Source organism: Bicyclus anynana, chromosome 10 (genome assembly GCF_947172395.1).
Source record: "Bicyclus anynana chromosome 10, ilBicAnyn1.1, whole genome shotgun sequence".
NCBI lineage: Eukaryota > Metazoa > Arthropoda > Insecta > Lepidoptera > Nymphalidae > Bicyclus > Bicyclus anynana.
Window position 1 is genome coordinate 17190817 of NC_069092.1, and position 257514 is coordinate 17448330.

Genomic DNA, 257514 nt, shown 5'->3' on the forward strand with positions numbered 1-257514 from the left:
AGGGCGAATGTTTAACTAACGTAACACAGTCTTTGAATTTATAACCTATCACATATTGCTACAAAATGGATTGAAGACTTTCAAGTTTCTTTTGAATTTATAGGTAAGTTTTTAAAATATATACCAAAATATATAAACGAATTATGTCAGAAGACCTTTAAAATCCTACAATATAAAATGCATGAATGAAAATTAAAATATATACTCATAACACTAAATAATTAGCTTCAATTAAGTGTAATTATGGCATATTTATTAAGAATTATACGTCTAACAAAAAATATTCTTAATTGCTTTGATTTCCATAATATATTACAATAATTGATTCAATACATAGTATATCAAAAAACATACATACAGTCGAACGTAGAACCTCCTCCTTCTTGGAAGTCGGTTAAAAATATTTTATTATCATACACATTTTTACAGAATTTACACTGGTAAACAGTCTAAATTCATAATTAAAAAAAGAGAAACGTATGAAAATTGTGCTTTAATATATGTGCTATTTATCAATAGGAAATAATAATAAAAATAAGGAGTTTTTATATCTAGTATAGTGTGAAGAATAACTTGAGAAACTTAATAACGCCGCTCATTTCATACGCACTGTATGCAACCGACCGCAAATCAACGCCAAGCCGCAAGAAGTACGCAAAACGGAATTGCGAACTGTTGAAATTATGTGTAGAGTGCGCCGAGTGCTTGCTGTATTGATGAGCTTCTAGCAGAAATGTGTATTCTTTATAAATAGAAGGTCCTGTGTTCGATTTCCCAGCTTGGGTAAATGTGATGTAAGTATAGTTTCTCTATTTCTATCTTTGGGGTTTTTATTTATGGACAAAGACGTATATCTGAACAACTTACAGTTTTAGTATAATGCCGCTATTAAATATATTACTTTTTTTTTATATATAAATTTGTATCCTATGCTATTTTGCAGTCAAAAATAGCAAAATTTGTAAGACACGATCATAGCGCTCTGCACTGCTATCTCGCATCGTTACCTAACTTCACGAATTCGCAGTCAATAGCTTATCATCGTCCATCGATTACCGTTCTCTTGTACACGAGAACACGCAATATACGCAGTTTGCCGGTAATTAGCGCTAATCAATGCAACTGCGCTAATTGACATCGAGCAGCGACTAAATTGCGTCCCGTCTGATAAGATAGCACCGTGAGACGTGAGACGTCAGACGCGGAACTTGGCTAATTGCTGCCGTGCGCCTTATCTGTTTATGACAAATGTCGCTGGTGAAAAATAAGGCGTGCTTCTACATCAATCTGTTGTCAAATTTAAATTCATGACTTTCGATAAATAGAAGTGCCTAAAGGTAAACCCAAAGATACAACTATAGACTATAGTTTAGATTGTGTCTCTTGAAAATCACTAGCTCTATAAAATGCAGTTTTATATCGTCAATTTTTAAGAGTGTGCAATATGTAATTTAGTGGTTACAAATGGTTCTGGATTTCAGATTCTGGAAAAGTTAGGAGCCTGATATTTGGGTAAATGATATTTCAAAGTGTTAGCTTCGTCATGACTATACAAAATACACAATTTGTAAAACTTTTCTGGATAGTTCATTTTTTTGAAAAATACATGTTTTGCTCACATTTTGCTTTCAATCTCAGGAAAAGTTAACTTATTTTCTTAAATTTTTGTTTTGTATAGAAAATTAGGTATATATCTTGAACGTGGCCATTTTGTTTTTCGTTATGTTGTTTAATTTACTTGCAATTAGGTAAAAATGGTTTTGGCGCTCACGTCTTAAAATTTGCGTCGCGCGTCAATTGCTCCATGCTTTTCACTCACGTGAAAGTCATAATTCGACGTCTCTCTTGCGCTACGAATTTTATCCATATCGTAATGACGTGCAGCGCGCTTTTAACTTGCATTATTGTAAATGTTCATTAGTACCTAAAATCGTAAACATAAAATTAAACCCTTGAAGTATTTATAATCTTAGAAGAAAACCACTACAAAGTTTAAAATCAGATAGATAACATTATTTTTTCTTACTTCATCACCATCATCACAAACACATCACACCATATCATAATGATTTTGAGTAATGCTTAGCAAACAGACTTATAAATTCTATACAAATTACAAATAGACGTCTCGCTAACGGACATAACTACAATTACTTGTAACAACAAATTTCAATTAATTAATTTATTAAATTTGCCATCTACGGCGTCCATCCAATTTGGTTTCCTCCCAGCCAATAAAAAAAGGAATATTTCGTAAACAAACAAACCAAACGAGACCTACCCGCGAACGTCGGGGATTGTCCGTAGAGAGTTCACGGTAAACCAATCGGCATTGTTTGTCAATTAATTTACCGGAAAAATAACAAGAGAAAACATAAATAATAGGAACCATAATTATATTTATGTAACGTAAGACGTAGGTAACATTATTTTTTGTAATTTTTATCCGTCAAAAGTAATCTATCTATGGTAACCACAGCCATGAGTTACTACATACAAACTTCGTACAAGCCAAAGCTGAAATACTGAAGTTAGAAGATTAAAATTTGAGTGCCATGAGAATTTGCGTGAGAAAGTTTCTTGGAGAAAAGAAAAAAGCCATATTTTAAAAGCCGATCGAGGACTCTCGAATCAAGGATATAGGCTGGACTGAACCAACGACGCAGTTAAAAAAGAAAAATAATGGATTTAAAAAGGCAATTTTAATAACAATGTCAATATAAAATCGAGTAACGGTTAATTCGGTCTCTTTTCAATTACAGTAAAAAAAAGCTTAGCTTAGCTTTTGTTGAATAGGGACCTAATTTTACAGATTAGTTTCACGCGCCGTTTATTCAAGATCACCTCTCACATCCTTCACCAAACCGTTAAATACACGATGGTTCCCAAAATTAAGACGGAGGTTGTAAAACTCCAATCCCGTAGCCCAGCCCTAACCGCATTACCTCCCGCCCCGCGCCCCGCGCCCCGCGCCCGCGTCCCGGGACACGAGGATAATAAAACCGGGAACTTCCTCACATGATTAATGGCATCCGTGACAGTTCCTCGCTGCGACTTCACATGACTTCGTGCTCGAACCCTGACCGCCATTGTGATGCAAGTTTTTGTCTTTCACTCAAACTTTTGAATAAATCTTGTGTAATGTGCTGCTTTTGGCTTTAATAAATTTAGTTTAAGGTGAAGCTTAAAGTCAGCGAACTATTGGATGTCCTCGATCGTGTGCGCGTAGCATTTTTCTTTTTACATAATTCCATTGCATCTTTTATATTACATTCGATCGCAATGAAACGGATTAGATGTACTTTTAATATTTCTATTATGATATGCTTAGGTAGTTACTTACTAGGTACTTATTTGTAATTTTGGGAATTAGACTGAGACTATTTCTTCTTTCAATTATTAAATTTTCGGATATTAAATGCATGTGAGTTAAACGTCGTGATTAAAATTAAAGTGTTGAGAAATTTCCTTAGAAATAAACAAAGATAAACAAATAAAATAATTCATCATTATCAGCCGATGGACGTCCACTGCTGGACATAGGCGTCTTGCATGGACCTCCAAACATAACGATCTCGAGCCGTCAGCATCTAGCGGTTTCCTGCGATCCGCTTGATGTCCTCGATCCACCTAGTGGGGGGTCGACCAACACTGCGCTTTCCGGTGCGGGGTCGCCATTCCAGCACCTTGGGACCCCAACATCAATCGAACTATGTGACCTGCCCATTGCCACTTCAGAAAATAATTAAAGAAATGTTTTATCAATAAATTACTTTTAAATAATATTATTATTCGTAATATCGTAATGTAAAATACTGCCTTTTTGAACACACGAATAAAAAAATTTTAATAAAAAAAATTTAACCGACTTCCAAGTCAAAAAATAACTTTAACTAAAAAGCAAAAAATAACATCCTACCTATGTGCTACCTTCTGATCAGTTTGAAGGCGGTGCCAAGCCAGTGATGTTTTAATTAAACACGTTTTAACTACAAAATTTCTGGGGTTCTTTCAGAAACAGCTTTAATTAAAATACGACACTGGCTTGGCACCGCCTTCAAACTGATCAGAAGGTAGCACATAGGTAGGATGTTATTTTTTGCTTTTTAGTTAAAGTTATTTTTTGACTTGGAAGTCGGTTAAATTTTTTTTATTAAAATTTTTATTTTTTTATTTTTAGTGTTAGCATACCTACTGCGTGTGTACAGTCACAACCTATCTAAGTGGAAAGTTCTTATCAATACAAAATTATCAAGTCCAAACACAAGGTAGCTACTGTGAGCCGTCGAGGAGTTCTCTTCACTGTCCCTCGTCTTCATCATCAGACCCTTAATACAGTCACAATCCATCTAGGTAGAAAGTTCTCATCAACACAAATTTATCAAGTCCAAACACAAGGTAGCTACTGTGAACCGCAGAGGAGTTCTCTTCACTGTCCCTCGTCTTCATCATCAGACCCTTAATACAGTCACAATCCATCTAGGTAGAAAGTTCTCATCAACACAAATTTATCAAGTCCAAACACAAGGTAGCTACTGTGAACCGCAGAGGAGTTCTCTTCACTGTCCCTCGTCTTCATCACCAGACCCTTAATACAGACACAATCCATCTAGGTGGAAAGTTCTCATCAATACAAATTTATGAAGTCCAAACACGAGGTAGCTACTGTGAACTGTCGAGGAGTTCTCTTCACTGTTCCTCGTCTTCATCACCAGACTCTTAATACAGTCACAACCCATATAGGTGGAAAGTACTCATCAATACAAATTAATCAAGCCCAAACAAAAGGTGACTGCTGTAAATCGTTGACGAGTTCCATCGTCTGTGTTTCGGCTCCATCATCAGACCAACTCCAGACCTTCATAAAGTTGTAGTGGTTTAAAATACCTGATGGAAACACTAACAAACGCACTAGCCGTCTCTACAACTTTCGAAAGTTCCCCTCAATTTCTCCAGGATGCCATCATCAGATCCTGACATGAAAAAAATGGGACCACCCTGGAAGTAAACCCTTCAAAACAAAAAAAGAATTTTCAAAATCGGTCCATAATTGACGGAATTATCGCTGGACATACATAAAAAAAAAAAAAAAAAAAAAACATACATACAGCCGAACGTAGAACCTCCTCCTTTTTGGAAGTCGGTTAAAAATAAGAAAAAGCTTTAAGTATTAGTATGTGAAGACGGTAAAAGTTGTAACGAATCGAGAACAGTGGTGGGCGGGGAGCAATATATCGTCTCTCCCCCGAGACTGCATCATTTACTTTATCTCTCTGTTGTAGCTTCGCTCCCGGAGGAGTCATACCCTTATTATGAGATTCGAACGCGAGCAAGAGTAAAATCGTTGACGAATCACAATATGCAACATTTATGACTGCCTCATTGATCCTGAGTCGTCACCGAGCGGCTAAATATTTTGAGATTATGATTTAAATTCTATTTGAGTTTCTGAAAATAAAGGGTCGTCCTTCCAAGATATTATGAGTAGCAGTACGGATAAGTTAGTAGTGTTACAAGTCCGTCCTTCGGAGATTATAATATCCTGTAGTTCTAACATACGATCCACGACATAAATCTCTTGAAGAGAAAAAGACAGTCGACAAATGGCTGTTTTTTAGTTTTTTAGTTTGGTTCGTTTATTACTCAACAAATTTGTTTTACGAGATATGTCGCGAGTCGCACGATAAGCCCACTCGTCACAATCATCTAACATCTAATATTAAACACTAGCGGCCGCCCGCAACTTCGTCCCCGTGAAATTTAGTTTTTCACAAATCGCTCAGGAACCATGGATTTTTCCGGGATGAAAAGTAGTCTATGTGTTAATCTAGAGTAAAATCTATTTCCATTCGAATTTTCAGCCAAATTGGTTCTGTAGTTGCGGCGTTAAAGAGTAACAAACATCCAAACAAACATCCATACAAACCCATACAAACTTTCGCGTTTATAATATTAGTAGGATTCTTCTTCATTTTGTTGGTGAATCTTTTAATGTGTAGGCTTAAAGATTTGGCAAATTCCAAACTTTCGCAAAATAATGCTTACATGGAAAATATGCTCGCCTCGCCAATATACCTAATTTTCCATGGGTGTAAAAAATTTTCAAATCGGTTTAGTGATTTAGACGTGAAAGCGTAAAAACAAACTTACTTTCGCATGTATAATATTACTATTAGTTAGTATTTAAGCGCAAGACGTAATTTTCAGTGCGACATCAAAGACTTCCTACACAGTGAAAGTGGTGACGCGCCAAGTCCCAATTTCCAATCTAAATACATACAATATGGCGGCCCTCGCCCACCGCGGGTCACGACTCCAGTCTCCAGATATTGCTACACGAGTGTCATTTGGCGGTTAGCACCGACCTATTTACAGTGTTTCTTATTTATAACACAATATTGTAACCATAGAATATAAATGAACACACAAAAAAAACACAACACTAGTATTTTTTAGGCAAAAGTCTGTGTAAGTGTGTATGTTTGTTCCTACTTTACACTTCGGCTACTGAAGCGATTTGGTTGACATTTGGAATGGAAATAGATTTTACTCTGGATTAACACATAGGTTACTTTTCATCCCGGAAAAATCCATAGTTCCCGCGGGATTTGAGACTCAAAGATGGAAGCGGGCTAACTTGTTAGGAGTAGGATGAAATCCACACGGTTTATACGACGCTAAATCACTCGGCGGTACGTCTTTGTCGGTAGGGTGGTAACTAGCCTAGCCGAAGCCTCCCACTAGCCAAACCTGGACCAATTAAGAAACCTCAATCTTCCCAGCCGGGGATCGAACCCAGGACCTCCGTCTTGTAAATCCAGATGCCATCTCTGTTATCATTAAACTAGTAAAATAAAAAAATACTTGTCTTTGAGATTTGATAGACCAACATTAATTATATTATTTGTCAGCCAAAGTTTCTATCATAATACACTAACCTAGTGTAAATTCTATGGATGGAAAGCAATTCTATGGATTTTTTTTAATGTTGCTTTGTAAGGAAATATTTATTATAAAGATCCTAACTCTCAATCGTGAAGGTAAGACGTATTTATATATTTTTGTAGATGTTCCTACCACTGCACTACAACGACTACTCTCGGAATGCACTAATTAACTGCGTTGATAGTATTAATTGCTTCGCTATCGTAAAAGGCGTATTTTATGTGTAGAGAGGAGGCGCTAGCGGGACGAGGGGAGAGAGGGCTGCGGAGAACATGTTCGTAATGAACACATTATATTTTTTTCTTATTCACTTATTCCCGTTAATTTAAGCATGAACTTATAAAACATACATAAACATTTATTTCTTAATAAAAATTAAAATTAAAACGATTTATTAATATAAATATTTACTATTTAATATAAACTGCTACTTCCACAAACTAGACAAATATAATTTAACGTCATTTTACGTTAGAGCTCATATTTATGTCGGTATATTTACATCCATACAAAAAGAATTTTTTTAATCTTAATCGATTCGTTATGAAATCGTAAATACCTTTAGTATAAATACGATTTGATGTGGTCACCGCAGTAACAGTAATAGTATAACATTTCCTATTTCAATTCCCGTAAGCCGATGGAGCGATAACCGCCCGCACGTCGTTTAGCTGCAGCTCGGCTGTCGGCGACGATCAATCTTGCGCTGGATGCAGTGGAGTGTGCAGTGTGGACCCACTGACGCCACGGACGCCACTTACCCCGCGCCACCCTTCGATAGCCAACCATCGTCTACGACACTAAATATCTACGGTATTCAAATCAAATCATTCTTTATTTTGCCAAAGTTGCTACTACCGATGTAATAGAGATTTATCCCGCTACCATCTAAATCTAACCTGAAACCTCTTTTTTGGACTGGAAAGTCCTTATGCAATCATCTCGGTAGGCAGAGCATGTTTGTCAGCATAAGCATAACTTCGTGCTGATACATTTTGTCAGTTCTCAAACTCATGATCTCTTTCTCTCGTTCGTTTCCGAACAATTGTGGCTCGGGGCTTGGAGTTGAAGCTGCTTGAGGGAGTTTTTATTACACTCTTCTTCAGTCTTAAAACAAGCAAGCAACAAGGTTTTGTGAATTCAAGTACCCCACTCCCTGGACCACTGCTTCGATTTCATGCCTCTGACTGTCCTCCTATGTACCCGTAAGACTAACCCGATCTAATATAACTTCCTGTCACCATTTTATTTTACTGTTGCATTGCAAGACACAAGTGCTGAGATATCACTGACAGTACAATCATTGATATCGTAGAGTTCATTTATGGCGTTATACATATTTGTATGTTATACGTCTGGAATACTTCAAAGTCTGCCACCTAATTCATGTAATTCACAATACACTTAACATTAGGTGAAATCGGAGTTATCTATCAGATCAGCTATCAGCTATCAAGGAAAATACATAAAAATAAAGAAACAACAGATATACCCTGCAATCAAATTGTAAAACCTCGAATGGTGATTGCATTACATTAAAATTGTAAATTGATACACGGTCCCACCAACATAAACAATAATCAAGATATTACTTACACGCCGTGTAATGAGACACTAAACGATGTAACTCGTAATGTGCATGGGCGTGAACGCATCGACTAATGTGAATCTTGTTGCACACGTAATAGAGATCACTTTGTGAACTCCTAACACCATAGACAACCATGGTAGGAATGTTAATGATAATTGAGTTATTATGGTAATAGTACAAAGCATAAAGTGTCATGTTTAAAAGCTCTCGCCCGACTTCGTTGCCATTAAATAGATTTGTTGTAACGACCTGACACGAGACTTGTTTACCAGGTATTATAGCTATTTTAAAATCAAATTATTTTTATTCAAATTAGTGCTTGATTTATTTTGATTTTTATTTCATCACACATAATATAAGATAATAATTTCGTTTAATGTCTCAACGAATGTCAGTTAATTCGTTATTTATGGAACACCGATGAGCAATTATAAGTATCGCCCAAACCTGTAGATTCAGCAGTCATAATTGGAACACCAAATACAACATGTTTTAAAGCGAAAGCTCGGCACAGTTATATCTTAATGCACTAAACAATAATAGGAATGGCAAAGCGAACGTGCAACCGATGTGACATCCGAGGTGACATCGGCGCTGTCGGCCGGCCCGTCGCCGCACACATCGGCGCGCACACAACGGTCTGCCACCGCCGTCAGCTGTTTCACGTTTTCATAGCGCATTTTAATATTTTCTAGTTTACAGAAAGCAAAAACAAAATTTGGTATTTTGATTTCGCTTTCAATTCCCCAAGTTCAACGCTAAAATGCCGTGCTAAAGAGCCGTGATAGCCCAGTGGATATGACCTCGGCCTCCGATTCCGGAGGGTGTGGGTTCGAATCCGGTCCGGGGCGTGCACTTCCAACGTTTCAGTTGTGTGTGCATTTTAAGAAATTAAATATCACGTGTCTCAAACGGTGAAAGAAAAACATCGTGAGGAAACCTGAGAGAAAATTAATTCTCTGCGTGTGTGAAGTCTGCCAATCCGCATAGGAACAGCGTGGTGGACTATTGCCCTAACCCTTCTCATTCTGAGAAGAGACTCCAGCTCAGCAGTGAGCCGAATATGGGTTGATAACTAACTATTAACAACGCTAAAGTGCCTCGAATTACTTTAAACTGTAATACTATAAATGCCTTACGATTTAAAATAACAACGATTTTTTTATATGACTTGACGGACCAAGCATTAACATATCCATGTTCCACAGTCTAATTACTTAAAAGAATTTCCTAGAAGACATTCTTTAAAACAAGTTTAGCTTAGTTTTTCATAGCCTAGGACCTCGACATCCGAAGTGACTTGGGTTAAACACTGGACGTGACGAAGTGAAAACATTAGAATTTTAACTAACGATGATACAAATAAATTGTACGAGAAGTACTTGACAATCACATTCGTGATATTTATAAAAACGTGCTCTTGTAACCTCAAAAAACATAAATTATACGTATTTTCATAAAAATAATATTCTAAAAGCAGCTTCCATTTTTGTTGAAACATTTGATCTCGAACAAAGCGACGCCCCACAAAAATAAAAACGTAAACCTTCACCACCACACTAAAGCGATGCGATGTTTATGCTATTGCATGTGAGCGAGTTTAGCGATACGCCGGGACAATCATCAAAGCCACGGCTTCTATTTACTTAGTAAAGTATATTTGTAGATTGTAACATGTTATTGCTTTATTATTATTAGATTATTGCTATGGCGCATTACGTTCATTCGCATATTTTTTTTCTACCCCTTGTCAACTTACTCAACGTATTCCCTAAATTAAAAGTACTATATTATGTTCTTTTATAACGTGATTTTACAATATGAAGATATGTTGACTCGTGCCATTGCAGGATCTTATTTTGGTTACAGTTTGATTTGTTAATTTAGTTGTCCTGACAGATAATATTGTGACCTTTGTTCGACTTTGGTTTTCTTATTTTTGTAATCCACTTCTCAGTCTGCTAAAAATATCGTATACCGAATTATACCGAGTAAGCAGAATTTCATGATGATGTTGAGTAGGTAAAATGTGAAAGCAAGGATTATATCCTTACGCTAACACTATCGCTTAGCGACCCTACAGTAGAGGACGGTCGGCCGAGCTCCGTATGAAGCGCGAAAAACCGGAGGCGGCCTTTGAAGATACGACATTGCGACACTTCACACTACTGCGTACTGCCACACGCCCTGTGGCGAGGACTCGCAAACATGTTAAATAATGATATAAATAGAACATCATTTATATGACTGAACGATAAATACTTAAATTACCAACAGTGTTATTAACTTGATAGACTTTTTTATAACTGAGCGCTTCCAGGAAAGTACAGTCTAGCGTCGTGTTTGTTTTTAACGTCAAGAAGAAAGTGTTCTCTGAATGCGTTGCAATATTTCGCAGAAACCTATGGCAAAGGTTTCCTGTGGCTTTCATTTACGGAAAGCTACCGAGTGAACGAATAGCCCACACAATGCTTATGCTGGCCTTTATATTTTACTGAGGCGCCACAAACCTGATTAAGTAAACATATTCTTTAAAAGCCTCAATGTTGAATCAAACCACGAGATAGTTCTGATGTTAATAACTCCGTATTACAAAGTACAAAGTGAAATGAAATAAATCTAAGCCTGATTTATCGAACATGATAAGTGTTAACCTTTCATTTTGGCAACACGCTCGTGTTTACAAAACGGAAAAGCGCTGACGCTAAAGCGATGCCAATTCATTTATTGTCATTCAAACTAGATTCTGTAACTTTATCTTCCGTTCGCAAGCTGCCAAATGTACTTAAATTTTCGTCATTCATCCCTCATTCATCCCCCTCCCTCTCCCCCCACGAGTCACTGAGCCGTTCAGATGGTCACGTAATAAATTATTTCTTTCAAATTGTAGCGGTGAAAAACATTCGCCGTTTTCTATAAAAGGAATTTGGAGTTTGGATATTTTTGGTCGTCAATTTGTAAAGAATTGTATCTTTTCAGGGAGTTTTGACAATGGGTCGCTTTCAGCGTTGAAAGGAAACAAATACGACTGTTATGGAGGCTTTTATTTTGATGTCAGCCTTTGCTCGATACACCTACTGCAAGTTGTGATTGAAACTGATCCTATTAATAAAAAAAAATATTATCGATCAATGCACGTATTATTGGACAAATTAATTCATTAAAATTCATATAGGATCCGTAGATCGTAGGTTATAAGTTCAGACTCAAATAGAAGTCTCCAATTCGATTTCCTTCCGTTGATTACCTACGTCGATAATAGGTATAGAATCCAATTCGATTGAACAACGTTCTGTTATTGAGCCTCAGAGTTAAGTCGTTTTAAAAAAATAAAAATTAAATCAAAGACAACCGTCGAGTTTGGTCGAAGTCGAGATGAAACTGACTTAGTGACTTGGGTCAGATGGGTGGAAGGTTCCACGAAGGAAATGCTTACTCAGCGGAAGATCATAAAAAAGGAGTGCTTTAAACACTTACAGTTCTCTGCCTGCAAAGTGTTACACTATGTATAAGCGATCGTTTTCCACCAACTAGTGGTTCCGATGTAATTGTAATAATATAAAAAATACTCAATCAGAAAAAGTAAACGTAACATTCTGCTCCGTAATGTCAGTTAAAACGCATCAAAACAGCCAGCCCTGCATTTGCAAATTACAGACAAGCGTCGCTAAGCTGTTGTTGTATAAAAATTAAAGTTATCTAATAACTGAGAGCAAAGCACAATATCCAACAAAATGCAACTCTGCTCCAGCACTGAGCACTGAGCACTGAGCACTGAGCCCGTCGGGACTGATAACGGAGCGCTCGCTGTAATGAGCTTAATTTGCAAAAGTCACGCGAAAAAGATTAAGTCCACCGAGATGGGACTTTGTCACAGAGCAGTTGGGAGACACACTTGAGATCGTTAATATAATTATTCGCTTTAATTAGCTTTGTTTGTATTTTAACAGCTTGATTAAAACTCTACATCGTGGTGGAGCGTTTTCCTTCCAAGACTTCCAAATTTTTCTGACTGAATAAACTAAACACTTTGACTTGTAAGAAAATCACCCCACTAGCAAAGTTCGCTACGTTCATAATTTTGTCTGACTCTCCATGACAAAATTTTACAGGCACAAAATTCGAGCAATATGGTAATAAATAAATATTTTGTCATTAATGTATAACTGGCCACTAAACTGAATAATTTAAGTAAATAAGCACCAATTTACATAAAGGTTTCTACATTTTGTAAGGTCCAATATAAAATTGTTTTAAATGATAAAATTTACTTCTTTTCAGGTAAGGCAGGAGACAACAGCAAACAAAATCGAATAAAATATTGTAAGTACAAAGTCGTCGAGTTCATTATCATAACCTGGTTGATACTTTAAGTACAATGTTTATATCTCCATTTTACCCCTACGCTTATTCTCACCACTGTTCCACTGCATTATCTCCCGAATCAAAACGCCATTCGTCGTGTAAACCCCAAAGTCACCGTCTCCGAATTCCGTACTATTCCGTCTAAACTGCGCACCGCTCTCGTGCGCACAAATTACTTACAATTACTGCTTAACTACGACAAACCAGCCCGGCAAACTGCCCCCTCAGCGAACAAATCCCGATATCTCAGGAGTTACACGACGGGTGAAACAGCTCTGCGTAATCTGGTCACTTTCAGGCCCTATCTCCTGGCTTATACTAACTTTCGGCAGTGACACCGTCGCGAGCAAACTGAAATGAGCTTTATTGATATTGTAATTAAAGTTGTAATTCCTGCAATGGATAGTTGTAAGGTTAGATGGAAAGCAATACAAATTGATCCCATCAGCATTGTCGGATCCGGGATGTGTTTAAGGAGCGATCCCGGTGATAGTGTCAGGAATTACGTTCCGTATCCGGGAATTAAATTAAATGGCCGGGCAAATACAAATTGTAGGCTTTTACGGAGTCATTTACAAACATTTGGAATCCATCTAGTACGTTACATAAATGTTACATTAAAATGGGTGATTCTGCGACATAACATATTAAACTTGAAGGGGTAAAATACAAATGTTTGTATTTGTAACAAATATAATATAAAATTTTTGAAAAATTAAAATAAAATCAATACGAATTTCAGGTTGACCGTGAGTCTTGAGAAATATGTACTTATCTATACATAATATAATGAAATTGTCTACAAATATACAAATAAAAATAGACTGACATTTAACAGTTCAATAAAATTAATGAAAACATCAATACTTATACTTAACTCTAAAACGGTCATTAGCCAGATTCTTTTTTTCAATTTGGATGTTCGAACACATACAAAAAGAAACAGTGTTGGCAGTTACAAGTACGTCGGGAACTTAGATCAGCTTCCTGAAAACTGATTTACTGTATAGGATATGCCCACCCAATTGGGTTTTGTATTACTATCAGAATACAACAATACAACAAAAACACGGACGCGCTATTCCCCTGTAACATCGGGCTATCAGCGCTCGAGGCGTGAGTAACGGTGTGACGGGCGGCCGCGAGCCGTGCGTGCCGTGCCAACTACCCTCCGCGCTACGGCGTGGAGACTTCAGGAGACTAGCAGGGCTGCTTCTACATGATAGGCTAGTTGACACTTTTTTAAATGGATTGTTCATTATCGCTCTACTAGACTGAAACGTAAATACATGAAAATTTAAATTTTAAATATTTTTTTGACAATACGAAGTCATAACGATGTCGGCCATGATGGTATATATTTAACTGTTTCATGACGTCATGTCTAAATCTTAACTAAACGTGTTAAGATTTACTCATGACGTCAAACGTGTTTGACAAAATGTTTATGTATTCTTTTAGTGAAATTCATCGTGACGTAACAAAATGGAGCGTTTGGAAAAATTGAATAAATAAAAAAAAGTAGTTCTTAAATCAAGTTTTCTATGAAATATTTTTATATCAATATATTTCAGACCCTTAATCCATTTACTACACGAAATTAATATCGATTGTATTAAATATGATCTGAGTCTATAAACTATCGATATCGATATAACTACGAGTATTATCATCGTGATTTAAATTGTGTTATATTGCATTGTTGAGATGTTCAACCAAAGTCGAACTTTGAATAATAGTAATAATAATAATATTAATAAACGGTTGATTGTTGTCTTTATCCATTCTACATTAACAGGCAAATTATTGAAAAAAAATTGCGCTCAAAGTAATTATATTTTGAATATTTTGGATAATGTGTGTTTTTGTATTGAGCGGATTTAAAAAAAAAAGATATGACAATCTAAAAATCGGAAAAATCTATGTTGGTAATATTCTAATTGGTAAACCATTTTACCACAGACCTTTGACTCTAAATATCACCAAGAGTCGAGTATAAAAGGTTGGTGTGTTGTGTTTATAAATGCTTGTTTTGCTTTTTTATTTACCCGACTGCAAGAATCTTGTATGTATGTATGTATGTAATATTCTTTATTACCTCTTATTTTCCAAACCGCTGGACGGATTTTCGTAATTAAGATATCGTTAGATTTGTCTTAATAACCCAAGTGTTCTTAGATAGGTGAAATTTAAAAAATACCAACAAGACGACTGTGAGACGCTATAGACTCGAGGTGAAAAAAAAAATTTTTTTTTGAATATTGCAACATGGGTATCAAATTCAAGGGCTTTTTGAGAGGATTTCAAAATGGTATATGATGGCCATGTTAAAAAAAACTACAATAAGAAAAACGTTATTTATTAATTGTCTAACAAAATACGCGAGGCGGATGACTATGAGTGGTGGGTTTATAAAGTGAAGTTTAGAACACCTAAAATAGACTAAATTTTATATTGATTATAAAAATCGGACAAGTGCGAGTCCGATTCGCCCACCGAGGGTTCCGTAGATTTTTTTTTAATATTTACTTAACCTCGGTTGGACGTATACAATATCGTACTTTGTAACATGTAACAAACGTAACAAATAAATCCGAAATTCACCATCTATCTTAACTAAAAAGTGTGAAATAAATAAATTAATTAAACCTATTTATTCTATTGATTAGAATGATTTTCGTCTACATTTTTTAATAGGTCCCGACTGTTTTCTAATTATTGCTTTCTACACTTCTGAACTGAGCTTGTTTTTTCTTTTCAGTTTTTGTATAATTTATGCAGTCGGGTTTTTTTATTTGTTTAATTAATTTATTTATTACATAAATGATCGTCGATTTTTCGTTTGCGAAATTGATCTTTAAAAATAATCAAGATTAATTACAATATTGGATTATTTAGTACATGGCCGTGAAAGATAAGTGTGTCACCCCTACACACATACGAACACACATGCAACTGTTAATACACACGGCTAAGCTGCAGCTTGATTTGGCACTTGCCCGCAGCTCGCCGGTGTGCAGCGCGGAATATCGAACTTTTACATTTCGGAAAACGTTTAAAATGCCGGCTTTAAATTTAAATTCCGATTTTTATGTCCGCCGCAGCGCTAAAGGGATTAGCGGATTACAGCCTTTTATACGGCCTTTGGAATTAGCGTATGTATTAATACAGGACTTACACGACGTTGTTTTAAACAATTACTATCATTAAATTTATAATCATATGCATAGGTTTTTAACGTAGGTACGTACTACAAATTGTGTACAAAATGTAGGTAGTGCGGTGCTTCTGTGAAGTGCACGTCACTTCATCTATGTCTTCTTGATCAAATTTCAACCAAAGCGACCAATGTCATTTTAAGATCAGCAATCTATATCAGGAGATACCCAAAGATATATGCGTAAACTCTCAGGTGGAAAAAAGGTGGAACTCTCTATTTCTAAACTCTTCTAACGCGATGGTCTTTAGTTTTAACTACTTGCTGCACAGAACAGTATTAAAAAAAAGTAGAGCTTAACTTCTTAATGTACGCTAATTTAGTAAACGCTATGCTTTTAAGAGTAAAAAGTTTTGTTTTTAAAATTAAACTTTTAAAACGCTCTTCGTCTGCGAAGTTGTAGTTTTATATTTCTTGGTCACATTAATATTTTATAGGAGCTGTTGAAAATATTTTGTTCACACGTTTTCTCTAGTTTCACGTTTAATATCTGGTGTATAATGCGAGTGCCAGCAAAATAAAGTTTACAGCACAAAGCCAACTCTTTGTACTCGGTGGCGCTTGATTTGGCACTCGGTTAGGTTTCGTTCGATGCCAAATGGGAGCCGTTTTATGGTAGGTAGATACATTTGACCGTTTAGAATTTAACGAAATGCACCTAGCTTTCACGTGATGTTAAGTTAGTTTAAATACATTGAAAACCTCATGAAAAAAGTCTTGTTCTATGATTTAATGATGACAATTGTGTGTGTGTGTGCCTATGTATTTGACATTTCATTTGATGATAAATGACGATCCAGATAGTAAAGCTTCAGAAAATTGTATGTAACCATGAAACACTAAATTAGTCTTTGCCAACAACTATAGTCAAAGTCTAGTAGCAATTCAAATCAACCAAATAAATTGTACCAAACCAAAAATAAATCTCTCGAAAGCAGACGAGCATATAATGTTCCTGGTGTAATTTTTACTTTACAAGTCACATTTTTTATATATTCAGTTTAAGCTTCTTCATATTAAGGACAATTTGTAATTGACTGATTGTAATTATTATTTTTTTCTTAATTTTATTTCATTTATTTTAGTAATTGTAACTGTTTGTATTTTTTCACTGTATGTATAATATTTGCAAACTATTAATTTAGTTGAATATTGTAAAGAACAATAATTCTTGCAAATAAATGATTATTATTATTATTATTAAAACAATACAGAAAATAATCAAAGAAATCAAGTCATAGACACATTCAGTAAATAAACTTTCATGATATTGCAACGTAGAACGCTTTCAAAATACTGGAAACAGTTGGCCAACCTAACCTATACCTTATCAGTCGATTTATTAGTATCCTAACATACAATAAATTCTCAATTTCAGGTCTAGACCTCTCGCAGAGGCTGTCAACATTAACTCGACGGGAATTGAAACAAACGATCGCAAATGCAGAGATTATTTTATACAAGCGCTATACTCGTTACTGAACAACAAAATGTCAGTTCAAACGTTTATTAGAAACCAATTTATAAAGAGCGACAGATCGACGCGACAAATTGTCGCTCCCACTAACGAGAGTGCCCTTATCTGCGATCGACAATTGTAAATAAATTTATGTTCCTTTAGATAACTCGTACGGACCCGCATCCGAACTCCTGACCTCCTACCCTGAACTCAAACAATCCGATTCATCACTATCCATCGCTTCATACAAGCTTAGAGTGTATTCTTGTTCACGTTCATCGTCTTCAATGGATGTCGTTCCATTAGTATTATTGTACTGCTTTAGAGGAATTATTTGGAGAGGCACTGCGGACCACGGATCGATCCTTATCACTTGATTGCTCGATGTCATCTGACAACGCGCAGTGAATTCATAGCGAACGGAATACAATAGAATTAAGTTGTGTTAAATCAAAACCCAGTCGGGGACCGTTCGTGGAATAAATACCGAATGGCATCAGATATAGATGTGGCCCTTTTGCCATTGTTAGAAAATGGACACGTAGGAAATAAGCCCTCACAAGTAGCGGACAAACAAATGCAATAGCAACAGTGTATAAACAAACTGTGTATGTTGAAGATAATTTATAAGGAAATTGCTGAATAGTAATACTAATAACTAGATCTGTCTAATCAGTTCAGTTTCGAACAAACTTAGCATTTCTCTATACCTTACAGCTTTAATTAATTATTGTATCTGATCTGACATATTCCAGACTACATATTATACGAATATCTCTAAGGTTCTAATTTTTTCTAAGAAATGTAACGTACCCTCACTAATGACTGTATTCTGTTTTCATATAATATTCTACGTATTTTGTTATAAAGTACAAAAGTGACTTGATTGCAACTGTGTTATTATGTCTCAATCAAATCTCAATCATTGTGAACGTGACTGGTTTTGTAAAGACAGCAATGATAACTTTTTATCAAGACATCAAGTATTTGGGACTTTTCTTCCCCTTATTATATTTCGGGCTTCGTCAGGATCGTCAGAACAAATACGGGTTCGTGTCGTATCGCCGGCGGCCATCTTTGATGGATCGCTGTTAGATTCGCGCGCCCTCCTGCGACGAACCTGCGTACAACTGCTTTGATTGACGATCAGCTACTTTTTAAGATTTTCCTCTTTGACAAGGAACTAGTTGAGCACATTTCGACTTAAATGACGTAAATTTCAGCCGTTATTCAGAAAACGATAGTTTAAATTCTACCAGTACAATTAACGGCGAATAACAGAAAATTCTTGCATTGTGGGTAAAAAAGGCATAGACTTCCTGGTGTGATAATTATAATAAAGACAAATCTTAAAATATTCTTTGGTACATACGAGTATTTCCTATACATCGCTTTAAAAAAGAAACGAGCGCAACATTAAAGGAATCAAACGCAAATAAACCTTAATTATACGTCAACAGACAGTCTCGGAACTCGATCCCTCGCGAGTGCCCGTGGAAAAACATATCGGGGACTTGTTTGTAATATATTCTAAGACAAACGTCTCCATTACTAAGGGTGTGTACTGTACAGAGGGTGCCTTTTGGCCGTGTTTGATGAGGATAATGTGGGCTGAGGCTGGAGGAGTCCCGTGTGGACTCGGTCAGGCGTGTAGTTAGTTTGTTTTTAATCATAGACGTTTGGTTTGGGCGAAATAGCTTTTCTTTAGGAACTTAGATTGCGCAATTTAGAGGTTTATTGTTGCTTAGTTCGGGGGAAATTCGGATATTTGGTATCTCTATACGTTGGGTTTCCGTAAAATACAATCTATAGGTTAAGTTAGGGTTTCATCATCATTATCAAATTATTTATGTGGCCCAGCACAGCTGTTCTCCTTGTAGGAGAGGGGATTCGGAGCTTATAGTTGCCAATTTTCAAATGAAGGTTAGCGACTTTTAGAAAGACTTTTAGAAAAGCTTGATTTTCTTAACATTTATTTAATAGAATCGGAGATCGTCATGAACATGATACACATGTTTTTGAAAAAAAATCGTGTTGTCACTATTCATTAATTCCCACATAGTAAATGTGTTCATCGTACTAGTAACATGAATTGCTTTTGATTATTGCTATAAATAACAATGTATTTTAAAATACCTGAATTAATTTTGAAAAAAAAAGTGCTTTGTATCAGACATATTTTACGAGTATATATATTTCTGATGCAAATGTGCATTACTACTGTTATATCTATTTAGGAGTATCAGAGCTTTCGTGTAAGCACAAAATATGAGGTCGCTGCGTATTATTCACCAGCCGACTTGTCTACAGCGGCAACTGTACATTAAGCCTTCGTTCACTCAGACACGATAAAGTTGTCGCACAGACACTAACTGCTGTCCTCCGGCTGATAAGCGCTACCCCAATAAACAATAAACACCCTCGTACCCGCACCCCCATACGTATCCTCGTGCGGGGAATGCAATAGGGCATACGCAAATATTTGTTGGACTAAGACGCGCAGTGCCGCGCCTGGCGCTTCACACGGGAACTAGTAATGTTTGTACAGGTTATTCTCATGACTTTGAAATCGTATTGTATTGGAAAACATGTCATTAATGCAAAATGTGATCCATGTCTCTGTTCCATGTTATATACTTGATGAATAATTGAATACTGAGCAGCATTCGGTACCTTCATCTGACACGCATTTGATCTGATCTAACAGCGTTCAGTTAGAGCAATAAAGGTTATTGGATTTTATTTTTTATTAATAATATACGTGGCATGAAAATATTCTTGATTTTACCTAAATTAGTACAAAACAAAAAGTTTTCACTTACACGGAAGTATGGTAACTTTTTCTAACGATTCTGATTACCCCGTAAGAGGTAAAATGTTCATCCGAGGTCAAAATTTAGAGGTATAATAATTTTATAGGCAACTTATCACAGGCCATCGGTATCCTGGTCAACCGAATTCCCTAAATATTTTCAATTCAACTTTTACCTCAAGAAAGCATGAAATTAGGTTTTCAGAACAATCATTTAAACATCGTATACAAATTCACATACATATTAAGAGATAGGTAAATACAAATAAACTCTCTCAGCTTTTCCTTTATTTTTTTATCTACTGTTTTGTAATCAGGTATACTATTGAGTGAGTTTCTGGCGTGTTTCATGTTATACTGTGTATAATATTGAATGATTAACAGAGGAAGCGTTGCAGCCGCTATGAATGTAGCAACGCCTTAGCTTCAGCAGGCACTTCAGTAAATTATTGAGACACATCCTGCCGCTTCTCTCCAGATGCTATTTAGTCGGCGAGTACATTAGCGGCGCGTGTGTCATAGCGCTGATGGCTTTAATTTACCATGGGATGCGGACCTTCGCCCTGGGACGGATTTATGGCGTCACATAAATACACGGAACTGTTTTATCAGCGCCCTCCGACGTAAGTAGACATTTAAATGAGCTGCGACGTATTGGTAATGGCGGGATTGCTCTTACAATAGCGAGAGATATATTTAGTTCAGTCTACATTTGGTTTAGAATGGCTCTTGTTGTTTTAAATAACATCTGCTGGATAATAAATTATCAAATTTGTTTGGAAGTGTTAGTCTCAGTCTCAGTAGGGTATACACCCTAGACTTCTTTTTTTTTTTTTGATTATACAAGTTAGTCCTTGATTACAATCTCACCTGATGGCAAGTGATGATGCAGTCTAAGATGGAAGCGGGCTAACTTGTTAGGAGGAGGATGAAAATCCACACCCCTTTCGGTTTCTACAGAACATCGTACTGGAACGCTTAATCGTTTGGCGATACATGTTTGCCGGTAGGGTGGGAACTAGCCACGGCTGAAGCCTCCCACCAGCTAGACGTGGACAAATTAAGAAAATCTTAATCGGTCCAACTGGGATTCGAACCCATTACCTTCGTCTTGTAAATCCACTGCGAATACCATTGCGCCATAGAGCCTGTCAAAATTCTATTGAATCTGAAGGTATTCTGTCGTTATCGTCAGCCTAGTAGCCCACTACAGGCCAGTCCTCTTTATGTATAATGTCGGTAATAATGTTTCGATAAACGATTACCAACTGATATTGCTGTTAATACCGTATACATGGTCTGAGAGACACGGGCGTGTCACATTGCCAACTCTGGGTGGTCAACTCACATCACTGACTTCGCGCTATGGTACATTATGAGAATTAGAGAATGAAATAGTAATAATCCGACTATGTAAATTGAACTTGACATTTATATTTTAAGACGTTATTTATGTGACGTTATAACATGTACACACAAGATGACGTATCCGAGTAGAGAGACACATTAGATGGACAACCTGACCCCGCACGCGTCGCTTTGTGCTCGGTCACTGGACTGTGTGAGGAGATATCCCTCCTCTGCCGGCTGCGAGGGGAAATGTGCAATTTTTAAAGCGCTTAATCTGGCTTTATCACATCGCCCTACGAATGTGTGTGATAAAATAATAAGTATATCAAAACACAAAATATGTAGGATACTTTCATATAAATTAACTTTTAGAATAAAAAGTAATTTTAATAATATTAAACAACCCCACGATGCATAAAACGTAATTGGAAATATATAAAATATTTTGAAAACCCTAAACTTAAAGAATTTATGTAACGAGGGATAATAAACGTAAAATGCTTTTTATAAGCAGAACGGTAGAGATCTATTCCGTGTCTCTATGACAACCGCAGCCTGAGTTCTTCAACGAATTCTGCAGCGGTTCACAAATAGTTAGATACTTTTTAATTATATTACATTTGGTTGTTAATCTTCGTTTTAAGAAAAAGCTTCCGAGCAAGCACCAATTCGTTTTAGCTAACACAAATCTTATCACAATGAACAGTGTTAGTACCATCCAGAGAGTGATCCCATGTCCCCGCTCCTGCCCCTGTGCCTGCAGCTGGTCTTACAAATTGGTTTCATTCCGTCAGGTCGCATTCGCTTTGATCTGTCTAATCGGACTTAAAAACCCATCGAAATGGCGCGCAGTGAAATGGTTTCATCCAATTTTGAACTGTTGTATGTATCACAGAGATTGATTGACGATAAACACGTTTGATTGAATGCAACAATGCAGGAAAAGTTTTATAGAGTTTCAGTAAAAAAATAGTTACAAGACAGCTGGGCAGATAATTATTTAAATCTAGGTACTCGTTCTAAAAAAATGTTTGAAATTTATTTCAAAACCTAATACAAGCTACATGAAATCCGTATTGTTTTTGAGTTTAGTGGAACATATAGACTAATAAAAATTCTTATAATTATTTTATTTATTTAAAATTTAGATTTAATTGTTATTTTAATCCTTAAACTTAATTATTTTTTCCTGTGTTCAGGTATGTCTATAATTTTAATAATTTGGTAAATAAAAATGTGCTAAATTGACTTCTATGCTTTTCTTTAACTATCAACGCTCTTTATTTTATAGCTTTTAGAATTATAAAACAGAACAAATTAATGGACTACTTGTAGACGTAGGATAATAAATATCGGATGTAGAAGCATAAGTATGACTTGTCTATCTATGTGTGAATTGAACCCCTCCTATTTTTTACATGGGTAGTAAAATAGTAAGTATTTTCTTATAAATTTGATTTGACTCGGTTGATAAGAAATCAAATAACGATCACGGCGAGATGCGATGATGGCGCGTGTGGTTCCCATGTGCCCGCGATCGCGTGTCGAGGCCGGGGCGGGCGGGCGGCCGGTCCATTTGTTACTCTCCGCCTGATCTCTGGAGGAATTCCTTTTATCAGCTTTCCTCATTTATGTGAGAACGAGCTATTATTTAAGACCGCCTGAGCGCACGCACGCTGGCGACGTGTCGTGAGACAAAAAATCGCAAAACTGCACAATGTGGCAATATATCTCAACACTGAACAAATTTACTATATAAATTAAACTATCGTTAAATTGTTTCGCATTTATTAATGTTTTTTTTTTTGCAACAACATCCACTACCAGTGCACCGCCAGCCATTTCCTACACTAGGTAGGTACTGTAAACGATGTTCATTTGGTACGTTTGATGATGATGAAATACAATCCATTCTTTAGTAATTCAAGTGTTTCTGTGTATTTAGAAGTAAAAGTGATAACGTAAAAAAAACCTTTTGATCGCGAGTTGATATCCTATATCTATTAATGACAATTTCAATCAAAATTTGCTTCAGATATTATGATATTTAATGGGCCGTAATTATTGTTGTTTTTAAATTATTCCAGTTTCATACTGGCTTTATTAGCACAGATATAAATTATAGGCATGGTTCGTACCATTAACCTTTATGATGTCGAGTAAGACAAAAAGTCGCACACTTGCGACAGCTCAGAGGAGCGGCTCAGCAATTTATTATGAAGTTGCCATCGGGAAAAATGATTCCAACAGTTTTATTAATGGCGGAGCTCATTGATGTTCTGTTGCTGCCGCGCTTTTGAGGCGGCCATTTTATTTTTACATTTATTTTTCATTTATTTTACTGGAACACAGCGCATCGGGAAGATTTATATAAAATGTTTCCGTTGGATCTTTTTGATAAAGAAGGAAATTATCATTTGGGAGGCTTTTGAATGGAAATATTTTTACGGATACTGCATGTACGATTGTAAGTTTTTTATAGTGTTAAAAAAATATTATTTTTCTTTTTCAACAATTATTATTTTATTGGTTTTACCCCTCTCCACCACAATTTATTTTGTTATTTTTAAATTCCAACATGTTCACCGTGTTTTGGATAAAATAGGCAACGGTTTTTAATTCTTTTTCTGGTCAGTTCCTTTGTACCAGTAGATACAGGATCTGTCTGTGCTACACATGTAACAAAATCAAAATACAGCGTACAGACCTTATCTCCTCACCTGCTACTCCCACGATGCCATTCTCATGCGGGCTGGTAATAATATTTTATTTCGTAACAATATTATGTTTTGATAATGATCCACAGCTAACTCTCGTATCGCATTGATCTAATAATTCTCCGGAACATGAGGGTGTAACGTTATCTATTTCCCGAATTCAGAGACATAGAATGAATGACCGGGAGTGCCGAATTATTCTGCTCTCCAACGCAATGTTCCCAATTACGGACTAAAGAATTTTTCTGCCAATTTTATGGAAGAACGAAACCTTTAACTTTTCAACCCCAGGACCTCTCGATTCGAAGCCACATAAGCCACATAGACAACTAATCACTAAGGTAATATTGTTTAGTTGATAATATGTGTAATATTATCAACTAAACAATATTACTTATATGAGGTTCAAAATGTATCCTAAACGAAGGCTTCGTTTAGTAGCTTACGTTTGCGATCAATTTCAGCAGTTAAACTCCATCCAATGCTCGTTACATCTATTCATCTAAATTCTAAATAGTTCGGTTGTATCGTTACGCGTTACGGCGGAGGACTGTTGAAGCGAATGAGGATGACTACGCGATGGCGTTATGCGCCTCGTGAAATGACTGCCGCGGAGTACGCTTTGTTGGTATCCGTTAACAAGACCGTTGGCTCTATAAACTGTAGTGTAAGAGATGGTCAATTTGTGTGAGGACGTTGGCAGTGTTCAGTTCTCTACTATGAACATATACTGATATGAGTACAAACTTTTAAAATAGACTCCAAAATAATTTCGAAAACGAATGCTTATATGGTATTGAAAACATTCCTGTTAATACTATAAGTTACGGTTAAAGGAATTACACAGAATATGAAGGAATACATAAAATGAGATCGAATGTCTTTATTTTAGAAATACATTATTGCTTGCACTTGTTACATTTATAAGTTAACGTTGTTTCTAATTATTCTGTCAACGAGCCTTCAACTTCAAGTTACGATTAACATAATCACAACATATCATTTTCTAATGTATTATACACTTACAATCTACTTCATCTTTTATTTCGCATACATTTGTAAGGTTTTTACTAGTAGGTTAGAGAGCTTGAAATAAAAGGCGATTTATCGTATGGAAATGCAATATCGAATGTATTTTCGTCTTATTAATATTTACAATTTTAGCAATACAAATCTGCGAACACACGTTAGTAATAAAACCACAATTGACCAATCACGCGGAAAAGGTTTTTTGCTGCGTGATATAAAAGTGCTTCGTATGCGGTCGCGGCTTCAGTCCAACCTAAAACTCCACGCAGAGATGTCGTCTATTGGAAACAGCGATCAACGAGGTGCTACATATATATCTCGGCGCACGACGAGCTATCGCTTAGTCTGCGGCAGCATGCCTCGGCGAACGGACGTGTATGCGCCATATGTAATAGTCGTCGTAGTCGTAGGTATGCATGTAGGCCACTACATTACTCCGCCCTCAGCGAAGCGCACAGGTGGTTTTGAAATTCTTCCCGACCTGGTGACCTTGTATGAGCTCGTCGGTGCTTCCATCTCTTCGTGTTCTGTCGTTTTGAAGGTGTACGCTGGTTTCAATCTATCTATCGATACTGTTGTGCATCGATTTTCTAGTTGCACTTGGAAGTACTTATTATGGCGCTCGATGATTTTGAACGGTCCGCTGTAGGTAGCCGTGAGAGGTTTGCGCACTGCGTCATTGCGTACGTATACATGTGTGCACGTCTTTAGGTCACTGGGAATGAATGATCGCTGCGTGTTGTGTTCTCGTTGCTTCTGCGCTTTCTTCATAGCTTCACTCAGATTGTTCAAAAACTGAGACGACTGGCTGTGTACTGTAACAGGTTCGCCGTAGAATTCTCCGGGAAGGCGTAGTGTTTTTCCATACAAGAGCTCGGCCGTACTAGCTCCGATGTCTTCTTTGTATGCTGCGCGTAGGCCGAGTAATACGGTAGGTATTTCATTCGTCCAGTTCGTAGAATTGAGTCGCGCGGCGAGTGATGTTTTCAGCGTGCGGTGCCAGCGCTCGATGATACCGTTACACTGCGGGTGGTACGCCGTAGTTCGTGTTTTCTTTATTCCCATGCGATGCATTAGCTTGGTGAACACTTCGGACTCGAACTGCCTGCCGCGGTCGGTCGTGATGGTCTTTTCTCTCTGTGGGTAGGCTTAAAGAAAGTAACACATTTAAGTAATCTCTTATATTTTCAATTTTAAAATATATACAAGTGTTATTAAATATTTACATATGTACCTGTGAATAGCCTAGGCTTGCCAGCTCCTTTTGGTTATATTTGCACAGGCTTTAAGCTTCTTTTTGTGACAGTGTGCTATTTCACATATCCTAACCTCACTTTTGGTTTTTTTGTTTTCACTGTTACTAAACTTTGTTTAACATGGAGTCTCTAAAAAGTAACATAAACGAAATCGGTGAGCACTTCAACAGAAGATTGGAAGAGTTCCAAAAAGAGTTAAGAGCAGCAATCCCAGCCACAAGTCCAACATCAAATTTAAACTCTCAGTTTCTAGCCTTCCGGACATTTGTGTTGACTGCACTGGAAAATCTGCAACTACAGCTTGAGCTTCTTGGCAAACAACAGGAAGATTTGGAGATGCATTCCAGGCGAAAGATTCTTCTAGTGCACGGAGTTCCAGAAGAAGAAAAAGAGGTTCTAGCTCCTGTTCCTGCTCCTTGGCTTACTGATGATATAAAAATTTATATGAACAAAAAGAATTCTGCAAAATATAAATATAAAACAACTGACTCTAAAGCGAATCGTCTTAAATATCATAAGGCTCGGAATCGCTGTAATACATTATGTAGAGATGCACAACGACGCCACATTTTTAAATCAGTAGAAAATGGCAATTCTGCCAAAACTTGGAAATTTCTAGAATCTCTTGGAGTTGGTAAATCTTCCCCTAATAATCCTATCAATATTGATATCGAACATCTGAATAAACATTTTGCTACTTCCGATACGATTGATAGTATTGATAGTATTGATAAAGAACGTACACTTAACATTCTTTCTTCTGCTTCAACTTCTAATCATTTACCCTTTTTCTTTGAGTCTTTCACTGAATGTGATGTTAAGAAGAGCATTTTATCGATCGTCTCAAATGCTGTCGGTTCTGATGACGTGAGCCGTAATATGATCATTCCCATCATTGATATTGTTATCCCAGTTCTTACCCATATCCTAAATTATTCCATCCACTCCAGTAAATTTCCTGAGGCATGGAAGAGTGCTCAAATTATTCCATTACCTAAAAAAATTACCCCTAATTCCTTCTCAGACTTTCGACCTATTTCAATTTTGCCTTTTCTGTCAAAAGTCCTTGAAAAATTGGTTTTCCGACAGTTGAGTCTTTTTCTTAGCAAGCATTCCATTCTAAGTCCCTTTCAATCCGGTTTTCGCCCTGGTCATAGTACGGTCACAGCTTTAGCAAAAGTTACTGATGATATCCGCTGGGCGATGGATAATAGATAACTCACAGTCTTAGTTCTGCTAGATTTTAGTAATGCTTTTAACACTGTTGACTATGACATTTTGTTGGGTTTATTATGCTCTCTTAACATATCTCCATCGGTGGTTGACTGGTTTCGGAGTTACCTCAATGGCCGTAAACAGCGTATTCGCGTTCACGATTCTTTCTCATCTTGGTGCGATGTTTCGGCCGGGGTACCTCAGGGTGGCGTGTTATCTCCTTTACTCTTTTCCATATTCATTAATTCTATCACTCAATGTTTCACTTCTCTCTACCATATGTATGCAGATGATGTGCAAATATATCGCTCGTCAACTCTTGAGAACCTTGGCTCTGCTGTGTCTGCTATTAATAAAGATCTAAATGCAATTTCAGTATGGAGCAAACAGTATGGGCTTAAGGTTAACCCTATTAAATCAAAAACAATTATTATTGGCAGTCCTAGTCTAATCTCAAGAGTTGTTTGGGGCGACGTACCACCTATTATTTACAACGGTGTCATGATACCGTATTGTGATTCGGTTAAAAACCTTGGAGTTGTTATGGACAAGGAATTATCGTGGTGCATGCATATCAAGGAGTTGAGTAGGAGGACGTTATCGACGTTGAGTTCGTTACGACGCCTACGTTCTCTTCTTCCAATTCCTACCAAAGTTATGTTAGCAAATTCTCTCCTACTCTCTGTTCTCGATTATGCGGACGCAAGCTATCCCAGTTTGACTGAGGACTATCTTAATAAACTTGAGCGACTTCAAAATGTTGCAATTCGGTTTATATTTAGCCTTCGCAAATATGACCATATATCTGAATTTCGTCAGAAACTCAAGTGGCTTCCTATTCGCCGTCGCCGGGATCTGCATGTACTTTCTCTTCTGTACTGTGTGCTCTTTAATCCAAAATATCCTCCTTATCTTAAGGAGAAATTCACATTTCTGGGAGTGCAATCAGAGCTAAGAACATGTCGTGCTCTTACTCTGTGTATGCCTTTCCATAGGAGTAAATTTTATAAGTGTTCATTTGTTGTTCGTGCTATTAAGCTATGGAATGCACTCCCAGTCGACATTCGGAAATCCAAATCCCTTGACATGTTTAAAAAATCCGTTAAGACATATTATCTTAGTCACTAGTTACATATTTTATTTTATTAGAATATTTATCATACGACATAATGATATATTTATATATTAGTTTATTTTATGATATTTATAATTATTATATAATTTGTGTATTATGGTTTATGTATTAGTGTGTAGTTATTTGTATGTATGTATATGTACAATATTATTACGTACACACCACCTACAGTTGTCCTAATAAGTTCCTAAGCCTAAGGTTGCCTGGAAGAGATCGCTACTAAGCGATAAGGCCGCCTTTTGTATTCTACTTTTTCTTGTGTTTCTGTTTTGCTTGTTTTCTTTTATTTTTGTGGTGTACAAATAAAGTGTATTAAATAAATAAATAAATAAATGGTCACTGGGCATCCAAAGCGCGCAATCCATACGTCGTATACTACATTTGCGACTTTTTCAGCTGTGATGTCTTCAACTGGCTGCGCCTCTGGCCATTTCGTTGCCCTGTCGATCATGGTGATTAAATACCGGCAGTTGTTTGACACCGGAAAAGGACCTACGATATCTAGATTTAGGTGTTCTAGACGTCCTACAGGCGTATAACTGCATATCGGTGCTTTAGTATGCCTCTGTACTTTTACTCGCTGGCATTGTTCACAACTTCTTGCCCATTCAGTGATGTCTTTCTTCATTGTTAGCCAGAAGTAACGCGTCGTTAATAATCGTCTCGTCGCTCTTACGCCGGGATGATTGAGTTCATGAATCGCTTGGAAAGCCTGGCGTCTGAACTCCGGTGGTAGAAACGGACGAGCAGAGCCTGTAGACATTTCGCAAGCGATTGTTGTTGTCGTGCCTGGCGGTGTTATACGTCTGACTTGATATCTGTCACTCAGCATTATTTTCTTTAATTCTGCGTCGTGGGCTTGAGCTCCAGATAAGTCTTCGTAGTTTATCGGTGATGGGCACGTTATTGTATCCACTCTGGATAGTGCGTCAGCCACGATGTTGTCTTTTCCAGCGATGTGTTTGATGCTGGAAACGAATTGGCCGATGTACTCCAAATATCTTGTCCGGCGCGGTGTTTCGTTCTTGCTGATTGAACTCAGTGCGTGAATCAGGGGTTTGTGATCCGAGTAGACGGTGACGTCACGGCCTTCAAACATCCGGCGGAAGTGACGTACAGCCATATAAATTGATAGCATTTCTCTATCATATGTGCTATATTTCTTTTGGGCTTCGTTAAACTTCTTAGAGAAAAATCCCAAAGGCCTCCATTTATTTCCAATTTTCTGTTGAAGTACGGCTCCAGCGCAGGTCTCAGATGCATCAGTAAACAAAGCGAACGGCAAACTCGATGATGGGTAAGACAGAGTTGCAGCATTTGATATGTCTTCCTTGCACTTATTGAATGCCTCTATTGCTGTCTCGCTCCATTGTATGGTTGTCTTGTCGTTTTTCTTCGAGTATTTGAGATACGCGTTCAACTCCTTCTGATGTTCTGCGGCGTGTGGAATATTTTCTCGATAAAAATTCATCATGCCGAGAAAACGTCGAAGTTGCTGGATTGTTTGCGGTCGAGGATAATCTGTGATGGCCTTTATCTTCTCGTCGGTTGGTTTAATTCCTTGGGATGATATTGTATAACCCAAAAAGTCGAGTTTCGGCTGGCCGAAGATGCACTTAGCGACGTTAATTTGTAATCCGTTGTCGCTGAGTCGTTTAAATACCTCTTCTAGCTCTTTTCTGTGCAGCTCTTCGGATTCTGATGCAACCAGTATGTCATCGACGAATGGAAAAACAGGAAGTCCTCTCAGTACGTTGTCGATGTGCCGTTGGAATGTCTGCCCGGCGTTTCTTAATCCAAAGCAGCATCTGGTGAACTCAAATAACCCGAATGGCGAAATGACAGCTGTTCTAGGTATATCTTCTTCACGGTTTCTTACTTGGTAGTATGCTTTCTTCAGGTCGATGGTGGAGAAAATTTTCTTGCCCAGTAGATTGTACGTGAAGTCGTGAAGTCTTGGTATCGGGTACCGATCTGGAACTGTAACCGCGTTCAGCCGGCGATAATCTCCACATGCTCTATAGGTGCCATCCTTCTTCAGTACAAGATGCAGCGGACTCGCCCAAGGACTGTTAGACGGTCTGCATATTCCTTGCTCGATCATCGTCTGGAACTCTTCTTTCGCCGCCTTGTACTTGTGTGGAGGTAGAGGTCGAGCCTTGGAGTATAACGGTGGTCCCGTCGTCTCTATGTGATGTTCTACCTCGCTGTGACAGAGCTTGAGCGTTGGTCGAGTGATGTCCGGATACTTTGCAAGCAGATCGTGGTACGGTTGTTGATTGTTCACCGTGTTGATGCTGTGCTCCGTTGTAGGCGTGACGTAACCGGTGACAGATAGACCAGTTTGTTTGTCAATCAGTCTTCTCCCGTGAATGTCGACTGTCAGCTGGTGTTTGTGCAGGAAATCAGCGCCCAGTATCGGTCGAGTGACTGCAGCTATCACGAAGTTGCATATGTAAGGTCTTCGTAGCCCGATGTCCAACTTCATAATGCGCTCGCCGTAGGAAGGAATAGACGTCCCGTTTGCGGCGTACAAATAATCCACTTGCTTCAATTTCTTTTTGTTTGCATTTCTTGCCGGGAGTACGCTCACGTTCGCGCCGGTGTCGATGAGAAAGCTGAGTCCAGTGGTCTTTTCCTTGATGAATAAGCGACGGTGTGTTAACATTTCATTGACCTCGGCTCCCGTCGCAGCCAAAGTCTCCCCTAGTTTTCCTGTCTCTGGCCGGTTTTCTTTGCGAAATTGCACGGTTTTCTGCATTTGAAGGCGTCCTTTCCAAACTTGCGATGAAAGTAACATACGGCCGACTCTGGATTTGCTGACCTTGACCGGGATCTCGACCGTCGGCGATGAGTATATGGTTGACGATAGTTGCCTCTCGCTCTTTCCATCTTCAGCTCGTTTACTTCCTTCGTCAGCGACTCGATCATTTCTATGATCCTCTCGTTTGATGACGTAGGTTTCGGAGATGTGACGCTTCCGTGACTACAGGAACAAACAGATTGTATCTCCTTCGTATGTTCATCCATTTTGTCCGCCATAGCCGCTAGCGAGTCTAATTTTGATTCTTGGCTCACTGCTAGTACGGCGCGTGTTGCCGGTGGGAGGTGGCTGATCCACAGCATCCGCAGTGTGTCCTCCGGAATCTTGTCGCGGCCCAGATCTCGCATCCGTCGTAGCAGTTGTGAAGGTCGCTGGTCGCCGAGTTCAACTTCATTGAGTAGTTTCTGTAGTTGTTTATTTTCTGACTCTTCATAGACAGACAGCAATCTTTTCTTTAGGGCCTCGTATCTGCCCGTGTTGGCTGGTGACAGGATGATATCACCAATTTGCTCGATGTCCATCTTGTCCAGTTGCGCGACGACAAGTCCAAACTTCGCCTCATCGCTAAGCTTTTGGTTGGCAGTAATAGTTTCGAACTGCGCGAACCATAGCCTAGGCTTATCGCGCCAAAACTGTGGTAATCTCGACTTGATGGAGACTAACTCGATGTCTTGTTCTCTTTGGGTGCCTGAGTGTTCTGACTCCATTTTTTTAATTTTTTTTATTTTTTTTTATATTTTTTTCTTATTTTTTTTGTATTTTTTTCACTCACGTCGGTGTCACCACTGTAAGGTTTTACTAGTAGGTTAGAGAGCTTGAAATAAAAGGCGATTTATCGTATGGAAATGCAATATCGAATGTATTTTCGTCTTATTAATATTTACAATTTTAGCAATACAAATCTGCGAACACACGTTAGTAATAAAACAACAATTGACCAATCACGCGGAAAAGGTTTTTTGCTGCGTGATATAAAAGTGCTTCGTATGCGGTCGCGGCTTCAGTCCAACCTAAAACTCCACGCAGAGATGTCGTCTATTGGAAACAGCGATCAACGAGGTGCTACATATATATCTCGGCGCACGACGAGCTATCGCTTAGTCTGCGGCAGCATGCCTCGGCGAACGGACGTGTATGCGCCATATGTAATAGTCGTCGTAGTCGTAGGTATGCATGTAGGCCACTACACATTTTCCGCAATTACAACTTGATTTTTATCGGGTATCACCATAAATATTTTGTTACATATAACTGACATTAATTTGTCTTCCTTCCTTAAATAATAGTTCAAATTATGTACCTAGTGTAAAAACTAGACACAATAAACACAATAATTAGATAATGTGACGTTTTTCTGACGAAATTCTCTATGAAAATCCTTCCCTAGCTCTCAGACTATTGTTGTTCGCCCATCGGCGCTATATTTACATTAGCAAACGCCGCAGCTGCTGGTATTGTCCGGATATTACTATTTCATATTCCCGTTGACTGGAAATTATCATACTTAAAGAAAATTGCTTTGAAAACTGGCTCACTAACTGACTATTAACGTATTAACTGTTGCTTTGTTGGCCAGGCGTCTCGTGGCTGAGAGGATTATAAAGTTTGAACTCACTGCGATAAATGTTGTTAGCTATTTTGCTGCTATCTCATCAGATGGTTTTTAACCGATTTCCAAAATAGAGAAGTTTATAAACTCAGCTGTATGTATGTTTTTAGGGTTCCGTAGTTCACAAGGTTTATAAAGAAATATAACAAGTTTTGCCAAGTCGCTCTTCGTCCATGTTTAGCGCAGAGACTATTTTTGACGGCCTCCGTGGCGCAGTGGTATTCGCGGTGGATTTACAAGACGGAGGTCCTGGGTACGATACCCGGCTGATCAGACTGAGATTTTCTTAATTTGTCCATGTCTGGCTGGTGGGAGGCTTCGGCCGTGGCTAGTTACCACCCTACCGGCAAAAACGTACCGCTAAGCGATTTAGCGTTCCGGTACGATGTCGTATGTAAACCAAAAGGGGTGTCGATTTTCATCCTCCTCCTGACAACTTTGCCCACTTCCATCTTAGACTGCATCATCACTTACCATCAGGTGAGATTGTAGTCAATGGCTAACTTGTAAAAAAAAACTATTACTACTAGAAAGCTGTAAATTATAAATTGTAATAAAATATACTTCAAAATTATAAAAATGTTTTTACTAAACTAAAAAGCGAAAAATAACATCACCATATGTGCTACCTCCTCAGTTTGCTTAGTGCGATCAGTTTGAAGGCGGTACCAAGGTAGTGCTGTGTTAATTAAAGCCACCAATAATTTTTGAAAAATTATAATTATGTTATTTTGGGGTTCCCCTTTCCTACGTACAAATTGAGGATGAATTTTTTATCGTCTATCCCATGCTATGAGGTATAGATATCGATATTTTTGTGTTCTAAAAAACTCTAAACTTTTACTTTAGAATTGTTTATACTGCTTGTTGGTCACAAGCAGTATAAAAAATTCTAAAGTAAAGTGGTTAGCTGTAGCTAAATGAACTTCAAACTTTTACTGAATTAAAAATTGCGTAGGTGTATGACATAACCATCAACGTGAATGAATACAGTAATAAAAATCAAATAACTTGAAGATATTTTATGTATTCAAATAGGACGTATTTAGTTACATAACTTCTAACACACAATAGTCTCAAAAAAGATGGTGCTGTACTGTTTGCGCTAACAATGTACTGGCACTGCCGCCCACGGTCGGCACTAGCTCTGACTAAAGGAAAACTATAGAAGAGATGTTTTTAAGGCATGGGGAATATAATATTCAATACATACAAGATAGATCAATGTAACTGAATATAATTTCTTACATAAATTGAAAGTATTGAATTTTTCTACTAGCTTAGTTAGCTAGCTATCACTCCAATTAGCTATCAATTACTATAGTTATCTTTGTTATCTTTGCAAGGCATCAATCTAATGCTTAATAAGCCTCAAGTACTTTCAGATGGACTATTAATAGTTATCAACAAACATGTCCCTTCTTTCAGCAAATGAACATCACGTTTAGTGGCAGCATTAAGTATGGAATACGTTTTAAAGCAAATTCTGTCAAATATAATGTTAATAGTAAAGGTGTGTTTATAACGAAGATATTTTATTTTGTTAGCGGTATTTTCACCATCTATTTTTTTTCTTGAAGTCTGTTCACTTCGTCTGTATATAACAAGGGTTTGGTTGACGTCAACAGTTTGTGATATTTATAATTAAGCAAAGAACGTTGTTTTTTTTACCTTTTTCTGTGCTTCATGAAAATAAATGTGAAGGTTCGAGCGAACTTTGAGGCACCCACTTATATACTTACGTGCGCCTTGTGAAAATTCTATAAATAAAATGGGACTATAAGGCTAAAGCTTACTACTCTTTGGCAACTTAATTAGAGTATTTGCAATTTATAAAATCCCACTTGTTTAATAAATTAAGTAACTCGAACTTTACATGTAAGAGGAAAGCTTGTGCCAAGTGTAGGAAATACGTTACAGTACCTAGTACATTTAGGATTTAAATAATTGAGTATGTCTGCATGATAGCTGCCTCGACGGTGTAGTGGATAAATAAACGGATATGGATCTAGGTTTTAATTAGATCAATAATAATAATAATAATTTGTTGGTCTTATATTGTAAACAATTGTCGATAAAAGTCTGGAGTCGAAGAGTTGGTAGTACGAGTACATTCCCTCTGCAAATATATCTAATAACGCTGTCAATTACCTGCTTAGGAGTTCAAGGGTGAGCTTAATCTACAAATTCTACACGAGCTGGATGATAATGAAGTGTTATTAACTTTGTCATACAGTAGCTATACAGTGTAGCAGTGCTGCAGTCGGCCGCGGTCTCACACGTGGTCCCGTCGGTCAAGTCGGTAATGAAGTTGTTACTTCAGCATTTGTTGCGAACAACGTTATTGCTCGTCCTGACTTTCCAATCACTTTGTTGTTCACAATCACTTATTAACTTTCATCCATTCTAGAGATTTATTAGATTTTCTTCTAACTAATAAAACTCTATAATAAAAACTTTGTTGATAGAGGCTCAAACTAAAACTCAAGTATTTTTGTTATTTTAGTCTAGCACACACAATTTTTGGGCGGTAAATCCAAAAGTCCTCCTTACTGCCACACGACGTGTATCTGTGTCTTTTGACATTACCAATTGCTCTTTTCAAAATCAAAATTGAAATTTCAATTGGTTTGTTTCAAGTAGGCTTAGTTGACAAGCAATTTGGAAATGTCAAGTATTTGTAAGGACTGCCACCGGTTCGGAAGGCAGGTTCTAATGTGAAGAGCTAGCAACAAACTCTAGTGGTTTTTTTTAATTTTTTCTAACTCCAGACTGCTATTGAGAATCGCAGAGAAGAAAAAGAAGCCTAACATTTTATAATCCAGGACTCGAACCCAGGATTTCATGATAAGTACCAAATTCCAATCTAACCACTGACCCACTGAGGCTGTAGCACGGTCTACGAGTACGTAGCAATAAGGTAAAAAGTATTTATTTTGGTGAGTCTCCATAAAACACGATATTTATACAAATGTAACACAGACACTTGTCTCCACCAAGTGTCACCGCATTTCAGAGTACGTACGTGCCAGTACGCCGCGACTCTGACAACTATTTACTCGTGAGCTCACCAACCCGTCACTAACTCCTAACTCGTTTATTATGAGAGCGGCGTATTCTCGCATTAGGGCAGATGTAACTTGTGGCGGGCAGCTGTTGCCGGCCACTGACAACTCGCTACTAGCAACTGGCGGTGTGTGTGATATATTGTTGGACTTTTACTTGCCAACTTGTTACTGTTTAGTTTGTTTGGTCTGTTATTGACTTTGCTAAGTCCTTCATATTCGGGCAGCACTTACGTAAATTGGTACCTAGGTGATGTGATTTGAAACTCTATCAAATCTCATTATAATCCTTATATTAAATAGTATGGTTGCAGAAGACTTTACAGGCACATGAGAGTAAGAGACCTGTACTTCATGTTGGGCTCAGGGCAGCGCATTGTTTTGTTGAAGGCAAAGTTGGTTTTGTGAACTTCACCTTCATCATCTACATTATGAAATAGGTAAGGGACGTAAGAACTTCCAAACAGTCACCATCTTGAGTCTTGAACGCCTACGTCCAGGGCTCCCTGATACCCGCTGGATACCATCGTTCACTCCTGTAGGGGGTCGATTGGCACCGGGCGTCCTAGGCCGCATCGTCATTTCGACATCGACTGTCCATTGTCTTCAAACCATTGCCACCATTGCCACTTAAGCTACTCATTTCTTATTTAATCACAGAGAGATACTTGGAGCATACTTTGTTATTGAAATCGAAAGTCACATGTCTGCGAATAAGAGATCTGTCTAGTATTTTCGGTAAAGCTTCAATCTCTTCTCTTATCCCTTCTCCGTGAGTTTTTCCGAGAACTATTTGCTTATTATAATCATTTCTGTAGGTTTTAAATAATGAAACCTACCCAACTGTACAGACACCATAACAATGCAACTCACAGCCATAAAACTTTAACGTTGATGTAATTATTTTGGAGCTCACTCGAGTAGTTTCGGTCTAATTCCATTTTTAATAGGTATAAATGTTGTACTCGTAGGTTATGAAATAATTCAGTAATTTATGGAGATTAAAGTTTAGCAAAAGTTGACGAGGCGCGATTAGCCCGTCACGCGCCGGCCAATTTGAGGGTCTGACATAATTTGTCTCCGAGGAGCAATTATAATTCGCTCGGGAGTTAATAGTTTCTCTAATTGACGCGCCGTCGCTGCGGGCCGGCCTATTGATAAGTAAATTGCTCTCGCACCGAGCCGATCGACTCCCATTTAAAATGGGCTTTTATTTGGACTGTCAAAAGAGAATGTCACCAATATTAATGTTAAATATTATAGCATAACATAGCTATAACGAAACGGGCATTATTAGGGTGATAATTGTTGCTTGTAATAGTTAGTTTTCTTGGAGCACAAGCTAAATGTGCTGTCCTGGGGTCCAGCTGCGACTTAGGAGAGCATATCTCCACTCAAGAATACGAATGTAGATTTTTTACATTTTGTTTTTACAATACGCTAGTTATTCTAATTATTCGTACCTAATCTTAGACCATTAATAACTACCTAATGCTTGATTAACCTTGAAAAACTTTGCTGTATCAATAAGTTATTAGAAGTTCGAGTTCAGCTAATGACATCGAACTTTCCAAAGTTGTAAAGTACACCCCAAGCCGTGATATATTTTCATAAGTTGAAAGCAGAAAGCCTTAATACAAAGTTGAGATAATCGTTTTTGTTGGCCAAGTGGCAGATATTTAGGAGGCAATATCGGTTTAGCACGCACCTCTGCGGGCGGCGCGGGGGCGGACGCGGGGCGGGCGGGGGTTCAGGCGACAATTCATAAAACGCTCAGTGGCTCAATTTACACCCCTACAACTTTACCGATGCGGTCGCTACGTGCTGTGACCATGAGATAAGGACTTCTTAGGGGAATTAATGAATAACTATCCAAATTCGACAAATCTATTTATGCTATTTAATTATACCCTTAGCCCTTACTTGTTGTTCCCATAGGAGACCCTTATGCCTTGGACTGTTCAGCTCAAAAGGCTGCACTAGGTAAGGTGCCGAAGTTTTCCCTCGGTATCTAAACGATCTGATCAGTACATTCAGCATCATATCTTTTATAGCCCGGATGCAATATTTATGACATTTCCGAACATCTTGGGATAAGTTGCGTTGTACAAGCTTTTAGGTATCACCGGTTGCGTAGGGGACGGCCGCAGGGCATCACACAGAGCACCTCCCACTCCCTCGAACTCGCCTCACGTGTCTGCATTTAAGCGTACTTTAATGGCTGCGTGTAGATATATCTGCTGCTTATTTCGGAGACGTCAGAAACATTTCATACGCCATAAGGGACCAGATTCATATCCAAGAGGTGGTGGGATATGCTAGTTTTACATAGGGAATGAACTAAAAAGATAAATAAAAAAATTAAGGAACTTCCCAAAATGATAACAATAGGAACAAGTGGTTACCCTACCAGTGAGCAAGCTGGCCGATAGGGTGACGTCATCGACCGAGATCCGCTTCCGCTCCTGTTGTTGATTATACTTTCTCCGTGTTTGCTCCAAATATTGTGTTGTTTTTGACCGATACCCCTTGTTCAGAGCAATGTTTGGTTGTAACTCGCGGGGAACGATTTCCAATCTAAAATTCTATGAATATTCATACCATCTTGGATATTACTGACTGGGACACGGTTTAACAAGCAAAAACTTCCATCAAGTCATATTATATTGTTGAATTTTTCGTAATTTCTGAGATTATTGGAGTTTACTCCTTAAGAATCGATTTTTTATATATAAGGCGCCCGGTATGAGAAAAATCCGAGGGGTAAAACCAACTGAACTAACGAAAAAGTGTCACGTTTTTGGTGCGCACCTTTAGTGCGCAACTTTCTAATTTAGCTGTGAGTGTATTGAGACGTACATAGGGTATGCTGTATAGGCGACTATACCTATATACTATATGTTATTGGGCTTGTTTGTTTAATGATTATATCATTGTAAGAGTAAAATATATAATGTGAAGTATATTATAAAGTCTATTAGTTATTTTACAATTCTATACATTTAGTCTTCTTTAACATAAGTATTACTAAAGCCCTACTCGATGTGCACTGTTTACCAACAAAAAAAAGTGTGTATGTTAAAAAAAACAAAAAGTTAGCTCGAAGCACGTCTCAATACTCGCGCCTTATAAGTGAAAGGTGCGCAACCGAGGTGCAGCAGGCCGCGGCGTGCGCACCCGCCTACAGCGTGCACATGGGTGCGATGTGCAAGTTGTTGGCGGCACAGCGCACGGTGAAAGGTGCGCAGAATAGGTTGCGCACAAAAAACGTAACGCATGTCATTTCATAACTTATTGGAGTTTACTCCTTAACAATCGATTTTTCATTTATACCCCTCGGTACGTTTTTTGTGCGCAACCTATTCTGCGCACCTTTCACCGTACGTAGCCGCCATAGCGTGCACATGCCTAGCGCGTCCGCACGCACGTGCACGCTGTTGGTGGGCGCGCACGCAGCGCTGCACCTCGGTTGCGCACCTTTCACTTTTCAGGCGTTGATATTGAAAAGAGTAAACTCCATTCGTGCGACGGAGCTGACACACTTTTTTATCAATATGCACGCTATTCAAAATGTGTATGTCAAGTTTAAAGCCCAACCTCACATGCTAAAAAATATGAGGCGTATAATAAATAACTCATAAGAAGTAAATTTAATAAATTAATAAGTAACAAGAATTGTGTAAAGTAAAATATTACTTTACACGTTTCTTTCCACAAATAAAAGCACGCTAACCCTCTACATTCTACAACATGCAAAAGCACGTACTAGTTTACAAATTAAAAACGATAACAATAAAAATAGAGATAAGTAACAGTTATTATACAAAACTTACTTATTGTAAGAAATATAATATAGCGATTACAAAAATCAGTCCAGCAAAAGAATGTAATCAATTGTAAGGCTTGCAAATGAGTACAAAAGCTTGAGTGAACTGTGCGATTGTTAACCTGTGATAAGATTACTATGGCATTGTGTTTATTTAGACCGCTGGCATTTCAGATAATAGAATATTAAATTACGCCGACGAGCGCCGTGACAGCTTAATGTGGCTGAAGACAGAGCCGCGGGCACACACACACACACACACACACACGCAGCCGACACACTCGGCGGGCAGTGATTACGGAATTATGATGCTCAGGCGTGCCTGCATCTAGGGCTTGACTTTAGAGGCATATACTGATTTATACATCATTTACGATCTTGCCAAGTTTCAAATGATGTAGTAATTGTTCACAATAGGGTTATTTCTTATTCTTGTTTGCGTAGGCAATACATAATAAATAAACTATACGTATACACTTAAACGAATTTAAAATATTTTAATAAAAATAAAAAATAGGTAAACAGTAATGAAACAAATATAATAATAAAAATTTATTTCACACATCAACGTACGAGTAGTAGAGAAAACATTTTGTTTACATAAAAATATATAATGGTACCTCATCAAATTTGTATTATATTTACGGGTTATGGTGATAAATTAAATATGGTATTGCAAGCACAGTTTGCCTCAATAGCTCTACGATAAAGGGATGGACACACCGAGAGGTCATGGCTTCGATCTGAGCCCGCTGGAATATAACTTTCGAACTCACTCCTAACATGGACTTTCCGATTAACATTTCTAGCAGAAAACATCAAAGTTTATAACAGAATTCGGTCAAATAACAAGATATTCACAGAAAATACATATTGAGAAAGATGGAAACTGGCTTTAAATATTAAAATGTTATCATAGCACTGCTCAAACTTTTATAAAGAAGTATAAAATACGGAATCGAAGGCACAGATCAGGCAGTACTCGACCCCCTGCCGCGGGCGGGAGGGCGCCAATCTGAATTATATTGCCCACTATAATACTTTTTATTTCCAAATAAAAAGGGAACAGTGGAAGTTTTACGAGTGTCGGGCTCGAGTCGGATCGCGTCGCGGAGATTTCCCCCGGCTCGGGTCCGTGCCGCGGACACCAACTTGTATGATAAGTAGACTGCACAGTTCCCTGTAATCAATTCGTTTTATTTGACAAGTACCAATACGGTGCTAAGTATCCAGGAGCCTTACCCTAACCTATTTAAAAAAATCTTTTTTACATAAAATTTAACCGACTCCTACAATGTTTTTTCAATAAATAGCGAAAAATAACATCACTTATGTCTTAACACTGATCGGTTGAAGGTAAACCAAGACTTATAGGCTCTTTAGATCTTATTGTGTTTTTTGGCAAAACTATATCGCAGCCTGTCATACCATACTTTGTCAACACAAGTTTTTTAACTTGTGTGACTCTTTCCCACACCACGCAGGTGAAATATATCACATAACCCAATGGCTGATGATAATCATTTAAATCATCACATTTAATCACACAAATTTTTACATCACACCTTTATCAGACTCAGAAGTGGATTACAAAAATAAGAAAACTAATGTCGAACAAAAGTTATTATTCACATTTGTTAGAACAACTTAATTAACAAATCAAACTGTAACCTACATAACCTTAGAATGGCAGAGAATAAATAACCTTGAGTGGAGTCACGACCTTGTAATCGTTGTATGTAAGGTTATGGGATGCCTCGACAATTAAATAACACTCCCTTTTTAAACTCTATTCACTCTCTCTGTCTATCCCAAGTAACCCATAAAGAATTACACACCAAGAAATGTGGACGGCTTAAACGCCACGAGCATACTGAAGTCGACCGTACGACGAGTGCCTTATATCGCAAATCCTTCCCGCGAACCAATCGCTATCCCACTAACTCCCTACTCTTTACGGAAACAAGTCGCGCCACCTATCGTCGGCATGAGGCAGCACAAGATCGAGTGACGTCATATCCGTCTCAGACTACCATTTCCTACAATACAATCAAAACATTTGAATACTTTATATTTTAATGTCTCAATATATTTCAATGGATTTTCAGAAGTAGGTAAAAGATATTCTTGAGATAAAATTAGGAGAGTTCCAAACTAAGTTGGGAAGTTTCAACAAATAAGCCTTTTAGTTTAACGAGACAAATTCGTAGTTCGGTTTCAATATTTAGTTACTAACTAAATGAAAATAGTTTCCAACTGGAAATTTCGAATTGAAAATGGGCTTTATTAAAGGTGTTATATACAGACAAACATTGTTTACCAATTACAGCTCGTAGTTTTAGGTTTTCCAGGACAGCGTTGGCTTATTCGCAATTTATTTTACAAACTTATCGTTTGATAAAGTTTAAATTATTATGAAACGGTTATAAAATTAAGAAATCTGAATAACTACCTATGAATTTAAAATTGTTACGGTACTCGTATGATTTCGGCAACCTTTTTCATCTTGATAGTTACACTATTATAATTTTTTTTTACAAGTTAGCCTTGACTGCAATCTCCCCTTCACTCTAAGATGGAAGCGGGCTAACTTGTTAAGAGGAAGATGAAAATCCACACCCCTATCGGTTTCTACACGACATCGTACCGGAACGCTAAATCGCTTGGCGGTACGTCTTTACCTCGGCCTTCATAATCTGCAGCAAGCTCACCATTGGACCTAGGAGGCAGTTTGACCGCAAACATAGTCAGTATACCTTGCATATAATATGCATTATCGATAGATGTCTTAATATTTTAGGGCAATAGAAATGACATGTTTCACTCAGAACTATAGTGATAGTATATTTCATGCTAGAGCGCAGAATTTAAGGGGCCTGCAACGCAAATCGCATTACGTACGCAATGTTCACTCTACTTAAACTACATTTAATACACGGTATAGGATTTCCAAAAAAAATATAAAATACTTTGGTTAACGAACTATAATCATATAAATTTAAATTATTTACAAATTATTGCTTATTAAAATAAAAAAAAAAACTAGCGGGCGCCAGCGACTTTGTCCGCGTGTTAGTCAGTTTTTCACATAACATCGCGGGAACCATGGATTTTTCTGGGAAAAAAAGTAACTTATGTGTTAATCCAGAGTAAAACCTATTTCCATTCCAAATTTCAGCCAAATCGGTTCAACACCGTAGCGTAAAGGAGGAACAAACATACTTACACACACACAAACTTTCGCCTTAATATGTGATTGATGATGTGTGATGTGATGTGATGCGATTAAAAATAGGGTCGTTTTACGTAAACTGTTATAAATTATTCATCTTTGACATTACATTACAGACATATGATATACATTGATATTGCTATATTTTTTGGAAATGTTACAGCGTGTATTAAATGTTGCGGCAATGTTGCCCCTTAACATCACTATCTTTACGTTTCACACACTCCCGATGTAATGGAACCGAATACTCGTACGTAAAGTATAACAATGTACTAGTACAAGTTACGATACAGTCAGTTTCAAGTATTACGTTTCATACTTGTCACTTCTATTGTCTTGTTATTGAATTTCATTTATTTGTACTTACATTGTCTGTCAATCAGGCTAAAGTCTAAACTGTACCATTTCTGTTTCTATCCGCTCACTTGTGCGCTGCATCACATTCACATAAGTACCACACAGTGGGTCAACGACCCCGTCCCCAGAAATTGTCATCGCAGGCCATGACTATGTGCCACATCAGCTTACCGCAGCTAATGCACTTACCCTTGAGTTACTACGCATAGAAACGCATTTAGTTCATTTATAAACAAAATACTAGAGAACATTTCTTTAATGAAAGATAGGTAAAGTATTATTAAAAAGCATATTAGGGTACTTTCCCTTGTCTTGATTGCTAGTGATAGATTATACTTCATATTATCTTTAAGTGATATTCATTATCAGTAGACTATTCAAATGGCCAACCCGAGCAAGCTTTTCTCCTTATAGTGGACGAGATTTAGAGCTTCGACCCGAACCGACACTCTCAAGTGCTCTTCTGGGCATGAAGTTGTAGCACCGCCGACTTCCTGACATAGGCTTGTTATCGAAAACTTCTTGGAAAACATCCCATTCTAGGACTTGAACCTAAATATATAGACGCAAAACCTAACCACCAAGCCTACGCGGCAGTTCTAGCTCTACGCGCACTTACTTAATCCGCAGTAATTGCCTGTTAACCTGTCCATTGTCCAATAACACGGGAAAACATCGGACAGTGTCCTATTATGCCCTATTAGCGGAGTAAGGCGATTAGACGCTATACACGACGTTACATGTTGTATTACACGACGCAGATAAGGAGCCTGTGTCAATTGTGTGACGAAACTTAATTAAAACATCGCTACCTATAGCATTCGATACGCGGCGTGTGTGTTGTTCAGTACCTAATATGTTTCCACTAGTTAGTTAGTTAGCTCTAGAGAACTATGCTAAATTTTAGTCCACGTGATTTTCTTCTTTTTCGAATAATACTTTTTACTCATGTCCAATCGGAATAAAAAACAAACAAACAGTAAACTTTCATGCGCTTATGATGAATACAGTCTAAACTGTATTCATGATAAGCGCATGAAAGTTTACTGCGAATATAAATTTATTTACTTACTTACTTGGTAAAAATGTACTGACTTGGTTTCTTTAGCGTTTTATTAGTAACTAGCCTACGCCCGCCACGCGGTTTTACTTGCGTAGTTCTCGTTCCCGTGTGAATACGGGAATATAATATAGCCTATGACACTCACGAATAACATGGCTTTCCACTGAAAAAGAATTTTCAAAATTAGTTCAGTAGCTCCAGAGATTACATCTTCATCGGCACAAACTTTACCTCTTTATAATATTAGTAGATAGAAGATTAAATAATTGTGAAAGTTTGGATGATTGTTACTCCATCACTCCTGAACTGGATGAGTTTTGGCATCTGAAATACTACCTACGTAGGGTACGTTTTACTATATACTTCTTTCTAATCGGGGAAAATCTATGCAGAAAATGAAAATTGCATGAAATTTGCTAAAAGCTCTTGCGTGTCTTGATTATGTACACCTACATAGAATGATGTTAACAACATTACATCTAATGAAAATAAAGTATACTTACGTTAAATTTCAATTTGACAAATGAAAATGTTACTCGTAGTCACTAATAAATGTATTTGAACAAGAAATTGTATCCTATATGAAATAGAAATTGTATTTGACCGGAGAGGCTACGTACTGTGGTATATTAAAATATTTGAAACCTTTCTCAGATTGGTTAGAACGATTACACTTTATAGTTATGAAAATATCCGAGTCCAGATTTATTGGTAACAGATAAAGCCAACTAAAGTATTTATGGCTGGAAGCTTTTATGAGCACAATTAAAGGGCCGTGATATTGGAGTGTAGCATCAAACGTAAGAAATGCCCATTTAGATATAGATAACGCTAAACATTTGTGGGGTGCTGTGTGCTGTACCATCTCTTGGTGTATGTTAGAAGGGTAGATTTATTTATTTGAATTTATAGTAAAGTGTGACCGGCCGAGTAAGACGACTGTAAAACTGATGAGTCTCAGGCTCAGACCAATTATAGAAGGACCTGTATCGCACTCACAGTCACGAACAAAATTGTCTGTCATTTTCTGAGGAAAACGAGCTTAGATTTGGTATATATCTTATACTAAACTAGAAGTTTTTGCCCGTTTTTACACAATTCAATTACACAAAAAGGTATTTTTACAGAGCTCTTTAACCGACGAACACGATTACAACTACTTAACATCGATTCTATAGAAATAGTTTTTATAATCGTAAATAAAACGTCCAGCAAGGCAGGTCCTATACAATAATTGGTCTGAGGTCTCAGGATATTATATTGTGTTGTCTTTTACTCATGAGTACGAGGTGCAGTGTAGCCTGTGGCCCGCAGGTGTCACGTTTACTGATACTGGAGCCTGTGATAGTCAGACACCCTACTAATATTATAAACGCGAAATTTCGTATGGATGTTTGTTATTCTTTAACACCGCTACTACTGAAGCGATTTGGCTGAAATTTGATATTGAGATATATTATAGCATGGATTAAAACATAGACTAATTTTTATCCCGGAAAAGTCCGTGGTTCAAGAGGGATTAGTGAAAAACTAAATTCCACGCGGACGAAGTCGCGGGCGTCCGCTAGTATGTCATCTTATGAAGTTCAGTGTGTCAGCATTCCTTTTTCATAATTTGGCTACCGAACTAGAGTTGGAGCATGGGCTGACAAACAGTCAGCCTTCATAAAGTATAGTAGATCTGGCTGTGGTAGGTCTATAACGCTAGCCACTCACCACCCGATCAGCCCACAACTACCACCACTAACAGCTTGACCTCTGATAAAACTGATCGTGTTTAGGTCGCGATCGGCACATCGCGACCTACACACGATCAGTTTAATCGGTTGTCAAGCCGTTAGCGCTGCAGGCACGTGAGTTTGCTTGATCGTCAGTCATCATCATCATCATCATCATATCAGCCGATGGACGTCCACTGCAGGACATAGGCCTTTTGTAGGGACTTCCAAACATCACGATACTGAGCCGCCTGCATCCAGCGAATCCCTGCGACTCGCTTGATGTCGTCAGTCCACCTGGTGGGGGGTCGGCCAACACTGCGCTTACTAGTGCGGGGTCGCCATTCCAGCACTTTGGGACCCCAACGTCCATCGGCTCTTCGAACTATGTGCCCCGCCCATTGCCACTTCAGCTTCGCAACTCGTTGAGCTATGTCGGTGACTTTGGTTCTTCTGCGGATCTCCTCATTTCTGATTCGATCACGCAGAGATACTCCTAACATAGCTCGTTCCATCGCCCGCTGTGTGACTCTAAGCCTTCTTATGAGGCCCATAGTTAGCGACCAAGTCTCGGAACCATAGGTCATCACTGGCAACACGCACTGTTCGAAGACTTTTGTCTTCAGGCACTGAGGAATTTCGGACGAAAAGATGTCGCGAAGCTTCCCGAATGCAGCCCAGCCGAGTTGGATTCGACGGTTCACCTCTTTCTCGAAATTGGACCTACCTAACTGGATCATATGTCCTAGGTATATGTATTCGTCTACAATTTCGAGTGCAGCGTTCTCAACTATAACTGGGTGGAGCGATACATGAGCATTACACATTATTTTTGTTTTGCCCATGTTCATTTTCAGGCCCACCTGTTGAGAAACGCTGCTGAGGTCATTGAGCATGGTACTAAGGTCATCCAGAGTCTGTGCCATGATGACTACATCATCCGCGAACCGCAGTTGAGTGATGTACTCGCCATTGATGTTGATGCCAAGTCCGCTCCAGTCCAGAAGCTTAAAGACGTCTTCCAGTGCGGCGGTAAATAGCTTCGGAGAGATCACATCTCCCTGACGCACTCCTCGCTGCAACTGGATTGGCCTCGTAGTCTGATCCTGAATACGGACTGACATAGTGGCGTTTTCGTACAAGCACTTCAACGCTTGGATATACCTGTCATACCTGTATATATCAATTCGGCATCTCTGCAATGACCTTAGCACAGCCCAAGTTTCCACCGAATCGAAGGCTTTCTCATAGTCCACAAACGCTAAGCAAAGTGGCTGGTTATACTCGTGAGTCTTCTGTATAACCTGCCGCAGCGTATGGATGTGGTCTATGGTACTAAAGCCTTTTCGGAAACCGGCTTGTTCGGGAGGCTGGAAGTCGTCAAACCTATTAGCGAGACGATTCGTGATGACTCTCGAGAACAATTTGTAAACATGGCTTAGCAGCGAGATGGGTCTGTAATTCTTCAGCAAGGTGTTGTCACCTTTTTTGAAGAACAGAACCACCACGCTCCTATGCCACGCCTCAGGCGTCGTGCCCTCGTGAATGACGGAATTGAACAATCGCTGAAGGACTTTAAGTATCGGTTTTCCACCCGCTTTCAGGAGTTCTGCTGTGATTCCGTCCTCACCTGGCGCCTTATTGTTCTTCAGGTGTTTGAGAGCCACACTAATCTCGTATAGGCTGACGTCCGATCGTCAGTGGCTGACATAATATGAAGGGCCGGCGTGAGACAGTGTGAGTAGTCTCACCGAGGCAACCCGCCGGCGCCCGCGGTGTTTAATGACTCTATTTAAGAGATTAATTGACCCGTCCTCTAAAAAACATCGCCGCCTTTTTCATTCCCAACAAATTTAATTAATGTGATACACATCTCTGTCGTGAGGGGTTACCCACTCTAGTTCTATTCCTATAAGAGATATCTACTTAAGATTTTTAGATCGGTCGTTAAAGAAACTTTAATTTTAAACTCATTAATTAACGCACATATTATATCGGTATATTCACATTAATCTCCTTTTTTTTTAATTAATGACAAGTTCGATCTTATCTGGGCTTACTTGGAAGGGGGAGTTACTTTTTCCTGCCTATAGGAACTATAATCTCTACGCAGTAGCTGGTATCTTACTGGAAAGCTAAGTTATTGCTTGGCGGTACGTTTTTGTCATTAGAATGATAAATAGCCACCGCCGTTGCACCATTGGTCCTAACCGGAGTCAATTTAGAAATAAGAAATTATAAATTCCTCCAAATTTTTAGAAATCGAACCAAATCCTTTCTGTTGATAAACAATTAACTGCACCATAGAGGTTGTCTTTATACGTTTATACTTTATTCTTCATTTATGTACTAACTATAGTAGCAAAATACTCAAGTACTATAAAAGCTTGACTTCGTTTGCTTTACTTTAAATTCTAATTTGCATCTATTGACTAGATAGGTCCATTTCATTTAATTCATGGGAAACTGCGTAGGTAAGTACCTACCTACGTTTTTCTTTGTTTCATATTACACTTATAAGATTCTGTCAGGACAATGACTCAACCGAAGAAAAAGCTCAAATGGCTCTTATTATTACCTACACTAACAAGAAAACACATTATTATTATCTATTTTGCCTTATATGGGATTGGCGTCATTCCATTCCAGACATAAAGAAACATTATTTTTTATAGAACAACGAGAGATATTTCCAAAACCGGCAACTTGCTCTCCGCGTTTGTCGCACCAAACGGAATGGAAAAGAAAACTAGAATTCAGTGGCGTGTTGCTTGCCGACGAGAGAGGGTGTGTGTCGCTCCCGGCCCCGCGAGCAGACCGCGTCGTACGCAAATACGATACCGATATTATTTCTAACTAAAATCAACGAAATATTTTATATGAAATAGGAATTAAATACAAATAAATATACGTGTTATTGTTTACTAAAAAAAAATATTTGTGGTAATTTCTGCGATTAAACCGTGTCACGTTCATTGTTCAAAATAGAGATTTTCGCGCGTTACTTTTTTTATATTTTTATTTATTAATATAATATCAATTAACGTGCAAGATGTACCTTTGAAAAATTTCAAAATGTACGCGTAGATTGTTTCTGCAGAAATGATACATTGACGTGTAAAAATGAAAACATTTCAAACCACATGATATCGTCGCAGCCATGATATTCAAGCTAGGGTTAGGGGGGAAACCTCAGGCGAAAGCGCCGCCGGAGAAGAATGAGAAACAGGAGAAGCGAGAGAAGAAGAAATGGGAGAGATGCGACCGATGGACGGAGGACCCGTGGCTGTACTGTGCAGTGTTGTGGTGTGCGTGCGCCATGAGCCTGGTGTCGAGCGGCTACAGCCTGTACGCCGGGCGCGGGCTGGCGGCGCGCCTGTCGCTGCTGGAGGAGCAGCACCGCGCGCTGCGCTCCGCCGTGCTGGAGCCCACGCAGCCGCTGGTGGAGCGACTGCGGCGCGAGGTGCTGGCGCGCCCGCCCGCGCACTGGCGCGCCGCGCGCAGCCTGCGCGACTACGCCGACTGCATCTGTCCGCCAGGTGACCACTGATGATAACACTGATGATACAGCTCCCGCTCAGCAGCGCTGGTGCTGGAGCCGACGCATCCGCCGCTGGGGGCAGCGCATGCTGCTGCGCTGCGCCATGCTAAAACTTCATATTGTTTTTTGGTCAATGCAAATGAAACTTTCCTTCGTTATGTAAAGCCTATAAAATATTGATGGTGCTAGTTTAGGTTTCTAAACACTAATAAATAAATAGGTAAATACGTCTGTCTCAATATTGCCACTATCAACAAAACATATTACGAGTATGTGTCCATTGAACGCAGCGCAAACACTTGACTAGTGCCTGTCCACTGTTCAGTACTGAATGCGTACATTATTCCGTTATAGTTCAGCGTTAACTAGACGATACCTAGTATCCAGTTATCCACATTAACATTGAAAAAATATATTTAGGCTCTGACGTTCAAGATAACTGTAAAATTAACGTACGAAAAATATACTTAATACTGCTATCGCAACCTAACAAAAGCAATGTTCCTACCTACTCGAATGTGAAACTCCAAAGTGACAAAGGTTTTTCGGGGAGGACTACTGCAGTCTGCAGTCAAAAATTGTCGGCCCGTGCTCGTACCACAGTCAAAAACCTGCCTAGTTGTCTTCTTACGATAGACGACTGAATTTCTGACTTTAGGAGGTAGTAGGGTTTAAATGTACAGAAGCCTGACAAACTTACAGCTTTAATAAGATCTTTGAGGTCATTTTTCGTCAACAAAAAATATTTCAGACATGAAATGTCCAAAAAAGACTTTTTCCCGTGTACCTACAAAAGAAACATCAACAGAAAAATTATATAATACCTACCTGATTCCAAGTTTTTGTAGTTGGACAGATATAAATCGTTGACCGATTATAGCCTCCGGTCTGTGACAGGCCTAAGTAAGGGCCCAACATAAATATTGGAGTTGGTCGGAAACGGACAAATTGAATCGCCAGGCAAATACGCCAGTGTTTGCCTCGTCTCAATGCCACGGTAAATAACTATTAAAACCGATCAACTTCATCAATATTTGCCCGGCGCGGTGAGAGCCTCTCATGCCGACGCTGTTCCGTCGTTTTGTTCTGTCGGCGTAATGCGGTGGGATACCTACGTAGCGAATGAAGTTGATTTTTTAAAAAGCTTTCCGCAGTTTAATGCTTTCACATGCTTTTGTAGTTTTGTAACAAAACTTTATACAAATAACTGGCATTTTAAATAATTTACTGTTACTGCGCTGAAATAATTCCTCTTTTTCCAGGCGGAAACAAATGTTACATATTGTATGGTTTTAGTGATTTTACCAAAACTTTATGACTCATACAAACACCGAAGCCCGCTTAAAATGGAGTCAAGCGTTTTATATAAAAATTTATATTGCATTTTTGAATATTTTCTTCATTTACTTATCGGAAAATTAGCTTTCTTAAAAGTGACGATGACAATAAGTTAGCAACTCATCAACACCATCGTACCGGAACGCTAATTTATTAAAGATAACGGACATTTGTACATCTAATCTATACCGGTATAACCTAGCCACAGTTAGGTATGCACTTTCGTTACTGTGTCAAAGATATCGTCGAAGAAAAACTTACCGTGCACTTTGTCTCTCTTACAATGCTTCCTCAACATTTTTCCAAATATTCTTCTAAATTACGCAACCTTAACTTATAAAATACAAAGCTTATAATGTTACTCAAAAAGAAAACAGTGAGGAAGCAGATGCAAGCGCTCATAACTCCAGAGATAGAGTGGGATTATGTCGGGATCTGCGCGAGACATTTTAAAGAAAGCAGAGTCACTCGGCGGTGTTATTCGATACATACAGCTCAGTAGCAGCTCAGGAGCACGGTGATACATACGAATAATACTCTTCACTTCAAATGTATTAATAGTATTCATATCACACGTTTAATTTAACACTCATTATTTAAAGATTATAAAATTATTATTAAGGACTCCAATGAAAGAGGAAAGGCTACTCAAATAGTTGAGCCAAGCTTTATAATTAATGATGTTAATTATTTAAACGGGAAAAAAACATTATTTTGTTGCTCGTCATTTTCAGAAAATATCTTACGATAAAATTTTAATTAACTAATAATTATTAATAATGCTTATGACAGTATGTCCACAGTATTTCTTAATGTCTAACATAATATTATAAGATAATAGTGATAATAATTAGTAGAAAGGGTTCCAAACGCGTCTTGGTTCGAGAAAATTCCACAACAAACTCTGCCAGGTTTTTCTTTTTAGTATTTCACCATTTAACAATAGGTGTTTAACGGCCAGTTTGTTCATCGCAAGTAACAGTCAAAGTAACGTCATAAATCAAAAGTCACGGTCTTATTCACTGAAAAATAAAGTCTTCTTAAGTACTTACTACTTTTAGTGTTACTTTAGCTTTACATGAAGAAACTGGATGTAAGGAGCCAGTCATGTAATGCATTTCATTTCCAAGCTTTTTTGTCGTTTATACATATTATATTCATTAACACTATAAATGCCAACTTTTCTTTATGCTTGGACTTTTTATATTCCAACCCCTGAACCACTGCGCCGATGCGGCTTGAGGTGTCAAAAGTCCATCAATATTCGAGGCGGCTCTCATCCATTCCGGCATATTGTCGATTTCATTGTTTTGGAGCGCATTACATTTGATCGCACCCATTCAATGGCGATTTGCATTTACCGCGCGCTGCTTTATTTGTGTCGGTAATGACGGGCGGCGGCGGCGCGCGGCGGCCAGGCGGCGGCCAGGCGGCGGCCAGGCGGCGGCCAGGCGGCGGCCAGGCGGCGGCCAGGCGACGGCCAGGCTGCGGCCAGGCGGCGGCCGGGCTGCAGCCACGCAGCATGACAAACCCGCACAATGCTCGACAATAAATAACTGTATTCGTACGCAACCGATCGTAATTATTGGAATTTGATAAATGTATTTTATTTCATAACGCAACTATCGGATTTAACATTTAGTTTAAATACGTGTTGGTGAGGCGCCAAATGCTTTTATTATATTGATTCGATTAAATCCTGCTAGTAGGTAGTTTCATCCCACTTTACAACTTCAATATAAATAACCCCATCATATTAAGAGTTGGGTCAAATAGGCCGAAAAAAGCTATTAAATTTTTTCCGCCGCAATACCGACTTAATCCGGGGTTGAAAGCTGTCACTAACCCCATAGTTATCAGCGTCGCCCTCAGGCTGTGATCAAAAAAATGATAAACGGTCCCCGGACGCGGGCGCGGGCGCGGGCGGTGCGAAAACGGTGAGACACTTATTTAAAGGTGGTATTAAGGCTTCCTACAACTGACTTATACAACTAAAGATAAATTAATGTATCGTAGTTGAATTATGTACAACAATATCCCGTACGGAGACCTAAAACTACTCGTACTTATTAGTTTTTAATGTAGGTGTTTTTTTTCAATTGCAAAGATATTATTTTCTTTTAATGATACCAGTATTAAACTATTACGAAAATTACTTAAGCTGATTGTGACGAGTGAGCACTTACAAGAGAAACAAGCATATTCTATCTATTTACGTCATCATTGTGATAGAGAAATATTGTAAGAAAAACTGATAAGACTATATCTATAAGACATAATCCCAAATTATAAGAAATCTATTAAAATAAAAGGCAATCAATTCAATCGACCTTTATATTGACGGGAAAAGCCAATTTAATTTTAATGTTAAGTAGAAAAACATCGGCTATAACAGACTAAAATTTTTAATAGTATTGTTAACACACAATGAACTGTCTATATAGCTTGGGATTAGCGTACAATCGAATGCCCCGTAGTGTGAGTATAAAGCCACTACCGGGGCTCGTTAATGAACTAATTGGGAAAGCCTCACCATATTGTCGTGCGCCGTAGCTAACTAGCTGTATTGCCTCCGCCGGCTACCGGCACCGGCACATGCGATCATTATGTACGTTCTAACGTCGATAAATCGCGCAGTTAACAAGCAGCCTTACCTCTTGTTAACACAGGAATAGCTTTTTTTATTGCGGCTTAGTTTAATGCTCTGTTTATTAGTCGCCGCCCTGAGTGGATGCCACAGCGCTCAGGATCTTATCGCCGATTTTATGATTATGTTTAAAAAGTGTTGAGTTGCTATTAAAGGTGTCCTTTTGGGGATGATTATCGCTTACTTTATGAAAAACCGTTGGTTCAGAAATTATGTATTTAAATTATAACACGGTCCTGATTTCTAATCGACTTTGTTTATAATAAGCATAGGTGCTTAGATATACGATGTTATATCTTGATTGTTTATCTATAAGGTTTCAATATACATAAAGCGTCACAATCGTCATTTTTGGCGACAGATATGAGGATCTGATTAAAGAAGTGACTGCGATTACGATGAGAAAAGCCAGATCTGCTATTATTAGTTCATTAGATATATTGACCTCTATTATTATTTACAACCATACGAAGAGTGGCCTGGCCCTGCAGTGGATAGGATGATAAATTTCTTAAATACCTTTATAATTACATTATAAAAAAAAAAATTATCCAACCGCTTCAGTTACATCAGATTAAATCAATGCAACCAATATAACCTGTATGTGTATTTTATTTTTAGATCTAAGAACAATAGAATTGTTACATACCGTCATACCGATACTAATAATCGATGTCTGAAACTACCCATAACCGTCCTAATATATATGGTCGTATATTTTCGTGCCATTATCCCTGTTTATCTTGATGCAGGCGCCGCTATAACAAACAAACCGCATTCCCACATTTTTTTCCAAAAACGTGGGAACAAAGTACAATCGACAAAAAAACAAACTAAGGGGTAAGCCAGACCCCTCGGTACACTCGACGCGATAAAAGTGACGCGTGCATGTGACGGGTTGTGAAAGTTTCCGAGATATTTTTGCGGGATATTGGCTCCTTTTCGAGTTCTGTTATTGCAAGCAATCTGGACACTAACTATAATATAGATCTTTACTTAATATATTGAAAATTATTTTTCTTTTTTGGAAGAAGTATCTTTTTAGACATTGCTACTTTTAGTCACGAAATTGAAAGTCGTAAATTAGGGGACCCAAGTTTATATAAACCCTTCAAAATAGCCCCAAATAAATTCATACCCCGTTAGTCCAGTGATTAGCTCACGAGGCAGGCAGGTACTATGTGGCTTCGAATCTCATGAGCCCATCAGTTAGGCAATATAATATATTGGAAATATTGAATTTGAAAATTCACCATTTCACATGTTTACACGAAGTTGACTTTATATATCCATACTTATTAATAAATGCGAAAGTTAGTTTATTTGTAACGCTTTCACACCTAAACAATGGAACCAATTATCAAAATTCTTTTATAATAGAAAACCAGATTTTGAAAAAATAGGGGGTCAAATAGATATATCTCGTATGAACACGGCAATTATGCGATTAAAACTGAAGGGGCGTTTGTTAGTAATATATTTAGATCAATCTACGTGAACGAAGTACAAAACTTGCTGTATTACACCGATAGTGCGGGTCGGTATTTATGAAAGCTGGAACCAAAAGAGACCTCTGGAATGTCCAAACAAAAAACCCAGTCTAACGGTCGTGTTATTGTCAATCAATAATCAATAAGTTAATAGGATGTTCTGCCGTCAGCCGCAGATCTAAATCATACATCAGAATATTCCCAACATCAATGAGCTCGCTCGGAGCGCCGATATATCGTGGAGTGGACGTTGAGTGACAGTCGTTTAAAAACCCTCGTGGACTCCAATGATAATTTGACTGGTGTTCGTGTATTATGCCAATTAATTTTGTTTAATAATTGACGTTTGGAGGACTATAGCCACTGTTATTCAAAAATTCTACTCCTACAGTATTCTATTATAAATTGAGTTTGAAATGCTTAAATTGGCATTTATCTATTATATTAACTGATTAGAAATATATTGGCATATATTTGATTATATTATAACGCTGAAGAGTTTGTTTGCTCATCTCAGGAACTACTGGTCTAATTTAAAAAAATCTTTCAGTGATATATTTCACTGAAAGATTTTTTCATTTTCATTTTTATCAGATTATTCTCGTCTTCCTAAGGGAACAGGAACCACGCAGATGAAACCATGCGGCGTCAGCAAGTAACTCAATAAATAGGTACTCTCCGATTGCCCACCACTTCAGTTATCACAATTATGAAGTATAATTGACTTCTTGGTCTTAATATTTACCTTCTGATATTTAAATAAGATACGGTAATGTACCTATATACTTTACTGCAAGTTATTTGATTGCCATGTATTCAATGTTTTAACTTTGAACAGCCACTTTGGAATTAAGAATTTGGTTCTTGCATCTTTCCCGCGTCTTACAAAATACACGAAAAACGAACAGTCAGGTTGGCTAGACCCTATCACTAAAGTTGACTGACAAATGATCTACCGAATCTCAAATGGAAAGCTATCGCAAATTCTGGCAACGCTAGCTAGCACATCCCAGAATCATTAAAACTGAGGGACTAATATTAGTCCTTATATGATTTCAATTTCATCAGCACCGCATTCAGCCATTCCCACTCACAGCTGCTGCACGAAGAACTGAACAAGTTTTGTCACAAGCCACTGAACGTATCGAACGACACTTGCGTGTTCAGACAGCAGATATAAGAGATACGAAGTTTCTAATGAGTTTATTCTCATAAGGAACACAACACAGGTAGCTGCTCCTCGCAGGGCAAAGTTCGGTCGGCTGTGGTTTTGTGCGGGGTACTTCTGAGGCTTCGCGTGGAGCCGAAGGGTGGCAGCCAATTTAGCTGCTGTGTTAGCGGCCATGTTTTATGTGCTCGCCTGTGGCTTGAGTTAATCATATCAACTTTGGTACGTTAGAACTGGAGGTGAAGACAATACCTCCAACTTTATACGAAGGTAGGTAGATGCTTGTGCCTTTGTAAATTGTAGGTTTTTTTTGTAAACAACAAATTTACAAAAAAAAAATACTTAGGCACCTAATATTCTAACTTCATTTATTATTTGCAGAGGCACTTTGGACTCACAAATGCAAGAAATGAAAAAAAATATTACTTAATTACACCAAAAAATTTGAGTACAGATCTCTGTTAGAGATAAGTTTTCGGCAGAGCTTATACTCTGTGCCTGTCTGTGTTTGATGAAGATCGAGTTGACGTTCTCGATAATTCAGCCACTATTTCAGCATTTTGCAAAAAGTCAAGATATAGAGGACAAGTTCAATTTTAACTTTTACGTAATTATAAAATACTAACGCAGACCACTTGATATTCTGTTTCTTTTAATCGTAATATATTTACTATATTGTTTACAATTCAAAGGAACCATGGATTATCCGGGATAAAAAGTAACCAATGTTCTGCTTCAAGGTGCATTTTATTTCTGTACCAAATTCGTGTCGTGAAGAGGTAACACACTGACAGACAGACATACTTTTGCATGTATAATATTAGTATGGATAAATTACCTACGTAGGAGGTCGTTTATGTTGTCGTATCTCATGCTTGTCCGATGTCACACGTGTCGGAGTGCGACACAACACGATGTCGCGTGCAGCGTGTAGTCGTTAGGTCTCGTTATGTTAATTGCATTTATCCGCCTGGCGCGACGCCAGGGGGCGCGCCTAGTGGCGGAGGCTTAGGAGATTTCACTTACTTAATTACACTGTGCATACATCGCATACAGTTACGACGGACTTTTAGACGCGTTCGGGTTCAAAGTTATCTGAATTATAAGCATAGGGATATGCTTTAATATATTAATGGTTAGAATCTGCAACGTGCTAAAACCGACCTCCAGTCTTTACCTACGAGTATGGGTTCCGTCAGTCGTTACAGTTCTTAACTACGCGCTTTCAGAATTTGTCTGATGCAGTTCAATGTGATCAGATCATAAAATACATATAATCACTGGCTGACATGACAATTAGTATGAAAACGAACAAATAAATTAGCAAGCATTAACAATATATCTATAACATCTGTTGACAAAAACATCCTAAAACTAAATGATGCTGGAGAAATGGCAGTAAAAATGTTTGCTACAACTTTACTGTAATACAATTATGAAGACTTTTTGTTGGTGAACAAAAACAAACTACTCCATGTTGGAGGTATCCTGTGCTCGTAAATTAAATTACAAATTAGATCCGCGGCCGATCCGCCAGTCCCAGCCATTGTTTAAAGTTGAGACGATTCCGAACTACTGTTAGCTGATTACGAGTGTCTCTGTTTGAGAGCCGACCGCGCTCTCATGTTCAACAACTATTCATACATATAGCTATAGAATCTGAATAATATGAAAAAAAATTAAAGTAAAATTAGCAAGTGAATAAACTTATGAGCTGACCAAGAAAGAAAAGATCTTGATCAAAGATGAGTTAACTGTATGAAAGAAAATATGATAGTAAGACAAGATGATGATCAGTTGACGCATACTCAGCCGCAGTCGCATACGTCGTAAGCGACTTTTTAGTAGTGAATGGCAGAGGAAGACTATGTTGTTTCAAACCTACTTAAGGTGGGGTTAGGACAGGGAGATGATCATGTAAGTACAATGATAATCTCCAAACAATTCACATTTTTTTCAATCAGCACACGCTGGGCCAAGTCATGGCTTAACAAAAAACAAACACACAACAGTTATTTATAATCTGTATCTCAAAATGTTAAATTTATAACACGAACTAAGCATAAAACCCAGGACTACTATATCAAAAGCCACAGCGCACACCAAGGAGAAGGAGGAGGTTGTTAAAGTGCCAGTTAGTGTAACTAACTAACTATAAGTTGTGCAACTGTTTCAGAACGGGCGGTGAACTTGTTCAACTTTCGAAATATTCTTTTTTATAAAGTTGGTATCATGCAGATACTGTTCCAATAATAATACTCTTTGAAGTGAAAACTTTGGATCCAAATTACACAGCGCAGCGAAGTTCTACCGACTAAATATAGGAAACTACTTGTTTTATAACAAAGGAAAAGGAATATTGTAATACCTAATACCTACAAAATGTAGACAAAGTTACAAAAAGTAAGCGAAAGCGAATTATTAGTGTCTTATTGGCTATAATGTTGTTAAGATGTAATCTAAATACCAATGGAGGCAAGGGCAAGAAGTCCAAGAAATATCCAAGCATCCTAAAAATAACTGGTGTAAATGAATTCAAAAGTAAAGAGCGCACTGCTTAAACGTGTTTCAGTGCATTTAGATCCTCATCATCAGTCATGTCACGCTGCAAAGCGCAGCAGACGTTGACTCAATATTAGTAGATATTGAATTCCTAGAAGTCTTCAACTCCTGAAGTGCTCCAGTAGCGAAGAGAAACGTGTGCTTGTATATTTAAACGGCTCCCTACAGAACTAGAACTCTCTCACTATAGGAGAGGAGATATTGAGCTTAGACCTACCACGCGAAAGCAATGCGGAATGGTGGTCTTTAAGTGTATAACAATTGCTGTCAGATGCTACTTGATGATAATGATTGGGACCGGTGCCTTAACGTGCTCTGAAGCATTTTATTCGTGTAATACCATGAACTCCCCAAATCTGGGCGATAGGGCCAGAAGTATCAACTAAATACTCTGCGTTAAGAGTGCTTTAATTAACCAAGAGTTAGTTGGATTTGGAAAACATTAAATATTAATCACGACAAAGTGACGGCTTTCCAAACTAAACCTAAAACAAACTCACATATCAGCAAATACTAATAAATTAATAATTTAGATTAAAAGCCTCAGCCGTACCGGAAGCTAGTCGCAAGTTCTGAAGAGGCTTAAGCGCGGCTGGCGCGGATGTTATCAGGCCGATCGATCAACTTTGCCGCAAAGTAGTAACTAAAGTGGGGCACATTATCATATTTAGGCAGCCCCTAAACAAGTATTTGCGAAGTAAAATTGCGTTTGCCAAAGCTTCCAGTTCTTCATAATGCTGAACTCACATTAAAACGCACGCTCGCCGCACGATCGCATGTGTTATAACTCAAACACAAGCTTAATATTGTTATTAGGTGCACACGAACGGTAATGGAATAGATAAATTACATCACGCTGCTAAAGTCTAAACCTATAGTATAAGTAATATTATAATAACTATGTAGTACTTAACAACTAACAAACAAACAAAATGCATTCTAAAAATCATTTGTATCGAAAAACTTTAAAAAAAAAATCTTTTTTTAATAGAGAACTAGTTCAACTGTTTTATCTACGATAAACTTAATAATTGGTAGTTTTGTCATTTTGAATAGGTATTATTATGGTCAGCGTGAAGAAATGCTAAGCGGTTCCGCGCTGACCACGAAGTATTTTTCAGTCCGTACAAGTCGGACATGCCCTGCCGACTAGCCGTCAGTCCGGAGGGATTTTTTTCCTACCAGAGAAAAAAAATAGGTATTATTATTCTTCTTAAATTGGATTATTACAGATATTATAATTCTTAAACATTCTTACACCCACAAAAATAAGTCAAAGTTTGTTAATATGTACTTCTATAGACTTTCTGTCTCTCATATAGTTTCTAATAGTGTTCCAGCTAAAATATCAATGTATTTAGATATGCCCAATGTGGGGTCAGCTTAATGCGAAGGGCCCGAACTAATAGCGAAGCAAACAGAGCGGGTTAATCAGAACTACGGGCATGTGGCGACGCGGAATGAAGCCTTCGGAAATTTCTCCAATTTGTGAACTTTCATTATGTTCATGAATTATTTACAAAAAAATAATTGACTGAGTGAAGTCCTTAAGTCCTGTTTGTTACACTTCATCCTCAGTGGTATGTACACTGATATAAATTTGTTACAATTCCTTGTTGAATACAGTTTATTTTAAAAAATTGTTCAGACTTTCTTTGTTCCATACAAAGTTTTACATAACAAACAAAACAAAAAATACGGGTCGAATACAGAACTCCTGTTATCGAAGTCAGTAAAAAATCCATTAAATTATTTGAAACGTTGAGTTGAAAATCTCCCTTTTGAAATCAGTAGAACATCCGATATCCGATATGAAATAATCTTTCGTCCATTGAGTAGTTTTCGCTGAGTCGGCAAGGCTTAAAGTTTGCCGCAGCTCCGGCCGGGACTCGTTCAGAGCCGGAATGCTGTACGCTGATAAAACTAACTTTAAAGTCTTATTTAACCTTCCGCTTTAACTATCACGGGATGCAATTGCTTTTTCTTAAGTCTTAATTGTTACTGAGATTCGTGTATCGTATTTATTTGTTTGAATTTAGCTTAAATAAGAAATACTTGCACTTAATTCTGCTGACAAGCACGTTCCATCTAATTTTTAATATTACAAAATATCACGCAATTATTAGTTTAAGTTCCCGAAAAATAAACTATAGCTGATCGTTATGTCAGTTAAGGATGAACGTTACACAGAAATAGTTACTCCATTATTTCAAAAATCTGTTACAAACTTAAATACTTTGAATTTAAAATATTGTTACTTCATTCAGATCATTCAAAAGATTTAAAGATATAATTTTCTTTGAACAATCAGCAGCTTTGTTTATAATTCCAATATCACGTTACCCTGAACCCCTGAAAGATGTTCATCAAGGCGCCCTTGTCAGCGCCGCGAGTCCGCGGGCGAGAGCTAAAAGCTTTCAAAGGTGGTAGGTTGCCTCTAATTGAATGTTTGCTGTGAACTCCCCAACGAACAGTATGCAAATCCGTTTCAGCGAAGAAACGGTTTTGTGCCCTCTAAATAAAGAACACAGTCGTATAAAACAAGAAAAATCGGCGTAAACGCGTCTGAGTTAGCGCTAAACAAATCTACTACGATTGCACGGGATAATGGATTCTAATACCAAAACATATGGCAGATATTACAGTGAATAGTTTTAAGGATTCATTCTGGAGGACTAAATTGAGTCAGCTGAGGGTCTTTAGGGACACATTTTGATTGGAGAACGGAGACACAGTTTCGTTGGAAAATTATCGTGCTTTTAAAACAACAATTAGGGATGATCTTGTTTGTCAATTTTCTATGAAGTTGTGTTTTCTTCTTTAAAAAGCTTTGCAATTATAGTGATTTACGTTTATTTATAATTTACAATATTTTTTTCATTGTTGACGATGAGTAAACTGTATTGAAGTATAGAAAAGTACCTAAATGTTAGTTTATGAACGATACAATTGACAAATTTCTCAATAGTAAAGGATTGTGAAAGCAATCCTGTTTTCCACTTTAATTTTCATATGAAAAGTTACAAATAAATACTACATACAAATTTATAAAGAATAAAGAATGATGTATAAAACCATTTTACTCGTTAAATTGTACCTTTTCCTTTATTTTCCGAAAGCGCTACAATCACTGACTACAGTGACTAATTTGAGTTGATGAATTACAATTCCGAAACTATTCGTAAACATTTACCTACGACCTGTCCGAAACGGTTCAAAATACTAAGCGAACCGTTAACACCGGCAACACGCTAGAGCGAACGCCGAACATACGCGTAACCAACATTCACAAAAGCCAATGTTCCAATCCCACAACTGTGCGCCGCACGTGTGGACCACGGCGGCATTCCTGTGCTCCCAATGTATCGTCTCCATTTACTCCGTCAATGGCTTTAATTTACTGCTCGCCGCAAAGAGTTTGCTGGTGTACCGCGTTATTCCTCCGACCTTCTGTTCAATTTAAATACTAAATTAACTTCCCAGCGATTTCATGTCGCTGTCGCTGTCTAGGTTCCGCTTGTTTATTTCTACAGTCGTCTCGTTTTAGCGAACTTAAATGCGCATATTAAATCGAGTAACGATCTCAGCAGGCAGCATGATCGATATTAAAATATTTTAAATTATTAAAAAAAATACCATACACACCAGTCACATCAAAAGTTATTTTATCAATGCAAGGTAGAACCCCGCAAAGAAGGATACAATCGTTTTTGCCTTAGCGAGTATGAACTTTGTGAAAATCTCTATACTATTTCAGTCTACAATGGGTATTGCAGTATATCTGCTCTCATGGTTGGCTTGAGATTTCATCTTTAACACTACAATATAAACGGGAATACATCTAAATGTTAAATATAGAAGACAGTAATGTTAAACAATAACACATATAAAACAAGTGGAGAGACTTTTAAAATTTATATTAAGTAACAGTTTAAATGAAGACACCACTCAGTAATTTCGGAGCAGCACCAACATACTCACCAGACGTACTTCTCAACCCTTCGGAATGAAGACAATCAATCTTCACAATTGAAATTACCCACGCACAATAATCTCTCCGAAAATAGCTCGGATAAATTTATCGCTGGCTTACAAAGGTTTAAATATATCACTTCTTGGCGCTTCTTAAGAGAAAATACTGACATGAATTTTGATCCCTGCGACATCGAGAAAGAATAATGGTATTAGTTCGATAAAGCATAGCTACTATTTATAGTATGATCTATTAAAATTACCTACAAGAAATACCTGGAACAAAAACTTGATCTTAATTAGGCCAATATTATTTATTAATGAAAAGAATCTTAATAATAAATAAAAACGGTAAACAATATTTTCAATGTCAATTGTTTTTTTTAATTGAAGTAGAAGTAGAAGTATAACTAAGCAAGTTACTAGAATATAAATAAAACGATAACGCTAGCTTAGCTAGATAGATCAAATATAGCGGTATCGTAAAAAAATAATTAAAAACAGTTCATTGTAATAACAAAGAAGACACGACTTCTAATAACGAAGTTAACGACAGCATTAACAAGTAACTATCGTTCATTAATAATGACACTTATCTGTCTTTCTTCAATTGTATAGCATTGATGTTTTTTAGATGCAATCTTCTCAATCAACTTGATGAGTTTTATGTGTGGAGTGCGCGTGGGAGGGAGTGAACCAACAACTCGACTGACCCCCACGTAGGACTGTTTGCTGTTAATTAGCCCTGCATTGTGAAGAAGGTATCTTTGATTAGTAACCAGTCGCAGCTCGTGATTACAACATTATCTATTTAAGTTTAGAAATCTCACAAAGGCTGTAATTGTTTCTATTAACGCCTCAATAGCTAGAAGATTTAAATTTAAAGTGTTTACAATTCCACTACTTAATTAGAAGGAGAATAGGAGTTTTATGTTAACAACATACTAGCGTTATTTAGTGGCTTCAATTTATAGAAACAATCCAAATTGAAAGTTTTTAAATTGCTATTATGTACATGAAATTCCTAAAAGGTAACAGATTTTCAAAAGTTATGCAAATATTATGTTTATTTATCGGGGTTTGGCTATTTTTCATTGTTATTTACATAACATACATTACCATCACTAGCTCCTATAATTCTAACGTTATTGTCACCATGTAATAGGTATCACTGCGATTTTGCCCGATTGATCCTAAGGTCATGCTGTTTGGATCACACTATGCACAATACTTATGATAAGTTATTTCATTCTGAAATACAATAAAAGTTTTCAATGTTATCGCGTTTTTTGTACTAAACGAACTGTACAAGTTTGTTGAAACCGTCATAAATTGGGACATCGATTTCATCATTTGTTTTTGGCTACACTTTTACACGTGGCCAAACTTTTTCTTGTTACATCTTCCTTCGACGTAGTGTTGGTGTTGCATTATAAGTCTGTATTTTTTATTCTTACTTCTATTTACTATTTACCTTGTATGTTCGAAAAACGAATTTAACTAATAATACGAGAGTAGAAAATAGAGTTACTTCTGAATTTATAATAATGCCAAAGTTTGAATTGCGACCTGTGAACGACCGCGACATTTAAATATGAAAACTTTCCATGACTATCGAAGTGTTGTAAAGCTATTTCAAGAGTGGCTCTTACAAAGTTAAAGTAACAGTTGCGAGCCACAGCCAACCATCGGTAGCAGTGTTTATTCACATCGGAAAGTCAACTCCTGCTCGAGAGCGGCGCGAGGGATACGCTGCGCAAACATCTTGAGCCGTCGCTGCCGGCGGCAAACATGCGGCCGTTCTCTTCTAGCTTCGTAGACTCTCGGGTGTAATACGACAGTCGTGAGCGACAGTCGCTGTACAACTGGGGCACGACTCCGCTATTTTACACTCGTCAAGATTTTCGCCTGTGACACGACTTACTTTGTGTTTATAGGATGCTAAAACTGAAACGTCATTAACAACGAAGTGTTGTTGGGAAAGGAACGATGTTGCAACTTTACAGAATGCAGTAAGACACATTATATTCATCTGCATAACAAACATGGGGTTAAATTAAACTATATCAATATTTCTAATGCATTTGTGTATCGATTTAGAGATTTGTATTTCCTAATTGAATAGTTATTTTATTATGATTATAATTATACTGGAATATCAACCCTGGGAAGCCTGACAACACTGGGAAGTGCAATAGGCTAATATTAGATATCAGGCGGGCTGGATACTGACTGCATCTAGGAGTCCTTATAAGAGCATCATGTCTAGTAGTGGATGATAATAATATAAAAGTATAACGGAGAAGACCATGTAGTAAGGTACTAGTATAAACCTACGAGATAAAGTATGAAGTTGGTTCGTTAACAGTACTCGAGCGTGCCAATAGCTGCACATCGAGATAAGAAAGTGTAATTATGTTGGAGCAGCCGCTGAGCGATCGCGGGGCGGAGCCGCGGACTGGAAGTGGAGTGGATTGAGACATCGGCTGGTGGTGTTTGTTGTTAACCCTCACGAGCACCGAACAACACCACATTGACATTTACAATTAACAAATCATAAAAATGGCATAGAATATGGTCACTAACATGTGTACATATTGCCCAATATTGACGATGGAAACGATTTTTAGGAATGAAGATACAACGAATTTAAAGAAAACATTGATATTATGATACTCTGGCTATACTGACTCTTTTAATAGGTACTTTGTAAACTTGCAGACAGCATCCTGTGAAATTGTTGTAATAGGTTAAGATAAATGAATCCACCGGTCTAAATGTTTATCATTTGATACTCTTAATATCAGTCAGTATTCGGTAGAATATAAGGAAGAGGAGGTATTTTAAGAGTTGCATGCTGAATACGATCGTAACGGCTGTATTCTTCTTTTGAATCAGTTTTCAAATAGTTGCTTTTATCTTTGTCCTTTTTATAGTTGTCTACAGTTGAACAAGCATAGTGACGTACATATCTATATCGAAATTGCAAATATAAGCATTGTGCTTCAGCAGCCTACCAAAATCTCGTGAGTAGCTTCGTTCCCATTGTTATCATCATATGACAAAAGTTATTACGTATTTCAAGTGCTGAATGCCATCTAGCACCTAGTGTGACTGTCCCCTTACAACCAGGTGTGTCTGCGGCCAGCGTCGGCGCTGCTCGGACAGTTATTACACGTTGCACTGCCGCGGGTTAAATCAACACTGACGATAGCATCTATTGCTTTGCTCAACTGAAGGGCCAATGAGTACTTTATTGACTTAACCAACGGTTTCTCTTATTTAAGATTTAAATCAGAAGTGTTTGATATCCTTTGGCGCTTTTCCTGTATCGTTGGCTTATTAACGACTCTAATTCGATTCCCATGTTGAAACAATTCGGTGTTTTGCTCATAATGGTGCTTCAACTGTCGTCAGTGACAATAAAATCGTGTCATACGTTGTTACGTTTCGTCATAGAATTGAGTAAAATGTAGACCGAGCAATAGTATTGGTTGAAAATACTGTACAGCTACTGTTCAGTACGTCAGCTCAGTTTAACGTTATTACAACAATCTAGTACCGTTCAATAGTACCAAAGATTAATAAATTGCAGATGCTGATCTGTTAGGCGTCCTTGTCGTCAAACTAAATTACATACGACGTCGGGAGGATAAACTAGTACATTTTTATGATAACACTAGCTGACGCTGCGTGATTTCACCCGCGTGGTTCCCGTGCCCGTAGAAATACGAGGATAATATATACCTTATAGCCTTTCTCGATAAATGGGCTATCTAACACTGAAATAATTTTTGAAATCGGACCAGCAGTTCCTGAGATCAGCGCGTTCAATCAACCAAACAAACAAACTCTTCAGCCTTATGATATTAGTATACATTTATTGCAGTCTGACACAACGTCGCGGCTCGCTAACTGGCGTGTATTCCAGTACCGTCACTGTCACTCGGCCAACAAACGAACACAGTCCTTCACTGCCGTCACCCTTTGACGGCGGCTTTTATTTTTATGGCGCCCTTTATGAGCGCCGAGATTTATTTTTATGGTCTGTGGTAATTGAAATGCTTTTGTCTATTTTATATGAAGGCATTTATTTTTTAAGCATTGCTTTAGAGGTTTTTGTGAGACCCTATTACAATTTTATTGCTCGCCTTTTAAAGTAAGTAAACGTAAGATTTAAAAAAAGGCTTTCATGTGTGCTGTATAAAAACAGTGTTTAACGATCTTGGATTTTTTATGTAATAGTTTTTAATACAACCGTTAACGTAGCTATTTCAAAAGATGCAAATGTTCTGATAATGGTTTTATTCTTTAAACATTTGTTTGTTTTCTTAGAACTATCTTTGAAAGCTACGAATTAAACACATACATTGTTGTTCAGTTTTAGCCATCGTTACAGAATACATAACAGTAAGTACAAGCAATAATTATCACTATACATGTTACCTAGGTGTTAACTTAGCTCTGTTATTCTGCTTCTAATTAGACCAGCATTGACGAACGAAGCATGGATGTACTCTCTATCACTCTCTAAGGGCTCTACTACTCTAGAAGGGGAAATAAACAACAAAATTGCGCTGGTAAAGTAGTAGGCAATAATAGAACAAACAAAACCATTACAAATCTATCTGCAATCGTTTAGCGCCCCTCCGACCGAGTCTCGTCACTGCAGCAACGCAGACACTTTTTATTTTATATTAATCCGCACACACACAAACATACATACGCCAAATTAAACGCATTCACGTACTGACACTATTTTATTGCACACATCTCTGCAGCCCTGCTCTCCCAAACGAGATAGGGTCGCCACTTGCCACACACAGAACAAGACATTATTTATGTTTAATTAAAAAAAAATGCAATCTTTTAATACTTTTAATAATATTTCAACAAAAAGTTGTATGTTTTTAATGCTTGATCTTATTTGTTTTGATATTTTAAATGTATTTTTTTGCATATAATCAACAAAATTAATTTTGAAATAGTGCTTCGATGGTCATAATAATTAAATTACTTATAAATCTTAGTATCTTAATAAAATAACACATATTCGTATCTACCTGGGCCAAGAGTGATATTAATATGGGTACAATGTGACAACCCTGGTCAAAAAAGAGACAATGACCTCAGACAGCCCTTTCAAATGTTGTGTCGCGGTCAACCCTTTGTGTGTGTGTTTTGATTTGTAATTTGTTCGCTCCCCGCCGGATTACACTCGGCTCAAATTAAAAAAAAATATTTTCCAAAACGTTTTTGTATTGTAATCGATGCCTGTAAATTGTTACTTAACAACAAAAAGATTTCGTATAATATTATGTTTGTTAATTTGCTCTCTGTATTTTCGTATATTATAAAGCGAATGTAACCGTCTATTTGTTATGTTTACCTAAACCGTTGAACAAGCTTTGGTTGAGTGCTCAAAGTATGTATGTTAAACTAGTATGTAATTTTAATTCTTACAAAAGTCCGTAACACTCTCGAGTGTAGAACACTCTCGTCATGACATATTAAATATGGCGGATGCGTCAGGCTAATAACATAAAAACGTGAAGAATAATGTTACAGGCATATTTGATATCAAAGAAATGGTATCAAAACCCGAAGCCTTTTGTGATATAATATAGCATATTTTTATTATTATTTATTATGTAAGCAGAGATTTACGGTACGGATAGAACTTTGCGGTAAAGTCACTTAACACATCTTAAAGACCGACATACTCTAGACCTAACTATGCTAGTGATATAGTTCATGTGTATTGTACACTAGCTGATTTAGCCTTTATTCTTGTTAGAATTTACATTTTTAGATTTGTTGTGTCTAATGTGTTCTAATTTTAAATAAAACTTGGTGGTTAACTTTCTCTGTATCAATATGCATATTCTTTTAACAATTAGATTCTATACGAGTAAGTTGCGTGTTAAGTTTCTTTTTCTAATGTTTTAATTATCCTTGTTCAATAGCATGGTAGATTGTGTAGTAATGTATAATAGTAGCAATGAGTGCCGCAAAGAAGCTAAACGCCGTAAATAGCCTGCAAGAGTCTCTTCTCACATACATATTATATGAGCCGCTACTGTATCGCGCATCGACCATACACCGCGCTCTAATTGACCTGTCCTTCCTTATTCCTGACAAAGAGACCCCGAAATATCACACTATCCATTGTCCGGTCCGGATTTCGATACCTATAGACTATAGAGCTTGAAACCAATGCTTTTTCAATGCAGATTGGCAGATTTTGACAGAGCATTTGACGCACTTTCGATGGTAGAAAGTGCATTCTACCGTCAACTCTGTTCCTGCTGCCAAACACCATCGCGATAATACAATTTCTTCAAATTTAAAGTTTTGCACTATTTTATTTCTTTATTTGTAACTACTTATTTTTTTTATATTATTGCTTAAGATTGTCAATGTACTTGTACTTGTACTTGTTCCGCCAACTATTAGAATTGTTGTAACGCAGGGTATTATAAGGACTTATTCAGCAAATTTGTCTCAGCACATATTCGACGCATGCTTCGCCCCCGGCACCGTCGGAGGGGTGTTACTGCAGGGCTGTCACAACGTGCTCATTGTGTCACGATGGCCCTACATTACGTGTGACGGATGTCCTTTCGTTCCGGATTTGACAGCCCTGAATATTACGGCGATTTGAACTTTACGCCACACACACAAGACATAATATCATTAACTACAGTTTGTTATATAATTATGTTCAACCTAATTTGGACTCTATAGCTATTATAATAAAGGGGTGTAAACGATGTATATTAGGTGGTTACGCCGTAGCGTTGGATTGTTATGTTTCCATTAACGCAACGTTCAGCGAAATATGCAGTGTCTGTGATAATTAAGTAAACGATTATTATAGACAGTTAACGATCGCTACAGAGGGTCTTTATACGAATAAATTATATTTTATTACTTTATTGAAGCAATACAAAACTGTCCTCGGTGCACCCTCAAAATTAAGTAGAAATTCACGTTTTAATCGATGACTCAGGTAAATATAATATTTTCCTTTCCAATAGTCAAACGTGCGTAATTCGAAACTACAATCTCAAGAATCTCATTCCGCTGAACTGCACGTTATTGAGATAGGTATATAAAGAAGACTCACATAAAAATAGAGCGTATGATAAAAATATAATTCCAACGTTTTAACATTATCCGCTGCGGGCAGTTCTTATCCCGCCCATTGTCGCCGAGTCCGGCGAACAAACAAAAACGAAATAAGTGTTATTCCGCAAATATCTGCACACAAAAACTCAAAGAATAAGTGAGAGCGACTTAATGTCGTCCGCGATATGTGACAATATTTATTGTGGAGCCGGCATTGTGCGCCAGCCATTGTTTGCCCGCGGCCGGGACATCAGCCGGGGCGTTATAATTTGAAGCAAAAATACTGGGATTATCCCCCTGACCGTCCTAGCGTTGCGTCGGTTCACTGCGGCATACATACGAGCTCTGGAATTTATTCGGACTTTTGACTTACAAACTTACTTTAGTAGCACGTTTTTGCGGTAGTAGCATCAATGTTTTAATTCACGAGATCTGGGTTTTGTTACGTGTAGGGTAGACGCTGCGGTTTCTACAATTACAAAAGCGGGCAAAAATTTTGATTGTGTCAATCGTTTGACACATTTGAAAATCTGACGAAACTGGTTTAAGGAGCCTTCGAATGGTGTTTGAAGTCCAGCTGAGGACGTCCATTGATTGATAACGATGATTGATAACCTATGTCAATCTAAAGCTCAAATGTGCTGAAGGCCATATAAAAGTCCACATAGAAGACAACGTAGTCGAGTCTACTCTTTACTAATCCTTTGAGTCAACACCCTTTCTCAGCGTTACACTCACTTACGGGTATAGTCGCTTGTTTTTTGTATAAAACATTTTTACAAACTAAAACGTACAACCTAATAAACGAAAAGTTCCGGTAACGGGTAGGATTACAGCGAAGCAGAAATAGATGGTTTCAATACTATTACTGAACTTTAGACCCGAACGTGCTCGGGGCTCACTCGATTGTTATTTTCTCGTTTTCACTCATGAACTTATAGTATTAATACTATAGGTGTACGTCTTTAGGTAGTTAGTACATATGATTCTGTGCTAGAATGTTATAAAAATACCAACAATTGTTCCAAAAGTACAAATACATATGCCTATTATCACACTTTCTTTTGGTAGAGGTACTTGGATACCACGTCCTTCCACTTGCGATCCTTACACATTGCTCGTACTTATTCCTTTCTCATCGATCCTTTTATATAAATTCGTCAGTTTGAGTCACTTTTGACCCGACCTTTATTTAGAATGAACTGAATTTAGTCCAGGTACGTTCTCCTTAGTCTTAGTAATAGCTTTTGTTAACCTTCTTTTATTCATCCTGCGTGCTGAATACTAAGCATACTATCTCGATTTTAGTCACTACAATGTCTTGATAACAAGGTTAGATCGTAATAAAATTGGGTACCTTACTAGCACTCTGTAATAGAACATATTTTATATCAGAAGCATGTAAAAATTAAACGAGATTCTAATAAACGCTCAGTACAGTACAGCCCGTAACATTTATTACGTGTTTAGCAAAAAGCTCGCCAAATTGCTCGTCTAAATAGAACGGGGTCCATTGTAGGAGCTTAAGCTCAATGATCACATTTGGTACTCATTTTTCAGGCGCACCCTCCGCCCCTAATAGTGTTAAAATCACATTTAAACGAGCAAAGCTGAGGGACAAATGAAGTGGATAAACTTTCCTACAATGACAGTATTGTAAAGCTTGGGATACATTAGCAGCTGGTTTATTTTCGTTAAGTGATGCTTAATTCTATCTTTATAATGATATTGTATAAAAAAACTATTTAAGTATTACAATTTACATTTTAATTTCTTAATTTATGTACGTAACCCTCAATAGTTTTACAGTTAATGATTTCATGAACTTGCGACGTCTTTGTTCAATCCCCACATATTAGACTACTGTCGTTCCTACGCACTCCTACACAGGCTTCTCGCTCTAGTTGGATGGGAATGACACTGACTACATACTCGTGTTAGTCGTATTTAAAAGACAAGGCTAACATTCCTTTTTAACTTTTATTAAAGTTTCTAGTCAGCTGAACATAGATTGTACCACAGTAAAGTTAGTAGATTTTGGCAGCTAAATACACAATTTTTTTTTAATAATAATCATGATTACTTTATGTATCTATTAGTAGTGGTAATAATTAAAACTTACATCTTGACGCGCTCCGAGAGAACGAGGCACTTCTTTTTGTCTCTTGTTCTACTTATAATTCCTTACACACACTTGAAACAATGTTGCTTGTTACTAATATTTTCTTACTGTGTTTTTTAGTTTGTTTATTATTGTGAACGAATGTTAAGCATTAGCTTAACATTCGTTCACAATAATAATTATAATTGTGTATAATCAGACCACAATTCTTTGTAAAGGAACATAAGAAATAGACTTTGAATTTAATATGCCTAGTTAAAGTTACAAGTTGGAATTTGAGAATTTCTTGCTTCAATTAACAGTCATTAAGTTGCCTTTATTAGTAACGAATAACAATACTCTTTGTTTACGGGTCTTTATATTTTAATTAAGTAATCTATACTTAATACTATAAAGAGAAAAAGTTTGTGAGATAGTGAGGTTTTAGGGGGTAATGTCTTGATCTACTGAAATGATTTTATAAGTTCTTTCACAAAAAGTTAGTAAAATTTACGGAAACGGGAATTACGTGGGTGCAAACGCGAAGCATTGGCGAGCTTAAGAGTATCATAATTATCATTATAAGATTGTAGTTTTCCAATATTAATCAAAGATCTACTACTATGTTTTAACTGTTTTAATTTGATATTGGTACGCCCGTCACCCAATCGTTCAGATGTTAAATAGCAATTACAATAACAATAACATTGTCGGTGTGCACTCACCCTTACAGCGCGCCGGCACAGCGACAGATGTGCGCGCGCCCTTCGCTTAACGCGCTTTAGTAAATGCTTTACTATTATTTTGTGTTTATCTGTTTTTTACCCGACTTCGATGAAGGCAAGAATGGGTGTGTGTTTGAATGTGAACTGTTTGCTACAGGCATTCAGAAGTACAACAGTGGACTTCATAGACGTTGCAGGGGCAGCCCCAGGGGACTATTCACCCGCTGAGTGTCGAATTGTCAATACGCATAAAGTTTAAATTCAATACTCAGCGGGTGAACGATCCCCTGGGTGCGCCCCCACAACGTCTATGAATTCCACTGTAAGACATTATGTGACCAACAATACTGTTCCTAGCGAATGTGCCATAGAAGCAAAGCTTTACGAAAGACTATGGCAAATCACTTACTCTTTTTTACCGAACTTGTCCAAGAGAAGGACTATTTTTGTAGGTTTCTCATTTCCAGCTAACCAGAACTGTGTTTCTGCTTGAAAGGTACGTACGTACCTACAGGTGAAATCAAATTAAAATATTGAAAGAGTCTGCAGGTATTTGGTTGTAACTTCGGAAGCCCAACGGTTCACAAACAAACAAACAAATCCCAGTTAGTGTACATGCTCGTGCCAATACGCGCAGTTAATATTATTGACTCACAGGCCCTTCAGCTTTGGGGGAACTCCTGTGTACACTGTGTCGCGTCTTGTTGTGTTGTGTTGAGTTGTGTTGTGTTCGGAAAACAATAAGATGCGACGATATCCGCATCTTATTGGTTTCCGAGATACTTAATATACCGATTGATACGAAATAATATCATCATATCATTATTATTATTAGTATCTGAAGTGATCATTTCAAAAACATCTAAGCCCTCATACGCACGAGTTTTTTTTAACGTCCGTTAAAAAAGCCCTCGTGCGAATAAGGACTTTGAGGTTTTTTAAGTGATAACGCAAGTGACGACGATTCTGGCTTATCCCTCACGCATACGCCAGCAGGTTTGAAACAAATATTTTATTTAATTAGTTCCTTAAACATACTATTTTCCTTAGCGAAATATGATTGCAAATTCATTTTATACAAAAGATAACAATGTCATCGAAGTTTGAGCTTAAACACTACCTGTGGGCGGCAGGACTTATCGGTCGCTCGTAAATAGATAACTTCTTAATTACAAGTAAAATCCCACAAAGTTACAAATTATATACTCGATGGGAAGCTGAGCCCCCCTCCCCCTCGGGAAGGGCGCTGTAAAATTTCAATATCCCTTAATCCTGCTCCGTTGTAATCTCGTGTAATTGTGTCGCCCTTTACGGCGGGGCCACGGAACTAAACATGACGTAGTATGAATGACACTTCCATTCGCTTTGATTACATCATTTCAAAAGAAAGCTACGTAAGAGATTTCCGTTTGCAGCGTAGTAGGTTTACGCTGTCCTCTGCTTTAAAATGTACAGTAAAATTAGGTTAGAAAGTAATTATTGCCCTAAAGACTAATTAATTATGGTAAATATTTTTGCTTTAATAGATATTTTGCTGTTTTTATCTTAAATTTTCAAGGGATTTCTTTTATAAATTAATTATTCGGCAGCCCTAAGGTATAGTAATTATTTTAATTTAAATCAGTTTTACTTTAAAGCACTTGTACCTTTTAATAATTATTTTAGAAATTACATAGTTTCCTTTATTATCTGAATAATTAAATATCCTATGAAAAAGTTTTTAATAGCAAACAAAACATTCAATCCTTTTATAAAGTTACAATTAACATAATATAACGCTACACTAGTTAGCGCTATTATCGTCCTGCTAGCTTAGATTGCTCGTCGCTCTCGCCATCGCTGGCGCATCGCTTGTCGCGCGGCGGCTCGTGGCCCGCGCTTGCCCCGGGGGACGCGGCGATGTGATAACAATCAACAACTGATAGCAGGAATAGTCTGAGAGATGCGACTTAGCGGTGGATTTGATGTTGAGCTTGCTTCATACTAACGTTGTTATGTAGGCATTTTGTAGGTTTCTTGTGTAGATAAATGTTTCTATTAAATACTGTCTGCTTATCAAATCTTTGGTGGAACCACTGAGCATAATACTTTCGTAAGGATAAGAACATACAAAAATAAGTCGACTGCTAAATCTCAACAATTTAATTTTGGACAAAGTTTTTAAATACAGCATGGTTAATGAACAATTATACATTTTTAATTTATATCTAATAATCGTTAGATAAGTGATAGGTAGTAACGAGTTAATATACCTAAATACTTTATCCGCCCGCCCCTACATGCAACTCTCGCTAATGCGAAGTGTCGTTCTCGTGCTCATGCGAGCGTGCAAATATAAAGACAATAAATACACTTTAGTCTGCCGACTGCCTGACTTCGTTTTTCAACCGAAACATTAATACTCTAAAAATACAAAATACCATTCCATGTGCTATCAGCTGATCAATTGAAGGTGGTACGTTGCTCAATAAAGGCCCACACTCTTCCGGAGTTTCGTCCTACTACTAAGCCATCATTAAAACAGCATTAATTTAGTCTACCTTGTGGGGGATCGACCAACATTGCGCTTTCCGGTGCGGGATCGCCATTCCAGTACCTTGGGACCCCAACGTCCATCGGCTCTGCGAACTACGTGACCTGCCTATTGCCACTTTAGCTTCGCGACTCGCTGAGCCCTACGTCATAGCAACAAATACATGACAGACCCAGGACTTGAACCCAGCACCGCATGATGCGCAGCCGCATAAGCTAACAACTGGCACAGAAAGCACGCTTGACTCGTGAAAACAAGCACTTTTTAATGAAAAGCCTCATGAACTCATCCGTCGCCCCGCAGCGAACGGCGCGACAGGTGAGCGCTAACTCGTAACGGAAATTAAAGGCCATTACCGTCCACCGAATTAACCATTTCCCCGCGGAAGTGAACCCGCACCCCTCGCGCCGCGTCCCGCGCCCCGCACCGAGCATGTCCCCTCTCCGTCCCTCGCGTACGCGTTACAAGTACTTGAAACTTCAAATGTCATTTCTGCATTTATTACGTTTGTAGTAATAATTGGAAAATTTTAATTAATAAATTGTTAAGTGCCTGAAAACAAAAATCTTCGAACAGTGATGATTCCGAAACTTGGTCGCTAACTATGGGCCTCATAAGAAGGCTCAGAGTCAGACAGCGGGCGATGGAACGAGCTATGCTATTCTCTGCGTGATCGAATCAGAAGTGAGGAGATACGCAGAAGAACCAAAGTCACCGACATAGCTCAACGATTCGCGTTAGTCTATCTTTCTGTTACCTTTTCACGGATAGATCACTAAACAACTTTTGATGAACTTTGGTATAGAGTTAAATTGGAACTTGCAGCAGAACAAACGCTGCTTTTTCTAGTCTAAAAACAGAATAACACATAGTCTAGTGCATGATGTAAGGAGCATGACTCAATAAATATACACGTTGAAAAACAATATTTCCATCTGTAAGGGTTAGTAAATCGCATTTACTTACGAATGAGGTCAATCACATTACTTCGGCGGAAATTTTCAAAAATTCTTCGCCTTTCACAGGGTTCTCGTAATTCGCAGTCTTTTCATTTTCATTCGGAGAATTTCCGGTAATCATTTTAGTAAAACTGGAATATAAGGCGCCTCTCCAGCAGACCTGTGCGAGCGACGATTGGGATGTGTTTTAGAATGACCAATTACATTAACTAATACCCGAGCTTTTATTTCGAAGATTATGATGCGAAGAGTATATTCCTGATTTTCCTTGAATCGTTGATTGCATGTTTTGCAGTAGCTAACGCAGTTCTGTCAATGATTGAAATCCTTATGATAATTATGCTTTAAATAGTAATAACTATATTGATACTAATAAATAATTTACATAACTAGTAGTTCGTATATGAAATTAAAGCACATATAGTATAGTCTGTTCAGTAGCTCGTCCAAATCACATCACAAACTGATTCCCTGAATTTAGTTATTGCCAGCATCCCAATTACCATCCAATATGGAAGCTTCAAAATACATCACAGCAGAACTAAAAAACATTTTATATACAAAAATTGTTAGCTACTTCGTGCCGGCGCCTTTAGCGCCGCGTCCTGCAAGCGGCACGTGGACGACGTCCGGGTCAGGGGCCCGCGGACCGGAACCTTTGCCCGAACAAATTCAGATGTTTCACAGTCTCACCGCGTTCCGCCTCGCCGCGTGCGTCTGTTATTCTTCAGCGAAGAAAATTCCCGCCACCGGGTTCTGTTTTCGTTCTAAAGTTATCTTACGGCAGCTTGTGTACCTTCGAACATCGTGCGAGAGAATTTCTAAGTAATTAGCATTTGCGCTGGCGCTTGTTATTGTTGGCGCTAATTATACGAGCGATAACGTAATATTTTGCGAGAATACGTGATGGGATGGAGAAACGTAATTGGATACTTTCAGCCAAGAAATTGTTAGATAAGAAGAATTTTATTAAATACCTAGGTATATACGACTTAGTATAAAAAATTTAAAGTTGAATTTATATCCAGCTACTTTGCACTCAAGAATGGTCTGCACTCAGGAACATCCTATCCATGTATCTATTGTGTCTTCTGCGTTTTTAAAGTGAGCTAGTGAAACGGCGACATCCCTCTGTAGTTGACACCTAGCCGATCAGCACTACGGTTATGCATCAATGTTTCTGTTTGTGCAGAATACTTATCCAAAGTCTGATACGAATATAATGTTTTCGAAGCACAAGTGAAATCTAACCATTTTAGGTAAACGTGTTCCAAAATAGACCTCACGATTGCGTCTTATCAAGCACGATTACAGTATAGGAGTTCTCGTTTTCAATTTCACTAAACACACATGACGCAGCGTGTCCCATGTTTCATTCAGCAGCAACACATTACACCTGCATCGCGCCGGAATGCAAATGTCTCTCCCCGGCAGTTCCACTTATCCAATTTGCAAGGCCGCCGTCCGCCACATATACAAATTGCTAAACCGAGGCGCTCTGCTAATTGAGCGCCCGTACTCTACGCGGGTAAAGTGATTTCACATTTCCTTGTTTGCTTTTGCATATTTTTTCATATCCGCTTATTATTTTCGCATTCTGCTTTCCTTTTACGTTATTTATGTAAACTATTGATATTTAGTTAGGTATGGTATAAGGACTGTCGACTGAAGGTTATTCTTATTATTTTTATTGCAGTTAATATACTAAACAACAATTTGTTTAGGTTTCATTTGGTACTTATGTTCTTAACAATGCTTTTCCTAAATTAGCCTTATTTTAATTATGATAAATATTTCCTTATACCTTTCAATAAAGCGACAAGCTATGATTAGGTACATACAGCAATACTCCAACATTTTTATAGCCATTGTAGTAAGTAAGTATTAATGCAATTTTAAATATGATTATCATACAATTTCATATCCGCTTCTATAATTAACACCAATAAGTAAATAAATTGTTGTTAGCACGGTGCGAATATTCATTTCAGTTTGGAATTCATATATTCAGTTTCGGTTTCGGTATCGACTGGTGAAGTCTACGCTCCGACCTACTCGTGCCCATATTCAAAACCCCGAGTCCTTTCAACTAGAACTGCAGAACCGCTTTGATTGCCTAGCAAATTGCGAAACTGTGGACGATCTGAACAACAGGTTCGTGGAAACTGTCCATTCCGTTGGGTCTAAGTTCTATAAGACCCACCGTGCGAAAAGAACCAAAAAGTTCTCGGACCAAACACTTAAACTCATGGAAGAGAGGCAAGAAATGAGATTACAGTCTTCAGCAGATGCGTCAAAATACCGACAAATCAGTAGACAGATCTCTAAGTCGCAAACCAGCGACTTGCGAAATTTCAATACCGAGCGTATTAAAAATGCGATTGAAAATAATCGAGGCTCGAAAGTTTTCGCCAGAGATCTGTCTATTGGACAGAGGCAGCTGACGCGTTTGAAGACCGAACACGGTAATCTAATTTCTTCCAAGCCCGAGTTATTAAGTGAGGTCGAGAAGTTCTATGGACAGCTATACTACTCTCTAGACTACTCAGCAGCCTGTTGCCAATTTGGCTAAAGACCCCAGAGCCAAGTTGACCCGACACTATACCGAAGATATCCCGGACGTCAGCCTATACGAGATTAGTGTGGCTCTCAAACACCTGAAGAACAATAAGGCGCCAGGTGAGGACGGAATCACAGCAGAACTCCTGAAAGCGGGTGGAAAACCGATACTTAAAGTCCTTCAGCGATTGTTCAATTCCGTCATTCACGAGGGCACGACGCCTAAGGCGTGGCATAGGAGCGTGGTGGTTCTGTTCTTCAAAAAAGGTGACAACACCTTGCTGAAGAATTACAGACCCATCTCGCTGCTAAGCCATGTTTACAAATTGTTCTCGAGAGTCATCACGAATCGTCTCGCTAATAGGTTTGACGACTTCCAGCCTCCCGAACAAGCCGGTTTCCGAAAAGGCTTTAGTACCATAGACCACATCCATACGCTGCGGCAGGTTATACAGAAGACTCACGAGTATAACCAGCCACTTTGCTTAGCGTTTGTGGACTATGAGAAAGCCTTCGATTCGGTGGAAACTTGGGCTGTGCTAAGGTCATTGCAGAGATGCCGAATTGATTACAGGTATATCCAAGCGTTGAAGTGCTTGTACGAAAACGCCACTATGTCAGTCCGTATTCAGGATCAGACTACGAGGCCAATCCAGTTGCAGCGAGGAGTGCGTCAGGGAGATGTGATCTCTTCGAAGCTATTTACCGCCGCACTGGAAGACGTCTTTAAGCTTCTGGACTGGAGCGGACTTGGCATCAACATCAATGGCGAGTACATCACTCAACTGCGGTTCGCGGATGATGTATTCATCATGGCACAGACTCTGGATGACCTTAGTACCATGCTCAATGACCTCAGCAGCGTTTCTCAACAGGTGGGCCTGAAAATGAACATGGGCAAAACAAAAATAATGTGTAATGCTCATGTATCGCTCCACCCAGTTATAGTTGAGAACGCTGCACTCGAAATTGTAGACGAATACATATACCTAGGACATATGATCCAGTTAGGTAGGTCCAATTTCGAGAAAGAGGTGAACCGTCGAATCCAACTCGGCTGGGCTGCATTCGGGAAGCTTCGCGACATCTTTTCGTCCGAAATTCCTCAGTGCCTGAAGACAAAAGTCTTCGAACAGTGCGTGTTGCCAGTGATGACCTATGGTTCCGAGACTTGGTCGCTAACTATGGGCCTCATAAGAAGGCTTAGAGTCACACAGCGGGCGATGGAACGAGCTATGTTAGGAGTATCTCTGATATTTGGAAGTCCCTACAAAAGGCCTATGTCCTGCAGTGGACGTCCATCGGCTGATATGATGATGATGATGATGATATTCAGTTTGAACAAATTCAATTTGTCGAGTAATGTCCGTGCGGACGGTTTAACATGGCTCGAATGTTTGTAACAATGCTAAGTACTGCTGTAACCGATACTATTATGACGCATTTACATAGCCATTCACCATTTGTTGCCGCTCCCACCCACTTTGCCATTTGTTCGATGGACAGTTATGTTTACGTTACTGTTTCCTATCATTAGCTACACAAAACCCGTCGTCTGTGGTAAGTATTGTATTATACAATACAAAATTAACAGCGTACACTATCTATGTGTATGTTTCTCTCTGGACAGGACATTTTTGACCAACAACAAGCTTTCTCTTTGCATATTGTTTTTTTACTTAAATCTTTCCTCCGATAAAAATGGCTCAATTCTTCTAGTGGAAAGTTTTGATAAAAAATTAATTTTATATCAAAAGCAAATCAATGAACGAAGCATTTTTCTAAACAGTTCTTAAATGAAATTATTATTATTATGCGAATATCTTGAGAAATACATATGTTGAAATATATAAACAAAACTATGCTCAGTAAGTATAATCATGCTGAATTTCAAACATGTCTCCTAAATTTCGCTCATCCATGTCCGCCGCGCCGGCAGGTGTCGCTGCACACAAATTATTCACAAATCGTGCAACATGACACGGTACTAATTGAGATAGCTTTGATTCTTTTCAATTTGTCGAGCTCACATTTTACATGACGGAAAAATTGAAAACGCGATGAAAATGATTGCCACTTTTTATTTGTTTGGCTTTCGTTTGCAATCCATTCCACTTTTTCATTGCGACTCTTAGATACACTAAGCTTACTGATTGAATTAAATCTAAATGCAAAAAATTCTATCGTTTCAATTACAAAAGGTAATAGGTAATTATTAGTATGTAACTTACAGAATGAGTTGCTTATTTGGATAAAACTGTGATTATTAAACAGCGCATAGAAGTTTAACATTGTCACTACTTGTATCTACATTTTAAAATTATTATATTAACAGTTTACGTGTTATATTTCTTCACCTACAAAAAGAGTACCCAAAAACTAGTTTTGTGATAGACCTGTCGTTTTATGTTCACCTATATGAAATTCTCGTGTCCCACTCTTGTCACCACACACAGTAACAAGTCCCAGGAGTGGCATAATTTAAGTAATACAATTTTCGCTCACTTGAAACAACCTGCAAAGGACGTCTTAATACGATAGCTTTCCTGCTCCAGTGAGTCTTAACACGTTAACACCTTCACAACTTTTTGCTATTGCATTTTATACTTTTTCTCCTACGCAATAAGAACTAGAATGTTTTAACTTTCTCAGTCGTACGTCATAGTCACTCGTTCTTGGATACTTGAACCGCCGGGGCAAGGTTCCTGGCGCCTTTATAAATTTTCTCATGAAATATTTCTTAAGAAAGCGTGAAAAGAACTGTTTAGAGCAAGGTCTCAAAGGCTGGCCCTTTATGCTGAATAAGACACTTACTGTATAGGCCTGTTCGCTTAATCTCAGATTTACATTAATCCTCACACATGAAAATGTTGACATTAATTAAATGTTTACAGAAATTGGAAAATGTACCAAAGTGGAAAAGACCAAAACGTGTTTTCCTAAAAAATCCTAAAAGATTTGTTATTTAAATAAATTCATGGTATTGAATATTGAAATCTTATGGTATAAAAATCATTGTTTTATAAAGTCTAATCAATTGATTAGACTTTATAAAACAATGATTTTTATTAATTATTTAGTGTTGTTTACAAACACAAACGTGTGGCGATGTTTTATTTTATTGGCGCGTTTGACACACAGTACTCTCATATCGCACTGCAACCCCGCACACACGAGCAAATACTGTAGAGTAGACTCTATGCGACGCATTAATGGGCAATTTCCGCTCTCCGCATGCGACAGTGCGCTTATAACTGATTGCTATTACTCTCGCAGTATGGGACGTTTTTAATACTTATTTCTATTCAATTACATTTCTAGTTACCCGAAAGAAGTTATTATTGTTTCTTATCGATGAAATTGTTAGCTTCAAATCGATGTATCTCAGCCAAAGGTTAGTTTACATCATCAATAGATTTGTCGATCTGCATACAAAAATATCACATGGTTATCCTTATCAAGATGAAAAAGTCATAAATATAAATGAGAAACAGAAATGGTCCTAATATACATCCTCGAATGACCCCTATTTTTATAAAGGACCCGATCCTAACGCTTTCTGTTCTTATCCTCGTTTCTTAATAAGGTCTCGAGCTCTGTTTAAGTCGTGAAGCTTTGGTGGTTTCCAACATGGGTCGCTGCCTTATTAAACGTGACCAAATTTAAAGTTTAGGTTCCGAGCACTGCAATTTTCTCATAAACTAGACTTATCTGCCCACACGTTACCGTGCCGTATCCGTGTCCTGCCCGTTATAAATAGTGGCATTTGCGGCTCACGGGTTGCATGTAATGTGTCATGTCAAACGTAATATGGATCGTAAGTTGTATTTATGGCGTTTGTGTAGTGGATGTGGAGATACGACGTGGCGGAAGCCGGTTAAATGCTCAATTAGGATACTTTTATATTTCCGTTTCCGCATTTATTGTGTATCTAAGTAAATAAATTAATAAAAGCACTACGCTTATCTTGATCGCCTAGATCCAGTTAATGACCCAACCTAAACATCATTTGTTGATTTTTACCAGGGTACGTTGAAAAAGTACCCACCAATTTCACGCGAGTGAAGTGGCTCGTTGTTTCTGTAAAACAGTGAATATAAATCATTTCCACACAAGTGCTTTATGTAGTTACAAGTAGCAAAGAAAGCTAACCTGAAAAGGGTATGACAACTAAACTAAAACTACACCGTCTTTATCTGTCGGGAAGAGGATAAGAATAAACGCAAAAATTTTACCGAAAATCCATTTTCCATCGAAAATCTATCAAAAGTTACGACTAACTTTAGGGCTATAAAAGTCACTTATCAATTTAGAAAGTGACGAGTTTATATTACGGCGGACGTTAATGGCGCAGGTCTCCACAATTAATTACCCGGACACCCACGGCGAGAGCCCCGGGACACGACGCAGCGCGGGGATAGGGACGCTAACGACCATTCGATATTCCTAAGGTTATCGATATCTGTACGAGTAAATACATTCAAAAGATTTGCACTTTCATCATCAGCTCTTTTGATGGCCCATTGCCACAGGGCTGGTCTCCGTACTTGTATAGAAGGGGAGACTTGGCGTTTAACGGGTGTACCATCGCGGGGTAGTAAGAGACGTATAATATTAATGTGCTCTCTGAAATACTGGATGTAACACCAGCAAATTTCTAACGTGGGGCAGCAACTGAGATTTTTTGGAAATAAAATTTCAATATTTCTTAGCTCCAGATCTCAAGACAAATCGTGCTTACACGTACATACAGCAGATCAATTAGTAATTATGTAATTAAGACTTTCATAACGTCTATAGTTATACTCGACCTCGTACATACAATACCTACGCACAAGTTGTATAACGATATCGACAATATCGTTAGCACCCCTACCCTACCCGCCCGCAGTGCTGCAGTGTTTTCTATCTAATAACGGGGGATAATTAAAATGTTAATAGTTTCCATTGCCGAGCCGAAGACGCCGCTCACAAGCTTACACCTCATGAATAATTCAATAGTTTGATACTTGAATACCTATTACTTACCGCTTCGCTTTAATTATCATGTGCGGGAATTGTGGATGGATTTTATTTTTGTAATTGAATGTTACCGCCGCGGCCGGGGCCGGTTCGGCGATGCTTCATCGACGAGCCGGAACTCGCTCCGTCGATTTGCTGCTGCGGTTTTGTTAACTCGCTGACGGAACTTTTTAATATTACATTATTAAAACTATTCGATGCGGTCTTTCTGCCACAGTTTATTGCGTTAAATATTTTTAATGAACTCATAACTATGCGGTGGTATAGTGATATAATTTGGGCAGTATCAACTTTTTAAATAAGTAATTTTCTGCATCAAATGGTTTTAAAATAAAAATAATCTTAAAAGTTAATTTTGAGTGCAGAAAATTGATTCTGTCTAAAGATTGTAGAGAAAGTTGTAGTTGTCTTAGCTTCTTAACCCACAGCCAATAAAACCGGCATTTCCCCGGAGAGCTGCACCAGAATGCGAGGCAAATAAACTCGCAGCTACCCGCAGGGCCGCAGTTTGATTCAAAAATTCACCACGTCTCAACTTTCAGACAACTTTGCCGCAACTTAACACAAGTTGTATGAAATTTTCAAGGTTTTTGATGCTCGCTAACTCGGTTTGGCGCAGTTATCGCCCACTCTGTCGACATTGCTGCAGTGTGTTTCAACTTGTAAAACGGAATATCGCTTTATTTTCATGGCTGTTTTATAAATTTTTAACTGAAATATTTTTTTTTCTAAACTTGTTAGATAATGATATCACTTGTGAAGCTATTTAGCTGTAGGTAGCGTAGCTTAAAAGATATTTTTGAGGGACAATAGACTTGAAGATCTGTTTTGATGCTTTACCTATCTTACTTTGGAAAGGATTATTAGTTTTAATCCTAATGAGTACCTCCAACATCTTATTGTAATCACCTCATCTCATATTATTCACATTAATATAAAGAAAAATATGTGTATTGTGCACAAAAGGCATTTTCACTAGTATAATGTGCCCCTCTGGCGTGTTCCTACATATTATTGTCTTAAATTTGGTTTCTACTGATAATGTAGTTGTAGTCCTAATTTCAAAATATGATAAAAAAATAAAAAAGCACTTTTGCGCACTAGTTATGAAGTGTTTATTTTAAATACATCTTTCATTATAAAAAAAAATGGCTTAAGCGTAGGCTGAACTCCACACCGAGATGTTGCGGATTCGATTCTCGCCCTCGCACGGGAATTGTCGAATGTACGACAATAGTCGTTTGGGCGCGGTGACGAAATTTTTACGACTAATTTTATGGGAATGAGATTATTCTATATGTAAAAAAATGGTTTATACTATTATTTTTTGTCGTACGTGAAGGATGCACCTTGCATTATATTAAAGAAATTATCAATAATAATCTGTCAATGTTCCTAAATATTATTGGAATATTCTAAAACACCAACTTCTAAAGCAAACAACTATTACATTGATAAAAAAAAATATTGACAGTAAAATAAAATCAATTTTACAATACAACTCTATCTCTACCGCCTACAATATAAAACAAAGAAATGACTAACATTTTATAGGCCTACAGATTACTCTTCAATCTAAATATTCAGTTTTAAAAGCAAATCTCTGTTTGACCGAACAAATGTTTGCTCTCGGTGCATTGATAAAAAGCGATGTCACAAAAAACAAGTGATTTGTTAGTCTGATGAAGACCTGATGTTTTTGTTTTCGAATACAATTTGACTCTTTTTTGTATCTTTTGTGGGGCTCTATATCGATATAATCTATTGTGGGCTTATTTCCATTTCTTCGAACGATGTGTTTATAGATTTCGGATTATTATAGATTTTTTGGGTTGTCTCGAATCGATACCACACAGGGTTTGAGTGATTTGTTTTTATTGTCGATCAAAGGATATCCAATACTACTGAATATATCCAGATGTCAGAGGTGCAATTCCGGTATTTGAAACTCGTTAACGAACTTTTGCTTGTAACGCCATATTCGAATTTGAACTTTATGTTTTAAGAATGCCAAAAATAAAATGTTCTTTTTCGTCACTAACAACGAAGTCATCATCGAAACGAACGATGCCACTACTGAATTCATGCTGTACGTGAATTCAGACCTTTATAACATAATTTATAGATCTACAAACAACTTTTGTGATGTTCGCTGTTTTTCCACGTGGAGTTATTATTTGAAGCACCTCGAGCACTCCACGCGTTGTCAAAGCTACAGAGTAAGTTCGAAGTTGTTGCGCCCTCAGCTCTCAGATAACTCTTGTCTGATTTTGTTTCGTACATATACATCGATAAACGCTGTTTACTGTCCGCTGAGTGTCTGAAGTTTCTTAATGAGGCTATAGCTATATTACCGTGAGTTTGTGGGTACGTTTATTTGTTTTTCACTTCTTAACTTGACCTTAAGCTATTAGTTAGGTAGGTAGTTATCTATTGCTCCTCGCGGCGAAAGTATCCATGGGAATTTCCCCTCGTAAAAATTTAGGTACTAATCTCAAATCAAAAATAATTGCAAAAAACCTTTTAAACAGGTGTTCAACATAAAGAAATTGCATACTCACGGAATTAATAAAGCGTTAGCTTTAGCGTTTTCTATTATCTGTAGGCCTATTGACGGTCGTCCTAATATAGATTGTAAAATCTACACCAACAATGTGTGAAAAGTTAAATTCTTGAATATTATACTAGCATTCAAAAACTGCCTTTGCTCTCAAACGTCGTCGGTAAAACATACAGATATGAGAACGTGTAACACGTAGCGGCAACAATAAATAAAGATTAATCGACGGCTCCCCGGACCTCGGTATCTCATTAACTGTAATGTAATTACCTCTAATATAATTCGGGACAGCGATAACATCGTTACGCCTGCCGACTTCGCTCGTCGCTCACACTCTGATATCAGAACGTGCTACCAACACAAAGAAAGCGATTTTGACTTACGTGTTAATTAAAATTGATGTATCTGTCAGCAACCTACCGTATGTATGAAAGCATACATTTAAGTGTATAATACTTATGTCTGTATGTCGCATTTATCGGAACATTTGGATGACTCTTTCTATGTTTACTGATCTATAGACTACTAACTTTGTAATAGTTCAGTTAAACAGGATAACAGCAAACTTTTATTTAAAACATCTTTTCTCATTTTCTGTTAGCCTTAATTAGATTTTGTTTTAAAACAAAACCTGTTTAAACCAGTTTGAACTTATTATTTACATATTTGAATTTATTAAATGGAGGCACATTTGATATGTTCTAAAAACCCAAACATACATAAATTAACGATATAACCGCTTTATACTGAAATAAATGTAAAAAGAAATATAAAAATTCAATGGGCTCTTTATATCGCTATGAATAATAGAGTAGACGATTAAATTGGCATAACATTACAATAAATTGTTCAAACTTGAACATGCCTTGTCGTGGCCGTGCCTTGAATAGTTGACTTCGTAAAAGACTTTCTTTGTATTCAAATAAATTAAGAATTCGTAATGATAATATAAAATGTGTTAGGCTAATTTTATTGAGTAAATACACATCTGTTTAAGCGAACCATTATTACGTTTTAATATACAAAACTAATTATTACTTTAGTATACGAATTTATAGAATAGGTCCTATTCCATAAATTCGTCGCAACTCACTCACTTCTACTAAGCAGAGTAAAGCGAAACAAAATGGACTCTTGCAACGAACTGTGAAACTTGTGATATTTAAATGCTATTCTTGTAAACATTGTAGTTCTGAGAGTCATGTTTATATTTATGTACGAGCGCAGTCGCACGCTAGTGTGCAGCTATTATTCACCGACATAGCTGTAGAGACATGTCATAATATCATAAAGGCTAATAAAAACACTATTGACTCCCGGAACTCGTGACAGAGGGGGACATAAATCACACTCGATGGAGAATGATACAGCGCTGTGGGAACTTTTTATGTTGTTGTTTTTTATTATTGTTTTTTTTGTGCACTCGCCGGCGCCCCGCCGACTTGCGCCGCTGGAGTGTGCGATATTATCGAATATCGAGTGAGTACGGAATATCGAATGTGTACAGAATAAAACCTCTTAAAAGCACGACAATGAAAATTAAATATTTTTTTTTGTAAACTATATTTATTTAATTAAGTGTAATGAGTGTATACGACAATGGTTCACGGGTGGAATTCGAACCCACTATTCTCAAACACAGAACAGAAAAAGCTAAAGCTAACGCTTTTTATCTCAAACCTTTTAAACATCGATGTATTGCTGGGAGGCAATCGTTAGTAGGTTTATTTTCCCGAACGAATTCTTAGAAAGATTTTCTGATATTGTACTTACCCATAATATGAAATATAATTTATCGAGCATTTCTTTATCCATTAAGTTGGCATTCCCTAGACTACCCTCGCCTCCCGGCGAGCCGCGCCACGCCGGTGGTCGAGCGGCGGGCGGTCCCGACCCAGCCTTTGTGTACAACAGCAGAGGATGACAGAACATACACACTGCCTGCGCCTCGCGTGAGGTTACTATAATATATGTGTATATGTATAAGGATGTATACGTACGTACTTGTGTATCTACCTCGTTGGTTCCGTGGTTAGCATCGGATGATCAGAGGCCTTAGCCATGTGGCACGTCGATCCTCTTTCTTCAAACGATCAATCAATGAAAATCTTGTTAATTATAATAATATTTTTATTCCTTCCGGATGATTTTAAAGCAGGATTTTTTAGGACAGTTAATTGGTTTTGTTTTCGAAATCAATAATTTAATAATTTCGAAAATCTTTACATAGTTATAAAAATATAAAATCCCACGTCAAATTCTAATTGTCGTTCATCATTTTTAAGACATCTGGCAATTAATAAATGAACTTTCGTCAAAACTTTACAGCACTTGGGAAGTTTGAGCGACTTCCCAACAGTTGTGTTCAGTTATAAATCTACTCCTGCTAAATGATTGTATAATTTTTGTCTTAATTATTAACTTTGTTTGCAAACTTTAACAAACTTACTTAAATTGTCGTTTTCCTCTGATCTGTTTTTCAGAAACTAAAGATTTTACGGTAGGTTATTTTAAAATACATATTAATTTTGGTTCAGAGAATTACTTAACCTTAGATTTTTATTCGTAGCCTGAACAAACTTAATACCAGGAACAGGAACCTGAGTCTAAGACCTGATAAAAACACCAAGTAGGTATTTAGTACTTTTAATATTCTGATGTTGTTCGTTGCTGTAGGTACCTAACTATGTACCTAATGAGCAAAGTCAAAGCCGCCCCAGAAACATTTCCTACTACCTACTGCAGTAATTGGCATCAAAGGTCGTAGCGCGTAGAGCGGAGCGTTGAGCGCATTACGTCTCCGTCAAAGAATTCCGGAACATCACCGACGCCACCGCACAGCAACAGTACAGTTCGCCAACGTCTTTACTTAACTTTAACTAGGACTCGACTCGACTTGATTCGACACACGAACCTTATTTAGTGTATGTTTATGTATAAAGAAAACCAATAATAGTACAACATTCGGTGTTATATTTATCACTTTTCATGGTGACGTGCAGATATAGAGTAATTTAATGCGGTAATTAAACATCGTATTTATTGAGGCATTAGAGACTCTTGTACCTACTTTAATAAATGTATGTTCTGTAAACTGTAGTTGATTATATCAGCTTGTCTGCCGATGGAAGCGACTGCTGAACATAAATCAAACTAAGGACAATTTTTTACACGTACGGCAAACTAATATTTTATTTATTTACCCCATTTCAAAATTCTTAATGACAACATAATATACAGTTATGTATTCGAATCGTTCATTGAAGTGTTTAAATACAAATATGAATGATATAGCGTGTAAATTGCTTCCCTTACTATACGATCGCTAAGCTGTGATCAACGATATCTTACATCTCAATTATTTCATAATTATCAATAAAAGTTTATGCGACTGTCGTCCTATTTCTCTCACGTGTGGTACACAATTAAGGCCGTTATTGCGTGTATGCATATGTTGTAGTGAGGGTGTGCGGCTTGTGTTGACACAGTTCGCTCGCGTTACAAGTTCAGAGTGTCAAGTGCAATTAGCGCAGCGCTGTGTGACGTCATCATAGCCCGCGTCGGAATTAAGATGAAATGGCTTCATTAAAATACTTGCGTCCCGGAGTTTGTGTTCACATCCACTGAACTCGATAGAGACTTGTGAGTGGAGAGATGGAACTCGAGCTTCATTAGTTTAATTAATTAATAGACAGTTATTTATGTTGACCATCTCGTCATAATGACGTGCCGTCTATCAATATTGTAACAAAATGTGGATGCCTATTTCTTGATGTAAATTATAGGGAGTCCGCACACGGTTAATATTATTAACAATAATTATGTAGAGAAAAGTTGTCCGTACGGAAATAAAACTGTCCTCGTATTACAGGAAAGTATTTGCTAATGGTATGTGGTAGGCACAGGTGACATGGGGCGCTACAAGTGGGTCAGAACCTCAACAATTAGCAAAGTGTCGCGTGCCTCCCCTCGTTAGCTGTCTGTCGGCACAAACTGTAGGTTCCTCTTTGAATGCTTGCTCTATGTATGGTGCTCCGGCCGAGCGGCGCTCTCTATAACTGTAACCTATGTATTTATGTCTAAATCATGGGCCTCATATGTAGACTCAGCGCAGCGTGTGAAGGAGCGAGCTACGTAGCTCTGCGTGATTGAATTGAATGAACCGACACCGAAAAATAGGACAACCGCTGGAATGAATGGGCAGGGCACAGAGTTCGATGATGCAATGGACGTTGCGCTTCTAGGTGCTAAGGTAGGTTCAAGAAGCTCCAATAATCCCATCTTCTGTAGCAATATTAATAATTTTAAAAAAACGACCAGCCTTATTATTTTTAACCGACTTCAAAAAGGAGGAGGTTCTCAATTCGGTCGGTATTTTTTTTTTTTTTTTTTATGTATGTACACCGATTACTCAAAGACGCCTGGACCGATTTCAAAAATTCTTTTTTTGTTTGAAACTGTATAGTCCCCATTTGGTCCCATTGCCACGATGTCAAGATCTGATGATGGAATCCTGGAGAAATTGAGGGGAACTTTTGAAAATTATATGGGTGTCTAGTATGTTCGTATACTTTTCCATTTAGTACTTTTAAGCATTACAATTTCATGAAGATTTAAAATCGATCTGATGATGGAGCCATAAATCAGACGAGGGAACTCCTCGGGGATTTACAGCAGTTACCTTGTGTTTGGGCTTGATTAATTTGCTTTAATGAGAACTTTCCACATAGATAGGTTGTGACTGACATTTAGGGGTTTGGTGATGAAGACCAAGGACAATTAAGGGAACTCCTTAACAGTTTACAGTAACTACCTTGTGTTTGGCCTTGATTAATTCGTATTGCTGAGAACATTCTACCTAGATGAGTTGTGTCTGTTATTAGGGGTCTGATGATGAAGACCAAGGTCAATTAAGGGAACCCCTTAACGGTTTAAGGTAGCTACCTTGTGCTTGGGCTTGATTAATTGGTATTGCTGAGAATTTTGTACCAAGATGGGTTGTGACTGTCATTAGGGGTCTGATGTATTCGATTGAGATGAAAGTTTACACTAAAAATGGAAAAATAATAAAAATTTTAATAAAAAAATACAACCGACTTCAAAACCTAAAAACGTACCCACTAAACTAAAAAGTGAAAAATAACATCATAATATGTTCTACCTGCTGATCAGTATGAAGGCGGTGCTTAGCCGGTGTTGTCTTAATTTAAGCCATTTCTGACAGGACCACATGAAACAACACTGTCTGCAAAATCTAAAGCTATAAGATATTCTCACATGGCTTGAATTAATACATCACTGGCTTAGCACCGCCTTCATACTGATCAGCAGGTAGAACATATTATGATGTTATTTTTCACTTTTTAGTTTAGTGGGTACGTTTTTAGGTTTTGAAGTCGGTTGTATTTTTTTATTAAAATTTTTTTAAAAAAAATAACGGTGATTTTAATCGTCAGATAGGTATACTAACCGCGGTCTCTCCGCCTGCAATGTTTGCTCTGGTGACGAGTGACGGGTGACGGGTCGCAGTGAATGTGATTTTGTGTCGAGTCTCGCCCTCGTCATCAGACACACTTTGTGTTTGTGTTCAATTACGCGCCGCCAGTGCCGCTGTTTGCAGTGTCTGGCGCGGGCCGGGCCGGGCGGCGCTGTTAGCTTGTGGACATCCGACCCTCTAATGAAACGTTTAACTTAATAATTCATTTACTACTAACTAGCAGACGCCTGCAACTTTGTCCGCGTTGAGTGTTACAGACTCTTATACTTCGAATTTTGAGGGACAGACTTTCGTACTTCCTCCATCGGATTCCATTCGAGCCGTCTGTATGTACAATATGCTTGTCCACTCACATCTGTAGTCTCAAGTCTTCCTGCAATCGTCTTGTATCGAAATAGCGCCGCCGGTAACACCGCCGAGCTTGTTTGTAGCCAAGCAGCGTTGACTACAAATAAGCTCGGCGGTGTTACTCTCCCTGAAGGCCAAGCATGCGACCAACGACATATGTCGTGAAGATACAATATCGTCTAATGGCGCCGGTCCTAGTCTCATAGCTTTCCTCCACCCAACGCTATGAAATATATAACGATGTTTCCGATTGAGTCGCTCTTGGTTAATATTTGTCTTCACGAGATACGTCGTTTGGTCGCATGTTGTACCTACTGAAGTGGTCTGTCACAAAAAGTTCAATTACTTTTTCAAATGTATTGATCGTGAAATTTGATATAAATGTTAATAAATCCAGTTACTCCACTTTCCGAGTACCCGGAGCTTTTACTGTAGTGTTTACATATTTCGGTGACAGTTATTGCGGCGAGGTGGAGCGAGCTGTCAGATACACCAAGAATAACCCGACACGGAATTAATTTCAGTCGGCGCGCGTTCGCCCTTTTATTGCAGCGAGTGTACCGTTCACTTCACGGGTAATATCATTCACTCGCGTCGCGACCGACGTTTGGAATGATGTACTCGATACGCGTTTCATCTGCGTTGACACGGAGGAACCGCTTTCGTCTGATTCAACGGTCGCGCGAAACGAGCGGTGGGCTCTTGTAGCAGGTTTATTTGCTGCAAGCAATCGTCTGTAATGCTCGCCTCACTCACTCTGTCTACATTTCAGTCTTTAAGAATCATTTCGCTGAAGCTTTGGTTTGTATATTCGCACAAACGTTTAAATTAAACAAATATCATATTATTTATAGTTAGTTATATAATATTTATTAAGCAAATCTAGGTGTTGTAAACATATAGAGATTTTCATCAGAAATCAGCCAAAATAATTACGCAAAGAGTAATTTATTAATAGTAATTTACGCAAACGGAGTCGCGGGCGTACCTTGCTTCTACTAAATCGTTGAATGAAAAACATTATCAATTCCTGGAAAATTCGCATGTACATGATGAACAAGTTGCCACGCTTTAGATCACAAAATGCAATTCGCGCAAACTTAAACTCTCACTAGAAGCTGCGTTGTTAGTTTCTGCATTGCAGGGTTTCATTTTAGTAAAACTCGACGCCGACAGTATTAAATTGATTTTGATACGTAGATCTAATACCGATAAGGAAATATACGTTAATTTAATGAGCTTTATAGTTATAAATTACAGACAAATCACCCCCTCTAACGCCAACGCGGTAGATATCGTTCAAACGCTCCGAAACCTATTATTACAGGCTAATGCTGGCGCAGGGCTGGACCGTGACTAATTGTGTGATGGGTACAGTCGGCCGCGTTACGGAATCTATCAGCGCTATAGAAGTCGGGCCGAGACGAGCGACGCAGAGATTGATCGCGCTGAGACCGAATTATTCATGGAGCGACACCGCACGCCGCACTCGGCTATCATTCCATCATACTGATTTATCTCACGACATTAGGGAGATGAGCTCTCCTGATTACGATTCAAGACTTGAGACATTACATTGTTGAGCTTTAAAAGAATCAAACATTTTTCGAGTATCTTTTAATATAGCTTTGTGTCTGCAAGCAAAGATATAACATCGTTGTCTGCGAGTGCATTCTGTCGCCCGATTGCTATAATATTATAATAACTAAAATAATCATTAACGTTAATAATCTTTGTGTCTAATTAATATTACAGTTCGTCATACAAGTTGGTAACAAAAGAGCATAATAGTATTGTTATAACTGCGGATTCAATCCCGCTAATGCTAAAAGTTTGGAAACTTGCTCGTTTCGTCGCGCGAAGCTGAATTCCGAGTTAGTCACTTACTGTTGCTTAATTCTTGCATGCTGTCCGGGGCAAATGTATATGACAGTTTCGCAAGAATGTTAAAAAACAATACAGATCTTGTACAAATACTTAAATGTCTACTATACGTCACTTGTCATTTTACTGACTGGAATTAATAATCGTACTATACATGTTTGATTCCACGAAGGTACCGTACAGTCCTACTGTAGTTGCGACTGAGATACGATTTAAGTTTATCTATAAAATATTTTGGACGGATTGAATTAAAGCATTGTTTAAGTGGCAGAATTAGCTGCTTTTACAATACAATACTAAAAACAAGTTATAGACAAAAATCGCGACTGACAAGCTTGGCCTTTTCTGAAACAACACTCCGATCGGAGACTTTGAATGGAACTTTCACACGCTAACGTATCCCGTGTTTATACATTATTGATAAAATCAGCCGCTTGTAAGTTGTAGTGTTATTGCCAATCTCGGAGAGTGTCGGCCGGTGTCGGCGAGTGTCGGCGAGTGTTCGGTCAGTGTCGACGAGTGTCGGCGCGGACAGAGGACGGTGAATAATGCAAGAGCTGATCTCGTCAATCTGTATCAGGTGGAGACGGAGGCGTGATGTATTTGATGTTACGCGCGTGTTTATGTTCCGAGGACCGTATTTATTTGTGTCCCCGGCTGGTTTAGCATAGTTTTCCATGTTTACCTTTTGTAGTCTGGTTTATGTTTGTTTTATATCAAACACGAAACAGTGAATGGGTCACTGTTTCGTAATAAAAGCATATTTTATCGACTGCATCTATAATACAGATGGGTAAAGAAATTTAAGTGTAATTAAAGTGTTTTTCAGATAGCATGGGTACGGTGACAGTTCGTTTCACTCTTTAAAGTTTCCGCAATTCACGATAATAGTACGTAACGTAGTTGTCACAAGACAACTGTCACCGTACCCATGCTATCTGAAAAACACTTTAGTATATTATTTCAACAATGATTCAAAGATAATAAACACTGCATTAATACTCATGGTAGGTAGTTCAAAAAGTTAAGAGTAGTAATCTCTATAAAAGTATTTTACTAAGGTCTAAGTTAGATTTTCCAATAATAATGATGTGCTATTAAAGTATAAATATTAAAGTATAAGTACATAAAAATCGCTTTAAACAGTAAATTACAAAAGGAAAAAATTGAAATACTAAAATTAATCACACAAGCTAAACCCCTAATACATTTCTATACTACATTTGTCTAATATCTTTTATTTGTTCCAGGTATGTGTGTCGTCCTTCTATGCTCTCGCCTCTCGGAGCCATGTGTGAGTATTAGTATTCACAGCATGCAGTTTATCGACAACGAACACTGTGACGACAAGCCGTGACAGTGTTTTTGTATTAACATGACGCGTTACTAATGATTGTTTATTAAGTTGTACGCCGTCCACGAGTTCAAATTTTGACTCTATTTTGTCAGTATTATAATCTAAATCAGTTCGTGGTGCAGGTGTTACAATGGGAACATGTTTATTTACGACACGTTTGTTCCGCGACACAACACTATCAGATAAGGCGCTCGTGTACTCCGGACATGCATTATTCAATAGAAATCGAATCAACTTTTACACAATCTTTCGATTTCTGATATCGTATAAGATTTGACTACATTCTCACAAACTTTTCCAATATTTTAATAAAATATGAGTTAGCGTTGTAAAATTTGCCTCGTATATACGAGTGTGATCGAGTACGTATTTTACATTATTTATTACGTCTAAAACTGCGGTGCATGAAACCGGTTTCTTTATAGATCTTTGAGTAGTTTGTATCTAACCAACGTTGTTACAATTATTCACATAAGGACGCGTTTAATACTAACAATTTATTCTTCACAACTTCTTCTATTTTTGTTATTACTCCTGCGTTGTAATTGAATCTTGAATTTAATACTAGAAGACAGTAGAAGTTAATAGAAAACATAGTCATAGTCAGTAAAATACGCAAAATTTAAAACGTTTTTTAGCGAAAATAAATTTGAATATGATCAGACATAACTTTACTCATAACATTTTTATTGTCAAAGACGTGTAATTTACACAGAAGCGTCAGTCTCATCGCTGCATTACTGTCATCAACAAAGAGCGGCATTGTTCCGCAGACACAAAACGAGAGGACCGACTATTGTGCACAACCGCCGCGTGTTTATTTTACGCACATTCGCTAAACAGCCGCACAAAGACACATAAACTAAAAGCGCGCTGTAAAACTTTTACTCCTCCTTTTAATGGTTGTGCCACAGAACGTCAAACGCCATGCTTCTTTATACTCTATCCTATGTCAAGGGAATAAAGTTTACTTTAGAATGAAATTAGTTTTCGATTGTGTTTTCTGCATAGTGCTTTATTTAAGCTTAATAGTAAGCTTTATCCCATAATAAAGCAAAACGTGGTTTCATTTAAGTGATCTCTGTGTCATATCTGCTGGAAAAATAAAAAAGAGTATGAGACCTTTGTTGTATTTTATTCGTATTTATGTTTTCTCTGCAGAAGATTGATTTAACATATGATACTTTGTCGCTTATGAAGTAATAGAAACGAAAATATGGAGGGTCACTCACTGACATGCATTTTTCCAACCAATCTTCATACAACATCTAATTAAGGATCTCCTTCTTTTAAAGTAAAAACAAGACACTCGAGAGTCGTAAGAAGTACGGAGACGTGTTTTAGTGTCTCGAGTTTGTCTTTTTTCTGGAAGCCTGCGAGTGTTGCCATGTTGTTTGTCAAGCTCTCAGTAAAACTGTTACGTGGAAGAGCTCGTCGTGTTTAAGATGAGGGTTGCCAGTTGCCACTCCGCGGAGTGGGGTCGTGTGGCGCGGAGACGGCTTCTTGTGTTTTTATTGTGACTTTGTAAGCAAATACTGCGCGAGATCTCTTAAGACGGTTGCATCTTGGGCGTGAGGGAGATAAATATAAGTGTGTGCACTTGTTTCTTTCCATTTCAAGACAGGGAAACTAATTATCTTAAGAAGCCTGTACTTTTTTGTTTCCACGGGAATTTTATAATCAATCAAGCAGATTTTTCTACTGTGTAGGTGTGTAACCAGATGTTAATTTGTTCCTCTTTATTTATGCTTTTTAAAATTAATGTAAATAAAAATTTGCTAATTTGTCTCACCTGCTACTCGTAAGTCGTATCAAGTACTCGTAAGCACAGAAAATAACATGGAGTTTTGTTCACTCCTTTCTTCGGTACGTTTACGCAGAAAGTTGCAGCAAAGCAGCAATGATGTTTCGTAGAAATCTGAAGAGGTACTTGTATGTATGGATTTAATAATCATCTATCACGTGAGACCGCACAAAAAATACGTATAACCCTTAAGAAATGAAGTAACAACCACTCATGTTGGCCACAAACGTGTTATCAGTAAAATGTAGTTTTAATAACGGCGATCGTCCTAAAAGGATGATAGCAGTAATTACGGCACAAATTGAGCGATTGTCTTCTCAGGCGTGGGCCTGGGCGTGGGCGTGGGCTAATGGCTTTACTTTAATATGCCTCGTCTATTTGTCGGGCAGTTATTAGTGGATGCGAGGTCGGCTGTTAGACGCAGCGTGGGCGGAAACTATTGAACCCTGTGGGTGAACGGAAAAAAAGGTTTGTGTTGGTAATTAGATCGATTGGCTCGATGGAGGAGCCATTTAAAACACTCCGTCTGTTGTCTGCTGGATGTAGATAGGTATCGGAAGGTAATGGTTTTGAAGTGCCAAGTGATATAGGGCTGGTCAACTTTCGTACGAGATTGTCTGTCACAGATTGGTTTTGAATAATGTTCTTTTTGTTTATGTGAGTACTCTGCTGGAACGTGTACCTTCGTAAATGTTTCTGATCGTTGTACTTTAAGTTCGTAGGATAGATCCTTTTACATTTTATTACTCAGTTAATATTTATTATGAATGCAAGAGCGTTGTGAATTACCAAATGAGTTAAATAAAATTACTATGGAATATGAGCGTGCCATAGCTAGACGTACCTCATTGTATGCTGATGGTTTGTAAACACAGAACATAGAACATTTTGTAAGCCTATAAGTAGGTATGTATCATGTATGCTCCTACCATAAGTAAGTTCTATACCCAATTATGGTGCTGGGACTGTGGTGGCTTCGGACGATAGCGGGCTTAACTCCAAACTCTTAACAGCTTGTGTATAAAACGTATTTAATAATTACTCAACTTCATGTTAGGTATATATAATAAATCATGGTCCTATTAATTAAGATCAAACTTTAAGGGTCTCTATCGAACAATTGCCACGAAACTAAGGGTCTGGCGATTACGAGACATAGGAATATTTCCTCACGATACCGCTTAGAAAGTACAATAAAAATACGTTTAATCGTTGACAATTGCGGATCTGGAATTGAAACCTTCCGATGCCAATACGAACTCCATAATTGACTACACTCACCTATGAGTATAAGAACTTGGGCTGACAGAGTTTCACCTTTCATAAAGTGAGGTGGGTAGGTCTGGCAGATGCAGGCTCCCTGTACACCGGCGCGGCACATTCATACTGAGGACAATTATTATCAATTCGTTGTAAAGTGATTTGTTTCAACGCGCGCAAATGACCCGCCGGCGGACGAGCGATTTAGTTCTGTGTGCTGGTCATTAATTTGTTAATTGTTACTAATTATTTTACACTATTTGCTGTTCGTTCATTTTTCAAAATTCCTCACTAGCTTTAACATTAATAACTTTAATTAATAGTAGTCAATTCTATTATAAATTTATAATATTGTGCGCAACATATTTATCAATTAATTTTATGAAGTTGGCATGTACAATCTGTTAATGTGAACAATTGTACCTACCGTTGAATTTATTTTAAATTCACAAACGGTATAATGATGTAAAATCTTCGTTTGAACGTTACGAGTAGGTACTAACACATCCAAATAACATCTTATATCGTTTATACGTTAAAAGAAATTTTGGTGCATAATCAAGTTATACAAAGCTCATTTTCCTTTGGCAAACTATATTCCAATATAATAAATACATGCAAAAGGGACACATCTAAACCGATAAAATGCTCTGATAAAAAGACAACCGCGACAGTCGCGGTGTCGAGATGTCGCTCAGAGCGCGGGGCGGTGGTGTGCGGGTGTAAGGGAAGAAGCATACTCTACACGTCATCTGTGCAATGTGAGAACAAGCACATGGCCCACTTTATATTATTAGGAAACCTTCACATAATAACGGCATCGCCTCGCAAGACATCTAGAGGAATAGATATACATTCTTCGATGGCTTGCCGCGTTACATATACCTGTTCTTGTGTCTATAACGTTACTTATCAAATAAGGATTATCTATGGAAGCAGTAAATCAAACGAACTGTGTTTAGTACCTTACCGCTGTATTCCACTATTTTTAAATCCTTAAACAAGAATATAAAACGATTTTAAACTTCTGCTTACTTACTCATATCCTACGACTATACATAAATCTTTACGAGTGTGCAAGAGACAGCACCAAATTTATGAATCGCGCGTTCATAAATGATCGTCGTATGTAAACTGTAAATATGCTAAACGACGTCACGTCTGTAAAGTATGTTTCCGCCTGTAAAGCTCGCGGAGGGGCGTGCTGCGAGGAGCTACGCGGAAAGCTTATGAAAAGTCGCGCGCCTTCCGGCACGTAGCACGTGTTACTCGCCGCATGGCCACATGGTCGCCTACTGCACACGTGCTCCAAATTTTTACTTACTTACTTATTATCGATGAATAAAATTGAAAATTGCTAGTAATCAATTATATAAATGTTCCACGGATCCTGGGAATCTAGAAAGTTTGATGACAGATATACTCATAAATTTAGATTATTTATGAGTATATCTGTCATCAAACTTTGACTCAGAAACGATTCTGTAGTATAGAATCGGATAAAACAACGACATAGTACATTGAAGTATTGTGTGTTAAAAATATACTGTGAGTAGGTCTAAAGTTCTTTATTTAGGACGTCCGTAAATAATAGAAGCCTCACGCGTAATATGTAATGTAATGTAATGTACATATTCACGCAATGAGCACAATATATCAGAGCTCAGTGAGAGCGCCCCGCCCACCTCGCGTGCCCGCGCCTGGCGGGGCGAGCACTTCTCCTGCTTCACACCTGATGACATGGTTCACATCCGAACTGTGACTAGCTGCTGCTTCATTCGGTCAGGGAAGGATATAAGTTTGTACACACTGACATCTGCTGGCGCAAACTATATCAGCGTGAATGTTCAACGCGAAAATACAGACAACTTTTGTCTTTATTCCACACTAGCTGACGCCGCGCGGTTTTACCCGTGTGGTTTTCGTTCCCGTAAATATACGGGGATAAAGTATAGCCTATAGCCTTCCTCGATAAATGGGCTATCTAACACTGTTTGTTCATGAGGAAAAAGGAAAAGCGTAAAATTATTAAAAATATGTTTGTGATATGATGTAATTATAAATGTATACTTTTCGCAATTTGGCCTTTGTCAGTGCAACGTCTTAACGTTGCTTCGTACCAAACTTCAAGACTTTGAGTTCACGGGAAGTACCCCATACAAGCAAGCTATCTGTTTTCATTTCCATGCCAGTTTAGAAAATTTACAGCATAAACGGTTGTATCTTTTGATTACATTGGCTTAGAAGTTTGATTTATTTACAGCTCTAAGAAACAGTAAACCTGAGTATTTGATATGAATTTCAGCTTGATACCTCCACGCATTCTTGAGAAAAAGGGTCTTGACGGACAGACAGACAGACGGACAACCGAGTGATACTATAACAGTTCCGTTTTTTTCCTTTTGAGGCACGGAACCCTAAAAAGAGATTGTCAGATTGTAGTCCTATCAAAATGTAATTGATCAAAATGGCATTACTACAATTTTTAAAGAAAACATACAAACTTCTCTCTTTCTTATCAATTTTTTTTATTGAAAATTAAATTACCCAAATCAAAGTGAAAAGAGTCGGTTGAATTTAAAAATAACATTAAAATCTGTGTTGTGTAAAACACACAAATCCCCCTGAGCAAACACATCGTGCGCTACAACAACAATAAGGAACTAAAGTACGGCTTATTTGCTCGAGAACTTGACAAAATCTAGTTACTTAGAGAACGTATCGGCGTTTACGATTGTATCGGCGGGACGGACCGGGACGCGCGGGACGAGATAAAAAGCGGGACACGTTATTTATTGGCAATAAACGCCCCGCGGCTCGCGTCCCGACCCCGGCCCCAGCCCCCGCCGCACACAGTGAGCTCTGAACTAATATTAGATCGTTGGTTACTGTTTTGTGAAAATACTTTATTTTGTTAGTCCTATTGTTAACTGAACAAGCGTGACTCATTTGAATTTAAGTAAGAAATATTCGCCTTTACTTTAATAAAATATCACCTGGGTCCTCTAATGTTTTGTCACGCGACTTGTATCCCTGAGCCTGTTGTCTTTGTATTTTAGCTGCAACCATTTCCTTTACACCGAAGCGCATCAATTTAACTTGGTGACAAAAACATCATCATTATCATTATAATGGTCCATCAGATAAATTAAGGTAAATATCTGAATCTGGTGACTATCACTATCAATGATGCTGTAAATGGTAACATTCGGGACCGACGGCTTAACGCGCCCTCCAAGGCACTAGCATATTACACCACCAGCTACATACTCAGAAAGTTTGGAACAGGACTAGGACTAGGACTCCTAGGACTCGAAACCGCTGCACCGCCGCGGTGCCGATCAGCGCGTCATGTCGCAGCGGTATACAGTAGCGCACAACAGTGGCATGCAAAGCGTTAAATTAGCATAAAACAAAAATCCCGGCGCGAACGTTCCCCGCGGACGAGTTAGTGCGGCGCAGGGCTGCGGCGCAGGGCTGCGGCGCCTCCACATCGCGATACACATGCCGAGAGATCGCACTCTGAACATTTTCTTTTATTAATTCTTATATAAAAAAACCAATTATTATTTATTTAAAGAGGGAAAGTTTGAGAGGCCATAGAGGGCAATCTCCGTATCTACTCAAATCCGTTACTAGTTGAAAATAATTATGAAATCACAGTACAGCTTTTTGTGATAGAGCGCGTCCGGGTAATTACTACCACCGTGCTTATTTCACCATCACACAGCATTGCTATATTTCAGTCATAAGGCTTAACACCTACGCCTCAGGCTGATGGACACAGAGCGACGCACTCGTATCCGTCTGTTCCCTTGCTCGGCGTGAATTTTTTCTGTTCATACACAATGGTTTTCAACTTACAATCAGGTGGGTCATCTATTTGATCCGCTTGTCATTATTTAGATACAGTAAAAAAATAAAATATCAATTCAATTTGCACCTACTTTGGGTTTGAAAAGTAGTAGAGTAGTATGCGCTAGAATATTTAAACAAAAGCTTTTGTCAATTCTTCTTACAACATGCCTAGTAAGCAATTTAAACTTAACTCAACTAAAAAGTTATATTCATTTTATTTTTAGTTTAAATTCTAGATAACAATACAATCAAAATACTGGTAGGTATTTGTAAACGTGCATCAAGAACCCACTCGCTGCGAAGACGGGCAGCCCTGGGGCATGTGCGGGTCTTCGCGAGGGAACGTGTCCCTCCGATCGATCCCTCGCCCTCCGCCCCTCCGCCACTGCTGGAGTGTAGGACCACGCGGTTGGTGCTTTGACAACACTGATAGACAACAGTTACTTCATTAGATTTATGTGTTTTATACACGAATCCATAAGTATATACGTGCATACATCGAGTCCGCGAAATGCAGCACATAATTTCGTATTGAAACAGTGAGTGTATTCAACGACAACACACAGTCACACAAGTACAACGAGTGCGTGTGTCGTTAGATATTCCGAATGAATGTGAAACATTTGTTGGGATGTCTTTGATTCTTACTTTATGTGTCAGTTGAACGATTCAAATACAAAAGGCCAGAACAATCTATGCAGATGAGAATAAAAACAGTAAAAAGCTTTTGCCCATTTGAACTGCGACCCAGTCGTGCTGAGCTGTATAAACTCGCAGCGTATCTGTTATACCGCTACAATCAGTTGGGTGTCTCATATATTATACTATTTTAATATAGGTACGCCTACGATATAAAATAAAGCTAAAGCGCTTTCATTTATTTCGCTTACATTTATTTTATTTTACAATAGGACTAGAAGACGCTTTTATTACAATTGTAGCTATTAACCAAATTTATTATATATTGTTTCATTAAATTCAAAGACAAACACGTGTAAAAATTAGCAAGATAGAACTACTTACTCTTGTTAAATTAGTAGGATAAAAACGAAACGAAACGAAATTGGACGACACGACCAAAAATGCAAAACTATTAGCACTGTCGCCACATCGCTTGTCTATCGGTATATTTGGAGACTGCTCTAACGTTACTTCATACTCTAGTTCCTACACATCTCCTTTCTATCACAAAACTATTTGATGGCGATGTCGACGCTTTGACGCTTGTAATCAGGACATCACCCTTCCGGCGTTAGCTATGATTTGTACACCTTTGACGCTAAAGTATTCCAACTCCAACCTAGACCTCATGATACCTTAACACGGATATGACGTCAAGCCAATTTACTATACTGATACATATAAAAAAATTAAAATGTTTAACCCTGGAATTCATAGTCGTGAAGTGAACAATCCCCCACAAACCAATATTCAGTATTCACCCAGGGGCTGACTATTGAATCATCCTTCATTGCATTTCATAAACAAACTACTAGAGAGCCCCTAGGTGACTGGAGTTTCAAGCAAATGTTGTCTATGATTTGACATTAGATCTTTGAAAATTCTGTGACAGAACCACAGAGAGACGTATTTTGTTAATTGTTTGACATTTTACAAAATAATTGAGTTTCTATTTTCTAATAATTTCATTTACTTTTTGTTTCTATTTATCATAGTAAAATTTAATTCGTTCAAGAGTACAATAGATCAATTTTATCAAAAAGTTTCTTTCTCACAAGAAGGAGTTGTTAGAAAAATATTGAAGATATGTGGACGAACATGATCATAATCAAAATTATCAGCCGATGGACGTCCACTGCTGGGCATAGCCGTCTTGCATGGACTTTCAAACACAACGGTCTCGAGCCGCCAGCGTCCAGCGGCTCCCTGCAACCCGCTTGATGCCCTCGGTCCACCTAGTGGGGGTTCGACCAACACTGCGATTTCATCGGCTCTTCGAACTATGTGGCCTGCCCATTGCCACTTCAGCTTCACGACTCGCTGTGCTACCTATGTCAGTGACTTTGTTTTGTCTGCGGATCTCCTCATTTGTGATTCGATCACGCTATATAAGTAGTTTGATATTTCATACTTTTGTAATGTGGAATCCTACTTGAAATAAAAAAAATATTGTCAGAGGAAATTTGTTTATTTTACTCAAAACCACCTATAATTACCTGAAATAATTACAAGTAGGTACTATTATGCTGTATTTTTTTACAATTTATAGTAAGTGCAGTAAATAAATATAAGTGTAGCTTATCCTTAGGAATAGTGGTAAAATTACATTTCACAAAGCTTTAGATCACATAATATTATATATGTATTTAGTAGGTAAGCTTGGCCTGGTAATGGGCTGATAATAATGAACCACACACACTTATTGCAATTCTAAAATCAAACCTATATCCTTTTGATACAAAGTTTAATTAATAACAACAATAAATACATAATTTACATATAACTTATTGTTATTATTGTATATTTTTATAGGGCCAGACTTAAATGAAAAATGCAGAAGTAAACATTTAATAATTATCTTTATTAAAGATGTGAATCAATAAATTTTTATTTTCCATCATTCATTCAATTAAGATTTGTATATATTTTCTATTGTTATGGACTTCAGAGTGAGTGACCACCTTACAATACACTGCACTCACTCCTACTACTTTTATATTCCTTCTTCTTGGGTCTTCCAATTACTGTGATCTGAAAACTCAGACTTTCAAGGACCAAAGTATTCTCAGTAATCTTGGTAAAACAGTATTTTCAGAGCTCATCACTGCTATTCCCTGCCATGATAGCCGGTTTCTTTAAATCTGTGTATAGGGTCTTCCGGGGTTGTTTATATGTATACCTATGCGTGACATCAATACAGCTTGACTTTTGGCATTTCTGTTATTTCATAGAATGCTTGATGGACTGCACCTACAGTCTGAAAATAAACATTATGTTAGTTACATTTATGTAGGTTATATATTTCCTAAATCAAAACTAGATAGGTATACCTAACATTTATATAGGTTAGATTACAAACAAACAAACTAATTAAATTTTTCAACATGAGTATGTTAAGCATGAGTCTCCTCTCAGAATGAGAGGGATAAGGTCCACCACGCTGGCCCAATGTGAATTAGCAGACTTCACACATGTAGAGACAATGTTTTTCCTTCACCGTATGAGACATGTAATATACATTTAAATTCATAAAATGCACATAACTGAAATGATTTGGAGGTGCATGTTTCAGACAGCATTTGAACCTACACCCTCCGAATAGAAGACAGAGGTCATATCTACTGGGCTATATGGATTTTGACCTACTCCTAATTTATCTATACTAATATTATAAACAGGAAAAATTTGTTTGTTTGTTTTGAATAGGATCTGTAACTACTGAACTGATTTGAAAGATTCTATCACTGTTGGGAACCTACACCATCATAATCAAAGGCAGGGGTCATACCCACTGGGCTAATTGGTTTTATATCTACTCCTAATTTATCTTTACTAATAATAGAAATAGGAAAGATTTGTTTGTTTGTATGTTTTGTATAGGCTCTGGAACTACTGAACCAATTTAAAAAATTCTTTCACTGTTGGGAAGCTACACTATCCCCGAGCTCTATAGGCTATATTTTATCCCCATATTCTTACGGAAATGGGAACCACACAGGGTGAAACCGCGCGGCGTCTTCATGAACAAAAAATTATTGATAATAAACAAAGGTACGTACCTGATAACATCCCGTTTCATAGAATCGAAGTGCTGCTAGAATGTATAATACTAGCGGTATTGGTATTCCTCTCTTGGTCTTCTGTGTTCATTCTTCATCAAACAGAGACATATTATGCCTAATATGAGAATCTTTCGTACATTCCATATCGCCATAGTATTATACTGGGTTTACGCAATTGCGAATATATATCTTGGGCACTGATATAACTCGCTGTTTATAACTTCACTTATAACGATCCGAACGTCCACTTTCTAATAAATAAATCACGAATAACAACAAAAAAAAATGCCAGGGGATGGTTTGGCTGACAAATATCGGTAATTCAGCAGTCAGCCGCCAGCTCCTGTCAAATGAGGGGTTTCTTTTGTCTATGAAACGCGTAGGGGTTGAATTCGACACATAGCGGCTGAATAATCCCCTTAGGGGCCCCCTACTACGACTATGAATTCCACCGTTAATGAATCGTTGAAGAAATGTTTTCGAGTAAACCGTAGCAGCAGCAACTGCAGGCAGTAGTAACTAGTAGGTACTTAATGTAGGACACAAAGTCTCAAGTAAATGTAAAGCGAGCGCTTCTAGTTAGCGAAACTTTCGTTCGGTTGTTTTTCTCTAACTGCTCGTATAATACACAACTAGAAGTTGTAATGAGATTCCGAACTTATTAAACTTTTATACTTTTCGTGGAGCCGCTGAGTTACGACCTTTGCTCGCCCTGTTGTTGTTCGCCACATTGTTGCTCGTTTGATCTTGTTAAAAATACAGTGTTGACGACTCACTTGGACGAGATCGTTTTGTATTCAAATTCTTGGACGCCTTTTAATAAATTAATGACAAAGATGCTGAGAGGCAATTGAATTGGCTTTCATCTTCGCACAAGAAGTAGATCAATATTTTATTGTAATCATTATTATTGTAAAGTGTTAGTAAGTACATGACGTTTCTTCTAAGCATAATCTGTCCTCCGAACTCGTGGTGTTTCGCTATCAATAATAATCAAACTTGATGTATCAAAACTCCTTGTAAACTAGGGCCTTCTGGAAATTAACGATTTTGAATTAGGTGTTTGTTTCTTAAATTAAGTTGGAATTGAAATGTCTGCTCATAACGATCGTAAATTTAATTCTCATATTCGCTCGTATAATGAAATTCACATTATTATCTAATTTCCCTGCGGTTCTTGATGTCCGGGTGCTTGATGTGCGATGGAAAGAAAACATGAGATAATTAATAATGTCTTACAATTTCAGCTCCCTCTTGTTTTGTTCGCGCTGCAGTGTCGTTGAGTTTTCTTATCTTTCACCGTTTGTTTTTTAACATTGTACAGTTTAATTAAAACTTACAGCTTATTACTATAAATTATCATGTGTTTTCTGTAGATTGTTATACTTAAAAACAATTACTAATATGTACTAATATCAAACGATGTATGTATATGTATGTTACTCTTCGGATTCATTTTCGCTAATGAAGGTATACTCGTATTATATATTGTAGCAGCATTCAACTGAGCAAGCACTTAGTCGACCTGATATCAAGTGGAATACCATGGAATTATAAACCTCCGGCTCGATTTCATTATTCACGACAGTATCTAGAATAGCAACAGTTATGCAAGTCGTCCAATTACTCATAGATATCGTTGCAATTCCTGAGTCGTGACACGTGACACGTGACACGTGACGGACTCGTGTCGTCGCGTGACGGACGGTAGTCGGTAAATGTCATTGCTCGTGATTGGAAAGTTTGACATAACACTGTAAGGGCCACATCTTACTGGGAAGCCACGACCACTCGTGCGAAATCGTATCGTTTTAAACAAGTTTAGCTAGATCTTATTTCGTGATTGAAAAGGTTATGATTTTGATGTAGCGTCCTTAGTACATTAACAGATATGATGTCATTATCATTATCAACCCATATTCGGCTCACTGCTGAGCTCGAGCTCGATTGGCTCAACCCCTCTCATTCTGAGAGGGGTTGAGCCAATAGTCCACCACGCTGTTCGGATTGGCAGACTTCAGACACGGAAAGAACTAAGAAAATTCTATAGTATGCAGGTTTCCTCACGTTTATTTTCCTTCGCCGTTTGACACACGTGATAATTAATTTCTTAATTTAAGTTGTAGTTATAATAATTTTAATAAAAAAATTTTTTTAATTAATTAAATTAGTTTCGCTCGGCTTCTTTTTCTCTCACTCATGCGGCAGCAGGTTTGAGTTATCACTTCTATCGAGCGTCCAAAGACACACGTCTTTTATACAATGTTTCTGTTTTTTTTTCTCCTTTTTGCTAGGTAAGATATATACTAATGCACATAAATGTATTTTTAAGTTGTTTACTATACAAAGAATCTCCCAGCTTACCGTTCATGTGATGTCAAGTTCTAAGCCTTCCGTCGTCCGGCTAGTACACAGACACAGTAACTGTGCTCAGGCTATGTTTAGCTGCCACGCCGCCGTGTCTGCCCAGTGAGGTGAGGCCTTAATGGGTATCAATTTTCTAATGCAGTCAACGTCAAAAGCCTTGGGTTTACTTTGCGTGCACTTCCCGCGGCTGTATGAAGGCTATTTCGGAATTCTCTTTGCGGTTCAACTATTATTAATGATGTTTTGGCGTATCAGCTCGCAGCAATCACGCGCGCGGTGCTTATTGATTCAAAACTGTTTTGGTTTCTGCTACTGTGTCTGCAGCGAGGCTATTGACTCGGTCATTGTCGGATAATGAGAGCTATTGAAATGATTTGACATCTATTGTTTATTCATTGCAGAATTGCTATGAATTTTTTTTGAACGAGCGCCATTATTCTGAAATCTGAATACATCGCTCATTGCATCATAACTATGCCCAGCATAGAATGGGCGTTGAATAAACAAAATGATGTGTATCGACTTCGGATTCGTTTGTTATACCTATCCGACAAAAATACGTGATTTTTAGATGACGCATAAAACGCTTTGTTCAATGCATGCTTTTCAAAGCTGACCAGTTGAGCCTAAAACGTAAATATTCTAGATCGAAAATACTGAAACATCACAAAATATTGCTATTATTACCACAGTATAGCCCCCAGCGTTGGCGCCGAGTATAGTGATGTGCATCACAGAGTATCGACGGCGCGCTGTCTGCAGCCGGCCGTTAAAGCGCTCATAAAATTTTAAATTCCGTCGATTACGAGTTCATAAATCGAACGTCCCCAAAACCATGCGAACCCCGCGTGTGTCCACTACACACTACACATACACACACAGCAGTATCGGAAAACGATTTGACTCCAGACGGGGTCCCCTCCTGAGGGGGTCGGAATAAAACAAAGAAAGTTTTTATAACTCTCGATCGCTGCTATCCGCCCAATACTAAGCCGGTAAGTGTTAGATGTTTATTTTAGTTGCTTTTCTTTTAAAAGTTTGGTCTTCATGGGTCCATCATCTCCAACTTTTATATTTTGAATTTCTTTTTTTATCGTCATCCAATTCTGACAAAATTTAACGTGCATTCTACCCTGCTGTCGGAGCCATTCTCTATTCTGAGAATGAACTCAGAGAATGATTTACCGGATTTGCCCAAATAGTATGTCTAAGTTTTACAAACAGTAGAAACAACTTTAAATCGGTCTGAAACTTTGTTTATGTCATGACTAAAATATGAAATAGAGATATAATATTTTCTCAGAGTACTTAACTCTGACAAATTCAGAAAGTTTCCTCTCAAGCAACTCTTTGTGCATTACGCCCCAGGGAACGATACGAAATATTGAACAGATTATACAATTTACGAGCGCAGCCCCTGCCGAACACGAGTACAACACTACACACCTATACCAACATGTCCGCACAAATTAGTTCCTGAAGAGCCCAAAGATTTCAGCTGAGTAAATTAAAGTCTACTCGTACTTATGAGGCATCTATCAAACATACAAATAGTTTCCTACTAGAAGCCACTTGAAGCAGGTACACTTCATGACAAACCGTCACATCGCAAGGAGTACTTGAAGGAAAATACGTCTTACAAAGCGCTATCCTTCCCTCGTCAAACAGTGTGGGTGGAAACTTTTAAAGTCAATAGAATGCCAATAAAATTCGTTAGTACCAGTAGATAGTTCCTGGAACGAGTTCTGGAACCCTATTATTTATAATTTTTCTCTTATACTCCTTAATTTAGCATGACCAGTCAAGTATAATATTTAAGGTTAATTTTAATAAAGACTAACTTTTCATATCCAATAGTAATAATTGACTCACTTGACTAAGAAGTAATTAATGAGTATATAAACAATGTTACAATATCCATGTAATCATAGCAGGTAACATGTACCTCTAACACAATACGTACTTGAGAATTGAGATAGCGAGGCCCCCCCGCCGCAGTACAACCCCCGGGCACAGTAGATATATTACAAGCAGTAGTTGGACTTCATACTAAAGGTCGAAACGCGAGCTATACCTACGCAGCTCGTACGTGGGGTGATCGTGGGGTGAAGACCGTTGCGACTGTGCCGCGGTGACGAACGCAGTGTGTTGGATTTTTTAATTATTACTACTAGGAAAAAAGTTATTATTTTTATAAAGTTTGATTAATATTTTGTATTCTAAAGGCATAATTTAATAAATATATATATAAATAAATACTTAAATGATAAAATTGTGTAAATAGGTAAATGACGTAAACGTTAATATAATATTATTAAATAATTATTTATTAACTTCTTCATTTAGGTTGTTTTCTTTGATTATTATGTAATACATAGATTTAAATCTTATGACATGTATGTTTTGTATACCTGTATTTTAAGGTAATAAAGAAGTTACGTAAAGAAGTTGTTTGAATTTAACAACATTATTGTGTTGCTCATACTTTAATGTATTTGAATAAAAAAAGTAAAGAGCCAGCTGATATCAATATATCTATCCAGATTTTTTTATTAAACTACTAGCGAACCCGGTCAATCTCAATTTGTTTTTTGTAGTTCCTTCCCTACATGCCAAGTCAGGGTCAATTTTTTATCGTCTATTCTATAGTGTGGGGGTATCGTTATCGGTATTTTTGTACATTACATAAGGGGTTAAAGTGCTAACATAATCTACGGAACCCTACACTGCGCGTGGCCCGACACGCACTTGACCGATTTTTTATTATTTGGTCACATAGTGTGGTGGTAATAGATAGATGGCATCACCAAAATAAATATATGAAGGTCCTTCAAGGTCATTGATTAGTATCAGCCTTATTTAAATCTACCAATCAAAAAACAACACGCATTTTATTGATCACTTCCTATTTTACTACAATTTACAAAGTATTTTATTTGTTTATTTAAAAAAAAGTATATTTACAATCAAATAACTAAATGGAAACACAAAGTTGGCAAATGTAATTAAAATGCTGGAGGCAGGCAGCCCTATCACATGTTTACGGAGCGCGCGGCTGTAGGTATTTATTTCAAAAATATGGCCGAGTTATTATACTGCTTGTAATATATCTACTGTGCCCCGGGCGCGGACTCGGCCGGACACGGGACACAACTACTGCACAGAAAAGATATTACAACTAGTAGTTGGACTTCATACTAGAGGTCGAAACGCGAGCTATACCTACGCTCCTTGAACATGGGGTGATCGTAGGGTGAAGACAGTCGCGACTGTGCCGCGGTGACGAACGAACGCACGGTGTATTAACAGAGTAAAGTGTATTAATAGTATTAGATTTTTTTAATTATGACCAGTAGGAAATACTGTGCCGTTTTTGGATGCATGAATTCAAAATTATCCCATCCAGAGATAACTTTTTTTAAGTTACCTGGAAACTCTGAAAGGTTAACTTTAAAATAAATTTACTTATTAGTAGGTAGGTACATAATCTTGTATTTTTTAATGGATAAGGTATTTCCTTTTATCTCCAGAATAAAGGTAGGTATCTGGATTAGTAAATAAAGTGAATAGAGTAAAGGAAAGTGATTGACACGATTGAAATATGTAGCTATACGCGGTTCATGAATCACGATACAGTAGGTACGATAAGCTTGTATTAAAACCTCGACTGCTTGTACAATGTATTGTGTGACTGTGCTCGGATCATTTGTGTTTTGTTACCCGACTGCGGCGAAGCCCAAAGGAGGAGTATGTGTTTGAATGTTATGACTTGTTGTTGTATGCGGGCGACGGGAGGAAAGGACTGCGCGGGTGTGAAGTCGTACGCGCTGAGCATCGTTACCCCCCTCCCGGACCGCGCCGACCTTCGGGAGTGTTACGAACAAATTTGCCAAGCACACATACTGATAAATGATATGTCATTAGACTCGTCTAGATAGGCCGAGTGTCACTGGGTAACTTAGTTCTTAAAAATTCAAAATGGCGGATTTTATGCACTTTAATGTGCAAGCTCATAAAACTTTTGCTCAGCTTGGCATTGGTGACAAGAATTTTAACCGACTTCCAAAAAGAATCGTATCGTATTTACATATTTCAGCGATATTTCCGTCATTTGTAAACCGTTTCTTTTTTGTTTGGATGAATATTCTTTCAGGTTAGTCCCATTTTTTTCATGTCAGGATCTGATAATGGCATCCTAGAGAAATCTAGGGGAACTATCGTATCGTAGGGACAATTAGTGCGTTTGTTCATTGTTTCATTATCTATTTTAAATCACTACAATTTCATGAAGGTATTTATCTTTTTTTTTATTTGTTCACGTAGTGTGGAGGTAATACCTAGATGGCATCACCGAAATAAATATGTTTAAGAATACGACCAATCCTTCAAGATCATTGACGTAGTATCAGCCTTAATTAAATCAACCAATCAAAAAACACGCATTTTTATTTATCACTTCCCATTTTACTACAATTTACAAAGTATTTTATTTGTTTATATAAAAAAAGTTTATTTACAATCACAAAACTAAGTGGAAACACAAAGTTAGCAAATGTAATTAAATTGCTGCATGCGGGCAGCCCTATGACATGTTTACGTACCGCGCGGCTGTAGGTATTTATTTCAAAAATACGGCCGAGTTATTATACTGCTTGTAATATCTTTACTGTGACTACTGACTCTAACGTAACAGAGTTTCTGCCAACTTCACACGTTCTACATTGATATTACAACACTAGATATACTTGTCGTGTGCGTTTGTACTTTATATTTACATACTTTATCAATACTTTCTTTTAATTTATTATAGAATAAATTATATATATTATAGAATATATAATAATTGCCATTTTATTATAGAAATCAACAAACAAATAAATCCATTTTTACAAACAATTCGATTGAGTAAATTTTCATTTCATTTCGCTATCGCCTCGCAATGATAATGTTTACAAATTCTGTACGATTTTTTCTAGTTAAACTTGACATTGCTTATTGCGTGACTAGTATTTACACTAGCATAATTTTATTTCATATCGCTTATTTGTAAAGTAAAGATTAGGCGCTTAATAACATTGTTTACTTGTAAATATATGAATGTACTTCGTTAAAACTATCTTTTTTTTCAGTGGTAGTTTTACATTACCAGCAATTTTTTTACCAATTTAATTAAGATTATTTTAGTTAATTATTTTAATTGAGAACCTTAGCTCCTTTTTCAACACAAATACTCGTACTTCTCGATTCGACACGTATTTTTTATCATATCACGTGTTTCGTGTATATAATTGGTAGTTTGTTACTATCTCTAAGTTCAGAACTCGGATCTCGTCTGATTCACGAGTGAGATCGCGCGAGAGCCGCAGTAGAGGCCATGACAGAGCGTCCGTCAGTGAGTTGTGACACTCGCGTCCGTCACAGCGTTATGACTGTCACTCGTCTGCGGCGCGCCATGTGTCAATGTCGAGGTTTTCGAGAGCCGGCGAGACTCGCCTCCGATGGAGATTACGTCCTTCAAATATCTGGTGTTCGGAGCCAGCGCACACTACAGCGACCAGATCGGACGACAGTGTGACACGAAGGTGTGCGCACATCATTACTATACTAATAGCATTAACAACTGAGTCTTAGGGCCATAAATCATTTCTCTATATCTATCTCGCTTGCATTTATGGGTCTTATGGAGCCGTCTAGTGAAGGGTGTAACAATGAAAGACATATTATCGATAAGTAAAGTTTATTATCGTATCTTGTTCACAAAATTAAAAAAATTAACAATATTTGATTTAATATAATACATATTTCATATTATATAATTATTAACTAAATAAAATTAATCTTCATCTGAGTCTTCATCATCAGAATCTTCGTCTTCTGCCAAATTTATTATATATTAGTATCCATAGTGCGCAACGAGTAACACATGAATGTATTTATTTAATTGCAGTAAACACATTTATAGCAAAAAAAATACGCAATGCAATTACATTAGAAACCGACCAATCAGAATCGTCCAAATCATTATTGACTCATCATTAGCACGTGCGCAGGTAGCCGTTTATCGATAATTAGGGTGCGCAGGTAGGCGCGCTGCACATTCCTATCTTTTTTGACTTTTATGACCGGACGACTCAGATGATAATGCGCATACTATAGCATGCTTATTCTTGCCGCTAAGCAGTTTTTTAGTAGTCCAGCTAATAAATAGTGGCTATAACATATTATTAGTTCTAACCATTATGATTCTAACAGTAATTTACCTTTTACAATAAAAGTAACATTAACAACGTACAAACATGTAAACAGTTATGTACCGCTAATGAAACCAATCAATTATCAGCCTCGCATAAGTCACATTGGAGGTGTTCTACTCGTACTGAACACTCGAACAGTGGTGGTATCAGCTCATCGCTATTCGCATGAAACATTCAACAGTCGCGGTGCAGGCGCGCCTCGCTGCGGGACACAAACTTGTGCGGCCGCCGCAGACTGTGGGAACTGGTAGACGTGCGAACTTACTCGTAGTAATAGTCAATACAACAGTTCAAATATACTCATAATATGTTACTTTGTAAGCTAAGTCTGGACAGTACTATCGCCATTCACACTTTTGCTGACAAGCTGCCTTTCAGTTTACAAAGTACGATTATCAATTCAACTGCAGGTTAACTGCGGAGCTGATTATATTATGAAATTCGTTCGCTACCTACTAGTAAAAGCTTAAAACTATTTAAATATTTAATAGACATAATATCATCTATGAAAGGAATGATCGTTACGAGGTGATTGATAATGACGATAAGTAAATTAAAATTCATTATGGGTTAGAAATGGGCGGCCATCTCACAGTAGCCCACCACAAATTGAATCAAAAACTATCCTCCATATACACTACCTTAATTTAAATAACTTAATTAAAAGTAGTAATTCATTCTCAAGCCGTTCCTACCGGCTGTGTAAACTCACATCTACGTGTTGAAAGAAAGCAATCTAGCAATTTTAACTGTTTTTTTTAACCGACTGCCTTACATGTTCCCGTCTACGTTTTTCTTTTAATCATTGATCGATGCTGACAATTTGATGCAGACGGACGCCTCGGAGAGTTGCTGTGATGAATTTAACATTACTGACTCCATATTTCGAAGCGTCACGGACTCTAGAGCGTTTGAAAGTGAAAGCTCTCGTCGTTAACTTGTGACTTTGTTCCGAGAGCTTTTGCAGAACATTTTCATTTATGAAAAAAGTAAAAAAAAAATTTATTAATCAAGTTGGGACTACAAATATCACACGAGTTCTATATTGAAGTTCCAGTAACTTGTAGTTGGTGCTATTCGTGAGCTTGCTGATTTAAGCTTTTTTTGAACATCATAAGTAATACTTGTCATAACAGACTGAATATCTTAGATACAAATCTTCTAATATTTCAATGACATAATATTTACTTTTGTTTGGGGTTAAATAAAAACATAACATTCCTTTTAGACTGTAGCGCAGTTGGGCAACGCAGCAGCGCAACTTTTACTTACTCATATACTGATAAAATTCGTTACAGTGTGGTCACAGCAGGCTGCTAATGTGTAAAAAGCGCTAATTCAAGATAAAAAAGCAAGGTAACAAATCGCTCTGCCCCGCGCCGCCCCGCTATGCCCCGCTATGCCCCGAGCCGCCCCGCGCCAGCAGCTGTAATTTAGCGTCGGCTTAGCCGCGACATGTTAACGCGCTCTGTAATTCAGTTTAAGCCGTTAAGCCGCAGCGTGCACTTTTTACGCCGCTTCCTTTATTTGCGCTCGCGGAGGTGAAATAGCGACACTGTTCACTTGGTAATACAAAGCGCTTGCACTTGAAGTCATTTCATTCATTGCAGAGTTGTGGCAAATGTCGCTACATCGCTACACAGTTGTTGAACTTTTTTTTTTAATTTACTATTATTTTATTTTAAGTTAGTATTAATTACATCAACAATTATAGCGTGTTAGTCCATACCTTGAGAGATTTCTCTGTATTTGCAACAACTACTAGCGCCAGATCGTCGGCAAAACCCACTAGCTGGATGCCCTCTTCCTGTTTAAGGTGGAGAACCCCGTCGTATAGAATGAATGAAATCTCTCATGACTAGGGCAAACACAGCGCTCCGACGAATCAATGCATGGATGAAGGAAAAGAAGCTTGCTTTAGCACCTGAGAAGACTGAGGCTATTGTTTTTAGCGGAAGGCGGAAACTAGACCCAATAAAGTTTGTAGTTGAGGATATGGCAGTTGCTCCTAAAGAGCACGTTAAATACCTCGGGGTGTGGCTCGATAAAAGCCTCAACTACAAAAAACACGTTGAAGAGGTCGCCAAAAAATCCCAAAACTTGGTCGAGGCACTGCACAAACTGATGCCAACAAGAGGGGGATCTAGAGCGAGCAAGAGGAGAGTACTGGCTTCGGTAGCTCACTCCGTTATTCTCTACGGAGCGCCGATTTACGAAAATGCCATGAGAGTCGAACTGTATCGGAAAAAATTAGAGGCAGTACAGAGGCGGATGGCAATAGGCATAACTGGAGCATATAGAACTATCTCCACAGACGCAGTACTTGTTTTAGCCGGTCTTGTCCCTGTAGACAAACTAATTAGAGAACGCGCGCAATCTTTTCTGGATAAAGAATCGAGTTCACATGAACTACGCGAAAAGACCCTGACGGAATGGGGAACAGAATGGTCCGCGGGCGGAAAAGGAACGTGGACGAGGGAGCTAATTAAAGATCTAAAAAGCTGGCATCAGAGGAATCATGGAGAGATGGATCGATGGCTCACGCAGGCTCTGAGCGGTCACGGAGTGTTCAACACCTACCTCTTCGCAATAGGGAAATCTCCCTCCGAAAACTGCTACTTCTGTGGAAAAGAGGACACTCCGCGACATGCCATATTCGAATGCCCTGCCTGTGACGATCTGAGAGGGGCGACACATGGGGTAGATGGCCACGTAGACTCCGGCAGCCTGATTTCGCGTATGCTGTCAAGCGAATGCGAGTGGCAGAAATATGCACAAATGCTCCGGAAAATAATGATAAGAAAGGAAGAAAAGGAAAAAGAGGAGAAAAAGAAATGGGAAATACCCTAGAGGCAGTTAGCACGATGTAATGCCATGCAGTTCCGTGCTAACTCTGACGATAAAAAAAAAAAAAAAAAAAAAAAAAAAAAAAAAAAAAAGTCCATACCTTCACTATTAGTAAGAAGATTTATTATGAACTAGCGGACACTCGCAAAAAAACGCAGTAACGCGAACGCAGTTGTTCGCGTGGAGTTCAGTTTTTCACCAATCCCGTGGGAACCATTGATTTTTCCAGGATGAAAAGTAACCTATATGTTAATGCAGAGTAAAATCTATTTCCATTCCAAATTTCAGCCAAATCGCTTCAGTAGCCGCAGCGTACAAACACACACAAACACACACTTACACAACTTTCTCTTTTATAATATTAGTGTGAATCGTGATGTGATAGTGTAAAATCATCAATCACACATTGATGATTTCATTGTTTGTTTGTATGGAATAGGCTCCAAAACTACTTAATCGATTTGAAAAATTACATAGCCCTAATGAATACAAGCCATATTTATCTCTGTATACACAAGGGAACGGGAAACACGCGGGTAACACCGCGTGGCGTCTGTATCTAAGTTTTATATCTCGGCAAAAACAGCACAAATAATAATCGACGCAGCCACACGTCTACCTATTTATCTTGATGGAATTGTTCAAAAATAAAAGTATAGTCTTACAATGAGCAAGCATTATCATTCCTCATGTAAGTGGCCGCTCTGTGGGATGACCACTTGCTCGGAATAACTTCTGCTGTTATCGCGTAATGTGTATCTGCTGACTGGTTGGTCTCTGCGCACGTTTGGTGTTACAGTTGTTGATACTGTCACTGTGGGTAAGCTGTTCTCACAATAAGATTATCTCCAGATGCGATGACATTCGGCAAATACAAAATGCAGGCGGTCATCATGATTATTGGCTGCAGACAAGGCTTAATATTTCACAGTTTTTTAAATACCTAATTGTTCATATTTGTAGTTTAAAATTAATTGCCATGTGGATCAAATAGTGAAATGGTGAACTTTTCTATCTGCAAAGATTTAGTTTGCTACAATGCAGGTCGGTTCGCTTAGAGTAATAATGTTTAACTGTCTAAGGAGTACTATCGAATGTTAACACCTAATAACGACAAGCACGGACGGCTTCACTTGCTCTCAGATGAAGAAGGTGATGTGACACCGACTTTCCAGCTCCGGGCTAAAAATTTTGACTGAGGATTTCTTGGAACAAAGGAAACTTCAATATTTCCTTACCCAGAGCTATCCAGAGGACGTACGAGACAGCTAAAAAAATACCAAGTGTATATTATAACGATCCTCCGCGCAGTTACCGCCAGCCAGTGCGCCGTGCGAAGAAATACACTCTCCTACGTGTATTTTCACCGCGAAAGTAAAGTAATAGCGAAGTATAAAAGTACCTACTGCCGGGTAAAGGTAGGTGCACCCTATCTTGTTATCGGCGAGTAGCTTGGCTAATAAAGAGTGAAATAAATCATCGGCGTTTACTGCTAAGTGCATATCACGGCCGTCTCTCCTGTATCTGTTGTTACAAGAATTTTAAATCGAGGAAGAAAATTTATATTAATCTGTGCTAGGTCCATTAGCAACTGAATTTTGTATTATACTCGTACGTAACTTCCTACCTTAAAATTGTAACACTTGGTTTTCAAGACATTAGAATAAATATTTATATAGATATGAACACTGGTTATACTCGTTGAAGCCAGAAATAACGAGTTTCCTCAGTTCCTTTTTTATAGCTTACTAAATAGGATATTGTACTGGCAATACCAGTGAGCGGGCAGCTTAATGCGACGTATGAAAGAAATATCTTTTTATAGGTGTATTTTCCGGAGCAAAGTAAAGTAATAGCGAAGCGTTCGAGCTACTGGCCGCTGTAATTCAGAAGTTTCCGCTCTATTCGGTTATTACAGTTGTAATTTTGTTCGCCGGCGCAGAGCACGCGTCGATACAATGAGCTCATGTTTCACATTATTTGTACCAAATGATATTGTGATGGCAGCTTTATATCTGTGTCGATTCACGGTATTAGTGAAGTTTCATCCTTTTGTAAGCTTTTTTTGTATTGTGTTCATCGTATGAAGCGAGTGGTTCTATAAATATAGCGATGATTGTGATATACCTCGCAATGGCGGGATTGACTACGATGGACTCGCACATAAACGCGTTTCACAGAAAATTATCTTAAAATAGAAGATATTCGAACATATATTAACTCTTAATATGTATATAATATAATTATGTTAAAAATATAACATTATCTTTATTTGACAAAAATACATATGTATATGTATTTGTAGTACCAGTAACACAAATTGATTAAACAAATTATTTTTATCCAATTCCATTTTTGACTGCACACGTAATTTATATAAATTCCGTATGAAGTGATCGAATGGGAACTATCTACCATTCGATTTCTTTCGATTGCACAGCCTCGCATGAGAGGTTAAGCAAAGGTTGTCTCTCCAGGCGGCCTCCGGAGCCTGCTCGTTGGCAGCCGCACAAAACGCTGACCTCGATGTTGGCGCGTCTCCGCGGCGGACGCATTGTTCTCCCACAAAGGGCAGGCATCACTCGACTCGGGCCCGCTCTCGGCCCGACCCACCGACTGCCCGCAATATGTTCATACCGACCCCCGCGCCCGCGCCCCGCACCCCCGGCACCGTCTCAAATTGTCTGCGTCTTACGCCCTTAATTGAATTTATAATGGGTTAGTTTGCGTATTTAGTGTTTTCGATGTGGCTTCGGGAGGGTTAAGCCAGGTTACACACAAATTTGTGGAAGGGACCGGAATTGATGAGCGGGTTTTGTGTGTGTGTGTGTGGGTTGTTGTTGTTGGGTCCATGTTGAGGAATGTAATTACAGTATCTAAGACGATGTTTGCCAAAACATTTTGTACAAAGTTTAGTTAAAACCTTCTGTCACATCATAGATAATTAATTTACTGACGATTCATCAAAATAATCTTTAAACGATTTTATTGATTTCTTCTTGATATTGAATGCAAATAAAAATTACCAAAAATTTTATTGAAAGCTTTAGAGCGTAACATCTTTGGGCGGTACGTTTGTGTACATAAAAAGATATAACAAAACATACAACGAATTAAGAAGATTTTGTTTGAATGATTTGGTTAAAAACTCCGCCGTTTCTCTCGACAACGCTCGGCGCTACGAGTGCCAAGTTGGCAGCGCCCGGACCAGTCTCACTACGACCTAAGATGCGTCATAAATCGTGAATTAGCCCCTCAAGATTTTGTTTTAGGGCATGAATGCTCGCCAACTATATTTCATATATTTACTTTAATCCCTTAGCAACCCTTACACGAACTTATGATTGCTCTTAATGTTGCCTCCACTAGACTACTCATGAGGCACAGTTTCATGTATTCCTATGATTGGGATTGCAGGATATAAGTTCGAGCCGGAAATTATTTAATTAGGCTTATTGTAAAAATGTAAATTATTACAGAAATGATAGAGTTATTAACTCTTTGCAATGAAACGGAAAGTTCCAATAATTCATGCGCTGCAGCCAGTTAATCTGCATAATAAGAAAATGAGATTCTCGAAGAAGTCGTTACTGGCTAGTTCTATTCTAAAGTTTAATCAAACAACTTTAAATTCATCGAAGATCCTTACGCAGTACGATTATTGTGTTATTCTGCAGTCTGTCTTATCCGATCTTCCTGGCAGAAACTTTGATCATGAACAGATAGACTATCGAACTTTGACAGATATACGATACGAGAATTATTGTTCCGATATGAAATGTGTAATTTTAGTTTCTAAACTAGACTATCTCTAATGTCTAGCACGGTGTTAAAAGAATTACCTCCCTAATAAGTAGTGGTGCTAAGTTTGAAACTTTAATATGAGTTGATTGTTCTGCTGCAATTGTTGCAACAATAACACAATTCCCACTTAGAGGGATCCCAATAACACGCTAATCCAATAGCGGCAGCACACAAGCGAGTTAGCCGTCGCTAGCAGCAAGTTGCTATTTGCAGCAAGTTGTAGCTAGTTGCGAGCTGGACAGTAATATCGCTAATGGCGGAGCGTTGTTCTGTAACTCGGTTAGCGACAGCGCTGCATCAGCTCGCATTGCAGCTAATCGGCTCTCTCCGCTTGCGTAGTGTCTGCAGATGGACTTCATTACCGTTTGTTGTTGTTCCTTGCGAAACTTCTATCGTTTCATCTTTTTATGGTATTTCAACTTCTTATCGAGATTGATAAATAACTCATTTCGAATTTATTACTTTTTGCAATGTCTTAAGTGGTCATATAAAACATATTCTCACCATGATGATTTGTGCGTCGTTGTTTCAACTAACTCGTTTAAAAACTACCAAAATTAAACTCGAGTTAAATTTAAGATGTTACATATAAATTTCCGAATGTGACGGTAAATGATTTTGGGAATATTTAAACAGAATGTAATGATCTAACAATTTTATTAGAACCAATTTTCATACAATTTCACATACCATGAATATTAGCATAAACCACCGGACGCCATAGATCACAGCTCGCAGCCCGTGCTCCGCGGCGCGGATGATTTTATTATTCAGGCTCGTTCCATCGCCGTGATTGGGCCCGCACGCTGATGTCTCATTTAATTTTCATTTTCCGATCGACAGACATCGCCTGATGTTTGAGTTGTCGCGAGACGCGCCTCGTGTCGCCGACGAGTGGCGCACACTATCCGCGTATTCAGCATGTTCGATCAACAACTCCCGGCTTACTTCATTACGATTTAATCAAGTTGTTTACTCTAGTTTCATTTTAGATGCCCGCAGTGTGCGTTTTAGTTTAATGAGTATTGACAATTCAGAATGGGAACGCTAAATTGAGTGCTTCCATTTGAAAGTTGGCAAATAGTCGCAAATAATTTTCTCGGTGATTTATTTGTTGAATTGTAATGAAAAACAAAGGATTATTAAACGGAATTCTGTTACTTACTTACTTTAGATATTAATCTAAAGAGCTGGCGGAATCATCTCCAACTGATTTTATTATTAGTTTAATATTATTAAATACACGCAGAGGTTTTCAAAAATTATCTATCATGACCAATATTCTATAATGTATTTCCTAAGCAATTTTTGGAAACTCGCGTGTTATCGAATTTATAAAGTCTGCATTTCCGTACAATTTTCTCAGTCGAGAACTCGTTGCAGGCCACTCGGTTCAAATTGAATCTCCTCGGCGTCGTTCTTCAAAAACTTCATTAATTTTAAACGAGCAAAGTGACTCATACATAAAATAGCGCGGCCATAAAAATAAATGTTTCAAAGGACGCTATTCATTTGGCAACCGAACCGACTCCGCGAAGAGGAACTCTCGAATTAAATATTTGAAGTTTCCGAAGCCGACGAGCTCGTAGCGGCGCTCCCGACGGAGACGAGCTCGTACCTGGAAAGGGTACTCGGAATCAAAGTGAATAATTTATCGGACTTAACGAGGATTAATATGTCGTGGGAGCGTTAAAATATCATCCCCCGGCCGACGGCAAATGAATCGTTGTTTAGTTACGAGGAGGAGACGCTCGGAGATCAAAGTGCGTAATAGAATTACATAGGATCTGACTGCGGAGTGCTGACGCGGGTAGCGCAGGGAGCGGAGTCTCGACACCGGCGGAGGGTAATCTCGTCGGAGTAACTTATGATTGACTGTTAATTGAATAATTAATGTACGTGTTTTCTTACTTGTACTAACTAATAACAGATACACAGAAAGCAAAAGTGTTCTCTAGGAATTGTAAATTAGTAAAGCTAGTTTGTCCAGCATATTTTATTTAATCCTCATTATTATCATATCATCACTAAACAAAATCTCATCGTCTCGAAACGGTCAATTTTGCAAACATAAACATTATTTGTCGTAGACGTGAATTTCTTTAACATAAACATGCGGCTGTAACAACTGGTCGCGAGCAACAACTTGTATGTAACTTTTCGTGTAACAGCACTCGTACAGTATAGGGTAGGGTATACGGGTAGATATCCTGCGAGCCTTCGACAACTGTTATCGCAGTTCCGGACTGGACGCAAGAGCGACATGTCGCGAACTTGTGTGTGTGTGTGTAGCAATAGCGGAAGTTAAATGCTTTAGGACTTCTTTTGATGTCGTGTGTTTCAAAATATTTCAATTTGAATCACATTCTGTTTTTAAACGTTTTTCAAAATTTTAATTTTTTATTTTAGATTTTTGTAAATAACATAATATTCATACATAATTATAATTTATACTTTCACAATACAATTTCCTAAAACTTTAAATTTTAATACATTGAAATACTTAGTTATTTTTGAACGTTTTCTCATAGTAATTTTGTCATAGCTTGCAGATGCTAATCTTAATCACACGTAAGATATTTTACGTTCAATAAATTCAATAGTGTGAGAATCTTGTCTTCCTGTTTCAACATTTGAACACACATTCCGAGAATTTATATCGCAAACAGAGATGCTATTCACGTGACAAAGGTATTTTATTACCATTATAAGGTGCTGCCAGTTGTGAAGGGGCTATTATGACCAGGAGCTCTAGCACCTTTCTTTTTTTTGGAAGCTTAAAATTCTTCGCACCTTATGTGTCAACATATCACAACGGAGAGCGAGTCGACAGTGTTTCCCAAACATGCCATAACAAACCTTAAACTATAAACAGTGGCGGCGGCTGCCCCGCGACAGAGCGGCGGCGGGTAGAGCCTTCATTGTGATCCTGCATTGAAACCGAAACTCGGCTCGCTTGGCTGCTCAAGCGGAGTCGGACGTATGGATTGGTATTAAGGTCACAAGTACACTGTACGTGACGATACAAACGACACGCAGGTGTCAAGTGTCGACATTCCTGAATCACTGGAGACACCAATGTAATATGTACAGCGGAGAGTGAAGTCAATTCCACCTCTGCTGTATCAGATAGAAATAACTCAGAAAAATGCCGCGTTTATTTTTTTCTAGATAATCGACGTGTAAAATCTAAATGACTTCAAACTTTATTTTGCCATCAATTAACGAAATATATTTACGTTTCAGTAATTTCAAATATGGGTATTATGTACGTAACTGAAGTACCTGTAGTTGTGTTGTTTGTACCAGGTTCTTAATATTTTCAATTGAGTCATACAACTGATACCTTCCGAATTGGATTAGACTTTTAGGAAACTGTCATAGATTGGTAATAGTAGGTATTTTATTTATAGTCAAAATGATTAAGTAAATTGTTTTTTAACAGGTGGCTTATACAATTTCAAGATAAAATCACGGTACAGTATAAAGAAAATTAAAATTGAAAAATTATTGACCGTGTGACAGTACTCATAAAGAGTACTGTCACGCGGTCAAATTAAATGAAAAAAAATCAATTTTAAAAACTGTCTATTTTGAATATATATAGCTTGTTCAAACAGATACGAATCCCAAGAATCTCATGCGGGCAGTGTCGCTAGTGCAGCTAGCTGGTGACACTGCCCTGCAACAGCCGACACGTCTCGTCTTGTACTAGGAATACTGTACTAATGATTTCTAAGAAGGATTACTAATCATAAGATCTAAATCGAGATTGTACAGACTTAGTTTTGACAATAACAAACTTACATATTCTCTATAGTCATGAGATTAAATATAACATGATGGTTCGTTGAATGTGGTCCGTCAGTTTGTTAAAACTAATATTGCTATGGAAACCATTGTTCTGCAGAGTTATTTAAGGAACAACTATTTCACAATTAAGTCCGTTTTTAGTAGGTACTTGTATATTGTCGGTATTATCAAAATTAATGTTTAGTTATTTTAGTTATTAATTATTACACTTACTCGAATTCTATATAAATGTTTGAACACTTAAGTTTTTCGCAATCCATAACATCAATAGTTTTACAAAACTTTATACTCTGTATTTTTAGCGGAAGCAAGTGTGAAGACATCGTGTATATCGTAGAGCACAGAGCGGATAAGACACCGCTGTATGCGATGTCGATCAAGTTTACGAGGCGTCGCGCTGCGAGCTGCGACACCTTCGCCGCGCTATCTACGAGTAGCATCGATTTATGCTGCAGCAGTACAAGACAATATCGTAGGTCTGCTATCAAAAGATGGTCACATGGCGTGGCATAAAATGAACTATATTTATTTGAGTACACGATAACTTGACTGCTTTGGCCCAGTTATTCATCTACAACAACTAATTTACTAGTAAAATGAACTTGTAGCACTGTACCGTCGTGTCATCTTAAAGTTGTCACAAAGTAATAGTATACAACTTTTAAACATTACTTGAACATTATTTAAGCAGCTGTGTTCGTTTCTTAAGTACCTTCGAGTTTCATAACGAAACTTTTATGATAAACTGAAGGTTCTGGATAACAAAGGAGGCTATTATGTTTAAAATCATTATCTCGTAAATTACCTACACTTTTGCTACAATTCTCAGAAATTAATGAATACAATCCAATAACAAGCGATACGAACATAAAACTCAATATTGAAGCCGTAAAAAATGAGAAAGGTTCGCAAGAAAAGATTAAACGCTCTCTTCGATGGTCAGCATCGCGACTACTCGTACACGGCAATATATCGTTTACGGCTCCATAAACATATTTATTGGAGAAACAATTTTTACATCCGCGTGTAAATGTTATTGGACAATCGAGTGGCGTGATTTAAAATAACGAGCGCGGCTCAGCAGCGCCATCTGGTTGACGGCTCTCGAGGGATTCGGCTGCGAACCAAATAACTGTCACGCCGCGTCACCACGACACGTGTCCCACACACTACAGACAAAGGTGGATTCAAAATTAGACGCTGATGATTCGCTACGCATATAAATTGTTTACGTTTTGACACCCAAATGTATGCCCAGATAAATCATAAACACGTTAAAATTAAATCTGATTTGACGGATATGTATTAAATATGTTTAACTAGCGGACGCCCGCGACTTCGTCCGCGTGGAATTAAGTTTTTCACAAATCCCTCGGGAACCATGGATTATTCCGGGATAAAAAGTAGTCTATGTGTTAATCCAGGCTATAATATATCTTAATACCAAATTTCAGCTAATTCGGTTCAGTATTTGAGGCGTAAAAGAGTAACAAACATTCATATCATCAAAACCATCAGTTTTCGCAAATCTCGGGAAACCATGGATTTTTTCGGTATAAAAAGTATCCCATGTGTTAATCTAGAGTAAAATCTATTTTCATTCCAAATTTCATTTCAAAAATCGCTTCATTAGTAGCGGCGTTGTAAAGTAACAAACATCCAAACATCCATAAACAGAAAATAAACGAAAGATTCCGAAAATTAAGAATATTCTTTTTTTTGGGAATCTGGTAAAAAAACTGCAGAATATTGTATTGATGAAAGATAGACGTCGAGCATGTAAGTGTAGTAGGTAGTGAGAGCGCGGCTTACGGAGCGTGTAGAGTGATGGCGCGCGCCAGCTTCTGAAATATGACACTTGATGGACTGTAATGTGAACCGAACTCATAAAACCTACGTCTCAAAGTCTGCAAAGAAAAATTTTTACGCTTTCATTTTTTTGGATTATAGCTGAAAGGATTTTTCAGATTGTAACTTAGTTAACGGCTCCACCAAAAATAAACCAACCAAATGGAATAATTGTTGGAAATTCCTATCGCCTTACATATTTATTTACCATTGTATTCTATTTATTAAAGTTGTTTACTTATGTAGAAATAATATACGGCACGAGTAGTAAAGTCAAAGCCTCTGTAGATGTCTACAGACCTACAGAGGCTTTAGACTTTAAGGTAAACTACTCGAGGAGTTAAACTTTTAGACAACTTTAAGACGACACGATGGTACAGTGCTACAAGTTCATTTTAAATTAGGAACCTTTTTTGAAATTATCAACAAATAATAAAGTTTAATTAATTTCATTTCATGTTATGTGAGTCAATAGTGATTCTACAGGAACTCCGAACATGTGACAAATTTCGGTGTGTGTAAATCCAGCGTGAGCAGTCGTCCTCCGTCCTCAGGTGCACCGGATGACGCGATGTATTTAAGAATGCATGCAGTTTGTCACGAGCTGGGGCGGGCGCGGGGCGGGTGGGCGGTCGTCAGGTGCGAGCTCTCACGCGGGGCGGGCGGACATGTGAATGACGCGCCGCTTTTTGTCATATCGGAATTCCGTTTGTATTGGAAACTTTTGATGCATATACTTGGTAGTTTTAGTGCAAACATCTTTTTGATGTATATTTTGTATTTATCACATATATCTTTTAAATCGCATCGCATTTCTTTAAATGTGTATATTCTTGTAAATGTGACATTTCCGTTGCTTTACAAGTCGTAAAGACGGTGTTGTAACTGTGTGGGTACAAAAGTAGTCCAACTACTAACAACCACAGTTGTGTCCAGTAACTTAACTGTTGAACCATTGAGTAAGGCTTCAATGGAGGTATAACAAAATAATGAAAATTGCTATTTGACTCAAAGAAGAAGTTAAAAAAAGGATTATTAATGCTATTTTGCATGTTAGAAACTAAAGTTATTAATGTAGACTCAACCGTCAGTGTACAGGTAACGAACCCATCTCGCTGTGAACACAACACAGCGAGTGACCGAGTAGGTACTCGTGTACTGCACAGAATGCGGACACTTTGTTTGTGTTTGTGCATCTTCCCCTCCGATGCAGCTCCGTAACCGATGCGCGATGGGGCCAATCGCAACTGTAGTGTTCCGAAATAGCCGCGTCTGTCGCCTCGACGCTCTCTCGTAAATTAGCTCGACGGAGTGACATCCCGACACCGCGACACCGCGACACCCGCTGTCGCGTGTTGACACGTGTCGTTGTCGCGACCGCCCTATTAGTATAGAGCGCGTCAGCAAAAAAGAGCGCTGAAATACATATTTCAAAAGCTTTTAAAGTCAAAGACATTTACAGTAAGCAAGATACGATCATGCATTGAAAATACAATTTTTACATTTTTAAAAAGCAATGGTGATAAGTCGCGACCTTAAAATTTTTAAGCGTATTTATTTTATAAAATGAAAATAATATGGTTAATTTTATTGCTGCATTTAATTAATTAGTTAATTAAATTGTAATTTTATTATTGTCTTAATGCTAGCTACGTAGATACATAATTTATCATCATTATCGACCTATTTTAGCTTCGACCCACAACGCTGCTTCAAAATGGGTTGACGAGCTTCAGGTTATAATGTTTTTTTGGTGCACAAATTATAAATCGTCGCAGAAAAAAAACTTTAAAATATTTTTTTTTTGTTGATAGCGCTCCTTTTACATGAAGCCGTTTATACCACGAACTCAACACCATAAATGAATCGACATTTTTCTATTTTTATTTACGGAACTCTTAAAAGTTAAAAGCGAGTTCTTCATCCGAACTTCTCTCGCTAAGTAACTCTCAGCTGGCCACATCGAGTGTACGAACTACGAACTCAACTCATGTTCTTAAAAGTTTAAACGCCTCGGCCATCGCGCTTACCATAGAATTGTTAATAATAAAGCGCTAGAAGTGACGTGTAGATACGCGAATTTGTCGTCTCACAGCTGATGTTGAACAAAAATTTGCTCATGCACTAGGATTTACGAGGAAATTTTATAAAACCTTAATCTCTATAAACGCCGCGGCGGCGGTCCCGTTATGGAGTCCTCAGCAATATTAACCCGACTGTATGTTGACCGAAGCTTATATAAAACTGTTGTTGTAATATAAAGTATTTGTATACTTACCTATTGTAAATAAGTATACAATAAAAAAGCTTGGGGTAAACTCTTCAGTTTGACTAGGTTTCTACTGTAAAAAAATATTAAATGTATTGACGATTCAAAAGAGACAGAAGACTTTGATTTGTATATAAAAATGTAACCTTTGTCCCACACTGCGTCGTGTTTCGGCACTCGACACTACACCACGTCATCCTTAGCTATGTCTGTAATAGTCATATATGTATAAGGAGTACACGGTACTTCTATTGCTTTGCTATTAAGATTTCTATGACTTTTACGGTGGAATTCATAGTCGTAGTAGGGGGCCCCTAAGGGGATTATTCAGTCGCTATGTGTCGAATTCAACCCCTACGCGTTTCATAGACAAAAGAAACCCCTCATTTGACAGGAGCTGGCGGCTGACTGCTGAATTACCGATATTTGTCAGCCAAACCATCCCCTGGCATTTTTTTTTGTTGTTATTCGTGATTTATTTATTAAAAAGTGGACTTGGAAAGTGTTAAGACTGTGTATAAACAGCGAGTTATATCAGTATCCAAGATAAATATTAGCAATTGCGTAAATCCAGTTTAATACTATGGCGTTATGGAATGTACGAAAGATTCTCATATTAGGCATAATATGCCTCTGTTTGATGAAGAATGAACACAGAAGACCCAAGGGAGGAATACCAATACCGCTATTATTATGCATTCTAGCAGCACTTCGATTCTATGTAACGGGATGTTTCCAGGTACGTACCTTTGTTCATTATCAATAATCCCCGTATTCTTACGGAAATTCCCATTTCCGTAAGAATACGGGGATAAAATATAGCCTATAGAGCTCGGGGATAGTGTAGCTTCCCAACAGTGAAAGAATTTTTTAAATTGGTTCAGTAGTTCCAGAGCCTACATACCTACATACAAACAAACAAATCTTTCCTGTTTCTATTATTAATAAATTAGGAGTAGATATAAAACCAATTAGCCCAGTGGGTATGACCTCTGCCTTTGATTATGAGGTTGTAGGTTCCCAACAGTGATAGAATCTTTCAAATCAATTCAGTAATTCTAGATCCTATACAAAACAAACAAATTTTTCCTGTTTATAATATTAGTATAGATAAATTAGGAGTAGGTCAAAATCCATATAGCCCAGTTGATATGACCTCTGCCTTCTATTTGGAGGGTGTAGGTTCAAATGCTGTCTGAAACATGCACCTCCAAATCATTTCAGTTATGTGCATTTTATGAATTTAAATGTATATCACATGTCTCATACGGTGAAGGAAAAACATTGTCTCTACATGTGTGAAGTCTGCTAATTCACATTGGGCCAGAGTGGTGGACCTTATCCCTCTCATTCTGAGAGACTCATGCTTAACATACTCATGATGAAGAATTTAATTAGTTTGTTTGTAATCTAACCTATATAAATGTTAGGTATACCCATCTAGTTTTGATTTAGGAAATATATAACCTACATAAATGTAACTAACATAATGTTTATTTTCAGACTGTATGTGCATTCCATCAAGCATTCTATGAAATAACAGAAATGCCACAAGTCAAGCTGTATTGATGGCACGCATAGGTATACATATAAACAACCCCGGAGGACCCTATGCACAGATTTAAAGAAACCGGCTATCATGACAGGGAATAGCAGTGATGAGCTCTGAGAATACTGTTTTACCAAGAATACTGAGAATACTTTGGTCCTTGAAAATCTGAGTTTTCAGATCACACTAATTGGAAGACCCTCATACCTTGAAAAGTCAGCAGCATTTAATATCGAAGTAGTAGGAGTGAGTGCAGTGTATTGTAAGGTGGTCACTCACTCTGAAGTCCATAACAATAGAAAATATATACAAATCTTAATTGAATGAATGATGGAAAATAAAAATTTATTGATTCACATCTTTAATAAAGATAATTATTAAATGTTTACTTCTGCATTTTTCATTTAAGTCTGGCCCTATAAAAATATACAATAATAACAATAAGTTATATGTAAATTATGTATTTATTGTTGTTATTAATTAAACTTTGTATCAAAAGGACATAGGTTTGATTTTAGAATTGCAATAAGTGTGTGTGGTTCATTATTATCAGCCCATTACCAGGCCAAGCTTACCTACTAAATACATATATAATATTATGTGATCTAAAGCTTTGTGAAATGCAATTTTACCACTATTCCTAAGGATAAGCTACACCTATATTTATTTACTGCACTTACTATAAATTGTAAAAAAATACAGCATAATAGTACCTACTTGTAATTATTTAAGGTAATTATAGGTGGTTTTGAGTAAAATAAACAAATTTTCTCTGACAATATTTTTTTTATTTCAAGTAGGATTCCACATTACAAAAGTATGAAATATCAAACTACTTATAAATAGTAAATAGTATGCTTGGGATTTCTCTGCGTGATCGTATCACAAATGAGGAGATCCGCAGACAAACCAAAGTCACTGGCATAGGTAGCACAGCGAGTCGTGAAGCTGAAATGGCAATGGGCAGACCACATAGTTCGAAGAGCCGATGAAATCGCAGTGTTGGTCGAACCCCCACTAGGTGGGCCGAGGGCATCAAGCGGGTTGCAGGGAGCCGCTGGACGCTGGCGGCTCGATACCGTTGTGTTTGAAAGTCCATGCAAGACGGCTATGTCCAGCAGTGGACGTCCATCGGCTGATAATTTTGATTATGATCATGTTCGTCCACATATCTTCAATATTTTTCTAACAACTCCTTCTTGTGAGAAACTTTTTGATAAAATTGATCTATTGTACTCTTGAACGAATTAAATTTTACTATGATAAATAAAAACAAAAAGTAAATGAAAATATTAGAAAATAGAAACTCAATTATTTTGTAAAATGTCAAAGAATTAACAAAATACGTCTCTCTGTGGTTGTGTCACAGAATTTTCAAAGATCTAATGTAAAATCATAGACAACATTTGCTTGAAACTCCAGTCACCTAGGGGCTCTCCAGTAGTTTGTTTATGAAATGCAATGAAGGATGATTCAATAGTCAGCCCCTGGGTGAATACTGAATATTGGTTTGTGGGGGATTGTTCACTTCACGACTATGAATTCCAGGGTTAATGCGTGCTATGTCAGACACCGGCGGGCGAGCGAATGACGAGACGGGCAACGAGACGCTTGTAATTGCGGATTAGCGCAACCGAGGCCCGACAACTGGAAAATAGGTTCAGCGTCAGCGTAGTCAGTGTAGTCTTGTTGTGCTCCTCCCCCGCCCCGCGCGTGCTGCTGGGACTGACGTAGAGAGTGAACACGTGGACTGGGACTGCTTTGACACACCCTGCTAAGAGCGGTGACGGCGACTGTCCAAGTTCTACACAATAAGTAAGTGTGGGGAGTGGTGATGTATTCACTGCACACGGCGCACTTTATGCTCCGCTGTGTGTACTTGAGAAGGACTTAGTTATTTTAAGCAAAAAAATTACAAAAATATTTTATTGTCAAGCTTTCTTAGAATTTAAAAATTCTTATGAATAAAATAGAGTTGAGTAAAACCTAATATAAAGTATTATTTAAAAAAATATATATTAAAATACCCATATAAATCTCGTACAATATTGTTTGTGAAATTGTTTGTATTTTAATTAAATGTTTATGGTAATACTTGCTAATACATGCAATATTGCCATATAATGCATTATACACAAAAGCTTATAAAGCTATCCTTCGCACGTGAAGCTTAGAATGTAGACGTTTAACAAAAGGTTTGCAACTCCTGTTAATGGGAGGTGTAGCGACGTCAGAGGAAGTGCGGATGAGTTCAATAGCGCGCACAGAACGGTCAATAGAATAATGAACGTGTAGAATACGCGGCCGGCTGTTGTGGTGCACAATGCGCTCCTGCGCTTTGTGTTGTGTGCCACTATTCGCGACCGCTGGCTGCGAAGGCAGGGGTTCGCAATTCGGTGCCTATTTTTATATTGAGTACATGTTCTGTTTTGATTTTATAAATTTAAAATATTTCGACAAAAATAAATTTTAACGCAACTTAAGTTGCACGCAAACTATGAGACACCCTCACGGGATGTTGTCTCAACAATTTTCATATTTTATTTGCTTAATTAATTATAATAATTACAGTATTTTATTCAGTTACCATTTATGAAAAACGGTTTTCATGACAAAACTCGTTAACTCTTCAATCAAAAGTAAAAATGAAAAATAAAAGTTGCCTCAGATTTTTTAAAAAAGATAATATAACACCGATAATAAAAATAAAACATTTTAAACATCTTCCGGCCCACAAAGGTTATGCTCAGATACAATGGCGTAAGTAATTTCTTTCCTCTCTGCGAGATCGCAGCCAAATTGACACCGCAGTTCGTTAGGCGGGCGGGCGGGCGGCTCGCGCCCGAAATATTTCCTTTGTGTTTCCGCGCACAGTATCAAGTTAACGGTTTGCTTTATCACCTCTTCCCGCGGATAAAGGAACGTCCGTAACGCGTTATAACGAATCGTTATATTTCAGTTCGCCGTTATTGAGGCCTTTGTGTGTGCACGGAATGAATGGATGGTTATCGTGATGCGTGACGAATTCTTATTCGTAGTAGTAACTATACGTTAATTCAATCGAAATAGTAATCGAAAATATTTTTTTGAGAAAAGGATTTTTTGAAGATTTTCGAAATCAAAAATAACTTTATACCTCGTAAAAATATACAGCTGTAGCAAACACTACTTCACCTTAAATGCATGATGTACCTACTTTTAATTCTGGAGGAGAGCGAACGCGGTTCAAAACCGTGTCGTTGGGAAGTTTTTATGATCCTTTATAATTAAATTTTGAAATTAAATACTTTATTACTTTATTATCCTTTACAGCAGTGGACGTCCATTGGCTGAAATTGATGATGATGTAAAAAATAGTATACAAAAGGCAACTTTATCGTTTACGTATTATTAGGTACTGTTATGTATGCAGCGGAAGCGATTATTTTCTATGCACAGAACTAAGTAAGGTTACTAAGTAACTCCTGCATGACAATTTACCGCGGAGAGGTTGAATATATTTTAGACTAAAATGATAACACCTGTAAGTATATCTCGATTGTTCATTTATGTTCGTCGCTACGAAATTTCGGCTAATATTTATAAAAAGATTTTTTTATATTTAGCTAATAGAGACAATTTCCCTCATGCCCTCAATCAAACAAAATAAACGAAGGAGGCTTTGTTTCCAGCCACTTAAAAAAGCTAATTTAATTCGTAGTCCTCCCTAATCTCGGCCCTCGGAGCTTTGCCGAATAAAACAACCGAGAGAAAAACCTCAAGTATTCTTGTAATTTTGAAATTTATAATAAATATGTACTTGATTAATTAACTCTAAGATAATTGGGGAATAGTATTTATTAATGAAGATAATACTTAAATTAGCTAAACTTATTATAAAAATAAAATATAAGGAAATATAACTACAACTACAAAATTAAAATAAATTAAAAATTAATTTATAAGATAATTTGTTTCAAAAAAAATTATATAATAAATATCTAAAAGTTAAATAATAATAAATAAAATATAGGAAATGAAGATGATGGTGAACTATTAGTTAATATAAACGGATAAAAAAATAGTTATTTATTGTTTAGCCACTGAACAGATATTATTTATTAATCTGTGTGTTCATCCATAACATTTTTGTTAAAATTAGCTTAACGGTTATCAATGTAATTGATACAGTAAATCTACGAAGGGGAACCGCCACAACATCAATATTGAGGCGGCAGGCTGCAATCACACCGACGAATACTTCATCAAAAATTAAGCCGTAGAAAGAAAGGTGTACAATTACCTCGCTCCACGTGTAATTAACGATAGAAACAGGCCATTATATCCGGCGGGCGATTAGCGGGGCGGCGCGGGGCGGCGGGGGCGGGGGTGCAGTAAATGCAGTTATTAATTGTCGTGCGCCGTCGATTCAACGCATTGGTATTAAGATATCCTTCGTCTACGACACGCCCCGGGAGACGACTCCAAGGCAAGAGAGGAAGCGACAAGCGAGACCTGAGCCATAAGTTTGAGCGATAATTAACAACAACAAAAAAATAAAAAGGATGATCAAAGTACATCGCTCATAGGAAGAGAAAGATAAACTAATTATGACTCAAAGATACAAGAGTAACATAACGCGAAAACATTTTGTTGTTAAATTTCTCATGTGTAAACAAGACTGTAAACAAAGCATTAGTATGTTACGCGAGGCAACCCTGCAGCGAGTACGTGAGGCAGCCCTTGCCAAAAGTGCAAGATTGCACCCATTGTTCGGCCGCATTCCATTGTATGAGCGTCACCTACTCTTTCACAATATGTAATAATTATGTTAACACTTTTACTCCCAACTTTGGAGTAAACAGGCACTTGTAACTTAGCTGTAGTTTCTAATATTAAATCTAATCATAAGTCAAATTTGGGTTTTCTTTGAAATTCTCGGTGCGACCATACATTTTTGGCGCAGTCGGGTAGAATCGCTTAGGGAATTAGGGAACTGAAGTACCTGACCCGGCGATCATCGAATCTACATCGTGGTTAGCCGAGAAGAATCCGGACATAGATTCATCAGAGAAAAACCAAATGTAAGTACTTTGAATCTTTAAAGTATTTGCCATCCTTATTTTTAGTGTTTCCTATCCTTTATTAATTCCGCGTTTAATTATCGATTTTTAATTAATTAAAATTTAATAATTATTTTTAGTTTTACAAGATTTTCCATTCACGGAAACAACGTACTAGGGTTAGAAATAGGAATAGTAGGAATAGTACAATAGACGAGAATAGAAATATAGATATAGACATGTCGAACGATACAGATACTATTTTCAAGTCGCTTAGATTAGTGCCCGAATTTGATGGTAATCCTCATGTCCTGACGCGATTTATCAATCTGTGTGATCAATTAGTATTAACGCATTTTAAATCGGAGCCTGGTAACGATTTATCCAATTTGGCACTATTTAACGGCATCCTTAATAAAGTAACAGGACCGGCTGCTAGGCTTATAAACTCCTATGGCGTTCCAGATAACTGGCACGGTATCCGCAATGCACTAATTAATAATTTTGCTGATCAACGCGATGAGACCGCGCTTTATAATGATTTATCACTTCAGTGTCAAGGCAATAGTAGTCCCCAAGAGTTCTATGAAAGATGCCAAGACTTGTTCAGTACAATAATGACCTTTATTAGTCTGCACGAAACCATACCAACTACAGTCGAGGCGAAAAGGGTATTATATTCCAAGTTGACGCTACAAGCCTTCCTACGAGGACTAAAAGACCCACTAGGATCTAGGATTCGTTGTATGCGACCTAATTCTATGGAAAAAGCACTTCAATTCGTACAGGAGGAATTGAACACCCTCTATATTCAACAACGCAATGACGGTGGACCGTATAAGAAAGACTTGACAGACAGACAATTACCGCCACCTACTATGAATTTTAGACTTCCTTTTAATCATTTTAACAATGTTCCACCAGTAAAATCTTTTAACCCTCCAATGACACCGGGTTATAATAACATGCCTGGACCATCACGTCAGCAAGGCATGACGAACCAAGGTTCGCAAGGCTGGAGACCTGGTCCGAGCCTGGTACCAAGGGGTACAACACGTACGCAACAAATGTTCCGTGCACCCCCACCTAATTATAAACCGGGAAGTAATGTGTTCAGAATGCCTCCGAGACCTCAGCATCAGACATTCAATTATAACTCCCCGCGTCCTATGAGTGGTGTAACACCTTTTGTCCAGAGACAAATGCCGATGACTGGACACGATTGGAGACAGCATGGCAACCCGCCGCCGTCTAACTATTTCAAATCTCGCGATGTAAATCTCAACGAGCTAGGTTATTTGTACGATTATGATAACGCCTATCTCGAATACGAACCTTATTACTATACATGCGAGCAATACCCTGAATACTATGAAGCCGATTGCGAGTACACTGATAGCATGACAGTAGAGGAAGTAGAGGATCCTTCTTCTACACAGGAGGATTTTCAGAAGCGTCCCAATACAGACAAGCAAAAATAGAAATAAATTTGCAAACGCAAAGACAGCTTATGTATGTTCAGATAAAAGATCCACCTCTTAAAATCTTGATCGATACGGGTGCAAATCAATCCTTTATAAGCCCGCAAGCTGTACAAACTTATTTCTATAATTGGCCTTTAAACTATGAACCATTCGAAGTAACAAATTCAAATTTTACGAGTTCACATAATCATTCTATCACGTTACCTTGTTTTAACGAATACAAGGTACAAGGCGACATGACTTTATTCGTGTACGATTTTCATAAGTACTTCGATGGGTTACTAGGTTTAGATTTACTAACTGCTTGGGATTCTAACATAGACCTTAAGAATAAAGTACTAACAACGAGAAACGCAAAAATACCTTTACAAATTTACGATTCTCGTAACGTTAACTTGTACGAAGACATAATTCCTGCTCAATCATCTAAGTTAATGAAATTACCTATTAATAGCCCAGATGGAGATGTCTTAGTACAAGATGAAATCATGTGTAACTGCACTATTACCGATTGCGTAACCGCGGTAGAGAATAATCGTGGTTGGGTCGAAGTACATAATAATTCTGACAATGACATAATATTTTCTATGGATAGACCGATTGAAGGTGAAATTTTTAACACTGAGAGTAATTATGTACAAAACTCTCCTGAGCGCGTATCCGAAGTTTTATCTAAGCTTAGAACAGACCATCTAAATCCTGAGGAACTTGCTAACCTTCAGGCATTGTGTTCACGTTATGCAGATATATTTTACATAGATGGTGAACCATTAACATTCACCAACAAGATAAAACATCGTATTAAAACGACGGATGAAGTCCCTGTATATACCAAAAGTTATCGTTATCCTTATGTCCACCGACAGGAAGTACAGGAACAAATTGCAAAAATGCTAGAACAGAATATTATCCGACCATCCGATTCTGCATGGAGTTCGCCTATCTGGGTCGTGCCCAAAAAGGCAGATGCGTCTGGTAAAACTAAATGGCGAATAGTTGTAGATTTTAGGAAGCTTAACGAAAAAACCATTAACGATAAATATCCGATCCCAAACATAACGGACGTATTAGATAAATTAGGTAAATGTCAGTATTTTACCACTTTAGATTTAGCAAGTGGGTTTCATCAAGTCGAAATGGACCCCTCTGACATCCCGAAAACAGGATTTAATGTTGAAAATGGACACTATGAGTACCTTAGAATGCCAATGGGGCTAAAAAACTCCCCATCCACCTTTCAAAGGGTCATGGATAATGTGCTAAGAGATCTGCAGAATAATATCTGCCTAGTTTACTTAGATGATATCATAGTTTTTAGCACGTCACTACAAGAGATGATGGTTAATCTCGAAAAAGTATTTAATAGATTACGCGAATCCAATTTTAAAATACAGATGGATAAATCTGAATTCTTAAAGTTGGAAACCGATTTCCTAGGACACGTCATATGCAGAGACGGGGTGAAGCCAAATCCTAATAAAATTAAGGCTATTAAGGAATACCCTATCCCTAAAACACCTACCGAAATAAAACGCTTTTTAGGTCTCTTAGGGTATTACAGAAAGTTCATTCCCGATTTCGCACGTATTACGAAACCGCTAACTCAATGCCTTAAAAAGGGTTCTAAAATAACCTTAGATCAAAACTACATTAAGTGTTTTGAACATTGCAAGACACTTTTGACCAATGACCCGATTCTTCAGTACCCAGACTTTACAAGGGAATTTATTTTAACAACTGATGCATCCAATGTTGCTATTGGAGCTGTGTTATCCCAAGGTACTATTGGCTCAGATAAACCTATCGCTTATGCCTCGAGAACTCTGAACTCTAGCGAGCTGAATTACAGCACAATAGAAAAGGAGCTTCTTGCCATCGTATGGGCTACCAAGTATTTCAGACCCTATTTATTTGGTCGGAAATTTAAAATATTAACAGATCATAAACCCTTGCAATGGGTGATGAGTTTAAAAGAGCCAAATTCGAGACTTACAAGATGGCGTTTGAAATTAACTGAATACGACTTCGAAGTTGTCTACAAACAGGGCAAATATAACACAAACGCTGATGCTCTATCTCGAATTCAGTTAAATATCGAAGAAATTAGTTCAATAGTTGTAAACCCTTCCATAAGGTCAGATGACTCCAGAACCCTTACGGCTTCTGAAGGCACTGATGATTCTAGAACCATCACAGTTCATACTGATGCGGAAAACCCCATCTTGGAAGTACCAATCTCAGAGGAACCATTAAATAAGTTCACTAAGCAGATTATCTTTAATATCGTGGGTGATATCAAAGGTAAGACTGTAGTTAGTAAGCCTTTTGATACACATACTAAAACATCTATTCAGTTATCCGAATCTAGCTTAGAGCAAGACGTTATTAATGCGATTAGAGAATATGTACATCCTAAGATAAAGACAGGTTTACTCATCAATCCCTCTGACGCTATGACTAGAATAACAGCTATCATACAAAATAACTTTAAAAGTTCAGCCATGAACTTGGTTCTTGTAAGAAAAGAGTTAGAAAATGTTCCAGAATACCTTAAACAACAGGAGATTATTAACAAGCATCATGATGGTAAAACTAACCATCGCGGTATTAACGAGTGTTTTCTAGCCTTGTCACGTAGATACTACTGGCCTAAAATGAGAGAGCATATCACTAAATTTATCAGTGGTTGTACTATCTGTGGACAGGCAAAGTATGATCGAAATCCCATAAAACAACAATTTCGAATCGTACCACCACCCGGTAAACCATTTGAGTTAATTCACATGGATATACTTACTATACAGGGTGATAAATTCTTAACCATAGTAGACGCGTTTTCAAAATATGCTCAAGCGTATTACTTACGCGATGGAACAGCTGTTAGCGTTATTCAAGCATTTCTTATCTATTGCACACATCATTCGTTACCTATCACTATAGTGACTGACAACGGACCCGAATTTGTAAATCAACTTTTAACAGAATTTGTTAAGTTTCATAAAATTCAGCATCATAGAGTGGCACCTCACACACCTAACGAAAACGGTATCGTTGAGAGATTTCATTCAACTTTACTAGAACATTTACGCATACTAAAACTTGAACATAAGAGCGAAGCAACTACTAACCTCATACCCTACGCACTTCTAGCATATAATAATTCTATACACAGCTTTACTAAGTGTAAGCCAATAGAAATTATTACTGGTCACTTTGACCCACGAGATCCATTTGATATTGACCTTTCATCTCATCTTTTACAGCAATACATGACAGATCATAAATATAAAATGACTAAAGTCTATAACTTAATTCATGAATCATGTACCTCACAACGAGCAGATATGACTAATAAGCGCAATAGTAATCGCGAAATAGAAGTAGAGTACTCCCCTGAGCAACAGGTTTACATTAAAAACCCCATTGCTCCTAGACAAAAATTGGCCCCGCGCTATACGCGTGACGAAATTACTGCCAATTTACCGATACACATTTACACTAAGAAAAGCCGAGGACCAGTTGCTAAGTCCCGACTTAAAAGAGTGCTTAAAAATAATCAATTGTTGCAGGGCTCATCTAATACTACTACTTCTCCTGCCAGTAACCGTATGGACGCAGGAAGTAAAACTTGAGAACCTTGATGAAGGCCCTGGTGTTTTGCCTTTCAAACTAGGTCCTACTAGAATCATATCACACTATCATTCATTCATCCAATCCATTAACCTACAAGACATCGAGACTAAAGTTAATTCGGTAATTAACCAACTAGATGCCATAGAACCAGTGCTTAGTAACAAAACTAACTCACTATTTTCACCCCATATTCAGTACTTAACTAACAAAGCTTATAGTGTGCTTGAACAATTACAAAGCTTCGAAATACATCGTACAAAACGAGGATTAGTAGATGGACTTGGTAGTATAGTTAAGAGTATAACGGGTAACCTAGATCAAACAGATGCATTGCATTATAATCAAGCGATTAAAGATCTTAAATCTAGCGAAAATCAGTTAGCAACAGAATTGAATAATCATGTTAGCATCTCTAAGGAATGGATGACTCAATACTCGAACATAATAGATAATATCACTAAAAATCAGGTAAAAATCGAACAGTTAATTTACAAAATTAGTCAGGCAGATGCTACTCGTGACTACAACCTAGTTAAATATGCACATTTAGCACAAACATTCTTAATAATCGACGACAACGTCGATGCGATTTCGCAAGAGATACTTAGATTGCAAAATGTGTTAGCCTTTATTAAAGTGTCGACTTTACATCATTCAATTATTCAGAGAAAATCGCTTAATAATATATTCAGCAAGTTGCGAAGTTTGTATAACAGCGACAATATAATTGAGGTTGATATGAGAGAATATTATGAAATAATTAGAGTAGGTTATTATTATAAAGATAATGAAATTATTATAGTTCTTAAATTCCCAATAGTTCTTCCTCAAATATATACCTTGTTTAGATTATCTATGATTCCTAATAAGTTCAATGAAATCCTTATATCTCCTTCCCCATTCCTGGCAATATACGGCAAAGAATTCAGGTACATAGAGGCTGAATGCCCGAAGACCAGCAAGTGGTACATCTGCAACGAGAACAGCGGAATACAGAACCGAGATACTGAAGATTGCATCCATCAACTCATCACTGAGCAACAGAAGATAACAACATGCAAAGCGGCTCGAGTAACTATTCATCGCCCAGCTTATGACGAGCTCGACGAGAAACACTATACTATGCACTTCCCCACACCCTCAAAAGTGCGTGTATCCTGCGGACAGGATCTCTTCAAAGAATTAAAAGGAAGCTACCTTGCAACTATTCCGAAGAGTTGCTCTATTACTACATCAGACTTCGTCATCTCAAATATGAACGATCACATTGAAGGCCAAGTACTAAAGATTATGGATATAACTTCAGAGGAATCACCGCAGCTGCAATCACCAACTTCAATAGAGTTAAATACCATCAACCTTAATCATCTACATGAGATCAACACAAAAGTTTCTGCGCAGCATCCGATAAAATTAAAGTTAGAAGCAACCGAAAGCAGTATATACCACACAACCATACCACTATATCTCATAATCGTGGGAATTGGTGTGTCCTTTATTGCATTCCTGATTTATAAGAAATACTGGCGTATCCAAGAATCTATTAAAGAAGCACCAACGGAAATTGTAGTCCCTGAAGTCAGAACAAGGTTTGACCCTGATCAACCCCCAGCTTCCTTCACATCAAAGGTGTTCAGGCGCTGTTCTACGGGGGGAGGTGTTACGCGAGGCAACCCTGCAGCGAGTACGTGAGGCAGCCCTTGCCAAAAGTGCAAGATTGCACCCATTGTTCGGCCGCATTCCATTGTATGAGCGTCACCTACTCTTTCACAATATGTAATAATTATGTTAACACTTTTACTCCCAACTTTGGAGTAAACAGGCACTTGTAACTTAGCTGTAGTTTCTAATATTAAATCTAATCATAAGTCAAATTTGGGTTTTCTTTGAAATTCTCGGTGCGACCATACATTTTTAGTATAGTAGTTATTGTCTCTGGTTTTGTTTACTTATCTCACCTCAACAGGAAAGACATTTTAGGTAGTGGATGTGACTTTCAATCTAACGAATACTAATCCATCCATCCATGTCTGTGTTGTAGAGACTGAACATGAGGGAGCGATCAGTCGTTCCCTCGGCTGTGTACCTACTCGTACAAGGCAGGTGAGGTGTGATTTAGTAATCTGTTGTAATCCCCGGCTCACTCCCCACGGATTAACCTGACATGTTATATTGACACGAACCTTATAATCCCACGTTACCGTCTAAATAAATCTATTGATTACTCAAACTGCAACGAAAAAGCAAGAAAATTACTTATGTTTTTTCTTTTATGACTTATATTATTTTTAGAATTAATTAAACATAAATAGGAACGTAACATAATTGAACACAGCGATAACTATAACAGGTACTTGTAGTTCATTTGGAAAAGGAAACTATTTAGTTCCTGAAAGCATAAGAATGGTGTTTCTTTCTAGGTAGTTATTAATCTAAAGCTGCCGTGAAAGCTTCCGTTCGCTTCAGCCTACAGCTTGCACTGTAGTTAACGACTGCCGTTGCTTATTTGCTTCATCAATTCTTATCATTACCGGCCGGGGGCGCTCGGCGGAGAGACGGAGAGTGCAACCACTGCGCCGCGGAGAGCTCTCCGCGACCAACGTTGTCGAGATTAAGATAACAACGGCACACCTGTGAGCTACACCTAGACACAAACACACAAGTGCGACCTGTGACAGAGTAAAAGTAAATGCTTTTAAGAAATTAACGTCGATCTTTTTATTTAATCATGAAATTCGACATAGAGGGACTCTTAGATTGGATCCTGTAAACGGACATGAAATTTTTGTCAACAGATATCAAAGATTCTCTCAAGGTCTTACAAAAATAAAAATCCTTTTAAATTAAAAATATAAAATTAACAAATTGGCAACACAATTTTGAAATTGTTATATTGCTACAGTGTCCCTTACGCCCCAGCATGTAGGAGCTGGAAAAAAACCAAACTGATTTACAGGAATATCCTCTGGACCGGTGGTTTGAAGTCCAGTGAGTTGGCCTGTGTGCTGCACAGTTCGTGCGCTGTGGTAACTGTCATGACGATTGTGATAATATACATCAACATCTCCCCTGCTTTATCCCACATTAGTGCAGTCGGCAAAATATCCATTCGCTTCTATGAGTCGTCAAGCATCCTGTACGTGTGGTTGCGTCTGTGACCGCTCCAGTGACAGTATCCAGGGCCAACAGCGAATACCTACTCCGTCACGATGCAGAGGCCGCCAAGCTGCACGGCGGAACAAAGCGCGCTCGAGGGCCCTTCGCTGAGCTTCACTACATCGACCCTTCACACGTAGGGCGCTTCAACACAAAAGTGCAAGATTTTAGTCGAGAGTTAATAGCGAGTCAAACCTATAGCGCCCCTCACTCACTGACATAAATCACGTCGCTAAGGGTGCACGCACACCTGACGTGCGATCAGTTTCGGATTGTGGGCAAACGATTACTTACTGCTTTTTAATATTTGTTTTTTTTGTACACACCAAACTGATAATAATGAATGCACGACTTTCTCCTTATAGAAGTAAATAGCAGTGGTTTTTTGAAATAGCAGGCATTAAGGGTTCCAGAACTTCAACTGTCCAAGTACCAGAAACTATTTTGATTGAATAAAAATGAATTATTATTGATATTTTCTACAGTATATCATGAGACATAATTTCCCCATTCGACAGACGCTGAGCTTCAAGTCAACCCTGCTTAGATAACTTCAAAGTTTGATTTTTATGATATTGTTTTTCGAAGTGAGCTCACTTGTAATTGTCAGTAGATTTTACATAAGGTGTGAGCGCTCCTTAGGAGTAGCAGTCATACTTTCATCGTTGCTACTCCTGTATTACGACGTCAACGGATCGGAATCGAGATCGAGTGTAAACACGTATCATCATTAACCCGTCAACGCATAATACCAGACCCCAGACCCCGCACCCCGCACCCCGCACCCCGGCCGAGCAGTGGGCGACGAATGATTTATGCGACAATCCTTGGTAGGCTAATGTTGCTAAGTAAACTTTCGCTTGATGCATGACTTACACGCTACAAATGAATGAAGTACTCAAGCCGCGGCCCGTCTGCCAGCCTGCAATTTACCCATAATGCTGTGTACTCAGGAAACTACCCTCACTACCGATTAGTTTAAAAGGCACGTCATTACGGACTTGCTGCTATAATACGGTCTCATGTATACGCCTTTTTATCGTACGAAATATGGATATTATCGTCTTACGTTTAATAATAATAGTTTGTCCATAATATTTCCAAGGTGAATTACATCACTCTACACTCTTCCAAATCCAGTTTTATAATTATATATTGTAGCCTAAATATTGATTGATGAAAATCCTTCATCTTACGTTCTCCCGCGACCATAGAGTCTTAATATGAAGGCAATAGAAATGACGCGTACCACTCGAGTATAGAGACCGGCGTCACCGAAGTATGCTTGAATCTCCAGTATCGAGTGCGGAAACACTGCACTTATCGAACGTAAAACGCAATGTACTGTATAGTTACAAGTCACAATATTCTCCGTTATTTGAACTATGCTTTGAATTTCAAAGGTGTATTTTAACTAATTGCCTTATTGGTCAGTATTATAGCTTATTGCCAGTGGTTAGCCTAAATAGTTTCGGATCATCCTATGAGTAGGTTAGATCTGTTTCTACAAATTATCAGTACTTATTGCAGCCCGGACTCGGAAAGTTGGTAGTGTCACTGTTAAGCTGTCGGTTCCAGTCATTACTAAAACTTTAGCCCGCCAACCCACATTGAAGCAGCGTGATGGATCTAAGATGCAACCTGCCAATTCCCTACTTTAAATGGAGGGAATCTTAGTCCTGGAATTGGTTATGCAAATAGTATAATTATAATATTATTATGTTACCTGTGTTGCGACAATGATTGTCATGATACGCCATTTCTATTGCATTAATAATATTTGGGTCCAATGCATGCGAGCAAACGTCCACTCGCTCCCGGCGCCGGCGCTCGCTCGGTGCCGATAGCGGTACCGATCGCAGAAAAATATAATTGAATGCTAATTAAACTGGAAGCTTCGACTCGACTACATTAGCAGCAGACGGTTTCAGCTCCGTTCGTTTTGTTCCCGCCCGCTCCCGCCGCTGGGAACGTTCCGCCGAGAGAATAATATCATCTCTGCGGAGAACAAACATAAATAATGTTATTAATTCAAATTGGTTTTCTGTTGCTATTATAAATCCTATTTATGTTCTATTTTATAGAATTAATTTTCCTTGTACCTACCTATGTTTTAATTTTAATTTAAAATGTAGATCTGTAACCTATAGTGTAAATGAATGTGTCTACAATAAATATATCGATCACATAATAAATAGTAATTGTAAATTTATTCTGAATATACGTCGGCGTTTGTAATAATCACACATCAACATCTAAACGGATACATTCAATCCCCATCCACTCTCATCAACTTATTTGAATGGCTCACTGTAGACTCATAGACATTATAGAGATTTGTTGCTTAGACGCATCACATTGTAACAATAGGTATGGGGTTGGCGAGCTGGGGTACCTAGAGAGTGTCGGACTTTGTGAAGATCACTGTCAATATACTGGTATTAATGGTAATTGGTTTAACGTACTTTTCAAGGAATGGCGATATAAAACAACTATCCAACGCGTGTGAGAATTTCTCGGAGGACTGGACTCGAACGTTATGATCTTAAGCCGTACACTACAGACTAAACCCATAACATACAGTTCATCTTAATTCTATGATATAATTAGACAGTTTATCTCTCATTATTTAGTTTGCTGCCGTTACAGCCGCGCGGAGATTGCAGCCGTAGATTAGCTTCGAGCAGACAGTCGCGACGCAACGCGCGGTTTAGCTAATAATATATTGTTGTGCTGTCAATTAATATTAACGCAACTATCGACTAAAGCGGCCAAAGATAAGGATTCATTTCGACAGTATCAGGTATTTTGCATAATTAGGGCACCGGCGCTACAATTAATGTAAAAGCAGCGCCGCTGACCCTATTTACCGCATCTTGAGAATTGTATACTAACTCGTATGTATAAATCAAAAGTTTTCTTTTGATATTATTAAAGGTAATTAAAAGCTTCGCGCATTTGTTATAGTTAAATCCTGTTCTGTACATATACTGATGTAGGCAGGAGCTGATCGAGTCAATCGTCAATTGTAGGAGCAAGTTTTGCCTGCCGTGCGTACTCGTACATCATTTATAAAATTTAAAATATTAACTCTTTCGTATGAGCTAGAATTGGCTTATTCCTTCGAAATCCAGTTAAGTTCATAGATTTCAAATTAGTTTTTCTGGTTCATCACTTTAGCTGCGGCGACGAGCGGTGCTGTCAGCTGGGGAAATATTCAAACTTAAATTGCATATTCAGCGCTTTTAATTCTAACGGGTTTTTTCATTTAAAATGGAAACAGTTTATTATGACCAAATTATGACCAAAACAAGTTTATTTCTTGTATCAATATCTGCAAAAAAGCCTGCCCATTCGATTTTGTTTTCGTGATAAAAAAATGCATGTTTTGTGAGTTTTTATCGCAGGAAATATCTTAATAAGTATACTTTAAAGCTTTTATAATCTGTCGTCGAGGTGTGTAAGTATTATAATATCCAGTTCCTCACCTCTCCGCGCCCGCCGCTCCCGGCACTTAGAGGAGAAAAATAAGGGTCGCAAGGTGAAAATATTCTTGAAACATAGTAATTAATATTTAATTTATGATCTTTGTCATTTTAATACATGGTCCTATTTAAGTGGGACTATCTTTTATAGGCTATTCCGTAGATTAGGACGTGTAGTAGCTCCGCCAGCTGTCCAAGTACGTACAGCCGGCGCGCGGCGGACGAGGATATCCCGCGCGGTGTTGTTTCAGCCGAACAGTTGACACTCGGAACATCATACGGATCTGCTTTGGCAGTTTTACTATCTTCGTTCTAAGTTGATATTAATTAAAATAGTCAAATAATAAAGCTATTATGAGTTTTCAGTCGACAGATGAAATAAGAAAAGTTATTATTATTAAAATTATTTATATGATTGTATAGTACCTACTACAACGCAAAGGCAAATGAGAGAATACCACAACACAATAATATAACTTTTGTTTATTCTGTCTTTTTAATTATAAAACGACGAAATCAAAATGAGGAAGTTATAAATAGATTCTTAGCTGTAATTGAATCATCTAAAATATGAATCAAATAAAAATTTTAATAAAAAAATTTAACCGACTTCCAACTCGAAAATTAATTACTAAAAAGCATAAAATAACATCTTACCTATGTGCTACCTTCTGATCAGTTTGAAGGCGGTGCCAAGCCAGTGATGTCTTAATTCAAGACGTTTAAATTACGAAATTTCTGTAATTATTTCAGAAACGGCTTTAATTAAAACATGACACTAGATTGGATATAATGCAAAATATGAACAAAAATCTCAATAACGGAATAGTTTGCTGTCAAACCGCCGCCTGTTTCACAGATACTCGTACGTACCGGTACGATATAGTGTCGAGGGCTGACCGCCGCCCACGTCGGCCGCCGCTTCTCTGTAACTTATTCGTTTGTAATGAATTGATCGGTTTCATTAGTTCGCCGCAGCCTCACAGGCGGGACGCTTAAATCACGAGCTAAATTAATTTTTTGTACTTCCAAATATGGAGAAATCGTATTTGGGTTACCTACCGCGAGCGGTACGACAGAACTTATTGCACTGCGTAGGTGGCGCTGGCGACTGCGGGACTTGTGGTTACTGTGGAGTGCTTCTTTCGTAGATCGAAGGTTTCTAGAGAGTATATGAATAATAATTGCATATTTACTTTAAATCAATGATTTTATCATTACCAGTGGCTTATGTGTATTCGGATCACGAGGTCATGGATTCGAATCCTTGATTAGGTCATGGAATATCTACTGAACTTTCTTTATTCTTAAGAAATTGACAGTAAAATACTCAGCCAAGTTGGGAAGTTGGTTGTGTTCCACCTCCACGCCTCGGAGAGCACGTTAGACTGATGGTCCCGCTCACTATCAGTTTAGCATTATCACCCTGAGCTCGCCGACTCGCGTAGAAGCAGCGTGGTGGGTTTAATATCTATATCTCCTCTCTTATAAGGGCGGAGGCTTGGCCCTGTAGTGAGCCGTTACAATAGGCTGACAATGATTAATTAACTGACCATTTTTGGTATATACGAGTAGGTATAGCAATACTTTGTAAAAGGTGCTCTAAGTTGCGCTGCAGATACTATGTGAAATAAACGATAGTTTTACACTTGCCATCAGGTGAGCTGTTGGCTTGGCTAATCAATTATTGCCTTCATCTAAGTACTATAAAACTAAAAGATTATTGTTGCACTGACGCTGTGCGGTGTGCCGTGTGCCGTGTGACTGTGAGTCACTCGAAGCTCATTAGGCTAATGTTTCTGAAAGCTTTAGCTTCATGTGTTTACTGTAGCATGAAAACAGGATCAACTCTCTTTTTTAACGTTCTCAGTTAGGTACTTGTTTCAGTTTTACTGTACCAACTATGTAATTACCGCAAACCAAACTTAATCTTAAAATATAGTAAAGAGAAGTTGATGAAAGTAAAATATTCTCAATCTATCTCCACTCTCCCGTCAATCCTGAATGCATCTTATTAATTGTCGAGGGACCATTTGTCCAATGTCTAGTAGTTGGCCACTTGGTGGGGATTTTCCACCACTGCTGCTTCATCCAAGATCTATATCCAGCTAAAACTAGTAGTCAATGACCAGACTTAAAGTCAACAAACCATTTAGTAGGTATCGTTTGATTCACCTATTTGCTTGACTTTTTCTGATTACAAAAGTTCTACTGTAATGTTGAGCAAGTTTTTGCAGCGCTTGAAAGTCCTCGTGCTGCGGCGCCTGACCTTGCGTGACTCGACTCGCGACCGAGCCGGACACGTAATTGGAAATGTTTTGCTTAATTCTATTTCATATTAATAGCCTTTTCTGCTATATCAAATTATTTTTGTGACATATTTTCATTGCTTATTAAATAGTCACATAATATTGAATTAAAAAGAAAAATTACTATTTGTGCTATGACGCATTTTCGTTAACTATTGACAAATACATCGCTTCACAGTACTATTTAGATTTCTGTCTTTTTCTTACTTTTGATTTTTTTTAAAGCACAAACGCACGGCAGAGCGCACATCAAGTAACGCCTCGCCGCCACTCTGTCGAGTGCTAATTAATTAACTGCACGTCGCCTGACGCCGCGACGCGTCGCACTGATTTATGTCTCCGTCTGTCGGCGACTGCGACCGATGTACCGACACAACACGATATCGTATCAATGTGCGTTATCGTAGTTGTTCGTTGAATATGTCGTTTGTCGTAACCAAACGCAAAGGCAAATCACGTTACGATATTTTAGGAGAAATTCCTTAAAAAAAAAAAACAGTGCCTCATTTAATCTTAACTTACGAGTAGTCCGGCGTATACCTAATTGTTTAATTACTGTGATAAAGAGGGACTAAAAGTAAGGACTAATAGTAGCCCTTTGCGGTAGAGTTAGTTTGTGAAAATACGCTATATATCTACACGTTTCTGTGGCCAAGAATCATCATTAATTGTACATATAGGTTACTTAACTTTTTAGAAGATCCATTGTGGTTTCTGGTTTTTTTCATCAATCACTGTTATTTTAGACTCACGAGCGAATAAAAAAAATGCTGTCAGTCAACAAATTTTACGGCATATTTTTTTGGTCAGGGTTATCAAAGGCTCTTTCCTAAAATGAAATTAATTAAGCAAATCATGAATTCATTAGTAAGTGTCCCTGACAGTGAAATCGCCTCATTAAAGCGAAGTCCTGTAAAGTTCGACTGAGACTGCGCCGTGTGGAGGTCGACACATCTTATCTGTGCTGAGAGTTACACCCTCGGGGAACACATACTCGTAGCTGGCAATTAGAGAACCGGCCGCGTATGGCTTATCGGAGATTGAAATAATTTAACACATTGCCTGTATTTTACGCGTCGAAAGCCTCCACAAAATAGAGAAACAACGGAAGTAAATATGCGATCCAGCTACTTATATAATAAGCATTGCACATGCACAAACGAAATCTGCGCGAATCCAAGAACCAAAGTACAAGAGGATGGACATTGTTTGTTGTTTTTTTTCCTGGACCGACGTTATCGTCAGTGGTTTTTAGAGCTTAGACGTTTTTCTGTCTTTATTTTGTAAAACGCTCATGTCAGTTTAAATCGTAAACCAGTTGAGTTGGCCCATCAGTGTGCGGTGTCGGCTAGACGCGACTGGTTGTACGCGGAGGCTCGCGTTTGCGGTAAACACCGCACCGCACCGCACCGCACCGCACCGCATCGTGTCGCCGCTCGCCGGCGGTTGCGGTTTACTATGCTCTATTCCATATTGGTATTGATCAATTCTTGTATACAAGAATATGTTGAGAACATATTTAGTTTAGAGAGTTGAACATATGTACTTATTTACTTTATTGTTTTACAATTATTGTATTACAATGTATAGGTAACACTTGAATTTGTACAGCTTCTAAAAGCCATAAAATGTCTGCGGTTTCACGTACGGTCAGACGAGAGTACGGTCAGTATGAATGGGAAGCGAATGAACCAGTTAACGGCGATCGCTTCCATCGACCCGATCCTGTGCGCTGCTGTTCCGTGCAATTTGCTATAATAAGCTACATACGGTTTATTATATTCACAAAAGATTAAAAGTAAAAAAATTCTCTCTCTGAAAGAAAGGAACTGAAATCAATAAGTGACTCTAACAGGATATCATGACATGTGCGTGATTAGTTATTTACAGTTATAAAAATCTAATAGGTTGTATCCGTATCCATCAGACTGTAACACATCAATGCTGTTGGTATGATTCCGGGGGTTGTACTTCTTTAACGGAAAACTTTAAGTATTACAAGCTCAGCTTCTCTCAGCACGATGATGTTGTTCTTCACCATTTAAGATCAAGTCACGTAAGCAATTAATTTGTGACGTCAGTGAATAGAAGCAGAGATAGAAGCGCGACTCTCCGCGCTCTCCGCTGAGAGAGCTGACGAGGCCGGGGCGGGCGGGGCGGGCGGGGCAGGCGGGCGCTGTATGACGGCGCGACGTGCGCGGCATGCGACGACGCCACGAGCTCGTGCCACGGAACACTACAGAATTTATTGAGAAATGGCTTTTTAATTATGCACTGTACCTAGAGAATAAAACTACCTTTAAGACTCTTAACTTTTATCTGGTACTATATATTGTAAACATTGAATATACAGTATGCTTGCTACTAAATGATATTGAGAACGAGGAATAAAATCATACACTAAATTCTTGTAGCAATTTTGGTTGTAATACCTAGTTAGAAATTACAAATTGAGTTAATATTATTCTCATAGGATTAAATTAAAGCTGTACCAAGAAATAAAAACAAATTTGAACAGATCAGCGAAATAACGGTGTCAAATAAATCACTCCAATAAAAACGCATGACGAAACGAAACCGTGGCAGCGTCGCCCCCTCGCGGCGCACGAGCTGACGTGCCGGTACGTTGTACCTACTGGTGACGTATGCAGGTCAAACTCCCACTGTGATGATGAAACGGTAAAAAATATGAACTCAATTCTTTTTACGACGTCATAAAAATCGTTCTAATTAGACGCTATAAAGTGAACTAGTTTGGAGGTGACAAACGGAAACACACTGCTTCCCGTACACGTACGGCACATATACCTACGGCTAAGGTGGGTGCAGCATACCGGAACTCTAAATCGCACGGATTACTTCAGTAGGTAGTCCGAGCTAAATCGCATAGCGGTACGACTTCACCGTCAGGGTGCTAACTGCCTCGACCGGACCAGATCACATCTGAGACGAACAGATCAGATCTGAACTTGAACATTAATTAATTTTATATCAACCTCGCCAAAATAGAACTCAGAGTGTCTCGCGTTATAAAGTAGTTATTAACTGTGGCAGTCGAAGAAGACCACAGTTAATAACCGCGCTCAAATGAGTGAGCAAAAAACAAAACGTAAATCTAAAAAAATAAATTTCGGAAAATCTCGCTATTTTCAGGATTAGGTGTACCTACTACTATTTATCATACTATGTGCCACTATCTCGTTTCAACCGAATTAATTATAATATCTTCTCTTTTTCACTTCCTAATTTTATGAGCGGTCAAATTGATTCACGTAGTCGAATTCGAACTCAAGAATTCAATTCCAATAATTTTTATTCTAATAACGGCAAAATATGCCAAATTAAAGATTCAATCGTCCCATTGAAATAAGTCGGTATTTCGTTCCGATCGCTCCATCAGCTGTGGCACGAACAATCGGTTGAAGATATCTACTTCAAAATTGAATTCAAAAAATCCACCGTAATATATACCTACACTGCAATTGAATAAAAGCTTTTAAAAACAGTCCATAACACAGTGCAATGATTAACTGAAACGAGGTTATTTTAATTGACATTAATCAATTAGATATAAGCAAATCACTGCATACAGAAGAAAACGGACTTCCTGAATATCCTTATCGTTCTGGTAGTAAGTTTCTCACTTTACATTTAGTTTAGGTTACACCGCAACCCGCTAACATGTTTTTTTTTCTGAAATAACAAATTAACATTAATCTACAAGTATAGACAAGAATTGTTGAAAAAATTCGAAAGCATTCATCCCCTAATTTACAAAGTTCGCTGAAAGCGGAGCTTCCGCCGCTCCGTTACATTTTTGTCAGTTAAATAGATTTCGTACCCTTCGAGCTAACAACCCTTCTCAGCGCCCTCCGCTCGGAACATAATCAGTTATTTGGACACTAAACAAGTTTTAATCCGTTTAATTCTAAACGAGAATTGTGAGTAACTCCGCCTGGCCCCGGCCCTGGCCCCGGCCCGGGATGTACGGCCGAGAATGTTGACTCTTTTAATAAAACGCTCGACGATTAATTCAGCGCATTCCTCGCCGTTTGAGTCCTACTGTACAATGTACAGCCTCCTTAGCGAGCCTCTCTCAAACCCTCCGTCACTTGAAAAAGGTTTCTTTTTCGAAGACACTTTGCGTATCTTTAATTTGGTTATAAGTTAAATGAAATAAAAAAAATTAAACTTGGTTTAGATGGATTAATTGCGTCTACTACATAATTATTATATTTGTAATTTATTTGGGACCACCTTCGGGACCCACGCTAAATCTTTTCACTGTATTACTTTTATTTACGATTACAACAGCGTGATTAAACTATTAAATAAATAAAATTTAAATAAAGTTAGACAAAGAAACAAAGACAACCTTCGATAAAATATATTCATAAAGTCACTGGTAAGGTAACATATTTCCTAATACTTTTTTCTATCAGTAAATTGATAAAGAAAAGGGGATTTACGTAGAAAGTTTGTAATTGATTAAAACTAAATATAATTTTCAATAGCAAGTTTAACTACTTGTCAATCAAACAAATAAATACTTTTATTTTGCTGACTACAGTCTTAAGAATATGTACTTAGTGTAACACAAGCCGTCTAGGATATCTTTATTACGACTTCATAACATGAGTCAACGGGTTACTGTGGACAGGCTTAGAGACGAATGTGAGAGCTAATCTCCGGGAGCTGACCGGCTCCAGTGAATGAGCTCGTCGCTCAACTGAGAGATTACCACCGCCGTCGCAATAACTGTACCAATGGACTTCTTTACAAATGCTCTGAAGGTATTCGAGACACTGCGGGTATTACAGAGATATTAATAATATATTTTGTAAGATTTAGTCAAACAGTATGAGCGGGTTAGATATTTATTGATAGTTGACTTAAATGATTACTTGCGAGATAATTAACTGTGTCGTAGTACGAACTGGAGCAGTGATATGCAATGCAGGGGTAGGTACATGGTTTGTGCACACAACAACTGTTTATACAAAACAGAATTTGTAGGAGACAGTTTTGAGAATAGTTTAGCTTTTTGCTTCGACTCTAATGAGAGTTATGAAAGTGGCTCAAATGTGGGTTTCCCGTGCCTGTGTATTTTGTTGTTTGAAAACAGGTCTGGGCCTCGGGTTAGTTGCAACTGACTGCGATCTCACCTAATATTAAGTGACGATGCCGTATAAGATTGAAGTGGGCTTACTTTTAAGAGGTACAATTTTATTCTACCGATACCTCTAACGGTTTCTACGCGGCATCGTACCGGAACACTAACTCGCTTGGCGGTACGTCTTTGTCGGCAGGGCGGTAAGTAACCACAGCTGCTGATGGCTACCGCCAGACGATAATTGGCATCGGCAAAAGCTATAAGTATTAAAAATATCCTTTGGTATACAGAGGTTTCTTAAGTTACACAAATACTACTCTTGTCACACAATGTAAAGCAGCTGTTACTAGAAAAATTAGAGAACACAATCGAACTTTGCTTTAACATGCAGCAACACAGTGTGTACTATCCACCTGTGCGCTGTGACGTCACTCGCCGGCCGCGGTGGCAGACGGTTATGCATAAGAGAGAACACCGAGAGGCCGTAGGTTCGATCCCCGTCCAGGTGGAATAGCTCCCAGCCTAATACGTCCACAGCCTAGCACGTACGCCAGCAGTTATAGTACTACGACGGAAACTTGACTTTACAGTTTGACTTATTTTATAGTTAAATATATGAATACATGATGCATTTACTTGTTTAGAGAGCAACAAAATAGCAATAGGTGTTAAAATTAACCCAGTAACATATTATCAGCGATCGTGCAAATAAATGTTTCCGGCGAATTCGTGACATCGCGGGCTCGGAGCGGTATCAATACGCGTCACGCGTTCGCGCTGAGATGAACACGCGCGGTGCCGACGAGCGAGCGAGCGAGCTTACAACTTCCGAGCGGAAATGATTCCGATGCACGCGACTGCTGCAATCAATCCCGACTGTCGCGCTCTCATTACGCGGCGGAGCGCTGTCGCTGACACCGCGATATTTGTGACACCTGGCGCGAGGTGTAACACAAATCAACCGACTCCACCGCGCTGCGTAGCGCCGGCTACCAGAAACCTGTGTAGCTAGGGGACTTTCAAATCGAAATCTTTAGAGTTCAATGTTTCCCGTAACTCAGAAGTCGTTTGCGTTCCTGAGAACTATCAAATTACTATGCTCTATCATTTTATCACAAACAAAAAAATGTGTCACATGTTATGTTTTCTGCGAGTTGATACATTTTTATAGGCATAAGTTTTCCATTTGTTCTTCCAGCTAAATGACTAAAAGAAGTGGTGTGGCATTGAAGAATTATTTTCGAAATCCGCTCCAGTTGTCGTCAGGTGCACAGGAGTGGCCCATGGTATCGCCGTGTGTCATTATCGGCGATGAGGTGGCAGGGAAGCGTGGATGATGAATGGCCCCCAGACCTGCCGACGAACGCAAGGCTGAATAAAGACTACTGCAATGAAACGAATGGAAATAGAAGACATTTTTAGTACTTGGTCTTTAACTAAACCAATGGCTGCCATGAGATGTACTTGTGTATCTCTAACGAAATATAAGTTTATTCAATTAAAGACAAATTATCTTCTTAGAAGGTGTTATAAAATAATAGATAACATAAACAGAACTTAACCTCTGACATTAAACGTCTCGTGCAAATAATGGACTTCACGGACAAATACCTGCTTGAGTACTTATCTTATCTTGGGAATTTATTACCAATACCTAAATCAATCCTATCCGATCGTTCAAATCTAATTTTACAATTAAGTATGTGTATTAATAATGAAAGGTAAAATTACTTTTCTATTTTCAATACCGCATCATTTTCTTTCATTATCATTTACATTGTAGATGTAGAAGCTAATCGACCTAGTCCGTCCCCGGCAAGGGCAGGTGGGAGGGGGAGGAGGGCTCGTCAAGTGTCACACGCTTGTAGAATGTAAATAGATAATCAAACATGCAAATAGTAATAACTTTCCACCGGTCGTTTACCGTTCCAATAATTTAATCAGCCGTCACAACTCACAGCACAGATCCGCCGCCGCACATCATGCGCCGGACACTGCGCCTGTAGCAGAGCGGACAACTGCGCTCTTGTGGTACTAGCTAGCGGACGTTACGACTGTCACCTGGAATATGACATGTCCTTTCTTAGAACGTAAAAACACTAGTAAAGAAAGTAGTTTTAAGTATGACAAGGTAAAATTTAAAATTTGGAAAAGAATCCGACAATCATGAATTTTACTAGAACAACAAATTTTACGTTCAAAATCATACCACGTTATTATATTAGAAAAACGCCGATATTTTCGTATTGTTTATTACATTTCCAAGAGTATATCAATCTATGTATGAGGATGATCTCAATCATCGGTATATAAGTTGGAAGCTACAAAACTACGAGTATGTCTATAGTTTTGTACTTAACACAAGATATACAAACACACAAACAGAGACGTCAAACACATAAAGTTTCTCTTTTTTATGCCTGGATTAAAAAAAATAATTCTCGCTCGTTTTTCCAATCAGTATTTTAATTAGGACTGAGTACAATTCGTTGGTCCGTCGTGCTCCGTGCTCCGCTGTCTGCCATCATGGGCGCATCATCAGCACGAGCTCGTTGTCCTGTCTATAACTAACACGCCGTCGGCAATCCGCGGCCGTCACGTAGGTTGCGAAACGTCGCAAGCCGTAATTCATACTCGTTCTCTGTAATTTATACTTCCCTGCCGCCGCTGCGGTGCGCGGGGGGCGGGGTCAGGGGTACGCGCGGGTGTGGAGGATGTGGAGGATATGGAGGATACGCGATTTCTAATATTGATGTTAATCTCGTGACGTGACGTGGGAACTGAGCGCGTCAGGGGATTTCGGGCGGCGCTGTGTTAGTATTTTATGATCTCTTCCAACGTGCGCTATTTGCATTGCTTATCTTTACCGGTTTTCTGACAATTTTATCGTCATTCAAATGACGATAAAATATGTGAGAAATGCGTGAGTTTACGTCGAGTTCTATAGTCATTTCTTATGTGATATGTATAAAAGCTTAAACTAAACCATTTGTTCGTTGGAACACAGACAACCACATGAACATGAAACATCTACACTGATAACACTCAAAGTAGTCTATCGGCTCCCGAGTTGCGTTTAATCTGAAAAGGGAAAAAGTTCAGGGTTCATGACGTCTCAGGGGGATGGTCGCCGCGTTTATAGAACCAGTTAAATCAAATCATACCCTTAGTTTAGGTTAAGTTTAGTTTAGGTTGTGCTTTAGTATAAACAGTAATTTTATTAAGTGACAATTTTTCTTAAAATTTCGTTGCGCTGAGATTTTCTTGATTCTTAATATATAAATGCGAAAGGTCATCCATCACGAAACCTCAAAAACCGCTTCACGTACAGAGATGGAATTTGGCAGGGAGGTAGTCTATAGTTCGTAGGTATCCGTTAAGAACGCGTTCTGTGATAGGGCCGGATTAAAGAGGTAGAAAGGCTCTTGCAAGTTTGTATAAAAGTCCTTCATTTCTTACACTACAATCTTAAAATTCAGCAGAGAGGTGGTTTGTAGGAATGATCTTTCGCATTTGTATATTAAGATTATGGAGTTAAATAGCGAAAGAAAGATTACATTGATTTGTACGCGGACGAAGTCGCGGGCGACCGCTAGTAATACATAGCGCCTAATGCGCGTCGCACATATCCGCACCAATTACAGCGCTATCCGTAATATGTTTGTCATCTTCATATCAGGAAGACATCAATCTAAAATTTAATATCATTAATCTATTTGCCTCGTCCGAGGGGGCTAGGTGGCACAAATTTGTGCCTCCACCTCCAGGTGCTAAAAGAAAATCGAGACATCAGGCAGGCAGTACTTTCTACAATGTGAGCACCTCGAGTGAATAGGCATATTTTACGCACGATCTGTTTATCGCATTCTACCATAAACTTTGTCAACGCTTACAATCAGACGTGTTTGCAGTTAGGCCCTAGCCTTGTCACATAATTACTCGTAGTAGAATATATAATTCATACTTCAAACAATTTTTCGGTTAACAACCGAAATGAATTACTCAGTTGTCAAATATCACATAATAAATGATTCCAATGTTATAAATGGTACACAACGGAAGCCGCATTACACACGCCCCAAGGAGCTGCTCAGCTGCAAGAGTCGCTCATATCTCAAATCTCATTCAAACGCCACTTTGTGAAACAATGAGGGAAGTTGTGAACGATGAGCGGCGATGAGCCGAACTCATCTCAATTACGAGCAGATCTCGCGCCATTCGCCATGCTGCCATTGTGCGTGCTACAGTAAATAATTTCATAATTAAATCCTCAGCAGCACACAATGGCGCGCCGTGAGCCGGTATTTACGCGCCGCTGTCTGCGCCGCGCGGGACGAGCTATGAATGTATAGCGGACTCCGAAATGTATTTTTTGTAATATTTTCGGTCAACGGTCATCTCTTTCGTTATCTAGGGTACGTGACAAAAATTGCAGGCCAAATCGAATATAATTTCAGTAAACGCAAACTCGAAATCGCAAAGTCGCACAATTCCGTAACTTGAACTGTACAGTTACTGAGCGGCCCGCCGGCCGACGCTGTGCTCTTGGAGATTTTATCTCTCTCTGTCATTTTAGCAGACCCTTGACACAATTGTATGCAAATGTTTAGTTTAGCACATAATAATACGCATTCTAGTGATACTATCAAGCTGCTTTAGCTGGCTTGTCAATTTTCCCTTAACAATTTCCTAAACGGATTAAGAGCACACTTATGAAACTATTATTATGAAAAAAAAAACCTAAGTATGTGTAGATCCAGAATAAAATCTATTTACATTCCAATTTTCGGCCAAATCGCTTCAGTAGGCGCAGCGCAAATGAAGCAAAAACACACACACACTTCCACACTTGGACACAAACTTTCGCCTTTATAATATTGGTGTGATGTGAAATATTTTTTCCAAGTAAAATAAGTAGTACTTTTTTGTCAGGGTCGATTAAATTTCACTAGCCACTAAACACTAACTCAAATGACTTAAGTCTTCTCACTGTATTCGTGACGTCGAGTAGCTGGATTACCTCGATGTTTATACGTGATGGTGAAGTCTTTGTTCATGAGCAAGAGAATTTTTTTTAATTGTTGAATATGTTAAGATTATTTTGATATTTTCTTTATAGCAGTAGACGGTAGTTATTTTAATTACTCGGTTCACGGTTGAGGTGTCTAAGTTCAAGTTTTAAATAACTTTCGTTCCGAGTAGGCCAGCGAGACGCCCGCGCCCGCCTGTGGCTCGGGGGCGCGCGACAGTGACGTGAGGCGTCTTTTGTCCATCGGCGCTTATTATCAAACGGCGGTTTTCAGAGCAATTAAGCGCAGAGCTCGCGGCGGAGCGGCCGAGCCACGAGCCGAGCCGCGCCGCCCGCGGCTGCAGTACGCAGTACGCCCAGCGTAGCGTTGTGACGTCGATATTCACGCTCAATTATCGTTTTTCCTGTAGGTTAATTCACCATCTTTGACTCATACTAGTTGACATATTAGACAATTGATAATATATGTAACAAATTCCAACCAGTACTTACTGGTGGATATCTTGTATAGGTAGAATGACATTTTGTCAATTGATTTTATGTGTATTGTAATAGGTTGATATTGAGACCAAAATAGTGAACAGGCCCGCTTTACTGTCAATGTGTGATCCTATTTAGTATTAGAACTATTCACAAACGCGTTTCTAAAATCTAAAATGGTTGAACAATCTCAGTGTCGTGTATTTCAAAAACAATCAATTTTTTTTTGTATCATATCAAATTTACGAAGATAATGTGGTATTAGAAAAGAAAAACCAAAAATATATTCTTTTTCAAAATTCGAACGCTTTGTGATGTGATGAAATTCGGAATCATAATTTATTTCGAAAAATAAATTATGATTTCGAATTTCATCACAAAACGTTCCACAGATTCTTAATTACAGCTCTCGAAAGCCTACGCAGCTAGGAAAGTCCAATTGACGTCCGCCCGACGCCCGATAACGCTCACCGAGATTTTGAATGAACCGAGATTACCGATGTTATAAAAGCCGAGACCGAAAGACACACTTATTAACACTTATCTGCACGTATACTTTCGTCTTGCACCATTGAAGTTTGCGTTCTCAGTGATCACACGGAGCTACATATTGTCGAGCGTCTGCATTGTCAAGATCTAAGTTTATTTCCATCGCTCCCACTCGTACTTCCAAACGAACTCGACTTAAAATACTCGCCATAAAATGTCTCCACTTCTTATTTGGCATTTAATTAACTGTCATCCTTTCTGTCCGTCTCATTAGCATGAAATATGATGACCGTCTTGTGTTTAAAGTGGATCACTTCGTCTCACTTCATTATGAAACTCGTAAAGTGGAATAACTTACGAAGTGTTTCAGTTTCTTGAAGTCTGTTTAATACTGTCTCCCTGCCCCTTGTTCATTTTGATGTTATTTATTGTACTAACATTTTATAATGAACCATTATTTTAAGAAATATTTATGTTCAAATATAAATTTGACATGGTTTATGTTATTTTTTTTTATTAGCATATCTGTTTCGGTTTAGTTCTTAATCAAATTAATGACTTACAATGATATCATAAGATAAACGATGACTCGCCAGATCATGCCCTTCTCTCCCGCAGCATCACAATGGTTGGCACTAGTTAGCGTCGCTTGTTCTCCGTAGATAATTAGTGAGATGGCGCGAGCGGCGAGGGTGTCGCGACTGATATTTTGAAATCATCTTTTTTGAATGTCTGTGATGTTCTCGTCCTGTAATAGAGATTTTAATAATTACCAATCAAATAAAATCTAATTTCCCGTATAACGACTACATTTATCTACAATATTGATTGTATGTATTCAAGCTTTAAAACTTTTGTATTATAAACCTGTATAAAATAACGCCAACCTCTAATCATCGCAATACGCAAAGCTACGCCAGTGAATACGCGCGTAGCGTTTGAGTCTACAATATTCAGAAGCAGTCGACATTTTATGTGCGGGTCAAATGTTCGTTGCATGAGAAAGATAAAACTTTTGATGAGTAAATAAATAGGGGTTTCGTAGGAGCTGTCTCTCGAATAGAAAATATAAGTGAGTTACCCTTTTATGCATTCAGGGGACAGAGCGGGGATGTTTTTATGGCGGCCATGGCTCCGTAGCGGAATACATTTCAACGACCATTAAATTTTACGACATCAACTTTTCAGCCACCGCTATAAAATCATTTCGGACGTAATATACGGACGCGGCAGCGCCGTGCGGTGCGCATCCCACTTCTGATGTCGCCGGTTCCATTCTGTTCATTGTTTTGTCCTGTTGTTATTATGATTTATCGGGTGTGACAATAGGCGAAAATATGTTTGATATTGTATGAAATTTTAATGAAAGCTTTTCGTTTTGTTCCGTACCGACATTACAGTAGATTTATGGGCTTATTTTAATCACTGCTTGATGGGCTTGTAGATATTAATAAAAAAATGTATATTTCATAATTTGTTCTGATTATGTTGTCCCTGGGGAGACATGATGGTGCTTGTTCCCTTCACTTGTGTTACATCGATTTAATATGTAATTCATTTTAAATAGCTATTACTTCTAATATTCTAAAGCCAACATATTCACAGGTGTAGGATTTTTAGTTTTATTATGTTTTAAATTCGGCAATAGGTCCTTTACATTACAAGAACAAAATGCGTTGACGAAGAACAATGCACCAAAATGTCAAAACCTTTTAACTCAAATGTAACATTTCTGTATTTAATAGCACTCGGAAACCTCATACATTAGGAAGCCGTTCTATTCGCGAGGACTCGTCCTAAATTGAACTTTGAGACATAATGCTTAAAGTTTAACTTTGAATATTACGACGGTTGCACATTTTAATCTAGACTTGAGGGTAGTTTTTGTGGAGTGCAATTAGAAGGCCGCGACAAAGCGGGCAAGAGATTTCAAAGGATTCAATGTTTCTGTTGGTTGGGTTTTTGTTGCGTCTTCGCTACTGACGGCTCGCCGACCAAATGTTTTAGTGATTGTCTTTCATTATTTATTTTGTTTGGAGCATTGGCGGAACATTGGCAGAACATTGGTAGAACATTGGCGGAACATTGGTAGAACATTGGCGGAACATTGGCGGAACATTGGCGGGAACGTGCGGCGACATGCGTGTTGTAGCTCACACTGATAATGCTTATTAAATGTTATCAGTCAAATAAAACTATAACATTTGGATCTTTTGTAGATTTATTTAATTGTAAGATTTACAATGATGTGAAAATGAAAAATGTATAAATATTAAACCCTACTTTGTTCTTGTTTCAGGTAAATATGATGGATACAGAATATTTGTTGCGGTATATATTTTACTACAATTATAATAAGAAAAAAGCTTTGATGTGGAGTAGCAGGGAGTAGGTAAGTACTTATGAATATAGTTGTACTCAAACTGGGAAGCAAATAATGATCAACACGTCATAAACTCCTAAACCCAATCCGAGCTTATAATGTATTCCAGGCAAGCACTAACCTCGCGCTACACTAACCTGCCCCCCTGCCCCCGCACAGCAGACTCAGTTGAGTGCGTTAACCGGAACGGATCATGTCGAACTTTAACCCGTCGACGGAACTTGTCGGATAGTTAAGTTATAAAGGCACTGTATCATCGGGAAACGTTTATTATGCTTGTGAATTACCTCTACATGTGACTTGTGGTAGCGACATAGCTTGCACTAACACGTTGTCTTTAATATTTCAGGTAAAATTTATAAACATTATAAAACTCATTATCAACATAGTTCTGGTAGGTCATTTGGCTATTTATATTATAACAAAAACTTACAATAAAAAGATAGAATATTTAAAGAAGACTTCAAATATTTTGAAATAAAAAAGAAGATTGTAGACTTTCTCAACTATCTGTTTAATAATATAACATTCACAACATAACATGACGAGTGAACCGTGATTTAACGATAGAAACAATCATCGGTAACACTGACGTTCAGGAATAGTTCATACTAAATTAAATGTTTAAAGACGTGACATTAATTTATCAATTAATTTAAAACATATTGTCATACAGCCGGGCATAGAACCTCCTCCTTTTTTGAATTCGATTAAAAATTTAAGCCGCACTAATATTTCGCACTACTTAAACCAGACATAAATTTGAGAACCTTTGGGAGAACTCTGTTTGTTGGCATGTATAATTTATTGTCATAGCCGCTCGTAACATTGGCGATACCTTTGAACATAATTCAACAATGATTGGGTTCAGTAATTCTATCTAATTCACCATTTATACCATTTATTATCAGTATAATAACCGCGAGTTATGGCTGAACTCCGGCACTTAAACCGTTCAGTGAGCGCTCGCACTCGTCCGTACCTACTCGCAGTAGATGGTACGAGCCCATAAAGAACGGACGCGATACAGTTAACTGTCTTACTGCTAACATTAATAGTTCCGCCAACTCATTCAGTGCTTCATTCACTTTGGCTTTTGTACTCATTGGAACAAATTGATTCTACTAAAAAATATCCTGTTAGTTTGTATATATCCCATTTCCCATATATAATTTCTATATAGAAATCAATCAATCAATCAATTTATTTATTTGCAGATACATGCATTACATATACAGGTGGTCGGTAGATGTAGATGGTAAATGTATCTTGTCAATTTGGCATGCAAATTATTTATTAAAATATATAAGTTTTTAATGATTCAAATGACAATTTCACCATTTAAAATTAGAAATAATTACTACATCACATCAGCAATATTAGTGATCTTTTTAACCGACTTCAAAAAGGAGGAGGTTCTCAATTCGGTCGGTATTTTTTTTTTTTTTTTTTTTATGTATGTACACCGATTACTCAAAGACGCCTGGACCGATTTCAAAAATTCTTTTTTTGTTTGAAACGGTATAGTCCCCATTTGGTCCCATTGCCATCATGACAAGATCTGATGATGGAATCCTGGAGAAATTGAGGGGAACTTTCGAAAATTATATAGGTGTCTAGTGTGTTCGTAAACTTTTCCATTTAGTACCTTTAAGAAATACAAAATTATGAAGGTTTAAAATCGATCTGATGATGGAGTCATAAAACAGACGAGGGAACTCCTTGGCGATTTACAGCAGTTACCTTGTGTTTGGGCTTGATTAATTTGTATTAATGAGAACTTTCCACATAGATAGGTTGTGACTGTCATTTAGGGGTTTGGTGATGAAGACCAAGGACAATTAAGGGAACTCCTTAACAGTTTACAGTAACTACCTTGTGTTTGGCCTTGATTAATTCGTATTGCTGAGAACTTTCTACCTAGATGAGTTGTGTCTGTTATTAGGGGTCTGATGATGAAGACCAAGGTCAATGAAGGGAACCCCTTGACGGTTTACGGTAGCTACCTTGTGCTTGGGCTTGATCAATTTGTTTTGCTGAGAATTTTGTACCAAGATGGGTTGTGACTGTCATTAGGGGTCTGATGTATTCGTTTGATATGAAATTTTACACTAAAAATTGAAAAATAATAAAAATTTTAATAAAAAAAATACAACCGACTTCAAAACCTAAAAACGTACCCACTAAACTAAAAAGCGAAAAATAACATCATAATATGTTCTACCTGCTGATCAGTATGAAGTCGGTGCTTAGCCGGTGTTGTCTTAATTTAAGCCACTTCTGACAGGACCACATGAAACAACACTGTCTGCAAAATCTAAATCTATAAGATATGCTCACATGGCTTGAATTAATACATCACCGGCTTAGCACCGCCTTCATACTGATCAGCAGGTAGAACATATTATGATGTTATTTTTCGCTTTTTAGTTTAGTGGGTACGTTTTTAGGTTTTGAAGTCGGTTGTATTTTTTTTATTAAAATTTTTATTATCTTAACAAAGAATCATGACGGTAGAAATAAAACTAAACTCAAATTAAATTTTAATATCATATCACCAAAAATCTCAAGTTAAATAAATATATTCTATTTTTGTTTATTTACTTATCAATTCACAAGCAAAGCAAGGTCAAGTCACAATATTAAAAGTCATATAAAATCAAGTGTGAATCAAAGGTGATTTACCAAGATGTTACAGAATCATATGCAATCACTGTTAACAAAACGAGAAATGATGAAGGAATCTCAGCAATCTCTCCTCACGAGTACAAATGGGTGCGGATTAGGAGGAGCCAATTACAGGCAGGCTGCGGAGCACAAATCACCGCGTGTTCGGACAGATCGCATAACTCCGCCGATATACATCTAAACTGTATCAATAACAGCATGTAAATTGGCAGCGGCTTAGCGTGATTTAATACTCCGGTTGTGACGGCTGATCTAATAAGAAAGTCTCGAACGATGTAAAGCTATGATTGATGTGATGTGGTCGCACGAGACCCGCGTGCATTTATCAGCTGTAACTTGTGCAGTCTTGCTTCTTTATCTTTTGCACATATTGCAGTATGTATAGAATTTTAATAGAATTGTACACCAATTCCATGAAGTTATTAATTTAGCAAACCAAGATCCTACAACTACAACAGACAGCAGCGAATCACTCGCTCGCACACACGCGAGAGAATGTTGCATCAGTACTTTTAGTCGCGTCAATGAATAAAACAAGCAATTTTCGGAACTATTTATTTCACCACTTTAGGGGTTGAATTTTAAAAATTCTTGAAACACATTGTATTTCGTATTTTTTTAATGATTTATGAACAAATTTTTGAAAACTGTAACTCTAAAAATGAAAATGAAGGATCAAACTTTCAACCCCTATTTCACCTCCTTCTATTTTTATTTAAGGGTCAAAGAGTACTCTATGTTTTGCTCCAGGGTCTCATTTACCATTATACCAAAATTCATCTTGATCGGTTTAGCCGTTTAGCCGTGAAAAGGTAACAGGCAGACAGACACACTTACTTACTTTCGCATTTATAATGTTAATACAGACACATTTTTTTCTGCTTTTAATAGGTACTTAATTACTATTTTTAGCAATTATTTTGTACTTAATAAATACGTTGATGCAATCAATTTTAATTATAATATATCACAAAAAAGAAAACCTCTGTAGTGGGAAAAAGACCAAGTGACACATATTAATTAAGCCTTTACTAACAAAAGCGTCATTTGTCAGTGTCCTCCTCGTGTATTAAAAAACGAAGTTCCCGAAGTGAACAAAACCGACTGTTTACAAAAAGTGAGTCGCGAGTCGCTCCGACAGTTGTCGCTGACTTTTTACTTCAAAGGGTCCGACTGCATCATTTGTCACGGCGCGAGCGCACAAGCGCACGGCTGCAGCAGATATGACTGCACTCTGGTCGTTAACGGCAATTGAAACATCTTGATAACACTGCGTACTGATTCAGACATCATTCTTTTTTTTTTTTTTTTTCTGTCTGAGTAGGTGCCGATAGCTCCCTGCGGAACCACTACGGCGTCACCGGGGAGGTTGGGCGAGCGCAGAAGCATCGCCTGATGTGACCCGAAGGCTGAAAGAAAGATAGAGGACGGAACGGCTCTCTAAGGGCGTCTCCTATGAGACTCGGACCTCGGCTTAGAAGGCCATTCTGGAGGAGGTAACCGTGACCTGAGTGAATCAGTCCGGACGCCCCCAAGATCGTGAGTTAGAAAACCCACGTCCGGGTGACGTTAGATATTGGGGACCTCGTCTTCGCCGGCGAAGACGCTGTGTAGCTTGTGATTGTGTTACCTGGGAAGCATTGTCGGTTGTTATGTCATCGTCTGGATCGTAAAGGACGTTCTTGGGACGCCTCTGCTTGCAGTTAGCGTTTAGGTTGGGAGTGTAATTGCAGGCCTCAACCACTAGTTGGTTGGGATGGATGGCAGCTCTGTCAAAATAGTTTTGAGAGAGCTGTTTCATGTACTTAGCTATTGTCGGTAATTCTAGATCTCTATCAGACATCATTCATTATCTACATGTCAAATAATAAAAACAGAACAAGAGAAACGTTCATTTTTGAAACAATTTATTTTCATCCCGTGCGTAATGTGTCGATGTACTCGTACGAGTAACTTTTGTGTGCCGCCAGAATATTGTAAGCTTATTTACAAATTGTCTAAAATGTAGAATCTGAACTTGTGGCACACATCAACTATAGATTCAGATAAACGGCAAACTCATCACTTTGCTTGCGATTTCATCCGCATAGTTCCCAAAGGTACAAATCTTACCAACTATAATTTTATATGAAAGGAGCTATTCTAGGCTCCTTTTAATTATTCATTCTTGCTCATTTTTATTAAACAATCGCTCATAAGACCATTATATTTAGGTAACATTCGCCGGTCCGCTACCCCGTGCGCCGCGGCGGGGGCGGGGGCGAGGATGATCGCATTAGCTTAGTTTACGAAAAATGTGCCCGAGATCTAATTACGCTCTTTTGATAAAACTTTGGGAACGACTCGCCCGATGAGTTCGTGCTTCATTTTATAAATTGTTCCTCCGACCCTAGTCCCCCCTCCCCCACCTCATCTCCCTGATTTTATCTCGTTATGCGTTATTTCTAATTTTCTGTTTTTGGACAACTAAGTTTCTTAGAGTTCTTCCCATTCAACTGAGTTACGTATTTTCATGCACAAATCAGTCGGGCTGTGCTTATGTTTCCGATACATTTATTTACATTGAGCACTTTTAGAAACTATATCTCAGCGGAGTGAGAGGATATCCTTTCGTCGTTTAAATACTTTAGCGGCTTAAGCTAAACGTGGCCGATATAATCGGACGTGAAATATTTATATTGCACCGGCAGCTAATGAATCCGTTACCGCAAGTTTCAAAGATTATGTTCGCAGCACGGCGAAGGCTCGGCTCAGCCGCTGCTCAATTTGTACCGTTTAAAATAACAAGTGAAGTGTGTGCCCATAATCCTACACATGAGGGAATTTATTCGATCGAGTGAAAACCCGCCCCGCGCGGCTGATAGAGGGCTTATCTCCAAACAGGATATTAGCAATTGCGCTACGAGCTCTACACCGGAAGACTACTATGAATCTAATCGCTTACAACTTAAGGTCCGAATTACGATAGAGTATATTGTATAGTTTCGTTCAGCAGTTAGTCGCATTTGTCTGAAGCACAGTAAAGATATTACAAGCAGTATAATAACTCGGCCGTATTTTTGAAATAAATACCTACAGCCGCGCGGTACGTAAACATGTCATAGGGCTGCCCGCATGCAGCAATTTAATTACATTTGCTAACTTTGTGTTTCCACCTAGTTTTGTGATTGTAAATAAACTTTTTTTATATAAACAAATAAAATACTTTGTAAATTGTAGTAAAATGGGAAATGATAAATAAAAATGCGTGTTTTTTGATTGGTTGATTTAATTAAGGCTGATACTACGTCAATGATCTTGAAGGATTGGTCGTATTCTTAAACATATTTATTTCGGTGATGCCATCTAGGTATTACCTCCACACTACGTGAACAAATAAAAAAAAAGATAAATACCTTCATGAAATTGTAGTGATTTAAAATAGATAATGAAACAATGAACAAACGCACTAATTGTCCCTACGATACGATAGTTCCCCTAGATTTCTCTAGGATGCCATTATCAGATCCTGACATGAAAAAAATGGGACTAACCTGAAAGAATATTCATCCAAACAAAAAAGAAACGGTTTACAAATGACGGAAATATCGCTGTAAATACGATACGATTCTTTTTGGAAGTCGGTTAAAATGCTTGTCACCAATGCCAAGCTGAGCAAAAGTTTTATGAGCTTGCACATTAAAGTGCATAAAATCCGCCATTTTGATTTTTTAAAAACTAAGTTACCCAGTGACACTCGGCCTATCTAGACGAGTCTAATGACATATCATTTATCAGTATGTGTGCTTGGCAAATTTGTTCGTCACACTCCCGAAGGTCGGCGCGGTCCAGGAGGGGGGTAACGATGCCCAGCGCGTACGACTTCACACCCGCGCAGTCCTTTCCTCCCGTCGCCCACATACAACAACAAGTCATAACATTCAAACACATACTCCTCCTTTGGGCTTCGCCGCAGTCGGGTAACAAAACACAAATGATCCGAGCACAGTCACACAATACATTGTACAAGCAGTCGAGGTTTTAATACAAGCTTATCGTACCTACTGTATCGTGATTCATGAACCGCGTATAGCTACATATTTCAATCGTGTCAATCACTTTCCTTTACTCTATTCACTTTATTTACTAACCCAGATACCTACCTTTATTCTGGAGATAAAAGGAAATACCTTATCCATTAAAAAATACAAGATTATGTACCTACCTACTAATAAGTAAATTTATTTTAAAGTTAACCTTTCAGAGTTTCCAGGTAACTTAAAAAAAGTTATCTCTGGATGGGATAATTTTGAATTCATGCATCCAAAAACGGCACAGTATTTCCTACTGGTAATAATTAAAAAAATCTAATACTATTAATACACTTTACTCTGTTAATACACCGTGCGTTCGTTCGTCACCGCGGCACAGTCGCGACTGTCTTCACCCTACGATCACCCCATGTTCAAGGAGCGTAGGTATAGCTCGCGTTTCGACCTCTAGTATGAAGTCCAACTACTGGTTGTAATATCTTTTCTGTGTCTGAAGTGAAATCCATTCGGGGCGCTGTTTGATGGACTACTACGAGTAGGGCTGGCAGAACTGGAGAAAATAATCATGATTCATTTTAATTTGAAGTTTAAAAAAAATTATGGAACCGATTACCAAAGGATGGTATGAAATTTAATACAAAAAGATAATTATTTATGTTATATAAATATTTATATTTTTTTTGTTTAACGTTGCTTAAGATTTCAACGTACATACGTATCATGTTGAAGTGTAAGAGAAATGGTGATTACCAAAAAAAAAGAATTGGAAAACACATCTCTACAAGTTTCTCAAATCTGGGCAAAACAATGATCGTAGTCTAAGTTGGTATATTTTTTTCTACACAAAAAATAACAAAAGAACACATCAATTTAAAGGTAAATGGCGACCGCATCACTAGTAGTGATCTCTTCCAGGCAACCAAAGATCAAAGTCAGCCCATGAATAACACACAAGACACATTGATGTCCAGCTTGGATTTCTAAATCAGTTACCAGGAATAACAGTTTTTGAACTATGTAGTGGAATAAGTTATTGTGATTATACCAGTGACATGAGTCTGATGTACCAATTAGGACCGCAGCCCGCCGCACAGCGCTCCCACTCGCGCTGTGTCTAGGCACGTCTAGGCGAGTCGTGTGCGTCTACCCTCAATTAGACAATCCGTAGGCGCGAGCGGGTTCAGGGGCGGGGGAGGCGGGGGCACGTCCGGACGATAATTGCAGCAATTGGCGTCCGCTGCAGACGGACGCGTCGCCGATAATTCGTTAAATAGGAAGCGTTCAGTGCGATACTTCCCGCGTTTAACCCGCGATTAGCTCGTCGCTGGTGGGCGCAGTGATACTAGGAAGTGGATAAGTTATTTACGTTAACGCTGTGTGTACTGGCCTTATTCTACGGCGTGCATTGTGGCGTGCAATACAATTTATGCGTGGCGATGCGGTTGGCTATTCAGACTTCCTAATATTTTTATTAATAAAACTTTTTGTGTCACTAGCATTCCAAGTATTTAGCTTAGTCTGGCATTGTAGCTTCTAAAGTAGTACATAGTGAGTATGAATAAGGAATTAAACTCACATTATTTTAGATTTAGCCTACAACTTTGATATATGATTACTAACCTCACGAAGTAAAACTCTCACCGATGAAATAGCAAGAGTTTACGCAACGACCCCTTCAACCGATCCCGCGTTGTATCGGTACAACGCAGCTCTCTCACGTCGTTATTTATTAGCAAGCGCTCTCAGTTAATTCGTATGAAGGCGATATCTACTCGTAAATAAGCGGGCAGCAGCAGTGTACAGCACACCCCGCGCTGCTCAGATAACGGCGACACCGTTCAACTTGCTGACCCTGCCGCCGTGCCGCTGCCGCTCGCACGGCACTTACAAGCGGCAGCGGCAACGGCAGCGGCAAGCGTGTCAGCTGCGTACTACCGGCTATAGATCTTCTCTATTGTTTGTATAAGAGAAATCTCACGCTGTCGGTTTTAAATACGTATCCTCGCAGTAGTATTTCCTCGTACTTAAATAATTATAATGTTTCGAAAAATATATATTTTGAAACATAACCCGATTGCGGGTTAAAACGTTTGGATGTAATTAATGTTGTGTTAGTTTATTTGAATACATTGGTACGAATTTAGATGAACAGGACACAGATAGTGTAATATGTATGGCACGAGGAATGAATGAGGAAACGTGCCCACACTGAGCGTGCGACACATGGATGATGTGATGATGAGGTAGCTCGCAGCGCAACCACGGACGAATTAACACCTCATTCGTCAACCTCAGTAGTGTACGCGCCACAGAGGGATGTACGTACTCCAACATTCACGTTATACAAACATATTTGTATATGTAACTACTACAAAATTATTAATAATCTTTGCTTTTGATTTGCCGTAAAAGCTTATAGTATCAAGACTACTGAGGAATGATTATCTAACCTGTACAATATACATACGAGCAAGTAAGTACTATATAATGTCGTTACATACATTAGAATGGGTAGCCTACTGGCAACCCTTCGTGGATATCATACAGAAGGTAAAAGATTTTTCTCAGTTGACATAGGTTGTTACTAAAGACCAAATGAGTGAATAGGTCAGCTGCAGTAGAGTGTCACCATGGTCACACTGTCTGTCTGTCGCACTGCGCGTCGCCACCGCCGGCCGACACGCGGCGAGTCAATTACTGCAATGACTCCGCTGTAAACGAGTTACCGGTCGCTGCACACCACCTGCAGTCTGATCAGTGTCACTGTAACGCTATAACTATAAAATAAGGCAGTGATTTGCACTGAGCCTATGGGTCCGCGCGCTAGATACCTATTTATAATAACTGAACGCACTCGCGCACAGTAAATACGATTTCGCACGAATGTTTTACTTCGGCTGCACTCGGGAGGAGCGACGCTAACCGACCGCACATAAAGTGCGAGGCATTCTTATACCTGCGTCAGGTGCCGAACGTTGTGACGTTACGTTAGTGCCAAGTAAATAATTAACTTTGGTTGGTGTTGGCCTCCTGGGCTCGAAACCAAGGGAAACCCGCTGGGGTGAGTTCCTATTAAACTTACTAACTTAGCTATTGTAAGGCTGTTCGGTGCTCTGTAGTGTCTGTCTCAGTCGCTGGGCTTGGACAGGTACTACGTGGCAAGACGGAGGGCACGCTCTAATGCCTCTCTTGCTCTGGGGTTCAGGCCAGTGACTGCTTGTTATAAGTTACTTGACGGTGTAAGGCGAGTTTGAAAAAGTAAAGTCTGAACCTTGAACTATAACTTAGAGTTTCATTTGTATACCTACCTACATCTACCTGTGGCGGGCATAGCCCACTGCCATATCACTACTAACACTATAGCTTGGCAACTTCGTTCGTAAAAATCCCTATAATTCGCGTAGGCCGGGAAGCGTGTAGCGATGAATGAAAAACCCACGACTGCACCTCACTTCCCCGCAAGCACGATTTCACACCCGCGCAGTCTTTCCCCCCGTCGCCCGCATATCATGGGAGTGTCATTAACGAACTTGCCAAGCTATACAACGTATACGTGACAGCTACTAATGATTATCACCTTTAGCTATACAAACTAATTTTCACCAATATATAATAGATGTAAAGTAAAATATGTTTATTTAGTTACGAGTATTTATGACTGTAAGGAACTAATCAAAATTTAAAATTGTCTACTGATGAAAAGAAAATGTCCTCATCGAGGAGTATCGTATCGGCGCTGACAAGGGCGAACACTGCGGAATCGTTTCCATTAATGTCGCAGCAGATTGTAGAGAACTACGTAGTAAAGTTTAACTGTATCAGCCTCGTCCTCAATATTAGTGCGAGTAGTTGGAGTAGGTACACCAGCCGGCAGCCACGAGACGCTCAATTTAGACAATTACTATTATTACCTGCGCATTCCTGAGCTGCCTGCCCTCCCCTCCCCGCCCTCACCGCACCCCCACACCTCTGATCACCCGCGGCCTGCAGATTAACTCATCTCATTCGCGTCGCATTTACCAGTTGACACCTAAATCAGAACTAATAATATGTATGTTGATTGATAAAGAATGCAGTCGTGTGGGACGCTTTAGCAACGAATACAAATAAAACATCTTGTTAAGAAAACTACTGAGTCAAGAAATATTCGTACAATATACAGGATTTAAGAAAGCAGCCCAACTCTCAAATATTTTTTCAAACTACTGGACTGATGTGAAAATAATCTTTCTTTATTAGAATATACTATACTTTATCCCTAATGACATACGCTATATTCTATGGTTGTATTCTGAAGGGAACGGGCACTACGTGGACGAAGCCGCAACGCATCTGCTATACTAATAGCATTAACAACTGAGTCTTAGGGCCATAAATCATTTCTCTATATCTATCTCGCTTGCACTTATGGGTCTTATGGAGCCGTCTAGTGAAGGGTGTAACAATGAAAGACATATTATCGATAAGTAAAGTTTATTATCGTATCTTGTTCACAAAATTAAAAAAATTAACAATATTTGATTTAATATAATACATATTTCATATTATATAATTATTAACTAAATAAAATTAATCTTCATCTGAGTCTTCATCATCAGAATCTTCGTCTTCTGCCAAATTTATTATATATTAGTATCCATAGTGCGCAACGAGTAACACATGAATGTATTTATTTAATTGCAGTAAACACATTTATAGCAAAAAAAATACGCAATGCAATTACATTAGAAACCGACCAATCAGAATCGTCCAAATCATTATTGACTCATCATTAGCACGTGCGCAGGTAGCCGTTTATCGATAATTAGGGTGCGCAGGTAGGCGCGCTGCACATTCCTATCTTTTTTGACTTTTATGACCGGACGACTCAGATGATAATGCGCATACTATAGTATATTAGGACAGTGTGGCAGGATTAGACGCGCTCACTGGCACCCCACACCAGTCGACTGTCCGCCGCCCGCCGCTGACGGACTCGCTGATGAGACTGTTAGATGACTTAATACCTGTCCACCGAGGCACCGACACTGTCTGTCTGACGAGCTATGCACACATTTCGCTATGGAACCTAGGAACCACTAACATTGTTATTGAATGCTGCAAAAGATTTTCGCAATGACGAGCGCAATCAGTTTCCCAATCTTTGGAAGACAATTTCTAAAAATAGTTTTATGTTACTAAGGGAACATAAAAATAATGATAAGTAAAACTTGTTGTGAAAAGCAATCACTTACTCTCAAGTATCTAGCCAACTTGTTTAAGTTTTAACCCGCTAGTGGGTGCAGCTCCTATTAACAAGATATAATCCGACATATTGGTCTTGAACTTTTCATTGAAATGGACGTTTATTTAAACCTGTACAATTGTATTTTAGAGGATTTTTTTGTACTTGTAAAGAGATTGTTTGTTTTGAATGTTGCGTTACCAAAGTCATGCAAGCACAGGCGGTGCATTACCGGCAGTGACGCAGTTAGCCGTCTGCTGTCCGCAGTGGCCGGCTAGTCGCTCGCGGCGCGCCGGCTAATTGCTGCGTGACTCGTTACACTAGACAAGTCACTGGCCACTGGCCATTGACCGCCGCAGCCCGCACCGTGCACATTCAACTCTGCCCACGTTTCGGCGAATATTAGTATGACAACTCCACAAGTACAGTCAATTATAAGTATACTAGCGGACGCCCGCCACTTCGCGTGGAATTTAGTTTTTCACAAATCCCTCGGGAACCATGGATTTTTCCGGGATAAAAAGTATGTGTTAATCCAGAGTAAAATCTAATTTCAGCCAGTGGTAGCGGCGTTAAAGAGTAACAAAGATGCAAATAAACACATCCATACAAAATTTCGCGACTATAATATTAGTAGTATACGAGTATTTAGCTCTATAGTAACTGCCTCAGCTACATACACATTTAACAATTTGCTGCTTACTGTATTTACGTTAGTGAAAACATTTTCGTGATCAAGCTTTGTGGTCCATAAAGTTTCACGTACAAGATAGCTGAAACTGTCTTATCTATAATCGACATCTGATATTTCGAAATGATCTTGGTCGAATTTAATAATTATGCAACTTTACCCGAGCTTATATCAAAACCACAGACACAACCCGTAACCTAAACAAAGCAATGCGTATTATAAAATTACACACATCCAATTAAAGATCGTAAAAGCACTATCGATTTCCTAAGTGTGAATTCCCAAATTCTAAGTAACACAGAGTAACAGTTGCTGCAGATGTTATTAGCAACCACGTGTCGTTAGACATCTATACACAATGCCGCTGTTGCTCTGCGGCCCGAACAGCTCTGTGCAAGCCTTTGTGCAAGTTTTCAATACAAGTGCTTGTCAACTAAATCACTCGCACAAAGGTGACTCGGCCCGCAATGAGCTGGAACGAACGCGCTGACAGACGGACGGACGTGCCCAGTGACGGTTGCGTATTGAATACTGACTACAGATGGTGCAACGCAGCGGGTAGTGTAGGAGTTCCTGTCCGCTCCTACTCTTAAAGTGCACTTTAATATGCGTTGCTGATTAGTCCATTTTAGTATAGAATTCTGCCATAAAATACCTATTTGATTACTATTAGTACTTTATGCAATTTAATGCCTGTTAAAAGAAAATGTTAAAGTTGCACTGATAGCTTTTAAATTTATTTAGCATGTATTTAGTCAATTATTAGTCAATATTGGGCCATTGCGAGACTCAAACATACTGTTACATGAAACGGAACACTCCTCTGGTTGCGAGATATTGATATCTTCGCCTACAAACGCGCACAATGTTCAGCGACACGTAATTAGCGCGCGTTGCGTTTCCTTGCCCGCCTGATCTGCCTCCTGTGGTCTAACACAGGCTTCTATTGAGTCCGTAGGCGTCCATACACTATACAGGCAGTGCATTTTTGTGCCCGCTCATTGCCACTTCAGCTTTGATACTCGTTGAGCTATCTTTGTTCGTAACTTTGATTCTTATGCGGATCTCCTCATTGCTCATTCGATCACGGAGAGATATAAACCCGCTGAGTGACTCTGAGCCTTCTTATGACGCTTAAACGTTATATTAACTCCCGCAGCCATTGATGTCACGCACAGTTGCATTTATTGTCACGACAAGCGAATCATTCAATCACTGCCGCGGGTGGTGATTTAATAGTTTATAACTTGTACAATCGACGTACTGCTCTAACGCGTTACGTATGTCGCGGTACAGACTCGACTGAAATACAATATATGATCAAACGAACTTCCAAGTGAAGTTCGATCATTATTATATGAGTTGCATCCTTGGAATATATGATAATTAAACAAAGGTAGTGTCCTTATTTGGTTGGTAACTATGCGCACTATTTTTAAAGAAAATTAAAATAGGAAGTCAAAAAAGTACTTCTTATTACTCGTAATGCCACCTCAGACCTCCATCTTGGATATCTCTCATTATTTAAGAGAAGGTATTGTAACTTGTACAAACTTTCCTGTATTATTTGGGAGAGCTTCTGGGAGGGTGGGTGATCATATATTCCAAGGATGCAACTCATATAATAATGATCGAACTTCACTTGGAAGTTCGTTTGATCATATATTATATTTCCTTGCATCCTTGTTCATATATGATAATTAAACAAAGGTAGATGTTAAGAGTGAAAGGGAGAAAGTTTGGAAATAAATCATAAGTTAGTTATAATTATGATTTTTATCATTAATTTCTATTCGAGTTACAATCAAGAACTAAATTTCTTATTACTATCAATCTACCATATAACAAAATTAAGATTTTATGTATATGGATCTAGCGGATTCCGCTTTGTCCAAGAAGTGTTTTAGTAAGATCGGGCAAAATAGAGGGATGATCTTGTCCAGTTTGCATTCTTTCACTTGATGGGATCACTTGTATGTTATTTATAGTCTAATCTGTGCCCGAAGGTCTTAAATATCTTTTTTAACAGATATTATCCGACGTTTGGTGTGATATATCAAAAATAGAACAGACTGATCGGTCCCTGGAGCAGCAGCAGATTTTATGATATTTGTTGATATTATTTTGACACTGTTATTATATAACAATTTAAGATTTAACTTTATTAAAGATAGTGTGTGAACCCTGTCTACAGGTGCTAATAAAATTACCAGATTCTTTGGATTCTTCCCAGGAATAATCGGTAACTTGAGGTTCCCAAGTGTTACAATATTTAGGGGTTTTGGTTTATAAGCCCTTCTAAGAATGAGCATTCAACCATTCGACAGTACTTATAATGTCACCTTTAAAGGCTGACAAGTCTGACCGGTAGGGATTGAGATTGCTGCAGTCACACAACTACAACCACTGATAAATTGTCTAATTAAGAAGGTAAGCATGCTTAAAGGATAAACAAGCTTAAAGGGTTCAAAAACGTGGGTGTTATGTATTGATATAGCAATATGCCATAGCTTCAGCGATGTGATAGACTGTTTTATTGTTCTGTCAGCATGCCCAGTATCAGGACAGACACAGAACAGATAGATTCTGGATGAACCAGCCAGTAAAATTCTTACATAAGAGAGATATTCGAAATATGTAGAAAATTTTCGTGCTGGATTTGAGTAATAAATATCTGAAACTATTAAGGTGGAGTGGAAACCAGAGTTGTGTAGGCGTGTAGGCCACTATGGAAACCCTAGTATTTCGGTGTAGAATGTATTTCAATGATTCTTCTAGAGTCTTAATATCAAACATTAAAGTTTAGGTATGGGATTTCGCATCACATTATGATGCTAATTAGTGAATATCCCGTTGACCGGGAAAGTGTTTTGCGACTTCACAAACAGCTTATTGAATAGGGATCATTCGATATCCGAATTAACTATTGCAGATGAGCGTCGAGGTTTGTATTTGGTATTCGCATATAATGCGAACGCACACTGTCACACAAACCATTTACAAAACAATCAGGATTGAGGTGAGGATATCGTTTGCCCACAAACACTTATTATTGCATTTGTGCAATCTATGCGTAATACTATTGCGCAATTAGTTAATTATTAGTGAATGAACACAAAAAGAAAAAACCCCAAGTAATTTCTATTTACTTTTCTACTTATTATGATAGATCATCACCAGTACCTACTTAGCTACGAGTACTGCACTGGAAGTTGAGCAAATTCGCGAATAGAACATGTTGGTAGCTTAGTGAACTTTTTAACGAATTCTGCAGTTTAAGATAGATAAGTGCATGGATTTTGAAAGGATTTTAGAAGCATATTTTATAAATCTTGAAAAATTACAGGACGTTTGTCGCGGCGTAGTTTGTTGTTTTCCAGTGTCTGGATGTATATTATGTACATTATAAAAGTATTTATACGTATTATATAAATGTACTCGTATATTATGATATATCAGCTAGTACCCATAACACAGGGTACGCTTTTCGGTTATCTTCTCTTTTTTTTTTTTGACGGCGAAGCTTAAGTTTCTAAGTTTCGTTAACTTCTTAGCACAATTTTAAACTGAAGTTAAATTAATAAGGTACTATTCATCATGTGTATTGCGAAAACATAGGATGTCGTTTAAGTAACCTGATGACTAAAAAAAATATTTATTTATTTAAATGCATTTTTTTTTTTTTTTTTTTTTTATTGAACCATTTCTTAGTGGAACTTAACGGTGCGAGTTAGTGCGAGTCCCTTTATATACCATAGCTTATCCTATGTAAATACGGATAAACTTCACATAGGGCTATTATGCGGTTCTTATGGTATTACCCAAGTTGTTCTTTAATCTTTCATTTTGAAAATAAAGTAAAAATTTTCATTATTATGGTAAAATTATTTTTAATTTACATATTTATTTTGAAGTGCATTGTCACTTTAATATGGGCTATGTGGCAATTATTTACAAATTATTTCAAGTATTTTTTTTTTTTTTTTGCTTTCGTACTACGTAATGGCGCAAACCTTTTACTACGTAATGGCGCAAAGTAGCCATGTTTGATCGAATGCAGTAGTACGTTTTTGTTAGTTGTTTTAACCAACTACTGTAAAAAAAAATTGGAACCAGCTCGTAACCGTACGAGGTAATGTCTGCTAATAGTGAGTCTGCGCCGGGGCACAGATCTTATGCAAGGCGATAGTTCGTTATGGCGATAGCACTGATGCTGGAAAAAGGGCAGCGAAGTATATAGTCTGTCTCCTGTATCCTCCTTGCGCCCTGCTCACCTAACAACAAGGTGGCCGCATGCCAGTTTCCCTGGTAGAAAGTCGTAGGTAGGTCGGCCCTCGAGGTCAGGGTCATCAGAGTTATTTCTAAAGAAAACCTTTTTCTCAATAGCCTTGTTGGCCTTAATCATCACCAATAAGCAAAAATGTCCCATTTATGGCACATTAATATTAATTGAAAAAAAATATATATAAAGTAGGACTTAGCAGTTGCATTCTATTTTGAAATTATTTATGGTGAGAGTCACAAAGCAAGCGGCAAGCGTTTCAAACATTGCTTTTGAGGCCTTAACGTTGTCGTGACCTTTTTACCCGACTACGGCGAAGCCAAAAGGAAGGGTAATGGTTTTAGGTTTACATGCCTTTTTTGATGGCATTGATGACTATACACAGTTGTGCTGAAATATACTTTATTTTATTAGGCTTTAATAATTACGTCCAGTACAGAAGCAGAAATTTCTGCATTCAGCTTTGAGAATTGCGGACTTAACAATTTGTAAAAATTTTCACCTTAATATCCGTGCATCGAATGTGCATCGAACGTTGATGGAGACGTGTATCCGTCTCTATGAAATTGTTTTATTTCTGGGTCTTAATCAGATGATTTAATTGAGGCGGGAGCCTTTGAAAGTTTAGGCTCAGCTAAGTCCTTATTTTATTCAGGGTTGTCGGCCAATATAGGCCTCAGTTTTATATTGTCTGGTACAACTACAAACGATTTCGAGGTTGAATCACGGCAGTATACGTTTACTACGGTATCTTATCTAAATAAACTATTTTATTTCGAAAAAAAAAATTTTTGCGGGTATAAAAATTATTTGTGATTGCAGATGAACGTTACATCTAATTTAGACTGTACGTATTTTCTGCTTAGGTTATGGTTGAAAACTAGATCCCTGGTTAAATTTTATAAATAAAATGTCAACCCCTGTCTATCTCTTTATAGTTTGGAGTAGGTATTATGGCTAACTTATTAACTCGCAGTTAATCCGAAGGCCCACCAATATCCTTGAAGACTCTCGGTCATTATATTTTAGCATATTATAACCAAACTCCTAGTCAATTGAAATGAATTGCAATAACTTTAAATACCGACAGTTTTGCCCAATGCCTCTTTGTAAATTGGAGTAGGTATTATGGCAAACTTAGAAACTCGCAGTTAATCCGTATGCCCACCATTATCCTTGAAGACTCGCAGTCAACCCGGATACCTCCTTAATATCAGTTAACAAATATTCCATCCGTTATCCTTGAAAACTCGCAGTCAACCCGGATACATCGGATATTTTGGAATATTATGAAAAAAGTGAAATATTATGATTAATTCGTTAATCTACAATTATTTCCTGCAATGAAACACTTCACTATATTTTTATTCACTGGGACTGAAATATCATCGACAAACACTTCACTAACTTTCTTTGTCGGACTATAAAAAATCTAACGAAGATATTTTCTCTTTCGATATTTTTCGAATCTTCACTGATCACTGATTTTACACTTTACCTTTGAAGGCATATGAAAATAAACTATATTAACGAAAAAAACTTCTTTCTTTCTTTCTTTTTTTTTTTTTTGTAAGAGACGCGTGCGATAGTTACCGCGCACAAAAAAGGAATGAGAGATATCCAAGATGGAGGTCTGAGGTGGCATTACGAGTAATAAGAAGTACTTTTTTGACTTCCTATTTTAATTTTCTTTAAAAATAGTGCGCATAGTTACCAACCAAATAAGGACACTACCTTTGTTTAATTATCATATATGAACAAGGATGCAAGGAAATATAATTTAGATTTTGTAGAGACAACAAGATCGATACATTTTTTTCTAATAGCAAGACATGTTAGGTGGCGAAGCTAAGCGATGCGAGTGAAAAAAGAAATCTGTGACGAAAACTATGTAGATGCCCTCCATGAAACGTCGTCAGAACTTTACGTAGCGGCTACGTCCGTTGATTACGGAATCTTTGCACGTCTCACATACAGACCGACCCATCCCAAACCCATCCTATTTCTTTTGAAGTGCAGCCGTTAAAGAAAGAGCAGAGAGCAGTTCGGGAATCAATCGCGTCACGTCCACATCAGGCATTCCCGCGGCGCCGCCTGCCGCCGAATCAGTAAAATGGTGGCGTTTGTACTTGTGCCCGCTTAACATTCAAGCGTCTAACGCGGGCGCAATCCCGAAGCGAGCGGGCGTGCGGCGTCCGGCGGGCAAACATCGCGTCTTCAGCGGCGGACGCATTCCGCGCACGTGCGACCGGCGCGGCGTCCGCTGCGTCCACTTCGCCTCTTTGAATATTCGCCGCGACCGGGCCGAGGGCCGAGGGGCCGAATGTTTGCTAAACGTTTTTCTTATTCCGACTGTGCGTCTTCACTTCGTTCCAGGGGGCACTCAAATATATCAAAGCAAAGTTTCTGCAATACCACCCAACCGCATTTGCAAAATTTGACAAAAAGTCCCGTTCATAAAATATTGAGAACTTGTAACCATTAGAAAAGAAAATAGAGAATCCCTCGCGGACGTTCAGCATAGTTAGGTACATGTTCTAAATAAATGTAGTAGACTAAACAAACTTCTTTTTTATAAATCATACAATATATATAACACAGCTGTCCATCTAAGTTCACTTTAGAAATCAACAATAATCGAAAATACGCATTGTAAGATGTACCTACTATTGTACATGATGTAAATAAGATGAACTAATTGAACCAAGTTCACACTCTTATAGGTCCTATTATGAATACCGAATGACAATATTCAAGGGAGTGCTTCTGTCTCAGCAGCCACGACGCGTTTAAAAACATAATTTAAATAAAAGTTAACTTCGTATTCAATATTCCGACGAGGAGGAGTTCTGTACCGGACGCAGTTACGCAGAGGAATGGTAGTCGACGAATTAAAACGCAATTACGCTAAATTTTGATGTTTTTAGTGAAGTAATTACGGGAAGTCGCGGCAGATGCCACCGAGGCGCACCGAGGAATATCAAACGTGCATTACCAGACGGAAGGGATCCATAAACGGTAAACTAAACAATGCTGTACAAAAACCCAAGATTATTTTACCAACAACAACGACAAGACAATTATTACCAACCCGCTCCGTAACACTGAAATGGAATAATTATATTCAAATGTCAATGTTGTAATTCATTGCGATATAAGTCTCCTCTCCACAACGTTACTTGTACGAGTAGTTGTACCTACGAGTAGCAGTACATTTTTAAATATTAAAATTACGTAGACTTTTCTTTTTTATGGGAAATAGGTTTGCATTTGGTTATAGCGAAGCAACGTACGGAGATTATCGATACGATTCGAAAATCTCCGTACGGTTTGACAGCAGTGATCTAACGTGTCTAGTATTTGTCTGGTGGTGAGCTACCGGCGCGGGTGCGTCTCGCTAATGTTTGACGCGCGCCGAGGGATGGCGTCGCCTCGTTCATATTCACAGCGAACTTCGGTGAGACAGCTCCGTCCTCCGCATTTATTGCGGCTCGTGTTACGTGTAACAACACATTCGTCTTCCGCAGCTCACCCCGAGGATTACTGTTACTGGAACAGAAATACAGATATCTTTTTATGTAACCAAATAAGTTTCTTCACGTGTTCTGAACAATACCGTATTATTTAAAGTACCGCAGTAGTGGCGGAATAGATTTCGCACGTGACTTCATCAGTGTGATGAAACGGAACCCATCACAATATTGTATTGAGTACCTATTCGTCTTTATCAGCTTACTTTAACGATCCACTCAGGCCGGTAGGTCTCGTTACAGGAGAGAAGATATGGGATTTTGACCCGCCGCGCTGCCCCAGTGCGAGTATTAGTATTCTGAACCATAAACTACCACAATAAAAACAAGTAGTAGCAGTTTACTTTTAAAACATTACATCTGAGTAAATGTTTCCACACATTTTGTCATTCATTCATTAAATGTTTAGTTTTTGACGAAAAAAATAATGAAATGAACAATGAATCTGACACAGTAAGTACAAAAAGAAGTTGTACAGTTGTAAGTATCGCGAAGTAGTACAATAAAGTAGTACAGTAAGTGAGCGAGTGTTTGCACAGCGGAGTGCTGCAGCTGTTTGCGCACCGCGCGCCGGCCGCGGCCGCGTTTCCAAATTCATGAGCTCGGTGTGCAATCGCCGATACTGGCGGCGCGGCCGGAGCTGCTGCAATCATGATAATGTACCACACTGGGAGATTCAAGAAGTTCTGATACTCCAACTGATTAATTTATTCGAGTCTCTCGGAAAACTATCGGACTGTCTATATAGAAATTAGTTTTTTTTTAATTGGGAGAATCTAAAGCAAAGAGCAAAGGAAAACATAACAATGTTACTTTTTGCACCAACTTAAAGAAAAAGGTTCTCAATTCGACGACTATGTTTTTTTTTTCAAAATCAAATTCAAGATAACATTTGCAAATAAAGTGAAATATATTGAGAGAGAAATAATAGTTACAACACGGTTTACCATACGCCATTTAATCACACAGAGAAAGATGACATAATTTATGTGACTACCTACAAATGTTAACCTAGCATACATTACACCTCCCTGCCAAATCTACTAAACCATTTGATTTACAAACTAAAAGAACTTATGAATTTAATGTACTATAATCCCTAATTACTTATCAACTAATCTTATTCTATTCTGAAACGTACCACTGGGTTACGCACTCTTTTGGGACGGTTCTCTACTACTGCTGTCGGTTGTGGTGACGGAAGAGCTGGAGGTGATAACTGCGTACTAGCGCTCGAAGGCAAATCCTTATGCATCTGCAACTCCTTCCCCACGACTATTTCCGATGCACCCTCTTCTGGCACCACTACCGACTCCTCGACAGCTACCTCACTCTCGGTAGAACTCAACTCCTTATCCGACATGGGACATGCGACATCGGATAACCGCGATCTGCGTCTGATCTGATCTACATGACGTTGCATCATTTTGCCATCCCCGTTGTCTACAACATACCTACGAGTTCCCTCTTGCCTACATATTTTACCCTTGACCCATTTTTCATTTCCTCCATACTCCCGAGTCCAAACCGCTTCCCCCTCGGCGAGCTGTCTCGTTACACCGCCAGCATATTCTACCTGCTTACGCTGAGCCTCTAGTACCCTAGTTTCCCGCTCTCTATTTGGTCTTAACAAATCTAACCTAGATCTTAAGGGGCGCTTCTGCAGTAACATAGCGGGCGTGTCACCTGTACTACTGTGCACGCTGTTTCTGTAGGCTAAAAGGAAGGTTTGTAAGGCAGCGTCTACATCGAGGCCATCTCTGTAAGCTTTCTTAATAGCCCGTTTACATAGTTTCACAGCGTTTTCTGCAGCGCCATTTGATGACGGATGATAAGCAGGTGAATATGACTGATTAATGCCATTATCTTTCAGAAATTTCATGAATTCATTACTTGTGAAGGGCGGTCCACGGTCAGAGATCACCTGGGTCGGTAAACCATATCTTGCGAAGGTCTCTCTAAGGATTTTTATAACTGCATGAGCGGTCGTTCGACTCATCTCAAAAATCTCTAACCATTTAGTACTGGCATCGATTACAACAAAGAAGGTCTTCCCTTTAAAAGGTCCGAGGAAGTCGACGTGAATCCTGCTCCAGGGTTCTAGAGAGGATGGCCAGGGGCTGGGTGAAGCTCGCGGCGGCGCCGGCGCCTCCGCTGCGCACGTTTCACATTTCTGACATACAACTTCAATATCATTATCTATACGTGGCCACCAGACATAACTACGCGCTAACGACTTTGTTTTAACAATACCCATATGACTGATGTGCAACTGTTTTAAAATTTCAGATCGGAGGGACTGCGGAATGACCACTCTGTAACCCCACATTATGCAACCGCGGTCAATGTATAGTTCATGGCGCCGGACGTAATACGGTCTTACTTCGTCATCTGGGCATTTCGTAGGCCAACCCGATTGCATATACAAAAATACCCTACTTAGAAGTTTATCTCGACTAGTGTTAATTCTTATATTGTCATTTGTCACAGGTAAGAAATTTTCAACAAAGTTCAAATAAGTCAACCCTTCTGTCCTACGGCATTCTTTTTTAATAAGAGGTAAGCGCGATAATCCATCGGCACAGTTTTCAGCCGATGTAACAAATTCAATTTTATAATTATACCCTGCTAACAGGATTGCCCATCTTTGTATACGTGACGCTGCCATCACCGGTATACCTGTTTTATGGCCAAATATAAAAGTAAGTGCTTTATGGTCTGTTCTCAAAATAAACTCCCGGCCGTACAAAAATTGATGAAATTTTTTTACACCATATATAATAGCTAATGCTTCCCTATCGATTTGTGCATATGCACGTTCAGCCGAGGTTAAAGTTCTTGATGCAAAAGCTATGGGCCGTTCTCCTTCCGGTGTGAGATGCGATATTACCGCCCCTAGCCCAGTGGAGCTGGCGTCAGCGGTGAGCACAAGAGGCAGATCCGGCGAGTAGTGCACCAACACCTCGCTTGAAACTAACAATCGCTTAATTTCTCTAAAAGCAGCCTCGCATCGTTCACACCAAACAAATTTATTTTTGGCGCGCAACAAATTGTATAAAGGTGCTAGAATAGTACTAACATTTTTAATGAATTTCGCGTAGTACATCACCATACCGATAAAAGCTCTCAACTGTGATACGTCGCTAGGTGCTGGTGTATCAACAATTGCTTTTACCTTATCCGGACAGGTATGAACCCCGTTCTTACTAATACAGTACCCTAAATAATTAATAGATTCGGCAAAGAAAACACATTTTTCTTTTTTTACACGTAAGCCGTACTCCTGTAATCTATCGAAAACTTTATGCAGGTTCGACGTATGTTCCTTGTCGTTTCTTCCCGTAATAATAATATCGTCAAGAAAAACACCTACCTGAGGCAAATCTGCAAATAATGCTTCCAATTTCTTTTGAAAAATGCCTGGACTCGAAGCAAGACCGTATACCAGTCTGTTATACATATATAAACCTTTGTGCGTCGCTATCACGCTATACTGCTTTGACTCATCCAGTTCAAATTGTGCATATGCTTGCGATAAGTCAATCTTACTAAATCGTTGCCCCCCGTTTACACGCGTTAATAAATCGTCGACTTTCGGCAATGGGTATCGATCGACTTCAATTAGTTTATTTAACGTGAGTTTATAATCAGCGCAAATCCGGATAGTTCCGTCTTTCTTAATTACCGGTACGATTGGAGTCGCCCAGTCGGAGCGGTCGACCGGAGTGAGGATGCCGTCCCTTACCAGCTGTTCTAACGCACGCTCCACTGGCTCACGCAGCGCATAAGCGAGTGGGCGCGCGCGCATGAACACGGGCTTCGCGTCCGCTCGCAGGCGGATGCTCACCCGGCCGCCGGTGAACCGTCCCAGGCCGTCCGCGAACACATTACAGTATCTGGAACTGAATTTTTCCATGTTAAAAACTTCCTCTACGATGCTATTAACAGAGCTCACGAAACTGGGTATTCTTACATTTAATTCAATTAGCCACTGTCTACCTAATAGACTAGTTTTGCCATTATTTATTACATACAAATCTAAATATTTTTTAGTCTGTCCATATCTTACTAGTGGTTTCAAAAGGCCCACGGGCGATATACACTCTCCAGTGTAATATCTCAATTGCAACTTACTATTAAATAGCTTTAAATCACTAAATTTTCTTTTATACAAATTATAACTGATACATGACACGGCACTGCCTGTATCACACTCCATCGTCAAATCCTGACCCTGAATATTTAACGTCACTTCTATAGGCTTACACTGCTGGATTGACAGATTATTTATGCAAGTACTAATTACCTCGTCACTATCCTCACTGTTATCACTGCCTGCAGTGGTAGAAGGGCCTTCTGTTACTTCTACCCGGTGCTGGTTTGCCAGATAAGGACAGACACGACGAAGATGACCTTGGGAGCCACAAATTCGGCAGAAGTATTGACGATATTTACAGGTGTCCCGGCCGCCGCCTTTATGGAATAGCCCACACACACTACAGCGATTGCCTTGCGCTGACACTGAACCTGTCAATGGGTTAACTGCCGAGCGGACGTCCGCGCGCACCCCCTGAGGGAATCCCGACTGACGCCGCCTGCCGCGACCGTCATCATCTACGCGCCGTGCCTCCGCCCCGCCACCCGGGGCCCGTCGACGTCCTGCGCCCGCGATGGCCTGACATTCTGCAAACTTGCTCGCGCCGCTTGATAGCCCTGAACTTGAACTCGGAGGCGCCTCCACGATAGCCGCGTTCTTCTCTGCCGCTTCTAAGCTCATAGCTAAACCGTACGCCTTCCCAAAATCCAACTTCTCTTCTGCGAACAACCGTTGACGTATCGTTTCGCTCGTGATGCCACACACAAACTGATCCCGCAAACTCTCTTCTAACCAATTGCCAAATTCGCAAGTCTTGGACAAACATTTCAATATAGCAACATATTCTGCTATACTTTCACCTTCCCTTTGCTTGCGATGTCGAAATTTAAACCTTTCCGCCAGTATACTTGGTTTTGGTTGTAAATGTTTTTCCAATATAACCGTTAGTTCACTGAAAGTTTTTGACGTGGGTTTCGCAGGTGTACACAAATTCACCAACAGTTCATAGCACTCGGCACCCATGACCGTTATTAATGTCGGAACATACAAGTCACTATCAATTTTGTTCACTTTAAAGTACTGTTCCAACCTTTCTACGTACAATTTCCAATTGTCCGAATGCATATTAAACTCGGAAATTTTACCGATCGACATTTTAACCACTTCGTCGCCACTGAAATATATTGAGAGAGAAATAATAGTTACAACACGGTTTACCATACGCCATTTAATCACACAGAGAAAGATGACATAATTTATGTGACTACCTACAAATGTTAACCTAGCATACATTACATAAAGTATAATTTGTAAATAAAGTATTTTCAAATAGAGTATTTGCAAATACAGTATTCGCAAATGTTAATTACAGATTTCGACACTTAAATGTTGGCATACAAGTTGGTATATGGATCGTATACATTTCTTTTGGGTTTTAAATACTCTGTCTCGGTCATATATGAATTACCCCAGAAAATAATTCCATATCGTATAGTAGCTGTTACGTATGCATTGTACTGTATGCAACAATTACTGCTGACTGGTTAACTACCTTGAATAACATACAACATATATAAAGCTTATGTATGTTACCTCATAACTTCGTCATTTATTAATCATCTTTGAAAATTCTTTTTTGTTTGAAAGAGTGTACCTACTTCCAGATTGGTCCCATTCTATTTTCAGTAATTTTGTGTTAAAATCAAATTATCAAAATAACTGAAATACGTCTTTGAAGTCGGTTCCATTTTTATGTCAAAAAGATATTGATATTGATTAAGATATTGTGCATAAGTTTTTTTTTACAAAAGGAATTAAATATATTTATTACATATCAATGAGGATCACATCGTTTGCCGTTTAATTAATATTGAAATGAAATAGTATACAAAACATACCTATATAAAATTATTACATATTAGATATGTATTTTTTAACTACGTAAATTCCTGATGAGAAGCAACAATAACATCTCGTTTGGAGTGCGAATTAAATAAAGAAGAGAACTATTGTTCGGAACTTATATCGGCAAGGCAAGGCAAGCACCACAGCCCGGAGAACATACCGCGCGGTGCGCGCCGTCGCGCCGCACTCCGCAGGCTGTGCACTAAGTGACGAGTCGCTGTCGGCACTTCCACTTTGTCGCTGAACTGTGACCTGACTAAAGAAGTAAATGCACAGTACGACGATACAGCTACATGACTGCGAACGAAACATTTTGTGTACTTACTAGAGCAAATTACTTTATCCATATAACTAGCGGACGCCCGCGACTTCGTCCGGATTCTATTTCACCACTTAAGGGGTTGAATTCAAAAATTCCTGAACACTATATTTCGTATTAATTTGTTTTATGATTTATGAACAAATTTTAAAAACTGTAACTCTAAAAATGAAGGACTTTCCATACAAACTTTCAACCGCTATTCCACACCCTTGTTATTTTATTTTCGCAATAAAAATTATCCTATAACCTTTTCCGTATTATGGTCTCAAACCGTGCCAAGTTTCATTTGAGTTCATTCAGTAGTTTTAGCGTGATGACCGGTAAACAAGAAATATGAACAGACAGACAGACAGACAAACAAGAAATCGAAAAAGAAATATTTTTGGCTTCAGTATCGATTGTATAATGCCCTCCAATAAAAAAATTCAAAATATCTTCAATGTACAGAATTTGACCTATTACAGTATTAAAGTACCTACCTATAGATAAATAGATGTATTTAATAATTAATTAGTATTTCTATTTGATATTTTTATTTATATGCAGGTTTCCTCACGATGTTGTCCTTCGCCGTTTGAGGCACGTGATATTTAATTTCTTAACATGCACACAACTGAAAAGTTGGAGGAGCATGCCCCGGACCGGATTCGAACCCAAACCCTCCGGAATCCGAGCCAGAGGCCATATTCACTGGGCATATCACGAATTATACTGTGCGTAGTACGTGCGTATAAAAAATGTAGACGTCACCTATTATAGACAATTTCATAAGGATCTATCTCGCTTGCTACACACTGCACTAGCGGAGACGTCGCGGAGTGGAGCTGTTCGTTGAGTATCGCATCCTGATCGGTTGAGACGCCCAGATGCCGCCGAGTAAGGAAACGATCGTTCCATATCGCACAGTTGGCCCAGTTGGTATCGCCATGGCCCGCGCGCTCCAGCGGGATAAACTTAACCATTAATAATAATTAGGTAAAGCAGATGTATGTCGACGTAAATCACAAATAATGAGTTTCTTTGAATGGTCGTGCAACGAGTTACAGCGAGTTATGAGTGCGTCGTTAATATCGCTCCGAAACACACACACACACACACTCGGTCGTCTCTTGTATTCGAGATTACGTCACAAGTTTATTTTTTCCCATAAAACATTATTATAATCAATTATACTAATGTCTGGTCTTAGTTATAAGTTATCGGACTTTGAGCTTAGCTTCTAGTCAGAAGGTGACATGCCGCCGACTTCCTGGCTGAAAATAAGAAATTCTTGTAAAAATATAAGCTTACTATTTTATAGCTTGACCCAGACAGGATTCGAACTCGGGACCTCATGATCCGAAGTCAGTCTATTTATTTACCATTCAACTAAATAATATTTATGATTATGGCAATAGTTAAAATAGTCTTGCAGCTTGCGCTCGCACGTCTACTCGGTACACTATGGCTATAACTATAATAAGCGCGGTGTATGTTTATCTAACAACATTTACATTACTTACGGCTATCAGAAACGATCCTGTTGTATGAAGCCATCGCACGTATCGCTCGACCACTCGACTTAGCTTAGCTTAGCTGCTACTTGCTAGTGTCGCTCGGTATCAATTAATGACACTGATGTACGAGTATGAGTTTCTTTTACTGTCTCGGTCGTTGGTCGCGAGTTGCAGCGTCGCCTGCTTTTCTGTGGAAAAACAAACAGACCGACTACAGATTTGCTCAAATGTTTGTTTATCAATCATCAGGGATGTCTAAGCTTACATAAATACGCTTAGAATGTCTACATAAATACGCTTAGAATGTCTACATAAATACGCTTAGAATTATTATTTCGTCTTTCATTAAAGCTATTAAAGACTACACTTACAATACAAAACATATTTAAACGTACCAATTTTTTGTCAAACCGCAGTTAGTTAGTTAGTTAGAATTACCAGTAGGTAATACTAATTGCGGTTACTGATCAGAAGTGGTGCTGCGCTAGATGCGCTTCGTTAATGGAACAGTGACATTAAGTATAATCTAGCCGACACACCACTTGTGTGGTCATGGTGGCAGTCTCATAGCTCAGCCTCCCGCTCGCTCCTCGCTACGGCACACGCCTACGCCCTACGTACGCACTACGCACAGTATACATTCGCGCGAGCGTCGCCTTATTGACTCGAGATTTACAGCCGAAGGCGACGCCTGAACAACGACACAAACAAATGAGTCGCGGCGCTCGCGGTGTACTGTGTACTGTGTACTGTGCAGTAAGACAGCGAGGCGCGGAATCAAATCCGTGATACCGCTTTGTCTCTCGTACGAGTTCACTTGTGACACCTGCTCGTTTGTAGCGTGTACTGTTGTGCTGATGGATGCGACGATTTGTCTCACTGAACGTTAACGGCTGCTTATTGTATAAACCTTTATTATAGTTTGAGCTACAGTAGCATTTTGTTGTACGACGACAAAAGCCTGTATCTGAAGTCTGATAAAAAATTGGGGAATCTCTCTACCGCCATCCACTATCTGAGCACAGAAACAGATATCTAAAGATATAAATATAATTATGGAAAACCATTCCACCAAGCTAGAAACACAACAGAACCGTCCATTGGCATCTGTGGCGCGAGATATATATCTGGGAGCAGTTGGGAATTGTATGCAAAAGGAGTCGCGGGCATCCGCTAGTAACTAGTGATTAGTGACTAGTGACTAGTGACTCAGTTCACTAGCTGATACAAGTACACAACCGACGACGCTTCGTTAGTTAAACGTGGACAGTTTGAATGTTCCAACTTGTGGCTGGTGGCAGCGCGCGGGAAAGCTGTTACACGCCGGAAATGGAACGTCTTCGCCTTGCCGAATTTACGACCCGCGCCCGCGCCCCGCGTTCCGCCCGCACTTGTGCTAACTGGTCAGTGGTCACTAGGACACTGTGTCACACATGACCATGAAACTGATTGGCTCTCATTTATTTATATAATTAAAAAGATATCTACCTACTTCTCGGTTTTCGGAGATTTTAAGTGAATGTAACAGGGACATTGTTTTGTCTTCTTCCGACATTTGATTCATATCATGATTTTATTTCCAATAGCTTAGCGAAAGCTTTTATATGTTTTTGGCAAAGCTTTTCGTTATAAGACCCTTCCACATGGTGGTCATTTTGTGAGCTAAGTCGAAATATTTTGAATGTTTTCAACTTTTTCCTACCTATTATTGCCTTTTGGAACAGTACCTAATACTTAGCACCGCACACTGATCGTTCGGCTAGTTTTATGTGAGGTCTAATTGACTTATTGGTTTATCCCGCTTCCATCTTAGATTGCATCATCACTTACCATCAGATGTAATTGTAGTCAAGGGCTAATTTGTAACAGAATAAAATAAGATGATGATGACCAACTGCTCGCTGTGCTCCCTGACGGTACGGACGGACGGACGGTACAAAAACACCCCCGGAGCTACTCGCACGACGCAGTTAGCTGAGCGCACAGTGTCGACGTAGGCAGGTGCGCACTGCGGGTGCAGCACCGCAGCCGCTGATTGCCGCCTCTCGTGCTGTACACATTCGACATACCGTTGCTCACTATTAGCAGCTCGGTACAAGCAGGTCTCGGCCTACGACCTACAACTACAAGTGCTATATAGACCATTACGAACGTGTATTGGAAATCAGTAAACCATATTCTAGCCCGTACCGTACGTAGTAAGTACCCGGAAGGCGGTAGATTGATTAGATATGAATACGTCAAGGTTCTTACGAGCAGAAGTTACTCTCTCTCCGTCCCCGCACGAGGCGGAGTACATTACTTGTCGCGCAGTGATGTAACGCGCTCAGAACTAAATTGAAGAATGATTAGTGAGTTGCGGCGAATTATTATCTGACGGGAATTAATCTTACAGTTTGCCTTCCTACAACATTACAGCTCCTGTACATGTTCAAGTATGCATACATGCAAACTTGATCAAGTCGGCAGAATGGAAATTGAAATGAATTTGATAGGTGCCATCAAGTTTACCGGACGACAATATATGTGAGCTGCAAACTGAAAAAATATTAATGTTTCTTGAACCACCATCAAAACCAAAGCTGTCACCAGTAGTTATATATCTATTGTTTTTTTATAGTAAGTAATAACGTAATGTGGAGATATTCATCGAACACAACACAGTCAGCGCTTCGCAGGACAGACAGGAGCGCGTCGTACGCAGCGCTGCGTGTCACGGCATGACAGACAGACAGAGGGCCGACTACTTCAGTGTCAAGTGCGAGCACACTATGTGACGATACGCTGATGTGTGTAGGTACTGCGGCACGCTCCTCTCTGGAGTTAATGTCGTTAATTATTGTGATACGCCGCGGCATCTGATCCGCGGGCAATTACTGCCGACTCAACTGCGCCGTATGAATTCATTCACCCCCCTCCGCCCCTGCCTCCCCTGCCTCCGACCCGAAACCCCTTCAATTATTAAGATTATTATTGCTACCGAGTACATGATACGTCATCACTTGTGTTTGTGCGCGCATTTCGTGTATTTTTTGTTAAGACAAAAACAAGCTCGTAACGCGGTAGCAAAGTCGACCTTACACTTGCAGTACGTACCTACTTGTACGAACGACAGACGAGTCTCAGGCGATCATATTGTTGCCTACATAGAAACTACTAAATGACTACTCTCCTTGTGTCATCATCATCATTATCGACCCATCGGTTCATTGCTGAGCTCGAGTCTCCTTTCAGAATGAGAGGGGTAAGGCCCAAAGTCCACCACGCTAGCCCAATGTAGATTGGCAGACTTCACACACGCAGAGACACGTGATATTTAATTTCTTAACATGCACACATCTAAAAAGTTGGAGGTGCATGCCCCGGACCGGATTCGAACCCACGCCCTCCGAAATCGGAGGCAGAGGTCATATCCACTGGGCCATCACGTCCTCATCTCGACGTGTAGCAAAGCCGAAATGTTCCATTTGTAGTGTAAGAGCCTGCTATAACCTTCGTCAATTGACAACCCATGCTCTTGTTCAGAACAGCGTTAAACAACCGTGGAGTCTGGACCGTGGTGATTTAGGAGAGGAGTCCCTCGTTGTGTTTCTTATTTATTATATTAATTTACTAGTAATATTAATTTATAAAATAATTGTCTCTGAAAGTGTAACGCAGCACCAATAGCGGCGGACAAAAACCAGAATGCAGTTCGATCGCAACACTTTATTTAAATGACTCGTTTTATATTTAATTGAGCGTCGGGACCACACTTGACGACCGCATGCATCAGCCGCGCGCAGCCGGTGATTAGTGTGAGGCAGCCATAACTCAGCCGCGCGTAAACACGCCCCGCGCGGTAGTCGCAGCCTTCCGCCGCGGACCGGGCGCTCTCTGCTAATTATAACGGACAGTGTTTACATTCTGCTCCAACTTGTCTCCCATCTATTTAACAGTTAACTAATTTAATAATTATTCGTTATTCATAACTACCTGCAGCGTGCATGTGACCACATCCGATGCCTAGGGACGATGTCCCCAATGTCTAATGAAAACACGAGAGAAATGAACTTATCGTAATGTGGCTGATGTTCAGTGTATTCAATGCAAATAAATAAAATTGGAGTGTCTGTCTGGGATTCCAAAATAACTGTGTTTTCACAAGTGCTTATAGTTATTTACACGATACCAAAAAACAAAGTCACAAGTTTAAAATTTTTCATCTGTCTGTTTGTCCGGGCTAATCTTTGGAAAGGCTGGGCTGAAAGTAGCTCGCCGCTACTTTCGTCAGTAATTTTGCGTAATTTTATTTTTAATTTTAATTTTCACTTAACTTGCTATGTTCTTAAAACTTAATAAATACAATATTTCATAGATTAAAGCGTCAGTAATAAAGTTAAATTTTATTTGAAAATGTTCATATATTAAATTACCTATCAAATGTCAAACAGATTAACACTGTGTAATATTATAAAAAAAAAACCATCTTTTCGAACATGTCCACCACATAAATATTGATTTTGTAGTAGTAGATAATAACGGTTTATAAGATATCGGTGTCGTCGTTCACATTCCTTACCGTTGTAGCAATGTCCGCTACGCCGCGCGGCGCGGCGGCAGTGCGTGGGCGGCTTTATCTGCTAGGCGGCGATCACACGCGCGCATACAAACGACGCGCTATGGACACGCGGCGCCGATTACGATCTCAATAGCCTTCTCAGATGAAGCTGTGTCCGCCGAGTATCTGCCGCGACTGTAGAAATTATATTAACAATAAGAAAGCAATAGAAACGACGTGTTCCAGACAAAACAAACACTACGCGCGTAAAAGATTTTTTAAAGCAATTATTAGCTCGGCAACAGGTATGAACTGATCAAGAGCAAATTTCAATAGAATTCGGCAACTGTTCCGGCAATATTGTTTCAAATTGTTCTATATATTCCATATTGCTCAATATAGTTGGTGAGCGTAGCCATTTATCTAATCCGTTGGGAATCTTAAGTCAAAATTTAGGTAGTTACGAGGATACGAGGATACAGCTACGAGGATGTCCCCATATTACTCCACGATACTCAGTTCGAGTTGGCGCTAAATGGAGCAACATTAGTGTCAGTATTTTTTTTTGTGTTGTCCTGACGTCATTATTTACCAATATTGCATGGAATGGAGCGATTTTAGTTGTATCCACCTTTCGACATACTTATGTTATACATAACAAATGTATATATAAAGGAAACAATTGGAATGTATTCAATTGCTTTGAACATAAAAGTAACAATACAGGCGTATATAATGGAATACGCACCTCTTGCATTTTCCAAGATGCCATTTCTATTGACTTGTTATTAAAATTTCTATGGTCGCGGCCGTCCCTCTCGCGGTCGCTCGGACCGATATCACATTAGTATGTATTGGAAAAACAAATAACCCACAGAGAGCAATCTTAAAGACTATCAAACGTGCTTTATAGACTGGCGCGCCGTGTACTTGTGCGCGTTTAAAACGCTATGAATAACAATCACTTGTTATCGGTTTATTAATAAGTTTTGTTATTCGTGTTTGTCTAACAGACTTCGAAAAGCGATGATAAATATGTTATGAACGTTTTTAACTCGATGAACGTAAGAAATTGAATAAATAGTAATTGTGAAACAAATTGTTCGTTTTAAAATAATTTGATTTTACTAATTATGATTTATTATAATTATTATACATTTAATCATATTCTTAATCAACTTCAATAAGACATTTTCTTACAATCAGCTAGAAATTTTTTATTGAAGTTGAAGAGTGTTCTTCATGAGTCATAACATAGAACGTACGGTAGCTCTGTTATACAATATGTTTTAGCCTGCTCATCATGAAGGTGATTGCCACAGTATCAATGTGAACAGACAAACTGTCACTATAATATTTCCAAGAAAACGAGCGTCAAACAAGCGCGTTAACTAACAACGTAATTTGGTTACGAAGCCGCGGAGCGCGCGTCACGGGGTCAGATCAGCCCAACAAAAGGAGTAAGTTTCTTGTGTATTGAAACTAATTTAATTTGCACTAAGGGCGGGGGTGCGGTGCGGCGCGGCGGGGGAGGGGTGTATCAACTGATGGCGTCGGGTTTGGTCAACTAAAGTACGCGCGTTAACAACTGAGTCTTAGGGCCATAAATCATTTCTCTATATCTATCTCGCTTGCACTTATGGGTCTTATGGAGCCGTCTAGTGAAGGGTGTAACAATGAAAGACATATTATCGATAAGTAAAGTTTATTATCGTATCTTGTTCACAAAATTAAAAAAATTAACAATATTTGATTTAATATAATACATATTTCATATTATATAATTATTAACTAAATAAAATTAATCTTCATCTGAGTCTTCATCATCAGAATCTTCGTCTTCTGCCAAATTTATTATAAGCGGCGCGTGATCTCTAATTAGAGCTTTTTGAAAATCTTTGTTTTGAAGTTCTTCGGCATGCCTAACACATTTGGCCCAGTCTTCTCGTGTGACATTTTCTATGGCTCGGTGGAGGTGATTTTCGACATCTGCTATCTTGAAGGTATTATTATTCTTCGCAACTTCTCCCTTTACTTGTGCCCAAATTAATTCTATTGGGTTATATTGACAGTGATATGGAGGGAGCCTTATTACTTCATGACCTCGTTCATTTGCCAGATGGTCTAAAGCGTAGACCTTCTGCGGGTTACTGGCTTTTACTTTTCTTATTAATTCTTCAATAATTTCGTTGCTGGAATATGGAATCTTTTTCTTTGTCAACCATTCTTGAATTTCAGCTTTCCTCGTGTTTCTTGTGGGTATCTTTTCCAACTGTATCGAATGATAGCTTGCGTTATCGACAATTATAACTGAGGGCTCTTCAAGTAGATTCAGGAATTCGGAAAACCATGCCATATATGTTTCGCCATCCATTTCTGTGTGGTAATCAGCATCCTTTGATTTCACCGCTTTAAATATTAGCTTCGCATCTGGAACGAAGCCAGTCCTTGCAGAACCCGCATGGCAAACTATTAATCTTTGGCCTTTTCCCACAGGCTGATTCTTGAAACCTCCTTCATCGTTGCTTCCAAGCCACATCCTCTTTCTTGCATGGTTTTGATTAATCCATGTTTCGTCTAGATAGAAACGTGGTCGCTGATCGTTAGTTCTTCTAAGTAAATCCAATTTCCTTAAAAAGTCCATTCTAGCACAAACAATATCAGTTCTTTCCATTAAATATTTACGTCCTTCGCTATTTTTCTTATACTGGAACCCAACCTCCTTCAGTAGTATTCTCATTGAAGTGTTGCCGCATTTAAAATCGGGTAATTGTTCACGGAATTTTTCTAAAATTTTCGCCACGGATGGATACTCTCCATTCTCATAAAATGAAGCTACAGTTCGCTTCAACACACTTTTATCAAAATCGTCAATATTAGTGACGGTTTGTGGTTTCTTAAAATTTGTTCTTGGTATACAGGTACTGCCTGATTGTGATACTTCCGTCTTGATTCGGTCCACTGTCGCTCTGCTCACACCACAAACAAATGCGGCCATTTCACGTGGTTTGTTGAAATTTAGAGAAGCCACTTTATTCGGATCACTTTTCAATTCATTGAGAAACAGGAATACGTTGTGAATCAGTGTTCGAGCTTGAGGGCTAATATCGCCATGTAATTTCTTCAGATCAACGTTAGAAAATAAAGTATCCATAGTGCGCAACGAGTAACACATGAATGTATTTATTTAATTGCAGTAAACACATTTATAGCAAAAAAAATACGCAATGCAATTACATTAGAAACCGACCAATCAGAATCGTCCAAATCATTATTGACTCATCATTAGCACGTGCGCAGGTAGCCGTTTATCGATAATTAGGGTGCGCAGGTAGGCGCGCTGCACATTCCTATCTTTTTTGACTTTTATGACCGGACGACTCAGATGATAACGCGCATACTATAATTGAAAAAGTTTTTGTCCCCTGCACGCGCCTCTGTGTGAATGCGCCCTTATCGTCGGGCCACGGTTCCGTCGCTTACGCGTCAATCACAGTACCGCCGATGCTGGACAATGTTTTTTAACTTTACCAGTTTGACTAACAAATGTTCATTACAAATAGAATCGGACGACCGCGACAAGCGGCGCAAAAACAGCATTGTTCTTATCAAATGTTTTATCGATTTCTTTACAATGGGACTTTACTGTTAGACCATACCCTACTGCTCGCGTTTGTTTTACATTCGTTAATTTTATATTTTTTTTATAGTTAGATAATAAAAGATATTATTTTAAGCAAAGTACAGAACAGCACAGCTATCGCACATAATCGTCGATTCGGGCATAACCCAGATGTAAGAACACAACACTGTGCGCCCTCGCTGGCGGCCGTGGCCCGACGAGTCGGTGGCCCGCAACACTACACTCCGCACGCGGCGCCTCTCGCTCGCGTCTAATTGAATTACTTAAACAGGGGTGACAAACATATTTCATCACAGATCAAAGTTACACACTCAGTGGCAAATAGTGAGTGCGAGCCAATGGATACGGACAGCTTTAGAGCATTCATAACGTATTGTTTGCTTTGCTGTTTGAGTGGTGCGACACTGGCAGCTAGTGAAGCACAATCCAAAATGCAACGGACTTTGGTTTGATATCCGTGGCAGAGTACAGATCTTTACTACGCCCGTAACTTTTAGATTTAGTTGAAGAAAAGAAATGAAAAGAAAGAAAACTTTTATGTTGTTTGTATACGACTACTATATCAATATAACAGTAGATGTTTGTTAATGTCTTACAAACGACACGAACTGTACATCGATTCAGTGATAAACTTGTGTGCCTTCGATCGTGAGGTCCTGGGTTTGAAGCCGCCGATGAAATATTGAGCTCGTGGAATATTTTCCAATAAAGACTGTAGCAACCATTATTAAAATTATATTTAACATTGACATCTGATAGTAATCGTCACAGAGTCTATCCTAAGTCTATCAATCCAAATTGGAGTAGCGTCGTGGGTCTGAGCCCCAAGTACCTTATGTGTGGAGTGGTTTTGGGCTGATGGCATTGTGAAAAGCTTGGTTACAGGGCCGGTGCAATCTTAATTGTATTCTGAGCGTTGCGGTTTCATTTTAGATTTGTTAGTGAGTGCCCTCTTTACTCTTAAGGCAATACGCTGGCCAACACGCTGACCAACACGCTGGCCAACGTGTTGGTCGCCAAGCATGCGATAGTTTCGTAACATCCACAATGTAGACTAACTAAGAGGGTATTCGGTCTACGCAGGTACTGGCTGGTAACAGAAGGTCCTACTCATATTGTAGTACCTAGACAATGAAATGAACTATTCGTTTGATACAAGTCCGACACAGTTTCATTCTTCAGTCAGTTGTAAATATTTTCAAAATCATACGATGAGGACTGAACACAGTCTGTCGCAATCAGAATTGTAATCTCAATGCCATGTATGTAAGTCACGTAAGCGTATTGTTCTGCATACTCAGGTTAAGTAACTGTGTGAATATCAATAAAAACAAAGTAGCCATTTTCAGCGTATCTTTCAGCGAACAACCGTGTCCCTGCCCAGTGTCCAGTGTCCCCCCCGTGCCTCTGCCCCTCCCCCGCGCCTCTAATGAGTAAATTGTTGTCCGCCAGGAATTTAATATACTCCCGCCCGCTGCGCTAAGAAAATGTGCTTCCTTGTTTATTTTGTAGGAACTCCCCGCACGAGCGCCGAGAGCTGCCCGACGTAAGTCGCAGAGGCGGCGGCGGCGCTGCACCGCGGGGCTGTGGGTACTACTCTCACTTGAAATTCTGTTTATCACAAATCCCTCGGGAACCGTGATTTTTTCCAAAATAAAAATGCTATGCCTAGCCTATGTGTGAATCCAGAATAAAATCTCTATTTTAAAATTTGACCAAATCGGTCTGCAAGCCGCGGCGTAAAGGAGGATCAGACACACTTATAAACTTGCACAATTATACATACATAGCGGACGCCCGCGACTTCGTCCGCGTAAATTTCGATGTCAACTTTACTACTACCCCTACCCTACCCTACCCCTACCCTACCACTACCCCAACCCTACCCTACCCAACCCCTACATCTACCCTACCCCTACCCTACCCCTACCCCCATCCTACCCTACCCTAACTGACGTGTCAAAAGTGCTTGTAAACTGAGCCTACTTGAAATAAATGAATTTTGAATTTTGAATTTTGAACCCTACCCTACCCCTACCCTACCCCTACCTTACCTACACCCTACCCCCATCCTACCCCTACCCTCCCCGTACCCTATCCCTTTCCTACCCCTATCCCACCCGTACCCCTATCTCACGCCTATCCTACCCCTACCCTACCACTTCCCTATCCTACCCGTACCCCTACCCTACCCCTACCCTACCCCTACACTACTCCTACGCTTCCCTACCCGTACTCTACCCTACTCTATAAATTCTCTATCTTACTCCTACCCTTAGCAAAATCGGTCCAGTCCTTCGAGAGTGGTGGTATGACCAAGAGAAATAGAGACTTCTATGCTAATAATATAAAGAGGTAAAGTTCGTGTGGTTGTAGGAGGTAATCTCTGGATCTACTGGACCGATTTGGAAAATTGTTTTACCAATAGAAAGCTACGTTATTTGCGAGTGTCATAGGCTATGTTTGATCCCCATATTCACACGGGAACGGGAACTACGTAAATGAAAGCGCCGGGCGTCATATAGCGGAATTTCTGCGTCTTTTAGAAATTTTGTACTATCTCCGAAACTATTTAAGTAATTAACATACTGTAAAGGGCAAATCTTATCTCCATAATATCCTTGTGATTATTAAATAAATTATTTTAATAAGGATTAAAGTTTAGTTGTATAAATAATGACGTAAACCTATGTATATAAAATTAATAATTTTTAAAACACAAAAGGTACTATATCTGCTAATATATAGAAGATAGATATATGGCGTCGCGGACTTTTTTGTAGAACTTTTAAAGATACATAAATTCTCTATACATTAATTTCAATTTTACACAATGGTTAAGGCAGCGCATGCGAATAAGTCTGTTTAAAAGGTTTTTAGTCCGACCTGTATGACAAAAATTGTGATAACTCGGCTAATATATATGATACCAATATAAAATATAGCCTATAGCACTCCCCGATAATGTAGCATTCTACTGGTGAAAGAATTTTTAAAATCGGACCAGTAGTTCCGAAGATTACCCCATTTAAAAAATGTGACAAACTTACAAACTTACAAACTTTACCTCTTTATAATATTAGTATAGAAGTATAGATAAAGTTTTGCCTGTTTAGTTTTCAATTAAAAACTATTATAGGTTATTTACAGGACGGAGAGGATCATATTTTTATTACTTATCATATTTTTAAAGATTTTTTTATATCATATATTTTATTCATTCATATTTTTTTTTTGGTTAAATGATAGACACTTATTCGAAACATTAAATAAATTGCAATCCGGACTCGCCACTCGCTCACCAATTAGCGTAGCGTGAACAACAACCCGGCGGGCGGCGCCCAGCTGTACACAAACAGCGCCACTGAGCCCCTCAGTCCCGCAGTATCAGTATGGTGTGTTACTGCGCTGTTGTGTCTTGTGTTGTTGCGCCGACACGACGCAGCGCACAACAATACGCTAGAGAGCGCTGCAGCAGCACTGACGGCGGAGACGCACTCGTTTTGTTTGCACAACTTTGTCACGAGTGCATTTTGTTGTACATTATGTGAATTGCTTTACATGATTACACTGGATCAGCTTTAAGTCATTCTATATAGACATTGGACATATAAATAATCCAGTTCCAATACTCTGGATTAAGACAATTCTCTGGTATGCAGGTTTCTTTCTGAGAAGCTTTATTTCTGAGACAGAGATGTCGCGCGCGAGCTGCTCGAGTTGACACCCAGCAGCATACGTTACATTATGTGTCCCTCGAGTGCATCTGAGCGCCATTGCATCGCGGAGTCAGCGCCGGCTCGTAAATACATCGAACTTAACTGTTGAGGTAAAACGACGCATATTACACGAGATGAAAGAAGCTGGGATGAATGCACACCGCGAGTGTTGCGCGAGCGTTGCGGCGGCGACAGGAAACATCAAAGAGTGCGGAAGCGGCGGATGCGGCGCCGATAGATATCTACACTTTATGACTGCCGCCGCCCGCTCTCGTATTATTGTAAATTACAATCATTACGTCTGTTGAGGTAATGAAAACGAGCCTCAATAATAATATGATTTATAACATATTCTGTCCTTCTATAGTTTTACTTAACAATTTGTAAAGCTATTCCGTAGATGCTCGAAATGAGACTCGCCGGAGTCTCTTCAAGCGGTTTATTTCCAGTTAGTAGGAAGAGATAACTACTGGGATAGGTACCCTCTCCAGCAGTTCATGCTATCGGTACCAGATCGCTGTATTATAATCTGTCATATTCAATTTGCATCGATAGGTAAGTTTTTTATTTATCGCAGAACATGGCCATCGAATGCATTTAAAGCCTAACCGTGACAGTCGTGTCGCGGTTTTGCTTGGGTTGTTAAACCGCTGCTAACGTCGCCGCGGTGCTTGCAGCGATTCAGTAGCAAGCTGAGCAGTACTAGTAATCACAAAACGGAGTCAGCGCCCGCACCGAAGGCTTCCGAGAGCAACAATATCCCCGACGCTGTTTAATATCGGCATTATTGCGCCGTTGCTCATTTTTATCGTCCGCGCCCTCTAACATCCCCCCCCCCGCGCCCCACACACACAAACTACAGATAATTCACAATATTTGCTGCGGCAATAGGCATGAGGCGTGAGGCGATGGCACAGAGAGCGCTGCGAGGGATATCGGTGTCCCTCCGTGACTCGACTCTCAGATATTTCTTTACTTCGAAAATAAGATCCGCCCGCGTTCCCACGCCTCTGTATCTTGTCCTACACACTATACATTATATCTCAATGCCCGAATATAATATTTCTACCTAGTTTTTTAGATTGCAATTGATAAAATTAATCACTAATTAAGTTAAGTTAACATAGACTGAATAATAGGTAAATCAAAAGTTTTGTAACTAATGTATTTTAACTAATAAACATTTTAATGAAACGGTCTATAAAAGTATTACAGTCTGATCTAGTTCGATATCGATAGTCGGCGGTCGGCAGTCGGCGGTCGGCAGTCGGCAGTCGGCAGTCGGCAGTCGGCAGTCGGCAGTCACGTAGGAATTCATTTACAATCCTACAGTAAACACTGCGAGTTGCGACAGTCCCGCGGGACCGCATCAGCTGAATTTTTGCTGCAATCTAAATAGTTCGGATAACCCGAGCGCTGGACCCGCGCCAACTCTGCCGCGCCGCGCCACGCGGTATTGTGCCTTACGCTAGTACTACTAAAGTTCCCTTTGCACCGACAGTTTAAAAGGACGAAAGCTAAAGAAGCTATTAACATTACTATCACAAAGTTGCGTCTTGTTTACCTCTTGTTAAAAGTCCATTGTATATTGCGGGGGAGGAAACCGATAAAACGGCGAGCGCCGGGCATTCGATGTAGTCATAAATTATCTATCATCTGCATCGCTCAGTGGTCAGCTTTATGATTCGCTTTGTGATCTAAATACCCGTATATTAAAATATTGAACTCTTTTCATCAGCGTCAACGGGAACTTTCTCTTCTCTATCTACAGCTCCGTTCGAATAGCTTCACCAACATCAACATAGGTACGAGTATGTGTAGATGTGCTAGGCATGTGTCAGACTGTGACGCGTGAGCACAGCACCTCATGCCTGAGGCTTCTTAATTTTAACTGCTTAGTTTTCAACTTACCGCAATCACATATTATACACTAGATGATGGTTGAGTGACGATGTTGAAGCTCGTCACTAGATCGCTATGGAAATTTGGATACCATTGGTAGACCAATGAATAAGTTTCAATATGTCAGAAGTACACCGATGGGTGTACTTGTCTCGTCCGTGCAATGAGCCGGGGTCTGCTGGACCCGTTACCGTTAAAGCGTTGGTGTCTAACGAGCCAGTCGCGCTCGCGGGTTGAATTTCAATATCATGCAGACGAGGCGCTGTAATTAAATACTAATTAAGAAATTATGCAAATATCGGTGCGTCCTATTTTTCGGGGGTATTTACTGGAATTACGTGTGGTAATTGATCTGTGCTACGCATACAAAGACACTTTGAAAGTTGTTGTTCAAGTTAACGATTTTGTTAGCGATCCTAATAATTACTAGTGTAGTAATTAAAAGTTTTTATTATAAATGCTGTGTGATGCATGTTCTCGTCGTAAATCTCCTGCGATTGCTGTTACGGTAATTCCTTTGCCGGGATCGATCGTAAATTATATCGACGTTTGACGTTTACTGCCCAAGCCTCAGACCCGACGACTTAATTAAAATATTTTTTTTTGTTTTAGGTAAGTGCTTCAAAACTTCACTCCGAGGGCAAGTGGAAATATTTCTTATCAGATAATCTACCTTCTGCGGGTCAAGCGCACAGCAATTATCATAAATCGGTTTTAAACTCTACACCACCGGATCTTTGACCAATAGATGAAGATCTAGCTTTACTGTGTCTATAGTTCTATACCATTAGATGAAATTTATTTATTTATTAAGATTATTTACTTAAAGTTTAAATTCAAACAATATCGTTGCATTAGGTGATGATGATCTCAAACCTAACATTGTCACTAATGATTTTTTTTTAATTGATACCGACTCGATAAATTTAAATAATTGGACGCGACTTGACTTTATTAATGGTTAACATGTTGGGTAAACTTCAGCCTCAGACATTATATTTTACTTTCGATTATACGCCAAACGTCAAGTTTTTTGCAATTCATAATAATTAATTTTCATTGTAATTAAATAAATGTAATCATTTAAATTTTCATTCTAGTCATATAAATACATCATCATTTTAGATTTATGTCATTTTAATTGTGTAGCGTGATAATTCGGTGTAGAAGGCTTTCGATTCCCGACATGTCTGTGCTGGTTTAATATCGTCGTGATGAGAGCCGCGAGCCGCCCTCGAAGAAGGGTGCGGTCGTGATAAATGTCACGTTTCCTTCAACACTCGTGACTGAATTGCGCATAATCGCCCCCCTCCCCCTCTCCAGCACAGACGCAAGTGTCGGCGAGATGTTACGAATGTTCCCCGACTCGGCTCAGGGTATCACAGTGCAGTTACAACCTTGCGTAATTAAACTTGTTGGTCATCTTGTTTTGGACTTATTTCTACTTCACACGAAGTTCTTAAATAGATTCACCTATGTATAAAACGAATTTTGTACGGGATACCTACTATTAGTATAAAGTTTAAACTTTACTGGTGTTTTTCGAACGTTGCCGCAAAGCTAATTACTGAACTAGAGACTGGGTACATTATTTCTCAAATCATGCAGAGGAAATATTCAAATGTTTTTAAATATCTCGCATAATTATACCGTCTTACAGTCGGACGGTTAAGGGTCTGGACCGTTGAAACTAACGACCAAACCTCGGCTGCCGCACAAGCTGTCATGGACCCACGGTCCTTACTCCATGGTTGGCTACCGTAGCCACCGTAGCTACCGTATCTGTGGTGCAGGAGCTTGGGCCGTCAAAGCCATCATAAAATGAGTCGTCGCATCTGCGACTGGTTCTGGGTCATCTCTTCCTTGAAAAATAACAATACCAGCTACAAAACCGACGTACAATTATTATTATTATTATTGCGTATAACGAGGGGAAAATGTCAGAAATCCCCTAGAAATCGCGTGCGAGCTGTTGCAGCGTCCGCAGTGGAAGGGCTCAGTCCGCCGCAACAGACGGTGACACTCCGCAGAAACCGACGGAAAGAGTTGACGCTGTGTTCAACTCGCGTGAACTTCAGCAGATACTAGACATTGATTGCTTCCGTGCTACGCGATACTGAACTCCGTAAGAGGGGCACTTAGCGCAGATGACTATTCCCAGAGGCAAGACCGTGGGCGAGTGCGCGGCTGAGCCGGCACCACGCGGCGACATTACACGTCATAATATTATCTATACTTCTATACTAATATTATAAAGAGGTAAAGTTTGTAAGTTTGTAAGTTTGTCACATTTTTTAAATGGGGTAATCTTCGGAACTACTGGTCCGATTTTAAAAATTCTTTCACCAGTAGAATGCTACATTATCGGGGAGTGCTATAGGCTATATTTTATATTGGTATCATATATATTAGCCGAGTTATCACAGTTTTTGTCATACAGGTCGGACTGAAAATCCTCTTAAACAGACTTATTCGCATGCGCTGCCTTAATTATTGTGTAAAATTGAAATTAATGTATGGAGACTCTATGTATCTTTAAAAGTTCTACAAAAAAGTCCGCGACACCATATATCTATCTTCTATATATTAGCAGATATAGTACCTTATGTGTTTTAAAAATTATTAATTTTATATACTTAGGTTTACGTCATTATTTATACAACTAAACTTTAATCCTTATTAAAATAAATTATTTAATAACCACAAGGATATTATGGAGATAAGATTTGCCATTTACAGTATGTTAATTACTTAAATAGTTTCGGAGATAATACAAAATTTCTAAAAGACGCAGAAATTCCGCTATATGACGCCCGGCGCTTTCATTTACGTAGTTCCCGTTCCCGTGTGAATATGGGGATCAAACATAGCCTATGACACTCGCAAATAACGTAGCTTTCTATTGGTAAAACAATTTTCTAAATCGGTCCACTAGATCCAGAGATTACCTCCTACAACCACACAAACTTTACCTCTTTATATTATTAGCATAGAAGTCTCTATTTCTCTTGGTCATACCACCACTCTCGAAGGACTGGACCGATTTTGCTAAGGGTAGGAGTAAGATAGAGAAGTTACAGGGTAGGGTAGGGTACGGGTAGGGAAGCGTAGGGGTAGGGTAGGTTTAGGGCCGGGTTTAGGGTAGTGGTAGGGTAGGGGTAGAGGTAGGGTAGTGGTAGGGTAGAGGTACGGGTAGGATAGGGAAGTGGTAGGGTAAGGGTAGGATAGGCGTGAGATAGGGGTACGGGTGGGATAGGGGTAGGAAAGGGATAGGGTACGGGGAGGGTAGGGGTAGGATGGGGGTAGGGTGTAGGTAAGGTAGGGGTAGGTTTGGGGTAGGAGTAGGGTAGATGTAGGGGTTGGGTAGGGTACGGTTGGGGTAGTGGTAGGGTAGGGGTAGGATAGGGTAGGGGTAGTAGTAAAGTTCACATCGAAATTTACGCGGACGAAGTCGCGGGCGTCCGCTAGTATTATATAGAATTGCAAAAAGCGCTTACTGCCGCGGCCCGCGCCTCCCGGGGCGCCTGCTAGTGATTGCCTTCGAGGGTCATCGGGAGCGGTCTCTACTAAATCTTTTATACTTAAAACAGAGTAGTATTGCGCGAAACACAAGTAAGTACATCTACCCGGTGCCTCTACGAGCACGCTGCAGATCAGTGTGAAGTTACCCGCACATCTACGTTGATTGCACTTTACACTTTTGAACAATGTGATTAGATACTTACTGCTATTGAGTTACCGAATATAAAAATCTTGCAAACAAACAAAATAATACTGTGGACTCTAGTAGTTTTTGTTCAATACAAGCATTGAACGCAAAATGTAGTAAAAGAAAACTGCTACACAAAACAACAATTATAAGTCGACAATTATGTGATTATACCCTCACGACGCCCGAGATAGGGCAACAACACTTTACCGATCGACCGACCGACCGACCCGCGCTTTACCGATCTCGAATAAAGATGCCAATCATATTTATTATACTTAAGTCTTAATTATTTAATTAAGACTTAAGTATAATAAATATGATTGGCGATTCCCAATTTCCAAGTAAATACAAGTATAATGTGTAACATCACAGTTCATTTATTTCCATTAGGCTTAGTTTGCAAGCACTTTGGAAACTTCAAATTATGTCCTAATTTAATTTAATGGTGGTAAGTAAAGTCGAAAACTTAAAGTTACGAGGGTACAAAACGTGCCTTGATCCGAGAAGAGCCCACAACAGTCATCAAACTCAGCCGTGGTTTATTTTTTTGTTTACCAATTTCTCTCAGGCCCTTGTCCAAAAACTATAACCGTCTGAAATTCTATGACGATTAACAAATTTTCACAGAAATGTACCGCACAGAATCACACTATAAATGTCCTATTGAGAACATAGTAATGTGATCAAACAGAGTAGATTTAGATATACAATGATCGGTACACAGCGATCACACACACGCGTGTCGCGCGACACACGTCCGTGCGCTGCAGCAGCTCGCTGCGGACGAGTTGCGACCCGACGAGGACGAGGACCAGTCACCGTCCGTGATCGAGCAAAGGGTAAAGCTAAGCGGATTTCTCCTTAAGAAAGATAAAGTACTTAGATAAAAAAACGATTCCGATTGCAGAGACTGTGTGTTTTCAATGTCAATATAACTTCCTCCGACGAAGTACGAGTAGGTACTCGTACTCGCGCAGTTCTACAATGCTCATCAAGTAGGTCCGACTTACAGACCGCACCGTGAGTGCAGCACGCGGTCGGTGCGCCGCGCTCTCTGCCGTGGTCGTGAGTCACCGCCGCTCGCTCGCTCGGGGAGTGTTTCTGCGGTGGCCGCGGTAATCTCGCTGATGAAGACAGCAGTTATTTATTGCGCTTGCAAACTCGTACAGATGGATCTGGCGCACAGTTTATCTGCCGAGGATTTATTGCGTACATCGAGCGATATTCGTGCGATGGCTTACATCTAATACAGACGGAATCGAAATAAATCAAATCGAATCTTCACTTGTCGTTATAGAATAATGTGAAAGCGAGATGCGTCACCAGCTACGGAAAGAAAATAGTTCCTCTATTTTTATTTTTTTTTCATCCTGTTGAATAAAAACAATCGAGCTCTTATTATGTTGTGCCTACGCAGAGAGGAGCATAAATTCAGCAAGAAGTCCTTCGTGGCTGTAGTGTCGAGTCGAGCGTGCGACACGTGGTCTGCCGCGTCCGAGCACGTCGCTCTGACGTCGGTCCGGGAGCTGCCGGCGCGCGTCCTCCACGACCACGAACAGTGAGTCGCGAACGCTTCTTTGATTCGTGCACGACGACAGAGGAGGGCGGGACGGCTCCCGGCGTGCGCCACAACAGCGGCGGTTCACAACAGCGCTGTGGTAGGCGCTGTCACATCGACGGGGTGGAATTTCCTATTTGTGCTTTAGATTGTAGCTCGCAACCGACATAACATCCAGGATCCCGCTACAAAGGTACGATGCGCGGCCTGCGACACAACACGCGTTGCGTGCGAGGCGCTCGAAATAAAACTGTACTTATCTCACAGCTTAGTGATTTCAAAAGCCAATAATAGCAACACGACATTAATGTGATCTTCAAATTAGTAGTAAATAAGGAAAACCCATCGCGCTGGACACCTACACTACACCTACACCTACCCGTGACTAAGGCGCTGACGGGCGGTATTCCCGCGAGGGTATTTTCCACTAATTAAGAAATATTTTCATGTTTTACATAATCTATTTAATATTTCACCTTCTTTGTAGGGAGTCTGAAAACCGGACGCACTTTGTCAGAGATGATTATCGTGCACCGACGCTGGCTAAAGTTCTCGGCTCTGCAGTTTGAACTTTATTATCAAAAGTATTGGGCTGGCACTTTTATAATAATAATGCGACGCAATATCTGATGTAACATTAAGAGCGCGGCAGGCAATAACTCACACGCTAAATGTGTTAATTTTACCTCAGTAGTCGTTACGTTATCGAGCACACATCCGTGTCGCGCCGTGTCGCGCCGTGTCGCGCCGTGTCGCGCCGCGGTGCGACTTTATAACAATTACTGTAATGTCGAGCGTCACGTAAACGGCCTCCAACAACTACTACAGCTGAGTTCCCGACGAGTTTCCCACTAAAGTGTATTAATTAGCCGTGAGATCAAGAGTAGATAAATTATATCATTAAGCATAGGACCAATATTGAGTTAAATTACCTATATATAAAATTTATCTGTACGCTATTATATTGTTTTCAAATTAAATTACTGTTCATTTGAATATCATCCTTAATACTAATCTTAAATCTTAGACGATTAGTAGGCTCTTAGTAAGTACTGTAAAGAAAATCTTGACGTAGGCGTGACGTAGGTAAATATTGTGACCAACTGGTTCACGCGAAACATGACTGTTTTGAGATAGTGAGGTGAGGTGTCAACATTGTCAATACACAGACAGCTTTAGACACAAGCTTAGAATAAGGTTCTGTTACTCAGTCTTACCTGGACGTACTTTGGTGTCCCGAGTTCCCAAATATTCAGTGTACTCTTATCCCTTGCCGTATGTTATCGTGCGGATGTATCGCGCCGACCCGCGACACATGGGCGCACGGACCCCGACGCTCGGGATAGCAATAATAAAAGTGAACGTGCGTCTTATCTGTTATTACATTATTGGGCCGGCTGATAAATAACCGCATTATAATATTAAACGATCGCCCCGACCGCCGCGACGCACCCGCGGGTAGCGCTCAGTGTGGACCTGCGCCTGTAGCCAAGAGGCACGTCGATTCTCTTTCTACGATCGCAAACGCTTCGAAAACTAGAAAACATTACGGGAATAACAGATCTTGATCACGTGACCTGTCGGTAGCAAATGTTGTTTCCATACATTTGTCATTTCCATACAATTTTCTAGGTTTCGAAGCGATCGTAGAAAGAGAGTCGACGTGGCACATAGCTGCAGTCACAATTAGCGTTGACATTAAAATTCACTCTCTTAAACAGAAAAGAAATGAATACAACTGTTGTTTTAATCCGTCTTTTCACGCATTTGTGATATGGGTAAAACAATGAATGCTCTGAACGCGTTATGACTTTTTTTCATTGCCACAACGCGCTGAGATCGAATATCATGTCAGTCACGACACGAATTTCGCTATTTGGTCATTCTGTGATTGCCACAATGCGTCGTACGCGTTTTCATTCGAGCCATAATACGAATTTCGCCACGTGGAAGTTTTACTGTGACCACAACGCGTTGTGAGCTATTTTTCCGTTTTTGATCTTTGGGCGTAACATTAACAAATTTGTAATGAGCTCTACAAGAGCTTTCCTTTGATACCAAACAAGTGACAGTTATCTCAGTTCATTATTAGGTACAAATCTTTTGACAACTCATTCATTAAACTCGGTTCAATAGTTACAAAGATGGTACGGTAGAACATACAATATGGCTAAATACATATATACATGATTGCCAAAATCATTACCCTTCTTTTTGGCTTCGCCGTAGTAGGGTAAAAAGAACGAAACAAGAAAATAATTCAGTTAGAAATCGAGAAATGCAAAGGAACAAAAGTGGTCACGGTAGAGACGAGACGTGGTATATTTGGTTATTGTGGTGGTTGTAACAGTTTCAAAATGCCTCATACAAATATAAGAGCACAAAACATACATTTTATCAAGTGTTGAACTTCCAAAGGTTAAAATATTTTAATTGGCATGTGATCGTCTATTGATTAGAACCCATTAATCAACGTTATGTCCATAATAACACAAATACTTTTAAAGTTTCAGAGGTAACAGTTCTCGTATCACGGATTCCCTAAATTATAATTGATACACGAACTCTTCGTGGTTTATCAATACACGAACTCTTCGTGGTATATTGATACACGAACTCTTCGTGGTTTATCAAAACACGAACTCTGAGTACGTTGATAAGGTCGTTTAAATAGTTACGCCTTCGTGAATCATATAAGACCACATTGACAGCGAGTGGCAACACAACATTCAGGTTTACCCTGAACGTCAGTATTACTCTCATTGCTGGTTCTGTAGTTCTAAAAAACTCACAGAAGGTAATGGTGCTTTGGGTGAGCGAGTGAGGCTGGGTGAGCGAGTGAGATTAAGTGAGCGAGTGAGATTAGGTGTGGCATCTTTTATGATAAAAGATGGTCATTGGCTCCAACTCCCGCACAACGACGGAGGTCCTCTCCCTGAATTTGGTGAGATTAGGTTTATTTAAGAACCAGGACCCCCCCCCCTTTTCGTGAGGGTTTAAGTTTATTGGTATATAAGCGTGAATGGGTGAGTTCCACATAGTGGAAAGATAACTGATTGTCAGACGACAAGTAGAGCAAAGCACACTGTAAACACCGTATAAATACAGGCCTAGCTTCCACTATCATCTTTATGTCAAGCAGAACAAGGCATCACTGTATAACTAGTGTAACAGGCCTAGCCTCTAGCTGGCAGTCTTAACTTTCAGAGTATCCATTACTCTCAAGAGAGTGTAATGCGTTCGAAAGAAATCTAAAAGATTTCACACCAAAGGCCGCTCGGCCCTGTGTATAATTAATAAGCCATCAGAAGGTAATTAGTATGTAAAGTTTCACATATATGCTCTTAAGCATTAAGGAGTTCCTTCATGCGAAGACACTCCTGGCTGCATCATCATTTTGACTCATAAGTCAAATTTCACACCATAGGCCGCTCGGCCCTGTGTATAAATAATATGCCATTAGAACTCAATAACTATGTAAAGGTTCACATATATGCTCTTAAGCATCAAGGAATTCCCCTCATGAGAAGACACTCCTGGCTGCATCATCATTTTCCATGAAAGTCCCTACTGGTCGCCCAAACAACCGACTTCGTACTATGCTTCCATCATACGATGGAACAGCACGGGTAGAATACATCAAGCATTCAGTCAGCTACTCTAGCTATTCATACTGAAAGCGTCACAGGCGTCAGCCCGCATGCTCCCAGTAAAGTAGTAAACACGCTCTCGGCGTCATCTGCTAAAAATAATTTAATGTTTCCAAATAATATTTTTCCCAGTGATTTATCATTAATCTCATGTGCTGAGCTTATTTTGATAAAAATCTTTTTTTTTTTTTCTCTCATAAGTATGCATAATTTGTATTATACCTATATAGTATGTAAGACTTAGAGTCGTCACATGGTGGTGGTGGTGGTGATGGTGGCGGTGGCGGTGGCTTAGTGTGGTTTATTGTGTGCTTACTCCTCTACCAATCAGCTAGCTTACGATAAAGCATTACACAATCAAGCGCTATCCTTTACCATCCGGTATTTTATTGCAGTCTTTTATATAAATATATAGGTCTCCCGTCTGTCTGTCGCTCCGGCAGTCAGTACAGTGTTTTGATCGCAATGACCTGAACAGAGCAGACGTGTGCGGCCCGAGCCACACTCGCACGGCACGTCTCCATGGGACACGTGATTTATGAGGACGATATGATAAATTAGATTTGCGTCCGCGGGGGGTGCGGGGTGCGGGGGGAGGGAGAGGGAGCTCAATCCGAGTCGTCCTAGCTCGGACCTTGCGATTTTTCTCCGTGAATGATGCGCCGCGCTCCCGGGGCGCGTGCCCTCGGGAATGTTTAGCATATCGTAAGATTGCCGCTACAGACGCCCCTCGCTCTCTCTAGCTGCAGTCCCGTCGATGAATTTTGAATGGGCCATAATGCGCGGGGGTCGCAATCGATTTGAAAGTCATCAGCATTTTTGAAATCTTGTCAAACGAGTGGAACGTCGTCGGCCGTCCCTGCCCGCGTCCGAGTGCGCACTCCGACCATGACTTATCATCACACACACACTTTTCACTCCATTACAATCGGCACACGATTTTTAAAATTCTTGAACATATTATTTAATGTACCGTTAAAACCATGGCGCACGCATCTAATACCCACCTACTTTTGTTTTTAATAATAATTGTACTTGTAACTTGCATATTGGTTCAGCTAATTTGTCGCGGCCTACTCGGTCCACGGTCTAAGCTTGACATTTCTAGTTGTCACCAGGTAATTAACTAAAGGTAGCATTCCGATCTTAGCGACCGCGACAGTCGCACGATAGTCGCACGACTGCTTAGTATGAATTCAGCTATAGTCTGGCAAGTTCGTTCATAACACTCGCATGATATGCGGGCGACGGGGGGAAAGACTGCGCGGGTGTGAAAACGTGCGTGCGGGGAAGTGAGGTGCATCAATCGTGGGTTTTCCATTCATCGCTATACGCCCCCCGGCCCGCGAGGACCATCGGGGTTGTTACGAACGAAGTTGCCAAACTATACCATCGTCTATTATAATTTTAAATTTATATTTAATTTTATAATTAATTTCGCATTTTACCTATGCAATTTCGCAATTTCCTATGTAATATTTTATCTATGCAATTAAAAAATGTTTATGCGAATCTTGCTTAAGAATGTAAAACTTTGTGAGTGTACTCATATTACACGGTAACATTGCTGAAAATTTACAGTAATGTTAGCTTGTAAATCAGTAAGATTAATAGTTTTTACTTTATAATAGGCTAGTTGACACTGAGTTTTTAAATAGTCTTAAAAACAATATTTTTAGGGTTCCGAACGTACATAGTACAAAAACGGAACGAATCTCACTCATGCACATTTTAATGTATCTCTGTTTTCTCCGAATATACCAAACCAATCAAGTTGTTTGGTACACATATCAATTGGTGTGACCCAAATACAGGGATTTATCGCGAATAGGTAAAATTTGAATATAGGGGGCACTTATGGAGGGTAAGATCGATAGTTGAAAAAAAACAAGCGAATTTTAAAAATAATTTTATGGAATTAAAAAAAAATACCTTTTAAGTTATTTAAACAAATAGACGAAAATTTACCATACCCTTTTTCTCCGAAACTACTGAATCTAAAATTTTGGGAAAAATACAGAAATAAGCTTTTTACTTGAACAATTTTTAAAAATTTTAAAAGTATGATATTTTTGAATATAATGGTCACTTTTGGAGGGCAAGATGGAAAATACAAAAAAAAATTTCAAACTGCATCATGCGACACATCTAATGAAAGGTCTTGTTATGAGAATTTTAAATATATTCTTTTTGTGATTTTGAAATAAATCGTTTTGAGGCAAGATGAAAATAACAAAAAAAAACTTTTTTAAACTGCATCGTGTGATAAATCAAACAAACGAGCTTGAATCAAAAAAAGAGAATCACAAATATATTTTTTTTGTAATTTTGAAATAAATAGTTTTCGAGTTATTCAAGAAAATAGACCATTCCCCCCTTTTCTCCGGAACTACCAAACTTCAAATTTTGAAAAAAAAATACAGATGTTAGCTTTCTACTTGAAGCTTTCTGGAAAACTTTGAAACTCAAAATTTTTTTAACTCACGTGGTAAATCATTTAATATTGTACTAACTTGCATATAACAAACCTATTCATCAAAACTAATGTTAAGTTATGTTAAATACTATACTATTATAATAATTTGAGGTTTAGATAAATATTTAACGAAACAGATAAGCCCAGAAGAAACGAAGAACATTATATAATTAGTAACTAGTTACAATTACAGGTCAGTTTTCAAAAACATGATCGATTAACAACGTTCGGAACCTTCGTCACGCGAGGGTCACTCGCACTTGTCCGGTTGTTTTGATTTTGACTTGATTCCATGAAATGTTTTGTTTTTAAATATATTTTTGACAATATGAGCCAAAACCCCTGTCGGCCATGATGGTACATTAAGTATCAAGTAGTCAGGTACGTCAGCGTCAGCGTCAGCGTCAGCGTCAGCGTCAGCGTCAGCGTCAGCGTCAAGAAGTTTTATTGTTTAACAATCACACAAATAAGTAAAAAAAAGTTAGTACAAGACATTTAGCAAATAACTCACCTGTAATTAGAAGAAACAAGCAAGCAATTAATTTTATCACAATATTATTAATTAGATAAAATTTATTAATTATATTGTTAATTAGATAAAATTATTACTAAAGTGTTTTTTTCCTTACATGGCAAAAACGGTAAACAAAGATCCGTTGTCACGACATTCACATATTTCTCACTAACTGTCCGTTTAAACTAAATCTATCTATACTAATATTATAAAGAGGTAAAGTTTGTAAGTTTGTAACAATTCTTTGAAATGGGGTAATCTTCGGAACTACTGGTCCGATTTTAAAAATTCTTTCACCAGTAGAATGCTACGTTATCGGGGAGTGCTATAGGCTATATTTTATATTTCTATCATATATAACTACTGAGTTATCGCGGATTTTCTCTTACAGGTCGGACCGAAAAACTTACTTATTCGCATGCGCTGCCTCAACCATTGCGTATAACTGAAATAAATGTATGGAGGCTTTTTGAACCTTTAAAAGTTCTACAAAAAAGTCCGCGACACCATATATCTATCTTTTATATTTTAGCAGATATAGTACCTTTAGTACTTTAATAAATTATTTAAATTTTAAACTAAGGTTTACGTCATTATATACACAACTAAACTTAAATCCTTATCAAAATTAATTATTTAATAATCACAAGGATATTATAGAGATAAGATTTGCCCTTTACAGTATGTTAATTAGTTATATAGTTTCGGAGATAATACAAAATTTCTGAAAGTCGCAGGAATGCCGCTATATGACGCCCCGCGGTTTCAATTACGTGGTTCCCGTTCCCGTGTGAATATGAGGACCAAACATAGCCTATGACACTTGCAAATAATGTAGCTTTCTATGGGTAAAAGAATTTTCCAAATCGGTCCAGTAGATCCAGAGATTACCCCCGACAACCTCACAAACTTTACCTCTTTATAGTATTAGCATAGAAGTCGCTTAGGAAATTATAGTCTTTTGGTCATTGCACCACGCACAAAAGGCTGGACCAATTTTGCTGAGGGTAGGGATAGGATAGGGGTAGGGAAGGGGTAATTTAGGTAAAGTGTAGGGTAGGGTAGGGTACGGGTAAGGTAGGGGTAGTGTAGGGTAGGGGCAAGGTAGAGGTAGGGGAAGGATATGGAACGTATAGGGTAGGGGAGGAGTAGGATAGGGGTAGGGTAGGGGTAGGGTACGGGTAAGGTTAGGCTAGGGGTAGATTAGGGGTAAGGTAGAATAGGGTATGTATAGGTTACGGGTAGGGTTAGGGTAGGGTTAGGGTAGGGGTAAGGTGGGGGGAGGGTAGGGTTAGCGTTAGCGGTAGGGTAGGAGTAAGGTAGGGGTAGGGTAGGGTAGGGTTGGGTAGGTTTACGAGCAGGGTCAGGTAGAGGTAGAGAAGTTTACATCACTTTTTACGCGGACGAAGTCGCGGGCGTCCGCTAGTCTTATATAAAAGAAATGTAGTTTATCCTGTGAAAACCGCATTTTACAATATTTTGAAACTATTACAGTTACGTACTATTTTACAAGAAACGGATTTCATGTAGTAAAGATTCAATTTATCTATGTAACTAGTCATTTATATACACATCACTTCATTTAACGCGTACACCGCGAATTACATAAAAACTGCTTGTAATTAACTATTATATCACATTTATTTCACTAAAAACGAAATCACAAGTTTTTAACCGACTTCAAAAAGGAGGAGGTTCTCAATTCGGTCGGTATTTTTTTTTTTTATGTATGTCCACCGATTACTCAAAGACGCTTGGACTGATTTCAAAAATTTTTTTTTTGTTTGAAACGGTATAGTCTCCATTTGGTCCCATTGACATCATGTCAAGATCTGATGATGGAATCCTGGAGATATTGAGGGAAACTTTCAAAAATTATATAGGTGTCTAGTGTGTTCGTAAAATTTTCCATTTAGTACTTTTAAGCACTACAATTTCATGAAGGTTTAAAATCGATCTGATGATGGAGTCATAAAACAGACGAGGGAACTCCTGGGCGATTTACAGCAATTACCTTGTGTTTGGGCTTGATTAATTTGTATTAATGAGAACTTTCCACATAGATAGGTTGTGACTGTCATTTTTGGGTTTGGTGATGAAGACCAAGGACAATTAAGGGGACTCCTTAACAGTTTACAGTAACTACCTTGTGTTTGGCCTTGATTAATTCGTATTGCTGAGAACTTTCTACCTAGATGAGTTGTGTCTATTATTAGGGGTCTGATGATGAAGACTAAGGTCAATTAAGGGAACCCCTTAACGGTTTACGGTAGCTACCTTGTGCTTGGGCTTGATTAATTTGTATTGCTGAGAATTTTGTACCAAGTGGATTGGTGGTGGTGGTGGTGGGTTGTGACTGTCATTAGGGGTCTGATGTATTCGTTTGAGATGAAATTTTACACTAAAAATGGAAAAATAATAAAAAATTTAATAAAAAAAATACAACCGACTTCAAAACCTAAAAACGTACCCACTAAACTAAAAAGTGAAAAATAACATCATAATATGTTCTACCTGCTGATCAGTATGAAGGCGGTGCTTAGCCGGTGTTTTCTCAATTTAAGCCATTTCTGACAGGACCACATGAAACAACACTGTCTGCAAAATCTAAATCTATAAGATATTCTCACATGGCTTGAATTAATAAATCACCGGCTTAGCACCGCCTTCATACTGATCAGCAGGTAGAACATATTATGATGTTATTTTTCACTTTTTAGTTTAGTGGATACGTTTTTAGGTTTTGAAGTCGGTTGTATTTTTTTTATTAAATTTTTTTGAATTCGAAACAGTTTTCAATTCATCATTTGATAGTTCTATAGCCACGCCCGTGCCACGCTCCCTCCAGGCCGCTACGGCACTACCAGCACGATCCATCCCGCAGCATACACACATCGACAGCGAGGATCAACCGCAGCCGCACGTGCGGCGGCCGGTGGGCGGTGTGGCAACGCACTGCTACCCGCCGCCTGATTCCCCACTCTTCATACATTTCGTGCGCTCTGAAGCCTGCCTAGTATTGTTGTGTGCATCCCACTGACCCTCTGTTTCCGTTGTCGACAGGTCCACCCGGCCCACCCGGCAAGCGCGGCAAGAAGGGCAAGAAAGGCGACCCTGGCGAGTCCGGCCCCGCGGTACGTACCTGCCCGCGCCCGCGCCCACTGCAGCTCAAGCGTTCTGAGTTCTGCGTTTTAACCAACGCGCGACTGGCACCGTCAGCACGCATCCGGCACGCCGCGTCGCTGTAAACTCACAAACATACACGTGGGAACGCAGAACTCAAAACTCTTTCCGTCACGCAGTCGATATTCTGAGAGAAGTCGTGCTGCGTGCTGACTCGGTTTGCTCGAAAATGCTGCGTAGTATTTAGTGCAGTTGTAGGTATATTTATTTTATTTTTTTTATGTTTGTTATTTATTTGCAGGGGTTGATGGGAGCGCCAGGGAAGAACGGATTCCCGGTATAACGCTTTTTATTTAAATTATAATACTTTCTCACAATTCTGTATTTCTATCGGTTCTGTACATCCGCTCGCGCGGCCGAGATCCCTCGGCCTCTCGTGTGCTGCGTCAGTTGCACTCGCGCCGCGCGAGGGAGCTCTTCACTGATAACGTTACCGTTTCAGGGCAGCAAGGGCGAGAAGGGCGAGCGAGGCTTCATGGTAAGCGACCCCGTAGTGCCGCCCCGCCCCGCCCCGCCCTGCCTGATCCTTCACCGTGACAGTCTTTAACATGTTGCCCCGCGGCTGCCGTAGACTGACCCACTGAGTAGATACTAACGCCGCCTCTCCATCGTACAGTAGTGCCGTGTGATCGCTCCTCACCCTGCTCTCTTCATTTCTTCTAACACTCATTTGACACTAGCCCGTCGTCGTAGCACTGACCCACCGTCGCCGTTGTTAGCTGTGACGTGCATGCTGAGCCTCCGACCTGTAGTCACGTGTCGCCGACGAAAGTGTGTAGTCCTGGTGACCTAGCATTGCCGAACTCAACAATGTTTAATTATTTATTAACACGTTCGCTGCGTTACGTTACCAGTGATTTGTCGCATTTGTGTTCCGGCCTGTGCGGCAGCTGCTTGTCCTTGTGTTGCCGCTGCTGCGGCGGCGGGTAAACGACATCCCACACACGAACAGAAGAGACAACTGTATTCAGTACCGCACTGTGGCACTGTGGCACTGTGGCACCGGCGTGAGCGCATGCGCCGCTTCCACTTGTGCGGATCTTAGTTCAGTCGTAAATATAAATATATATAGTCGTAAGATACAAATTAACAATAATAATATTGAGGCTGATTCGATGTCCCTCGACAACATACTAAATAAAAACAAATATTATAATTTGTTAGCTTGCTCTCAATTAATAGTTTCTTAAATAGGATTAGTAAATTGATCCCAATAACTAAGTCTATTTTTGAAAGAAGAATTTGTATTTCTGTTTTTATTTCCTTTTTGTTTTAATGGTTATTATTTTATTCATTATGTCCAACTTGACATATTAAGAAATATTATTTCAAGTGTATATCGACTTTACACATGTTACGACTGTACCTCATCATTAGTGACGAGATATTTTCCAACTATTCGGTATGTAACATGCGTAAATTCAACGATTTTGAAAAATGCCTATATTTTTTAAAATATCGCACAGAACCCCAGCGACGCTACTATTTTAAAGAGACGGAAACCTTACTGAGTGGACCGTACCTAATCTATAGATTCGTTAAAAAGAAATTGTACGGAAGGTGAGTTTCCATGTCTCCAAGAACCTTTGAAGTCAGGACCTGATGCGGCAAAATGAAGGTCGAAACTCAAAACAGGCATTCTTGCTACGACACTTATATGACTCGTAACGTAACGTAACGTAACGCAGTAGAAGTGAGCTTAAGTTGAGCGTTGCCGCAGTGACGGTCGAAGGTGATTTCGCGCAAGAATTTTTACATTTGTTGACATCTTATTTCTCTAAATTTTGTTTCATTATCATTTCAATAAAATGATATGATCGCAACCAACCTCAAAGAAAGAGAGAGGCTCATGATTACTTTTGTTTTTTGAAAGAAAATAACAAAATGAAAGCTCTACGAGTAGCTCATTACCTCACCCAGTCACACTCGTGAGTCGTGACGGAGCAGTACTCGTAGATTAACTTTCTGTTGTACTATTTTTAGGGTTGTATTAAATTTTTAGGGCTCCGTAGTCCACAAGGAACCCTCATAGTTTCGCCACGTCTGTCTGTCTGTCCGTCCGTCCATTTGTCTGTCCGCGGTTTAGCGCAAAGACTAAGATTACTACTAGAAAGTTGAAAAATAGCATGAGTATATACATTAAAAATGTAAACAAATTCGTACAATAAATCTATCAATAATCTTGAATTATTTTTTTGTAAAGTACTATCTTTACATGTAAAGTGGGGATGATTTTTTTACTCGTTTATTTCATAGTGTGGAATATTGTTGGATAGGTCTTTGAAAGATATGAGAGATCTTATACCAATATTTTTCGATTTAGGGATCCGTTTGTAAAATATTAAGCTTTTAAGAGCTCATTTTTGTTAGAGTAAAGTGTCCCCACACTCTACCGGTTAAACAGTTGTTTATGAATAAGTACGTGAAAAATAATCTCGAAAATAGGATATAGTATACTTAATGAAATGACAATCGCTATTTAGCTGTTATAGTTTTGTTTATTTATTTTAAGAGCTATAGTCGACCAACTTAGACAACGTAATTGGAAATCTTTTTTTTTTTTATTCTTTACAAGTTAGCCCTTGACTACAATCTCACCTGATGGTAAGTGATGATGCAGTCTAAGATGGAAGCGGGCTAACTTGTTAGGAGGAGGATGAAAATCCACACCCCTTTCGGTTTCTACACGACATCGTACCGGAACGCTAAATCGCTTGGCGGTACGTCTTTGTCGGTAGGGTGGTAACTAGCCACGGCCGAAGCCTCCCACCAGCCAGACCATCGAAAGTTCCATACTAGTTCCGTTGTTAATTAAAAAGATAACTCAGAGTATGTTAAAACTAGAAAGCTGAAATTAGGTGTGGGTGTACATATAACTACGTCTATAAAGTGGTAGAGAGAAAATTTGAAAAATGAAAACTTTGGTGTTCGATACGGCCGGACACTCATATTAAGACGAAGCATGCTTTTAACATTATGCTTTATAATCACACCTTCTATCTCTTCTTTAATTATAATTTATAGGTTCTGACTTCCGGTAGGTTCCGGCAAGGCCATATACTTGTGTGTGAAGGTTACAATGCAGTCGATTACATTTTACACCTAAAAGCTGTGTGACTATAATATCTTTTGTCCCCAGTCCACAACGACATGCAAAATATTCATTTCTCAGAGAGTCGCGACATCGTTGTCTGGAGAGAGGGAGAAGAATGTGATCGCATAAAGAAAGTAGTAACGTCATGTTTCGTGTTTCAGGGCCCCATCGGACTGGACGGACCCAAGGGCGACCCGGTAAGAGCCTGCACAGTTACCGCGTGTGACGTCACTGCCAGCTGTTAGTTGACGACCGGCACCGACGGCTCGATGCGCTGTCCGAAGCACATGCTACGGCTGCAACACCATTCTGACTCAGAGGCTGAGTTTCCTGGAAGAGAGATTAGTTCAATATATCGAAGCCTGAATAAGGGTTTGAAAACAGGTCCTCCCGATCCGAACATTAGTTGGCCGCTGAAGTACTTTAGGTTCTTTAATGTAGATGAAAACCCACCACCTCCCATGGCCCTTGCAACCTCTCGGTAAATTGGGCCGAATCGAGGGAGGGCGAACTCGGTACTTGCTCTTTGCGTGTTCCCGGGACGCCTTCTGGACTCCCTACAAGTTATTTTCTCTTTTCGCTCCTTGTCCCTTGATACTCACTCTCCCCCTTCTGGGGCTGGACGACACACGATGAAGAATGTAGATATAAAGCCAGATTACCTATGTAAACAAAGACTCAGTATGAAACGTGTGGTCAGCGGCGGCGACTCACTCGCGCGCTCTGTTGCAGGGCCGGCCGGGCGATAAGGGGCAGAAGGGCGAGCACGGCAGTCCCGGCTTCGACGTGTTCGCAGCCGTCAAGGTAACCGCACGCCGACGTGCGGCCGCCGCACGACCGCCGCACGGCCACCGCACGGCGCGTCCGGCGGGCCGGGGACGAACCCGGGCCGTGATACGGCGCACGAACGGAAACCGTCGGGGTTTCTTTTATACAATGAGAGCTTGCGACAGCGAGACATGCCAGCCAAAGCCACCACAGTCCATACTCTACGTACTGCGGTACGAACGTGATGGGCTGACACATCTTCAACTTTCACAAATTGATATATCTTTAGGTATCGCAGGCTCTTAGCCCATGGCATATTCCGGTGTCCGTCTGAATGTCGGTAATCGCTCATCACTCTCACATCGCATCTGAAGCCTGCACTGGACCGTACTGATATTTTGTGCTCGATAGAAAGCAATGGGAAGGTCTGAGTCGGAGCGCGCTCGTCTAGAAGAAGCCTATTCACTGTCGACTGTGATGTGCGCAAACGACTGGCGTCAGGAAACACTGTAACTGTCGGTCGGTTGCAGGGCGTCAAGCGGTCCGTGGACAACTTTAGGATGTCGCCCTACACCACCGCCGAGATCATAGCCGTCAAGGTACCCGCGCCCGCGCGCCGCTTCGCTTCTCTTATTTTGCGCTTCGTTTCTGTGCAACTTTACGTTGGTGTGCAGTTGTTTGTCAGTAGCGTAGTGCGCGTCTGCGGACGCGGTCGCTGCGCGGACGCCGCGCATCCGGCCGCGTCCGCGCGCTGTATCGCCGTGTGTCCGTAGGGCCTGCAGGCGGCCGGACACAACATCTCCGCGCACTCCGTCATCCAGCTCAAGGTGAGTGCCGTCCCTCCCCGACCCGTCCCTCCTTCCTCCGCAGTCCCGCTTCTGCAGTCGCATGCGTCGTCGTACTGTGTACGCTTCTTATAGTCGGTAGTACTGTGTTGTAGTATATGCGGACACTTGGTCCGTTTTTAATATTTTTTATTCAATATTGTTAGCCTTACCTTAAGAGCACGTTCACACATAGTCTCGTAGTACGGTAGGATACGATGTTCACAAGCAAGTCCGCAGTAGCTGCACCGCCGCTACGCTCCCAGGATGGACGTTGTCATGTCTATCCGGTACAATTGTACGAAACATGACGGTTATGTATTCCGTTCATCCAGTATTCGATAACTAAACGGAATGTCATAATTTACCGGACCGTTTTCTTTAACACGCTTATATGAGCCCACTTTCCGGTCTTCGATTAGGATGATGTTTTGCACACGCTCTGAATTCGGATGACAATATATGACTAGCTAAGAAACGTCATCACAAATCCAATATGGCGGCCTCCCCAAAATGGCGGACTGGCTGTTTGATTTCTACCTTCATGTTATGGATTTCAAATGAAAGTGTTTGCTGTCAGGAATACGAGAAAAACTGTCACGTGACTTGAATTCAATATGGCGGACAGGTTATCTGAAATGCACCCCCATGATATAGTTTATCAAGCATATTTTTTAGTTTTTTAAACTATTCGTGTTATTAACCTGCACAATAAATATATCATATGTGATGTCGCTCATACAACTCCTTGCGCCATCGATGACAAAAACGTATCCGATAAAACGGACCAGTAAAACGGAGACCATGTGTGAAGGGGCCCTAAGGAAAAATCTCTAATAAAATATTATATGCATTGACGTAAAGTAGGTACCTACATAAGGGTCGACTAATATTCAAATCTCTTTAATGCTTTTAATATTGTAGCTCGTAAAATTATTTTGCATCGAATGAATAAAATAAAAGACGTATTCAAAACAATGAGTGCATCCTGTGCCGGGCCTAGGGCGAGCCGGGCGAGCCGGGCCCGCCGGGGCCGCCGGGGCAGCCGGGAGCGGAGGGCGCGGCGGGCGCGGAGGGCCGCGGCGGGCCCCCCGGCGCGCCCGGGGCCGCGGGGCCCGTGGGCCCGCCCGGCCCGCTGGGCCCGCTGGGGCCCGTGGGACCACCCGGACCTATCGGACACAAAGTGAGCTTAGCTGTAGCTATAATATATCTAAAATTGTTATTAACAATTTTATAGAACTATATATATACATATAATATTAGAAAGACAAAGTTAATATATAATTGTAACAGAAATGTTGGCACTCGCGCCATTTAGATATGTACGCGTACGTCCATGTCGGCACAGTTGCGATACGTATGTACGCGTACGTCCATGTCGGCACAGTTGCGATACGTATGTACGCGTACGTCCATGTCGGCACTGTTGCGATACGTATGTACGCGTACGTCCATGTCGGCACAGTTGCGATACGTATGTACGCGTACGTCCATGTCGGCACAGTTGCGATACGTATGTACGCGTACGTCCATGTCGGCACAGTTGCGATACGTATGTACGCGTACGTCCATGTCGGCACAGTTGCGATACGTATGTACGAAGTTGTTGAAATAAAAACAAAAGAATCATCCAAATCGGTTCAGGCATCTTCGAGTAATTGATGAATATTCACAAAAAAAAGATTCCGACGAATTGACAACTTTCTCCTTTTTTGAAGTCACAAAATTTCAATGCCACAAATAACGTATTTCAACCCTTTCACATTCTAACGATAGTCAATGTATCTATTAACTTAAACATAATTTGAGAAATGACGAACATTCATAAAAAAAAATCAACACTTATTTAAGAATTTCGAAGTTCTTCTTTTATATTAAACCGACAGTTTGTAGACCATTTTTTACAAATAACTTGAAAAATAGCTGATTTTTATTTTTTCACAAATTTCATTTCCTTTCAACCCTTGAAATGAAATGAAATGAAATGAAAATATACTTTATTGTACACCACACAGAAACATACGATACAGAAAAATAATGGGAAGAAAGAAAATGCACAATAGGCGGACTTATCGCAAAAAAGCGATCTCTTCCAGGCAACCTAACGAAGAAACTAATAATAAAAATTATAAAGATATAGGCTAGGGTGTACAGAAGTAATATATAAAAGAAAATAACGCATAAAAAGAAAATAGTTAAATATGTAACAAAATACTAAGAAATATCAACATATATAATATACAATACGATACATATACCATATAATACATACCATATAATACATACCCTTCAGGAGTTGAATTATAAAAATTCTTGTATCACATTAAATTTCGTATTTTTTTCATGATTGATGGACAACTTTTTAATTTTTTACTCTAAAAACGGAGGACTTTTCATACAAACTTTCAACCCTTATTTCATTCACTCCCTTCTGCTTTTAGTTTCCCTATAAAAAGTATCCTATCAGCTTTTGCTCGGTTTGAGACCACAATAAATCAACTGTTGTGTCATAGATAAACTGATAAATCCATTGAACCTGTCGACCTCCATTATGTTTTCTCCGCGCTATGCTGCATTGGCAAAATGTATTCTGCTGTGTCGGCATTCATTTGAAGTAGAAGCAGGACGTGAGTACGAAGTGATCTCCCGAGCGCGCGTGTTGCAGGGCGACAAGGGCGACAAGGGCGAGCGCGGGTTCACCACGACGCTGAAGGGCGACGCCTTCCCCACCGGCATCATCGAGGGGCCCCCCGGCCCGCCCGGCCCGCCCGGTGAGTGCCCGCGCGCGGCCTGCTGCGCAACTAACGCTGCCGGTGTGGCTTGTAGACACGCTGTAGTTCTGCAGGTGCACGTCGCCGCGTTGGGGAGCCGGTCTGAAACATTGCTAACGACAGCCTCGGCGCGACGGCCGTCGGCGTCCGTCGCGCCGTCGCCGCGTCGCTCGGCGGGTGTTGAGTGTGTGTGTTGTGTTGAAGGCGCGGAGGGCGCGCGCGGGGAGCGCGGCGCGGCGGGCGCGCCCGGCCCGCCCGGCGAGCGCGGCGCGCGCGGCAAGCGCGGCAAACGGGTAACCGCTCCCACCGACGTCGTCTGCGTCCGCCTCAGGGTTGCGACTCCACTCGTTCACATAAGTTTCTTCATCATATTATCATATAACGGACGAAAAAAAGTGTCTTAAAAAACTAATTATAATTTTCGAGATATCTCATCAAAATCCACTGCATTTTACTCTTACAGTCACACTAAATGTAGTCGAGTCGCAGCTCTGCTGCACCAGGCATTTTCGATAGACTTTTCTGCTCGCGAGACTTCCGGCGCGGCGCCGTGTGCAGAGTACACGCGCTGTGGTATGCAGAACTAGCTACACGACGTCGACGCCGCCTCAGTCAGCACGCGCACAGATCTGTGCAAGTGTAGAGCAGGTCTGAGCCTCGCCGGAAGTCGAACGAGCACTTTCGCTCCGTCGTTTCCTCTCGCTGTTTGCTCCATACAACCGACTGTGTCTTCGGAGAACGTTCTTCTTTCCGGTGAAAGCATTATAAGTCTAAATTGAACGTCCAAATACCACGAAAGGCGTGTTTTGGACCACATCTCTCCTCATCCTTCTATCCGGGCTCGGCCGCCTGTGACGTCTGCGTCGTGAACGCTGTAGCACGCCGCATGCGACGCCTGTCGCCTGTCGCATGTCGCCTGTCGCCTGTCGCATGTCGCACGCCGTTAACTGTTGTGTCGCCTAGATATTGTGGTACAATTGACGACATAGAGCGGAGGCGGCGGCGGCGACGGAGGCGCTCGCGGAGGCGGGCGCGGCGCCGGCTCCTCTGCAGCAGGTGAGTGAATCATTTATTTATACAGTCTTATCACTACTACGCTGATTTTATTAGACTCGTTTTCTACTCGTAGCATAAATGATTGTTTATCAGATCGTATGAGGCGGAGGGCGAACCCGTCCCGACCACAGACTGTATCGATCGTTTCCTTTTTATAAATTCCGATAGATGTTATCATGGAATATTTATTCATTTAATTATATCATTAAATGATATGGTGATTTAAAACACTTTGATGTGATTAACTAAATCATTAAGCACATGGAGCTGCCAATTCATTTTCCTCGGTGCATCGAAACCTTCGCGACGCTGGATCTGTCAGAATGCTCGACTCGTTGGGTGTTCACCTCCGGCAGTCGCCGCGGACGACGCTCGTGCAGCCTCACATGACGAACGAGCACGGCCTCCGCTCGCTAATGCGGCGCGCGACTGTTGCAGGTGCGACGGGCGCGACGGGCGCGACGGGCGCGACGGGGCCGCGCGGCCCCCCCGGCGCCGACGGGCGGCCCGGCGACGCGGGCGTGCCCGGCCCGCCCGGCAAACCGGTACGTGTGTAGGGCGCCGACGGCTGCAGAGCGACCTACCGTTGAGCCCGCTGACGATGCTGGTGGTGGACGAAGTCTCGGTGGGAGGACGGTTTCTTCGCGGGACAATACCGAAGTGTTTCCGCTACGAGTGCGCGAGCTGGGGCCGCAGCCTCGAAGGGTCAAATTGACCTGGGACGACATCGCACTGGGATACCGAATGAGACGCGGGAAACATTCTATGGACTGTAAAATCCATAGAATGTTTCCTCGTTATACGTACGTCAATAACCGCCTGCGTGGTGATCTGTCGCAGGGCGAGACGGGGCCGAAGGGCGCCAAGGGCGACTACGGCGACATAGGCTCGCCGGGCATGCTGGGCGCGCCGGGCCTGCCGGGCCCGCCGGGCTACCCGGGCCTCAAGGGCGAGAAGGGCGAGAAGGGTGACTCGGTGAGTGTCGCTACTCCGCAGCTTATTTATTTTGCTATCATCCGCGAAATGTCGACGAACATGCGACAACGTCACCTAGATCCGACAAAATACTCTCTACAACGTGCAATGCAATTGCACGTTGTAGAGTCAACATCTCCTGAGGATGCTCCGGTTTCGGGGTGAATCGTACGTAGAGAGTATTTTGTCGGATCTGGGTGACGTTATCGCATGGGTTCGTCGACTTTTCGCGGATGATAGCAAAATAAATAAATCATTATATAATGATGAACTTCCGCAAAGTAACGCCTGCTTCTATCCGACACAGCTATGAGCTTGGTAAACTCGAAGTATTTATTTCTTCGGCATAATCTATACTTCTGCACTGAGAAAAATTAAGATTCCAAGATTTTCATACATAGTTACAAGTGACTGGAATTTGTAATGACATTTCTTAGCTAGCCATGTAGGTATTGTCATCAGAACTCAGAGCGTGTGCAAAATTTCATCCTAGTAGAAAACCGAGAAGTGGGTCAAATTAAAATTTCAAAATTTGATTTTCTAACATACAAAGTTACAAGTAATATAAACGTGTTAAAAAAACCATGTTATACTAAGAAGCTGGTTAAGTTTTTCGCTCGCCGTAAAGTCTAGAAATCCCAATAAAACATCTGGATGAACTACAATAATAACTAATACTTTTCTTTCTTCGTTTTTATAAGAGAAAGAAAGAAAACTTTTATTTTAAAATTGTGCTACACATAACACCTTAGCGTTATACCTAGTGGTGGCTGTTACCTCGACTACTCGACTACTCGGGTACTTGGGCATGTTTTGTTTAGCAAATTTTGGGCATACAGCGCATTTCAGCGGGCACATTGAACCGTTTACTTCCTTGATATAATTTGTATTGCCTACCACTTACACTTGCGCCTGCAGTCGGCCTGCTCACTCAGTAACAATGTGCTCTCGCTCTGTTTCTCGATGCGGCGGTGGTCGCGTGCGGTGCGTGCGGCGCGTGCGGTGCGTGCGGCGCGTGCGGCGCTCTCAGCAGAAGTACCGGAAGCTGAGACGCAGGCAGGTAACTATCCACTCCTACACTGCACACGCTCGAACCATCACTCGCGCACTGACACACACACAAACACGCGCGCGCACACACACCAGTAACAACTGTGTTCATATTACTGGGATCAGCAGATGCCCAGAGTTTAAAACGTCACTCCAGAGTGTAATTAAAAAACCAGTAAAATGATGAAGATACTACAGATAAACCTTAACCTTTGCGAGGATGCGACTTGTTCATGCAAACGTGCAACAGAAGCCAGATCTTGTACAACGTTCGGAGCCCTGGTGACTTTAATTCAAGCGCAGTTTAGAGTTCCGTAGATAAAATAAGTGCTTACGTACGTACGTACGTTACATACGTAATGCACAAAAATACCGATATTGCACTCCATGGAATAAACGGTAAAAAACTCATCCTCACTTTGCATGTAGCAAGTGTGTGTGTGTGCGCCGACACACACACAATCTTATATTATTTTATACTATCGCGCCAAGTTACAAAGTTTTCGGTAGTGCCTGCCCGCCTATGGCTGGTGGCGCCGAGCGCCGGAACTGCTAATCTCTATGCCCACTGTTGAACTTGCAGGGCGACGGCACCGGCTACGAGCTCTACGGGCACACGGAAATGGTGAGTGCGGGACGTGTTCATGTGTTGTAAACACTAGCGGGCGCCCGCGACGGCACGACGCGACAAATCCCTTGGGAACCATGGATTGTTCCGGGATGAAAAAGCGCATCAAAACTGAGGCGGACAAATGTGATTTATTTCATTTAGTTATTAAAAAACGAAAGTTGAATTCTAAATATTGTCTACAAATTAGACAATACCTAGATTTTAAAAATATCTCCACTAAAAATTTTGAGTCCCGAATATGATAAATCTATACTTGTAATAAATCTGTAGAGAAGTCAATTCTGTACATGAAATATATTTCCAAACAACTATCAGGGGGTGATTAGTGTCAAATATCAAATACCTGTCAAATATAAAATATCAAATCCTTTATTTGCTGATACAGTTTACAAGGTCTTAAACATCGATACTGATGCCAAGGGTAGGGGTAGGGTAGCTGTAGAGTGGGAGTAGGGTAGGGTAGTGGCAGGGTTTCACGCGGACGAAGTCGCGGGCGTTTGCTAGTTAACAATATTTTTTATTCCTTTCAGTGGTTTGCTTAATGCACAGCCACAGCGTACTGATCGAGAGAGTGAAAATATGAAGCCTCTAGAGTTATGCAAACGTTCAGTTCGCTGTTTGTCAAATCAGAACCGTAGTAGGCACTAGTCGATATAAGTAGCAGGTAAATCGATACTAGTGAAGTAAATATGACTTCATTACGAACGTGTTGGTATAGGATTGTCTGCGCACGTCGGTCCTGGACGCTGAAGTGCAGACATCATCCTACTCATACCCTAAACTGGAATTTTCAAGTCAACCTATCTGCAATATATAGTATAGTGCAATATTTTATTTGAGATTTATACTTTTCATGTAATAACCAGCTCGGTAAAGATCAGAATTTCAAACAAGGCTGTAGATAACCAACGACGTGTACCTTAGCTACAATGTAATGTTTATATTGATTTTATCGCAAGGATCGCGTTGACACGTTGTTTGTGTGCGCAGATGATGGGCCCCCCGGGCGCGCCGGGCCCCGCCGGGCCGCCGGGCGTGGCGGGCCCCCCCGGCATCAAGGGGGACAAGGGCGAGCAGGGCCTGCGGGGCAAGGTACGTGAGCCGCCCGGCGCGCGCGCCGCGAGCCGCAGCTTGTACATCGGTGCGCTTCTCTTGCAGGGCGAGCGCGGGGAGAAGGGAGAGCCGGGACCGATGGGCCTGCCGGTGAGTGCTCGTGCTGCAGTAGAGCGGGCGACCGAACGAGCGACTCGATCCTCGACCTACTCTCGCACTTTCAATTCAGTTAGAAAACACGACTCGTTAGAAGATGGCGCCATTTCCATGCATATTATGTAAAGTCAACTCACCGCGCGACCGTTGCAGGGGCCGGTGGGGCTGCCGGGCGAGCCGGGGCGCGCGGGCGACGACGGGCCGCGGGTGAGCGCGCGACACGACACGACACGACACGACACGCACACACGCACACACACACACGAGCTCGGCAGCTCACTAACTCGCTCCCGCGCGCATGTTACTAACCCGGTGTTGGTGTGAACAGGACAACCGCTGGCCGCCCGACTTCGCCTTCACGTAGTGCCGCCGCGCGCGCCGCCGCCTGTACAGTGTGAAGTGTGCACGTGAATAGGCTGAGCGACTCGCTCGCAGACGTTACAACTTAGGCTAAGTGTTACCGATCTGTATAAAGTTATACTTTGTTACCTTGAGCGCTCGCGCGCTGTAATATAATGTATGTCTCCCGTTTCAGTCGTACGATGTTCGTCTCTTTCGTCTTTTAATATTTCAACTGTGTACTGTCTAGATGTAAGATGTAAAATGTAATCAACGACAGAGTGACTATTTTGAAATCGATATAAATATTTGTATATTTACAATCGTCCGCGCCGACCGCGGCGATGTCCGTCGCGCTCGCAGAGCGGCGCCACTCGGCCTCGCTCTGCTCGTGTGGGACGCGAATTACTTTAAGAATGTTGAGCTGCCCGCGGGGCGAGCGCTGCGGCGCGACGTGACGTGACGCGCCGTGACGTGGCGCAGCGTGACGCGCTCGCTTCGCGTGACGCGGCGCGACGCAAGTGTCCCAGTGCTCCGTCCGCACTACTACTGTAATGTTGATTCGCTTCGACCTTCTCTGTGTGTACCGCGTCGTCGTACTTTACTATGTAATTAATATTGTCTTTTATATATGACTGTCTCCAATGTACAAATTGTATCGGCTATTGTTACGCTAAGTCGAGGTGCTCGCCGGAGAGCGACGTCGCGCGGCGTCGCGGGCGTCGCGCGGCGTCGGATCCTCCACCGTCGTATCCTGTACGATAAGCTAATTGAATGTATTATAAAGATAATTAAGGATTTAGTTTTTTTATAAATCGAAAGTTGTCATTTGTACCATATTCACGAGAGCATAAAACTATTGTTGTTCACAAATTATTTTCAATGAAAATAAATTGCATGCATTGCATCTTCAGTCTTTCCGTTCTCACGCCTCCCCTTCGCCTTCCTCGCCGCGCCCGGCGCCGCGAGCGCCCCGCGACGGACTGCTGTGTCTGACTGACCCTTCAGTGACTTGTGACTGTTTTGCATGGCCGACTGCTGCATCCGATGGTACCGACGCAGGCAAGTGAGCGTTTTCAGTACTCCTCCCGTCGCACGAGCATGTGCCGCTGGGCGCGCACGAGGCGGGGCCACTCGGCCGCACGTGACGTGTGCTCGTTGTTGCAGGGCCCGCCCGGTCTCGACGGCATGAAGGTGAGTGGGGCGGCGGGGGCGGCGGCGGCCGCGGCGCGCCGGCGGATGTACTGACGTGCGCTTGTTGTGCAGGGCGCGCAGGGCGAGCCGGGCGGCAAGGGCGAGCGCGGCGACCCCGGCCTGCCCGTACGTGCACCCCTCCCCCGGCCCGCGCGGAGACGGCGCGGCGGCGGCGGGCCGACCGACCTCGGCTCGGGTCGGGTTCGTCCGCCGCCGCCGCCCGCCGCCGCGCCGTCTCCGCTCACATGGCACTAACATTTTGCGCGTTGCAGGGCACCGACGGCATCCCCGGCCAGGAGGTAAGTGTTGCGCCTCCGCCGCGCGCGCCGCCCCCGCGCCGCACTAACGTTCGCTTTGCTCGACAGGGGCCGAAGGGCGACAAGGGCTACAAGGGCGAGGCCGTAAGTGTCGCTTGCGCCCGAGGGGCCGCCGCACACCGCGCACGCACCGCACACACACACACACACACCACACGCGGACGACGCGTATCTGTCTCTTCTTGTTCTTTTCCTTTCACTCTTTTATGTGTAGTGTAGCACAGCATGGAACCGTGTAGGCGTCGGCCGGACCCGCGCGCGCGCACGCCGCCGTCCGCGGCCGCCGTGCGCGCGCGCGGGCCGGGCCGTCTGACGCGCGCCTCCCGCAGGGCCCGGCCGGCAAACGCGGGCGCAAGGGCGACAAGGGCGACCGCGGCGAGCAGGGCGTGCCCGGACTGGACGCGCCGTGCCCGCTGGGGCCCGACGGGCTGCCGCTGCCGGGCTGCGGCTGGCGACCCAGCAAGGTACGACCCCCGCGCGCGCCGACCGCGAACTAACCGACTAACCCGAGCTAACCCGGCGGACGCGCAGGAGGCGGCGCGCGACTCGCGCGGCGGCGCGGCGCGTGACCTGGAGCCGGACGAAGCGGAGCCGGACGACGGCGACGCGGACGGCGAGGCGGACGCGGGCGACTACGACGCGCACGACGAGCTGGACGCGCCGCGCGACTACGACGACTACACGGACAACGCGCACCACGAGCCGCACCGCGACTGAGCGCAGGTGACCACCGAATGGGTTAACGCGGTGTGGGCTAACGACTAACGGACGCGGTCGCGAGCTGCTCGCCGCCGCCCGCTCACGCGCCGACTGTGCAGGAGGCGATGCTGGCGTGGCTGCGGCGCCGCCTCGAGCTCGACGGAGACGACGCCCCGCGCCCGCACTGACGCCGCCGGCGCCGGCGCGGCGCTCACGACGCGAGCCCTCGCCCGGCGGCGGGGCACGGCGCTGTGTCGTCGGTCGGCCGCCGCGCGCCGCACTGACGAATCCGAGTACTTTTGAATGTGAGATGATGAGACGCACTTTTCGTAGTTTTTTGTAAATATAGGTACATCGTTAAAAGTTTGGTGAGTCATATAATTAATTCCTGTCGGCGTAAACCCGACTAAGTTTAAAAACCGTCCAGGACGAGGCGGGACGAAAAGTGCCGTTGGCTTTACTTATTGTTAGACAATTATTCAATTCCTCACCAGCGAGCGCCGGCAGAGGCGGACAATGATGTGATGCTTTCTTTCTTTTTTTACATCTATAGGTACATACTTAATTATGATTGTATTTTCAAGTTCAATATTTATGTATGACGCAGCCATCTAGTTAAATAAGATAGTTGATTGAACGCCTACATTGGTTACTTTTGCTCCGGGAACGATTCACGTTCGCTGGATTTGAATTTCACGCGAACGATATCGCGGACATCAGTCATCTTTAACGGGCTGACTTTTAATACGCCAGGATGTTAAACGTTAGTTATTCTTGTTCAATCAACTATCGGCCTAGCCATTTAATTAGGATACCGGCCTATAATGAACGGCCTAAGCGTCACCTGGCCAATTGAACCAGATGTCTGCGATGAGGCGGCTCGACCCCCCGCGGGGCCCGCCAGCTCGACAAACGAATGAGTACTGTTCATGGCACCTCAGTCCAGCAGTGAGTGCGGCGTGACTACACCACAGGCATTAGCTTTCGATAGGTCCCGTGATCTACTCGTCATTGCCGACACTCGTTGGTCTCGAAGCGCCAACGTCAGCAGCGGAGACCCGACGGGCGAGCAGGCGCTGGGTGCCGCGCCGCCGCACTCACTCACCGCTGGGTGATGTCGTTTTCCTCGTGGGATTTCCTAGTTTTGGTAGTTTACGATACGTTCCAAAGACTAATTGTTACGACTCGGCATATCTGTATGTGTGTACTATAAAACAATTAAAGCCACATTTCACTTACTTACTTACATTTTTTTTTCATTTTACGAGGTGTACCTGAGTCATGGCATCGAATAGGCATGATGACAGTTTTTTAAATTGTATATAAATTAAGAGTATGCTAATAGTAAAGCAATTTTGTAAAAGTAACTGCGATCATTACTATCGGAGCTACACGCACTACAGGGATTTAAAGGGTCAGATTTGCGGCGCCGGTCCGATGACGTCATAGACGTTAAAACAAAATTACTTATGTCTTTGTTATTTGTGCGTTTATGTTTATAGTACCTATATTTAAAAATGTCACATTTAATGTAAAGAAGCTAAACCTGTATGAATTACGATAAAGATTGTTAATAGATTTTGAAATTTTATAATCTTATTTATTTTGCAAATATCCAGACAATCTTTGCTTTTTATGTATAAATTAGTTAACATTGTCCTTATTTACCCGAATGTATCATAAACATCAATATATTCAAACTTAGTCATCATTCCCATTGATTGGCATGTATTTAAATGCAGACATCACCATGAGCCTTCCTCTTGGTATTCTTTTACTTTATCCGGACACAATGGTAGGGACTGGTGTTGGTATTGATCGCCTCGAACCCTGTCCTCATACCTATGAACACAGAACAAACGAAACGCTAAAGCTGCGCCTATGTATTTATTAAAGATTTTTTGTTTCTTTTAAAATGTTAAATAGTGAATGTAAATACTTAGATAGGTACGTAAACTGTAAGGCGCTGTAAGTAGTAGTAGATAAGACCGCTCCCGTCGCGAGCCCCGCCGCGCCGGCCGCGCGACCGTCGCGAGCTCGGCCGGCCGCGCGACCGTCGCGGAGCGCGTCGCGACTCGATCTCTGTACATTATGTAGATAATGTTGTACGTATTGTTGTAAGTGTTCATTTTCACTGTACCGTTGTATTTTAATATAAGATTCACATTTTTCAAGTGACTTTTATTGCGAACCCCACCTCGGCCTTCGGTCCACTTCCTGGTGCACATGTGAATGCGCCAGCTAGGCTAGGCTAGGCCAGTAGGCAGCCTAGCCTAGACTGCCTAGGCCGTTCATTTCGTGTAGGCCGAGTGTGAATTTCACGGAATCATTCAACGTTTTACAACTTGACTCATCGAAAGTCAGCCTGAACGTTGCGATTATATTTTCTCTTTAGTCTGCGCCCTTTAGGGAGATAGAATTATAGCTAAGGTAACCATGGGACACCTGAAAACAAGTTTATAAAATTCATGACTCTTTTGATGTTTGTTAAGGTGACTATTACGGCTCTGGGTACCTACTAGCTTGGTGCTCAGGATACTGAAATGCAACAAATACCTATGACATAGCAAACATATTTTTAATAAAAGTCATTTAATATTGTAAATGTGGCTACGCTGTGTACAGCTGCACCTACTCGGCCTTCGTTCGCTGCAGAGGTCGCGACCTCCGTCCGACCTTCGGCTTCGCACTTTACGCTTTAGAACAAGGGGTACACAAGATTGCGTCGTGTGGGGTGCCCACACTTTGAATTTGTGAACACATGGTCACCCTATGGGCACTTAAAGTTAAGGTTGACAAATATAATCCGATTTTCGGGTGTGACATAATTTGTGACCTCATGGTCACCCTAACTACTATTTGGATTTGACGACAATCAAATTCAACCTTATGGATGCTGATTGTGCATCCACTTTTTAATAGGAGATCGATGATATCAATCAATAACAGTTAAGGATTTACACTTAATTTAAAAATTTTGTATTTATTAAATTTTTCCAAACGTCAAAAACGCGGTCGTCCTTTTGTGCCGATTATTATAGGACTCAAAAGTGATTACAAATATAAGAAAACTAATGTCGAACAAAGGTTATGATTCACAACACTTGTCAGGACAACTTAATTAACAAATCAATCTGTAACCAAAATAAGACCCTAAAATGGCAGAGAATGACCTTGAGTGGAGTCACGTACTTGTGAACGATGTGAGTAGGGTTAAAGGATCCTTTGACTGTATACAAACACTCCCCTTTTCCACTCAAGTCACTCTCCCCGCCTATCCCAAGTAACCCATAAAGAATTACACAACAAGAGATGTGGACGGCTCGAACGCCACGAGCACACTGAAGCCAACATGAGATCGAGCGACGTCATATCCGTCACAGACTACTATTTCCAACACTAAACGGCGATAACACGATGTTATCAGTTATGAACGTAACGAATAAAGTAATTATTTATTTACTAATAATTTTGTCTAACATTCAACACACAACTTCTTAAATCATGTAAGTAATTATAAAATAAATGTTTATTTAACTACCTATGTTGTGTTTTATTTCGTTCTTCGATTGCACAAGTAGTGTGCAATGGATAATCTAAAACCCTTGCGCTGTCTGTACTGTACTGATCGTTATATTTGCATGGCTAAACAGCTGAATCGATCTATGACGTCACTAACTGCAGCTTATCAAAAATAGTACCTACGTTATGAAATGGTTGCATAATGACGGTCATTAGAGCACGACTTGCATTTTATAAAACGAACGAAGTGAGTTTTATAATGGAGACACGAGTGCTTTACTGCCAAGTTATGCACCCTTCATACTCTACTTTATTTAATCTCATGAAATAGGAATCTAACAAAATTAATTTCATGTAAGTATTTGGTTATATCGATGTTATTGTAAACATTTAGTGTACTTACTTTATAATGGAGTATTTCGCCCACAAAGACGGATACTTAAATCTTTCTTTTATGTTCTTGAAATAGGCTGAATGTTTTTCCTAAATCGGTGTGGCCTTTTTATTCATTTTGTATATCATGAAATCTTAGTAGCATTTGTCGTACCTACATTTTACATGCTTGGTGGAAATCAATGATGAGGTCTAGGTTGGAGCGCGCTTGCCTAGAAAATGCCTATTCACTCTTGCGTTAAAGATGCACAAATCACGTGTTAGGAAACACAGAAGTCGGAAGGGTATTCCACATCGTCGATGCGAAACGTTTTGTGCGTGTCGACTGGACATCAATAACAAAAGGACGCCAATTTGCGGTGTCTCGCTGTTCTCTGGTAGAATGGGGATGAAATGTTGAAATGATTGAAAAGTTTCTGTGCGCACTTTCCGAAATAATTATGTCCGGTGAAAACTCGAAAGACAGGCGACGTGACGTCGGTGTTGCAGACTTTGCAGATTCGTTCTAGTCAGATTATAATGATAACGAGAAGATCAACCTTCTTTTAAGTGTATAGAGTTGTTGGATCCCTATGTTGGATGCCAATGTTGGATGTTGACTGTAGGGGTATTGGTAATCCACAATAACGATCAACGTATTCGATGGACCTTGCGGGGTGAGAAATAAGTCCTTTTATATTCACAGTAATTCACTTTATTGTATACTAGCTAATGCCGCGCGGTTTCACCCGCGTGGTTCCCGTTCCCGTGGGAATATCGGGATAATATATAGCCTATAGCCTTCCTCGATAAATGGGCTATCTAACACTAAAATAATTTTTCAAATCGGACTAGTAGTTCCTGAGATTAGCGCGTTCAATAATCAAACAAACAAACAAAGTCTTCAGCTTTATAATATTAGTATAGATATGCGCACGCCGGTACGGTAAGGACTGACTCATACGATTCCCGTACACTCGCATTACATAGCGGTTAAACTAAGCGCTGCGTCAGCCCCTACATTATTCCCCCCTTTTTAAAAAAAGAAATATGTTACTCAAAATATTTAAAAAAACAAAACAAAGTTACATCGAAATCGGTACAATAATTCGTCATTAGGTATAAGCAGATCGTCATCAACCCATATTTGGCTCACTGCTGAGCTCGAGTCTCCTCTCAGAATGAGAGGGGTTAGGCCAATAGTCCACCACGCTGGCCCAATGCGGATTGGCAGACTTCACACACGCAGAGAATTAAGATAATTCTCTGGTATGCAGGTTTCCTCACGATGTTTTCCTTCACCGATTGAGACACGTGATATTTAATTTCTTAAAATGCACACAACTATATATAAGCAGATACTACAATAAAAATGTTACATGATACAATATTGGATGTTACCGTTCCGTACCCTACACAGTTACTAACATCCCTACCCGTTACGTACATACCCTACGTACATACCCTACGTACATACCCTACGTACATACCCTACGTACAACACGAAGCCGTTGCTGTAGTTGAAAAGCGTTAAGACGTCGATTTCATAAAGAAGTTGTTAAACAATGAAACGATCATCTCGCTCAGAAGAGACCCGATTCCTGCCCGGCCCAGACCCTGCACGGCGCGTCAACAAGCCAGCCTGCCGATAGCGTTTGTAGACTATGAGCAGCTCACAGGCTGAGGTGCAATCTCTCAGTCACAACACGCTAAGTCCAAAATTCGGCAATGCCACCAACTGTCAATGTACATACTCATGCGAATTTACAACTTTCTAATACCTAGTAATAATCTCTGCGCTAAACCGCGGACAGTCGGACGGACGGACGCGACGAGCGAAACTATAAGGGTTCCTTTTGTTTTTTTACTAAAACAATTAAGAAAACCTCTATCTGCCCCGCCGAGGATCAAAACCAGGACCTCCGTCTTGAAAATCCATTGCACATACCACAGCGCCGCTGAGGCCGTTTTTAACTATGGAAACCTTAAAAATTGCCTTATTCAAAAGTGCTTTTATAAAGTTCCGGAATATTTATACCTCAATATTGGCGGTATGATAACTATTAATTTAATTATTGTGTTTGCAACCAAATCACAGATATGTTATTTGATCTACATCCGGCCCTGGCCTAATCCCATACTCTTCCATATGATCCGAGCTACTATATACTCTAGGCTTGCGTCAGTTCTCTTTGCCGAGTGATAGCGGGGTGAGACCGGCCTGATACATCCTAACACCCAACACATCCTGGGGGCTTACTATTAGACTTCGTGCAATATCTGAGCAATTTCCAGGCGGTTCAAAATCCGACCTGCTTCTGAATTGCTGAAAAGCGTACTATGACATCGTAAAAGTTGAACGATAGTAGACGTAGAGCGTTAATGTTTGTCTGTGGTCTGCTGTAATGACATTGTCTTTTGTTATTTATGGTTATTTACTAACGTTCAAAAACTTCCGTATCATTCCATCTTTACCTTAATAATTTATTTAATAATTTAAAATCGATTTTTCGTGATGTAACTTTTATTGGATAATTTATTGCAATTTGTCATAATACATATCTTACTTTATCAAAACCTCAAGTTCTGAGTTTGAAATGACCTTTGAAGATATGAACATTTTTAGACGACAGTCGATGTAAGTATTTGTAATTTTATCGCGTTCATTTAAAATTACATTTGACAGTTGTCTTTTTTGGGCAATTCTCAAGCCTCAACCCTATTTGTATGCTGTAGTTTTTTAGTTACATATGACTTTACGTATTTAATGGCAATTGGCAGCAGATTAGTAACAAGGATTCTAAGTTTTAATTTATATCAAACTGCAGTTGTAGTTTTAAGCTTTGATTATACAAACGTCGTATATTATACCACAATCGCAGGTAGGTATATATAATCAAAGCTTGTAAGTTATTTTTTACCTAACGAAGTAGGTACTTATAGCCAACGCGATAACTACCTTCACATTTAATTATTATACTCTTTGATTAGTACCTACCCATCTAGTGTAAATGTTAGGAGTAATAAGAAATTCACTATTTTGAGCATTGGCGTATCTAGGATTATTTCCTAAGATGGGCCTGGCCCCCAACATCAAGTCATTAGTGTCATAATAGTATTCCATATCGGTAGCTCAGAATCCTAGGCTTGGCATAGGTCCATACTAGGCCCACCCGCTAACACGCCTATGATTTTGAGTTACAAATTCAGCTTGCTCCGACTTTGACATTGAGTACCTACTTTACTGTTATGGTGGTACTGGTAGACTACGTAGAGAACATAAAATGTTATATTGTTATTGTCTACATGTCAGTTCCTTTTTTCAACTCTTACAGTCACTCTCTCTAAGTAAAAAGATTTCATATTCATCACCCATCTAAAAAAAGAAAGTTAAAAAGTGATGTTGCTGGTACTTGTGACTTGTGACCCAATAAATAACAACATTACTTCAAAATGTAACAATCCACTTCTGAATACAATATCGAAATTACTGTATGACCACAATTAGAATATTGCATTTAAATATATTTTCCCGTTAATAATCAAAATTACAAAACAATTCAGAAAAAGCTGATAAATCAGTAACTTTTATTGGATCGTGCAATTTGACGTAACGGACGTGCAATTGCCGTTCAACAAACGCTTTGCCGCTGTCAAATATCACGTCATGGTATGAAACTCTATACAGAAAAAGGTGAACGGTTTTTGAAACGTTAACGCAAAAAGCCAGGCAACGGACCTGCTATATGGATGTCATAGTACAAATAAGCAGTGCAGTTCAACTTCTGTCCTGCTATAAGAGCTCATAGTAAGCCCCCTGATAAATACCTTATCCTGAGAATATATATCTGAGATATCTCACGACTGCGGAGGTTCTTTGCGTTTAACAAATCACGCCCTTCACAATTATTGGGTGTACAACCTGATTACACATTTTTAAAGTTTTTTCTCAGGCGGCTGAATTAGTGTTCCTTCACTATCTGTTTCATATTCCCTAAGAGACCGTCTATAAAAATGGTCTGATATATTTATTTTGTAAAATGATCAGAATATATTATATCAGGACGTAGGACCCTAGGGTTACAATGATTGGACACTGCGACGACCACTTTTGTGGTAGGTATGACATCTTACTGATAATGACTGTCGGCTTCTCTGCTTCAGGGCTGCCACTTACAAATCGTTGATTTAAAAGCTCAATAATTTAAAACTCGACCCAGGGTTCGAACCTGGCACCTAACGATACGAAGTGTAAGGACACTGCGCCGACGAGGCAGCCGCACAGTCGGTGCTACTCAATACTCATCGATTTCCTCATCCGAGCACCTACTGCTCACTGCTCACTGCTCGGCTAGACACACACACGCGCACGGCGCACGCGGCGCGCCTGTGTGTGCACGTGTGGACACTACTGGTATAACGAGTAACAACATCGGCTTGTGGTTTTGCATTTTATAAATGTTTTCCTCGTTCGCGCGCGGGGCTCTCCGCGTTCGCGTCAGTGCCAGCTCCGCGCCGCGCGGTGTCGTACTGTCGCGTGCGAGCGAGGAGCGACCGGGGACGAGCGATGCCGCTGCTGCTGTGGGGCGCGCTGCTGTGGGGCGCGCTGCTGCGGGGCGCGCTGCTGGGGGGCGCGCTGCTGGGGGGCGACGCGCCGGAGGGCCCGGGCCCGCGCTGCGCGGCGCGACACAACCTGTCCTGCACCGCCAAGAGCTCCAGCGCCGACGACTACTTCTACCTTATCAGAGGTGAGTATAGCGTCGCGCGTCGCTGTCAGTGAGTGCGCAATACGCATACTTAGATATTCTTTCGGTAAAATATTTAGGTATTTTGGTTGTAGGTAAAGGTACGGGCTGACACGTATGTGTGCTGCGAGCATGTTGCCATGACAAAATTCACGTTTAAGTTACTTAATAAAGTTATTAGCATCTTAAGTGGATGTGATAAGAACATTATATTAAATTAGAAGTACTGAACAAGTGCGAATCGGATTCGCCCACCGAGAGTTCCGTAACCTCGGAAATATAGAATTTTTGTGGCATAGGCAACCGTATTATTTTTTTTTTGTTTTGACGTGGATACGTCTTTAAAATTGCTTCCATAATATGGTGTCATTCCAAAAAAACGAATGTTTGAAAATCGGGGGATACAGTTTGCTACGTAACTATCATATCTATCCGAAATGTAATTACACCATTGGATAGCTGAACAATCAAAGAATTTTATAAGCTAAATTTAAACTATGATAATTCATATGCAGTGGAGACGGAAGCGCTGATATTTAGAGGTCATATAGTCGGTTTTTAAAATCTCCAGTTAGCGTAACTTTTGACTCAGAGAAGCTACAACTTTCCGTAGGTTTACTAAAGGGCCTCTTTCCTGATAAGAAAGGAGATACGGCTGTCATAATTCAATGTTTTCCGAATCTACTGGACCAATTGAGTTGAGTAGACAATAGACATATCCCTTCCTGGGCGGCACTCATGGGGGGCAACATGACAACAATAAACTTTTGTAAACTGAATCGTGTGATACATCAAATGAAAGAGTTATTGTAATTATATATAAAAATATAGGAAAACGAAGTTTCGATTCACCGAACATTTTTATTTTGAAGGCAAACAGGTGAAGATCACATACATAGAGTCGCAGTACTTCAAGCTGGCGTGCGAAGCGGGCGTGGCGCTGGGCGACCCCGCGCTGCCCGCGCTGCCCCGCGCCGCGCCGCTGGCCAGGGTGGTGCTGTTGGGCTGCGCGCCGCCGCCCGCCGGCTACGCGGCCGCGCTCGCCGCGCTCAACGTCAGCGTCGGCGCCGGCGGCGCGCTCGAGCTGCGCGAGCAGCCCGCGGCGCCCGCGCTGCGCGCCGCGCACCTGGCCGGCCTGCGCCTCGCCGAGCTGGAGCTGGCGCGCGGCGGCGGCCTGACGCGCCCGCCGGACGAGCCGCTGCGCCCGCACGCCGACGCGCTCACCGCGCTGCCCGCCTCGCTGCGCGTGCTGCGCCTGCGCCACGCCGCGCTGCAGCCCGACGCGCTGCGGGCGCTGCCGCCGGCGCTGGGCTGGCTGCTGCTGGAGAACGTGACGGGGCCCGCGCCGGCCGCGGCGCTGGTGCGGCTGCCGGCGCTGGAGCGGCTGACGCTGGCCGACGCCGCGCTGCGGCGGCTCGACCTGCGCGGCTCGGCGCTGCGCGACGTGTCGCTGACGGCGCCGCTGCGCGAGCTGCTGCTGGGCGCGCGCGTGGAGCGGCTGACGCTGCGCGGCGCGCTGGACGCCACGCTGCGCGGCGACTGCGCGGCGCTGCGCGAGGTGCAGCTGCAGAACGTGACGCGCGCGCTGCCGGCGCGCTGGCTGGCGCGGTGCGCGGGCGTGCGGCGCGTGGCGGTGCTGCGGTCGCCCGGCGCGCTGGGCGGCGAGGAGCTGGCGGGCGCGCGCGCGCTGCGCGAGCTGGACGCGTGCTGGTGCGGGCTGCGCGAGCTTCCGGCGCAGTGGCTGGCGGACGCGGCGCAGCTGCGCGCGCTCAACCTGTCGCACAACGCGCTGCGGCGGCTGCCGGCGCTGCCCGGCGCGCTGCAGGAGCTGCGCGCGACGCACAACCGGCTGGAGCCGGCGGCGCTGCAGCCGCTGGGCGCGCTGCCGGCGCTGCGCGCGCTGGTGCTGGACCACAACGCGCCGCTGCGCGACATGTGCGGACGCAGCGGCGACCTCGACACCAACAGTGAGTACGCGGCACACAGCGCGCTGGCACTTTTTTCATGCTCAAATAGTCGTATATAATATTATGGCCACTTCCTATCGAAATCTTTATTTCGCCAGCTATAAAACGAACAGAACGATGGGACAAAATATTTTTTCAAATTCATTAAATAGTAATTTTCACAAAAAGTAATATATCAGAACATAAATGTGAAAAAGGGAGCCAAATCCTATATCACAGATGTTGAGTTTTATATATTTAGATTGTAAGAGATAAAGTTTGTGTGGTTGTAGGGGGTAATCTCTGGATCTACAAAACCGATTTTGAAAATTCTTTCACCGATACAAAGCTACATTTATGCGTCTTTTAGAAGTTTTGTATTATATCCGAAAAGTATAAGACTAATTAACATACTGTAAAAGGCAAATCTTATCTCTACAATATCCTCTTGATAAGTGATTCGTTTTGATAAGGGTTTACGTTTTGTTGTATAAATACTGACGTTCTTACTATATTTTCAAACAAAAAAATAAAAACCATTATTTTAAACTAACTAACCTCTTATATCTAAACCATTATTTTCCCTAATTAGTCTAATTAACCTATTTATCATTATTTTAATTCTTTTTATGTATCTATTCGAGTACTAAATTATTAAATAAATAAATAAATATATGACTTAAATAATTTATTAAAGTACAAAAGGTACTATATCTACTAAAATATAGAAGATATAAATATGCTGCCGCGACACTTTTTGTAGACAATAATGTGTTCTGCAAAGTTGTAGTACATTGTTTTATTCTAACATCAATAGTTTTTGCAGCGCTCGCCATGTAAACAACACTTTTGTATACATTGGGTTACATTATTGGAGTTTAAGGAAGGATCCCTAATTTTCTTGAAAATATAATATAGCCTTCCTCGATAAATGGGCTATCTATCACTGAAAGAATTTTTTAAATCGGATCGGAATGATATTTCCAGACCCATTATATTTTTTACGCCTCAACGTTCGTTCGCCTCGCCCGTTACACGTTTTGTCAGCGTTTTTGTCAGCAAAATTCGCAAAAATCCCATCTTCCGCAGCGCTATCGCCGCTGGACCGTGCGCACGGCCTGCGCCTGCTGAGCCTGCAGCGCTGCGGCCTGCGCGACGTGTGCCGCGACTGGCGCGCGCTGCGGCAGCTGGCCGAGCTGCGGCTGAGCGGCAACAACATCAGCAGCCTCGGCGCCGACGACTTGCGCTGGGAGCGCGCGCAGCGCAGCTCCGTGGACCTGCGCCTCAACCCCGTGCGCGTCGACTTCTCGCACGCCGACTACCTCGCCGCGCTGAGCGTCGCGCCGCCCGCCGCCGCCGCCGCCGCCGCCACCGAGCTCCTGCTCGACACCGCGCAGCGCTGCGACTGCCACGACTACTGGTTCGCGCGCGTGCTGCGCGAGCGGCCGTGGGCCGTCGGCGCCACGCTCGAGCCGCTGTGCGCCGGGCCGGCCTCCGCCGCCGCGGGCGGGCACCGCGCGCTGCGCGACTTGCGGCTGCACGAGCTGGCGTGCGACGTGAGCCAGGACTGCCCCGCCGGCTGCCGCTGCCTGGAGTGGCCCACCGGCGCCGACCTGCTCTGCGAGCGCGCCGGGCTGGCCGCCGTGCCGCGCGCGCCGCGCCCCGGCCTGCGCGAGCTGCGGCTGGCCGGCAACGACGTCGCGGAGCTGCGCGCCGCCGACGTGCCCGCGTCGCTCGAGCGGCTCGACCTGAGCGACAACCGCCTGGCGCGCGTGGAGCCGGCGGCGGCGGCGCTGCTGTGGGACGCGCGCCCGCGCAGCGTGCTGCTCGCCGGCAACCCGCTCGACTGCTCGTGCGCCGCGCTGCCGCTGCTGCGCGCGCTGGCGGGCCGGCCGACGCGCGTGGAGGACCTGGCGCGCGCTCGCTGCGCGGATGGGCGCCCGCTGGCGGAGGCGGCGGCGCGCGCGGCGGGCGCGTGCGGCGCGCCGCCGGCCTGGGCGCTGGCGCTGGGCGCGCTGGTGCCGGCGGCGGCGGCGGCGCTGGCGGCGGCGTGCCTGGTGCGGCCGGCGACGCGCCACCGCCTCAAGCGCTTCCTGTTCGAGCGCGGGCTGTGCCTGCGCTGGGCGCTGGGCGCGCGCGCGGCGGACGCGGACGCGCGGCCCTACGACGCGTTCGTGTCGTTCTCGCACCACGACCAGCGCTACGCCGACGAGCTGACGCGGCGGCTGGAGCGCGCGGGGCGGCGCCTGTGCCTGCACGAGCGCGACTGGCTGCCGGGCGAGTGGATCCCGGCGCAGATCGCGCGCTCGGTGCGCGAGGCGCGGCGCACGCTGGTGCTGCTGTCGGAGCACTTCCTGCGCTCCACGTGGGCGCGCGCCGAGCTGCGGGAGGCGTACGGCGCGGCGCTGGGCGAGCGGCACCCGCGCCTGCTGCTGGTGCTGCTGCCCGGGTTCGAGGCCGCGCGCGCCGCCGCCGCCGACCCCGCGCTGCGCGCCTACGTGGAGCGCGTCACGTACCTGAGCTGGGACGACGCGCACTTCTGGCGCAAGCTGACGCTGGCGCTGCCGGCCGGCGCGCGCCCCGCGCCCCTCGCGCCGCCCGCCGCGCCCCCGCCGCCGCCTTGACCGGCTCGCCCACGCTTCTGGCGCAAGTCGACGCCGGCGCCGCCGCCCGCCCCCGCAGCCCGCCCTGCTCTAGACATCTCTAGACATCTCTAGACATCTCTAGAGCGTCACGAATCTACTCGTACCTACCTTACCAAATAACTATGATACTCCTGTACTATTTTAAGTAATTTTAAACGAAATAAAGTTGTCAGCCTTTTAAAGAAAACGTGACACTTGAAGGGATACAATGGTAAACTGTAAAGGTCGCTGCTCGGCCAGTTCCTTACATTTCGTGGCCTGACCATGGGGTGCCACGACCGTAAATGATCTAGTGATTTATCGATAGCTTGTAATGTCGTGGCCTGACCATGGGGTGCCACGACCGTAAATGATCTAGTGATTTATCGATAGCTTGTAATGTCGTGGCCTGACCATGGGGTGCCACGACCGTAAATGATCTAGTGATTTATCGATAGCTTGTAATGTCGTGGCCTGACCATGAGGTGCCACGAACGTAAATGATCTAGTGATTTATCGATAGCTTGTAATGTCGTGGCCTGACCATGAGGTGCCACGAACGTAAATGATCTAGTGATTTATCGATAGCTTGTAATGTCGTGGCCTGACCATGAGGTGCCACGAACGTAAATGATCTAGTGATTTATCGATAGCTTGTAATGTCGTGGCCTGACCATGAGGTGCCACGAACGTAAATGATCTAGTGATTTATCGATAGCTTGTAATGTCGTGGCCTGACCATGAGGTGCCACGAACGTAAATGATCTAGTGATTTATCGATAGCTTGTAATGTCGTGGCCTGACCATGAGGTGCCACGAACGTAAATGATGTACTGTTTAATAGATAGCTTGTAATGCAGTAAAGCATGTGTGTGTACGTGTATGTGTTTAATTATGCAAAAAAAAGTGATATGGATATATATAAAACTTAATAGTAGATTGTTATACAAGGGGCTAAAATGATCCATTATATACGAGGTATTATTAGACGAGACGTAAGGCGAGGGCCGCTAAATAGAAACCGAGTTTATAATGGGTTTAGCCCCGCGTGTTATATTTTTCACTACGATTGCGAGAAAATAAAATAATTCCGTACGGTAATTCAACGTTTTATTTAAATGTACGAACTTGGAAAAAATTATGTTAAGAGAGAGTTTTACCCGGTAACCTAATTTCCGCTTGCTGTGAAGATGAATAATTAGTATGTGGGGTAAACGTAGGAGTTATTAGTTTAAAAAACTTCTTCCGTAAGTGAATCACCTCGTTGTTCTTTTCTCCACTTATTAAATTTTTTGTAGGTATTTAATTTGTAGGTTCGTTTGGTTCCATCTTTACATAAGGGTCACCAATCTCAATAGATGAAGACATAACAATCAATGTTGCGAAATATGTAAATTACGATCACAAATTCACAATGAATTTCTTAAAAAAATCAAGAATGGATTATTCACAGCAAATCGTTTTTAAATTCTCGCCCTTCAATTTTATTTTTCTTTACTAATATAATTTTTTCCCATATAGAAAAGGCAAATTCGCAACTCAATAAAAATCAAATAAAAAAAATTACCGTATTCCACAGACAAGAACGCCGCATTTTATTCCAATAGAGACTCCGATCTTGGCAGCCGTCCCGTGCGGTCGTCTGTCCTCGCCTATGCAGGTTTTCGATCCCACGGTGGAGGCCACCAATATTGGTTCTTCTTTTGAGAGGGTGCTAGTTTTTCTAGTACTGTCTTGACCACCGATTTCGTTGTGCTGTGTTGTGTTGTGTTCTGCGTTGTTCTAGTGTAGTTAAGTGGGTCCGGTCCGTGAGTACACTAGAATAAGAGTAGGTACACCCACGTCACCTAAAGGCGTGGACCAGTAGGGCCACACAGTAGGTACTAACCTCCCCGCCCCGGTGGGGAGGCCCTGTTAGTTCCGGGGTCCACTATGGACCCCAACTCCGTTCTGCCGCCGTAGTTGGAGGCCCTCTTCAAGGACCTCCGAGTTAAATTTCCAGGCTATCTGGAAAGTTTTATGTCTTCGCAACCGATTGCGTCTCAAACCGTGACTTTAACTCAAAGTCAACCCCAATCAGGTAGTCCCCTTCCGGGAAATGCCGCGTCCCCCGCTATCCCCGCAACCCCCGCGCCACTCGTGACCCAGCGCCACGTGCTACCTGCTCAGGTAGTGCGCCCGCCGCTGGGCAGCCAATCCGCGGCCCGCGACCCACGTGTCGCTCGGCCTCGGGTCGCCCGGCAACACCGATTCCGGCTCCGTCCGTAGGGCCTAACGCGCCTAACGCGCACCCCGGGCCCTCAGCCCACCCAAAGGGCACTTTGCCACCCTCCCGCGAATCTATGACTCGCACTCCGTCCAACACGGTCCATAGGCCTTCCGCCATGGACATTTGCGATATCCCAGACTCGCAGGCCTCACCGGCTCCAGTTGACGATGGCTTCACCGTCGTCAACTTACTATTATTATTACTTAATAGAAAACGGCGAAAGGCTACTAAAACCGACGCTCAGCCCACTACCACTAGCAAGGTCACTGTGACCAAGAGCCAAGCTCGGTCACAAACCTTATCCGATTCAGACTCCGAAAGTGAGGACTCTCCTATGGAGGAACCTCGCAAGGAGAAGATCCCCCCAATGTTCATTAGGGACAAGGACGCATGGGCAAACAAAATTGTCCCCATGCTAATAAAAAACAATATCCCTATTCCAAACGCCTAGCTTACCACCTTAGGTATTCGTGCGGAATGCGAGTCATCCGGTGACCATAGGCGTCTGACAGCTTTATTGAGGTCAAACTCAATAGGCTATCACACTTACGCTCTGAGTGATGAGCGAGTCCTCCGCGTAGTAGTCCGCGGTCTCCCCAAGGAGCTTGATACTGAGCTCATCAAAGCCGACCTGCTTAAACAGGATCTCCCCGTCCAGGAGGTACACCGAATGTACCGATCCCGCTCAAAAGAGCCGCTAGACCTCTGTCTAGTGATCCTCGAGCTCTCTCCTGAGGGCAAGAGGATATACAACTTGAAGGCAATATGCCACCTCTCTGGCCTCTCCTTTGAGAAGCCCAACAACCGTGGCCGCATAGATCAATGTCATAGATGCCAGACCTATGGACACTCCCAAAGGAATTGTTTTGTCCGTCCCAGGTGCGTTAAGTGCCTGGGAGATCACGGCACGATAGATTGTCCCCGCAAGGAACGGATCGCTGAAGTGCCCCCAAGCTGCGTGCTGTGCCGCGAAGCCGGCCATCCCGCGAACTATCGCGGATGCCGGAAGGCCCCACAGCCAGGCAAGCGAAGGGGCAGGGCAGCGGGCCGCAAACCGGCGGCACCTAAAAAAGCCCGCTCACAGGTTTGTTCCAGCGTCGGTGCCTACCACCAACGCTTGGAACAAGCCATTGTACGGAGCGCCTAACGCTCCCAGTGCGGCACCGGCTTCTCCGGTCGCCAAACAGCCCCCGAGGGCCGCTCCTGCGGCCCAGGCCCCTCTCTCGGCCCCTCAAGCCTCGTCCAAAGCTTCATACGCGACTCACTCCTTCTCGGATGTATTCCGTATGGAAGAATACGATCTCTTCATTGAGAAATATAAAGTAGACCCCCTAAGGGCAATAGGCGAGCACAGTATCATGCTCCGCGCGATCGAAAACTATAAGAATTTTCTAAATGGCTCACAACGGTAGATTAAAACCACATTCCCTGACTATTGGCTTCTTCAATGCAGACGGGCTCACCGATAAATTACTCGAGGTCCGCGAATGGATGAACGTCTCTTATAGAGTGACATTCAGACACTCCTCTCCTTAAGTGACTCCGTCATTTTGGCCGGTGACTTTAATGCTAAACATACAAGTTGGCTTAACGCTTATAATAACACTAGCGGCAACACTCTAAGAAGACTGACTGACCGCGACGATGCTATTTTCATTTTGCTAACCCCCGACAAACCAACACGTTACCCGAGACTGACGGACACACGAAACCAAACTCCGAGCGTACTGGATCTGGCACTCCTAAAGAACATCACTCTTGAAGTGAGTCCTTTGGAGGTGTTCTCGGATCTGGCCTCGGACTCGGACCACAGACCAGTTATACTCCAGCTTGGCCCCCCGCCCTCCACGAACCCCCCGACCAAAACTATAATTAATTACGGGAGACTGCCTGAGCGTCTCAAGTCCTTGGCTTCACAGCACTTAGATCAAATTCCTGACGAGATAGTAACGTTAGGCGAAGCGCTCGCAGCTTCTTCGAACCTAAACGGCCGGACGTCGTTTGTCGTCGGACCTACGGGCCCTACTAACGGATAGAAACGCCCAGCTACGAATTTGAACCGACCCGACAAAACGCGAGTCTACTTTGGACTCTCGGAAGACGGTGCAAGCGTCGCTTGCGCTGGCGTTATGACAGACAATGGGACGACCGACTGAGAGAGCTCGAGCCATCGCACGTAGCCTTCTACGACGTGGCAATATATCTCAAAGCCGACCGCCTCGCAGCCACCCCACCTCTCAAACGCCCTGGCCTCCCAAACGCGATCGAGGACATCGATAAGGCCGAATGCCTAGCCGACAGTCTGGAAGCCCAGTGCACTCCAAGCACTACGGCATTTGTAAAATCACACGCGAAGAAAGTAAAGTCCGAACTCACTTCTATCTTATCTCGCCCCCCGGACGGAGTCGAAATTACCCCTACGTCATGCGAGGAAGTCTCTGCGGTTATCAAGGGCTTGCGCAAAAAGAAGGCTCCGGGGCCTGATACGATTAGCAACAAAGCTTTAAAGTCGTTATCACGTGAGTTTTAGCCGTGTTTCATAATCATTTAATATGAATAACACTCACGATAGTTTAAATTCTAAAAAAGCTTTAAAGCTTCTCCCGGTCCAGATAAACAACCTCCTGGTGAACATCTTCAATGTTCTCCTAGCTCACTGCGCCTTCCCAGACGCATGGAAAGAAGCCACGGTCATTGGCATCCACAAGCCGGGTAAACCCCGCGACCTCCCGACTAGCTACCGCCCAATTAGTCTTCTCAACACCATTGGCAAGGTGTATGAGATAACACCATTGGCAAGGTGTATAATCATTTTGAATCGTCTCAAAGCCATTTGCGATGAAAAGCAACTTCTCATCAAACAACAGTTTGGATTTCGATGTAAACACTCATGTGTTTATTTATTTATTTATTTATTTAATATCAAGCAATACCATACATCACCATACATGTTCATCAAGTGCACCGCCTCACGGAGCACATTCTAACCGGTTTTAATACATTTCGTAACCCCATCGCCACCGGGGCGCTCTTCTTTGACGTAGCTAAAGCGTTTGACCGTGTCTGGCACGAAGGCTTGATATTCAAACTAAACCGTTTCGGCGTACCAAACAAAATGGTACGCTTGCTACACAGCTTTCTGTCCACGTATGGTGGTGCGTGTACGATGATTTTATTTACGAATAAAACCTCCTTCGTTATAAAGTTGGCTAGTACTTTGCTAGTACTCGTAACAGACAAAAATTAAAAAAACAAAGTTACTTTAGCCCCTAGAGACTGAAATGCTTGTTTAGTGTGGAGTGGTAATATGACAATGTTTTAGTCAAAAAGAATCTTTGAATATGGTTTGGCATTGAAAGTTATGTATAACCGCGCTCTCAGCATAAGCTAGTTTGAATTTAATATTTTTGGACTTTTCACCTACTTCGACTTAGTACCGAAAAAAATTCGAACTCACCTCAAGCGAAAAGAGTCTTTGAATATGGTTAGGCATTGAAAGTTACGTATAAGCGCGCTCTCAGAACACGCTAGTTTGAATTTCATAATTTTCGACTTTTGAGCTACTTCGGCTAAGTACCAAAAAAATTTCGTACTCACCTCAAGCGAAAAGAGTCTCTGAATATGGTTAGGCATTGAAAGTTACGTATAAGCGCGCTCTCAGAACACGCTAGTTTGAGTTTCATAATTTTCGGCTTTTGAGCTACTTCGACTTAGTACCGAAAAAATTTCGAACTCACCTCAAGCGAAAAGAGTCTTTGAATATGGTTAGGCATTGAAAGTTACGTATAAGCGCGCTCTCAGGACACGCTAGTTTGAATTTTATAATTTTCTAAGGAACTTCGACTTAGTACCGAAAAAATTTCGAACTCACCTCAAGCGAAAAGAGTCTTTGAATATGGTTAGGCATTGAAAGTTACGTATAAGCGCGCTTTCAGAACACACTAGTTCGAATTTCATAATTTTCGACTTTTGAGCTACTTCGACTTAGTACCGAAAAAATTTCGAACTCATCTCAAGCGAAAGGAGTCTTTCAATATGGTTAGGCATTGAAAGTTACGTATTATCGCGCTCTCAGAACACGCTACTTTGAATTTCATAATTTTCGACTTTTGAGCTACTTCGACTTAGTACCGAAAAAATTTCGAACTCACCTCAAGCGAAAAGAGTCTTTGAATATGGTTAGGCATTGAAAGTTACGTATAAGCGCGCTCTCAGAACACGCTAGTTTGAATTTCATAATTTTCGACATTTTCAGGAACTTCAACTTAGTACCGAAAAAATTTCGAACTCACCTCAAGCGAAAAGAGTCTTTGCATATGGTTAGGCATTGAAAGTTACGTATAAGCGCGCTTTCAGAACACGCTAGTTCGAATTTCATAATTTTCGACTTTTGAGCTACTTCGACTTAGTACCGAAAAAATTTCGAACTCACCTCAAGCGAAAAGAGTCTTTGAATATGGTTAGGCATTGAAAGTTACGTATAAGCGCGCTCTCAGAACACGCTAGTTTGAATTTCATAATTTTGGACATTTTCAGGAACTTCAACTTAGTACCGAAAAAATTTCGAACTCACCTCAAGCGAAAAGAGTCTTTGAATATGGTTAGGCATTGAAAGTTACGTATAAGCGCGCTCTCAGGACACGCTAGTTTGAATTTTATAATTTTCTAAGGAACTTCGACTTAGTACCGAAAAAATTTCGAACTCACCTCAAGCGAAAAGAGTCTTTGAATATGGTTAGGCATTGAAAGTTACGTATAAGCGCGCTTGAATTTTATAATTTTCTAAGGAACTTCGACTTAGTACCGAAAAAATTTCGAACTCACCTCAAGCGAAAAGAGTCTTTGAATATGGTTAGGCATTGAAAGTTACGTATAAGCGCGCTTTCAGAACACACTAGTTCGAATTTCATAATTTTCGACTTTTGAGCTACTTCGACTTAGTACCGAAAAAATTTCGAACTCATCTCAAGCGAAAGGAGTCTTTCAATATGGTTAGGCATTGAAAGTTACGTATTATCGCGCTCTCAGAACACGCTACTTTGAATTTCATAATTTTCGACTTTTGAGCTACTTCGACTTAGTACCGAAAAAATTTCGAACTCACCTCAAGCGAAAAGAGTCTTTGAATATGGTTAGGCATTGAAAGTTACGTATAAGCGCGCTCTCAGAACACGCTAGTTTGAATTTCATAATTTTCGACATTTTCAGGAACTTCAACTTAGTACCGAAAAAATTTCGAACTCACCTCAAGCGAAAAGAGTCTTTGCATATGGTTAGGCATTGAAAGTTACGTATAAGCGCGCTTTCAGAACACGCTAGTTCGAATTTCATAATTTTCGACTTTTGAGCTACTTCGACTTAGTACCGAAAAAATTTCGAACTCACCTCAAGCGAAAAGAGTCTTTGAATATGGTTAGGCATTGAAAGTTACGTATAAGCGCGCTCTCAGAACACGCTAGTTTGAATTTCATAATTTTGGACATTTTCAGGAACTTCAACTTAGTACCGAAAAAATTTCGAACTCACCTCAAGCGAAAAGAGTCTTTGCATATGGTTAGGCATTGAAAGTTACGTATAAGCGCGCTCTCAGGACACGCTAGTTTGAATTTTATAATTTTCTAAGGAACTTCGACTTAGTACCGAAAAAATTTCGAACTCACCTCAAGCGAAAAGAGTCTTTGAATATGGTTAGGCATTGAAAGTTACGTATAAGCGCGCTCTCAGGACACGCTAGTTTGAATTTTATAAT

General features: G+C 40.0%; 3 protein-coding genes and 2 long non-coding RNA genes across 28 annotated transcripts; 3 read left to right on the forward strand and 2 right to left on the reverse strand.

The window, feature by feature from the left end:
- Positions 1-31797: 31797 nt before the first annotated feature.
- On the reverse strand, positions 31798-32622 carry LOC128198456 (uncharacterized). The gene has a single exon (XM_052884023.1). The coding sequence runs from the start codon at positions 32620-32622 to the stop codon at positions 31798-31800; it is 825 nt and encodes a 274-aa protein (XP_052739983.1).
- A 16901-nt stretch (positions 32623-49523) lies between these two features.
- On the forward strand, positions 49524-238461 carry LOC112052571 (collagen alpha chain CG42342). 23 transcript variants are annotated; one of them, XM_052883958.1, is made up of 23 exons: positions 49526-50324; positions 221241-221311; positions 221602-221637; positions 221803-221838; positions 224616-224651; positions 225187-225258; positions 225753-225821; positions 227050-227229; positions 228712-228817; positions 230312-230418; positions 230714-230848; positions 231879-231907; positions 232472-232523; positions 233520-233621; positions 233688-233732; positions 233892-233945; positions 235245-235271; positions 235344-235397; positions 235544-235570; positions 235637-235672; positions 235918-236052; positions 236120-236311; positions 236407-236544. In XM_052883958.1, the coding sequence occupies exons 1-22, from the start codon at positions 49946-49948 to the stop codon at positions 236303-236305; spliced, it is 1974 nt and encodes a 657-aa protein (XP_052739918.1). In that variant the 5' UTR covers positions 49526-49945; the 3' UTR covers positions 236306-236311; positions 236407-236544. The 23 variants fall into 23 exon arrangements, with proteins under 23 accessions (XP_052739914.1, XP_052739925.1, XP_052739923.1 ...); XM_052883961.1 differs by lacking the exon at positions 225753-225821 and adding an exon at positions 225996-226049 and having other exon boundaries at positions 231882-231907; XM_052883954.1 differs by having other exon boundaries at positions 49524-50324; positions 231882-231908; positions 232482-232523; positions 235544-235672.
- LOC128198442 (uncharacterized) lies at positions 130336-132374 on the forward strand. The gene is made up of 2 exons (XR_008251165.1): positions 130336-130785; positions 131550-132374. It is a non-coding gene; the product is annotated as an uncharacterized LOC128198442 (long non-coding RNA).
- On the reverse strand, positions 153920-162656 carry LOC128198443 (uncharacterized). 2 transcript variants are annotated; one of them, XR_008251167.1, is made up of 3 exons: positions 162379-162656; positions 157776-157878; positions 153920-157170 (listed from the first exon to the last, which is right to left on the reverse strand). It is a non-coding gene; the product is annotated as an uncharacterized LOC128198443 (long non-coding RNA). The 2 variants fall into 2 exon arrangements; XR_008251166.1 differs by having other exon boundaries at positions 157742-157878.
- Positions 238462-244646: 6185 nt separating the features above from the next.
- Positions 244647-250443, forward strand: LOC112052573 (protein toll-like). Its single transcript, XM_052883829.1, has 3 exons — positions 244647-244929; positions 245799-246893; positions 247962-250443. Exons 1-3 carry the CDS (start codon positions 244749-244751, stop codon positions 249494-249496), a joined length of 2811 nt encoding a protein of 936 aa, XP_052739789.1. The 5' UTR covers positions 244647-244748; the 3' UTR covers positions 249497-250443.
- Positions 250444-257514: the final 7071 nt, after the last annotated feature.

What these genes read in the sequence shown, in the direction of transcription:
- LOC128198456 (XM_052884023.1), bottom strand. Translation starts at nt 32,622, where the DNA reads ATGGAGTCAGAACACTCAGGCACCCAAAGAGAACAAGACATCGAGTTA.
- LOC112052571 (XM_052883951.1), top strand. Translation starts at nt 49,946, where the DNA reads ATGATATTCAAGCTAGGGTTAGGGGGGAAACCTCAGGCGAAAGCGCCG. An exon ending in AGGGCGAGCGAGGCTTCATG is followed by an intron (nt 221,839 to 224,615) that starts GTAAGCGACCCC and finishes TTCGTGTTTCAG; the next exon opens with GGCCCCATCGGACTGGACGG. An exon ending in CCGGACCTATCGGACACAAA is followed by an intron (nt 227,230 to 228,711) that starts GTGAGCTTAGCT and finishes CGCGTGTTGCAG; the next exon opens with GGCGACAAGGGCGACAAGGG.
- LOC112052573 (XM_052883829.1), top strand. Translation starts at nt 244,749, where the DNA reads ATGCCGCTGCTGCTGTGGGGCGCGCTGCTGTGGGGCGCGCTGCTGCGG. An exon ending in CTACTTCTACCTTATCAGAG is followed by an intron (nt 244,930 to 245,798) that starts GTGAGTATAGCG and finishes TTTATTTTGAAG; the next exon opens with GCAAACAGGTGAAGATCACA. An exon ending in CGGCGACCTCGACACCAACA is followed by an intron (nt 246,894 to 247,961) that starts GTGAGTACGCGG and finishes CATCTTCCGCAG; the next exon opens with CGCTATCGCCGCTGGACCGT.